At 36.0% G+C, this 258,706-nt stretch overlaps 21 protein-coding genes and 1 pseudogene across 38 annotated transcripts; 11 read left to right on the top strand and 11 right to left on the bottom strand.

Moving 5' to 3' along the window:
- Positions 1 to 27,665: 27,665 nt before the first annotated feature.
- Positions 27,666 to 39,857, bottom strand: LOC110821819 (fanconi anemia group D2 protein). 5 transcript variants are annotated; one of them, XM_022051768.2, is made up of 31 exons: positions 39,405 to 39,856; positions 38,868 to 39,288; positions 38,491 to 38,742; positions 38,198 to 38,410; positions 37,756 to 37,887; positions 37,544 to 37,673; positions 37,411 to 37,457; positions 37,226 to 37,327; positions 36,947 to 37,054; positions 34,508 to 34,650; positions 34,308 to 34,402; positions 34,127 to 34,205; positions 33,984 to 34,035; positions 33,826 to 33,906; positions 33,281 to 33,376; positions 33,099 to 33,202; positions 32,161 to 32,632; positions 31,725 to 31,760; positions 31,445 to 31,649; positions 31,227 to 31,360; positions 30,936 to 31,116; positions 30,630 to 30,856; positions 30,438 to 30,533; positions 30,068 to 30,157; positions 29,906 to 29,938; positions 29,680 to 29,811; positions 29,488 to 29,548; positions 29,350 to 29,405; positions 29,207 to 29,263; positions 29,006 to 29,126; positions 27,666 to 27,982 (listed from the first exon to the last, which is right to left on the bottom strand). In XM_022051768.2, the coding sequence occupies exons 1-31, from the start codon at positions 39,704 to 39,706 to the stop codon at positions 27,840 to 27,842; spliced, it is 4,401 nt and encodes a 1,466-aa protein (XP_021907460.1). In that variant the 5' UTR covers positions 39,707 to 39,856; the 3' UTR covers positions 27,666 to 27,839. The 5 variants fall into 5 exon arrangements, 4 of the variants coding, with proteins under 4 accessions (XP_021907460.1, XP_088072127.1, XP_088072126.1 ...); XM_088216001.1 differs by lacking the exon at positions 29,488 to 29,548 and having other exon boundaries at positions 29,350 to 29,439; positions 29,614 to 29,811; positions 33,826 to 33,885; positions 39,405 to 39,857; XM_088216000.1 differs by lacking the exon at positions 29,488 to 29,548 and having other exon boundaries at positions 29,350 to 29,439; positions 29,614 to 29,811.
- A 911-nt stretch (positions 39,858 to 40,768) lies between these two features.
- MAPR4 (membrane-associated progesterone binding protein 4) lies at positions 40,769 to 51,671 on the bottom strand. The gene is made up of 8 exons (XM_088215999.1): positions 51,470 to 51,671; positions 51,111 to 51,187; positions 50,933 to 51,004; positions 43,781 to 43,818; positions 43,054 to 43,097; positions 42,227 to 42,273; positions 41,614 to 41,788; positions 40,769 to 41,189 (listed from the first exon to the last, which is right to left on the bottom strand). The coding sequence occupies exons 1-8, from the start codon at positions 51,593 to 51,595 to the stop codon at positions 41,022 to 41,024; spliced, it is 747 nt and encodes a 248-aa protein (XP_088072125.1). The 5' UTR covers positions 51,596 to 51,671; the 3' UTR covers positions 40,769 to 41,021.
- A 3,831-nt stretch (positions 51,672 to 55,502) lies between these two features.
- Positions 55,503 to 73,106, top strand: LOC110821691 (Endoplasmic reticulum vesicle transporter protein). Of its 2 annotated transcripts, none has more exons than XM_088215997.1 (12): positions 55,503 to 55,641; positions 56,104 to 56,240; positions 56,803 to 56,885; positions 57,936 to 58,011; positions 58,118 to 58,185; positions 60,188 to 60,272; positions 69,377 to 69,495; positions 69,599 to 69,682; positions 70,306 to 70,452; positions 71,801 to 71,909; positions 72,011 to 72,130; positions 72,637 to 73,106. In XM_088215997.1, the coding sequence occupies exons 2-12, from the start codon at positions 56,153 to 56,155 to the stop codon at positions 72,705 to 72,707; spliced, it is 1,050 nt and encodes a 349-aa protein (XP_088072123.1). In that variant the 5' UTR covers positions 55,503 to 55,641; positions 56,104 to 56,152; the 3' UTR covers positions 72,708 to 73,106. The 2 variants fall into 2 exon arrangements, with proteins under 2 accessions (XP_088072123.1, XP_088072124.1); XM_088215998.1 differs by having other exon boundaries at positions 55,548 to 55,641; positions 56,097 to 56,240.
- Positions 73,107 to 74,004: 898 nt separating this feature from the next.
- On the bottom strand, positions 74,005 to 79,797 carry LOC110821631 (Cysteine proteinases superfamily protein). 6 transcript variants are annotated; one of them, XM_022051548.2, is made up of 10 exons: positions 79,522 to 79,797; positions 78,514 to 78,708; positions 76,897 to 76,970; positions 76,356 to 76,410; positions 75,850 to 75,924; positions 75,056 to 75,129; positions 74,892 to 74,940; positions 74,682 to 74,766; positions 74,528 to 74,584; positions 74,005 to 74,203 (listed from the first exon to the last, which is right to left on the bottom strand). In XM_022051548.2, the coding sequence occupies exons 2-10, from the start codon at positions 78,679 to 78,681 to the stop codon at positions 74,160 to 74,162; spliced, it is 681 nt and encodes a 226-aa protein (XP_021907240.1). In that variant the 5' UTR covers positions 78,682 to 78,708; positions 79,522 to 79,797; the 3' UTR covers positions 74,005 to 74,159. The 6 variants fall into 6 exon arrangements, with proteins under 6 accessions (XP_021907240.1, XP_021907242.1, XP_021907239.1 ...); XM_022051550.2 differs by having other exon boundaries at positions 79,635 to 79,797; XM_022051547.2 differs by having other exon boundaries at positions 79,527 to 79,796.
- A 12,362-nt stretch (positions 79,798 to 92,159) lies between these two features.
- LOC110811960 (UDP-Glycosyltransferase superfamily protein) lies at positions 92,160 to 94,812 on the bottom strand. Its single transcript, XM_022038626.2, has 2 exons — positions 94,144 to 94,812; positions 92,160 to 93,236 (listed from the first exon to the last, which is right to left on the bottom strand). Exons 1-2 carry the CDS (start codon positions 94,640 to 94,642, stop codon positions 92,317 to 92,319), a joined length of 1,419 nt encoding a protein of 472 aa, XP_021894318.1. The 5' UTR covers positions 94,643 to 94,812; the 3' UTR covers positions 92,160 to 92,316.
- A 4,915-nt stretch (positions 94,813 to 99,727) lies between these two features.
- Positions 99,728 to 103,731, top strand: LOC148266735 (uncharacterized). Its single transcript, XM_088215996.1, has 4 exons — positions 99,728 to 100,120; positions 100,331 to 100,401; positions 100,621 to 100,717; positions 101,687 to 103,731. Exon 4 carries the CDS (start codon positions 101,846 to 101,848, stop codon positions 103,643 to 103,645), a length of 1,800 nt encoding a protein of 599 aa, XP_088072122.1. The 5' UTR covers positions 99,728 to 100,120; positions 100,331 to 100,401; positions 100,621 to 100,717; positions 101,687 to 101,845; the 3' UTR covers positions 103,646 to 103,731.
- A 21,549-nt stretch (positions 103,732 to 125,280) lies between these two features.
- LOC110822000 (protein CYSTEINE-RICH TRANSMEMBRANE MODULE 4-like) lies at positions 125,281 to 126,694 on the top strand. Of its 2 annotated transcripts, XM_022051994.2 has the most exons (4): positions 125,281 to 125,393; positions 125,528 to 125,606; positions 126,087 to 126,234; positions 126,394 to 126,694. In XM_022051994.2, exons 2-4 carry the CDS (start codon positions 125,576 to 125,578, stop codon positions 126,437 to 126,439), a joined length of 225 nt encoding a protein of 74 aa, XP_021907686.1. In that variant the 5' UTR covers positions 125,281 to 125,393; positions 125,528 to 125,575; the 3' UTR covers positions 126,440 to 126,694. The 2 variants fall into 2 exon arrangements, with proteins under 2 accessions (XP_021907686.1, XP_088072121.1); XM_088215995.1 differs by lacking the exon at positions 125,281 to 125,393 and having other exon boundaries at positions 125,400 to 125,606.
- Positions 126,695 to 128,405: 1,711 nt separating this feature from the next.
- LOC110821999 (large ribosomal subunit protein eL27x) lies at positions 128,406 to 129,129 on the bottom strand. Its single transcript, XM_022051993.2, has one exon. It carries the CDS (start codon positions 129,066 to 129,068, stop codon positions 128,661 to 128,663), a length of 408 nt encoding a protein of 135 aa, XP_021907685.1. The 5' UTR covers positions 129,069 to 129,129; the 3' UTR covers positions 128,406 to 128,660.
- Positions 129,130 to 131,385: 2,256 nt separating this feature from the next.
- On the bottom strand, positions 131,386 to 132,146 carry LOC110821981 (large ribosomal subunit protein eL27x-like). The gene has a single exon (XM_022051969.2). The coding sequence runs from the start codon at positions 132,045 to 132,047 to the stop codon at positions 131,640 to 131,642; it is 408 nt and encodes a 135-aa protein (XP_021907661.2). The 5' UTR covers positions 132,048 to 132,146; the 3' UTR covers positions 131,386 to 131,639.
- A 13,406-nt stretch (positions 132,147 to 145,552) lies between these two features.
- LOC110821690 (GRAS family transcription factor) lies at positions 145,553 to 147,734 on the top strand. The gene has a single exon (XM_088215994.1). It carries the CDS (start codon positions 145,917 to 145,919, stop codon positions 147,237 to 147,239), a length of 1,323 nt encoding a protein of 440 aa, XP_088072120.1. The 5' UTR covers positions 145,553 to 145,916; the 3' UTR covers positions 147,240 to 147,734.
- A 2,688-nt stretch (positions 147,735 to 150,422) lies between these two features.
- On the bottom strand, positions 150,423 to 161,032 carry LOC110821806 (early endosome antigen). The gene is made up of 9 exons (XM_088215993.1): positions 160,859 to 161,032; positions 157,274 to 157,392; positions 153,322 to 156,567; positions 152,960 to 153,202; positions 152,627 to 152,854; positions 152,294 to 152,521; positions 152,018 to 152,173; positions 151,610 to 151,762; positions 150,423 to 150,944 (listed from the first exon to the last, which is right to left on the bottom strand). Exons 2-9 carry the CDS (start codon positions 157,355 to 157,357, stop codon positions 150,693 to 150,695), a joined length of 4,590 nt encoding a protein of 1,529 aa, XP_088072119.1. The 5' UTR covers positions 157,358 to 157,392; positions 160,859 to 161,032; the 3' UTR covers positions 150,423 to 150,692.
- A 28,992-nt stretch (positions 161,033 to 190,024) lies between these two features.
- Positions 190,025 to 190,898, top strand: LOC110821609 (uncharacterized). Of its 2 annotated transcripts, none has more exons than XM_022051512.2 (2): positions 190,025 to 190,213; positions 190,679 to 190,898. In XM_022051512.2, exons 1-2 carry the CDS (start codon positions 190,118 to 190,120, stop codon positions 190,787 to 190,789), a joined length of 207 nt encoding a protein of 68 aa, XP_021907204.1. In that variant the 5' UTR covers positions 190,025 to 190,117; the 3' UTR covers positions 190,790 to 190,898. The 2 variants fall into 2 exon arrangements, 1 of the variants encoding a protein (XP_021907204.1); XR_002541094.2 differs by having other exon boundaries at positions 190,075 to 190,213; positions 190,690 to 190,898.
- Positions 190,899 to 191,104: 206 nt separating this feature from the next.
- POP2 (Pyridoxal phosphate (PLP)-dependent transferases superfamily protein) lies at positions 191,105 to 199,978 on the bottom strand. Its single transcript, XM_022051511.2, has 19 exons — positions 199,820 to 199,978; positions 197,728 to 197,867; positions 197,485 to 197,569; positions 197,281 to 197,353; positions 195,670 to 195,767; positions 195,177 to 195,269; positions 194,683 to 194,756; positions 194,554 to 194,592; positions 194,384 to 194,472; positions 194,221 to 194,297; positions 194,051 to 194,125; positions 193,506 to 193,553; positions 193,315 to 193,398; positions 193,134 to 193,221; positions 192,977 to 193,055; positions 192,529 to 192,619; positions 192,355 to 192,433; positions 191,960 to 192,075; positions 191,105 to 191,307 (listed from the first exon to the last, which is right to left on the bottom strand). The coding sequence occupies exons 1-19, from the start codon at positions 199,877 to 199,879 to the stop codon at positions 191,227 to 191,229; spliced, it is 1,569 nt and encodes a 522-aa protein (XP_021907203.2). The 5' UTR covers positions 199,880 to 199,978; the 3' UTR covers positions 191,105 to 191,226.
- Positions 199,979 to 207,078: 7,100 nt separating this feature from the next.
- LOC110821624 (pentatricopeptide repeat-containing protein At1g11630, mitochondrial-like) lies at positions 207,079 to 208,604 on the top strand. Its single transcript, XM_022051536.2, has one exon. The coding sequence runs from the start codon at positions 207,227 to 207,229 to the stop codon at positions 208,424 to 208,426; it is 1,200 nt and encodes a 399-aa protein (XP_021907228.1). The 5' UTR covers positions 207,079 to 207,226; the 3' UTR covers positions 208,427 to 208,604.
- A 287-nt stretch (positions 208,605 to 208,891) lies between these two features.
- Positions 208,892 to 216,649, bottom strand: LOC110821689 (putative protein S-acyltransferase 19). 3 transcript variants are annotated; one of them, XR_015817828.1, is made up of 10 exons: positions 216,323 to 216,645; positions 214,931 to 215,044; positions 213,816 to 214,190; positions 213,015 to 213,083; positions 212,804 to 212,875; positions 212,567 to 212,695; positions 212,384 to 212,464; positions 211,965 to 212,165; positions 209,302 to 210,613; positions 208,892 to 209,158 (listed from the first exon to the last, which is right to left on the bottom strand). XR_015817828.1 is itself a non-coding variant. In XM_022051609.2 (9 exons), exons 1-9 carry the CDS (start codon positions 216,365 to 216,367, stop codon positions 209,519 to 209,521), a joined length of 2,181 nt encoding a protein of 726 aa, XP_021907301.2. In that variant the 5' UTR covers positions 216,368 to 216,645; the 3' UTR covers positions 209,160 to 209,518. The 3 variants fall into 3 exon arrangements, 2 of the variants coding, with proteins under 2 accessions (XP_021907301.2, XP_088072117.1); XM_022051609.2 differs by lacking the exon at positions 208,892 to 209,158 and having other exon boundaries at positions 209,160 to 210,613; XM_088215991.1 differs by lacking the exons at positions 208,892 to 209,158; positions 212,384 to 212,464 and having other exon boundaries at positions 209,160 to 210,613; positions 216,323 to 216,649.
- Positions 216,650 to 219,157: 2,508 nt separating this feature from the next.
- On the top strand, positions 219,158 to 225,947 carry FHY3 (far-red elongated hypocotyls 3). Of its 4 annotated transcripts, XM_022051437.2 has the most exons (11): positions 219,158 to 219,379; positions 219,447 to 219,620; positions 220,465 to 220,542; positions 221,871 to 224,084; positions 224,168 to 224,224; positions 224,376 to 224,444; positions 224,548 to 224,616; positions 224,709 to 224,777; positions 225,314 to 225,364; positions 225,455 to 225,540; positions 225,626 to 225,947. In XM_022051437.2, the coding sequence occupies exons 4-10, from the start codon at positions 221,916 to 221,918 to the stop codon at positions 225,509 to 225,511; spliced, it is 2,541 nt and encodes an 846-aa protein (XP_021907129.1). In that variant the 5' UTR covers positions 219,158 to 219,379; positions 219,447 to 219,620; positions 220,465 to 220,542; positions 221,871 to 221,915; the 3' UTR covers positions 225,512 to 225,540; positions 225,626 to 225,947. The 4 variants fall into 4 exon arrangements, with proteins under 4 accessions (XP_021907129.1, XP_021907128.1, XP_021907131.1 ...); XM_022051436.2 differs by lacking the exon at positions 220,465 to 220,542 and having other exon boundaries at positions 219,159 to 219,379; XM_022051439.2 differs by lacking the exons at positions 219,158 to 219,379; positions 219,447 to 219,620; positions 220,465 to 220,542 and adding exons at positions 220,768 to 220,928; positions 221,024 to 221,145.
- Positions 225,948 to 226,604: 657 nt separating this feature from the next.
- LOC148266734 (S-protein homolog 24-like) lies at positions 226,605 to 228,815 on the bottom strand. The gene has a single exon (XM_088215990.1). It carries the CDS (start codon positions 227,357 to 227,359, stop codon positions 226,859 to 226,861), a length of 501 nt encoding a protein of 166 aa, XP_088072116.1. The 5' UTR covers positions 227,360 to 228,815; the 3' UTR covers positions 226,605 to 226,858.
- A 3,416-nt stretch (positions 228,816 to 232,231) lies between these two features.
- On the top strand, positions 232,232 to 236,116 carry FAR1 (FRS (FAR1 Related Sequences) transcription factor family). The gene is given in 8 exon segments (XM_088215989.1): positions 232,232 to 232,322; positions 232,324 to 234,457; positions 234,569 to 234,625; positions 234,862 to 234,930; positions 235,034 to 235,102; positions 235,188 to 235,256; positions 235,476 to 235,523; positions 235,628 to 236,116. Coding segments are annotated over 8 exon segments (2,553 nt in total). The 5' UTR covers positions 232,232 to 232,272; the 3' UTR covers positions 235,685 to 236,116.
- Positions 236,117 to 237,319: 1,203 nt separating this feature from the next.
- FRS2 (FAR1-related sequence 2) lies at positions 237,320 to 242,057 on the top strand. Its single transcript, XM_088215988.1, has 11 exons — positions 237,320 to 237,334; positions 237,491 to 237,571; positions 237,675 to 237,698; positions 238,902 to 240,603; positions 240,682 to 240,738; positions 240,839 to 240,907; positions 241,019 to 241,084; positions 241,188 to 241,256; positions 241,363 to 241,422; positions 241,529 to 241,603; positions 241,697 to 242,057. The coding sequence occupies exons 4-11, from the start codon at positions 238,975 to 238,977 to the stop codon at positions 241,769 to 241,771; spliced, it is 2,100 nt and encodes a 699-aa protein (XP_088072114.1). The 5' UTR covers positions 237,320 to 237,334; positions 237,491 to 237,571; positions 237,675 to 237,698; positions 238,902 to 238,974; the 3' UTR covers positions 241,772 to 242,057.
- A 594-nt stretch (positions 242,058 to 242,651) lies between these two features.
- Positions 242,652 to 249,980, bottom strand: CYP97B3 (cytochrome P450, family 97, subfamily B, polypeptide 3). Its single transcript, XM_022051557.2, has 11 exons — positions 249,896 to 249,980; positions 248,928 to 249,166; positions 248,161 to 248,334; positions 247,363 to 247,410; positions 247,179 to 247,238; positions 246,219 to 246,305; positions 246,004 to 246,092; positions 244,555 to 244,646; positions 243,713 to 243,774; positions 243,372 to 243,521; positions 242,652 to 243,266 (listed from the first exon to the last, which is right to left on the bottom strand). The coding sequence occupies exons 1-11, from the start codon at positions 249,948 to 249,950 to the stop codon at positions 243,042 to 243,044; spliced, it is 1,281 nt and encodes a 426-aa protein (XP_021907249.2). The 5' UTR covers positions 249,951 to 249,980; the 3' UTR covers positions 242,652 to 243,041.
- Positions 249,981 to 250,437: 457 nt separating this feature from the next.
- LOC148266733 (uncharacterized) lies at positions 250,438 to 251,433 on the top strand (annotated as a pseudogene).
- Positions 251,434 to 254,406: 2,973 nt separating this feature from the next.
- LOC110821579 (uncharacterized) lies at positions 254,407 to 255,790 on the top strand. Its single transcript, XM_022051453.2, has one exon. It carries the CDS (start codon positions 254,667 to 254,669, stop codon positions 255,456 to 255,458), a length of 792 nt encoding a protein of 263 aa, XP_021907145.1. The 5' UTR covers positions 254,407 to 254,666; the 3' UTR covers positions 255,459 to 255,790.
- The last annotated feature ends 2,916 nt before the right edge of the window (positions 255,791 to 258,706 follow it).

Below are 258,706 nucleotides of genomic sequence, written 5' to 3'. Positions count from 1 at the left end.
TTATATTATTTAAATATTTACATATATCTTTAATCATATAATTAGTATGACTATATTTTATTAAATCTATATATCATACATTTAGTGCTAATAATATTAAGAGTATATGTCGATATAATTGATATTATGAGAAGGGTAAAAGTAATTATTATATAAATATGTTGATTATATTTAAAAAAATTCAATATCAACTTAATCATAATGAGGTATTTAATATTGTTAAATATTAATACCGTTATATAAATAAATTAATAATATTATCTATTAATTATTTTTTTTTTACAATAATTAACTTTAACTAAGTATTATTTTATAATATATAAGATTATGATTAGCTTTGTGCCTAGTTGTTTAAGTACTATTTTTTTTTATAAAAAAAAAAAAAATAATACCTTTTACAATAAAAGCACGTAAAATATTTTGCAAAAAAGTTAATTTTAAAAATTAAGTTTAATGCTTGAATAAATCAACAAGAAATCTACATAAATACAATATTAAATTTGTTTTCGTTTTCATATTTATCAAATGGAAAGAGATATTGAATATTATAAAATATTATTTATTGGCTGAATTTCATGTTTATTTTATCCGAGAAAATGTGTTTAAAATTCCACATTCTTCATTAAGTGCTCGTAAATGAAGTATCCATAACTCATTCACAATCATTTTATTATTCACACTAAATATTCAATAAAGCATTAGAGAGAATTTGTAGACAATTTCATACGGAAATTATAAAACCAACCCTTTTTCACCATGCACTCCCAAAAATTTTTAAAATTTAAAATTATTTTAGCATAATCTTTTTTTTTTCTCTAACCCCGTATTATCTACATGGTAATGCATACATAATACAAATTCATAATAAGACACCTCAAATTTACACTATCATATAAATAATTGAAATACTAATATCATCATACAAAAAATATTCAATAAAATAAAATAAACTTAATTTTGAATATAATACCTAGGCCCAAAAAATTAGCCCAAGATAAATTTTACTAATTTAGATATGTATAAAAAATATATTTTATAAATTAATTTAATGAAATTTTTGTTATATTTGAGAAAAAATAAATTAAGGATAAGATTAAAAATAATTTTTAAAAAAATGTATGAAAATTTGGATTCTGAAGGTGTTTTTGAAAGAAAAATAAGAAACTTTGTGTCATAACGTAAATAAAAAAAATTTAACCACGTAAGACCGCCTAATCAACATACTTGATGAACGGTTAAGATCAAACGCGATGAACGATCCAGATTAACGTGAGATGGGTATAAATCTTTCGCATCACACTGAACCCGAACCCTAGCCTCCAGCCTCCTACCAACCGCCGCCGCAACGGAGCCACCTTCGATTGTCAAAAAATGTAAAATTCTCCTATTCGCTCGGAATTCGATTCTGAGCACCCCTATGGTCATATCGGAGGAAAAAGAATAGTGAGTGAGCCGAAAACTGAGGGTGAAGCTCGGCGGAGCTGCCACGGGCAAAACCCGCAACCTCCTCCGATGAGCCTCTTCCTGTTTTTCGTTTCATGTTATTTTTCTAACGTTGTGTTCACCGTTCTATTTTTTACAGGTTGATCGAAGAAAAAATTCTAGTTGCAAAGGTGAGCCAGTGGAGCCGACACACCCAAAAAATTTCACCACCGGTAGGTTTTCGTTTTATGATTTTTTTTTGGACTAACTGAGACCCCCTAATATATTTTTTCGCAGGGATATTGTAACACCCCATAATAAATTGTATGTAATTTAAAATTTATTAATAAAATTTCTTAATTTTTTTTCATTTAATTTAGAGTAAAAATGAAGTAAAATTAATTGAGAATTAAATTGAAAATAATTTTGGAGAAAATGGGTGAAAATTTTGGTTCTGGAGATATTTTTGAAAGAAAAATAGAAAAACAGGGGTCAAAATACAATTTAGAGAAGTTTCACCACGTCAGACGTCTGGTCAGCAGGCGCGGTGAATCAGGACACGCCGCATGGCAGCGAATGCTGCCATGGTGCCACGCGGGCGATCCGCGTGCTCAGGATCGAACGGCTCAGATCCGTTCCCGCGTACACGGATGGCTCAAATGCGTTCCCTCCCCAAACGCGATTGGATGGTCAAATTTGAACACGATCGGATGGTCCATAGCAGATCACAATGGACGGTCCAAATCAAAAGTGGATTGATATAATAATTCTCATCCACACCAAACCTTAACTCTAGCTGCCAGATCCTCTCGCCAGAGAAGAAGACCCGACCGTCGGAATGACACTGCCGCCACCCATCGCCGCACCGGAACTTTTTTCGACCACTAAAAAATGTTAAAATTTTTTGCTCGAAATTCAATTTTAAGCACACCCATAGCCAAATCAGAGTAAAAAAGACCGACCAATTGGTCAGAAAATGCTGGCGAAGCTCGGAGCCGCTGCCTCGGGGAATTTCATAAAACGCCTCTGATGAGGCCCTTTCCGATTCCCGTTCGGTGTAATTTTTTCACCGTTGTGATTACCATGTCCTTCTCTATAGGTTGACCAGCACCCAAACGCAACGTGAGCCGAATGAGCTACCGCACCGGAGAGCCCCGCCGCTGGTAAGTTTCAGTTTTTTATGTTTTTTTTACAACCGATACCTTTTAACGTATTTTTTTATAGAAATCGATGCAAAATCGGCCGAATTCCATTAAAAACAGCCAAAAATAACCAACCCAAGGCTGACCGCCACCGTGGGCGGCAGCGCCGTCACAGGAGCACGGCAGAGCCGCCGTGCCAGAATTCTGAAATTGGCCAAGTGGATCCCAGGACTGATTTTGGGTTTCTTTGGGATATTTGTAAGTATGATTAGTGCGTTTTACTTCCTGAAGAAAAATTCAGGGAACTTGGGAATCACTCGTAGACGCAGTCGAACAACTTAGCTTTTCGGATATCAAATCGAGTAAGGATCCCTCACCCTATTCCCTATCATAGAATTGAAGTCTAAAAAAATAATAATACGATATTTTATGCGAATTTAATAAATGTACATAATTAATTACGGCTTACTAATGGAGGCAGAACCGAAAATTATTCTCTGTTGATTTATTTTACAGTCTAAAAGTATGATGGTATCTTATTAATTGATTTTATGGCTTTGAATGCATATAAAGTTTATTTTATGTGTTTACTGCTGAATCGGAAAAAATGAAAGTTAAACGGTAAAAATTATGTGATGAAATGAATAGATGAAACAGTAGTTTTACCGGATATCCTGAGAGATGGTGGACGGACCAGGTATATAGGAAACCCTACCATGAACGTTGTCTCATACCGGACAGGGTACGTAGACTTGATAATTTGGCGCTCATACCGGACGGGGTATTGAGATTTGATAAATTGGCGCTCATATTGGATGGGGTATGAGGATGGCTCATGATTGAGAATGTTATGTGAAAGGGTTCACGTGTAACGGGAACATCCCTATGAACCCCTATGGATACCAGTAGGCTGGTAAAAAGAGCGATAGTTTTTGTGTATTTATTGATGATGAACATATACTTATAATGTGTACTACAATTGTTGATTATACATGAAATCATGATCTGTGTAATATTATTGTCTGTATAGATTGTTTTTATGAATCGCACTATTGTAAGTGAACAGTAAATAGTTCTATTATTAATAAATGTATTGGTTTAAATTAAGTGCTCCATTGGTGTTTTAATTTTATACCAACCTTTACTTCTGTGTCGGTGATATAGTGTGATATCCTTATTGGACTAGTGTAGCTCATCTCTTATTTAACCATTTCAGATCAAAATGACTAGGTTCCAGAGCCCGATCCGCATGAAGATTGCGAGTAGATACTAGATTTCTTTATTTTCCATTTATTTCCTTATTCTTGTGTTTCTTTCGAAAGAATGAATTTCGTAATGCTATTTGGTACTTTGAGTTCTTTGTGTAAGGAATATAAACCCTTAACATTTATTACGTTTCTGCACTTTCATTATCTTTTATTTTCTTTGGATATTTTCAGGATCGTTACAAATATGTATAAAGGTGGCTGAAACTAGCCAAAACAAGCTAAAAATGGTCAGACCGAGGTAACCCGTCGCTGCGGGCGGTGGTGCCGTCACCGGGGCACAATGGTGTTGCCGTGTTGGAATCCCGAATTTGGTCGAAAAATATTTTTAACACCGAATTTAGATTTTTGGGATATTTTTAGGTAGTAAAGCGTGTTTTATTCTCCAACATGAAAATTCAGAAAATTCGAAGACCGCTAGTAGGCGCAGTAGAAAGTTCGGTGTTTCGAACATCGATTCGGGTAAAAATCTCTCACCCTATTCTATGTTATGGAATTGAAGATTAATAATCAATAATATAGTATTTTGTAAAATTTAGAAAAACTTTAAAAATAATTGTAGGTCACTAATGGAGCCAAAACTGCTTAGTTATTTATTTGTCCTGTTTAATTGATTATTTAAATTAACAACTTTAAAATACATGATAATATATTAGAATGGTTAAATGATTCAGTCGTGCTTACTTAATGCATATATCGCTTGTCTTGCCTGATTTACGGTTGATTTGTGAAAATTTAAATTAATATGCAAATGAAAAATTAGTTGGTTATATGAATTAATGAATGATTGTTTTACTGGATATCCTGCGATATGGTAGACGGACCGGGTACATAGAGAATCCTACTATGAACGTTACCTCATACTAGACGAGGTATGGAGATGACCCGATTTATCCTCATACCGGAAGGGGTATCGATGGATAGTATTTTTGGCACTCATACCGGACGGAGTATGAGAACGACCGGTTAGTTGATAAGTTTAGATATTAGGTTCACGCGGAATGTGAACCCCTATGAACTCTAGGGATACTAGTAAGCAAAATAAAAAGGAAAAGTTGTTGTTTTTGCTCACTTGAATACGAGATCATAATGTTATTTGAGTTATTGTCTCTATAGATCAGTTTTGAAAATCTCACAACGGTAAGTATGCAATAAATGGTTTTCCTTATGATAAATGAATTTACTTAAATTAAGAGATCCACTAGTTATTTTTATAATTTTTATCAACATTCGATTTCTGTATTGGTGAATAGTGTGATATTCTTATTGGACTAGTATAAATCACTCATTCTCCTATTAACCATTTCAGATCAAGAAAACCAAAATCCAGATCCTTATTAGCAGGAGGCCTGTGTGTAACGGCCCCGGAAATATTAAAATGAAATGAGTATTTAAATATATCAAATGCGGAAGCGAGATCAAAATTTCAGTTAACATCCCTTACACGAAAAACCAGAAACGTACTTAAAATATAAAAGATTAAACTAACTAAGAGAGAAACTCGAAAATAAAACTATGAGTATGACTACAGAGTCTCTAGGTATCCCCTTCGTCGTCCTCCTGCGGAACGGGCTCGGGAACCATGTCTTCCTGATCTGAAATGGTTAAATAAGGAGTGAGCTACACTAGCCCAGTAAGAACATCACGATATCTCACCGTCACGGAGGTAAAGGTGGGTAGAAAAACACAAAAAGACCAATGGAGCATAATTTACAATAAACTCGTTTATTAACATGAAAACCTTTACCATCCACTTACCTTGGTGGAATTTATGAAAACAATATGAGAAAAACAATAACATCATCATAATCATTGAATAATCTAAGCTGTAAAACATAACACTTATCACGCCTCTTGTAATTCAATCATTGTACAACATATCTTTTTCTCATTTACCAGCCTACTAGTATCCGTGGGGGTCCATAGGGGTTCCGCTACCCGTTAACCTTTAACATTCATAATCAGTTTCCAGGACCGTCCCCATACCCCGTCCGGTATGGGCGCCAAAACCATAAACCTCAATACCCCGTCCGGTATGAGGGTGAAACGGGCCGTCCCCATACCCCGTCCGGTATGGGCGCCAAAACCATAAACCTCAATACCCCGTCCGGTATGAGGGTGAAACGGGCCGTCCCCATACCCCGTCCGGTATGGGCGCCAAAACCATAAGATCTCCATACCCCGTCCGGCATGTGAGACCACAATCCCGGTAGGGTTCCCTACGGACCCGGTCCGTCCACCATCTCCCAGGATATCTAGTCAGGCTGACCCCATCATACAATTATCAGTCTATACAATGTTTCATTTCCCTTTTTCCTCAATAAGCATCATCAATTCACATTTAAACAAGCAAATCGTAATTCATGCCGAACAGACAACATACAGTATCAGTTCTTCAGTCATTCAACCCATAATTAATAAAACAGTAATATATGCATTCGAAACTATAAAATGAACACATCAAACCCCATAATGCATTTAAAGCTGTAAAACAGGTCAAATAACAGTAAATCATCAATCACACTAGACTCGGGCTCCATTAGCAACCTTAAGCAATTTCACACATGCGTTAATTCAAGAAATACCGTTTTATCATTTTGAACTTTAATACCGTGATAGGAAATAGGGTGAGGGGTCCTTACTTGTTTTCGGGATCCGAATACGATTCACAGTGCGCCTGCAGGCCGTCCCTAATTTTCCCTGAATTTTTCCCGGGGAACTGAAACACACTAACAGTACCTGCACGTGTTCCAAAAAAAAATCCAAATTAGGCCCAGGGCCCCTTTCGGACCAAATCGCAACTCCGGCACGGCGGCTCCGCCGTGCTCCGGCGACGGCGCCGCCGCTGGCGGCGGCGAGTCGCCTCGGGTTGACTGTTTTCGGCCGTTTTCGGTCGAATTCGGCCACACTCGCATTGGTCCTTGTCAGAAAACAACCCTAGGGCCCTCGGGGGGCCAAAAAATCACGGAAAAACGGAGCTTACCGGCGGCGGCGCTCTCGGGTGCAGCGGCTCTCCGGCGAGGTTCGTGTTTTGGTGATTCGGCTCCGGTCAACCTGTAGAGAAAAGAATGGTGATCACGGTGATATAAAAATTGCATCGAACGGAGGCCGGGAAGGGCCTCGTCGGAGGCAAAAACCGAGAGGGGGCGCGGCGGCGCCGCTGGGCTTCGGCCGCGTATTCCGGCCGTTTGGCCGGGATTTCGACCTCGATTTGGCCATAGGAGGAATCAGCGGGGAAAAACAAGTCGGGGGTATGAAATTTACCTCAATCGGCGGTCGGAAATTTCCCCGGTGCGGCGGCGAGTGGCGGCGGGTGGCGGCGGTCGGCCTCTGGTTCGTCTTCTCCGGCGAGCGGCTGGCGGCTAGGGTTTTTGGTCTGGTGTGGAGGTTCTATTTATAACCCCTTGCCTTTTGATCACAGCCGTTCATTTCGTTTTAATCTGGGCCGTTCGTTTTTGATTGAATCTGGGCCGTCCGTGCGTTTGAATCTGGGCCGTCCGATCGCGTGATTGATCTGGGCCGTCGGATCGCACCCACGCGGATCGCCAACGTGGCTCCTTTCGGAGTGACGCGATCTTGCCACGTGGCAGGCCCTGGTTGGCCGGGACTGCTGACGTGGCTGCTGACGCGGCTGCTGACGTGGCTGCTGACGTGGCCCCCCCTTTTTTTTTTTTTTTTTTTTTTTTTTTTTCCTCCTCCTTTCCGGGTGCTACACTGTGAGTAGGTGTTCCTCCGAATACTATCAAGAGTTAGTGGAGGTTAACCTCCCTACAACATTTATTTACTATTTTCATATGCTATTACGTTTTTTGTTTTATGAACCGCTGTGAAATGGACATTTTTGTAACACTATTAGGAATTGCTAATTTATGTGTAAGTAATGTAAACTCTGACGTTATTATACGCTTCCGAATTAATTTATGATTTTGTTTCCATTTAAGTTCTTGGTATTAATCATTAAGTGGAAGAGTTTTTGTAATATTGTTTTGAAGAAAAATTATTCTAATTTGAAAAACAAAGCTATTATTCTCAAAAGTTATCTATCTTATGGAATTCCTAAATATAAAGTTGGTTTTTTGAAAGTTAAGAACATTAAAGATACAAAATGTAAATTATATATCATAAGAATATAAGTTCAAGCTTCATATTTTAAATTATTATAATTAAATTAAAAAATACGCACAATTAATTAGTAATTAAGTACTAGGTTTCAATAATACAAAAACCAAATTAAGTTTGATTTACTAAAATTAAAATAAAGATTTTAAATCATACCACCTATCGCATGATTTTACTTATATAAATCCCCAATAAAATTCATATCATACCAGATAACAAATTACTCGAACTAATAACACAATACAAAATAAATAACAATAAAAGTTGCGTTTCCAAGCACCAATTAAGCTGAGGAAGATGAATAATTTTTGTGCTAATTGGATTCATCTCTCTTAATTAGATGATAACTAATTGATCCAATAGACAAGCAAAACATGGACTACAACATGTTATTTAGGCTCTAAGTGGATGGAAGTATATGGGGATATTGCTTGAGTTCTCTTCTTCCTCTTTGGAAGAAATCGCTGCAAAGATTTCTTCAAAGAGAGACCATGGGGGCTGCATAAAGGAAACCTCAAAGCATGGTTTGATCTTTCTGATCTTCCTTTTGTCGTCTCTTCCATTGCTCTATTTGCGAAGCTCTTGCCTGCAATTAGTTAACTAATTATTAGTCTAACTGTATTTATAAATGTTAAAATTTTTCGTGAATTTAGTTACAACGAGTTGTACAATAAATTATTTTTAATATATTTTAACTATTGTAAAATAAAAAATTATAAGAACTACCGTAACTTTAATTTAAAATTAAAATTTATTCCTTACTTAGGTGAAAGCAAAAGTTTCGAATTATGGAAATAAGAGAGTGGAAAATTTAAAAAGCCAATTACATGTTTTCTTTCTCTTTCAGTGTCGATCCTTAATAATTTGTTCATGCAACCATAGGTATTAGAAAGTACCTAACATCTTCTCACCCTCACCCTCACCCTCACCCTCATCGCACAAGGAAAAGTTCCACCAAATTTAATTTGCAATTAAATTATATATAAGACTTGAAGATAATTATAAATAAAAATAAATGCAAACTTATGAATTTAATAAAATATTAACGTAGTACAAAAATTTTATTAATCTAAAATACAACATAACGAATAATCTTAGTATCAAATCCTACTATTATTTATATTAGTAGAAGAAAGTAAAATCTCCGTAACATAAAAAAAAATTTAAATACCCTAATAATACGTGAAATATTTGGAAGACCAAAGGGAAGGATGTTTTTCTCTGAGAAACAAAATTTCAAGTTTTAACTATGAAATTAATTAGAGAATAAAAATATCTAATGGATTTCTTTATTCCAAATATATAGAATTTATTTTTATTTGTACATCTCTAAAAATAAGTTATCTATTTTAACAAAAAAATAAAAACAAAAATATATGAATTTATCTACAAAAAATAATATTATTTTATTTTTAAAAAACTTGTGTTACAATTAGATATCATTTCCTTATAAAAAATAGTAATTTCTTGAGATGTTACGCTCGGCTGATCATTCCTACATTGATTTAAAATTCATTACGAATTCTCTAAACAAAACTAATATAAGTATATATTAGATAAACACAAAAAGGGAAATAAATGTTAAAATACTCTTCCATATCTACTTTTCCTAAATTTTGGAATGAAAAAAGAAAATAATTCAAGAAGAAATGGTACCCTTACATTGAATTCTTTTGGCAACAGGAAGAAGATAAGGAAGGTGAAACCGGATACAGACAGAAGCTCCAAGCTGCGTTCAATAACTATTTTAAGCTATCAAAATTAAAGTGCATATTGCATCTAGTTTGGAATGAATGGAGAAGCATGGGATAAAAAAAAAAAAGAACGAGATAGGAGGGGGGAAGAGATTTTTGGCGAGCTTCAAAAGTAGATTCGGTTGGGTACCAACCAACAGCAATGAATGGGATAATTTTCCTTTCTAATTATTAATTATAAAAATAAAAATATGGTAAATTAAGCACGTGGAAAAGGAGGTTTCGGCACGTGGGAGAAAGCTAAAGTTTCTAATTAATATATATATATATATATATATATATATTAATTTTAATCAGTTTAGAGTAAGGATAATTAAATAAATAAATTGTAATTAATCCCATATTTCATATATTTGTCAGATTTAGTACAAATATTAATTCAAATCAATTACGTTAGTTTATATTATATAAATCACAGCAACATGTGAAATTTGTGGCCTCCTCCGTCATCATAAATTTCACAAATCAAATTTCAGAAATCAAATCTATAATTTTGGAGCCTCCTCTTCCTGCTCCTAGGCATGATTCATATATATATATATATATATATATATATATATATATATATATATATACATTTGTTGATGTCGAAAGTGAAAATAAAATTATGTTTGCAGTGATTCCACACCCTCAATTTAATATTATTATATAATGTTATTTAATTGATATTTAACGGTTCTACTTTTTAAATATCAAGTAGAGAGAGACTGTGTCTACAAGTGGATTTTTTTTTATCATAAATAGAATAAATAAATAAATAATGGACAAACAATTATTATTATATATATATATATATATATATCTCTCTCTCTCTCTCGTCTCTTCTGCCGGGATACACAAATAAACATAATAATATTCGAATATTTTATCACAATTTTTTATTATGAAATATTGATTAAAAGTAACAGAGAGATCGTGCTTGTTGAGTATGAAAATATAATTCTATCAACTATATCTTAAAGAATTATTTGAAAAACTATTTAAATAATTTTCACCACTAGAGAGATTAATTATGTAGTGAAAGTTTGCGCAAAAAGACTAAAGTATATATACCTTTAAAATATTTCAAAAGTGTGCTTTCTTGTTATCTATTAATTGAAATATAAACATACATATTTTGTAATACCCAAATCCCGGGATAATTTTTCAATTTATAAAAAATATATATATATATATAAATAGTTAAATTTTTATTTTAATTTAATTTTTGTTAAATTTTTGAAAAAAATAAATTGAAAACAATTCTAAAAAGAATTATAAAATTTGAGAGACCAAATTTCTTATAAGGAAAATGTATTATAACACCCCATATGTAAATTCTGAAAATTAACTTTGAATCCACATTTCAGTACACGAATGAAGGTATGAGAATTAGTTAGAATAACTAGTAAAATCAATACGGATGTTAAATGACTAAATAAATAAACTGAACGCATGAGAAGAAACAAACCGAGAAAAATGGTAAATCCCCAACAAACCAACATATCAGCAAATGAGGAGCTGACAGGTGTACAAATCGTGTCAGAGCACAACAACCAAAGGAAGGATGGTCTGGATGAAGCCGTGTGGTGCTGACCAAGCACGTTGGAAGGTGCTTATGGGGAAATATCGTAAGGAACAGCTGAGATAGCTTGAGTTCCTCCAACGACTGCGATGTTAGCCAAATCTAGCATAAAATGAGAGACGAGTAGCGAGAAAAAGAGGGGAAGAGTAGAGAGTACCATCGAAGGAAACGCATACAAGCGAATTAAAGGAAGATTTTAGAGGAGAGTCCTCACCCAAAACTGGCAAAGAGGGAAAGGTCTGAGAGAACAACTGCTACGACGAACACAATGGAAGCTAGAGGTAAGACGAATTTTGTAACAGCCTAGAACTTGAAAGGAAAAAAATTATAAATTTAAATGCGAAAGCAAAACAATAGCGTTAGAGTTTACATTCATTATACAATAATTCTGAATACCCAATAGGGTTATGGGAATGACCCTTTTAAAAGAACAACTAATAATTAAAGAAATAAATGAAAAACGAACTGACTGAACGTCTTACTCGCAACTCTCTTGTGGATCGGGATCTAGATCTTAGTTCTCTTGATCTGAAATGATTAATGAAAGAGTGAACTACACTATCTCAGTAAGAATGTCACATTACTCTCCGACACAGAAATGAAGGTCGGTAGAAATCATAAAAATAACTAATGAAGCTCTTAATTTAAGTAAATTTATTTACCATGAATAAAATCGTTTACCATATACTCACCGTAGCAAGATTTTTAAAACTAACTTATAGAGGCAATAACATAAACAATATCAAAATCTCATATTCGATTAGTTGGAACAAAAACTTTCTCATTTATCAGCCTACTGGTATCCATGGGGGTCCATAGGGATGTCTCTATTATGCGTGAACTTTTATTCAACATTTTAACTAACGGACTGTCCCCACACCCCGTTCGGTATGAGCACTAAAAAATATCATCCATCAATACCCCGTCCGGTATGAGGGTGAAATGGGTCGTCCCCATATCCCGTCCGGTATGAGCATCAAAATACAAATCCTCGATACCTTATCCGGTATGAAACAACATTCACGGTAGGGTTCCCCGTGTACCCAGTCCGTCTACCATCTCTCAGGATGTCCAGTAAGGTTGTCATTCATTCATTCACTTAATCAAATAATTTTCCGTTTACCTTTAATTTTCAGCTTTCTAATTAACTCTAAATCATGTAAAACAAACGATACATGCATCAAGGAAATACAATCGGATTATCATACCAATTTCACTATCTTATCATGCATTGGAAACTGTAAAATCATCAATTAGTAAAACATTGCAAACAGTAATAAATAATCGGTTCTGTCTCCATTAGTAACATTTAATTATCGATATTTTTAAATTATATAAAATATCATTTTATTTATAATTAGACTTCAATTCCATAATAGGGAATAAAGTGAAGAATTCTTACTCGAATTGATGTCTGAAACGTTAAGCTTTCAACTGCGCCTACTAGCGGTCCCTAAGTTTCCTAAATTTTTCTACGGGGATTAAAACAAGCTCCAAGTACTTAAAAATATCCCAAAAATTCAAAATCGGTATTAGAAATTCTTTTTGGCCAATTTCAAGATTCCAGTACAATGCTGCCACCGTACTTCGACGACGGCACCGTCGTACTCCGACGATGGAACCGCCACCCGCGACGGTAGTTTGCCTCAGGCTGGCTAATTTCGGCCAATTTCAGCCAATTTTGTACTCTTCCCTACGAGAAAACACGTTAAGAGGCATCGGTTGGCCCAAAAAAAGTCAAAAAATAGAGGCTTATCGGCAGCGGATTTTCTGGTGCGGCGGCTCCGCCGGCTCACCTTTGCGGTTGAGTGTTTTGTTTCGATCAACCTGTAGAAAAAGGAATGGAGATTACAATTGTGAAAAAAATTGTATGAAACGGGAATCGTGAATGGCATCATTGGAAACGATTTTTTATTTTTTTTGCTGCAGCGCCGCCGGATTTTACCCGCGATTTTCGGCTCATCCACCGATCCTTTTGCTCCGATTTGGTTATGGGGGTGTTCAAAATCAAATTTTGAGCAAACAAAAAAAAATTTACCTCTTTTGGCGATCGGAGGTGGCTCCAGCATGGCAGCGGGAGGCGGTCGGCTCCCTTCCCAGCAACTGGTTCTTCTTCTCCAGCGAGGGGGTCTGGCGGCTAGAATTAGGATTTAGTGTGAGGGGGGTTATTTATATCCGTCTTCTTTTAATTTAGACCGTCCATCGCGTTTGATTTGGACCGTCTGATCGCATTTAAATAAGAAGTAAATCTGAACCGTTCATCACAATTTGATCTGGACTGTCTGATCGTGTTTAAATATGAAGTGAATCTGGACCGTTTATTGCAATTTGATTTGAACTATCCGATCGCATTTAAAATGAGAACTGATCCGGACCGTCCGCACGCGCGGGAACAAATCCGGATCGTTAGATCGCGGTCACGCGAATTGCCAGCGTGGCCTTCTGCGTGGCACTGCGCCAGCGTGTCTTGTCACGCGGCGTACTCTAGTTCGTTGGGGCTGCTGACTGGACGTCCTACGTGGCTTATTTATTCTAAATTGTGTTTTAACCTCCAGTTTCTAATTTTTCTTTCAAAAACATTCATAAAACCTAAATTTTCACCCATTTTTTTTAAAGTTATTTTCAATTTCATCATCCACCTATTTTTCTTCATTTTTATATTAAATAAAAATTTGAAAATTTAAAAATTATATTTCTACATTAATTTTAAATATATTAAAATTGATTTAAGGTTATCACAAATTTGAATTCTAAACACCAAAGTTGAGATTCATATTTTAAATTCCTTCTTATGAAGAATGTATGCATGAATTGGGTTGGAAAATGATTTGATAGTTAAAATCGGGAAATGGAAATTAGATCATGCATCATCAAGGGTTACACCTAAATGTGTATACATAGATATATATAATTGCGTAAGGATGCAGCAAGAGAGTGATGGGATCCCGTACTGAAGTATTGGCAAATCTAAAAGAAAATGGGACTGAATGATGGTTAGACGGAGCGTAAAAATGGAAATGGCTCATATGTGGTTCTCGAAATTTGGTACAATGATTGTATGAACAAAGTGTGCTGTGCAGGTAGTTATGAGTATGTGTATGGCCTATTATGGGTCGGCTTCTTGCCATACCACTTGCTGATTTTCTTACTGTTTTAATGTTATTGCCTTGACATAAATTATTTAAAATTATTGAATAAAAGAATGGCCAACAGTTAGTCGAAATGTGTATGACACCGGGTTGTGTGAGTGGCCAAATAATGGCTGAATATTTTACCACCTCCAGTCATAACATCTGATGTTTCTTCTCCCTGCCTTATGGTATTGCACATTGAAAATAAATGTTGGCCAACGGTTGGTAAAAAGCTGCGTGACACCGGATTTCTAATCTGCTGCTGTTTAAATCTTGACTGGGACAAATCGTCTACCAAGCAGAATGTTATAATAGGGTGTGTGTGTGGCCGGATAACCGTCGTCTAGAAAAATAAAATGGTGTTTGGCACTGAACATAAAATGGTATACACATGAGATGGAGGGGATAGAGGAGGAAGAGCCAAGAAATGGCAGGTATGCGAAGAACAAGATAGTGTAATTGCTCCATGATAAATATGACTCTATTTATTGCTGGTGTCTACAGGTTGAAGGCAAACTAAGTATGGAAATGCCATAGGAGGGAAGTAGAAAATTCTGGGTCCCAAAAGAATGGAAGGAACAATATCTAAGCAAACCATAGATTACAGAGTGGAAAAAGAAATATGCTGTTTAAGGTGAATTCAAAGAGAGAAAGATTTTAGGATTATTATAAGCCGAACGTGGACTGTAGAAACAAAAAGAAAAGTAGGCTATTTGCATAGGGAAGTGAGGACATAGTAGAAATGAGCAAAAAGAGGAAATAGAGAAGAAGAGTGTAGAGGGCTGGGGTCCATAAAGATTTTGAGGAAGGTCCGTAAAACCTAGAACACTAGTAGAGTGAAGATACGGGCTGGCAGGAGAGGGAGAGACCATGGGAAGGGAGAACTCCGTTCTAGGAATTTTATTTATTTCAACACGCTGTTTTTAATTTAAATTTGACTTACTGGGCATGTGTAGGTTCATTACTGTTTCTTTGCAGATACTGTAAAACACGAACCAGCACAGAAATTACAACCGGTGGAGCCGGATACATAAGAAAATAGAGAAAATAGAAACTAGTCAATATTGACACTAAGATACACACACCGACACAGTAGTTAAACTTCTACGTACATGCATAAGTATATAGTTGTTATCCCCTAGACTATAGTATAAATGAGATGAGCTGCGTGTGCTCGATATGTGAGTACGTGGAGAAGTGTTTTTTTTTATCTCTTCGCCTTTTCTTTTCACATACACGTGTACTTGGACATTTGAGCTGAATAAATCTTGGAAGTATTGTTGAAGTGAAGATGGTTGTAATGATCTATAGTTAAACTAGGACACTCCCACCAATATAGGTTTGGGTCGTTACATTAATTATATAGTAAAAGTTTGCACAAAAAATAAAGTACATCTTCACAAGACTAAAGTATATACCTTAAAAATATTTCAAAAGTATGATTTCTTGTTATCTAGAAATTGATATATAAATATACATGTTTTGTAACACTTGGGCCCAGAAATTTAGCTCGGGATAATTTTTTAATTTATAAAAATATATATATAAATAGTTAAATCTTTATTTTAATTTAAATTTTGATAATTTTGAAAAAAAATGAATTATGAACAAAATTAAAAATAATTCTAAGAAAAAGTGGTGAAATTGTGAATAAAGGAGGTATTTTTGAAAGAAAATTTAAAAATATGAATAAAATTATAAAAATAGAAAGTTTCAACATGTGAGATGGGCCGGTCAGAAGCCACGACGAGTCAGAATGCGCCTCGTGGCGAACACACTAACATCAACTCCACGCAGGAGGCCACGCGGGCGATCCACGTGCTTGGGCGATCTAACAACTCAGATCGCATCCCGCGCATACGAACGACCCAAATGCATTCTCTCTTCAAGCATGATCAGACGGATGAGATTCATTGCGATGTACGATCCAGATTCGCCTACGCGATCGGTATAAATAAGCAACGATTAGACGAATCTCCTCATTCCACATCGATGTGGATGAACGATCAGGATCAGAGAGAAGAGAGTTATTTAAACCTCTCTTCAGTCAGCCCTGAAACCCTAGCCGACACCCAACCTTAGAAAAAGAAGAAGGAGGGCGGTTGGAGGGAAGACTAGCTGCTGGAGGGACGTTGTCACCGCCGCACCCAAGCCACCGTCGACCGCCGATAGAGGTAAAAAAAATTTCTTTCTACTCGGAATTGGATCCCGAGTCTCCCTATAGCCATATCGGAGCCAAAGGGCCGATGGGAGAGCCAGAAACCATGAGCAAAAGTTTGATCGAGCCACTGCAGCAAAAAATTCGAAACCCTCTCCGATGACCCCCTTCCCATTTTCCATATCCCGTTTCGCGTGATTTTTTGACCATTGTATTCTCTGTCCTTTTTTGGTGCAGGTTAGCCGAAAGAAAACTTCGGCCGCGAAGTAGGACCAGTAAAGCCGTCGCACCCGGAGACTTTCCGCAGGTAGGGTTTTGATTTTTTGCCTTTTCCAGCCAACCAATACCCTCATAACTAGTTTTTTCGCAGGTTTACGTACAAAACCAACCAAAACTAGCCTAAACTGGCTGAAATCAGCTAGACCGAGGCGAACGGCCACCGTGGGAGGTAGAGCCAGCGCCGAGGCATGGTGGCACCGCCATGCTAGAACCCTAAAATTGGCCAAAAATGTTTTAAAATGTATATTTTGGCCTTTTGGGGTATTTTTGGATACGTGACGAGTGTTGTAATTTCTGCATAAAAAATCAAGAAAACCTTAGGACTACCAGAAGGTGCAGTGGAAAATATGATATTTTGGACATCGATCTGGGGTAAGAATCTCTCACCTTTTTTTCTGTTACGGTAAAGTGAAACTTAATAATCAATAATATTGTATTTTGTAAAAATTAAAAAATCCTAAAATTAATTATAGGTCACTATTGGAGCCAGAACTGGTCAGTGCATATTTGCCCTAGTTACTGTTTATTTTCTCCTATACTTTCTAAAATACTTATTATTATATTATGTGCATTAAATTGCTAGTTTTAATTGCTTTCTCGAGTATTTAATTTACCTAACTCCATAACTCCCATTTGTTAGTTCATTTTGCAATAAATGTCATAATTATGTTATCTTGATTTATGTATCGTCTCTTTACATAACTTATTGTTGATTTGTAAATATGGAATGTTGATATGCAATTGGTTATTGATTAATGATGTAAGTCTATGTATGAGAGGCTTACTGGATACTCTTGGAAAGGGTGGACGAACCCGGTACATATAAAAAATCCTACCGTAGACACTATCCTAGTTGAACAGGACTAAGAAGTCTTATACCAGAAGGGTTTGGAATATATAGTTCACTCTCATACCGGATGGAGTATCGAGGCGATTGTATATTTGGTGCTCATTACTGGACGAGGTATGAGAACGGCTGGTTAAATGATAAATTGGTTATTGGGTTCACGCATAAGAGGATATCTCTATGGATCCCCAGAGATTGTAAGGAGGTAAAAAGGTAAGTTGTTATTCTTACTCACTAGACATGAAATCACAATGTTATTTGAATTATTGTCTTCATAGATCGATTTTTAAAGTTCATAATGGTAAGTATGGAATGAAATATTTTATGGCAAATGAATTTACTTAAATGAATTGCTCTATTGGTTATTTTATAATTTTTACTAATCTTTGGTTTTCGTATCAGTAATTAGTGTGATATTTTTACTTAGCTGGTGTAGTACACCCCCCTATTAATAATTTTATATCAAGAAGACCAAGATCTCTGAACAGTATGAGAGTTTTGCGTAAGGTTACCTCATGGATCCCATCAAAGTTGTTAGTGAAGGTTAACCCCATAGAATTTTTATTTCTTTGTTTTCAACTATTTATTTTATTTTTATGAATTGCTGTAAAAAGAATATTTTCGTAATGATATTGAGCACTCTAATATATTGTATAAAGAATGTAAATCTTAAATTATTATTTACTTCCGCTATTTTAAAATGTATTTTTTCCTTTAAGGTTTCGGGCTTTTACATGTTTATCTGAAATAACAAAAGATTTCTGAAATAATAAAACAATTCACAATCTATATGCTAAGATATTTCAATAATTTATATTTTATTTGATATTTTATCTAACCTTCAAAAATAATAAATTCAAAATGAGCTAATCCGTACCAATATATAAATGCTGAAATAATAATTAATGATATGATATCAATTTTATAACATACATTATATACAATCATAAGCGCGAAATTACAATATTCTCTACAAATAAATTTATTAGTTAATGAAAGAGTGAGCTGCACTAATCTAATAAGAATATCACACTACTCACTGACACTGAAATGAAGGTTGGTAAAAATCCTGAAAATGACTAATGGAGCTCTTAATTTAAATAAATTCGTTTATCATAAATAAAATCATTTACCACATATTTATCATAGTGAGATTTTCAAAACCAACATATAGAGTTAATAACATAAACAATATCATAATCTCATATGCAATCAGTCGGCAACAACAACTTTCTCTTTTATCATCCTACTGGTATCCGTGGGGGTCCATAGGGATGTCTCCACTACGCGTGAACTTTTTTTTAACATTTTCAATTAACAGGATGTCCCCATGCCCCGTCCGGTATGAGTGCTAAAATATCATCCCTCAATACCCCGTCCGGCATGAGGGTAAGCGAGTCGTCCCCATACCCTGTACGGTATGAGCACCAAAATACTAATCCTCAATACCCCGTCCGGTATGAGACAACGTTCACTGTAGGTTTCCTATGTACCCAGTTTGTCTACAATCTCTCAGAATATTCAGTAAGGCTACTGTTCATCTATTTACTTAATCAAACAATTTTCCGTTTACCTTTAATTTCAAGTTTTTCACTTTAACTGTAATTACATAAAATAAGCAATACATGCATCAAGAAAACACAGTCGCATTATTATACCGATTCTAGTGTATTATCATGCATTCAAAAATTGTAAAATCAATCAATCAGCTAAACACGATAAACAATAATAAATAATCGGTTTCGACTCCATTAGTGACATATAATTAATTATGAATATTTTCTAAACTATATAAAATATCGTATTATTATTAATTAAACTTCAATTACATAATAAGGAATAAGGTGAGAGATTCTTACTCAAATTGATGTACGAGATGCTAAACTGTCAGTCGCGTCTACTAAAGATCCCTGGGTTCCCTGAATTTTCCTTCAGATATTAAAACACACTTCAAATACTTAGAAATATCCCAAAAAATTTGAAATTAGTGTTAGAAACCTCTTTTGGCCAATTTTGAAATTCTGACACGACGGCTCTGCCGCCCGCAGCGGCGATTTGCCTCGAGTTGGCCGTTTTCGGCTATTTTCGACCATTTTCAGCAAGTTTTGTACTCATCCCTGCGAGAAAACATGTTATGGGACCTCATTTGGCCGAAAAAAGTAAAAAAAAAAACGAAGCTTACCAGTGGTTGAGTTTTTCAGTGTGGCGACTTCGCTGGCTCACCTTCGTGGTCGGGTGTTTTACTTCGGTCAACCTGTAGAGAAAGGAATAGTGATTATAATGGTGAAAAAATTACACGAAACGGGAATCGGAAAGGGGCTCATCGGAGGCAGTTTTTGCTTTTTTTCGTAGCGGCGCCGCCAGGCTTTGCCCGCGATTTTCGGCTAATCCACAGGTCATTTTCCTCTGATTTGGCTACGAGTGTGTTCAAAATTGAATTTTGGGTGAATGGAAAAACTTTTACCTCTTTTGGTGGTCGGAAGTGACTCCAGCGTGGCAGCAGACGGCGGTCGACTCTCTTCCCAGCAACTGGCTCTTCTTCTTTGGTAGGCGCGAGGGGGAGGGGGGGTCTGGTAGCTAGAGTTAGGGTTTAGTGTGAAAAGAGTTTTTTATATCCATCTCCTATTAATCTGGGTCGTCCTTCGCATTTGATCTGGACCATCCGATCTCGTTTAAATAGAAAGTGAATATGGACCGTTCATCGCAATTTGATCAAGACCGTCCGATCGCATTTTAAAAGGAAAATGGATCTGGACTGTCCGTACGTGCGGGAATAAATCTGAGCCGTCCGATCCTAGTCACGCGGATCTTCAACGTGGCCTCCTCCGTGGCACCACGTCAGCGTGCCTTACCACCAGCGCGCTCCGATTCATCAGGGCTGCTGACTGGGCGTCCTACGTAGCATAATTTTCTTAAATTATATTTTGACCCTAGTTTCTGATTTTTGTTTCAAAAACATCTCCAGAATCTAAATTTTCACACTTTTTTTCCAAAATTATTTTTAATTTCATCCGCCACCTATTTTTCTTCTTTTTTAAATTAAATAACAAATTCAAAAATTCAAAAATTATATTTATACATTAATTTTAATATAATTAAAATCAATTACGTGTATTACAACTCTTCACTCTTTAAAAAAAAAATTGATCCCTCAAATTTGTCTCTCACTCACTCAATCAAACAGTTTGAGATATTGAGCTCTGAATCAGACCTCCCATGTGGCCTCTTCCGGTGTGTGATTCTTCCATAAGACCTTAACGAAGGAAATTTTTCAGTTGTGGAGTACTATGCTCTTTTGGCCTACAACACCGACCAGTATCTCCTCGTAGGACAAATCCTCTTGGAGTAAAAGAGCTTGTGGTCCAGGATGTGAAAGAGGTCCGAATTGTACTTGCGTAGCATGGACACATGAAATACATTGTGGACCCTGGATAGTTCTGGAGGTAGTGCCAGTTTGTAGGCGGCGATGCTAATTCTGTCTAAGATTTTAAATGGCCTAATGAACTGGGATTTAGTTTCCCCCTCTTGCCAAATCTACTGATTCCTTTGAAATGAGTGACCTTAAAGAACACTTGATCATCTTTCTCAAATTCTAAATCCCTCCTCCAAGTATCCGCATAACTCTTCTGTCTGCTCTGAGCTGTCTGAATATTCTTCATGATCTTAACTATTTTGACTGTAGTCTCCTCTACAAGATCTGGGGTGAATAATTTTCTATCACCCACTTCTTCTCAACAGATCGGCGATTTGCATGGACGACTATACAATGCCTTATATGGAGTCATGCTAATACTTGCTTGGTAGCTATTATTATAGGTGAACTCTATTAAGGGTAAATGATTATTCCAATGGCCTCCGAAGTCAACAACACATGCTCAGAGCATATCTTCCAGTGTGCAGATCGTTATTTCTGATTGTCCATCGGTCTGAGGGTGGAATGCAATACTAATGTACAGTTTCGTTCTCATGACTTGCTGAAAACTAGACCAGAACTGAGAAGTAAACTTGGGGTCCCTGTCGGACACTACTGTCATTGGCACTTCATGTAACCTGACTATCTCCTGAATATACATTTTTGCTATCTTGTCCAAGAGGTCGGTCATCCTGATGGCTAAGAAGTGGGAAGATTTGGTGAATCGGTCAAAAATTACCCAAATAACATCATATCCCGAGTGTGCCCTAGGCAATCCTGTCATGAAATCTATTGTGATATGTTCTCACTTCCATTCCGGAATTGATAATGGCTAAAGTAGTCCGTCTAGGCGTTGATGCTCTGCCTTGACTTGCTGAAATACCAAACACTTGAAAACAAAGTCAGCAACATCTTTTTTCATCTCGTTCTACCAAAATCGGAGTCGCATACTTTGACATATATTAGCGCTTCCGGGATGCAGGATAAATTTTGAACTATGAGCCTCTGTCATGATGTCCATTTTTAACTCACTGTCACCTAGAACACACATCCTATCCTAAAATCTAAGCAACCCATTGGCAGAGACTCGAAGTTCTGAATTAACTCCTTATTCTACATTTTTCTTGAGGGCTGTTAGGGTGGAACCGGTGGACTGAGCTTCTTTTATTCTCTGAATCAACTCGGGTTGAACAGTCAGGTAAGCCAAATATGTGACTCTTTTCAGGTCCTGAAGTCGTACCTGTTCTGCGACCCCTATTACCCTGCATTCTGAAACCATCAAGTGAGCTAATATACATACACTTTTTCTACTGAGTGCATCGGCTACCACATTGCCCTTACTCGGGTGATACAAGATATTGCAATCGTAGTCCTTGAGGAGTTCTATCCATCTTCTCTGACGCATGTTGAGATCCTTTTGAGTGAATATGTATTTCAAGCTCTTATAGTTGGTATAGATCTGAAAGGTCTCCCTATACAAGTAATGGCGCTAAGTCTTCAAGGCGTGGATAATAACGACAAGTTCTAAGTCATGGGTGGGTAGTTTTTCTCATGACTCTTCAACTGTCTGGACCCATAGATTATGACCTTTCGATGCTGCATTAGGACACAACCCAACCCCAGGTAGGAGGCATCACTATAAACTGTATATCCACCTATCCCGCTCGGCAAGGCCAACATAGGTATGGTAGTCAACTACTTCTTTGATTCTGAAAAGCTCATTTCACAGTTCTTGTTCTACTCGAACTTGATGTTCTTTTTTGTGAGTCGAATCAAAGGAACAGGTAGGTTAAAAAATTCCTCCATAAACTTGCGGTAATAATTTGTCATTCCGAGAAAGCTACGAATCTCCTTGATCAAGGTTAATTTTTTTCAGCCGAGCACTGCCTCAACTTTTTCGGGATTCACTGACACTTCATCCCTTGATATGATATGCCCTAAGAAGGTAGTCTGTTCAAGCCAGAACTCCCACTTACTCAGCTTTACATACAACTTCTTTTCTCTAAGAACCTGTAAAACATGAGTCAGATAGTGAGCGTACTTCTCTCTACTTTTGGAATAAACCAGGATATCATTGATAAATACAATGACGAACTAATCTAGGAATTATCTAAAAATCATGTTCATCAAATCCATGAAGATAGTTGGTGCATTAGTTAGTCCAAATGGCATGACCAGGAATTCATAATGTCCGTGCCTGGTTTGAACCCACTATCTTGTAATTTATTGATATGTCTTCTCAATTCCTCTATTTCAACACGGCTCATGCAGTAAGGGGCAACTGAAATAGGTTGGGTGTCTGGCTGAAGGTTTATAGTGAATTCAACTTCTCTGTCCACTGGCAGTCCGGGTAGTTCATCCAAAAACACATCTGGAAAGTCTCGGACTACTGGAATCTCCTGAATACAAATTTCTTTATTGAATTTGCCTAGTTAGAGAAAATAGCCGAGTTAAAGCACTTGATAATGAAAAAATTTGCCATGAGGAAAATAATGTTAAAGAATTTTATTAATTTATAAATGATTCCTCATTAGGATGGTTGAATACAAGCTTCTTATAAAAATAATCTACGGTGGTGTGATATGTCGCTAGCTAGTTCATTCCTAGGATTACATCAAAGTTTCTCGTGTCAATCTCGATTAAGTTCACACTCAATTTCCTATCTGTTATATTTATGACATATGCTCTGTATATAATCTCCCTCAGTAGTGTCATACTCTTAGAAATAGATACAAACAATATAGAATCAAGTCTTTCAGGTAATACAAACGGGTCGTCCCCATACCTCGTCCGGTATGAGTACCAAAATACTAATCATCGATACCCGGTCCGGTATGAGCGCTAAAATACTAATTATCGATACCCCGTCCGGTATGAAATAACGTTCACAGTAGGGTTCCCTATGTACCTGGTCTGTTCACCATCTCCCAGGATATCCAGTAAGGCAACCGTTCATCCATTTATTTAATCAAACAATTATCTATTTACCTTTAATTTTTAATTTCCTACTTTAACCATAATTACATAAAATAAGCAATACATGCATCAAGGAAACACAATCGTATCATCATACTAATTTCAGTATATTATCATGCATTCAAAAACTATAAAATTAACTAATCAGCTAAACACGGCAAACAATAATAAATAACTGATTCCAGCTCCATTAGTAATCTATAATTAATTATAGATATTTTTTAAACTATATAAAATATCGTATTATTATTAATTAAACTTTAATTATATAACAGGGAATAAGGTGATGGATTCTTACTCAAATTAATGTCCGAGATGCTAAACTTTTAGTCATGCCTACTAGCGGTCCCTAGGTTCTCTGAATTTTTTTTTCGGGGATAAAAACACACTTCGAGTACCCAAAAATATCCCAAAAAATCCAAAATCAGTGTTAGAAATCCCTTTTGGCCAATTCTGGAATTCTGGCACAGCGACTCTGTCATGCTCCGGCGATGGCACCGTCGCCTGCGGCGGCGATTTGCCTCGCGTTGGCTGTTTTCGGACATTTTCGGCCAATTTCGATTGGTTTTGTACCAATCCCTACAAGAAATGACGTTAAGGGGCATCGGTTGGCCCAAAAAAGTCGAAAAATCGAAGCTTACCAGCGATGGAGTTTTTTCGGTGCGGCGGCTTCGCCGACTCACCTTCGCGGTTAGATGTTTTGCTTCAGTCAACCTATAGAGAAAGGAATAATGATTATAATAGTAGAAAAATTACACGAAACAAGAATCGGAAATGACCTCATCGGACGCAGTTTTTACTTTTTCTCACGGCAGCACCGCCAGGCTTTACCTACGATTTTCAGCTCATCCGCTTGTCATTTTGCTCTGATTTGGTCATGGTGATGTTCGAGTGAATGAAGAAAATTTTACCTCTTTTGGCAGTCGGAAGTGGCTCCGGCGCAGCGGCAGACAGCGGTTGACTCCCTTCCCAGCGACTAACTCTTCTTTTCCAGCGACCGAGGGGAGGGAGGGGGGGTTTGGCTGTTAGGATTAAGGTTTGGTATGAAGAGGATTATTTATATATGTTTTCTTTTAATCTGTATCGTCCATCGCATTTGATCTGAGCCGTCCGATCGTATTTAAATATGAAATGAATCTGAACCATTCATCACGATTTAATCTGGACCGTTTGATCGTGTTTTAAAGGGAAAACGGATCCAGACGTCCGTATGCGCGGGAACAAATCTAGACCGTCCGATTGCGTGTATGCAGATTGCCAATGTGGCCTCCCGCGCGGCACTGCGTCAGCGTGCCTTGCCACGCGATGCGCTCCGGTTTGTCGGGGCTACTGACTGAATATTCTATGTGACACAATTTTTTTAAATTGCGTTTTAACCTACAATTTTCGATTTTTCTTTTAAAAATATTATGAGAACCCAAATTTTTATTTTTTTTTAAATTATTTTTAATTTCATCCTCCATTTATTTTTTTTATTTTTAAATTAAATAACAAATTTAAAAATTAAAAATATTACAAATATGTGTTTTAAAATGAAAACAAACAAACAAAAAACCGTTAAAAAAATCATATCATTTTTACTAAATTATCATCCAAACAGGTTCTAAAGCTGAACCTTTCCATTAGAACGAGGCATGTGAACCATGTCCATGAAACAGTGACATGGCAAATGCGTACCATTTCATTGTAGGAAAAGCACGAAACTCGACTTGCCATTTGCCTTCAAGTCCCAAAGGTGGCTAAGAGATTCCTGTGATGTTGGCTTTTGCCAATTTTAGTCATTAGTATTATCTTTGACGAAATAGTCTGTTTACTGCCATTAGAAACTTACAGATATTTATTTAATTCTAAATTGCAATAGAACTGACGTCAGATATGTATGAAAAATGTGGCACCTCCTGTATTAGAGAGCTTTAGATATTTTCCAAGGAGTGCTGTTAGGTGACGGTGCTTATATTTGCACCCCTCTAATAGACTCAGTTGTGAGTTTAACTTTTTAAGGAAGAAGCTGCAAAAAAGATATTTTCATAAATTTTTTGGTTAACTACATTAGAGATGGGCACGGAGGCGGATGATTTGCTCGCTTGTCCTAAACCATCCTAGATGGAACACAAGTATAACCTATATAACTAACAGAGGCGATTATTGATAGAAAAATTAAAAACTAGAAAGTGGGCGTAAATTTAATAATATAACTATTTCATAACTGCCTTGCCTGGTATATACTTATGATTAATAAAATTTTAATTTTATCTTTAATTCTATTTTAATTAATTAAAATTTAAGAATAAATAATTAATATTTTATATTTATAAATTATTTATTTTTGCTATCGCTTATATTATGCTTAAATATCATTTTAAATTATAATTTATTTTAATTAACATTTAAAACTTTTTGATAATTTAATTAATTATTCAAATATTTTTTTATATTTATAAAAAAAATTTAAAAAATAAATAAATAGAATAGCAAATAAATAAATTCTATCCGTAAGACAGGTATAAGAGATAAATTTTTTATCCACTTTAAGTATAAAACAGATATGAATTTTATGTTTTATTATAAAGGAAGATACAAAAATAGATCAGACTAAAAAAAATAACTTAAGTTCCCTCCCAATGGCTAAAAAATACTCCATCTGCTGAATTAAATAAAGGGTAATACTCCTACGAACTGTGTAATTTACTCCGTACAAGAAAATGGTATTATTCAATAGAAATCAAAATGGGGCACCGAACTGCAAGATTCATGACAATATTTCTTTGGTTTTTTGAGAAGATTTTGTCAGACAATTAAGCACTAATTTTATTAATTAAATTTAGAGAGTCACTACCTGCATGGCGCTTAAAGGTGTCCACTTCCCCCCTGGTGGCTCTGGGTTCAATTCCCATTTGGTGCTTTATCACGCAAATAATGTAAGTACTGATTCTGTCAATTACAGAGAAAAAAAAAAAAAAAAACCCACTTTTGGATTAAACTACAGTCTTATCACTTCAAAAGAGAAAAAACCATAAAACTAGAAAGGAAAAGACCCTTGCTAAATTCATTACGCCTGTTGTAAACCTTAAAACAATAGATGGTTACGGCAGGAATTCTCCGCACACCAAGCTTCTAAAGTTTTCAAATCTACAAAGAGAAAAATAAGCGGGCCTTCACAGGGAACCACTCTGCACTTGGAGGAACCGTCACATAGGAAAGGGTTAAAAACTCAGACTTAACACCAATCGCATAAACCTGCCCTCCGTACGATTTGAAAGATTCCAAATGACATATGTCGGATCACAGCTTCTGCCCTCATGATCCTTACTTGGTTTTTTCAATCATTAGATTAATCTATCCAAATTAAAATTTCACAAAAACCATTTTATCAAAAATTTTAAAAACAAAGTAAAGCAAGCTTTATGAAATAATGCACGGACGCATGTCAGCGGCTACCCATTAATAAGATATGCGAGCCACCTTAGTATCCAATGCTATATCTTGTTGCTCCATGTAAACTGTAGTATGAGGTAGCTATCTATAGGAGGGTCTCACTAAGATCGCATGCAGCTAATTAAAAAGATCACCTGCAGAAGTTTCTTCGTGCTTAGCTGTTTGTGAAAATTTTGTTAAATACCAGAAAGATAAAATAGAACAATTTCAAGCTTGAAGATAACAGTCATCGTTAGAAAAAAAAAAGGCATTACAAACTCCTTGATGTCCAGACTGATGAAGTGATCATTTCAGTTCTCAGTACCTTTTGATAAATACAAAAACTCAATGCCCTGTTATCTGTCCTCACTAGCTACACTAGCAGATTCATTCTCATCAATAGCTCCTGCTGGATCGTCATTGACGTCATCATTTTGGTTATCTACATATGCCTGAGAGCTTACTACTTGACCGGTTAGATCCTTATGTTTTAGATTACCTGTGTAAAGGAGATAAATGGTCAAGAAGAGAAAGAAATCCAGGTTTGCCACTTTCAATTGTCAGTGGAGATTGCCAGAATTATCAATCATTCATGTGTATAATTGTCTGATAACTTGATTCTCTAACTGCCTTGACACCATTATCGACTTGAGATAAGAGACAAAAAGATGCACCAGCAAATAACAGTAATTCAGTTTAGAATACTGTCCATTGAAAATGATATTTTAATCTTAAGCCAATTTTTCATCAAATTGTTGGAAACATTTTGGTAGCCCTTTTCCCCTTATTTTCTTGGAAATTAAAGCAAGAGAACGCTTTAGAATTTCACTAAATGTTCGGAACCAGGATATATATCTTAAGCCCTTATTTAGGTGAAATCTAACTGACCCAGATTCTTACTAATTGAAGAATTAAACATTCAACAAATTTTCACTAGTAAATTCTTTCACAAAATGTTTAGGAAATGAATGCCATTTGGCAATTTTTGCTTTAATTTCATTTCATTTCTTTTATCATAATTAATAAAAGATATCCTTAACATCTATGAATGAATTATAATTTATATCTGATTCACAATCAAATTTATATGTTAAATTTCTAGAGCTGGAATCAGAAATCCATTTAGATTATTCAGAAGAAACAGACTATATGTGAAATTTATTTGGAAATATATACTGTAGTTCAATTAGTGAAAGAATAAAAACTTCATACAAGATAATGAAAAATGACGTTCTGTGAAATTGTAAGAGAAACTGATAAAACATATTTCAACTTCCCCCAAGAAGTATGAATTTCCGAATGAATTTCACAAAACTAGTTACTGAACCATGATTTTAAACTGAAAACAAACTTACACCCTTATCATCTCTCCAACATTATCCCTATTTACTAGGGTCTGTAGTCTTATTAAGATTCCATGTAATTAACACCTTTGAACCAAACTTAAATCTTATTCCTAAAAATAATTATGGGAAAGCAAGAAGCAGTAAGTCTTTAAAAGAACCAGTAGTGTATTTCATACCCATCCAAAAACTGCAACCACTTGATGTTGTATGGAGAAGAGCCTTGACACGGAACAGAAAACGTTCCAAAGATCTCTTAGTAGCAGGAACTTTGCTAGTAATAACAGTTTGTTTCGAGCCCTGCAGGAACAAAGAGAAATAAGTAAAAATAACAGCACAATGAGATAAAGAAGTACATCCAGTTGAATATTCAAGGTTACCTTTGCTTCAGAACATAGGGTCTGCATTGTCCTTGTTGCTTTTTGAAGCTCTTTGACCTAATTCATTATAAGAACATTAGGTCTTTCAAGATGTTTACCTAATAACAAACATGGTAAAGAAATTCAGTCCATGTGCATCTTACCAGCTGAATTGCAACTTCATTGTGACTTTGGAAGTGGGCCTGGAAGAAATAAAAAACTGCAGAGCATATCAAGTCTTGGGACCTCATCAACTACAAATTAATACAATGAGGTTAATAAGGAAAATGTGATGCATTCACCTTTCAGGAAGGAATCAACAAATTTCCCTCCATACTTGACAGCCATGGCATGAACAGTGACCTGTAGGATTATTCTACCATTATTATATAATATTGAAGAACTGAGAACTGTGAATGAGCACCTACATATGTGCCATGCATGTGCGACATGATGTAATACGAATTATTTGTCAAAAGGAGAACTTTGCTTGCCTTGTCATGAGTCCTGCACATATTAACTAATGATACCACGACGTTAACAGTTTTATGTATGTTGATCAGATGTGTTTCTACGGTGCTGGATTGACCACCAGCTTGCCGTTTCTCTAAGCAGAGTTCCTTTACCTAATCATAAGAACAGGGTATAAGAAATATATTATTTGGCCATGAGCACTCATCAATAACTTTTGGAATATGTAATGGCAGAATTTAAGCCCACCTGTTTGTTGAGAATTGTAAGGTTCACTTCATGCTGCACAGAAAACCAAAATTTCATTAGGCTCTCCGCCTAGGGACATCATCATCAAGCTTAATGTGTAGTAGAGAGAGAAAAAAAATTGCACCTGGACAAAGAAATAAACTAAAGACAAAGATGTCTTACCAATACCCGGTACCAGACAACAAATGTTGCAGGACAGAGAGCTGGGAAGCTATGATGATCATCTTCTACAATGGAAGTAGATGCAGACATCTGAACACAAAAAGAACACTAAGCTGGTTTGCAAAATAAATGTCAAGTTGGCAGGATTAACTGGCCATTTCAACCACATTTTTAATGGATCTCTTATATCCACATTGCGAATTTCCAATTTCAGAAGTAAACAATTTTAATTATCTGGAGAATATTAGACTGTTTTTCGGTTTTCCTGCAAGATGCAAGATAACAACCAAAAGAAAGTCACAATTGTCTCACTGATACACCATCAATTGATACCAAAACAAAGAAATCACCTGTGAATAAGTTCATGTACCTGAGGTAAAATGGAGCAGGTGAGCTCATCTAGTACGTCTGAAGTGGATTCAGCAGTTTGCAAGTAAATTTGCAATGTCTTCTGTACAAGTTCTCCCTGCAAAAACTTAATGTATATATAATACATATGCATATACTAATCAAAGGACAGTTGATAGCACATTGCATGAGACATGGCAACTAATATCAACACCTTGTTCTTCCAGCCATTCTCAAGACTTTCATCACTCCAATTTTGCTCCAAGAGCCTCTGGGCAGAAGTCCTGAGCTTCCGACGAAAGATAGGAAGGAGACCCTCCAGTGACTTAGAACATGTTTTTTTACCATTTTCCTCCTTAGCAAGGAACTTATTAGCTGTAGTTGCCACTGACTCTAGAGCAACCAGACATTCTGAGGCCAACATGAAGGACAAAGAACATGCTGCAGGGAGTAGCTATGGTTACAAATAAATGACAAGAACACTATATGTGTACCACTATGAAACAAGAGAACTGTATACCAATGTTTAAGACATCTTCTAAGAAAGAACAGGCACCAAGATACAGATATTCTGTTGTCCCAGGTGAAGGGATTACTTGTATGCCTGAAAAGCGGGCATCTGACAAGTTAAGGGGTTGGAAAGCTTCAAGGAGATTTGAAAGAACTGATTCGTCCATTTGAATTTCACGAAGGTTTAGCATCTATGCACCCAAAAAGAAATCAAAATAGTTACTCAAGGAATAGAATAAAAAGCTCACACACATAATGATGATGATGATAGTCTGCACATGAAAGAGGAAAGGATAGTCACCTTACTGAAACAGTTAAGTACTTCTTTAAAAACCATGGCAGAAACTGAAGATTCTGAAATCACCATGCTAGGCATGCTTGGGTTACTAGCACCAACAGACTGAAGTTTCCAATTTTCTTGACAAGTTCCATCACCTATATGTATTAGTTGTGAGATCGGCAGAACAGACAAGAAAGTCATTAGTGCCTTTCCAACTACATTAGATGCAATAATCTCACCTTCTTTAAGAGTGTGAATCGCACTGCTCAAAAGATGTTTAAGATTCGGAAAAAGTGGTTTAATTTCACAGAGAAAATCATCTACTGTCATCCTGCTGAAACTAGCAGGAGCAGTCAAGTCTCTGGCAGTGCATTGTTCCCGTGTGGATGCAAAACTATCCAGCTTGTAGTGTAGATCACGCAGAAGGTACAGTTGTAGGGGTAACTAGCACAGAAGTAGTAAACATGTTAACTTGTTCCTTATAAAAACTAAAACCATTTTCTGCATTTAACATTGTACCATAGCAGTGAGATCAGAGCAATGAAAGTCTTGATCCTGCATTTGAAAAATACAAAAAGTAACTTATATTACTATTTAATTACATAGTATATTGCAAATCATGTTACTGACAATGCCTTAAATACCATATATATTAATTTCAAGGAACTAGATAAGTTTCTTTCTGCATCAAAGTAAATGTCCATGAAACTTTTCTAGATTAAAAAACATATAAATAAGAAAATGATTTTTAAAAATACTTGAAGAATGAAATGTAACCCCCATGATGGAAGCTGAACAAGGAAAACTTTACTTGTGAAAAAATTGAACTGCATTAATTTCATGAGATCAAGCAATTCCTATACTTGCTAAAGCACTGAAATTATTGAAATGCTGGTAATATGATGGAAAGAATTCAAACAAATTGTTTTAGATTTACAAGCATAAGTGTGCCAACCTTTGAAAGTGTCAAAATGGAAAAGCATTCAGCCAGAAGAGGCCTGAATTTATATCTTTGGGCTTCCAGAGCCTGGGTAACCATTAGAACTTCTACAAGTATTGGCTCATTAGAGTCACAAGAACTTTGTTCTTCTAACTCTATTGTCCTGTACTTAGAAGGTAAGATAGAAGAGTCCACATTTTGGTCCTTTTGGCTGGTTGCTCCTGCTTTCCCCAACATATCCAATATTGTTGGCTGCTTGAGTTTTCCACTTGCATCCGCACTCTTTGATGCTTTCGGGATCTTACATTTCCTCATGCTTGGGGTGCTACCATCACATGCTTTACTTTTCAAATTCTTCTTCTCCAAATGCCCCATATAATTATTCTGGCTTAAGATAGTGGATCCAGAATGTTCAACGCAAAGATGTAGCTCAGGTAGAGATAGTGGGCAATCTTTGATCAAACTGTTTAACAAGCTTTCGAGAAATCTGCATCAGTGTGTTCTTGCAGATTCCGTTATGATGTTGAAGAGTGAAAATAATCAAGCAAGACAGACAAAAAATGATCTAAAAATACTTGGAAAGTAAAAACCTGCTGTTAAGATCCAAAAGATAAAAAATGCAATAACTTCTTGCTATGCTATCACTAGCCGCACTAAAATTTGAGCAGCTTGGTAATTTAGTATTCTCCACCTTGTGCTTTTTAAATGCAATTTCGTCATTAAGATCCAAAATTCCATGGCTGCCTTTAAGGAGGTAATATATATAAGATAAGAGAAGGATATTATACTTTAAGTGACAAAAGAGACCAAATGAACGAAGAAGATGTTCTACTTCTCTTGTTTTCCTCTCATGGAAGTATACAGTACACAGTAGGATATTAACATTAAGAAAAAATATCTGACCTAAAAGGATAAAAAAAAATTATAATACAACCAAAAGCATGTGAACATACACTAGGTTCCCCAGTCGCTTTAGTAGCTTTGTAATTATGTCTTCCTTCGTAGTCTGAGTAACACATAAAAACCTTCCAGAAACTTGGGAGCTGAAGGCATTGAGCTGCATGACATGAATACCATTCAAACAATTACTTCTGATGATGAAACTCGAAATTTGATTATATTACTTGCAACTTACAAGTTCCCGCATCCAGTTTGCCGCATAAAATAGAGAGATGCACACGATCTGCTTCTGTTTGCCTGTCAGAGATTGCCAACCAGCTACAGAGAAGTACTTCACATCCCACAAGCCAATAGATGTCAGCAAACTGGTCTTGTCCTCTCCTAAATAAAACATATCCCCAATCCATCGCAACCAGGCCAATTTTGAACAAAGTTTTGTGTTCATAGAATCACTCCTCAACATATTTAATTGAAGTAAATTTATATACTTAAATTAGAAAGTAAAGAACAGATAATTTTTTCTTATGATATTTTGCTGGTAGAAGAAGATACAAAGTGGGAGGATAAGATATTCTCCCAGAAAAACAACAAAACAGCTTGTTCCATTATTGGTTTATGTATATACTTATCAATTTTAGACGTTTGGAAACTTACTGCATTTACTGCAAGTGTTTGCATGCTAAGATTTAGAAGTCTGAAAACATGATTTAGATTAAAACTTAGTTTTGAATCCAAGGTCAAACAAAGAAGTAATTACATTGACACAAGGCTTGGTCTCACCTTAGAGGAAGGAAGATGCAAAGGGCAGCCAAGTAGGGCATCGATTCCTGCAAGGGAACCCTGATTTCTGAACTTTTCAAGCTGAAAGTCAACAGAATCTCTTGAATGTAGTTCCAGTATTGTAGGAATTCTGTTCTAAAAAGGGAGGATGATCTTACAGTGGATAGTAAAAGAAAAATAGAAGGCAGAATCTGCAAAGAAGAAGCGGATCTGCAGAGTAGGAGATTTCAGTTTCAAAATTTACGATATTAAGACAATCTTTCTACAGAATTCAATTTGAGCAACGGTATATAAGTATTACTGCATGGAGGTGCAAGCTAATGGCAGAATGTTCAAACAAACAGGGGAGATAGCACCATCCAAATTCATCCACAGTTCCCCTGCAGGGAAGGAAGAACAGAAACTAATCTGGCTCACCAAGATCATAGACTTGAAGAGTATATAATCAGAAAATAAAATAACAAATCCATCATTAAACTCACCATCTAACCCACAATATGAGCCCTCATTTCCCAGCTTCCCACCTTCAAGATCAGATAGAAATATGGATTCAAACTCTCCTGCATGCTTGGCAATCCTACAAAATACAGAAAAAGTGTCTTACGAAGATTTAGTAAATTGATTTTCTCCTGACCGGATTTTGAACTTGTTATCTGAGTGTAGATTGTTCACACTTAATCACCATTCTGTAATCTCTGGCTGAAGTGTTTTATGATCCAAAAGTGCAGTCAGTTCGTCATAGAAGAGGGTTAATGGTAAGCACAGCTGTCTACATGAGTCTAGTGATGTTTTCAAGAGTTCCAAGGCCTCCTTACAATTCAGTTCCTGGTAAGAAAAATATTGAAGGCATGGTGAATGCACAACCTTCTGCAGAATTGCATATTGAAAATGAGTGGCTGCTTAATAGAAAAAAGAGCAGGTCAAAGTTTTTCCTGTACCACATAAAAGCATAATGCACAACAAAGTTACTTCCTCTTGTTGTTGAACAAGACGTGAAACACATGCCATGTTACTAACACTGATCAACATCTGGAAGAGTGTTAGACTATAGTTGCAACTACTCTGCATTAGATTGAAAAATAATTGAAACGCAAGATAACAGCCAGTTTACAAACTTCTATTTTTACTTTCCTTTAATATGGAGAATAACTGATAACAATTGACACCAGCAGATTTTTTCTTGACAGTTTTGCAGCATAATTTTTTTCTCTTGCATCTGAAGACAAACTTCAAAACATTTAAAACCTCAAATATAAGTCTGCAGGGAAGGCTACTCTTTAAAGCAGGACAAAGGGAATGTCCATCAGTCACCAAATCTGTTTTTCCTAACAACCAATATTAAGGAATAAGAAGAGCAGGAAAAGGTTGTGTTCCATCAGATGTGGAATATATACACCTTTCCAAGGGCTATATTTATTGTTATGTGATAACAGCAAGCTACGAAACCTAATCTCATATTAATATGTTATACTTCGTCAAGGAGTTTATATGGATTTTGGATACCTAACCTTTTTGAGGTATGATTCTAATTCTCCTGTAAATTGTATCAAAACCATCCATATCTTCAGGTTGCAACCATGCAACGGGTGCATTAATGCCAGAACAGTTGTATTCATCTGGGACTAACAAAAAAAAGGACTAGTGCAAATCCAATCCAGGACAGCGGAACATGATGGATTATTCTGGTACTCAATGCAAGGTAAGAAACTTGAACTTCATATTAAGGTGTATGGCTTTGTTGAAGGGTTTATATGACTTGGATGCTCCCACCTCAACAACTGACTTTTGAGATGCGATTCTTCTAAGGTCCGTGAAAATGATTGATATGAGAAGTCAAAATATGTAAGTTCAAGGCTCATCAGTCCTCTTTAATTTACCTTTAGTTTTAGCATGTTATTACAGTTGATATCTCCACAACCCATTTAAGTGACACTAGTTTAGTGGTAACTCTTTTCTCCTTGAACTCTTCGCTCATCTACCAATGTTTCTATGTGGCCTCTAGGTTGCCAGCTCTGGAAGCTGAACTCTTCAAGCCATAGAAAACCTTTAATATTTTGTTTAAAAAGAAAAAAAAAAATTTAACTTATTTCAAATTTCTGGTCATATCAATTGTATATTCCAGCATATAATTATGTGCTTTCAAATTTCTTTTTGTACTTAACAAAATGTGGAAGGCCTATGAGCACTTAAATGGGCCTATGAGCACTTAAATGGGCCTAACAATTACTCGAATATGCAACTAAGGGTTCATCCTTTTAAATTTGAGCAACTAAATACCTAATTTATAAAATTGACATCAATGTAATACTTTCATTAAATATATTGTTTAATCTATTAAACCCTTTCCAAAAGCATGCCATACTTAAAAGACAGTTAGAAAGTAGAAATTTATATTTCCCATTTTTGCATTGTTTATTTACTAAATTTATAGAAAAATAACTAAATGAATGGAACATGAAACCAAAGATTAAACAAAATAATAAAATTAAAACAGAATCTCTCTTATGTCTATAAATATCTGTCTCATCTTTGCCCCTCTTTATAATACTGAAACCTCTCTTCCCCAAACCAAAACCCACTGTTCTCTCAACTGAGATCTATCTTCCACAATCTTAGCAGTGAAAGGAACAGGAGCAGAAACATTAAAGAATTTGCAGACTAATTGACTACACATTTATGTTATTGCATAAGAAATTCTTAAGAGTTTCGTGAATGCCATCTCTAATTATCTCCCAAATGCCCACATAATTTCATAGAGTGAATTCCTTCTTCGATTATTATTTTTTCTAGTTTAGAATTATTGCTGGAGTGAACATTAAATATGCTATGGTTAAACTACTTCAATTTGGGCTAATTTAAGCTAATTTGTGACTTTGTTCAATGAAACGACTAAAATAGATTTGTTTCCTAACACCATTCTGAAACCTTCCATCAGTATGGGACAATTGAATGAACGCGGGACTGACAATTAATATGGGACAACTGAATGAATTATACTACAGAACTAACAACCTTTATCTTGTTTATTATCGAGTGTCAGAAACCATCTTTGCAGTTAGTAATTATGAATAAGATCATAACCAGCTTCAAGAAAATTCATAACAGTGCAAGTCTTTGCTACCTTAGAATGAGATGACTGAGTAACATTGCTTGCATCTGCAAGACATGAAACTATCTTTATAGTTCCAATTAAGCCCATCTTTTTGTATTTCAAATCGGGATGGCTGACCTGTCCAATCGTGATAATGCCAAGGGTTAAACTGGGTTTCCATAAAAAATCCTTCCAAGGCCAATAAAAACATAAAATTATAATACCAGCTATATCATTTTTGTGGCAAAATCAATATTAATTTGTTAAAGTGCGCCTTAGACAGAAAATACATTCAGTTTTCCAAGGTACCTGCTTCCTCACTATCATCAGAAGTTCATTTGCAATAGAAGACCGAAAACAGTCTGGACTAGTCTGAGCTGACAGCGTCAGGGGGCTGAAAACTTCGTAAACCTGCACTATGGGAGAATTCTTCACAACATCTAATTTACAGTACCTGTAAGTATAATAAAACAGTATAAAGATTAGCAAGCCACCTTATGCAGATTTTCAACACTAAAACCCTCCAAGTAGTCCAAGATACCTGATTTGAGAAGAATAACAGGTGTCAAAGAAAATAAACAATCAATTACAAAGTGAATGGATAAGACCGGAAAGTGGTTAATATACCAGATATATGAGAAGAAAATTGGAACAATTCTTGTGCATATTTGGTAGAAAGCAGAGTCATGGTTTCCAACGCAGAACTCACTTCAAAGTTAACACCTGATCCTACATGAGTAACTAATGAACCAAGTATCTGTACACCATATACAAATCAATGTTTGTTAGAGTTTATATTTCCTGATCATGAGATGAGCAACGTCTATTCAGATGCTTACTTCTTGTCTTGAATAAGTACCAACAAACTCCTCAAACAGGGAAGTATAGAGGTGACTGCCAAAAGCCCTTGCCTTTTGCTCTTTGCATCCCAACAAGAACTCAGCCAAGGAAAGAAATGATGAAAAATAATCCTAAACAAAATTTAAAAAAAAAAAAACACTTGGACATAAATATATGATGTGTGAAGAATTCAGAAGGGAAAATTAGGGTTTGGGATTAGAAGAATTGGGGGTGAAAGGGGAGTGTCAATCATTTCACGTATTCTTTACAGCTACAAACAGGTATTTATACCAATCTCATTACTAATATAATTCCAACCATCATTTATTCAGTCTGATATGTTTTCCTACTTCATATTTTCCTTAAAATAATGTATTTCAAAACATGCTAATTCAAATTTAACAGGGTAAAACATTCATCTCAAATCCCGGTAAGAGGCACCTGGACAAGTTCCTTGTTCCCACATATGCACTGATCAACCATGATTTCCTGAATACATTCTTGCACAATTTTCTTCTTGAATGTCTTCTCAATGGTTCTTCGTAGGGGCTCCCCTTTCATGTACATGAGCATAAGCAGCCATATGTCAATGACCTTGTGATCCCGAGGCTTATCGAGATTGTTCAGTTGTTTCAGAATCTCTTGACAGAGTAACTACAGGACGAGATATACAGCTGCGTAAACTAAATGGTAGAAATATAGATTCCTAAACATGCGGCAGAGAAAAAAATTACGTTCTTAAACCGAAGACTTGATCCCAAAGCATCCAAGACAGAAGCCTCCGTATTTTTTATAGGTGATTTTCCTTTGAGTTTCCTCTGAGTTGCACGAGAAGATGATATTCCAACAAATTTTAACTGCTCACGGATCTGCGAGATTACTCTCGGAACATTTGCAGGCGTTGCCGAGAGCATCAAAAATCGAAGTAGATATGGCAGCTGCTCAGCGTCAATTGTTCTAATGCACGATAATGCAATAGTGATTACCTTCCAGATAAAAAACGACAGCTGTAGTTAGTAAGCATGTAAAGCATACCCTCCTAGCCAGTTTTTAGATGCCGAGAAAGAAATGAAGAAAGGAACTGAACAGAGACCGGGAGAAAGAAATGTACCTGATCCTGCGATTGAGCGTCCAAATTAATGCTAGATAAAGAGTCAAGCACAGGCACAGTGATGGCGGAATCCTCTTGAAGCATTCTCTCGAGAGAATCAATGAGGGACTTGTTATTATGATCTCCAATAATCTCCGGCAACGAGCCAATGATCTCTTTCTTTAAGTATAGAGGGCAAATGGAAAGGACCTGCATTAGTCTCTCACTGAAGGCAACGGGATCAACCACGAAATCAAGCCACCGGAAATGGTTGATAATGAGCCTAGTGACGTCATCCTCAAGTGAAGTCTCTGGAACAATGTCGAAGAACTCGGGAAGCTTTTCGAGAAGGATGTTCTGGAGGTCCAGCTGGATAGGCGCCACTAGCAGGAGATTTCGAACTAAACTCTCGCTTCTGTCGCCAGTCCAAGGCGTCAGAACCCTGAAAATTTGAGGGAAAAAACAAAAGGAGAGAGATGAGAAGTTCAAAAACAACATAAAACCTAATTATCATTTATCAAGATCACAATATCAACAGAGAAAAAATAGAGAGTGAACCTGTGAAGATTGCCGGGAGTTTCAATGTAAGAAGCGAAGCCAGAAACAAAATCGGAGCGGAGGGCTGTGGCGTTGTTACTGGAACAAGGAGAAAAGAGATGCGTAAGATGGCGGCGGAATTTTTGGAGATCGGAAGGGAGAGATGGCGATCCTGACGGATTCAGCAGCGTACAGCCAGCCTCGGCCAGAATCTTCACCATCTTGTCCATCACGTCTTCGTCTTGCGGTTTGGATAAATCGGAGACGGAGGAGGAGGGTCGTTTACGGGAACGGGAGGGTATTTGCTGGTGCAGGAACGCCATTTTCCATTTTCACCTCGTCCTCGCTCCAATTCGCTATACTACGACGTTAATCAGAGCTGATTTTTCCCTCCGCGAGCGCACATGTTTGCTAGTTGCTGCTAACTGAGCCCGGAATTTGGAATTTCGGAGTACAGAAAAAGGCGCCAATTCTAGAGAGAGGCGCGGTTAAATTAGCAAGACGAAGAACTTATTGGGCCTTGGCCCATTTCTTATTTCAGCAAATAGCCCAATACTATATAGTCCGTGACCGCGGATGCCTGATGGATAGAAAATAATTAGACGTAAATTAATTTTTTAAATATAATATAAAATACTGATTGTCCAATTGGTACTTCAATTCAAGCTGAAAAGGAAAACGTTGACTTTTTGTATTAAAAACATAAAGCCGTTATCTTAATAAGAAATAAATTCATATTGCAGATTAAAAATATATATATATATATTAAACCAATATTTTTTCAATTGCGAAATGTAAATTAAAAAGGAAAACAAATTTTAACGGATTGAAATAATTTAGCTATATATATATTTTTTTTTCAATTTAAAAATAAAATAAAATTTTAAAATTGGTCTAAATTGATCCTCTATTTTAACAGCATATGAAAACTCGTTAGTAACCCATGTGGTAAGTGGCATATCCACAAATGGAGAGCTGGATTGAAAAAATTATTGATAGTGTGACAATTTAAACTGTCAGAGGTTGTCTTTTACTTATCAAAATTAAACTATTCTTTAATTTTATAAAATAAATACTATCTGCATTTTAAGTAAGTAATTCATAGGGAATTATTTAATCAATTAAGGAAAATAAACTTATAGGTTTCACGGGTCCAAAAGTTTTCCATGAAAAAAATTAATGGTGCATTTTTAGCTAAAGCAAGTCATGTTTCTTTAGTTGGCAATTTTATTTTCAGAAGAAATTAATATATTTAATAAAATTAAGTAAAGTACATACAAATTTTATAACAATTACATACAAAAATACACAATCTAAACACCAACAATCCCAAAAAATAATAATAATAATAATAATAATACTTAACTTTAGTTGGCATTTTATAATTTAAAAAAAAAATGTACAAGGATATATATATATATAATCACCAGAATCCTTTGTTCTGGCTCACGCATAAATTCAGGCATGTTTTTGGTATTCAAAAGGGTACTTTTACAAGCACATTCAAGCTTGCCCAAATAAATTTTCCATAAAAACAGCTTGGCTAATTATTATTTTTTTAAAATAATATTTTTATGTTAAGATATGAAAGGTTCATGAGATTTAGAAAATATACAAGAAAGGATCTCCGAGTCCGGATCAAACTTTGCAAGTCTTGGACAGGTAATCGCATCCATCATATACTTCTAACCCAGGCTGATCCAGCTGGTCCTCTGTGAAACAAGCGCATCTTTTACTCATCTTCCCAGTCAAAGCAATTTCTAGAGTTCTTTGAACTAGTCTAGGCAACCCAACATCACACCATACCTGCCAACAGTAATAAGTAAGAAATTTACTAATTAAAACTTTTATACTATTCTTCTAAAAATCAAGTTGATAGACAGGAGTGTCATATACTATTTACAGAGTTACTGTCTCCCTCATGTGCAAGCTGGTTAGACTAAACTCATAAATCAAGCACTGACTCATTAGTCCATATAGACCATACCTTGTGTTAAAATTGCTTCATAAAAATAAGACAGCAATAAATTGATTATGATACTATGTTAAATGACAGGGTTGAATCAATTTCCAAGTCCATTTACCAAAAAGACTAAGGTGAAATCAAAGACTCCAATCTGATAGACTTCTGTGTTTGTATATGTAAATAAAGTTATTGACATCCATTTAATTGCGCATGACAGCTAGAAAAGCATGAAAAATACCTTCTTTAAAAAGCATGAATACGTACCTCTCCACCATCATCCTGACTCCACCTTGAATTGCAATTTGGTTGCTTGGCTTCTTCTATTTTCTGCTTCTCCAAAAGCTGCGAACCTCGGGCAGCCTTGGCTTCAGCTCCTTTCAAATATTTTGTGGCATTTCCTTGGCTATCATAGTAACATCCAACGAGCTTACCGACAAACCTGCTAACAGGTGGGTATCAATAATAATCCCAAAAACTCTTATATACTGATAATTTAAGCTTATACCATTTTATGTGTATAGTTATGGTGAAAAAAGAAGAAATAAAAAGAGCATCAAACTCGAGAACTTCATAAAAAATTACAACTATATCTGGTTCTTTACAATTTCGTATATACAGAAGTAAAGTCATGTTTGATTCAATTATCATTTTATTCCTATTAATTTCTATAATCTTCGTACATGCAATTACAAAATGCTTTTTATGTTTGAGCTCTTTCCAATCCCAAGGATAAAAAATTGAGAGTGGAGGTGATTCAAGCATGGAAATTGTGTTCCTATTATGTATTAGGACTAATTTAAAAATTAAGTGCAGGATTTAAATAGCGATAAAATGAAAATTACCACAACAGATGACAAGTAAAAATGTACAAACTCACGTATATGATCTCAAGTAGAAGTCCCGCCAATCAACAACACTTTTCACCTGCAAACAGCAGATGTTCAAAGAACTTGAGATGCCGAGACATGAAGTATCAAATTGAATAGTTGAAATTATAATACAACTTTCAGCATCCATAATCTATTTAATAATAAATTTATTTTCATGACAACCAGGCATGAAAGATAAATTAGACAACTTACTAGTATAAACAAGAAAGCTTGTATTTTCGAATGCAGATGTGACAGCTTTTGAATTTACTTTGAACCATGTAACGCTTGAAATTGAGCATAATGTAAAGATTCTCTCAACATTTTATTCATGGTAATAATAATATTTATGTAAGGTTGCGTTTAGTTCAGTTCTCATTAAATTGCTAGTCCAAATTACCAAAGTACCATAGATGTATAATAATTTGTTATGTTTAAGTAACAACTAGGGCAGTTTTAATTTTTTGATGGTGGAAGTTCAATTATACTGTTCAGTGTTGGAGTCGAATTTTTCACCATTAGAAACTTCAAGGTGGGATGGTGGTAAGTAAAATATAACACACTGTGTTATATTAAGACTAGCATGAAAGTTGAACTAAATATTGACCAAGAATTAAGAGAATTTAACCAAACACAGTGTAAGATGAATGAAAACCATATCAATAATTGTATAAACTTACTTTTCTTAAGTATATTTGTTTCACATCACTCTGTAATTTGCATAAATTCGTTTCAATAACCTTTGATATTAGGAAAATCAAATTGTACCAACTCAGTGTTGGAGGTTTTGAATGTGTTATACATCATTTAACAAGAATGGCAAACAGCATTTTACCTCTATGCTTGATAAACCATGTAAAGAGTCTGTTAATCCATCTCCTGTATAAAAAAAGGAAGAATGTTCACTGCACTTGACGTGTACGTTCATTTGTTAAACAATGAGTAGTCTAATACTTGTAGGCGAAGAAGAAGAAGAGCTGAAGTAGATGAAGATAGTTCTAGCAGTTCCTAGAGATGCAGTAGCATCTTACTCTTCTTGCTTATTTTACCATAAGAAAATGTTTCAAGATGGTAGCAATATAGAAGCATGCACAGGCATATTATGAAAAGTCATGTAGGTCATATGAGGAAGGGTCATCATCCAATCTGGATCAACTACACATCAAGTTCCCAAGAGGAATGAATGGAGTTTTTTGGCTTACAGAAATAATATAGTTTTGAACAAAATAAGTCAAAAAAATGCTGCAAGAGGAAAGTGGATTGGTGAAATTCACAGAGTGAGAACAAATGCAGGTTACAGGAAGACTGAGGTATCTTTCATTTTTTATGATACAGTCAATAATTCAAAGAGTCTCTTCTGATTCTTTTATTTTATTCTTTTGATGAACATTGGTAGGCCCCTAGGGTGCCTCGTTAATGTACTTCTTCTACTCTAAAAAAAGAAATCCTTTTGATCCACATGAGAAACTTCACTTGATGGCACATAAATGAAATGCCAAACTAAAGTTCTGATGGACCATAACAAGGGGTAAAGAAGAAGATAATGGTTTATTATCTTTTACCTGTAAAGTTGCCAGAAACAAATGCTCGTGAAGCATCTCTAATTTCGCCAGAAACAATAATGCAAAATATATCAGTAAGAGGTTTTGGAGAAGTGCCAAAAGGAAAGAAAAGGACAAGTGCAACAGGTGTATGGAAATTGGTAACTTAAATGGTAAGGAAAAGCAATTGCAATTGTAACATGCAAAACTGCAAAAAGAATTGCAGTGCATTTAATTACAGAATGTAATGTCACACAATATTTGAAATGCCCAAAAATTGCTCATGGTTTATAGATTGAGATATATACCAGTACCCAAGCAGAAATCAGAGATATTCATATGCATAGTTTATAAAGGAATTAGATTAGTGAATCCATCATCACCTTGCCTTTGACAACTGACGAAACTTTCCCCTAGACAACCCCAATCCAACCCTGCCTTCCCGTCCAAGCAACAACATATAAAGTCAAAATGGGGCCAGGGAGAAAAGATGCTCCATTTGCGAGTTTGGTAACCTAAGCGTTACTACTTTAACTTCCAGAAAGCAGCTTAAGGAGATGGAAAAATTCTGAAATCAAAACTCTCCCAATCTTAAAGCAGTTCAAGATTTTTCTCCTTTTTTTCCTGGAAAGATTCAAGAAGTTCAAGATTATCAACACAAAAAACTTGAGATTTTGTACTTTTTTTTTTCGAATGAAAATTCTGAATTCCAAGTTAACTCCCTCCATATTCCGGAATATGGAGTTGAAATAATTCCTGCTTCACAAACAAGCCAAACTAAGACCTGCCTGTCTTACCCAGCATGTTAGGGACTAGTGCAGTCCTTTGAGGATCTATTTCCCAAATTGGTACAGTCTTGAAGAAGAAGAAACCCTCTTTCTCTCGTTTTAAAAAATAAAATAAAAGAAGATTTATTAAGATAAGAAGAGAACAATATAATGACAGGAGGGTAAGACATCCTTCAGACCTTCGCTCAATTAACACTCTAATTCTTATTAGGCTCTCGTCTCATCGCCTAAAAAGATTTACTTTTTCCTTGTAAGGTTAATTGTTGCTGAAAATGGGTCACAGAGATTGTAATCATAAGATGTTGCTGATATTTACACAATATTTTATATAGAACTTATTACAATGAAACTAGAGAAGGAGAGGCTTGGTTTCAACTTCAACATAGTCAAATCTACACTTAAAAGCATGAGAATTGATTTTACCTACGAAAAGATAATTATCATCACATTAGAATCATTCATTAATGAGCCTTCCAACTTAATTTTATTCAGAGAGAAGATACCCAGGCATCACGTAAACTAAAGTAGAAGTGAGAGAAAGAAAGAACACAAAAAATTTCAAGGTCATTTAGTGATATGCCTTCTCCATGAAATCACCTGCAAAATTCTTTTATTAGGAAGTAAACTTATAACTAACGTCTTTCCAGTATATAAAAAAAAAAGCAAAACTCAAAACTACAAGGTACCCGATAAAAAAAATTCACCCTAGGCTCAGAAACAGCATACCATACCATAGGGGTCTTTGCCTCCCACAGCCGTAGGAAATCACAATGAGTGCACCAGAACATGATGATGCTTCAATACGTCAGGAAAAGAAGAATTTGAACCAAACCCACCACCCCCAAGGATATTTTGTTGAAAAATATGTTTCTCAATATGAACCAAAAGTCAACACCATCTACTTTTTGTCATTAACTTTCCCACAGGGAAATTTACTCAAATGAGATAACCAAATAACTTTAAAAAGATTTAATGTGGAAGGAGAAGATCTTAAAAAATGATAGTCGCTGTAGACAGCATTATTAATGTCACTGTAACAGCAATTTCATCAGAACATTTTATGTTTATTATGCTCTTTTATTTATCATATTGTGCATTGCTAAGTATTATTTATCACCAGTTGCATTGGTTTCCTAGCTTTCTCACAAGAGAAGGAAAGTCCCTCTTCCATGTAGCTGTCATAGCATCCATAAGGAACTTTGTCTTGCAAGCCTGTGATGTTATTTGATCCTCAATTTTCCTCAACAACCTTTGATTGTGTTCAACTGGTTCTAGTACATCAGAATTAAACAAACTTGTCACTCTTATCTTCACCACTAGAGTTTTAGCAAAATGCATTTGACAAGCCTAATGAGGACTCGATTATTGCATATCAACTTAAGCATTCTAATCTAAAGATAGAAAGAAATACATTTTACAAAAGAGCAATTTTCAGAAACAACCATCCAATAAGACAAGGAAAAATCAGAAGGCACCATATGATACATAGCAAGATGGCAGAGGGCTGATGGGGAATGGATATGCGAGGTTGGGGTGGTGGGGGAAGCTAAATGAAGTAAAACACAGAACAAAGTCATAGTGCAATGTAACTTGCAGAATATAGATCCTATAAAGCAACAAGCTGAGTAAGAAAAATGCCAACAGTAACTTAGTTATTTATTGAAAATATTTTATTTTTTACAGATTTTATGGTTAATACTTTGATGGTTCCTAAGTTTTAGTATTTCAGTTTATGTTAGTGGGATTATTACTTCCTATTTTGTAGAAATTATGAGTTAGTTGTTTACTGATTGTAATGTCTATTTATGGGCTAATTTGCTATCAATTTATATATTTTTTAGTTCAGTTTCTGTCTTCTTGCTCTATTAGTCCTATTTCTGCAATCTATTTAATTTGATTCAATAGTGATATCAGAGCCACAAGTTTCTGGTTTGTACAAGAAAAGCAGTAGCTTTATTTTACTGAAATTATTATAGTTAATGGTATCTGACAATTTTGTACAACCTGCAATTCCTCGCTTTGATGGTCACTATGATCATTAGAGCATGCTGATGAAAAATTTCCTCAGATCTAAAGAGTACTAGTCAATTGTTTCGGAATGAGTTCCAAAACCAACAATTGGAACAGCTGTATCTAATATGCAGATAGCAGAAATTGAGGGATTGAAATTGAAGGATCTCAAAGCAAAGAATTACTTATTCCAAGCTATTTGATCGTTCGATATTGGAGACCATCTTATGCAAAGATACCCCCAAGCAAATTTGAAATTAAATAAAAAAAAAATATCAAGGTTCAGCAAGAGTCGAGTGTGCACAGTTTCAAACTTTGAGACGGAATTTTGAGACTTTACAAATGAATGATGGAGAGTCTATTACTAGTTATTTTACAAGAACCATGGAGATAAGCAATAAAATGCGATTTTATGGTGAGAAAATGGAAGATGTCACCATTGTAGAGAATGTCTTGCGTTCTTTGACAACAAAGTTCGATTACGTTGTTTGCTCGATTAAAGAATCTAAAGATATAGATGCACTCTCTCTTGATGAATTACAGAGCTCCTTGCTGGAGCATGAACAAAAAATGAATCACAATTCAACTACAGAGGAGCAAGCTTTGAAGGCTTCTATTTTTTATCATTCCTCAAATTCTAGAGGAAGAGGCAAAGGAAGAGGAAGACGAAGGGGAGAACGAGGCAACAGAAATGGCAGCACGAATTTTAAAGCCTATAACGATTATCAACCTCAACACAAAGGAAGATGAGGGGTTCAACATTATGACAAATCCAAAATTGAGTGCTACAAATGTCATAAGTTCGGTCATTATCATTCCGAACGTCGTACCAAGCTGTCTAATGACGAAGAGAAGGGGGAGATATCAAACTTCCCAGAGAATCATGAACCTGAAACTTTTTTGATGACTGTTCAAACTTATGAGGAACCTACACCTAAAGTTTGGTATGTGGATACGGGCTAAAATAATCACATGTGTGGTAGTAAATCTCTTCTCTCTCATTTAGATGAAAGTTTTCACTCAACTGTGAGTTTTGATGACTGTTCTAACATAAATATAATGGAAAAATGTGATATTAACATTAAAATCAAGAATGGTTTTGTGGAAACTATTTCTAATGTATATTATGTTCCTAACTTGAAAAGTAATTTGCTAAGTGCTGGTCAATTGCAAGAAAAAGGCTATGTTATAACCATTCAAAAGGGAGCTTGTAAAATCTATGATCCTACAAAGAGAGCAATTGCAATTATTCAAATGAGTGCAAACAGGCTGTTTTCGCTTAAAAAACAAGCTACCCAATCTTGTTTGATGGCCGAAGTGAAGAACTCTTCATGGCTTTGACATTTTCGATATGGCCATTTGAATTTTGGTGGATTAAAAACTCTTCAGTAAAAAATATGGTGACGGGTCTTCCTCCACTTATCATTCCTTCTCAAGTTTGAGAAGAATGTGTTGTTAACAAACAACACCGTAATCCATTTCCACAAGAGAAGTCATGGAGAGCAAGAACCCCTCAATCCAACATCTAATGGTGGTAAACGTTATTTTATAGCATTCATTGATGATTATACTCGAAAAACCTGAGTATATTTTTTACAGGAAAAATTTTCAGCTTTTGAAGTTTTTAAAATCTTTAAAGCACTAGTTGAGAAAGAGATTGGCAGCCCTATAAAAGTCCCTCCTTCAGATTGTGGGGGAGAATATAACTCACATGAATTTGCAAATTTTTGTGAGCTTTATGGAACAATGAGACAACTTACAGCAGCCTATTCACCCCAACAAAATAGAGTTTGCGAGAAGAAAATTCGCACAACCATAAATACGGTGCGAAGTCTATTGACGCTTTGGAGTTCCAAAAAGTTTTTAGTCTGAAGCAGTCAAGTGGAGTATTCACATCTTGAAGAGAAGTTCAACATTCACAGTTCAAAACATGACTCCAAAGGAAGCATGGAATGGACAACGGCTTGCTGTAGATCACTTCAGAATTTTTGGGCGTGTTGCATATGCCCATGTTCCAGATCAAAAAAGAAAGAAACTAGACGATAAGGGAGAGAAATGCAATTTTCTTGGTAATAGTGATCAATCAAAAGCATATAAGCTTTATAATCCTAGCACTAAGAAAATTCTCATCAGTCGAGACGTTGTTTTTAATGAGAACCAGTTCTGATCATGGGACAAAATTGCTTCTGGAGAACAAATCCCAACAAGTTTTGATGGAGAAAATGATGTAGAAGCAAATCAGCCCCAGCAACAGCATGTTATAGCAGAAGTTGCCTCTGAAAATGCCCAGAATGAACCAGCTATGGATGAGCAAAATGAAATAGTAGTTGATTCGCGTTCTCATCGTGTTCGAAGAAGGCCAACATGGATGTCAAATGATGAGGTAACTGGAATTAATCAATCTGAAGATCTTCTCACCCATTTTGCATTATTTGCATATTGTGATCCCCTTACATTTTAAGAAACTATCAAAGATTTAAAATGGAGAAATTCCATGGATGAGGAGATGAGATCAATAGAAAAGAATAATACATGGGAATTGGTAGAGCTTCCGACGGGGCAAAAATCCATTGGAGTTAAATGGATTTACAAAACAAAGCTAAACAAAGATGGCAGCATAGACAAGTACAAGGCACAACTTGTTGTGAAGGGATAGAAACAAGAATTTGGAGTTGACTATAAGGAGGTGTTTGCTCCATTTGCAAGGTTGGATACAATTCGATTGGTGTTGTCCATGGCTGCACAAAATTCATGGTTATTTATCAATTAAATGTGAAATCAGCTTTCTTGCATGGTAAGCTACAAGAAGAGGTATATGTTAATCAGCCCCTTGGATATGTGACGAAAGATAGTGAATAAAAGGTATATAAATTAAAAAAAAATTTGTATGGATTAAAGCAAGCTCCAAGAGCTTGGTATAGTCGTATAGATGCCTATTTTGCTAAAGAAGATTTTCTGAAATGTCCTCATGAACATACTCTTTTTAAAAGCTTCGTGGTAATGGTTCAATGCTTATTGTATGTTTGTATGTTGATAATTTAATATATACTGGGAATGATAAAGTCATGATTGATGCATTTAAAAAAAATATGATGACTGAATTTGATGAGTGATTTGGGGCTGATGCATTATTTTCCCGGTATATAAGTTATGCAGTCACCAGTTTGCATTTTTGTTTCACAAAAGAAAAATATTCTTAAGATTTTGAGCAGGTTCAAAATGAAGGATTGTAATTCAGTATGTACTCCAACTGAATTTGGCTTAAAGTTGATGAAAGATGAAGAAGGAAAGAAGATAAATGTCACCTTGTACAAGCAAATGGTAGGAAGTTTGATGTATCTAACTTCAACCAGACCTGACATCATGTATGGTGCCAGTTTAATTAGTCGATACATGGAGAATCCCACTGAGAATCATCTCTGCGTTGTAAAAAGAATTTTTTGTTACTTAAAAGGCACGGTTGATTTTGGTATTTTTTATGCAGCTAAAACCACAGAAAAATTAATTGAATTCTCTAATAGTGATTTTGCAGGTGACTTGAATGATAGGAAAAGTACATTTGGATTTGTTTTTCTGATGGGTTCTGGGGCTGTATCATGGATATCGAAGAAACAACATATCGTTATTTTGTCTAGTACAGAAGCTGAGTTCATTGCAGCAGCAACATGTTCATTTCAAGCTATCTGGTTGAGAAAATTGCTTGAAACACTCCATATCCAACAGCAAGGTTCAACAACAATCTTTTGTGACAATGTTTCAACAATCAAACTTTCCAAAAGTCTTACTTTACATGGAAGAAGCAAGCACATTGATGTTAGATTCAATTTTCTTCGTGATCTATGCAACAATGGCACAATTGATTTGAAGTTTTGTAGAAATCAAGATCAGGTGGCAGATATTATGAGAAAACCACTCAAGCACGCTGTGTTTGTTATTTCGAAGAATGCTTGGTGTATGCTCCTCAATGGAAGTGCTCAAGACCTAACTTAGCTTAGCTAGAGTTGTTAGAAGTTAAGCTTAAACTAATTTCTGCATATATCAGTTTAAGAGAGAGTATTAACAGTAACTTAGTTATTTACTAAAAATATTTTATTTTTTACAAATTATATGGTTAATGTTTTGATGATTCCTAAGTTTTAGTATTTCAGTTTATATTAGTAGGATTATTGCTTCCTATTTTATATGAATTATGAGTTAGTTGTTTATTAATTGTAATGCCTATTTATAGGCTAATTTGCTATCAATTTATATAAGCTTTTAAATTCAGTTTCTGACTTCTTGCTCTATCAGTTCTATTTGTACAATCTATTTAATTTGAGTCAATAAAAAATTAAATATAAGAAACAGTTATCTTCATGAAACAAGATTAGCTAACCTTCCAGCAAAATGATTGTAACCCCCTCCCAAACCATAATGGGATTTTCCTTTTGTCACATCAAACACAGATCTGGATACAAAGGAATGCAGTGAATATTAATCAATATCCTTTTTTCAGCACCGACAACACAAATAAACAATCCGTTGCATAAAATAAGAGATAGTGAGAGAAATACCCAAGAATTCCCAAAAGAATGGGCAGCGTGTCATCAGTTCCATTGTACAATGCAAGTTCTTCAGCACTGAATAATCTCTACCAAACACAAGCCAGATATTTCCATGATAAATTTATTCCAGAAAAGGAAAAGGGAAAATCAACCATCCAGAACACTAACTAAATCTCCGTCTGGAAAATCTCAAGACAGCTATCATTCACTTTAGACCAAATAGAAGTAAGAAATTTCAACTCGTAAATAGTAATAACTGATATAAAATTCCAGTAAAACGTGATAAAAGAACAAACAGATAATTGAATAGGGAAAACGAACAGAGAAAAAATTCTACAAGCAAAAGAAAACCAGAGAACGGAAAGTACCTGGTCATTAGTAGGTTTGAAGTGAAAAAATCTGATAGAGAGAACAGCAAGGAGAGCGATCAAAACTGTGATCCCGACGAAAGGGGAGCTTACTAATTTCTTTACCGTGAACATCGCGTTTTGCATTTTCTCTTTCCGGTCAAATTTTTAATCAGGTTGTCAGTCAGAGGTTTTTGTTTTTCTTTTTTGTCCTTATTTTTCTCGTTTGGACCGTTAAACGTGCTCCTTTTAGACGTTTATATTTATTATAATTATTTGTTTTATGAAAAATTTATGTATTTAAATGTTTTAATTTATATATTTATAGTAAAATATATATAGTCAAATTTATTGTTTAAATATATAAAATATTTATTACCATCTTCAATATGTATCTTTATTTTTACAACGCATGGATATTAAAACATATGTTAAAATAATAATTTAATTTATATATTATTTATTTTTGTCTAAATTATCTCATATTTTAATTTGTAAATAAATTAATTTTTATATTTTTAAAAATCAATTCAGTCATTATGTATTACTAACTATTTGAACCATTTACTTATATATTATATATTAAATTTATTGACATATAACTCTTTCTAATTTATCTTTTTATAAGTTAAATATCACATTAAATGTTATTTAATATTTAATATAATATTTAAAATAATTTTTATATTGATCGTATTAATGTTTGTATAAAAATAAATGCATCACCACCTCATATTTTGGTATAATTGAATTAAATGGGGACCTCCATTTTCTTCATCATCTCAATTTCATAATCATCCATCACCTCATCCTTCCCTACCCAACATCATTACTGTAACACCCATCAAAACCTTTTTTTTTTTATTAATAAATATAATTAATTAATTAATTATTTATTTATTTATTTATTTTATTTTAATAAAAAATGAGTAAAATTTATTAACAATTAAATTGAAAATAATTTTTTAAAAAAAATTAAAAAATTAAGTTCAAAGGTATTTTTGAAAGAAAAATTAGAAACCGGCTGTCAAAATATAATTTTAAAAAATTTTGGCACGTCAAACGTTCGGTCAGCAGCTCCGACCAACCAAAACGTGCCAAGTGGCAGAGGCGCTGATGTGAGAAGCCACGTGGGGGGAGCCACGTGAGCGATTCGCGTACACGCGATCGAACGACTGAGATCCGTTCTCGCGCGCATGGACGGCCCAAAGTGAATCGCGCACGGACAGCTCATATTGGATCGCGATGAACGGTCCAAATTCACTCCCTATTTAATCGCGATCGGACGGTCCAGATCAAATATAATGAACGATCCATATCAAAAACAGATGATATAAATAACTCCATCTGCACCAAACCACCAGAACCCTTTGCCGGATAAGACAACTCAGCTGCTGGGGAGCTGACCGCCGCCGCCTGCCGCCGCACCAGAACCCTTTCCGACTGTCAAAAAAGGTAAAAATTTCTCCTTTTGCACAAAATTCAATTTTAAACCCACTCATGGCTAAATTGGAGTGAAAGAACTGGCCAATTGGCCGAAAAATACCGAAAAAACCTGGCGGCGCCGCTATGGAGAATTTCACAAACTGCCTCCTATGAAGCCCTTCCTGATTCTCGTTTCACGTAATTTTTTCACCATTGTAATCACCGTTTTCTTCTCTACAGGTTGACCGAAGCGAAACACCCAACTGCAACGTGAGCTGGAGGAGCCGCAGCATCGGCGAGCTCCACCACCAGTGAGTTTCGATTTTTCATATTTTTTCAGCCAACCGAGACCATTTAGCGTGCATGCTCACAGGAATCGATGTAAAATCGGTCGAATTTGACAAAAAACGGCTGAAACTAACCGACTTGAGGCGGACCACCATTGCTGGAGCACGGCGGAGCCGCCGTACCGAATTTTTAAAATTGCTCGAGCGGGCCTTGAGACTAATTTTGGGTTTATTCGGAATATTTGTAAGTACTATAAGCGTGTTTCAATTATCGAAGAAAAATTCAAGGAACCTAGGGACCACTTGTAGGCGCAGTAAACCCTTTAGCTTTTCGACATCAAATCGAGTGAGAAACCCTCACCCTATTTCCTATAATAGAATTGAAGTTTAAATAAATAATAATACGGTATTTTGTACAAATAAATATATGTGCATAACTAATTACGGATTATTAATTGAGTGTAAACCGGACATTGTTTTCTGTTGATTTATTTTACAGTCTAAAAGTATGATAGTATCTGATTTATCTATTTTATGGTTTAAATGTATATATTACTGACTTACCTGACCATTAGTTGATTTGGAATTTGAGATATGATTGCATTACCGGATGCATGTTTATTTATTTATGTGATTACATTTGATTTGGTAATGGAGACTAAAAGAAAATAAAAAATGGGTGTTATCAAATAAACAGATGGAATGACAGCCTTACTAGATATCCTGAGAGATGGTGGACGGACCGGGTACATGGAGAACCCTACTGTGAATGTTATCTCATACCGGACGGAATATAGAGACTTGATAATTTAACACTCATACCGAACGAGGTATAGAGACGACCTGTTTCAACCTCATACCGGACGGGGTATTGAGATTTAACATATTGACACTTATATTGGATGGGGTATGAGGACGGTCCTATAATTGAGATTGTTAAATAAAATAGTTCACGTGTAGCGGGGACATCCCTATAAATCCCCATGGATACTAGTAGGCTGGTGAAATGAGAAACGGTTATGATTTGATTTATTATTAATGGATATAGATCTATGATATTTTATATGTTGCTAATTGTTCATAAAGTTATGATCTGTATGGTATTATTGTCTCTACAGATTATTTTCATAGATTCCACTATGATAAGTGAACGATAAATGATTTTATAATTGACAAACGAATTTGTTAAATTTAGTGTTTCATTAGTTGTTTTGATTTTATACCAACCTTTACTTCTGTGCGGGTGATATAATGTGATATTCTTACTGGCTTAGTGTAACTCATCCCTTATTTAACCATTTCAGATCAAGAGGATCTGGTTTCAGAGCCCGATTCGCAGGAAGATTGCGAGTAGATGCTAGATACTTTCTATTTTTCATTACTTTTCTTATTTCTCGTATTTCTTTCAGATAATTTATTTCGTAATGTTTATTTAGTACTTTTAAGTTATTGTGTAAGAGATGTAAATGTTAATCTTTTATTTCGCGTTGGCACTTAAATTATTATATATTTTCTTTTGGATTTTCGGGACTATTACAATTACTATTGTTACTTTTATTTTCTTTTTTTTTTAAGTTACTTAATTTCATTATTAGTATTTTATTTTTATTATTTATTATTTTAATTTTGTCACTTCAGTCAAATTTATTTAAGGATAAGATCAAAATTGAAAGAGATATAAATATTAAGATAAAGACGATCATTGCTAAAATTGTTAAGAATAAAAATAAAATCGATACAGAGAAATTGACCAAAATTAAAACAAAAAAAATAATTGCATATACCCCAGCTTGCACTCTCTTAACTACCACCAATCAATTATATTTCACATATGAAATCAAGATGGAGAGCATAAAGGTTAGAAAACTAAAAATCTATATAAGGTTATTACGGTGTGAAGTAGTTGTTTAGGGATTGAGAAAAGTTGATAGAAAATGAGGAGGAACTACAAAATCATCAACAAAAATAGAGTTTTGTTGTTACTAATTTTTTTTTCAATAAAAAAATATTACATATTATTAAATTTAACAAGTACTAATTTAATTAAAAATTAAAATATAGATTAATTTAATAAAAATAAATTTATACTGATTAAATTATTATTTTATCCGTAGAGTAGAATATATCTATTTTATTCATCAAATAAAATTTTAGAATTTAATATATTTTTTATTGTTTATTACAAAATACTGTATACACCCCGTACTTTGTTAGTTTACTTTTTATGATGTCGAAAATTCAGAGTTCCCATGGACGCAATAGATATTAATTTTGACCCCCCGCACCGCGGGCAGAAGGCCGTGTAGATTTGCGAAAAAAAAAAAAAAAAAAAAAAAAAAAAAAAAAAAGGAAAAAAAAAAAAAAAAAAAAAGAAAAAACAGAGTATTTACATATAGGAAAAACAAGAGCGTTTTATATAGTATGACTAGTTTCTTCTCTTCCGCCAATTCTCAAAGGCAAAGATAATTCATCTCGTTATAGGTAAAATTTCTTCTATTGTTTAGCTCCGGCCATTATTTTCTAATCACCTGCTTTATTTGATTTCCTTTTGCAATTCAAATTTTTTATTCGGAGAAGGAAATCATTCACGTAATTAGAAGCAGCCCCTGATTTATAGAATTTTTATATGGGGATTGGTTTTACCTCTCTTTGGTTTAATCGAAACCGCGCCTGAAATCTCATATTTGTGTTTTTTTTTTGTTTCTGGTTAGGGCTCCTGAAGGTTCGATGTTATAGTGCATATTTCATAGGGAAAGATTATGAAATTAAGGGGATTTACCAATATTTTTACATCTTATGTTTGTATTGCATAGTGTCTCGTCTTCCGTGAATATATCTCTCGTTGAGTATTCAAGGAGATGGGTGTCTTGTCTGTTGCTAAGTAGAATCTGGATAAAGCTTTCACATGGTTGACGTGGGTTTATTTGATTATTGAGTGTACAGGAAGCGAGTTATATCTTTTTAGCTTTGCTGGGGAAGAAAAGCTAAGAAGATGGGCGTGAAGCAAGCTCTAAAGAGCCTTGATGCGTTTCCTCGTGCAGAGGAGCACTTGCTGCAGAAGACACAATCTGGGGCTATTGGTAAAGAAATTTGATTGCCACCTCGAATCTTTTTTTTTTTCCAAGTCACTCTGTCATTGAAAGAGAGGAAATTCAGACTATAAAATATATTTTGAATGGATTTCATGCTCTACAGGATAATTGGCTTTTTGAATTTGATATGTAAAAAGAATTTTAAATTCAGTTACACTTAAATAAAACTTTATTGTTTATTTGCTCCAAATAAAGCTTTAAATTCCTTGTGGTAAACCTGAAAAAAGAGGAAAATAGAAGGATAGGATGTTACAAGGAAATATTTCATAATTGGTAGCTCCTAAATTAGTATATGTTTATACATGAAAACATGTATAGTGTTATGTCTGTTTGGTAGTAAAGTAAATTAAAAAAAGGGTATCTGAAATATGCATAGACATATGTTTGGGTAGAAAATGAAAACTAGAAAATGTATCTGTGTACCAAATGTAACTAAGTCTTTATCTTATTCTTGGATGTACTCTTGTGTAATAATATCATTCCTTAGATATTCTTGTATGATGTGAGACGCTGGCAGTAACTTTATAAATCTGTTATTTCTTTTCTCCAGTCTCTCTTTTGGGTCTAGCCATAATGGCAACTTTGTTCTTGCATGAGCTGAGGTATTATCTTACCACATACACGGTGCATCAGGTTTGCATTTATCTCTTGCTCATTCTGCTGCTTATTTCCTCTTCCTTGGTGAATATGGTTTTGCAATTATTTTTCACTCATAAGCTACAAAAAGATAAGTCATACTAAACTATCCTATAATAAATAGATGGTTTTACAGCATTGTCTTTGGTAGCTTCTAAACATTCTACAGTAGGAAAGCCAACTTAAAGGACATTGTTATCTCCTCTAATTTCTTTTTGTTTTTTTCTATATGCAATGAGTATTTTATTTCAATCTCCACGGTTGTTAACCAAATCCACTTGTTAGGTTATTAAAAAGTTACTTCAAGAAAGTTAAAGAATAAGCACTTCTTCCAACTATTTTGGGTGCTTATTTTTTTTATCTGAGAAATTTTACTTAATTATCATCTTGATATCCACATAGAATTAGCAATACATAAATTATAAATATATATTCTTTTTTATTTTCGAAAAAGTGATAAATATATTATAATTCTTATGTTTTACATACAATAACTGTATTTTTTCAATCAGACTTTCTCCAAACATGCAATTGCTTATTTTTTTTTAAGTATGTATCTATTTATGTTTTGAATAAGAATTTATTGCTTTATGTGATTTAAAACACCCTACTGCTTTAAGCATATCCTTTGGTGCAATCCCAAATACCTTAATAACTTACCTCCGGACTGCAAAACCTTAATGTCCCTGTTCAGAAGGGTGAGACTTGACAATTAACTCTGGTAGACATGAGATAATTGAAAATTTCATTAAGAAATTAACAAAGTGAATAGAACGAGCTGCCAAGGTTGGGTATTGGCAGTGTTTGAAATTCCTTAGTACCTTTTAGGTGGGGCATTCAAGAATTTTTCTTGAACTATTTGAGCATCAAATTGAGCAAGGTGGACTTAATTAAGGATTGCTTAATCTTGTAGCCCATTTTTACTAAATATGTACGAGTTAAAGATGTAAGATATTTACATGGTTCCTTCATCATTTACTTATTTTTAAGGGAACAAAGTATGAATTGTGACTGGAAAATAGATGATTTTCTGTATGTCTTCTGCAGATGTCTGTGGATTTGAAGCGAGGAGAAACTCTTCCAATTCACATAAATATGACATTTCCTTCCTTGCCTTGTGATGGTTAGCAATACCAATTTGTAATTGTGTATTTAGTTGTTTGTTCCTTCATCTCCATGACCTTCTGAACTCTTAGATTCCGTTTCTAATATCATTTCCTCTTTTGCAGTATTAAGTGTTGATGCTATTGATATGTCGGGCAAACATGAAGTGGATCTTGATACAAACATATGGAAAGTAAGATACTTTACTTTGGTGTTTTTTTTTTCCTGAATCTTTTTCTTGTTTCTTTGGTTGCAAATTTTAAGGTTGACAATGAAACCATTTTAGTCAATTGTTGAAGTAACACTGATATATCATATTTTTTACCTCCCAAGAAAAAACACATTGATGTATCATATTTTATCTGGTGTCTTGGAGGTTGGAGATAGTTGAACTCTAATTTTATGGTTTTTTTTTTCAAAGGAAGAGTGTGCTAACATCCACTGACATTCAATTTTGCTTTTGCTTTTTAAGATGCCCTAAGAATCCTACAAGATAGCTCTGTACATGATCACCATGTACGCAAGGGGTTAATCTTCATTTCCTAAAAGGAATTGTGCGTTATGTGAGAATCACCAACCAAGTTTTAAAATAGTTCTAAGAAGTTCCATATCACCATCATCAACGTTGTGGAAAGTCTCTCTACTTATTGGCTCTAATCCGTTTTAGCATTTTATAATGATTTTTGAGAGAAAAATTTTATAAGAAAGCATCAATGTGGTTAAAAAAACCTGCCATTAAATGTCTGGATCCTTACATCATATCCACTAAAAAAGTGCAGTTGAGTTCCATTCTCTTAATCTCAATTTATAAATTCCCCTCTTTATTTCAGCTCTATACCATAATTTCAAAATTTTGGTTCATTAATGTATATACTTTATCTAAGCATCAAAGTTAAGCTCCATATATAAGCATGTATATTACATGGTTGGAACCCCTTGGTGCCTTTTCAGTGACATTTTTCTCTTCCCATCGAAAAAATTCCATATGCCAGTGCGGAGAAATGCAGCTAAATCGCAACATTTCTCTGTCATTTAATTTCAGCCGCTATGTCTTAGTTCAAACAGGGGAAAGTGAAAACATACCTAAAGTTATTTCTTCTTTATTAAAAATTAACTGAATACATTCTGTGTGAAATATTATTTCTATTAGTCATTGTCTATTTGGTCTGATGAGCACATAGAAGTGCTTTATTCTTCTTGTAAACAAATGATTTACGATCCAGCAGTCAAATGTTTGAATGATCATGCTGACTTACATTCAATGACTTATCGTATTTTACCTGTTTGATTGCGTGGATTAGGGCTCGAATATTGTACATAAAATTAATAAATATATTAGAGGACAAATTTAATTTATTTGGATGGTACTGGTGAGAGGCTGGATGTCTAAGAAGGATTTATACTTTATGGCATGGTAATGCTCTCACATGGTAATTCTCTCATCCCTCGTGATACTACTTCGTTTATTAAAAGAAAAGGGTGGTGCTGGAGGTGTTTCAGAAATCAATTTATTGAATTATGTCAATAGATTCAACTTGAAATGGTGAAGGTGCTGGAGGATGAACCTCAAAAGATTGGATTACTTAGTAGAGTTGGTAGAAGACTTACAAATTCAACTTGAAATGGTGAAGGTGCTGGAGAATGAACCTCAAAAAGATTGGATTACTTACTAGAGTTGGTAGAAGACTAACAAATCTTTCTGTGGGTACTGAAGTGACCTGTGGCTTTTTCTGAAAGGCTTTATTTTTTTCTTTTTGTCTGTGGCTTTTCTGGATGTACCATAAAATGAGGGAAAGAAAAGGAGGAAGCACAAGTTGGTCTCTGGAAGTGTTGTAATTGGCAGACCTTAAAGATCATTCTTCAAGTGTAATAGTTTGTCACCTTTCCTCCTCTACCTGGTAGCATTTCTTTTTTTAATTAAAAAAAGATCCCCATGTAAAAGGGCTATGATTAATTTTTTATAAGAAAAATATAATTAATTAACAATAAGTTTTTCTTTTTCTTCCCCTTCCCACTCTGCATACCATTCTTAGTACTTGATTTTTCTCACATCATACAGTGGCTATTAGTGCTACTCTTTGTATTTATTTGGAGCCAAAGCTTAAGAAAGTGTTACTTTGTTTTTTGTTGTCTCTAACTCTTTGTTAATGCGGTGGGGTCATTATCCGCTAATCTAATCACTTGTGTTTCTGCAGCTTCGTTTGGATAGTCATGGCCATATCGTCGGCACTGAATACTTATCTGACCTTGTGGAGAAGGAACATTCTGCTCACAAGCATGGTAAAGTTCTTTGTGCATTTTGCCCTTTCTAGAATTTATCATGGTAAAAATATATGGATTCTACTAGCATTTGCACCAGTGGGTAAGAAGGTTGATGGCTAAGTTCTCCAAAGTTATTGTTGATAAAGATTCTATGTTAAGTAGAGTATTAGACTATAGTTAGAGTTTTAATAGTAGACATGTATTATGTAATTAGAATTCTCTTAAAATAAGGATAATTACTCTATATATATCTCATAAATGTAAACATAAAGGATATAAGAAATAAAATTAGAAATTTATTTTTTCCAAAATCTTCATAGTATCAAAGTCAAAGGAAAGCTATTTTAGGTTTTGAAAAAACCCTAAAATAAGTAAAATAGGCCAAGTTGGTACTCAACTACCAAATAAACCAAACCCAGGATCACCCAAACGGAGTCGCCGCTCAACTCCAGCCAAAACAACCATAGTTTCCGCGCGTGCCAGCTACACACGCCAATGGCTTCATCCCATTTGGCTCGAAAAACGGTGGAATACCGTCAGAAAAGCCCAATTGAGACAAATTTGGCTCATTTCCGCACAAAATCTAGCTTGATCATGATTATCAAGCCTTTTTTCACGCGGCTGCGCGCATTCGGAAGATCTGTTGTTCTGCGCCCTCCGCCGCTCTGATCGGGCTGATCTGCGGGTTGACTGATCCTCCTACACACCACACTGCTCTGGTCGCGCTGCATTGATCGGATAGAGCCCCTCCCTTGCACCAGTCCGCTTTTTCCCGCACGGGACATCTGGTATGGCCATTCTGCGTGCCGAACCACTCCGCTCTGATTCGTCCGCTCCTGAGCAGAGCTGTCCATGTCTGAGCCGGTGTCGAGCCAAGCCAGATTTGATTCCTGTTTTTTTGTCATTTTTTCGGTTTTTTGGTCCTTTGTTGGCTCTTTGGTGCAAATTTGGAGGTTCGTTTTTTATTACTGGGTATTTTTTTCTTATTTTTAGCATTCTAAGATGATAGAAGCAAAAAAGGTGAGAGTTAAATGTTACAGTTTTGATAATCCTTCATTATAAATCAGTCCCGTAAAACTTGATAAAACTAATTATTTTGCTTGGTCAATATCTTATTTATTGTTCATCAAATTTAGAGGATTGTAGGGTTACATTACTGGTGAAGTGAAGAAATAAGATGTTAATAGTTTAGAATATAATAGATGAGATTCTGAGAGTTCATTGGTAATATCATAGCTCATAAATTCCATGCAGTCTCATATTGGCAGAACATATCTGTTGCTTAACACTGTCGAAAAAATATGGAATGCAACATTTCTTACAAATTCACAGATGAGTAATGACCCCCAGACTTATGAACTTTATAATAAAATTCATGACACAAAGTAAGGAGGGATGATTATTTCTCAAGATTTTCAAGCAGAGTATCCTGCAAATGTAGTCAAATTTCAGAAATTGATAGAAAAAGAGCAAATTTATAATTTTTTAGCTGGTCTGAATACTAAATATGATCAAATACGGGTCCAAGTGTTTGGTAAGGATTACTTTTCTTCATTAGAACAAACTTATGCTTATGTCCAGTAAGAAAAGAGTAGAAGAAATGTCATGTTTTACATTGCACCAATCGAGAAGGCTGGATTAGTTGCTCAATCTGATCAATCTAGAGATATATGGAAGTGTGACTATTGTGGCAAACCAAGACACATTAGGAAAACTTGTTGCAAGTTGCATGGAAGACCAATTAGAGGTCGGGGAGGAAGAAGAGGTGGAACCACAAGAGCTCAAGTAAATTTTGTTGAAGCTAGCGAAATACCTGATTCACCATCCGTTGGAGTTTTTTCCACAAAAGAAATTTAAAATTTGAAGCGCGTTCTGAATCAACTTAATTCTCCAATTGTTGGCACATCAATTATGGTAAAATCAGATATTGCGCATCTCTATCCTAATTCCACTCTTGATAGTTGGATTATAGACTCTGGAGCTAACTACTATATGACACTCTTCTAAAAAATTCTTAACTTATGTTTTTTGTATTAAAGGGAAAAATGTCCATATAACAGATGAATCATACACCCTCGTGTCTTGAACAAGTTATATTAATTGTACTCCTGCTATTACACTGTCTTCAGTTTTACATATGTCTAGTTTTTCTGACAATCTTTTATCTGTTAGTAATATAATTAGAGATCTTAACTGTAAAATTAAATTTTTTCCTGATTATTGCATTTTTAGGATTTTCAAACCGGAAAGAGGATTGGTACTAGTAGACTACAAAATAGCTTATATATCTTGGATATGCACCAGAAATTAATTAGGAATCAAGCCACCATTGGAAATAATATGGAAATACTACAATGACACCGACGATTGAGACATTCTTTCTTTTTTATTTTAGAAAAATTATATCTAGTTTATTTAAAAGAACTTCTATGGAATCTTTGTTTTATGATACATGCGAACTTGCTAAATATGAGAAAAATTCTTATTATTTAAATAATAATAAAAGTACTGATCCTTTTAAGATTATTCACTCTGATGTGTGGGGACTTACGCATAATACTTCTCTTTCTGTTCATAGATGGTTTGTTATTTTTATTGATTGTTGTACTAGATTAACATGGATTTATTTGTTAAAAGCAAAAGGTGATGTATTTTCATATTTTCAATCATTTTATAAAATGATATGTATACAGTTTGGTACTAAAGTTAAGATTCTGAGAACTGACAATGGTACAGAATATATGAATAGTGGGTTTCGTGCCTATTTGGAGTAAAATGGGATAATTCATCAGATACGTTATGACTACACCAGTGAATAAAATGAGGCTGCCGAAAGGAAAAATAGACACATACTAGAGGTAGGTCGGTCATTAATGTTCACCATGAATCTACCGAAGAGTTATTGGAAAGATGCAATTTTCTCAGCTGTCTATTTTATCAGTAGAATGCCTTTGCGAGTTCTAGATTTTAAAAGCCCTATGAAGGTTTTGTCAGAAAAAAGTTCCTACATTGTTCCCCCAAAAATGTTTAGATGTGCGTGCTTTGTTCATGCTAGAAATATGGATAAGTTGGAATTTAGAGCTCTCAAGTGTGTATTTGTTGGATACTCTTATACCCAAAAAGGCTATAAGTGTTATCATCCACCATTTATGGATGTTACATTTAGGAAAACTGAGTCTTACTTCAACTCAAACCCAACACTTCTTCAGAAGGAGAGTGAGAAGGAAGAAGTGACACCTAATTGGATAACTATTGAGAGTCATATTTAGGGAGAGAGTTCTATTGCAGAAGGTCTTAATCAAAAAGATAATGTTGGACGTCTGGATAAATTAGACTTGAAAAGGTATTCAATGAGATATAAGTCAGAAAAAGTCATCATGCAGTCTGTCCCAGGTCAAAAATCTTCTCTGATTTCAGAAGATACTAGTGAGTTATCTTTCTCTTGTGATTTATCAGATAAATCTATTGCTATTAGAAAGTGAACGAGAACTTGTACTAAGCATCCTATATCTAACTTTTTTTCCTTTGACTCTTTATCTCTCTCTTATGGAGATTTTGTTTTATCTGTTTCCTCTGCATCTATTCCACAGAATTGGAGAAAGGCTCTAGGAGATCTCAAGTGGAAGGAAGTCATGATTGAAGAAATGAGAGCATTGAAAAAAAATGAAACATGGGAACTTGTTTCACCTCCATAGGGAAGGAAGATAGTCGGTTGCAAATAGGTGTTCACCGTTAAGTACAAAACAGACGGATCGATCGAAAGATACAAAGTTAAATTGGCGGGTAAAGGATTTACTCAGACCTATGGAATTGACTATTAGGAGACCTTTGCACCTGTTGTGAAAATGAATACAATTAGAATACTTTTGTCTTTCGCAGCTAATCTTGATTAGGATTTATAACAGTTTGATGTAAAAAATGCATTCATTCATGGAGACTTAGAGGAAGAGATATATATGAAAATTTCACATAGATTTGAAGATGAGAGGATGCAAGGAAAAATTTGCAAATTAAAAAAGGTCTTATACGGATTAAAGCAGTCTTCAAGAGCATGGTTTGAATGATTTAGAAGAGTTATGATCTCTTTTGGATATAAACAAAGTAATGCTAATCATATCCTGTTTATCAAATATCGTGAGGGTACGGTCACTCTTCTCATTGTTTATGTAGATGATATTGTGGTGACTGGAGATGATATAGAAGAGATGACTCGGTTGAAGGAACTACTTACTCAAGAGTTTGAAATAAAGGATTTAGAAAAATTGTAATACTTCTTGAGAATTAAAGTTGTCAGATCCAATAAAGGATTTTCATTTCTCAAATAAAGTATATCCTACATTTACTAAAAGAGACTGGTATGATGGGCTGTAAACCAACAGAATCACCTATTGAAAGCAACCACAGACTACAAGTAAGCAGTGGTACATCAGTTGACTTGGGAAAATACCAGAGACTAGTTGGACGACTCATTTATCTCTTACATACCAGACCTGATATAGCATATGCAGTTAGTCTAGTGAGCCAGTGCATGCATGATTCTCATGAGACTCATATACATGTTGTTTTTCACATATTACGATATCTGAAGTTTGCACCAGGAAAATGTATGCTCTTTTTTAAGCACGGTTACCTTAAAATAGAAGTATTTACAGATGCCGATTGGGATGGGTCTCTAGATGATAGAAGATCAATTATAGGTTACTGCACACTTGTATAAGGCAACTTGGTCACATGGAAAAATAAGAAGTGAAGTATAGTTGCCCATTCTAGTGCAGGGACCGAGTATAGAGCAATGGCCCAAGTAGTTTGTAAATTATTATGGTTGCAAAAGTTAATGAGCGAATTAAAACTGCTTAAAGAGGAGAGACTATCTCTGTTTTGTGACAATAAAACAACTATTAACATTACTCATAATTTAGTTCAACATGATAGGATAAAACACATTGAAATTGACACTTCATAAAAGAGAAGGTAGTTGGTGGCTTTCTATGCTTATATTATGTATTTTCTGGTGACCAGGTGGCTGATATTTTCACTAAAGGATTATACAATAAATTCCTCGAGAACTTGGTTTACAAGTTGGACATGTGTGATATTTTTGCACCAACTTAACGGGGAGTGTTGATGAAGATTCTATGTTAAGTAGAGTATTAAACTATAGTTAGAGTTCTAATAGTAAACATATATAATGTAATTAGAATTTTCTTAAAATAAAGATAATTACTCTATATATATCTCATAACTGTAAACACAAAGGATATAAGAAATCAAATTAGAAGTTTATTTTCTCTAAAATTTTCAACTATAAACTGTGATTATATCTCATGTAAAGCAAATTTGTAAACTATAAAAATATTGCTAACTAGTAAATCTAATAATCTGAAATAGAAGTAAGTTTTATTTGTATCACAATGTTAGACAGGACAATAACTATATTAGACGTTTAGCATGGCGGAGAACCCTTGAAAAATGTATTTCATGAACTTTTCTCCATGCTAGGGCAGAAAGGGGATTTAGCTGTCTCTTCAGCAACTGGGTGGCATTATAGAAGGTGCTTTTTCTTTTATTTCAAAATGTTCAAATTGGGATGTTGAGGCGTGTCAAGGATTTTTTCAGTTTTTGTCAAAAGGTAAACTTACATATGGAGGATATGGTGAACTGAAGGCATATTTGAAGAAGTATTTCTTTTTTGTCAAGTCGTTTAAACTAACAGGGGCAGTCAAGTTTTGAGAGGATAACCTAGTTCTCCTTGCCAAGGCAGCTTGAAAAGTTACTTGTTACCCTCTCAAAGTTGCATTTTCCTTTTTTCATGGCGGTGTTTCGGGAAAGAAATTTGAGCTTGACTATCATGAAGAGGTACTGCAATGGAGTGAATATTTTACCCATCATTAGTATAAAGCAAACAAATCTAGGTAAGATGAAGGAAGTTAGTAGTCTTTAATGCATTGAGGGTTTGAGATAAAAATGAAAGGGATATAGGCTTTCATGCTTATTGTTTTCCGAGAAAGATCTCAAAAGTGAATGAGTTCTTGTAGGAACAAGGAAGAGGGAAATGCATGTTCTCAATGCAGACATGCATACATACAATCAATTTAACAAGAAGTTACATTAGTTTAAGGAAATGTGGTACTGCCTTGGTGGCTTGTTAATAACATACTTCCAGTTTTCGTTCCAAAAAAAAAGGTGACATGTATGTTGTTAGTGATAAATAAAATAATAGCAGTAAAATGATGCTGTGTTTATTGTACCTCCATGGATATCTTTGGCATCACTAGTTTAGGAGCCTTTGTTCTTTGTTTAAGGGTGATTTTATCAATGATCAGGTCGATATTGGTTGCTACATAAATGTTTTGTTTCTAACTCTATTTTGTAAATTATGTCACCTTTCAATGAATTTTTTTTCTTTGCGAAAAGAAACCATGTGTTAGGGGTTTGATAGCGGAGTTGGAATTACTAAGAAAGGTCAAAGAAGGATAGGACCAAGAAGACTTGTGAGGAAGCCCCATGATTAGAATTTTTCTTTTCTCTTTTCCAAAATCTTAGGTCCTTATAGCAATCTTACTATAAGAAGTAGTACAAGGTTTGAGCTTTTATGATAAATAAGTTGTTTTTTTTTTAATTCTATAGTAAATAAGTCAAAATAATTTATTTGTTATTTGTTGTAATTTTTTAATGATACATATCATAATTTTTAATTTAAAAAGTAATTATTTCATGTTTTGTTTCGTTCAAATATATTCTACTTTATTCAATTCCTAGATCTTGTTATTTTATATGTAAAAGTTAAGTCATAGTCCTACATATATGATATAAAACCTAAATCAAATTCGCTCATATATTCAATTTTAAGATGATGGTGATGTGGAATGGATTAACATTAGATTGCCTAAATAGTTTTAACATCATGATTCTATTAAATATAAAATTACTATACTATTAGGAATCTATTCTTATGGGTTTGATGACTTTAGGATTTTATTTTTATTAGTGGTATTTAGGTTTTCTATTTATATTAGTAGTATTATTTTAAATCTTATTAGTCTTGGTATTTCTTTGTCCAATCCTACTCTGAGAAAACCTACTTGGCACTTTATAAATATCTTTATGGTCTCCTTGAACGATCATTTTGTTATCCAAGATAATATTTAAAGAGTTTCTCAAATTTCTAGTTGTATAATGCAATTTTACCCTTACATGTGTGATATTTAAGACTTTTTTGGTGTAATATCTAAAAATAGATGTGATATCTAGAGATCCTAGAAGTAATATAAGCCCTAGGAGTAATGTATAGATTTTTACTCCCATCTGCAAATAGAGAAATTATCCTAATTTGTCCTAGATCAGTTTGGTGTCAAAAGTTACAATTCCTACACCAAATACTCAAAATACTGGACCTAAACAGTCTCAACATTACAAAATCCTGAGACCACAAATCAAGTGCCAGTCAATTCACCAATCACCACCGACCAATGATTGAAACTGACGTTAAATCTCAAATGCCCACCTCGATTGAGTCAAGTGCCAGTGATCGAGTGCTTGAAAGCTTGTGTGAGAGCCACACGCGTGCATGACTTGCGAATGGGCATTGTAGAATTGTGCTCTGCTTTGACTCTTGATCAAGTTTGACCGAACTGATTTTCAACAGTTTAGAAACATTTCTCAACAATTGTGCTTGTTCTTAGTTTTAGTCTCCTCTTGAGAAAAGTTAGTATGATGGAAAATTTTAAACATGTGAAATCATAAGCAAAAGAACTAGTTGACACATGTATAATAGACTTGATAAATATTTCTTGATTGTAACTAAGCACAACTATGCAGTTAAAGTGAAAGAAAATTGAAAGCATTCTTCAATTTTCCAACCTAGTTTGCTATGGAAATAAAGGCAAGAAACTTGTTCATGAGGATTGTTGCAAGAACTTTGTTTCAATCTCTACAGTTGAACAGCCTAATTTTTCAACTGCATCCATATCCACATCCCAACCATACAGACTAGTTTGGACAGGTGATATAAGTATTTGGTGACTCAGCAAAGTCTTGTTTCCATTTGTCATATTACCTATGTTGATGTTTTTTGTCTGAAAAAAAATGTACCTATGTTGATCTAGTCCTGGGTGATATAGTTTCTATAATGTTCACACATGTTTATCCCAGTTGACCTTGGCTTTATGATTGACATATTCAATATGACAAGACTACCAATACTTTACTACTTTCTGTTTTGGCATAGAGAATTTAGTTTTAAAACCTATGACCACAAAAGAGAGAAGTAAATATAAACAGAAGCACCTACAGACTGCAGTCAATGAAAAAATGGAGAGAAGAAGCGGTTTGAGGTTGAAACAATAAGAACTATCAAGTCTTCCTAAGAATAGATATGTTGAGGTGACGTAGGACCTCCTATGGAAGTTGAATGCAAGGAGAAATCTAAGCCAATAATTGACATACTGATGCTCAACTCAAAAATGAAGTTGAAGCGCAGATTGGTCAATTTGTTGATTTTAAACTCTTTGACAATTATGTCTTTACATTATGCTTGCCACCGAATAGGATGACTGAGCACCGAGTTTGTTAACTTTTTGTTACGGAGTTCTTACATGTCTAAGAACTCTAATGTGTTAGATTTTCATCCCGAAATTCCTAATGAAGGAAAGTAACCTTAAATTATCCTATATTAGATGAATTGGATTTCCACTTGTCAAGTTAGAAATTACAAAGATATCTAACTTGAGTTGGAGATGGAATTAAGATGAAATTATTTTCTTTCAAAATTCTACCTCATTTGTGGTGAATTCTGATTATATTCTATGTAATTAGAACTTGAACCAAACTTAACCTAAGGAAAGGTTATTTGTTCTATGAGTAGAAATGCGCTGTTGGAAATAAAGATAATGATTAGATGACAATAAGATATTTTGTAATAAGTTTATTTGATCTGATTCAAGTATCAAAGAGGTAACGTGGCGTGATTAGCAAATCCTGTAAAGATGAATTGATCTTGTAAAAAATAGTACAATTTATAGTAATTAAAGTATTTATTCTAGCATTTCACTAAAGAATAAACATTCTTTCTGGTTATACCCCTGCACTTATTATGTTGAATCTACCATGATGAGTGTTAACAGATGATAAAGAACATCATGAAGATTCTGACCATACGCTTCATACACTCGGTTTTGATCAAGATGCTGAAAAAATGATTAAGAAGGTGAAGGAAGCATTGGCAAATGGGGAAGGATGTCGGGTATTCTCTTGTTAGCATTTTTGGATTTGATAGCAAACTAGTTTGCTGTTTGTGTTTTTGTGTCAGAAGAAAAAATTAATGTCCCAGCTAAACACTTTTGCAGGTTTATGGGGTTTTAGATGTCCAAAGGGTTGCTGGAAACTTCCATATTTCTGTTCATGGATTAAACATATATGTTGCTCAAATGGTCAGTAACCTCTCTATAGCAATAGATCTACTTGATGAAGATTCATCTGACATTTGCTGTTGTAATTGTTTTGACAATTTGCTGCTACTCTTAGCACTATAGATCCAAAATTTCTGACACAAAATCTGAAACATGCTATACAGAGTTCTGGAGTGTTTATAGGTGTGTTGTAATTTGGAGACACATAAGACACATAAGACATATTCAAGTATATGCTGATGCTAAAGAGTAGTTTCAAGGTTTTAAAACCATTGAAAAATTGAAAGTCAACTTGAATCTTCTTAATTGTAAGTATGTTGCATTTGCAGTGTGAATTTGGTTTACAAATATTATTAGAGAGAAAGAGAGAGGATAAGAAATATAAAACAAGGGTTTGAAACAGTGCCACAAAGTTAAATGTGCATTTCTATATTTACATTGTGATCTTTGTCAATTTATGATCTCATATTAAGAATATTCTCATATATTCTCTATTAAAAGAAAAAAGAGAGAGAAACGAGTGATGCGCTAGATTGGTTACCTTCCAAGAAAGTAGCTTGTCCGAGATTTGTTTCTGATGTCATGTTGCAGACTGTTTTGGTTGCTGTGTCTGTAAGTGTTTATTTTCTTAACTTCCTGTACAGATTTTTGGAGGTTCCAAGCATGTAAATGTTAGTCATGTAATTCACGATTTATCATTTGGGCCAAAATATCCTGGAATTCACAACCCACTTGATGGAACAACGCGCATCCTGCGTGATACTAGTGGAACATTTAAATACTACATAAAGGTTCGTACAATGCTTTCTGCTGAGTAATTTATGAAGCTGTTGTTTCAATCTTTTCGATGTTAGTCCCATGCTCTCTCAATTTGTTTGTTGGTGCCTCTCTTACATCATTCCCATTAACTCGTTCACATCCTATTTGATGTTTTAGTATTTTAATTGCCAATCGATAACAAAGTTGTGTAGACTCTACATGTATTATGGAACTTTTTTTTATTTGACATGAATGGTAAAAGGTGAATACTAAGAAAAATGCTATGTAAATTGTTATGTTAGTCCTCACAATGCTTGTACAACTGCCTTAGGCATGTCCATAGTAACTTGTTAGGATGTTGTTCATATTTATGTTTTTATCCTCGCATTAATTGCTATGGTTATGCCTCATCTGCTTGATTTCTGCGGTCCAATTTTTTCGCCCTGAACCGCTCCGGAGAAGTTTTTCCAGAAAGCTTTTAAACATAAAATTAAACAATCTAGGACTATGTTTAGTCCATAAAACATTTTCTAGTTCATTTTATATGCTCATATATATTTATATGTATAATTATATGCATGTTATGCATGTCCATATGTATGTATGCATATACACACATTATGTATGTACACTACTATGTATATGTATGCCTTTGTCTCTGTGTATGTATGTATATGCATTTGTATAAGTAAAGAAAACAGGATATATATATGTGTATGTCTATGTTTGTAAGTATATAAACGTATATATGCTAGTATGTGAATCTAACTTACAGATGAACAAGAACTTCCTAGAGAACACAAACATCCTATCTAGTTCATTTGTCATTCTATTCCTAATCAGTTCTTAGTTGTTGTTCACTTCTCATTCACTTCCTAATCAATTCTTTGCGTAGTTTTTATTTTATTCTTGATGCATAATTAACATGATTTTTGTGCTTGGGTTATTTCCCTCTCTCAAAGCGGGAATTGAAAATCACTGCAAGAAATTCAAGATGGGAGTGCGAAAAACTAAAACTAAAAAGCTATATTGTAATTATGCATATCAAAGACTAAAATACCTCGGAATTGAATGAAAAATGAACTGGTCAGGCCGCAAAACTAAGTTTTGTCATTTTCAACTTCGCATATTTTTACTTTCATTTCAAGATAATCTTTTTTTTGTACAAATATTCACACAGGAATGGAACTCCAAAAATAGTTCAATGTACTAGACAGAATCTATTTTTCTCATTGCTGTTTCTTTAAATTATATGACATTCAACATTTACTTATTTCTATTTCAAATATAGTGTGCTCATTTCAGGTGTCATTTCTTTTCTTTTTCCTTTCAAGTTTTTTTATTTTAATGTAGATTGATAGTTTCTGCTTTACGCTGCAGATTGTTCCCACTGAATACAGATATATCTCAAAAGAAGTTTTGCCAACAAACCAATTCTCGGTCACAGAATATTTTTCTCCTATGGCCGAGTTTGATCGGTCATGGCCAGGTTGGTTGAAAGTCAAATTTCTTTGAAGTATGACAGGGTTACTATATATAAATCATTGTGATTTGCATTGGTGACCTTTTCTTTATTTCTCTTTCCTGTAGCTGTTTACTTCTTATATGATCTATCACCAATTACCGTGACAATCAAGGAAGAACGTCACAGTTTTCTCCATTTTATCACTCGGCTATGTGCTGTATTAGGTGGTACATTTGCATTGACAGGTACATGTCTCTTTCTGTGCATGGTTCCAAATTTTAAGTTATATAAAGTTGGGGTAACTAGTTTAACAGCTTTCTGGTGTCTGTGCTTGTGAGGGATGAATTTTTGTGGTAAGAGATGATGGGTTTTCCGGATATGTTAAGAACTATTCCATTCTTTGAATTATTTTTGGAGAAATGTTAATACCTGAAAAGTTCTACAAAAATCTTTTACACACTGACGTGGCGAAGTAATTGGATTAAAAAAAAGTTACGAATTTATGGAGGTGAAGTCTTCATATATGTTGCCACGTCAGTTAGGTAATGAATTTCTGTACAACAGCTTCTACATATAACATTAGTTTTATATTTATGTGCAAGATTTTCCATCAAACTCATTTGTACAGTTTTTCCTGCATTAACATCTTGTCCATTGGAAATCTTCTTCAAGTATTGTTTCCGATTCACAATATTTCTTTTTTCTAGTAAAAGTTTTTTTTTTTCCTTAATGTTTCCTGGTAAATAAACAGGAATGTTAGATCGCTGGATGTATCGACTTCTCGAGTTGGTGACTAAGCCACGACCTAGAAGTGTAAGGTGATAAGAGTTCAAGATCACGTAACTTACTGTTGACTTGCATCACGTGCTCTGCTCTCAAATTTCCTAACAATGTCAAGCTGTCCCCACATTTCAACATGAAAATTATCGGCAGAAGCAAAGTTGCAAGTGTAAGTGCTTGTTATCTATCCTTTTTGGCCCCACTCAAATGACTGATGTCTTGAACTTCATTATATTTTCTCGTAAGGCCATTTATAAGGTCCCATGGCATTACTGAGCTTGAACAGGGGGGTAGAGGAGGGGGGGGGATTAAAGAACTTTAAGTTTGATAGGTATTGTAAATGTGAGATTCTTTTTGAGGGGCAGAATTTTGATTAGATTTGATATGCATATACTGTTCCTGAATCCAGTGTCTATTAAGTCCTTTACGTTCAACTTGTTCTTTGCCTTGAGCCTTACCGGGACGCAGATATTTGGTTTTGTGATTTATACAAGTTTTTGTAGTAAGTAGCTAAAGTTGATCTGATAATAAGTATTTTTTCAAGTTTAAGTTTAATTCAAAGTCTAGCTCATGGAAATTTCTTGGGAGGCATCATATTTTTTTGCTGTTACATACAATTTAACGGTAATTTTGTAACTTTGTGGAATAATAAGTTATGTTGTTGGTGGACCAAAATTTTAAATTTATGAAAGGTAAAAAAAAAAAAAACTGTAATATCACCCAAGCTTTGATTGCTGACTGGTTAAATGTAAAATTGAAATCTAGAAATAATTTTTAAAGTTAATTTGTTACTTATGGACCCTTAGTTATCAGCTAATGCCTGAGTAAGTATAATAAAAATAAAAATTTTAATTCACTGGTGTATTGATGAGAGTATAATAATTAAGTTGAGTTAAGATTTGACACACCTATTATGTTTTCAGGTAGAAATAATATTTAAATAGCAATTAAAATTTTCTTGATTTAAATAATTATGTTAAAAAAATTAATTTAATTTTTTATTTATAAAAAGATAAAATTAATAAAATAATCCATTTTCAAGAAGAGATGAATCTAATAATTTGGATTATATAAGATCAATTGTTATGTAAGATAGGGTTGATATTACAAGTTAATTAAGACTTAAGTGGCGTTAAAAATTTAACTCACTAATGTATTATTAAAACTGTGATGATTATATTAGGTTGAATTTCAAAAATTTTACTATATTTTTAAGTGAAAAATATTACATGCCATTTTACATTCTCTTAATTTAGAATTAAAATTCGATCTAATATTTTATTTATAAAAAAATAAAATTAATAAAATAATTCATTTTCAAGAAGAGATAGAACCCAAGTAAACCGAATCATAAAATCTATTGTTATGTAAAACTGGTCGATATTACAAGTCAAATTTGAAAAATATTGAGTTAACAAGTAACTAATAGCAGTAGAACAAGTGAGGAAGTGAACCAACAGCAGAGACCTCAATAAGCTGATCTTCTCCATGGCTCTAAAACAGCCAATGCCTTTTTCTCGGTACTCTACTGGGAACATCTGTGTAAAGTACCCAGTTAGAACAAGCCAATACCTTTCATACTTCATTAAGATGTTCAAAGTTTTCTTTTAATCAAATTACAGTTTTCAATCCATCAGCGACGATACTAGAAAATCTCCTTAGGAGAGTCGGATGATACCACTCCGTACATCTTACCTTATCAAATTATAAGTACATATATTATTTTTATACATATATACATGTATGTATGCATTGAGAAAAAATGGAGTTTGAACTGCAACAAGAGCAAATAACATCCATAAACTATACTTTTTGCTTCTTTTTTTAGAAATGGGCAAAAAAAAGAGGCATATGAATGGTACCTCCACTTGCATAGAGAGAATTATAATGCACTTCACTCCAGAAGCTCAGCCACAGTTCTACAAGCTCAAAAATCAGCAGTCAAAACTCCAATTCGATTTGAAAATCAGTCGATGCAAAGACATTCTCTTACTAGAGGATATGTTACGGATCTACCTCTTGTAGGATTCTTGTCCTTAGGAAGGATCTCGACGTAGCACGTGTCTCGAAAGGAGGTGACTAAGCAGATCTTCGCTTCAAACTACATTGATGCGACAAGCAATCAATTAATTGAAGATCTAAAGACCCTGAGCAATCTAGTAGAGCTTTGCACAAACAGAATTGTGCATGAACCAGACAGGCAAGCATAAACCGAATTGAACTTACATAGTCTGCAGCTGCTTGCAGAGTGACATGGTCTCCCCATTCACCTGATCTAGTGACAGATTACACAAAAAAATTATAATAATAATTAGTAGGTAACTACATCAAGGGTGGCCCCACATTTTCGTTAATTTCATGTTAATAGAATGAGTAGAGATACATCCAACCTTTTCATCTTCTTCAAGTAGCTTTTGTACTCCAATGGGACATAACTCTCGTATAATTTTCTGAACTTCTTTAGCTGCAAAGGCATAAAAAAGAAAAATTAATACGATAAGGAACAGGCGACTGTCTAGGAGTTTGTTGATAAGAAATAATAGATGGCAAGGTAAAGAGAAGGACATAGAACTGAAGTGAAATGAGAAAACATCCTTGTTTGAACATCATCTTCATAATGTTGTATCTGGTTCAATTTCCATTTAGTTCCTAATTATTTCTTAATTTCTAGTTCTCATATTAACTTAATATGCATAATGTAAAATATGCCACCCCGCTTTAAATTTCATGATGGTATAAACTTGACGTCACCATGATGGTAGAAACATGATAAAAGTGGAGTGGCGGTAACTTAAAACACAAAAAGATACATTCTAATTGAACATACTAAGACTAATACTACATCTAGGATTATAAATTCACTAGCAATTGAATTAGAATTGAACCAAGCTTAATAGTTATCACCACTTATAATTGAATTAGGAGTAAACGAAAGCCCGTAAAGTGTGAGAAAGAAATCATGATAGTGGTAATTGTAGAGGCGAGAAGAATATATTTACGTGTTTGGCCACAATTTTAATGCACACTATTTATCGAACCACATAAACATGAGGAGAAAGAAGAAATTGTCATCTATTACATCCTTCATCAACTTTGCAGTTTTTGTTTCTGCTATAAATGAAATGTTCACGCTAGAGCCCAAAACTCAATAAAGCAGGATTTTGCATCACTGTTTCAGTCATACCTGCTTTACAATTTTCTTTCTGATATATTTGTGATAGTCTGGATTGTGAAATAGTTGATCTGCTAATGCTCGAAACTACCAAAATAGGTAATGTGATTATTCAATAAGATATACACCAACTTAAAGGGTATAGGTAATATCTGACAACTATAAGTTATATATGTGAATAAAAGTGAAACTTACTTATGTACAAAATTATATGTTGACAAGATATAGGTAGTAAATAAAAGACAAATTACAGTTTCAACCCATGTGATTTGATTTTGTTGCCCTTCATTACCTGCAACCTTTTCGTGATAGTTCATTACCCTAACTTCCACTTTTTTTAGCTTTGAGTTTCCTCATATTCGTGTTTAGGAATATATATACAGGCACATATAAAAAACGAAACTATAGGATAATGAACTGTTACAAAAAGAAATCACAACGTTTGAATTGCAATTGCAAAAAAATAAAAGTAGAAAATGAAATGGCAGATAGTTGAAAAGCTATTTTTGCAAATGAACCTGACAGTTTCCATCACCCTCAATTTGTAATTCAGCTAAACCATATGTAGCCAACCTGAATTTAAGGAAATCCATGAGAGACAACAAAAAGGTAAATCTCATATAACAGAACTTGTTAAGCACAAGATGAGTGCTGCATTAGCATTTACTTATCATTTGCTTTCTCGTATCTAAGTAAAGATGCAAAGATTTTAAGTTTGCACTTAATTCAAACATATTCTATTCACATTTAATTCCTATATTTGATTATATATTTGATACATAATCAAATCAATTTCACTCATATTTTCAATTCCACATGTATGTATTCTCAAGTATTAAAAAGAGAATCACAAAAATATCTAATTTGAATTAGGATATGAAATCAACTAAGAATTAGATTGTTACTTCGTTTAAGTTTATATTTACATATATATGTATTGTATTCACATTTCTATTTCATGGAATGAAAAATTGAGGTAATTCATGTACGAGCAACTAACTTACAATACAAAAAAACCAAGAGAAACTTTATAAGAAAAACTCATGATAGAACCAGAACCTTTCAGAGAGCCGATCATGATCTAAGGTAGCGTCATTTACATCAGGTATCTCTCCGTTAACACGGGGAGTATGCTGCCAAGACAACAAATTCATGAATAATAAAAGAGCCTTCTAGAAACTATTGAATTGCAGATAGAAAGCTGCTAAGTTGAATAATCTCCACAAAGCTTTACCACCTATAATAGAAGCAAAATCATGCACACAAGTAAAAATGCTTTCCTTCTTTTATATATATATATATATATATATATATAAAGTGTGAAAATTGTATTGATATAGGCACCAAAAAGGTGCTGATCATATATAGAATTATAAGTCAATCAATGTATCAACAAGGTTCACCAAATTCTCCATAGAACAAAGAAGATGACCCCGTAACAAAAAACCAAGGATTTTGAATAATCTATTCTTAAGGATATCAAAATCATTTACATCTTCAACATTATCAAAGCCATTTACGAGTAAAAATGCTATAGACATTGATACCATACATGTCTTTATTATATAAATGTCTTAGTACACAGAGCAAATTCAAAACAGAGACAGGATTTTATTGTTAGTTTGATTGCTTCACTCTGTAACATCATAAGAGAGTGAAAGTTACACTGAAAAATTATTATGTAAAACAAGTACTACATTGCTGACTCAAACCCACTTCAGAAATCATGGTAGATTTTCTTTTTTTCTTCCGTAGAAAATTTTTTTTCCTTTCGCTCTTTCCAGGATAGGGAAACAAGATCATGTGATGAAAGTCAAGAACGTCCATGCTTACCTCAAAAATATACATACGGATCATCCAAATGCTGACAGCTAATAACTTCATAGATACAAGAATAAATCAACAAACAGTCCAGTCCAATTAGCCAATCTTTGATTCAATTCCTATCATGTTCCTTTACCTTAATTACTATAATATTCTTGATATATATATATATATATATATCTATAAAGGGATCATAAGTTTTGTATTTGATTCTGAACTGAATCAATTCCATTGCCATCATGGAAATTGATTTCTTACTTGGGTAGATAAAATCACATAAGGATCTAAACATGATCTGAAAATAAAATAAAATTTTATTCTCATTTCAACCTTGTCATCGTTCTACAACATTATTATTCTTACTTCGTGAAATATGCATTTTTAAACCAAGCCTGGCCTAATGTTATTCTCACAAAAGCTAAAGAAAAAAACACTACCATACTTTCAAATGATATTCCTTGAAGGCAGCATGGCTTTTGCAATGTTTCTCAGACTGTGTTCATATGTCTTTTTACTTGGGGTATGTTTGGAACTAATCAATAACTTTTGTAAAATTCATTGGAAAGTCTTACTTAGTTAACTTGGAGAATATGAAAATATCATCCAAATTAATAGAAATTGACTAGTAGAAAATGGCAAGTGATAAGTTGTTAGAATTTGGATCATGTTGAAAAATTTTATCCCCTTTTAATAGAATGTAAGTTTTACTAATCACAATCCGAAGCAATAGAGAAGATTTTTTTTTGAAATACAAGTAAAGTATTATCCAAAGCAATAGAGAAGATATGCTTCGGAACACTAAACTCAATATGGAAACCAAGTATAGAAATCGAGATAAGAAATGATGCAAACCGGGATGGAATCCAAATGAGATAGTCGCTTCCCAAGCCGGCCATCAGCTCTCAAGTTTTCCTCTTCTGCTAGTATGCTTGCAATGGTGTGATCATCCTCAGTGTCACGGGAACTGCTATTTAAACTCGAGCTTGAGCCTGTACTCGAAGTTCTATAGTTCTCTGACATACTAGCTCAACAATCAGCAAATAAAATCTACAAAACATGACATAATATATTACGCCATCAAATAGCCAGATTAAAAATGTTCTTGTGTGTACTCCTATAATTAATTATTCATGTATCTTCAATCTCACAAGATCTAGTAAAACATTTAACAGGTCCAACCCGGATCCTTGTTGAGGTAAACAAACAAAGCAACAAGATAGAAGTCATGAAAATAGGTGACAAATAATGACATCTAGTTAAACCATTAACATCTACCCCTTTCTTTGATAAACCTTTAAGAAGACAGAAAAGGGAAATTAAAAATAAAATTTTTGACTAGGGTCTTACACAACTATCTAATTGAGATAAACTATAATATTTTTCATCTATTTTCCCTTTCGCTTCTCAGAATCCAAACAGAGAAGAGCATATAGAGGAACTCATCAAACACCAGGCAAACAAGTAAAGGGAAAAAGGACAGACAGGAAGATAATGGCAATTGCATAAAAATATTTACCCTTGGGTCCTACAGCTTCCTAGTTGAGATATACTATAATTTTCTTTTTTCTTGTAGTTTCTCTCTTACTTTCTCTGAATCCAAACAGAGAAGAGCATATGAAGGAACTCGGCCCGAACCCCAGGAAAACAAACGAAGGAAAAGTGGGCAGACAGAAACTATAAATACCAGTTGCAGAAGAAGAAAAGGACAATTTCACAAGGGAAAAAAAACCCAGAATTTAAGGAGAGAGAGCAAAATTGCAAAGACTCAGTGCGAAAATCAAAATTTATGCATGCTGATTGCTGATAGACTTAAGCAGGATGAAACCCATTTACCTCAAAGTAACAAGTTCACTTTTTTACCTTACCTTCATCTCCTTTTACAAATTTTAGCAGCCACACATATCACAGCGAACTTGACAAGACGCAATCAATTGGCATAATAAGACATGATAGAAAATGGAGAAAGAAGTTACCCAGAAGATAACTTTTTAAGGAGGAGGAGGATATATGACTATTATATATGCATGTATGCTTTGACAAGGTTCTATAGTCTGGGTTTACACGTCATTAATCCCTGACAAGAAATCAACGTATCCACGCATCCTCACGTTAATGTTTGGCACAGTTTAGAAGGGAAGGAAAATAAAAGCGGAGGGAAAAGGAGGAGCTTTACACGGTAAGAAAACATGAACAAAAGGGAAAGGTAAACAAAAAGATGTGTTGATAATATTATTATTTTTTCTATTTAAAAATAAAGAATAATATAAAAAGAACTAAACAATCTTAAAAGGCAGTCAAAAAAAAATATATATATATATATATATCTAACGCCCTGTTTTTTTTTTTCTTTCAACGACGTAAAATAAAATAATCTCATAACCCAATACGCAAATCCCATGACAGTTTAATCACACATAAAGAAAACTTGTCCACATTTCATGGTTTAAACCCAATGTAAACTTACAATTCTACATATACATCAAATGATAAAACCATATCATACACCTCCAGCGAACAGTATTCATACTAATATAAACTTTTACACACTACAACCTGCCACAAAGAAAACCCTTGCCCCTATGGTGCTAAAGACTAGACTCAGCAACCAGCAACTCAGATTCCGGCTTCATCCCTACTTCATCTGTTAATGATAAGAAGTGAATTCACATAACTCAATACGATAAAAATTAAGTTGCAGGTATAATATGCAATGACAAGAAATTTAGTATGTCTATATGCATTTCTCATACACAACCCAAGTCATACCTAAGAACCACCCTAGAACTAGCCATCATTAACCTACCCCGAAAGTCCAGTTATGGTTATCAGTAACACATATAACGACAGCAAATCCAGTACCCCCATAGGTACCCTATCTATACCACCTACATCCTGCCTTAACACTACCCTAGTACAACACCAACCCCACTTATCTCGGTAGGCTATTCATATTGTGTATCAAACGTGACCCCCTGCCGAAGTCACACCCTGAGCACCTTTGTTCACATTCATCACCAATATCGGCGACCCATACTCAATTCTTTACCTCTCAACCCTAATAGGCCACACACACACACAGATACCATTATTTCACGTCACCAACATCGGCAACTCATACTCACTCCTCCACCTCTTGACCCTAATAAGCCACACACACACACAGATACCATTATCTCACGTCACCAACATCGGCGACCCAATCCCTTACCCGTCGGGGTCTCCCGACCATCACCACTATTAGCGATTAACCTACTCTTTCTAGATAGCGACACCAATATCGGCGCCCCCCCCCCCCCTCGTACGACACACACCAACATTTCACGCATATGCCGGCGATGTTCCCTCGCTAACCTTTAAATTTACAGCAGCTATACCAACCTATATCCACACACTCACACTATACAACTACCAACACGCCCCTACTCTCCCACCTTAAACCACACCTTACAAGCCCCTCTTGTGCCATCCCAATCTCTAGCAGCTACACTCTCCTCCCCCTCTAGACCTACCTCTCCCTACAGCATAACACACCTCTTCCCTCACCCGAATCTCTTCATACACACCGATCTCCTATTTCACTGTCCACTCCATCGCACAGTCCTGAACTCTCCTCTCTCTCACAGCCCTCACACCCCGCTTCCCTTATTCTTCTACCTCTCAAGGCCTGTTCGAAACATCCCGACTCACACCGTCACAATCACCAATATTCATCCCTCTCACGGGACACTCACTGAAGACATTCTTCCTTCTCTCTCCTCTCGCGACTCCATCCATACTCCCGCTCACACACACACACTCTCCTCATCATCTCGGATCTCCCACACACGCCAACTTCCTCACTCACTCTCTCTCCCAGTGACCTTCATTATGTGATCACACTCACTTCACACAACCTTCACTCTCTCTCACGGATCTCTTGTACACCCCAACATCGCCATCCTCTCCCTTCCCACGTCTTCCTCCGTGAACGTCTCCGCCGTTCAACCCATACTCTACACCGCCTACCTCCATTTCTCAGTTCCGCCACACTACATACTCACTACATGGATTCTTCAACCTACAACCAACATTTCAAAATCACACAGCACCTACACAATCAAAATTTTTACCGTACCTCCCATTTCCATCTTCCTTCCTCCCGCCGATCGCACTGTCACCGTCCACTTCCTTCTTCTCTCTCCCTTCTCGCTCCTCTCTGCTCCGACTCCCCTCTCTCTTTCTCGAACCTTCTTTTCTCTCTTCTTTTCTCCTTCCCCCTCTCTTCCTTCTCTGTTTTTTCTCTTTTCTTTCCCTTTTTTTTTCTTATCTTCCCTATTTCTTTTCTTTTCCGTCCCCTATTTATCTCATCTGCTTCCTCAAAACAACATCATTTTTTCTTTTCAAAACGACGTCGTTTCCCCCACTTTCCCTTTTTTTTTTCCAGTTACTACATATACTCCTCTCCTAAAAAAAAAAATTTGGTCCCTCAAATTTTGTTATCTTACCTCCAAACAGTCTCGGATAATTTCGTCTCATCTCATCCTCCCGTTCCCATGTTGCCTCCTCCGTCGCATGATGTCTCCATTATATCTTCACCATAGGTATCACTCTGCTTCTCAACTTTCTTTCTTGTTGCTCGAGAACCCGGATTGGCTCCTCTTCATAAGACAAGTCTTCTCCAATGGTAATGATTCATATCTTAGAATATGATTCGGATCCGGGTGATATTTCCGTAATAGGGATATGTGAAACACATTGTGAACCCCACTATACCGAGGAGGGAGTGCTACCCTGTACGCAATCACCCCCACCTTCTCCAAAATCTCAAACGGCCTTATGAAACGGGGACTTAACTTCCCTTTCTTCCCAAATCTCAATAAACTCTTCATGGGAGATACTTCCAGGAACACAAGATCCCCTACTTCAAAGCTCAAATCTCTCATGCGATTGTCTGTGTACCCCTTCTGTCTACTTTGAGCAGCTTGTAAATTCTGTCGTATCACCAGCACCTTAGCCGTAGTTTCCTCTACCATTTCCAGCCCCAACAATTGTCTTTCTCCCACTTCGCTCCAACACACCGGCGACCTACAGGGTCGACCATACAGAGCTTCATAAGGATTCATTCCGATGCTGGCGTGATAACTATTATTGTATGTAAATTTTATTAAGGGCAGTATGTCCTCCCAATCTCCTCCCACGTCGATGACACAGACTCTCAACATATCCTCCAATACTTGTATCGTCCTCTCCGTCTCTCCATCCGTTTGTGGGTGAAAAGTTGTGCTAAAACTCAATTTAGTACCCAAAGCCTGTTGCAACTCTCTCCAAAATCTAGAGGTGAATCGGGAATCCTGATCGAAAACAATCGATACGGGAATGATGTGTAACCTTACTACCTCATTGACATACAGTCTGGCTAATTACTCCACTGAATCAGTCACTTTCATTTCTAAGAAATGAGAAGATTTAGTTAAATGATCAACTACCACCCAAATACTATCATGTTTCTTACGATTACCTGGCAACCCGGTCACAAAATCCATGGAGACATGTTCCCACTTCCACTCGGGTATGGGTAAAGGCTGTAATAAACCCCCAGGCCTCTGGTGTTTCGCCTTTACTTGCTGGTATATCAAGCACCTTGACACATACTCGGCCACATCCCTCTTCATGCCCCTCCACCAGAAACTTTTCTGTAGGTTTTTGTACATCTTAATACTTTCCGGGTGTATAGAAAATTTGGTGTCATGTGCCTCACTGAGTATCTCTTCTCGTATCGTATGATCACTGAGAACGCACATTCTGGTTTGAAATATGAGTATCCCATCATCTTTCACCCCAAAATCTCTCACTGTCCCCTATTCTACCCCATTCCGGATCCTCTGCATCTCGGTGTCCACCAACTGCCCCTCTATTATTTTCTGAACTAAGGTAGGTTGTGCCCTCAAACTAGCCACATACCTGCCATTGTCCCCCTCTTGAATACATAATCGTTGCATGGCTTCCCGTAAACACCACTCAGACACCATCAAATGAGCTAGCACCCCTGTACTCTTACGACTGAGAGCATCTGCCACAACATTTCCCTGTCCGAGGTGATATCTAATTCTACAGTCGAAATCTTTCAACAGATCCATCTATCTCCTCTGCAGCATATTTAATTCCCGTTGTGTGAACAAGTACTGTAAACTTTTATGATCTGTATAAATTTTACATGTTTCCCCATATAAGTAATGTCGCCACAGTTTTAAAGCATAGACTACTGCAGCCAGCTCAAAATTATGTGTTGGATAATTCCTTTCGTGTGTCCTTAATTGTTGGGACCCATACGCTATAACCTTCCCCTGTTGCAGTAATACATAACCCAATCCAACATGAGATGCGTCGCTGTACACTGCAAAATCACCTTCTCCCGACGGAATGGCCAATATTGGGGTAGTAGTTAGTCTGTGTTTCAATTCTTGAAAGCTACCCTCACACTTCTCATCCCTTTCAAACTTCACATTCTTTTTTATCAACTTGGTAAGAGGTGCCGCAATACTCGAAAATCCTTGCACAAACCGACGGTAATATCCTGCCAAACCTAAAAAACTTCTGATCTCTGCTACAGTCTTTGGCCTTTCCCACTTTACCACTGCTTCTATTTTTGCTGGGTCCACTGATACCCCATCTCTTGCCATAATATAGCCCAAGAATGCTATTTGATCCAACCAGAACTCACATTTATTAAGCTTTGCATACAGTTTAGCTTTCTGAAGCATCCCTAGCACAGTTGTTAGATGTTTCGCATGTTCGCCCGAATCCCTTGAATAAATCAATATGTCATCTATGAAGACAATGACATAGCGATCCACAGGGATCTGAACACCCGATTCATCAAATCCATAAACACTGCAGGAGCATTCGTTAATCCAAAAGGCATCATCAGAAATTCATAATACCCATACTTAGTGCAGAACACCATCTTAGCAATGTATTCGGCTCTTACCCATAGCTGATGATACCCCAAACGCAAATCTATTTTTGAAAATACTTGTGCCTCTTGCAACTGATCAAATAAATCGTCGATCCTGGGTAACGAATACTTATTCTTTATTGTCACTTGGTTCAGTTCTCTATAATCAATGCATATTCTCATAGTTCTATCTTTTTCTTAACAAACAATATCGGAGCTCCTCACGATGACATACTCGGCTGAATAAATTTATTATCCAGTAACTCTTGTAACAGTCTACTTAACTCCATTAATTCTAACATCGCCATTTTGTATGGAACCTTGGAGATTGGCTGGGTGCCGGGCTGGAGTTCTATAGTGAATTCGACCTCTTTATTGGGTGGCAGTCCTGGAAGGTCATTCGGAAATACGTCTGGAAAATTTCTTATCACTGGTATCTCCTGGAGTGTAAGTCTCTTACCCTTGTTCCCTTGTATTACTTTGGAAGTGACGGCTGTCTCCGGAACTATTATGGCAAACACTCATCCTTGAACCAACGGTCTACTCGGCTCCCTCGGCAAAGGGCAATCCCACATAAAATGTTAAGTGTTCCTACACCGATAACAGCCCCGACCGCCACTCATACATGGTCGATCCCCATGATTCTTACTGTATTGCGGGCAGTTCAGTTTACTCAGGGACACCTGATGACTTGGGGTGGAATCTGGTGCCATTCTCTGCCTTTTCTCTGTTTGGCCGGAGGATGGTGGTGGGCATCTATAACTGGACAACCCCTTATTGTTCTCAACCTGTTCTTTATATAGTGCCTCTATTAACTGTGCCTTTTTCAATACCATCTGATATGTGGGTAACGCAAACACAGCCACCTGATGATACAGTTTCGACCGTAACCCCTTCTCGAACCTACGGGCCTTCTTTGCCTCATTCATCATAACCTCGGGCGCAAACCGGCCCAAATCTATATATCTCTCAGCATATTCCACCACCGAAAATCTTCATTGTCTCAGTTCGATAAACTTTGTTTCCTTCCGTTGCCTCAAGAAATATGGGAAATACTCCGCATTGAAGGCTTCTAGAAACACCTCCTAAGTGATTGGGAGAATCAGGACTCTCTTTTTTAATTTCCACCAACGCTCGGCGGACCTTTTAAACATGAACGTAGCCAGTTGTACCTTCTGTTCGGTGGTCATGGTGATCACTTCAAATAGTTTTTCTGTCTCTTTTATCCAATCTTCCGCCACTAATGGGTTAGCACCCCCATTGAAAGCAGGAGGGTTTAACCTTCGGTATTTCTTAATGTTGCTTGTATCCACTATACCCTGATGAACTCTCGGTTGTGGCATCGAGGCTGTCTCCACCCGTAGTTCTCTATCTCTGATTATAATAGCCAGATTCTTGACTACCCTACAAAGCCGGTCAAAGTCCTACTGTTGCACGCCGGGCTGCCCCGTCTGGTTTGCCGATGGGGCAGGAGCGGGCCTCGGCTGCGCGGAAGGGGGCATAACATGGTATGGGGGCGGCCCGTGAAATGTGGCGAGTGGCACCTGGTGGAACCCTAGCGCTCGACGAGGAGCTCCCGGTGAGCCTCACGCCCCCGGAGCAGTTTCGCGACGGGGTCGGCCCCGTCCTTTCTTCGTCACCTCCCTTGATCAACCTGCAGAATAGTTATACCAGTTAGTAGTATTCCTAGTTTGCTTTGATACTAACTGTAACGCCTTTTTTTTTTCTTTCAACGGCGTAAAATAAAACAATCCCATGACCCAACATGCAAGTCTCATGCCAGTTTAATCACACACAAAGAAAACTTGTCCACATTTCATGGTTCAAACCCAATGTAAACTTACAATTCTATATATACATCAAATGATAAAACCATATCATACACCTCCAGCAAACAGTATCCATACTAATATAAACTTTTACACACTACAACCCGCCACAAAAAAAACCCTTGCCCTATGGCGCTAAAGACTAGGCTCAGTAACCAGTAACTCAGATCCCGGCTCCATCCCTACTTCATCTGTTAATGATAAGAAGTGAGTTCACATAACTCAATACTATAAAAATTAAGTTGCAGGTATAATATGCAATGACAAGAAATTTAGTATGTCTATATGTATTTCTCATACACAACCTAAGTCATACCTTAGAACCACCCTAGAACTAGCCATCATTAACCTACCCCGAAAGTCCAGTTATGGTTATCAGTAACACATATAACAATAGCAAATTCACTACCCCCATAGATACCCTATCTATAACACCTACATCCTGCCTTAACACTGCCCTAGTACAACACTAACCCCACTTATCCCGGTAGGCTATTCATATTGCGTATCAAACGTGACCCCCTGCCGAAGTCACACCCTGAGCACCCCTGTTCGCATTCATCACTAATATCGGCGACCTATACTCAATTCTCTACCTCTCGACCCTAATAGGCGATACACACACACAGATACCATTATCTCACGTCACCAACATCGGCGACTCATACTCACTCCTCCACTTCTCGACCTTAATAGGCGACACACACACATAGATACCACTATCTCACGTCACCAACATCGGCGACCCAATCCCTTACCCGTCGGGGTCTCCTGACCATCACCACTATTGGCGATTAACCAACTCTTTTTAAATAGCGACACCAATATCAGCACCCCCCAGTATGACACACACCAATATTTCACGCATACGCCGGCGATGTTCCCTCGCCAACCTTTAAATTTACAGCAGCTATACCAACTTTTATCCCCTCCACACACTCACATTACACAACTACCAACACGCCCTTACTCTCCCACCTTAAACCACACCTTACAAGCCCCTCCTGTGCCATCCCAATCTCTAGCAGCTATAATCTCCTCCCCCTCTAGACCTACCTCTCCCTACAACCATAACACACCTCTTCCTTCACCCAAATCTCTTCATACACACCGATCTCCTATTTCACCGTCCACTCCATCACACAGTCCTGAACTTTTCTCTCCCTCACAGCCCTTACGCCCCGCTTCCCTTATTCTTCTACCTCCCAAGGCCTGTTCGAAACATCCCGACTCACACCGTCACAATCACCAACATTCATCCCTCTCACGGAATACTCACTGAAGACATTCTTCCTTCTCTCTCCTCTCGCGACTCCCTCTGTACCCCCGCTCTCACACACACACTCTCCTCGTCATCTCAGATCTCCCACACACGCCAACTTCCTCACTCACTCTCTCTCCCAGTGACCTTCACTATGTGATCACACTCGCCTCACACAACCTCCACTCTCTCCCACGGATCTTTCGTACACCCCAACGTAGCCATCCTCTCCCTTCCCACGGCCTCCTCCGTGAATGTCTCCGCCGTTCAACCCATACTCTACACCACCTACCTCCACTTCTCAGTTCCACCACACTACATACTAACTACCTGGATTCCTCAACCTACAACCAAAATTTCAAAATCACACAGCATCTACACAATCAAAATTTTTACCGTACCTCTCATTTTCATCTTCTTTCCTCCCGCCGATCGCACTGTCACCGTCCACTTCCTTCTTTTCTCTCCCTTCTCGCTCCTCTCCGCTCCGACTCCCCTCTCTCTCTTTCTCGAACCTTCTTTTCTCCTTTTCGCTCTCTTCCTTCTCTGTTTTTCTCTTTTCTTTCCTTTTTTTTTCTTCTCTTCCCTCTTTCTTTTTTTTTCCCATCTCCTATTTATCTCACCTGTTTCCTCAAAATGACGTCGTTTTTCCCCTTTCAAAACGACATCATTTCCCATTCCCCCCCCCCTTTTTTTTCCAGTTACTACAATATATAATTTTTTTAATTTAGTTAAACCAATAATAAAATATTTACCTAATAATATAATAAAACTTATTATTAGCTCACAAGTATATTGGTGGTGTCAAGAAATAACAAAGAGCTGTAGTTTATTTATTGGAAACACTTGTAAAGTCTTAATTGATTGCAAAGTTTTATAAAATTACAAACCTTTCATCTCAGCAAAGCAAGTTGAGACTTGTCTAGCTATCTCCTTCTTAATTTTTCTCTAATAATTGTCAAGCTCTCTCTCCTTTATTTTTTTTATCCCTGTAATTATAATTATTAAGTTGAGTGACGTCTCAATAAATTTATTATTTATTAAAAAACATGATATATATATGTCAAGCTCTCTCTCCCTTCTTGCTCCTCTCCGCTCCGACTCCCCTCTCTCTTTCTCGAACCTTATTTTCTCCTTCCTGCTCTCCTCCTTCTCTGTTTTTCTATTTTCTTTCCCTTTTTTTTCTTCTCTTCCCTCTTTTTTTCTTTCTCGTCCCCTATTTATCTCACCTACTTCCTCAAAACAAGTTGTTTACCCCCTTTCAAAACGACGTTGTTTCCCCCCACTTTCCCCCCTTTTTTTTCCCAGTTACTACAATATATAATTTTTTTAATTTAGTTAAACCAATAATAAAATATTTACCTAATAATATAATAAAACTAATTATTAGCTCACAAGTATACTGGTGGTGTCAAGAAACAACAAAGAGCTATAGTTCATTTCTTGGAAACACTTGTAAAGTCTTAATTGATTGCAAAGTTTTATAAAATTACAAACCTTTCATCTCAGCAAAGCAAGTTGAGACTTGTCTAGCTATCTCCTTCTTAATTTTTCTCTAATAATTGTCAAGCTCTCTCTCCTTTATTTTTTTTTATCCCTGTAATTATAATTATTAAGTTGAGTAACGTCTCAATAAATTTATTATTTATTAAAAAACATGATATATATATGTCAAGCTCTCTCTCCCTTCTCCCTCCTCTCTGCTCCGACTACCCTCTCTCTTTCTCGAACCTTCTTTTCTCCTTCCTGCTCTCTTCCTTCTCTGTTTTTCTATTTTTTTTCCCTTTTTTTTTTCTTCTCTTCCCTCTTTTTTTCTTTCCCGTCCCCTATTTATCTCACCTGCTTCCTCAAAACGACGTCGTTTCCCCCCACTTTTTCCCTTTTTTTTTTTCCAGTTACTACAATATATAATTTTTTTAATTTAGTTAAATCAATAATAAAATATTTACCTAATAATATAATAAAACTAATTATTAGCTCACAAGTATATTGGTGGTGTCAAAAAATAACAAAGAGCTGTAGTTCATTTCTTGGAAACACTTATAAAGTCTTAATTGATTGCAAAGTTTTATAAAATTACAAACTTTTCATCTCAGCAAAGCAAGTTGAGACTTGTCCAGCTATCTCCTTCTTAATTTTTCTCTAATAATTGTCAAGCTCTCTCTCCTTTATTTTTTTTGACCCCTGTAATTATAATTATTAAGTTGAGTGAAGTCTCAATAAATTTATTATTTATTAAAAAACATGATATATATATATATCAAGCTCTCTCTCCCTTTTCCCTCCTCTCTGCTCCGACTCGCCTCTCTCTCTTTCTCGAACCTTCTTTTCTCTCTTCTTTTCTCCTTCCCGCTCTCTTCATTCTTTGTTTTTCTATTTTCTTTCCCTTTTTTTTCTTCTCTTCCCTCTTTTTTTTTTCTTTCCCGTCCCCTATTTATCTCACCTGCTTCCTCAAAACGACGTCGTTTACCCCCTTTCAAAACGACGTTGTTTCCCCCCTTTTTTCTCCCTTTTTTTTTCCAGTTACTACAATATATAATTTTTTTAATTAGTTAAACCAATAATAAAATATTTACCTAATAATATAATAAAACTGATTATTAGCTCACAAGTATATTGGTGGTGTCAAGAAACAACAAAGAGCTGTAGTTCATTTCTTGAAAACACTTGTAAAGTCTTAATTGATTGCAAAGTTTTATAAAATTACAAACTTTTCATCTCAGCAAAGCAAGTTGAGACTTGTCCAGCTATCTCTTTCTTAATTTTTCTCTAATAATTGTCAAGCTCTCTCTCCCTTATTTTTTTTGACCCCTGTAATTATAATTATTAAGTTGAGTGAAGTCTCAATAAATTTATTATTTATTAAAAAACATGATATATATATATATATATATATGTCAAGCTCTCTCTCCCTTCTCACTCCTCTCCGCTCCGACTCCCCTCTCTCTCTTTCTCGAACCTTCTTTTCTCTCTTCTTTTCTCCTTCCCGCTCTCTTCCTTCTCTGTTTTTCTCTTTTCTTTCCTTTTTTTTTCTTCTCTTCCCTCTTTCTTTTCTTTCACGTCCCCTATTTATCTCACCTGCTTTCTCAAAACGATGTCGTTTCCCCCCACTTTTTCTCTTTTTTTTTTTCAGTTACTACAATATATAATTTTTTTAATTTAGTTAAACCAATAATAAAATATTTACCTAATAATATAATAAAACTGATTATTAACTCACAAGTATATTGGTGGTGTCAAGAAACAACAAAGAGCTGTAGTTCATTTCTTGAAAACACTTGTAAAGTCTTAATTGATTGCAAAGTTTTATAAAGTTACAAACCTTTCATCTCAGCAAAGGAAGTTGAGACTTGTCCAGCTATCTCCTTCTTAATTTTTCTCTAATAATTGTCAAGCCCTCTCTCCCTTATTTTTTTTACCCCTGTAATTATAATTATTAAGTTGAGTTGAAGTCTCAATAAATTTATTATTTATTAAAAAACATAATATATATATATATAAAAGAAATTTTATATATACCCCGTATCTAATGTGTAAATTCTCAAATTAGGTAATTAACTACTCTATTGAACATTGAGGTTAGTGAAATGTGGTTTTCCTATTTAGTCATACAATTTATTTCTATTCATAATTTTCTAAATTAAATTTAGAAGCTCAAATGGAATAATAAGTAATTTCCATTATTCTCTCGTTAATTTAGCAATAATAAGTAATCAAAAGTATTAAGTTGCAAATTCTTTAAAAAATATTTATGCCATTATTTAATATTAAATAACAAAAAAAAATATTTTCTTATTGTAAAAATTAACATTATATCTATTTATGAAACCCTCTAAATTTTTACAAATTTATGTTTAGTTTAACTAAGGGGATGGATGTATCAACTATTTTAATTATATATAAAATTCATATTTAGTTTAATTAAGCTGTTATTATACATATATATATATGTGCATGCAAGGAATAAGTATAAAATTTAGAAGAGCAGGAACAAATATAGCTTATCTCTAATATTGAAATTTACTAATGTTTTTGCCTTCTCACATTATGTGTAAATTTTATAAATATTTTTTTAGTATATCGTTATAGTATATATTAATTTTATTTGAAGTAAAGTCAGATTTCTCATAAATATTTTTTATATCATAATATATATAAATTTTCTTTTAAATAATACTGGAATCTAAATTTTTAATTTAAACTAAAATTTGAATAGTTGTGAACCAAAACTATTTCATTAGTAGAATAAATATTAATTTAACCAGAAAAAAGTCAAAGTAAATAAAAAAAAACCCCTCGATATGACTTTTTATTCCCTTTTAAGTAAGGAAAAAGTCAAACCAAGCACCTCTGGATTGAACTTCTGATTAAAAATAGCCGGTCAGTCCGCACCTCGGAATATTAATATCTTGTGACTGCATGTACACACACACACACACACACACACACAGTGCATACAAAAACACGTTTATTCACATGGCTTCCAACTGAGTTTTAACTAAGAATCATGCTTTATATACGTTTCGACTATAAATATAATTTAAATCATCCATAAATCTTGCCAGTATCTACCTGTCCATCTACATATATATAATCAATATAAATTATATGATGAATAAACAACAAGATAATCACGAAACTAACCCCGTTTGCTTCATGATACTATCGAGAAACTCCGTCAGATTCTCCGTCACTCTCGAGCTAGCCTCCTCCCCCGTCATCTTCCCACGTAACTTCATCAAACTTTTCTTCATCTCCCCTCCATCATCCTCCATCACCTTCCTCACCCCCTCTTCAATCTCCTCCTTCGCAAACCCATTGTTGATCTGCACCCCAATCTTCCATACCTTCACGATATAAGCACAGTTCATGAACTGATCTCCGGCCACCGGAAAACACAACGACCGCTTCTGACACTCGACAGCCTCCATCGTTGAATTCCACCCGCAATGCGTCAAGTAACATCCCACCGCTGAATGTTGCAGAATCTCCATCTGCGGCGCCCATGAAACCACCTTTCCTTGTTCTGATACTCTTTCTAGAAACCCATTTGGGAGCTCGTCGCGCCAGGCTTGTGCCAGGACCCAGATGAATGGCCGACTAGAGGCTTCTAATGCGAGCGCTAGGTTTTTTAGTTTCGCTTCTCCGATTGGACTCACCCAACTGCCAAATGAAATGTACACCACCGACTCCGGTTTCTGCTTGCCTAACCATTCTACGCAGCTTCTATCTTCTTCCCAGAAGCTCGGATTCTTCGTCGCCGTTGCTTGTTTGATCAATGGCCCAACAGGGAAAACCAGTTGACTCTGATGATGGTTATAATGGCTGAAATGTTCTTGTTTATCGTTGCAGTCGCCGGAAGTCTCGTCAGGAAAGGAGTTGACTAGAAGCCACGGGAGGGTTTTGGAGCGGTCAAGGGTTCTTTTCCAAAAGTTAAATCTTGCTTTTCTTGCGGTTAGATTTCCGATCAGCCATGGAAGTTCTTCGGCGCATAGCAGAGGTTGGTTATCATGCAGAGAGACTGTTGTGCTGCCCAGATGTTTAGGACACCCTGCAAAGTTTAGATGAAGTACGACTAATTATGTTTCGTTGAAAATACTTATACTAATTAACAAAAAAAGTCGTAATTAATTATAATTAATCATTCGTTAATGAAAAGTTTTAAACTAGGCAGGCTGTAGAGCGACAATTATGCCACAAAATGTTAGTCAAACTCACATGAAAAACATTTAATTTGGTTTCCTATTTTTTCTTTAAGGAAATAATGATGCTTTTGGTCAATTTTTATTATTGAATTTTTTTCTCCATTTAGTTTCTGAAATTAATTTTTTTAGATAAGTTTAAACAGGTATTGATTTTTTTTTAATTTTTTCAAACAATATTAATGACCCCATTTCTGAAATTATTTCAGTCATTTAATTATTGGTTATATTATAAACATCTATATAAAATTATTTTTTATATAACAATTGTGAAAATTTTTGTAAAAATTATTTTCTTATATTTTAAATTTTATAAAAATTTAAATTTATGATTATGAAAGATTAATATATTTAATAAGAATAGTTAGTTTTTTTATTTATTTAAACCATACAAATAACAATAATAAATACAAAGAAAAAATGTGCAATAATTATTTTTGGAATAAATTTCTCAATTTATAACTCTAATTCACATTAAATAGAAATATCATGTTGCATTATCCAAACTAATTATATGTAACTTTTAATATTTTTGAAAAAGATTTAATAAAAAAAATTATTTTTTCAAACAATTTAATAAGTAAACATCAAATTATGAGTGGAAAAGTTTTTTAATTAAATTACAATATAATAAATTATTAGTATTTTAGACCAGCGATTCAGTCATCAACTTCCCTATTATAAATGTTTTCATTAATTCTCTTATTAACACTAACAAATACATTAATTAATGAATTAAATTAAATGATTATATACCGGAATCGGAAATGATGCCTCCCCGGACCATGTCCGGTATGCCGGCGATCAAACGATAAGTAGCAAGCATTGCCGGCCAAAACCCGGCGACTGGAATCCGATACCGATTAGCCACCTCGATTGCCCATGACGCCAGCAAGTCAACCACCATACACACCACCCTACTACCACGATCCTTATCGTCAACCATCTCATAAACCAGTCGCTCCAAGTGAAACGGCATCGTATCCTCCATTGCTTTCTCGATACCGAAGAAATCCCGCGCCGCCGCCTCTTTTGCAGGCCCGTCCGGTATTGACATGCACCAGACGCCGTCGTTAGGGTCCCGCCCGGAGACGATCAGTCGGTGAATGAACTCCGGCGTTACGAGAACCGGCTGGAAGCCTCTGGCGAGCAAGATGGAAGCAAGGTTGAGCATGGGAGTGACGTGTCCCAGTGCTGGATATGGAATAAGGAGGATTTTGGGCTTAGAGATCTTCGTGAACTTGATGTTGCCCATGTCTGAAAATTACACTGTTTGATCGGGAAGATTGATTGAGATAACAGAAAAAGTGTTGTCTGATGTTTGGCACATTGGAAAATTGAGAGCAGAAGGGATGATTATTTATAGAGAATTAAGTAAGAGAGGGAGAAACTTAGCATGTGGATCCGTACAGGCCAATTTCCCTGCCACTTATACTAACGTTGATTTAAAAAATGATTCAGCTAATGGATTGATTCCATGCACGAGATCGTACTGTATAATTTCCCGGCCGATTTCTTTTGTATCGAAGGTTTCTATTTTACAACGTTCCGTCAATTATTATTATTTAAAAAAAAAAAATAACGAACAATGCATTTCTTAATTATATATTTTACTTAAGTTATATAATATTTTTATATAAATATTGTGTTTGGGAAAGAAATGTTTATAAAGTAAAAAATTTGCAAATTTAATGATATGTAAGTTATAAGTAAAGAAGAAAACATTAGGTTTTATATATTTTCAAGTATAAATCAATATTGAATTATATATGGTAAATTAAAATGAATGAAGTTAATCCAATTTGCAGTACATATGCATAGTATTCCATATGGTTTAACTTCTATAAATTAGACAATTAAAATTTAAAATTTAACAAAATTTGAAGTAAATAGGATGTTATTTACCAACACATTAATATTACTCAAGGTAGTCCCTTAAATATTGATATTATTATATTTTAATCTTAGAAAATTTGGCATGCATGCATATATGGGGTGGGTACATAAAAAAAAAAAAAAACACGATATTAACTAATTATACATATTTATGTGTGTACGCAAATATACACTACCAACGTATATATATATATAGATAGATAGATATGTTGGTATCGCGTGTGTTGTGTGTCCAAGAGTTAGGCTGATGAGCACTGGGCTTGTTTTTATAATATTGAGCAATATGGGGAAGTATTTATTACACGTGCATGCATATATATATATATATGTATATGTATTACTTTTCTCTCTGCCAACTCCATCGACAGAAGATCAATAATATTGTATGACTGATGAGGTCCCGGTGTCACATCCCGTTCTTCTTTCTTATTTCACAGAAAACCTTCTTATTGCTTTCCGCCATCTCTTCTTATCTTCATGATGATGATGATTATGCATCCAATTAAAAGTTTACCATTTTGATAATCATATGGAATAGATAAATTAAATTAATTACAATATTCATGAATTATATATAACAAATATATTAAGCGGTAGCTTTAATATAGATGCATGGAACATGTGCTTAAACCCCAAAAAACGGTGGAAAGAGTCGTCCGTGCTCCATTCATACATATTTGTATGTATATATTTACACACATTATAATATTAATATCCACATGTTTATCAACTTCTGATTAATTTAATATTTTGGATATTTATTTTTCTATAAATTTTAATGAAAATGTCTTTCTATATATATATTTTTATTTAAATATTATTTATATCATTTTATGATTGATATTTATATATTTGTTAAATTGATAAATATATACATTACACCCTTAAAATTAAAAAATATATATTTACGTGTTAATTATTATTTTTAAAAAATAGATATATATTTATATAGACTTTTGTTATACCATCCAGCTTTTTTTTTAAGTTGAAAAACACTGTCAGCCGAAATGCTAACCACCCAATTGCAATGATAGGAGATGTGTATGTATGGCCACTTCAAAAAAAAAAAAAAAAACATGTGATTAATTTAAATTACTTTATAGTGACAGGCCTGTGACTGTGACTGAACTCCCCCTGAATTATTTTGCTTATTGCTGTTGGTCTAGTCCAATAATTATACTTTTTTAAGTTGCCTTTTTTCGTTCCTGAATTTTTTTTTTTTTTTTTTTTGGGGTTTAGACAATCAATCCTCTGTGGTTGCTATTTGACACGTTCTCTATGGAGTCACTAAAACAAGCATATATATATATATATATATATATATTTTATAAACCGATTTCAAAATGAGTTTTAAATCCGAATTATATATATCTAAGTTTATAGCCTAAGTTGAATCAGTTTTAAGTCAATTGAACGTATATGAAATTTAGATATAATCTAAGCTGGATCTATAGTTTTAAAACTTTTTGAAGTTATTGAATATAAACTCTTAAATAATTTTTCAGTACAATTATTTAATACATTTTAAATTTTATTAAATTAATTTTATAACAACCCCGAAAATATTTAAAAGAAATAGATAATAACTTAAATGCACAAGCGAAGTAAAATGTTAAAATTTACATTCCTTACACAATAATTTAAAAGTAATAAACAGCATTACAAAATTCATTCTTTAAAAGAAATACGAGAAATAAGGAAACAAACGGAACATATAAAATATCTAGCATCTACTCGCAATTTTCTTACGGATCGGACTCTGAAACCTGGTCCTCTTGATCTGAAATGGTTAAATAAATAATGAGTTACACTACCCAGTAAGGATATCATACTATATCACCGACACTGAAGTAAAGATTGGTATAAAATCGAAAACTATTAATGGAACATTAAATTTAACAAATTCATTTATCAATCATAAAATCATTTCCGTTCATTTATCATAATGAAATTTATGAAACGACCAATTTTATACATGATCAGCCATCATAGTACATATTATAAATTCATATCCGTTATCAATAAACCCAACAATAACTACCACTCTTTTCACCAACTTGCTGGTATCCATGAGGATTCTTAGGGATGCCCCACTATATGTGAACCCTTTCATTTATCATTCTCAATTATGGGCTATCCCTATATGTAACACCCCAATTATTATTATTTTTATTAATATTACTTTATTTTATTTTATTTTTTTTGTATTTTTATATGAATATAATAATTTATTATGTAATAATATATAGTTTTAATTTAGTTTAATTTAATTAAATAGAAATAAAAATAATAATAATAATAAAAAGGGATAAAATTATTTTTAGCATTTAATTGAAAATAATTTTGGAGAAAATGGGTGAAAATTTGAGTTATATGGGTGTTTTTGAAAAGAAAATCAAAAACAGGGGGTCAAAACACAATTTAAAAAAATTACACCATGTCAGTAGCCCCGGCCAACCAGGACACGCCGCGTGGCAGAGACGCTGATGCGGGAGGCTATGCGGAAGGGAGCCAAGTGGACAATCCGTATGCGTGCGATCGAACGGCTGAGATCCATTCTCGCGCGCACGGACGACCCAGATCAAAAGTGCGTACGGACGGCCCAGATTGCACGCGTGCGGACGGTCCAGGTTGAATCGCGCATGGACGGCCCAGATTCATTTTTTATTTAATCGCGATAAGACAACTTAGATTAAATCGCGATAGACAGCTCAGATTAAAAGTAGAAGATTATAAATAATCTCATCCACACCCAAATCCTAACCTTAGCCGCCAGAGCCCTCGTTGGAGAAGACATCCCAGCCACCGAGGAACCGACCGCTGCCACCGCCACCGCAACGGAGCACTTTCTGGCCGCCAAACGAGGTAAAATTTTTTTCTTTAACTCAGAATTCGATGTTGAACCCACCTATGGCCAAATTGGAGCAAAAACACCAGTCAATCGGCTGAAAAATGCCGCCGAAGCCCAGTGGCGTCGCTGCGGATTTTCTTAATTTTTGCCTCCGATGAGGCCATTCCCGATTCCCGTTCGATGTAATTTTTTTACCATTGTGACCACCGTTCCTTCCTCTACAGATTGACCGGAGCAAAACACCAAATCACGACTCGAGCTGGAGGAGCCGCCACATCGGAGAGCACTGCCGCTGGTAAGTCTCGATTTTCTGTGTTTTTTCGGCCCACCGAGGGCCTTACGTATGTTTTCTCGTAGGAACTGGTGCTAGTTTGGCTAAATTCGGCCAAAAAGGGCCAAAAACAGCCAACCCGAGGTGGATTGCCGTCGTGGGCGGCGGTGCTGACGCTGGAGCACGGTGGAGCCGTCGTGCCAGAATTTCAAAATTGGCTGAGTAGGCCCTGGGTCTAATTTTGAGTTATTTGGGGACATGTACAGGTACCATGAGTGCGTTTCAGTTCCTAGAAAAAAATTCAGGGAATTTAGGGACTGCCCGTAGGCGCAATGAAAAATCGATTTTAGACTTCGAATCAAGTAAGGATCCCTCACCTTATTTTCTATCACGGGATTAAAGTTTAATAAATGATAAAACTGTATTTTATGAATTAAATAGATATACATAATTATTACAGTTGCTAATGGAGCTCCGAATCGGACATATTCCTCTGTTAGTTCCTATTTGATTTATTTTACAATCTAAATGCAGTATAGTATCTGATTTAATTATTTTATGATTTTGAATGCATGAATCACTATTTATTTCATTACTGCTCGATTTTGTGAATCCGATGATATGCTTACCTTGTTGGATGCTTGTTACTTGTTTAAGTATTCATGATTATGTGAGAAACAGAAAACTAAGAAAAAATAGAAAAGGTAAGTGAATTGATAAATGGATAAGTTAACAACCTCACTAGATATCCTGAGAGATGGTGGACAGACCGGGTCCATAGGGAACTCTACCGGGAACGTTGTCTCAGACCGGATGGAGTATGGAGACTTTAAATGTTTTGGCGCCCATACCGGACGAGGTATGGGGACGACCCTGGGAATTAAGTTGTTAAAGAATGGTTCACGTGTAACGGGGACCCCTATAGACCCCCATGGATACTGGTAGGCTGATAAAAGAGAGAAATTATTGTTTGATGATGGGAATATAAAAGTATGACATGTGCTATGTTACAGAGTATGTATGAATTTATGATATCTTTGATGTTATTATTTCTATGGGTCGTTTTCATAAATTTCACCGAGGTAAGTGGACAGTAAAGAGTTTTATTATTGACAAATGAATTTGTTAAAAAATGGTGCTCTATTGGTTATTTTTATTTTTCTACCAACCTTTTCTTCTGTGACTGTGATATAGTGTGACGTCTTTACTGGGGTAGTGTAGCTCATTCCTTACTTAACCATTTTAGATCAGGAGGACTTGTGTAGCACCCGGAAAGGAGGAGGAAAAAAAAAAAAAAAAAAAAAAAAAAAAAGGGGGGGGGGGCCACGTCAGCAGCCACGTCAGCAGCCACGTCAGCAGGCCCGGTCAGCAGTCCCGGCCAACCAGGGCCTGCCACGTGGCAAGATCGCGTCACTCCGAAAGGAGCCACGTTGGCGATCCGCGTGGGTGTGATCCGACGGCCCAGATCAATCGTGCGATCGGACGGCCCAGATTCAAACGCACGGACGGCCCAGATTCAATCAAAAACGAACGGCCCAGATTAAAACGAAATGAACGGCTGTGATCAAAAGGCAAGGGGTTATAAATAGAACCCCCACACCAGACCACAAACCCTAGCCGCCAGCCGCTCGCCGGAGAAGACGAACCAGAGGCCGACCGCCGCCACCCGCCGCCACTCGCCGCCGCACCGGGGAAATTTCCGACCGTCGATCGAGGTAAATTTCATACCCCCGACTTGTTTTTCCCCACTGATTCCTCCTATGGCCAAATCGAAGCCGAAATCCCGGCCAAACGGCCGGAATACGCGGCCGAAGCCCAGCGGCGCCGCCGCGCCCCCTCTCGGTTTTTGCCTCCGACGAGGCCCTTCCCGGCCTCCGTTCGGTGCAATTTTTATATCACCGTGATCACCATTCTTTTCTCTACAGGTTGACCGAAGCCAAATCACCAAAACACGAACCTCGCCGGAGAGTCGCCGTACCCGAGAGCGCCGCCGCCGGTAAGCTCCGTTTTTCCGTGATTTTTGGCCCCCCGAGGGCCCTAGGGTTGTTTTCTGACAAGGACCAATGCGAGTGTGGCCGAATTCGGCCGAAAACGGCCGAAAACAGTCAACCCGAGGCGACTCGCCGCCGCCAGCGGCGGAGTCGCCGTGCCGGAGTTGCGATTTGGTCCGAAAGGGGCCCTGGGCCTAATTTGGATTTTTTTGGAACACGTGCAGGTACTGTTAGTGTGTTTCAGTTCCCCGGGAAAAATTCAGGGAAAATTAGGGACAGCCTGCAGGCGCACTGTGAATCGTATTCGGATCCCGAAAACAAGTAAGGACCCCTCACCCTATTTCCTATCACGGTATTAAAGTTCAAAATGATAAAACGGTATTTCTTGAATTAACGCATGTGTGAAATTGCTTAAGGTTGCTAATGGAGCCCGAGTCTAGTGTGATTGATGATTTACTGTTATTTGGCCTGTTTTACAGCTTTAAATGCATTATGGGGTTTGATGTGTTCATTTTATAGTTTCGAATGCATATATTACTGTTTTATTAATTATGGGTTGAATGACTGAAGAACTGATACTGTATGTTGTCTGTTCGGCATGAATTACGATTTGCTTGTTTAAATGTGAATTGATGATGCTTATTGAGGAAAAGGGAAATGAAACATTGTGTAGACTGATAATTGTATGATGGGGTCAGCCTGACTAGATATCCTGGGAGATGGTGGACGGACCGGGTCCGTAGGGAACCCTACCGGGATTGTGGTCTCACATGCCGGACGGGGTATGGAGATCTTATGGTTTTGGCGCCCATACCGGACGGGGTATGGGGACGGCCCGTTTCACCCTCATACCGGACGGGGTATTGAGGTTTATGGTTTTGGCGCCCATACCGGACGGGGTATGGGGACGGCCCTGGAAACTGATTATGAATGTTAAAGGTTAACGGGTAGCGGGACCCCTAGGGACCCCCATGGATACTAGTAGGCTGGTAAATGAGAAAAGGATATGTTGTATAATGATTGAATTACAAAAGGCGTGATAAGTGCTATGTTTTACAGCTTATATTATTCCATGATTGTGATAATGTTATTATTTTTCTTATATTGTTTTCATAAATTCCACCGAGGTAAGTGGATGGTAAAGGTTTTCATGTTAATAAACGAGTTTATTGTAAATTATGCTCCATTGGTCTTTTTGTGTTTTTCTACCCACCTTTACCTCCGTGACGGTGAGATATCGTGATGTTCTTACTGGGCTAGTGTAGCTCACTCCTTAATTAACCATTTCAGATCAGGAAGACATGGTTCCCGAGCCCGTTCCGCAGGAGGGCGACGAAGGGGATGCCTAGAGACTCTGTAGTCATACGCATAGTTTATTTTCGAGTTTTCTTTCTTAGTTAGTTTAACCTTTTATATTTTAAGTACGTTTTTTGGTTTTTCGTGTAAGGGATGTTAACTGAAATTTTGATCTCGCTTCCGCATTCGATATATTTAAATACTCATTTCATTTTAATATTTTCCGGGGACGTTACAGTTGGTATCAGAGCCGCATTTCCTCGGACCCATCCCTTACACTATAGTCCTTTAAAGAAATACTCACCGATGGGTCGTTACTCAACCATTCCTTGTAAATGCAGGTACACAGAAATGAGGAGAGGAAGGCCCCCACTAAACCGAGCGGCCCAAGATAATTCGCTTCGGGAGGATTTGGACAGATTATATGAGATGGTGGAAGCTCTCGTAGCTGCCCAGCGAAGGCAAGAGGAGAGAAGGGAGTTACCCGGACCTCCTCCGCTAGCGCAGGTTGAGCCCCCGTTACAGCAGGCTGATCCCGAGCCACCCCGGCAGGAGCCTGTTCCTCCACAGTACCACCCGGCACCACAGCCGCGGTACGACCCGGTACCACAGCCACAGTACCAACAGGTACCGCCACAGCATATTCCAGTGCCCCCACCCCATCAGCAGGCGCCACCACAGGGTCCCCCAGTTCACCCTCAGCCGGCCCCAGTTCCTTTACCTCGGGACCCCGCTCCCTCCTTGATCGACCCTGGCTTCATAGAGAGGTACAGGAGACTGAACCCTTCTACTTTTTCGGGGAGATCCTCTTTTGAAGAGGCCCAATACTGGCTGGCGGAGACTGAGAGAGCCTTTGAGACCTTGGGAGTAATTCCTGAGCAAAGGGCTGCCATTGCCTCCTACATGCTGGTAGGGGAAGCAGTACGCTGGTGGGAGCTCAAGCGGGCCACCCTGCCTGTACCAGTTACTTGGGAGCAGTTCCTAGCGGCTTTCCATGCGGAGTATCTCCCTAAACACATCCAACATTTAAAGGAAATTGAATTTGCTCAGTTGGTCCAGGGTAATATGACAGTGTCGGAGTATGCCCGCAAGTTCCTGGAGCTGGGCCGACATGCCCCGGAGACATTGTTGGATGAGGGCCGAAAGGCCAGGAAATTCCAGTGGGGTCTCCGCCCGGCGATCAGACAGCACTTGTTGGTGATGGAGCTCGAGACATATTCGGCAGTCCTGGCAAAGGCGCAGATCATAGAAAGGAGCTTCGACACCCGCCCTCAGCTAACGGGAAGTTCCCGACCTTCAGCCCCGCTCCGCAGGCCAGCGCCTACCATGCCGGTCCAACCCAGTAAGAGACCCAGGCCTGCCGTTCAGGGCCCTCCTCAGGCTATGGGGGCAGCTCGAGGGAAGATCTGCCAGTACTGCGGCAGGGATCATGGGGACCGACCCTGCTACCGCCTCAACAACACCTGTCGCATATGCGGCAGTGCCCAGCACTATGCGAGGGAGTGCCCTAGGAACCAGAATCAAGGGAGGCCTCCAATCCAGGGCAGAGTTTACAACCTTACCCAGAAGGATGCCGATGCAGACCTGGACGTGGTACATGGTATGTATACTATCTCTGGCCACATTGCTCATATTTTGTTTGATACTGGTGCATCACATTCTTTTATTTCACATGTTCTTGCTTCCAAAATTTGTGTATCACCTGATAGACTAGATTCATTATTGTTTGTATCTACCGCTGGGGGGGAGACATTACTAGGAGAGGTTGTCTACAGGGCATGTGCCGTGGAGATAGCAGATAGGAAATTGAGGGTAGACCTGATAGGGTTAGACACAGGGGATTTTGATGTAATCCTAGGAATGGATTGGCTGGCGGCGTATCACGCCACCATAGACTGCTTTAATAAAAAGATTGTATTTAATCCTCCCAACGAGGAGCCATTTACAAGTTAATAAAATTATTCGGTACTGATTCTCCCTAATGACAAATTCTTTTCTTCTTAATTCCCAGTGCGTTGATATTGTATTTTCCCTAACTAGGTAAACCCAAGAAGGAAGTTTGTATCCAAGAGATTCCAGTAGTCCGAGACTTTCCAGACGTATTTCCGGATGAACTGCCCGGTCTACCAGGGGACAGAGAGGTCGAGTTCACCATAGACTTACAGCCAGGAACCCAACCCATCTCGGTAGCTCCTTACCGAATGAGCCGCATCGAAATGGAAGAGCTAAGGAAACAAATCACTGAGCTACAAAACAGTGGCTTCATTAGACACAGCATTTCCCCATGGGGTGCCGGGGTTACTTTTGCAAGGAAAGGAGATGGAACGTTGAGGCTGTGTATTGATTATAGAAGGATAAACAAGGTAACAATTAAAAACAAGTACCCTCTCCCCCGGATTGATGACCTTTTCGATCAGTTGCAGGGTGCACAGGTCTTTTCTAAAATAGATCTACGATCAGGTTACCATCAGGTAAAAGTGAGAGCAGAAGACATCCCCAAGACGGCATTCCGAACCAGGTACGGACACTATGAGTTCCTGGTTATGCCGTTTGGGCTAACCAACGCCCCGGCCATCTTTATGGATCTAATGAACAGAATCTTCAGAGAGTTTTTGGATAAATTTGTCATCGTGTTCATCGATGATATCTTAGTCTACTCAAAAAGTAGAGAAGAACATGCTCATCATCTTGCCCAAGTCCTCCAGGTACTCAGGGAAAAGAAGTTGTATGCAAAGTTGAGCAAGTGTGGATTTTGGCTCGAGCAAACCGCCTTCCTAGGACATGTTATATCAAAGGAAGGGGTGTCGGTGAACTCCGAAAAGGTTGAAGCGGTACTTGGTTGGGAAAGGCTGACAACAGTTAAGGAAATTCGCAGTTTCCTAGGGATGGCGGGTTATTACCGCCGGTTTGTCGAAGGGTTCTCCAGTCTAGCGGCCCCTCTAACCCGACTCACAAAGAAGAATGCAAAGTTTGATTGGAATGAGAACTGCGAAAGGAGTTTTTCAGAATTGAAGAAGCGACTGACTACTGCACCCGTGCTGGCTCTACCGAGTGGATCAGGAGGGTATACAGTTTATAGTGATGCCTCCTATCTGGGCCTGGGTTGTGTCCTGATGCAGCATGGAAAGGTTATAGCATATGGGTCTAGACAGCTAAAGAATCATGAGAAGAACTATCCTACCCATGACTTGGAGCTTGCCGCAATCATACACGCCTTGAAAATCTGGCGCCATTATTTGTATGGAGAGACCTTTCAGATCTACACCGATCATAAGAGTTTGAAGCACATCTTCACTCAGAAGGATCTCAACATGCGTCAGAGAAGGTGGATGGAACTCCTCAATGACTATGATTGTGACATCCTATACCATCCAGGTAAGGGCAACGTAGTAGCCGATGCCCTCAGTAGGAAGAGTGCAGGCACCCTAGCCCATCTGATGGTTTCGGAATGCAGGTCCATTGGGGCTACGCAGCAGGTTCGACTGCAAGATCTGAAGAGGGCCACATGTTTGAGCCACCTAGCAGTCCAACCCGAGTTAATCCAAAGAATAAAGGAAGCCCAGTCAATCGACCCCGCCCTAGTAAACCGCAAGAAGGATGCAGAACAGGGAGTGAACTCAGAATTTCAGATCTCTGCCGACGGATTGATTCGTTTCAAGGACAGAATGTGTGTCCCAGACGACAATGAATTAAAAAGAGACATCATGACAGAGTCCCATAGTTCAAGGTTCGCCATGCATCCAGGAAGTACAAAAATGTACCAAACTATGCGACCCCGATTCTGGTGGAATGGGATGAAGAGAGATATAGCCGACTTTGTATCTAAGTGCTTGGTATGTCAGCAGGTCAAGGCAGAACATCAACGCCCAGGGGGGTTGCTTCAGCCTTTACCGATTCCAGAATGGAAGTGGGAACACATCACCATGGACTTCGTATCGGGACTACCCAAGGCACGATCGGGACACGATGCCATATGGGTAATTGTTGATCGACTCACTAAGTCTTCCCACTTCCTGGCCATCAGAATGACTGATTCGTTGGACAAGTTGGCAAGAATGTATGTCCGGAAAATAGTCAGACTGCATGGGGTCCCAGTAACAGTGGTGTCCGACAGGGATCCCAGATTCACTTCTCGGTTCTGGAATAATTTCCAGCAAGCTATGGGAACAAAGCTGTCCCTTAGTACTGCCTTCCACCCCCAAACCGATGGACAATCAGAGAGGACAATCCGTACGCTGGAGGATATGCTCCGAGCTTGTGTCCTTGACTCCGGAGGCCATTGGGACGACCATCTACCCCTGATAGAGTTTGCCTACAACAACAGTTACCAAGCAAGCATCGGCATGGCCCCATACGAGGCGCTATACGGTCGTCCGTGCAGGTCACCGATTTGTTGGGAGGAAGTGGGCGATAGAAGATTGTTTGGCCTGGATTTGGTGGAAGAAACCACGTCCAAGATAGTTAAGATCAAGAAGAACATCCAGACGGCTCAGAGTAGGCAAAAGAGCTATGCTGATACCCGGAGGAGAGACCTGGCCTTTGAGAAAGGTGACCGGGTGTTTCTTAAAGTCACCCCCTTCAAGGGAATTAGTAGGTTCGGCAGAAGGGGAAAATTAAACCCCAGATACATTGGACCCTTTGAAATCTTAGACAAGATTGGTACCACTGCCTACAGACTTGCACTGCCCCCTGAGCTCTCCCGGGTTCACAATGTGTTTCATGTATCTATGCTGCGCAAGTACAATCCGGACCCTTCTCATGTCGTGGCTCATGAACCGCTTTCACTCCGAGAGGACTTGTCTTATGAAGAAGTACCGGTCAGTATCACGGACCGAGAAAGCAGAATACTCCGTAACCGGGAAATATCATTTGTAAAAGTCTTGTGGCAGAACCACACGCCTAGGGAGGCGACTTGGGAGCTGGAATCAGAATTTAGGGCCCAATATCCTCATCTGTTTGATCAAGAGTAATGAGGCAAATTTGGGGACCAAATTTCTTTATGGGGGGGAGAGTTGTAGCACCCGGAAAGGAGGAGGAAAAAAAAAAAAAAAAAAAAAAAAAAAAAAAGGGGGGGGGGCCACATCAGCAGCCACGTCAGCAGCCACGTCAGCAGGCCCGGTCAGCAGTCCCGGCCAACCAGGGCCTGCCACGTGGCAAGATCGCGTCACTCTGAAAGGAGCCACGTTGGCGATCCGCGTGGGTGCGATCCGACGGCCCAGATCAATCGCGCGATCGGACGGCCCAGATTCAAACGCACGGACGGCCCATATTCAATCAAAAACGAACGGCCCAGATTAAAACGAAATGAACGGCTGTGATCAAAAGGTAAGGGGTTATAAATAGAACCCCCACACCAGACCACAAACCCTAGCCGCCAGCCGCTCGCCGGAGAAGACGAACCAGAGGCCGACCGCCGCCACCCGCCGCCACTCGCCGCCGCACCGGGGAAATTTTCGACCACCGATCGAGGTAAATTTCATACCTCCGACTCGTTTTTCCCCACTGATTCCTCCTATGGCCAAATCGAAGCCGAAATCCCGGCCAAACGGCTGGAATACGCGGCCGAAGCCCAGCGGCGCCGCCGCGCCCCCTCTCGGTTTTTGCCTCCGACGAGGCCCTTCCCGGCCTCCGTTCGGTGCAATTTTTATATCACCGTGATCACCATTCTTTTTTCTACAGGTTGACCGAAGCCAAATCACCAAAACACGAACCTCGCCGGAGAGTCGCCGTACCCGAGAGCGCCGCCGCCGGTAAGCTCCGTTTTTCCGTGATTTTTGGCCCCCCGAGGGCCCTAGGGTTGTTTTCTGACAAGGACCAATGCGAGTGTGGCCGAATTCGGCCGAAAACGGCCGAAAACAGTCAACCCGAGGCGACTCGCCGCCGCCAGCGGCGGCGCCGTCGCCGGAGCACGGCGGAGCCGCCGTGCCGGAGTTGCGATTTGGTCCGAAAGGGGCCCTGGGCCTAATTTGGATTTTTTTGGAACACGTGCAGGTACTGTTAGTGTGTTTCAGTTCCCCAGAAAAAATTCAGGGAAAATTAGGGACAGCCTGCAGGCGCACTGTGAATCGTATTCGGATCCCGAAAACAAGTAAGGACCCCTCACCCTATTTCCTATCACGGTATTAAAGTTCAAAATGATAAAACGGTATTTCTTGAATTAACGCATGTGTGAAATTGCTTAAGGTTGCTAATGGAGCCCGAGTCTAGTGTGATTGATGATTTACTGTTATTTGGCCTGTTTTACAGCTTTAAATGCATTATGGGGTTTGATGTGTTCATTTTATAGTTTCGAATGCATATATTACTGTTTTATTAATTATGGGTTGAATGACTGAAGAACTGATACTGTATGTTGTCTGTTCGGCATGAATTACGATTTGCTTGTTTAAATGTGAATTGATGATGCTTATTGAGGAAAAGGGAAATGAAACATTGTGTAGACTGATAATTGTATGATGGGGTCAGCCTGACTAGATATCCTGGGAGATGGTGGACGGACCGGGTCCGTAGGGAACCCTACCGGGATTGTGGTCTCACATGCCGGACGGGGTATGGAGATCTTATGGTTTTGGCGCCCATACCGGACGGGGTATGGGGACGGCCCGTTTCACCCTCATACCGGACGGGGTATTGAGGTTTATGGTTTTGGCGCCCATACCGGACGGGGTATGGGGACGGCCCTGGAAACTGATTATGAATGTTAAAGGTTAACGGGTAGCGGGACCCCTAGGGACCCCCATGGATACTAGTAGGCTGGTAAATGAGAAAAGGATATGTTGTATAATGATTGAATTACAAAAGGCGTGATAAGTGCTATGTTTTACAGCTTATATTATTCCATGATTGTGATAATGTTATTATTTTTCTTATATTGTTTTCATAAATTCCACCGAGGTAAGTGGATGGTAAAGGTTTTCATGTTAATAAACGAGTTTATTGTAAATTATGCTCCATTGGTCTTTTTGTGTTTTTCTACCCACCTTTACCTCCGTGACGGTGAGATATCGTGATGTTCTTACTGGGCTAGTGTAGCTCACTCCTTAATTAACCATTTCAGATCAGGAAGACATGGTTCCCGAGCCCGTTCCGCAGGAGGGCGACGAAGGGGATGCCTAGAGACTCTGTAGTCATACGCATAGTTTATTTTCGAGTTTTCTTTCTTAGTTAGTTTAACCTTTTATATTTTAAGTACGTTTTTTGGTTTTTCGTGTAAGGGATGTTAACTGAAATTTTGATCTCGCTTCCGCATTCGATATATTTAAATACTCATTTCATTTTAATATTTTTCGGGGACGTTACAACTTGGTTCCTAAGCCCGTTTCGCAGGAAGACGGCGAGTAGATGCCTAGAGATCTTATAGTCTTCCTTATAGTATTTCATTTCTAGTATTTCCTTTAGTTAACTTATTTTCATATTGTTAGTACGTTTCGGTTATTGTGTAAGGGATATTAATCAAAACTTTTTATTTCGCTTACGCACTCAGAATTTTTATATACATTTTCTTTTTAATTTCCGGGGTCGTTACAGTTGGTATCAGTGCCGCGTTCCTCGGACTCGTCCCTTACACAATAATACTTAGAGAAATACCAAACTAATGAATCATTACTCAACCTTTCCTTGTGAAATGCAGGTGCAGAGAGATGAGGAGAGGAAGACCCCCACTAAACCGAGCAGCCCGGGATGATTCGTTTCGGGAAGATGTTGACATAATATTTGAGATGCTGAAAAGACTCATTGCTGCACAGTAAGGTCGGGAGGAGAGAAGGGAGCTACCCGACCCTCCCCCGCTACCATAGGTTGAGCCACCACTGTAGTGAGAGGATCCCGAGCCACCCCAATACGAGCTTGCTCCTCCACAGTACCACCCGGTACCACCGCCGTAGTATAATTCGGTGCCCTAGCCATAGTACTGCCCGGTACCACCACAGTATAATCTAGTGCCCCCACTATACCAGCAAGTGCCACCACAGGGCCCCCTAGTCTATCCTCAGCCCAGCCCAGTCCCTCTTCCGCGGGACCCAACTCCTTCCTTGATTGACCCGGCTACGTAGAGAGGTACATGAGACTGAACCCTTCTACTTTTGCAGGAGAATCTTCTTTTGAAGATGCTCAATACTGGTTGGCAAAGACGGAGAAGACCTTCAAGACCCTAGGAGTGGTTCCCGAGTAGAAGGTCACCCTTGCTACTTACATGCTGGTGGGAGAAGTAGATCGTTGGTGGAAACTCAAGCAGACCACTCTGCCTGTTCCAGTCACTTGTGAACAGTTTTTAGCAGCCTTCTATGCGGAGTACCTCCTAGAAACATCCAACATCTAAAGGAGATAGAGTTTGTCCAGTTAGTCCAAGGAAACATGACAGCGTCGGAATATGCTCGTAAGTTCCTGGAGTTGGGCCGATACTCTCCTGAGACATTGATGGATGAGGGCAGGAAGGTTAGGAGGTTCCAGTGGGGCCTCCGCCCAGAGATCAAGCAACACTTATTTGTACTGGAGCTCAAGACATACTCAGCCGTCCTGACAAATACACATTTAGTGGAGATGAGCCTCCACACCCTTCTTCAGTCAGCAGAGAGTCACAGACCCTCAGCTCCACCTCGCAGACCAGCACCTACTACGCATGTCCAATAGAATAAGAGGCCCAGACCGGTGATCCAGGCTCCCCCTCAAGCTCCAATGGCAGCACGTGGTAAGATCTGTCAGCACTGCGGTAGGGATCACGGAGACCGACCATGCTACCGCCTCAACAACACCTACCGCATATATGGTAGTGCCAAGCACTATGCGAAAGAGTGCCCGAGGAACCAGAATTAAGGAAGACCTCCTATTCAGGGTAGAGTTTACAACCTCATACAGCAAAATGCCGATGCCGACCCGGATATGGTACAGGGTATGTACACTATCTGTAACCATATTGCTCATATTTTATTTGATTCAATGTTATTTGTATCTACTGCTGGGGGTGAAACACTATTGGGAGAAGTTGTATACAAGGCTTGTGGCCTGGACATAGCAAATAGGAAACTGAGTGTAGACCTAATAGGATTAGACACGAGAGATTTTGATGTAATTTTAGGGATGTATTGGCTAGCGGTGTATCACGCCACCATAGATTGCTTTAGAAAAAAGGTTGTATTTAATCCTCATAATGAGGGGCCATTTACAAATTAATAAAATCATTTAGTACTTATTTCTTGATGGTAAGTTTTCTTAATTGTCAAGTACCTTAACCTCACTATTTTCTCTAACTAGGCAAGCCCAAGAAAGAGAATTGTATTCAAGAGATTTCGGTAGTCCGAGACTTTCCAGATGTGTTTCTAGACGAACTACCTGGACTGCCAGTGGACAGGGAAGTCGAGTTCACCATAGACCTACAACTAGGCACCCAGCCCATTTCAGTTGCTCCTTACCGCATGAGCCGCGTTGAGATGGAAGAGCTGAAGAAACAGATCACTGAATTACAAGACAGTGATTTTATTAGACACAGTGTGTCCCATTGGGGTGCCGGAGTCACTTTTTCTAGGAAGGGAGATGGAATGTTGAGACTATGTATTGACTACAGAGGATTGAATAAGATCACAATCAAGAACAAATATCCCCTTCTCATAATTGATGACCTCTTCGATCAGCTACAAGGTGCACAGGTCTTCTCCAAAATAGACTTGCGATCAGGTTACCATCAGGTGAAAATAAGGACAGAAGACATCCCCAAGATGGCTTTTCGAACCAGGTACAGACACTATAAGTTCTGGTCATGCCATTCGGGCTAACCAATGCCCCAGCCATCTTCATAGATCTGATGAGCAGGGTCTTTAGGGAATTCTTAGACAAATTTGTTATCGTGTTCATCGATGACATCCTGGTCTACTTAAAAAGCAGAGAAGAACATGCTCACCATCTAACCCAGGTTTTGCAGGTCCTCAGAAAAAAGAAGTTATATGTAAAGTTGAGTAAGTGTGGATTCTGGCTCGAGCAAACCACCTTCATATGACACATCATATCAAAGGAGGGAGTATCAGTGAATCCAGAAAAGGTTGAAGCGGTACTTAGCTGGGAGAAGTTGACATCAGTTAAAGAAATCAGTGGCTTCCTAGGAATGACAAGTTATTACTGTAGGTTCGTTGAAGGATTTTCTAGTCTAGTGACTCCCCTAACTCGATTAACAAAGAAGAATGCCAAGTTTGAGTGGAATGAGGAATATGAAAGAAGTTTTTCAGAATTAATGAAGCGGCTGACCACTACACCCGTGCTGGCTTTACCGAGTGGATCGGGGAGTATACAGTTTATAGTGATGCCTCCTATCTAGGCTCGGGTTGTGTTCTAATGCAGCATGAGAAGGTCATAGCCTATGGGTCCAGACAGTTAAAGAATCATGAGAAGAATTATCCCACCCATGACTTAGAGCTTACTGCAGTCATACACGCCTTGAAAACCTGACACCATTATTTATACAGAGAGACCTTTCAGATCTATACTGATCATAAGAGTTTGAAACACATATTCACTTAAAAGGATCTCAACATGCGTCAGAGAAGGTGAATGAAACTCCTTAAAAACTATGATTGTGATATCTTGTACCATCCGGGTAAGGGCAACATAGTAGCAGATGCTCTCAGCAGGAAAAGTGCAGGTGTCTTAACTCATTTGATGGTTTCAGAATACAGGCAAATTGGGGCCACACAACAGATTCGACTTCAGAACTTGAAGAGAGTCACATGTTTGGGCCATTTGACTGTCCAGCCCGAGTTAATCCAGAGAATAAGGGAAGCCCACTCAGTCGACCCTGCCCTAGTAGCCCGCAAGATTGATGCAGAATAGGGAGTGAGCTCAGAATTCTGAGTCTCTGCCGATGGGTTACTCCGATTTCAAGACAGGGTGTGTATCCCGGACGATAGTGAATTAAGAGAGACAACATGATAGAGGCCCATAGTTCGAAGTTTGTCATGCATCCCAGAAGCACCAAAATGTACCAAAGCATGCGACCCCGGTTTTGGTGGAATGGGATGAAGAGGGACATAGCTTACTTTGTATCTAAATGCTTGGTATGTCAGCAGGTCAATGCAGAGCATCAGCGCCAAGGCGAGTTACTTCAGCCTTTACCGATCCCAGAGTGAAAGTGGGAACATATCACCATGGACTTCGTAACAAGATTACCCAAGGCACGCTCAGGACATGACGCCATCTGGGTAATTGTTGACCGGCTTACCAAGTCTTCCCATTTTTTAGCCATCAGAATGACCGATCCATTGGACAAGTTGGAAAGAATGTATATCCGGGAAATAATCAGACTGCATAGAGTTCCAGTGAGAGTGGTATCCGACAGGGACCCCAGGTTCACTTCTCAGTTTTGGAGCAGCTTTCAGCAAGCCATGGGAACAAAGCTGTCTCTCAGTACTGCCTTCCACCCTCAAACTGATGAACAATCAGAAAGGACAATCCGTACACTTGAGGATATGCTCCGAGCTTGTGTCCTTAACTCGGGGGCCATTGGGATGACCACCTACCCCTGATAGAATTTGCCTACAACAACAGCTACCAAGCAAGCATTGGCATGGCTCCGTATGTGGCGTTATATGGGTGCCCATGCAGATCGCCGATTTGCTGGGAAGAAGTGGGTGATAGAAAATTATTCAGTCCGGAGCTGGTAGAGGAGACCACATCTAAAATAGTTAAAATCAGAAAGAACATTCAGACGGCTCAGAGCAGGCAGAAGAGTTATGCGAACACCCGGAAGAGAGATTTAGCGTTTGAGAAAGGCGACCGGGTGTTCCTTAAGGTCAACCATTTCAAGGGAATTAATAGCTTCGGCAGGAGGGGAAAACTGAACCCCCGATTTATTGGACCATTTGAAGTCTTAGACAAGATCGGTACTGCTGCCTACAGACTAGCACTGCCTCTAGAGCTCTCCAAGGTCCACAATGTATTCCATGTATCCATGCTACGTAAGTACAACCCGAACCCCTCTCATGTCTTGACTCATGAACCGCTTCGACTCTAGGAGGACTTATCTTATGAGGAAGTACTAGTCAGCATTACGGACCGAAAGAGCAGAATACTCAGCAACCGGAAAATATCCTTTGTAAAGGTCGTGTGGCAGAACCACACACCAAGGGAGGCTACCTGGGAGCTAGAATCAGACTTTAGAGCGTAGTATCCCCATTTGTTCGATCAAGAGTAAGAGACAAATTTGAGGGACCAAATTTCTTTAAGGGGGAGAGGGTTGTAACACCCCAATTATTATTATTTTTATTAATATTACTTTAGTTTATTTTAATTTTTTGTAATTTTTATATGAATATAATGATTTATTATGTAATAATATATAGTTTTAATTTAGTTTAATTTAATTAAATAGAAATAATAATAATAATAATAATAATAAAAAGGGATAAAATTATTTTTGGAATTTAATTGAAAATAATTTTGGAAAAAAATGGTGAAAATTTAGGTTCTAGATGTGTTTTTGAAAAAAAAATCGAAAACCGGAGGTCAAAACGTAATTTAGAAAAATTGTGTCACGTCAGCAGCCCGGTCCACAACCCCGGCCAACCAAAACACGCCGTGTGGCAGAGACACTGACGCGGGAGGCCACGCAGAAGGGAGCCACATATGCGATTAGCGTGCGCGCGATCGAACGGCTGAGATCCGTTCCCGCGCGCACGGACGACCCATATCAAAAGCGTGTACGGACGACCCAGATTGCATGCATACGGACGGCCCATATTGCACGCATACGGACGGCCCAGATTGCACGTATACAGACGGCCCAGATAGAATCTCGCACGGACGACCCAGATTGCATCGCGATGAACAATCCAGATTCATTTCTTATTTAATTGTGATCGGAAAGTCCAGATTAAATCGCGATGGACGACTTAGATTAAAAGCGGAAGGTTATAAATAATCTCATCCACACCTAAACCATAACCCTACCTGCTAGAGCCCTCGCCGGAGAAGACAGCCCAGCCACCGGGGAACCGACCGCCGCCACCCGCCGTCGCACCGGAGTTCTTTCCCGCTGCCAAATGAGGTAAAAATTTTCATCTTGGCTCAGAATTCAATGCTGAACCCATCTATGGCCAAATAGGAGCAAAAACACCAGTCAATTGGCCGAAAAATACCGCCGAAGCCCAGTGGCGCCATCACGGGTTTTCTCAATTTTTGCCTCCAATGAAGCCCTTCTCGATTCCCGTTTGATGTAATTTTTTCACCATTGTGACCACCGTTCCTTCCTCTACAGGTTGACTGGAGCAAAACACAAAATCGCGACTCGAGCCGGAGGAGCCGCTGCACCATAGAGCACCACCGTCGGTAAGTCTCAGTTTTCTATATTTTTTCGGCCCATCGAGGGCCTTACGTGTGTTTTCTCGCAGGAAATGGTGCTAGTTTGGCTGAATTCGGCCGAAAACGGCCAAAAAAAGTCAACCTGAGGCAGATCGCCGACTGCGGAGCACGACAGAGCCGCCGTGCTGGAATTTCGAAATTGGGCGAGTAGGCCTTGGGTTTCAGTTATTTGGGGAGATGTGCAGGTACCGTGAGTGCGTTCCAGTTCTAAAAAAAAATTCAGGGAATCTAGGGACTGCCCGTAGGCGCAGTGAAAAATCGATTTTAGACTTCGAATCAAGTAAGGACCCATCACCTTATTTCCTATCACGAGATTAAATTTTAATAAATGATAAAACTGTATTTTATGAATTAAATAGATATACATAATTATTACGATTGCTAATGGTGCCCCGAATCGGACATATTTATATGTTAGTTCCTGTTTGATTTATTTTACAGTCTAAATGCAGTATAGTATCTGATTTAATTATTCTATGATTTTGAATGCATGAAACACTGTTTATTTCATTACTGCTTGATTTTGTGAATCCGATGATATACTTGCCTTGTTGGATGCTCGTTACTTGTTTAAGTATTCATGATTATATGAGAAACAGAAAATTAAGGAAAAATAGAAAAGGTATGTGAATTGATAAATGAATAAGTTAACAGCCTCACTAGATATCGTGGGAGATGGTGGACGGACCGGGTCTATAAAAAATCCTACCGGGAACGTTATCTCAGACCGGACGGAGTATGAAGACTTTAAATATTTTGCCGCTCATACTGGACGGGGTATGGGGACAGCCCGCTTCACCCTCATACTGGACGGGGTATTGAGGTTTATTATTTTGGCACCCATATCGAACGGGGTATGGGGACGGCTTTGGGAATTAAGTTGTTAAAGTGAATGGTTCACGTGCAACGGGGACCCCTATGGACCCCTATGGACCCCCATGGATACTAGTAGGCTGATAAAAGAGGGACATTGTTGTTTGATGATGGGAATATAAAAGTATGACATGCTATGTTACAGAGTATGTATGAATTCATGATATCTTTGATGTTATTGTTTCTATGGGTCATTTTTATAAATCTCAATGACGTAAGTGGATAATAAAGGGTTTTATTATTGATAAATGAATTTGTTGAAAAATAGTGCTCCATTGATTGTTTTTGTTTTTCTATCAACCTTTACTTCTGTGACTGTGATACAGTGTGACGTCTTTACTGGGGTAGTGTAGCTCATTCCTTACTTAACCATTTCAGATTATGAGGACTTGGTTCCCAAGCCTGTTCCGCAGGAAGACGACGAGTAGATGCCTAGAGATCTTATAGTCTTCCTTATAGTATTTTATTTCTACTATTTCATTTAGTAAACTTATTCTTCATATTGTTAGTATGTTTCGGTTATTGTGTAAGAGATATTAATTAGAACTTTTTATTTTCCTCCAACACTCAGAATTTTTATATACATTTCCTTTTTAATTTCTGGGGTCATTATACTATAACCCGTCAGGTATGAGCACTAATTTACCAAACCTTAATACTTCGTTCGGTATGAGGGTGAAGCGGGTCGTCCCCATACCCTGTCCAGTATGAGACAACGTTTATGGTAGGTTTCTCTATGTACCCAGTCTGTCCACCATCTCTCAAGAAATCCAGTAAGACTGTCGTTTCATCTAATCATTTAATCACACAATTTCTTTACCATTTAAACTTCATTTTTTTCGATTCAGCAGTAAACATGTAAAATAAACCATACATGCGTTCAAAGTTATAAAATAAATAAATAAGATACCATCATTCAGGTAAACTGTAAAAAATAATCAACAACAGCAGTAAATAATTTTTAGTTCTGGCTCCATTAGCAATCCGTAATTAATTATGCATGTTTGCTAAAATCGTACAAAATATCATATTATTATTTATTTAAACTTCAGTTCTATGATAGAGAATAGGGTGAGGGATCCTTACTCGATTTGAAGGCTGAAAAGCAAAATTGTTTATTGCGCCTATGGGCGGTCCCTGGGTTCTCCGACTTTTTTTTGGGAATCAAAACGTGCTAATAGTACCTACAAATATTCCAAATAGACCCAAAATCAGTTCCAGGGCCCACTCGACCAATTTCGGAATTCCAGCACAGTGGCAGTCCACTCGGGTCGACCGAATTCGGTTGATTTTGTATCGATCCCTGCTAGAAAATACGTTAAAAGGCCTCGGTTGGCCGAGAAAATACGAAAAACTGAAACTCACCGGCGGCGAGGTTCTCCGGTGCAACTGTTCCTCCGACTCATGTCGCGGTTGGGTGTTTTCCTTTAGTTAACCTGCAGAGAAGAAAATAATGATCACAACGGTAAAAAAATTACGCGAAACGGGAATCGAGAAGGGCCTCATCGGAGGCATTTTGTGAAATTTCCTGCGGCGGCGATGTCGGGCTTCACCAGTATTTTTCAGCCAATCAACCGGTCTTTTGCTCTGACTTGGCCATAGGTGAGCTTAAAATTAAATTTTGTGCAAATTTTTTTTTTTACCTTTTTTGGCGGTCAAAAAGGGCTCCGATGCGGCGGCAGGTGGCGGTAGTCAGCTCCTCGGCGGCTGGGTTGTCTTCTCCGGCGAGGGGGTCTGGCAGCTAGGGTTAAGGTTTGGTGCAGATGGGGGTTATTTATATCTGTTAGTTTTTGATCTAGGCCATCCATCACGTTTGATCTGAACCGTCTGATCACGATTAAATAGGGACTGGATTTGGGCCATTCATCGCTATCCAATCTAGGCTGTCCATCGTGATTCACTCTTGGCTGTCTGATCGCGTTTGAATCTGGCTGTTCGATCGCGTTTGAGAGGAAGCGCATCCAGGCCATCCGTACATGCGGGAAAGAACCTTAGCCGTTCGATCGCAGGCACGCGGATCGCCCGCATGGCCTCCCACGTCAGCGTCTCTGCTACTTGGCGAGTCCTGGTTGGTCAGGGCTGCTGACCGGGCATTTGATTTGGCGAAACTTCTCTAAATTATATTTTGACCCAAATTTTCACCCATTTTTCCTAAAATTATTTTAAATTTAATCTTTCATCAATTTTATTTCATTTTTACCCCAAATAAAATAAAATAAAATATAATATAAATAAATTAATAAAAATTATATTTATTAATTATTTAATTAAAATTAAAAAAAAAATTTGTGGGTGTTACTACTCTCCCCCCTTAAAAGAAATTTAGTCCCTCAAATTTGTCTCTCACTCTCAATCAAATAGTTGGGGATATTAAACTCTAAAGTCTTATTCTAGCTCCCATGTAGCCTCTCTCAATGTGTGGTTCTGCCATATGACCTTTACAAAGGGAATTTTCCAGTTGTGGAGTAATATGCTCTTTCGATCCACAATGCCGACCAGTACTTTCTCGTAGAATAGATCCTCCTACAGTGGAAGAGGCTCGTGAGCCAAGACATGAGAGGGGTCCGGGTTTTATTTGCGTAGCATGGACACATGAAACACATTATGGACCTTGAAAAGTTCTGGAGGCAGTGTTAGTCTGTAGGCGGCGGTACCAATTCTATCTAAGACTTCAAATGGTCTAATAAATCGAGGGTTCAGTTTTCCCCTCTTGGTGAACTTACTGATTCTCTTGAAATGAGTCACTTTAAGAAACACCTGATTGCCTTTCTCAAATTCTAAATCCCTCCTCCGGGTGTCCGCATAGCTCTTCTGTCTGCTCTGAGTCGTCTAAATGTTCTTCCTGATCTTAACTATTTTGGATGTAGTCTCCTCTACTAGATCTGAGCTAAATAATTTTCTATCGCCCACTTCTTTCCAACAAATCAGTGATCTGCATGAGCGCCCATATAACGCATCATACGGAACTATGCCAATACTCACTTGGTAGCTATTGTTGTAGGCGAACTCTATCAGGGGTAGATGGTCATCCCAATGGTCCCCGGAGTCAAGAACACAAGCTCAAAGCATATCCTTAAGTGTACGAATTGTTCTTTCTGACTGTCCATCGATCTGAGGATGGAATGCAGTACTAAGAGACAACTTCATTTCCATAGCTTACTGAAAGCTATACCAAAATCGAACCTGGGGTCCCTGTCGGACACTATAGTCATTGGCACCCCATTTAATCTGACTATTTTACGAATATATATTCTTACTAATTTGTACAAGGGATCGGTCATCCTGATGGCAAAAAAGTGGGAAGACTTGATAAGGCGGTCAACAATTACCTAGATGACATCATGTTCTAAGCGTGCCTTAGGTAATCCTGTCACGAAGTCCATGGTGATATGTTCCCAATTTCATTCCAAAATTGGTAATGGCTGAAGTAGCCCGCTTGAGCGTTGATGTTCTGCATTGACCTGCTGACATACTAAATATTTAGAAACAAAGTCAGCTGTATCTCTTTTCATCTCGTTCCACCAAAATCGAGATCGTATACTTTGGTATATTTTAGTACTTCCAAGATGCATGACAAACTTTGAGCTATGGACATCTGTCATGATGTCCATATTTAACTCACTATCACCTGGAACACACACTCTGTCCTGAAATATGAGCAACCCATCGACGGAGACTCGAAATTCTGAGTTAACTCCCCGTTGTATATCTCTCTTGAGGGCTACTATGGTGGAATCGACGGACTGAGCTTCCCTTATTCTCTGTATTAACTCAAACTGAACAGTCAAGTGACCCAAACATGTGGCTCTCCTCAAGTCTTGAAGTCGTACTTGTTGTGTGGCCCCAATCTGCCTGCATTCTGAAACCATCAGATGGGTTAATGTACCTGCACTTTTTCTGCTGAGTATATCACCTACCACGTTGCCCTTACTCGGGTGATACAAGATGTCGTAATCATAGTTCTTAAGAAGTTTTATCTACCTCATCTGACGCATGTTGAGATCATTTTAAGTGAATATGTGTTTCAAACTCTTGTGATCGGTATAGATCTGAAAGGTCTTTCCATACAAATAATGGTGTCAAGTCTTCAAGGCATGTATGATTGCGGCAACCTCTAAGTCATGGGTGGAGTAATTTTTTTCATGACTTTTCAATTGTCTGGACCCATAGACTATGACCTTCCCATGCTGCATCAAAACACAACCCAAGCCTAGCTAAGAGACATCACTGTAAACAGTATATCCCCCCGATCCACTCGGCAAGGCTAACACAGGTGCAGTAGTCAACTGTTTCTTTAGCTCTGAAAAACTTTTTTCATAGTTCTCGTTCCACTCAAACTTGATATTCTTCTTTATGAGTCGAGTCAAGGGAGCAGCTAGACTAGAAAACTCTTCCACAAACCTGCGGCAATAACCCGCAATCCCTAGAAAGTTACGGATCTCTTTAACTGATGTCAATTTTTTCCAGCCGAGCACTGCTTCAACTTTTTCAGGGTTCACTACCACTCTATCCTTTGATATGATGTCTCCCAGGAAGGTGGTCTGCTCAAGACAGAATTTACACTTACTCAACTTTGCATACAGTTTCTTTTTTTTTTAGAACCTGCAAAATTTGAGCTAGATGGTGAGCATGTTCCCCTCTACTTTTTGAATAAACTAGGATGTCATCGATGAACACAATAACAAATTGATCCAAGAATTATCTAAAGACCCTATTCATTAAGTCCATGAAGATAACTGGGGCGTTGGTTAGTTCAAATGCCATGACCAGTAACTCATAGTGTCTATACCAAGTTCGAAAGACTGTCTTAGGGATGTCTTCTGTCCTGATTTTTACCTGATGGTAACCTGAATGCAGGTCTATTTTGGAGAAGACCTAGGCACCCTGTAACTGATCGAAGAGGTCATCAATCATGGGGAGGGGATACTTGTTTTTGATTGTGACTCTGTTCTACCCTCTGTAATCAATACATAACCTCAACGTCTCATCTTCCTTTCTGGCAAAGGTGACTCAGGCACCCGAAAGGGACCCACTATGTCAGATAAACCCACTATCCTATAATTCAGTGATCTGTTTTCTCAGTTTCTCTATCTCAACACGGCTCATGGGGTAAAGAGCAACAGAAATAGGCTGAGTGCCTAGCTGGAGGTCTATGGTAAATTCGATTTTCTTGTCCACTGGCAATTCAGGTAGTTCATCCAGAAACATATCTGAAAAGTCTCGGACTACCGAAATCTCTTGAATACAATTTTTTTTTCTTGGGTTTGCCATGTACCACGTCCGGGTTGGCTTCTACATCCTGTTAGATGAGATTGTAAGTTCTGCCCTAGATAGGAGGTCTGCCCTAATTTTGGTTCCTTGGGCACTACCTTGCATAATATTGGGCACTACCACATATGCAACATGTGTTGTTGAGGCGATAGCAGGGTCGGTCCCCATGATCCCTGCCACAATGCTGACAGATCTTACCGTATCCTGCCACTGGAGCCTGAGGGGGAGCTTAGATCACTAGCCTGGGCCTCTTGTTCTATTGAACATGCGCAGTAGGTGCTGGTCTGTGGGGTGGAGCTGAGGGTATGAGGTTTCATGCTGCCTGAGAGAGGGTGCGGAAGCTCCTCTCCACTAGTTGTGCCTTGGCCAGAACGATCAAATAACTCCTGAGCTCCAGCACAAATTAATGCTATCTGTTCTCTGGGTGGAGACCCCACTCGAACTTTCTAGCCTTCTTACCTTCATCCAACAATATCTCAGGGAATATCGGCCCAACTCTAAAAACTTGCGAGCATATTCTGACACAGTTATGTTCCCCTGGACCAACTATACAAACTCCATCTCCTTCAGATGTCGGAGATACTCTGGAAGGTATTCTACATAAAAAGCTGTCAAGAACTGTTCCCAAGTAACTGAAACAGGTAGGGTGGTCTGTTTGAGTTCCCACTAGCGGTCTGCTTCTCCCACTAGCATGTACTCGACATCTTCAAAAGAGGATCCCCCTACAAAAGTAGATGGGTTTAATCTCTTATACCTCTCTATGTAGCCTGGGTCAATCATGGGAGGAGCTGGGTCCTGTAGAATAGGGACTAGTCCATGCTGAGGATAGACTGAGGGGGCCCTGCGGTGGTACTTACTGTTACGGTGGAGGCACCGAATTGTACTGTGGCGGTGTCGAGTGGTACTGTAGCTGGGGCACTGGCTCATATTGTGGTGGTATTGGGTGGTACTGTAGAGGAGCAGGGTCATACCAGAGTGGCTCGGGATCCTTTCGCTGCAAGGGTGGCTCAACCTATGGCAGCGGGGGAGGGTTAGGTAGCTCCCTCATCTCCTCACGGCCCTGCTGGGCCGCAATGAGTCTCTGCAGCATCTCAAATATCCGATCAACATCTTTCCTAAGTGAACTATCCTGGGCTGCTCGGTTTAGTGGGGGTTTTCCTCACCTCATCTCTTTGTACCTGCATTTCATAAGGAAGGGTTGAGTGATAATTCATTATTTTGGTGTTCCTTAAGGATTATTGTGTAAGGAATGGGTCCGAGTAACTTAACTCTATACCAACTGTAACAGCCCTGGAAATATTTAAAGGAAATAAATAATAACTTAAATGCGGAAGCGAAGTAAAACATTAAAGTTTACATTCCTTACATAATAACTTAAGTACTAAGCAGTATTACAGAATTCATTCTTTGAAAGAAATACGAGAAATAAAGAAATAAACGGAACATTGAAAATATCTAGCATCTACTCGCAATCTTCTTGCGGATTGGGCTCTGGAACCTGGTCCTCTTGATCTGAAATAGTTAAATAAAAGATGAGCTACACTAGCCCAGTAAAGATATCATACTATATCACCGACACAGAAGTAAATATTTGTATAAAATCGAAAACCACTAATGGAGCATTAAATTTGGCAAATTCATTTATCAATCATAAAATCATTTCTCGTTCACTTACCATAGTGAAATTTATGAAAACAACCTTAAGAACAATAATATCATACAGACCAATATTTCATGCATGATCAGCCATCATAGTACATATTATAAATTCATATCTGTTATCAATAAACCAAACAATAACTACCACTATTTTTACTAGACTGTTGGTATCTATTGGGTTCATAGAGATGTCTCCACTACATGTGAACCCTTTCATTTATCATTCTCAATTATGGGCCGTCCCCATACCCCGTCCGATATGGGGCGCCAATTTACCAAATCTCAATACCCCGTCTGGTATGAGGATGAAGCGGGCCGTCCCCATATCCCGTCCGGTATGAGCGTCAAATTATCACGTCTACATATCCTGTCCGGTATGAGACAACGTTCACGGTAGGGTTCCCTATGTACCCGATCCGTCCACCATCTCTCAGGATATCCAGTAAGACTGTCGTTTCATCTAATTATTTAATCACACAATTTCTTTACTGTTTAAACTTTATTTTTTCCGACTCAACAGTAAACACGTAAAATAAACCACACATGCAGTCTTTGCCACTTGACGCATCCTGGTTGGTCATGGCTGCTGACCGGGCGTCTGACGTGGTTTTTTTATCCATGTTTTTTGATTTTTGTTTCAAAAATACCTGCAGAATTCAAATTTTCACATATTTTCTCCAAAATTATTTTCAATTTAATCATCCATCAATTTTATTTCATTTTTACCCCAAATAAAATAAAATAAAATAAAATAATAAAAATTATATTTATTAATTATTTAATTAAAACAAAAAAAAATTGTGGGCGTTACAAATTTTTTATTATTTTGTTATAGACATAAGTTTTAGCAAATTTATCACTTACTTTAAAATTTTTATTTTACTTATTCATTTTATCTTCATGATTTTGTTAACTATATATCACAGGCAGATTAAAATTTTAATTTTTCTTCACTATGGACGATTAGCTCACTGCAGCTGACTGACTGTTAATTTAAGAAATTAGTATAGTTTTTTTAATTGTAGAATGTCGAATGGTCCATCTAAAACTCCAATGGGCGCATTGCTAATAAAGTTCAGCCTTATTATTATTATATTAAATTTTGAATCCGCCCGCTGCAACAAATCCCATTAGTAATAAGTTAGTTAGTTGATCACCGCATCAACTACTTATTAGTTAATTAAATTTTTAACTCCGTTGGGTTGGATGTGAAATTACGTCATCAATAAATTTAAATAAAAATTATTTTTAGTCAAAAATGGTGGGTATATGATAAATTATTATTTTAATTTATTAAAGTTATTATTTTAAAAAAATCATTTTTAATGTTTAGAAAAGCATATAAATAAATAAATAAATAAGAAAAGAAAGGGGGATGATGATATATATATATATATATATATATGGTCAAATTCAAAGATTTGCCAGCCAAAATGGACTTTTCCATACAACAGCTTCTCCGGTCTACTAACGTCTCCACAATTTGGACTTTTTCCATGTGAAAAAAAAAAGCTAAATTTAGAACCTTCCACCCTCTTATAATTCTTCTATGGCCATTAGGAATCAACTTGGAAGTTTTCTTTTTAAGAAAAAGAAAACATCAATTTATAAATAGACATTCAAGTTAATTTCCATTTATTTTAATATTTAAATTAGTTTTCATTTTGTAAAATAATAATTAAATAAAATAATGAATCGATTATTCTAACAATAAATTTATTTATTGGTTACACAAATGTTAAAATTTCAGAGCATTTTATTAATTTAAAATTATCAATGTAAACACCTAAAAAATCTAAATAAGGAAAAGATTAGAAAATTCCGTGACTAAAAAGCATGAGCATCTCCTTTAATTTCCTTTTTTTTTTTTTTTTTTTGTCTTTACCAGAGGTTCTTCAATTCCAATTACGATTAAATTCTCTTCCCATTTTTCTCATATATTTCCTCTCAGGTTTCTTTTTATACTCCTCATGTTTCTTCATTAATTAAAAGATTATGCACATGTCACCTGATATAAAATAATAAATAATGAAAGAAGAACTTCAACTTCGCACGATAAATATTGGAAGTGAATTTTAACACGGCAAGATTTTAAATTAATTATTCTATCACGTTTAATTAAAAAAAAAAATTTAAATTTTAATTATTTCAAAGTAAAAGGAGGTTAATTAATTTCTAAAAAGTTTAAAGAATCCCCAATTCCAGCACGATCCTAATTGAAGAAGCAAAAAACAAAATACGAGTTGTTTAATTATGTTGATTCTATGAACCATATAATATAATGTTTTCTTTCCAACTAATTTCTTTAAGAAAGTCCAAAAAAAAAAATGTAAAGTTAAATATATATTGTTTTTTTCTCAAGGTGGAGGACACGTGGCAATCCATCCGCATTGCAGAAAACGACCGGCTACTTTAATAAAACGACTCGCTCTATACATTCAATTAGAATTAAATAAAATAAGGATAAAAGAGGAATCCTTGGCCTCCCACGCCAGTCTCTTCCCGATATTATTTATTCTTTGTCCTCAACGCGGCATTGACAGGCCGACCGACTTTTGTGAGCTTCCTCCCCGATCATAAGCAACCTTCTACACCACAATATACATATATATATACACACACACACCAGCTTCTTCTGAAACTATATCTATATCCAGTTAGCTACAACGTATTTTCTTGCTTGCCGAACAGGTTTCCTTCTTCTAAATTTTGAGTTATCTGAGTTTTGAGAATTTGAAGATGAGCCAGTACAATCAGAATCAAGTTCCAGGTATACCTTCTTCTTCTTCATAATTGTTTTCATTCACACGCTATGAAATTTAACTTTTCCTGAAAAAGAAATCATCGCAGATCTTTATGATGCGCTTTAGGAAAAAAATTAGTGTTAATAAATTATTGCTGGCGGATAAAAGATCTAAGTACAGCGATCATGATTGAATATATTTCTATTTAAGTAGAGAAAGAGAGAGAGAGAGAGAGAGAGAGTAAAATTTTATGATGATAGTAGGGGTTTATAATTATTATTCCATGGAGTTCATCATCTTATACATATATATTTATATATACGTTGACCATATATACGGTATCATCCGATACTTATAGCTGAATTTTAACAAGAAAAGAAAACTGAATAAACAAAAATTATATGTATGAATTTGTTGATGAGATTAAAAATGCAAAATAATAAATAAATATCTAAGATATATATAGAGGATTTTGAATACTGATATATTTAATTGAAAATTGGCAGTGGCATACCCTCCTCCACCAGTATCTACAGAGCCATATGTAGCTCCACCACCAGCAGGTTATCCCACCAAGGACGCGACTCAGTTTCAAAACCCTAATTCCTACCCTGTGGAGACCAAATCCAGGGGTGATGGCTTCTGGAAAGGATGGTAAAAAAAAAAAAATTCAAACTCTTATCTCAATTCATATATACATACATACATATCTATATGTGCATAGATGCATATATATATATATATATATATGTGTGGGTGTGTAGATGGATGGATAAATTGAACTGATGTAAATTTTTGGGTGGTGTTGTGCAGTTGCGCTGCCTTGTGTTGCTGCTGTGTGTTGGATGCTTGCTTTTAAGGATTGAAGACCTTTAGATTTGGTGCTGTTGTTTCATTGACGTTATGACTGGCTTGTTATTTCTTACTATTATTGTTGGGTATATTTTATTATTATGTGTTATTTAATTTATTTCTGTATTAATAAAAAAACCTAGGCCTATACATATTTTGTATACAGGTGGTTGTAGAATAAGCTCTTTATATTTCTCTGTTTTCCTTCTTAGTTTTTGCATTTTTTCCTATAAATAAATTTGTACCTGAGTTATTTCATTCATTTTATCTTTAAAAAAAAAATTACATTATCAACTAATTTCAATTATACGAACAAGAATAACTTCCAAAGTACTTTTAATGTAATTTAGGACCTTAAACTTGATGTGTATTTTACTATATAAAAATCACTTAAAATTAAATAAATAAATAAAAAAGTTTAAAACTTTAAGTACAACTTAAAACAAATCATAAAAAATTGGAGATATATACTGTGTTCCCTCAATTATGATTAGAACTCAGCTTGAATGGTTAAAAAATTTAAGCAGCTTTTCGAATGAACCCTCATTTGTTCCAACCATAAGCCTAACTTATAAACAGAATATGGTTCTCTCAATAAATTAATAGCATTCCAGCATAGTCACGGAAAAACGTACTCTGAAGATCAATAGTATTAAACTAAGAAATTAAGCTAAAAGCATGTAACTCAGATAATAGGATGTAAATCAGACAACAGAGTGACAAAGTTAAGTTATCTCATCTATTCATGAGCTCTTGTAGTAACTAGTTTAATCCGAAAAGAGTATGCGAGGCCACAATCAAATTGCAGACTAACAAAAATTATTTATTAAACCAACCAGCACAAAAATAGATTTTTCTTTCAAACACATTTAAAAATCAAAGAGTCATCACAGAGCTAATTCTCAACCAAATGCCAAGCAAGTGATTAACTGAATCTCCTTGAGTGGTTTTAGTCCAAAAGGGTTATACAAACAGTTACCTAAAATATTTGAGCCGTAAGGTTAATAAAATGCGGGGTATAGCTACTGTAAACTCAGGAATATGGTTTGACTATTTAGGTTGTAAATTTTAGAATTGTTATGTTTTAAAGATTAGCATGCAAAGGGTAAAAACTTAGTGCCTCCAGTTAATATTGTAAGACTGAGCTGAGGGTAAGATTCTCCCAGCATGTAATGTGAATATGATACTGAACACCAATCCTCAAATTCTATGCTACCCTTAGAATTTATCCATATGGTATGCACAGTGAAAATGGTATCAATACATAAAATCATCAAAATCATATATTACAAAACATGTAGAGTATTTAGCAATCAAGCCAGCATTCCTCCGTTCATTCCGAATAACGAGTGGATTTTCAAATAGAGAAACTTCATTCCCAATCAAAACAGTTCATGAAGCAAAAAAAAAAAAAAAAGCATCTCAACCTGAATTTTAAAAAACACAGCCAACCCCATAAAACCCATAGCAGATATTTCAGGCATACCTGTGCAACATCGAAATGGAGAAGATGAACTTAAACAGGTCAGATAGGTAAAATCTGGTTACAATAAGTTAAATCTGTAAATGCCAAGATTTATATTCATCATTGTCCTTAACCCAAACAACTCAGAATGCACATGGGTTGAATGTAAAGTATTAGCCGAATCCAATCAGGAAAATCTGTAACTTGGTTTAACAAGAAAGTTCGATCCAATATTCAAATATGTTTTCTCATTAGAGAGTAACCGAGTCTAAATTCAAGCAATTCACACAAAAGGAAGCAAATATGATAAATTTGCAGTGAATAACAGATTAATGTCTAAAAACAGAAGCATTGAAGAATCACAAAGCAGAAGCTCAGAAAAATATAGATCCAACAAGTTAACAAAAAGTTGTTCGATCATCTCCATAAAATCTAGTTCGCAAAAATGATGCAAAACAACGATTCAAAACCTGAGCTTGGTGAAAAACCACCTGTTCTGCGACTTCAGTTAACAACAAAGTTGGATCCGATATTCAAATGTATTTCTCACTGGAAAGTAACAGAGTCTAAATTCAAGCAATAGACATAAAAGGGAAGTAAATAAGTTACTTTTGCAATGAATAACGCATTAATGCCAAAAAAACAGAAGCATTACAGAATTCAAAAGGCATAACCTCAAGAAACATGGATCCAACAAGTTCGGAAAAAAGTTGTTCGATCATCTCCATAAAATCTAGTTCTAAAAATGAAGCAAAACAACGATTCAAAACCTGAGCTTGGTGAAAAACCACCTGTTCTTTCCAGTCTTGAACCTCTCTTCAAACCTGGCCTTGGTCTCCTTAAGAGAAGTCACCTTCTTGTCCTTAGATTGAAGAGCATCGACTGTGACGACATCCTTCAAATCAACGTCGAAGGTGTAACGAGTAGGCATCAAGTGCTGATAGTTCACGAGCTTGACGAAGGCCTTCACTCTGGATTTTTTGGCGGTCTTCTTGGCGGAATCCTTCCTGATAACCTTGCTCGGGTATTTTTTTATCCCTGCAACCAAACAGTGGCCATAAGGACGGTCTCTGTTTCCTTCGTCGAAGGATTTGACGATAACCGCCTTCCGTCCGGCATAGCGGCCCTGCAAGAGGATGACCGCCTTGTTCTGCTTCAGAAACTTCACCATTTTCGGGCTCTCTCTCTCGGCTTCGTCGCTCTTGAACCCTAGAGAGTGTTTTTTTCTGAGAAATAGGCTTTTTATATCAGACGAATTGGAAGTCTCTGTGCCTCATTTTCTTGGGCCGTAGCATGGGCTTTTCTAAGCCCTTTTGTGGATTATCGGTCTGGAGATTTGGGCTTTCTCTCAGCATTTTTTCCGACAAATAAATTTATCATTTTATTTCAAAATTAAAATAATGTAATTCTTTATTTTAGTTTTATATTATTGTAAAAGAACAGATAAAATAAAATATTAAATAATTAATAAATTAACTACATATTATAATTAAATTTATTCAATATTACATGAAAAAACTCAATAAATTTCTATAAATCTTCAAATAATCCCATAAACTGTAAATATTTTCTCTTTTGTAAAAAAAAAAAAAAGCAATGATTAAATCTCATTATTTAGATAAATTTATTTTAATTAAATTTTTATTGATTTATTTGATATGTTTATCAAGATCAATTGGGTAAATATTCAATTCAGAATCAAACAAATTTGAGTTGCTAACTCAATCCCATTTTATAATTAAAAGATGTGGACCTGTGAGTCAACTTTATAATTAAGTATTTCTAAAACTTGATTACTTCATTGAGTAAACCAAGTAATTCAATTGCTCAATATCCATTCTCATATTGTTAAGTAGGAGAAGAGAGCCACCATTTTAGACCAACCTTGAGAGCAAGTGGGCCTTTAAACGACAGTGAATACATAAACACGTATGTATATTAGTCATCTATGTATACTTTCATACACAAAAATTCACACACGCACATTATATTTATATATATATATATATACATGTATATAAGACTTGTATTATATCTTAATTTCTATCTCTACAGCACTTGTTATAAGACTTGTATTATAATTAGTACAGTACTATAATAGCAGCACATTATAAAACAATAAATCATCCTAAGACAACTTGCCCATAAATCAACCAATCTGTACCAATAGAGTACTCTAGTATCCAAGTTCAGAAAACATAAATGATCAGATAACACAAATGTTCAGATATCATCCTAAGACAACGTAGCTCTAATAACATAAAGGTTCTTATAACATAGAATGCAAATTCCCAGTCTTAACCCTCTCCCTCGTCCCAAATCGAACAAAGAACAAAATTTAACAATTTAAGAGCTCAACAAAGTCTGAAATCAAGAAAATCATGATGACTATGCCTATTCTTTCATTGAAAAAAAAACACAGTAACTAATTTATCTCATCCATTCATGAACTTTGCAGTGACTAATTTAATCCATAAACAGTCCCCGATGGCACAACCAAATCATAGATTAATAAAGATTATTTACCAAATACCAAATAGCAGTAAAAAAGACTTTCTTTGAAACACATGTAAAAACCAAACAGTCATCACAGAGCTAATCCTCAACCAAACACCAAGCAAGTGAGACCTAAAATCCCTTAGAATCCCTTTAGCCCAAAGCATTGTGTATAACCACTCCAAGTTAGCTATTCGAGCCATAAGGTTAATATATATAGGATATAGTTACTGTAAACTCAGGCATGGTGTTTAACTATTTAGGTTGTAAATTTCAGAACTATTATGTTTTAAGCATGCAAAGGGTAAAAACTTAGTTCCTCCAGTTGGTATTCTAAGATTGAGCTGAGGGTAACATTCTCCCAACATGAATATGCAAAATATCTGATACTGAGCTCCAATCCTCAAATTCTATGCTACCCTTAGAAATAACTCATATGGAATGCACAGTGAACATAGAATTCAGTTCTTCAACTGAACTTTTAGTTATTTGCCTATCAAAACAAGATATATGTGCATCAAGTCCTCAAATAAATCGTAAATTATAAATCATGTAATGTATTTAGTAATCAAGTTAACATTCCTTTTCCGCCACTCAATCCCAAGAACAAGTAAATTTCAACTAGAACAACTTCATTTCCAATCCAAACAGTTTATGAAGCAAAAAAATTGCATGTCAACCTGACTTAAACTCATACATCCATTGCAAAAATGATGAGCTCTGCCTGTGCAACTTCACATTTCAAGAACAAAAATAGTCACACATTCGGGAGAAGATGAACTTTCAACAGCTAAAACAGGTAGAAGGTTGAAAATCTGGATATAGTAAGTTAATCTGTAAGTGCCGAGAACTATATTCAACATTTTTTTTTTTTTTTGAGATAAGAGAACTATATTCAAGATTGTCCTTCCTTAATCCAAAAAATTCTGAATGCACATCCGTTGAATGTAAGGTATTAGCGCAATCTCAACAGGAAAAATCTGCGACTTCAGTTAACAACAAAGTTGGATCCGATATTCAAATGTATTTCTCACTGGAAAGTAACAGAGTCTAAATTCAAGCAATAGACATAAAAGGGAAGTAAATAAGTTACTTTTGCAATGAATAACGCATTAATGCCAAAAAACAGAAGCATTACAGAATTCAAAAGGCATAAACTCAAGAAACATGGATCCAACAAGTTCGGAAAAAAGTTGTTCGATCATCTCCATAAAATCTAGTTCTAAAACTGAAGCAAAACAACGATTCAAAACCTGAGCTTGGTGAAAAACCACCTGTTCTTTCCAGCCTTGAACCTCTCTTCAAACCTGGCCTTGGTCTCCTTAAGAGAAGTCACCTTCTTGTCCTTAGATTGAAGAGCATCGACTGTGACGACATCCTTCAAATCAACGTCGAAGGTGTAACGAGTAGGCATCAAGTGCTGATAGTTCACGAGCTTGACGAAGGCCTTCACTCTGGATTTTTTGGCGGTCTTCTTGGTGGAATCCTTCCTGATAACCTTGCTCGGGTATTTTTTTATCCCTGCAACTAAACAGTGGCCATAATGACGGTCTCTGTTTCCTTCGTCGAAGGATTTGACGATAACCGCCTTCCGTCCGGCATAGCGGCCCTGCAAGAGGATGACCGCCTTGTTCTGCTTCAGAAACTTCACCATTTTCGGGCTCTCTCTCTCTCTCTCTCTCGGCTTCGACTCTCTTTTATATCCTAAAAATAGGGTTTCTTTTTCCCTTTCTAATAGCAGGTGGCTTCGTGTCTACAGTCTCTCGGTTTTTTTTCTTTCTATAACTTACTGTTTATTTAGGCAGAAAATGGGCTGGAAAGTTTGGGCTTTTATCGGCCCTTTTTTTGATAAATAAATTTACTATTTTATTTAAAAGTTTTTTTCTAATAAATAAATTTACTATTTTATTTCGTAATTAACATAATTTATTAATCCTTAATTAGTTTAATAGTTAATACATTTTTTGTTCTTTTTTAAGATTGAGTTTATTGTATTTATTTTTTGCAGATTATTTGCAATTAATGTATATATTTTTTATTATATATTTATCTTATTTTGAAATTTACTTTAATGTAAAATGGGAGATAGGCCGACGTTAGAGTTCTTCATGCTCAGGGGTTTATTCTGGCTGGGCTGGCACCTTAAACAGGTGTAACAGCCCCATAATTTTAAAATAAAATATGTGTATTAAAAATGTCAAATGTGAAACCGTAATAAAAATTTTGATTAACATCTCTTACACTAAAACCAAAAACGTGCTCAAAGTATAAAAGAACAAACTAACTAAAAGAGAAACTCGAAAATAAAAGCTATAAATATAACTATGGAGTCTTCAGGCGTTCCCTTCGTCGTCTTCCTGCGGAACGAGCTCGGGAACAATGTCTTCCTGATATGAAATGATTAAATAAGGAATGAGCTACACCAGCCCAGTAAAAACATCACACTATCTCACCGTCACGGAGGTAAAGGTGGGTAGAAAACACAAAAAGACCAATAGAGCAGGATTTACAACAAATTCTTTTATCAATAATAAAATCTTTTACTATCCACTTATCTCGGTGAAATTCATAAAACAATATACGAAAGCAATAACATTATCATCATCATGAAATCATATGAGCTGTATAATAAAATACTTATCACGCCTTTTGCAATTCAATCATTACACAACATATTTTTCCTCATTTACCAGCCTACTAGTATCCATGGGGATCCATAGGGGTCCCACTACCCGTGAACCCTTAACACTTGTAATCAGATTCCAGGGCCGTCCCCATACCCAGTCCGGTATGGGCGCCAAAACTATAAACCTCAATACCCCATCCGGTATGAGGGTGAAACGGGCCGTCCCCATACCCCGTCCGGTATGGGCGCCAAAACACATAAGGTCTCCATACCCCGTCCGGTATGAGAGACCACAATCCCGGTAGGGTTCCCTACGAACCTGGTCCGTCCACCATCTCCCAGGATATCTAGTCAGGCTGACCACATTATGCAATTATTAATTTACATAACTTTTCATTCCCCTTTTCTTCAGTCAGAATCATTAATTCACACACAAACAAGCAAACCAGTAATTTATGCCAAACAAGACAACATACAACATCAGGTTCTCAGTCATTCAACCCATAATCAATAAAACAGTAAAATGTGCACACGAAACTATAAAATGAAAACACCAGACCTCATACTGCATTTAAAACCGTAAAATAGGCCAAACAACAGCTAACCGACAAACACACCAGACTCGGACTCCATTAGCGACCTTAAACAATTTCACACATCTGTTGATTCATGAAATACCGTTTTATCATTTATTGAACTTTAATACCGTGATAGGAAATAGGGTGAGGGGTCCTTACTTGTTTCGGGGTCCGAATACGGGTCTACAGTGCGCCTACAAGCTGTCCCTAATTTTCCCTGAATTTTTTTTTTCTGGAGAACTGAAACGCACTATTGGTACCTGCACGTGTCCCAAAAAATCCCAAATTAGACCCAGCGCCCCTTTCGGCCAATATCGCAATTCTGGTACGGCGGCTTCGCTGTGCTCCGGCGGCGATTTGCCTCGGGGTGACTGTTTTCGGCCGTTTCCGACCGAATTCGGCCACACTCGCATCAGTCCCTGTGATAAAACAACCTTAGGGCCCTCGGGGGGCCAAAAAATTACGAAAAACCGAAGCTTACCAGTGGCGGTGCTCTCGGGTGCGGCGGCTCTCCAGCGAGGTTCGTGTTTTGGTGATTTGGCTTCGATCAACCTGTAGAGAAAGGAATGGTGATCACGGTGATATAAAAATTGTATCAAACGGAGGCCGGGAAGGGCCTCATCGGAGGCAAAAACCGAGGAGGGGCGCGGCGGCGCCGCTGGGTTTCGGCCGTGTTTTTCGGCCGTTTGGCCGGGATTTTGGCTCCGATTTGGCCACAGGAGAACTCAGCATTGAAAAACAAGCCGAGGGTATGAAATTTACCTCGATCGGCGGTCAAAAAACTCCCCGGTGCGGCGGCGGGTGGCTGTGGCCGGCTCCTCCGGCGTTTGGTTCGTCTTCTCCGGCGAGGGCAGGCGGCTAGGGTTTTTGTGGTCAGGTGTGGAGGTTTTATTTATACCCTTTTGCCTTTTAATCACAGTCGTCTATCTTGATTAAATCTGGACCGTTCGTACTTGATTGAATCTGAGCCGTCCGTGCGCGTGCATCTGGGTCGTCCGTGCGAACGCTTGATCTGGGCCGTCCGATCGCGCGCACGCGGATCGCCCACGTGGCCCGTCCCTGGGTCGACGTGGTCTTGCCACGCGGCAAGTCCTGGTTGGCCAGGGATGCTGACTGGGCCGCTGACGTGGCTGCTGACGTGGCGCTGACGGTGCACAATTTTTTTAAATTGCGTTTTGACCCCCCGGTTTCCGATTTTCTTTTCAAAAATACCCCCAGAATCCTAATTTTCACCCCTTTTTCCCAAAATCAATTTCAATTAAATCCAAATAATATTTTTACCCCATTTTATCATTATTATTATTTTTATTTTTATTAAAAAAATTAAATTAAATTAAATAAATCAATTAAAATTATAAAATTATAAATAAAATTAATAATAATAATTATTATTATTATTAAAAAATTAGTGGGTGTTACAACTCTCTCCCCTTTAAAAAAATTTGGTCTCCCAAATTTGTCTCTTACTCTTGGTCGAACAAATGGGGATACTGGGCTCTAAATTTTGACTTCAGTTCCTAAGTAGCCTCCCTGGGCGTGTGGTTCTGCCACACGACCTTTACAAATGATGTTTCCTAGTTGCGGAGTATTCTGCTCTCTCGGTCCGTGATACCGACCAGTACTTCTTCATAAGACAAGTTCTTTTGGAGTGGAAGCGGTTCATGAGCCAAGACATGATAAGGGTCCGGGTTGTACTTACGTAGCATAGATACGTGAAACACGTTGTGAACTCGGGAGAGCTCGGGAGGCAGTGCTAGTCTGTAGGCAGCGGTACCAATCTTGTCTAAGATTTCAAAGGGTCCAATATATCGGGGGTTTAATTTTCCCCTCCTGCCGAACCTACTAATTCCCTTGAAAAGAGTGACCTTAAGAAACACATGGTCGCCTTTCTCAAACGCTAGGTCTCTCCTCCGGATATCTGCATAACTCTTCTGCCTACTCTGAGCTGTCTGAATGTTCTTCTTGATTTTAACTATCTTGGACGTGGTCTCCTCTACCAACTCCGGGCCGAACAATCTTCTATCACCCACTTCCTCCCAACAAATCGGTGACCTGCACGGGCGCCCATATAGCGCCTCATATGGAGCCATGCCGATGCTTGCTTGGTAGCTGTTGTTGTAGGCAAACTCTATCAGGGGTAGATGGTCGTCCCAATGGCCTCCGGAGTCAAAGACACAAGCTCGGAACATATCCTCAAGCGTACGAATTGTCCTCTCTGATTGTCCATCAGTCTGGGGGTGGAAGGCAGTACTAAGAGACAGCTTTGTTCCCATAACTTGCTGGAAGCTACTCTAAAACCGAGAGGTGAACCTGGGATCCCTGTCGGACACTACTATTACTGGAACCCCATGCAATCTGACTATCTCCCGGATATACATCCTTGCCAACTTGTCCAATGAATCGGTCATCCTGATGGCTAGGAAGTGGGAAGACTTGGTAAGTCGGTCAACGATTACCCATATGGCATCGTGTCCTGAACGCGCCTTGGGTAGCCCCGATACGAAGTCCATGGTGATATGTTCCCACTTCCATTCCGGGATCGATAAAGGCTGAAGTAACCTACCTGGGCGTTGATGCTCTGCCTTGACCTGCTGACATACCAAACATTTAGATACAAAGTCGGCTATGTCTTTCTTCATCCCATGCCACCAAAACTGGGGTCGCATGTTTTGGTACATTTTGGTGCTTCCTAGATGCATGGCAAACTTCGAGCCATGGGACTCTGTCATGATGTCCCTTTTTAACTCACTGTCATCTGGGACGCACACTCTATCTTGGAAACGAAGTAGTCCATCGGCAGATATTCGGAATTCTGAGCTCCCTCCCTGTTCTGCATCCTTCTTGCGGGCTACCAGGGCGGGGTCAACTGTTTGAGCTTTCCTTATCCTCTGAATTAACTCGGGCTGGACTGTCAGACGGCCCAAACATGTGACTCTCTTCAGATCATGAAGTCGAACCTGTTGTGTGGCCCCAATTGGTCTGCATTCTGAAACCATCAAATGGGCTAAGATACCTGCAAAACTTGGGTCAGATGGTGAACATGCTCTTCTCTGCTTTTTGAGTAGACTAAGATATCATCGATGAACACGATGACAAACTGATCCAAGAACTCTCTGAAAACTCTGTTCATCATATCCATAAAGATTGCCGGGGCATTGGTTAGCCCGAATGACATGACCAGGAACTCATAGTGTCCGTACCTGGTTCGGAAGGCTGTCTTGGGGATGTCTTCTGTTCTTATCTTTACCTGATGGTAACCTGATCGTAGATCTATTTTAGAAAAGACCTGTGCACCCTGCAACTGATCGAAAATGTCATCAATCCGGGGAAGAGGATATTTGTTCTTAATTGTTACCTTGTTTATCCCTCTATAATCAATGCACAGTCTCAACGTCCCATCTCCCTTCCTTGCAAAAGTAACTCCGGCACCCCAAGGGGAAACGCTGTGTCTAATGAAACCACTGTCTTGTAACTCAGTGATCTGTTTCCTTAGTTCTTCCATCTCAATGCGGCTCATTCGGTAAGGAGCAACCGAGATGGGCTGGGTACCTGGCTGTAAGTCTATGGTGAACTCGACCTCTCTATCCACTGGTGGACCGGGCAGTTCATCCGAAAATACATCTGGAAAGTCTCGGACTACTGGAATCTCTTGGATACAAACTTCCTTCTTGGGCTTACCTAGTTAGAGGAAATACAAGATTAAGGCACTGGGAATTAAGAAAACTTGTCATCAGGGAAAATCAGTACTGAATGATTTTATTAACTTGTAAATGGCTCCTCGTTGAGAGGATTAAATATAACCTTTTTGTTAAAGCAGTCTATGGTGGCGTGATACGCCGCTAGCCAATCCATTCATAGGATTACATCAAAATCCCCCGTGTTTAACCCTATTAGGTCTACCCTCAGTTTTCTATCTGCTATCTCCACGACACATGCCCTGTAGATAACCTCTCCTAGCAATGTCTCTCCCTCAGCGGTAGATACAAGCAACAATGAATCAAGTCTATCAGGTGATACACAAATTTTGGAAGCAAAAACATGTGAAACAAAAGAATGTGATGCACCAGTGTCAAACAAAACATGAGCAATGTGGCCAGATATAGTATACATACCATGTACCACGTCCGGGTCTGCGTCGGCATCCTTCTGGATAAGGTTGTAAACTCTGCCCTGGATTGGAGGCCTTCTTTGATTCTGGTTCCTCGGGCATTCCCTTGCATAGTGCTGGGCACTGCCGCATATGCGACAAGTGTTTCTGAGGCGGTAGCAGGGTCGGTCCCCGTGATCCCTGCCGCAGTGCTGGCAGATCTTCCCACGTGCTGCCCCCGTAGCCTGATGAGGGACCTGGATGGCGGGTATGGGCCTCTTACTGGGTTGGACAGGCGCGGTAGGTGCCTGCGAAGCGGGGCTGAGGGTCGGGAACTCCCCGCTAGCTAAGGGTGGGTGTCGAAGCTCCTTTCTATGATCTGCGCCTTTGCTAGGACTGCTGAATATGTCTCGAGCTCCATTACCAGTAAGTGTTGTCTGATCTCCGGGCGGAGACCCCACTGGAATTTCCTAGCCTTTCGGCCCTCATCCATCAATGTCTCCGGGGCATATCGGCCCAGCTCCAGGAACTTACGGGCATACTCCGACACTGTCATGTTTCCCTGGACCAATTGAGCAAACTCCATTTCCTTTAGGTGTTGGATGTGTTTAGGGAGATACTCCGCGTGGAAAGCCGCTGAGAACTGCTCCCAAGTAGCTGGTGTAGGCAGAGTGGTCCGCTTGAGCTCCCACCAGCGTACTGCTTCCCCTACCAGCATGTAGGAGGCAATAGCAGCCCTCTGTTCAGGAACTACTCCCAGGTCTCGAAAGCTCTCTCAGTCTCTGCCAGCCAGTATTGGGCCTCTTCAAAAGAGGATCCCCCTGCAAAAGTAGAAGGGTTCAGTCTTCTGTACCTCTCTATGAAGCCGGGGTCGATCAAGGAAGGAGCGGGATCCCGGGGTAGAGGGACTGGGGCTGACTGAGGGTGAATTGGGGGCCCTGTGGTGGCACTTGCTGATGTGGTGGGGGTACTGAAATGTGCTGTGGCGGTGCATGGTGGTACCGTGGCTGTGGTACTGGGTCGTATCGCGGCTGTGGTGCCGGGTGGTACTGTGGAGGAGCAGGCTCCTGCCGGAGTGGTTCGGGATCAGCCTGCTGTAGCGGGGGCTCAACCTGCGATAGTGGAGGAGGTCCGGGTAACTCCCTTCTCTCCTCTCGCCTTTGCTGGGCAGCTACGAGAGCTTCCACCATCTCAAATAGTCTATCTAAATCCTCCCGAAGCGAATTATCTTGGGCCACTTGGTTTAGTGGGGGCCTTCTCTCCTCATTTCCGTGTACCTACATTCACAAGGAATGGTTGAGTAACGATCTATCGGTGAGTATTTCTCTAAGGCACTATTGTATAAGGGATGGGTCCGAGGAAATGCGGCTCTGACACCAACTGTAACGGCTCCATAATTTTAAAATGAAATATGTGTATTAAAAAGGTCAAATGCGGAAGCGTAATAAAAATTTTGATTAACATCCCTTACATTAAAACCAAAAACGTGCTCAAAGTATAAAAGAACAAACTAACTAAAAGAGAAACTCGAAAATAAAAGCTATAAATATAACTACGGAGTCTTCAGGCGTCCCCTTCGCCGTCTTCTTGCGGAACGGGCTCGGGAACAATGTCTTCCTGATCTGAAATGATTAAATAAGGAATGAGCTACACCAGCTCAGTAAAGACATCACACTATCTCACCGTCACGGAGGTAAAGGTGGGTAGAAAACACAAAAAGACCAATGAAGCAGGATTTACAACAAATTCTTTTATCAATAATAAAATCCTTTACTATCCACTTACCTCGGTGAAATTCATAAAACAATATACGAAAGCAATAATATTATTATCATCATGAAGTCATATGAGCTGTATAACATAATACTTATCACGCCTTTTGCAATTCAATCATTACACAACATATTTTTCCTCATTTACCAGCCTACTAGTATCCATGGGGATCCATAGGGGTCCCACTACCCGTGAACCCTTAACACTTGTAATCAGATTTCAGGGTCGTCCCCATACCCAGTCCGGTATGGGCGCCAAAACTATAAACCTCAATACCCCGTCCGGTATGGGCGCCAAAACACATAAGGTCTCCATACCCCGTCCGGTATGAGAGACCACAATCCCGGTAGAGTTCCCTACGAACCCGGTCCGTCCACCATCTCCCAAGATATCTAGTCAGGCTGACCACATTATGCAATTATTAATTTATATAACTTTTCATTCCCCTTTTCCCCAGTCAGCATCATCAATTCACACACAAACAAGCAAACCAGTAATTTATGCCAAACAAGACAACATACAACATCGGGTTCTCAGTCATTCAACCCATAATCAATAAAATAGTAAAATGTGCACACGAAACTATGAAATGAAAACACCAGACCTCATACTGCATTTAAAACCGTAAAATAGGCCAAACAATAGCTAACCGACAAACACACCAGACTCAGGCTCCATTAGTGACCTTAAATAATTTCACACATCTGTTGATTCATGAAATACCGTTTTATCATTTATTGAACTTTAATACCATGATAGGAAATAGGGTGAGGGGTCCTTACTTGTTTTGGGGTCCGAATACGGCTCTACAGTGCGCCTACAGGCTGTCCCTAATTTTTCCTGAATTTTTTTTTTTTCGGGGAACTGAAACGCACTATTGGTACCTGCACGTGTCCCAAAAAATTCCAAATTAGACCCAGGGCCCCTTTCGGCCAATATTGCAATTCCGGCACTGCGGCTCTGCAAGCGGCGGCGATTCACCTCAGGTTGGCCGTTTTCCGCCGTTTCTAGCTGAATTCGGCCACACTCGCATCGGTCCCTGCGATAAAACAACCCTAGGCCCCTCGGGGGGCCAAAAAATTACGAAAAACCGAAGCTTACCGGCGGCGGTGCTCTCGGGTGCGGCAGCTCTCCGACGAGGTTCGTGTTTTGGTGATTTGGCTCTGATCAACCTGTAGAGAAAGGAATGGTGATCACGGTGATATAAAAATTGTATCAAACGAAGGCCGGGAATGGCCTCATTGGAGGCAAAAACTGAGGAGGGGCACAGCGGCACCGCTGGGTTTCGGCCGTTTGGCTAGGATTTTGGCTCCGATTTGGTCACAGGAGAACTCAGCATTGAAAAACGAGCCGGGGGTATGAAATTTACCTCGATCGGCGGTCGAAAAATTCCCCGGTGCGGCGGCGGGTGGCGGCAGCCGGCTCCTCCAGCGTCTGGTTCGTCTTCTCCGGCTAAGGCAGGCGGCTAGGGTTTCTGTGGTCAGGTGTGGAGGTTTTATTTATATCCTTTTGCCTTTTAATCACAGCCATCTATTTTGATTAAATTTGGGCCGTTCGTACTTGATTGAATCTTGGCCATCCGTGCGCGTGCATCTGGGCCATCCGTGCGCACGCTTGATCTGGGCCGTCTGATCGCGCGCACGTAGATCGCCCACGTGGCCCGTTCCCGGGTCGACGTGGTCTTGCCACGCGGCAGGTCCTGGTTGGCCAGGGCTGCTGACTGGGCCGCTGACGTGGCTGCTGACGTGGCGCTGACGGGGCACAATTTTTTTAAATTGCGTTTTGACTCCCGGTTTCCGATTTTCTTTTCAAAAATACCCACAGAATCCTAATTTTCACCCCTTTTTCTCAAAATCAATTTCAATTAAATTCAAATAATATTTTTACCCCATTTTATCATTATTATTATTTTTATTTTTATTAAAAAAAATTAAATTAAATTAAATAAATCAATTAAAATAATAAAATTATAAAATAAACTAAATAAAATTATTATTATTATTAATAAAAATTAAAAAATTAGTGGACGTTACAACAGGTGTCCAGTTATAAGAGTCCATTGTCTACTCTAATTTATGCATTAAAATTAATATTTTCTTTAAAATTATTAACATATACGCACAAAATAACTTGTCGTAAAAATAATTATAATTAATAATATTTTTATTAAATTTATTATAAAAAAATAAATATTTACGTTTACGATCAACATTTTTATATGAACTCACAATTACTTATTCTTTGAATAAAAATTTAAATGTTTTAAATCATTTTTTAACAATTTTAAACTCGTAGATTAGTTACACATGATTCTAAATATATTATATATAACTACATAAATATTTAATTCAATAAAATCTATGAAGTAATAAGGGGAATTTAGGATGAATTTTGCTAAAATTGGATTTATTGGATACACAATACACTAACTGAAAATTGTTTTGAATCTATAGTGAATTTCTATTAAAAAAAATATATAATTTTGTTCTTATCATGTAGGTTTTCAGTAAAACCTATGCCCATCTGTCTCGTTGAATATTAAAAATTTATTTCTATTATTTCTCCACATATTTACTAGACCATTAACAAAAAAAAAAGAGAAAGAGCTTTACTCGAAAAAAAAAAATTCACATTTTAAATAGAAGAAAGAAAAAGACATTGTTTGAAACTTAGTAACATGGTGGTAGGTAGTGAAGATTTTGAGTGGTAAAGGTGTAAAGGCCCAAAAACTAGAAAAATAGAGATATCGAATTATATCAACCATAAGCGGAAGTAATTTAGAATTTAAGGTTTATATTTATTATACAGTAAATCATGACACCCAATAGGGCTACGACAATATTCATTTATAAAAGTTCAAAAATAATATAATAAATAATTGAAATAAAATCCTATAAGGTTAACTTCTGCTGGTTAACTCTAATGGGATTCGAGAGGTAACTTTTATTTGCAACCCTCCTGCTATTCGAGATCTGGATTTTGATCATCCTTATATAAAATGATTAAATAAGGGGAATAAGTTATATCAGTCCAATAAAAATATCACACTTAACACCGATATGGAAAACTAAATGTTAGTAAAAAAAATCGTCAAACAACCAATGGAACTCTTATTTCTTTTTCAATAAATTCATTTAACTTAAAATGTGTTATTTCATACTTATCCTTATGAGTTTCCAAAACTGACATCTAAAGACAATAACCCGAATAGTATTTTGATTGTATATTCAAATGAGCAATAATAAGAAGCTTACCTATTTATCAATACCTTTGAAGATCCATAGTCATATTCTTCTACGCGTGAACCCAATATCTAATTTTTTGATTAACCGGTTGTCCCCATACTTCATCCGATAATGGACATTAAATATATCACCGCCTCAATATCTCGTCCGATATGAGGGTAAACTATACCTCCCAACTCTTTCCGGTATAGAATTTTTCAGCCCCGTTCGATTGAGATAATATTCACAGTAAGATTTTTCTCTATGTACCTAGTTCGTATATCCTTCCCCATGGTACCCGATAAGCCTTTTATATATAAATCCATATCATCAACCAATCATAAATCACATACCCACATCTCATTTTTTGTTTATCAATCAACAATAAATAATGCAAATAGATAATATGTAAATAAAAAAAAAATACTATTTGGACATTTATTTTAATCAATAGGAAAATAAGAGAAACAGTTAGACAATCAATATAAAAAGGCAATAAATCTATAAATAAAAGTACACGCGGTAAACTAATAAATATATTCTACTAATAGATAAATAGTATTGACAAAATAGGTAACTTTATATTGACCAATTACTGGCTTCACTGGTGATTTGTAATTAATTTTAGAATTTTTTTAATTTTTACAAAACACAACATTATTGATTATTAAATTTCAATTTACCATAACGAAAAAAATGGTGAGAAATTCTTATCTCAAATTAGTGTTCGAAATATTGTAGTTTTTACTATGCCTCCTGGGAGTTTTCAAATTTTTTGAATTTTTCATGCGAAAATTAAAAATACGTGTTACGTATCAAAAAATACCTAAAAATGCCAAAATAAGTATTTTTGAACTTTTTCGACTAATTTAAGGTTCCAGCACGGCAGTGACGCTGACTTCGCCACCCACAACAACGGTTCCTCTCAACTTGGCCGTTTTTGGCCGGTTTAAATTAATTCTAATCGATTTTGCATGAAGACCTGTGAAAAATAAAGTTAGGGGGCCTCTGTCCACTAGAAAAGGAAAAAATCGATACCCTACCAGTGAAGGGTCTTCGGGTACGACGGCTCCGTTGTTCCTCTTTTACAGTCGAGGTGTTTTTTCGGCTAACCTGCACCTGAAGGAAACAAGGATCGCAATGGTCAAAGAACTGAGGGGAATGAAAACCGAGAGGAGGGTCATCGAAGAGGTTTTCGGGTTACAGTTGCGGTGGCTCGGCTAAGCTCTGCTCGTGTTTTTCATCTCACCCGCTGTCCTTTTATCTCTATATCGGCGTGGGGAGGTTCGAAATTCAATTCTGAGTGGAAGGGAAATTTTTTTTACCTTTTTCAGCGTCAGCGATGCCTCTAGTGCAGCAGCGATGGTGTCCCTCCGGCGACTGATCTTTTCTTTGGTCGTCCTCCTTCTTCTTCTCTAGTCAGAGCTGTTGATTAGGGTTTTGGTGCCAACTAAAGAGAGGTTTAAATACCTCTATTTCTTTGATTCTGACCGTTCATTTGCGTCAACATAGAGCGAGGAGGACCGTCTGATTCGGTGCTTGTTTAGGCCGATATGTGTGTAAATCTGGATCGTCCATCGCGATCAAATCCAGTCGTCCGACGTATGAAAAAGAAACAGATCTGGGCTGTTCGTACGTGTGGGATGCGATCTGGACCGTTGGATCGACCAGGCATGCGGATCGCCTGCGTAGAACTAGTGTTAGTGTGTCCGCCACACGGCATATTCTGACTCGTCGTGCTGCTGACATAGTCGTCTCACGTGGCTGTATTTTTTAAAATTATATTTTTACCCCAGTTTTTCATATTTCTTTTTAAATAGGTCATCACTTATTTCTACTTTAGTTCTAATTTTTGAAAATATTTAAAAATACATCCAAAATTCAATTTTCAATAAAATTTCATAAAAACTAAAATTAAATTATTTTAAATATATTTTTTCATTAATGTTAAATTATCTCGAACTAAATTTTTAAGCCCGAGTGTTACAAAAGACAAGACCAATTGATCGATAAATGAAACGTTGAAGATGGCAGATGTGAGACTAAGAAATGAAGATGGTGAGTGGCGGAGGTGCAATGTTGCACGACAGATAAAAAATTAAATAAATAAAAATAAAATGTAACGGTGAAGACGCAATGAATACACAAATGAGCAATGTTGCTGAGTGGTGAAAGTGTGATGAAGACAAAGACAAACAACTGTGGTTAAGACATTTGGAAGCTCCAAAGTCGCAGAAGCTCAAGGGCAAGTGATTGAGAGAGTCGAAAATGAAAAAGAAGTTGGTTACAAGTGAAATTGTGTTGGTTAAGTGGGTTTTGGGTTTTACTATTTTCTTTATATATTTTTTAGTTAAAATTTTTATTATAATATATATATTTATTATGTATTTAAAACACAAATATGAACTCGTTCTACCTTAGTTAGTCAATTTTAAAAAATTCGTTGATTTGATCTAATTTTGTTTAAATTGGGTTAAAATCCGTAAAAATTTAAGATGAACAAAAAAAATTTAGTAAGTTATTATTTTTATTTAAAATTTACCAAATATTATGCTAAACCTTTTTATTTTCTTTTAATATTTAATAATTTAAAAAAAAATGAAAGAACTAAGTAAAATAAAATTTAGCACAATGTCATCAAAAAGAGTATATAAGTGTTTAATGATTAGTTCTCCTCACAATTCACCCGTTTTTTAAGTCGGTTCTTTCCTTTCCAAATAATTTAATAATAATATAATTATTAAATAATAGATAAAAATGGATTTCCTTAATTAATTAATTATTTATTTATTTATTTCTAACCCAAAAACAACGTAGAAAGAATCCAATGATGATGCAATTAGCGCAATATTAGTGATTAATTAACCCAAATCAAATCATTAATCTAACATTTCCTCTAACCCTTCTCCTAATCAAACATACTTAAACGACACCCACTACCTAACACAATAATACTTCAAAACATTTTCCTCCCCTTTTCTTACTCTTTCCTTCCCTAAAAAGCTATCCCACTTTTTCCTCTCAAATTTTCCCTCACTTTTTCTCTCTCTCCAAACACTCCTCCTCTCCTCTTATCTCCCCCTCCCCCTCCCCCTCCCCCTGACACATCTCTGCCCAACGCTTTTTTGTCTTTCTCTCCAACCTTTGTCCCCTTTCACTCGAAAGCTCTTCGCCTTTCGAATCTCTAAAGTAACTAACTCACGGCGCGAATCACACATCACTTCCCCTAACGATCATGCTCCGGAGTTTAGTTCCACAATCGCCTATCGGTTCAGCTCCTGCTCCTACTTCCACCTCTACTTCTTCCATGAAGACTAAGCGTGCCGACCGGGAACTTGCCGGCGGCGAATCTTCAGGCGACGATCCTTCCAGCTCTACCAAGCGACCCAACCTTTCCGGCCAAAAGACTATCGTCGAAGGAGAAGAGGCAGTTATTGGAGAAGAGTCAACGGGGCTCAGGCTTCTTGGCCTCCTTCTGCAATGCGCAGAGTGCGTAGCTATGGATAATCTCAACGACGCAACCGATCTCTTGCCGGAGATCTCCGAGTTATCCTCTCCCTTCGGTTCTTCGCCTGAACGTGTTGGCGCGTACTTCGCCCACGCCTTACAGGCGCGCGTGATAAGCTCCTGCCTCGGTACCTATTCTCCTCTAACCACCAAAACAGTAACCTTAACTCAGTCGCACAGGATCTTCAACGCTTTGCAATCATACAATTCAATCAGCCCCCTGGTCAAATTCTCTCACTTTACCGCCAATCAAGCTATCTTCCAAGCGTTGGACGGCGAGGATCGCGTCCACGTCATCGATCTCGACATAATGCAGGGTCTTCAATGGCCTGGATTGTTCCACATACTGGCCTCTCGGTCCAGAAAGGTCCGATCGATGAGGATAACCGGGTTCGGATCCTCCTCCGAGTTGCTAGAGTCAACGGGGCGTCGACTCGCGGACTTCGCGAGCTCACTGGGACTTCCTTTCGAGTTCCAGCCGCTGGAGGGAAAAATCGGGAACATAGCGGATCTGAGTCAACTCGGAGTGAGACCGAACGAGGCAGTAGTAGTTCACTGGATGCATCATTGCTTGTACGACGTAACCGGGAGCGATCTAGGGACGTTGAGACTTTTGGCTTTGCTGAGACCGAAGTTAATCACGATCGTCGAACAAGATCTGAGCCACGGCGGGAGCTTCCTTGGGAGATTCGTGGAAGCTTTGCATTATTACAGCGCTCTGTTCGACGCGCTGGGGGATGGATTAGGTGTGGACAGCGTAGAGAGGCATACAGTGGAGCAGCAGCTTTTTGGGTGTGAGATTAGGAACATCGTGGCAGTGGGTGGGCCCAAGAGAACCGGAGAGGTGAAAGTGGAGAGATGGGGAGATGAGTTGATAAGGGTCGGGTTTCGACCCGTTTCACTTGGTGGGAATCCGGCCGCCCAAGCCAGCTTATTGCTGGGGATGTTTCCGTGGAAAGGGTACACGTTGGTGGAGGAAAACGGGTGCTTGAAGTTGGGATGGAAGGATTTGTCGCTGTTGACGGCCTCTGCCTGGCAGCCGTCCGATTAAATTACTACATCAGCGATCACGGAGATTATGATATGGGAGCAGGTATAAGATCATTGACATTTTCATGGGGGGGGGGGGGGGGGGGGGGACGTGGACGAGCTCTGTGTTTTTGATTGAATTAAAAGGTTTTCTAATTCCTTTTTTGTTGTAATTCTTTGAAGAAGAAGAAGAAGAAAGAAAGAAAGAAAGAAAAGGTGCTGTTTTTATTTCTGTTGCATCAAATTTTTTGGAAGAAAGGAAAAGAAAAAGAAAGAAAAAAGAAAGAAAAGAAAGGAATTATTATTGATAGGAATTGCTAAAAGCTTGGAGGTAGTTCATGTCTTCCATGAATTGTGTAAATGCTGGAAGGATCAAGTCCAAAGTCAACTGGGAATTTTTCATTTTTTGTTATTTTGAGTTTTGTTGAAATTATTATTTTATTTTCAGTTTAGCTTAGGGACACACTCTTTTACATGATAACTGTAAAAAATATGAAATACATTTGTAGATTTTTCAGGGTTTTTCTTGGATCCTAAAGATACCCTTAACAATTAAAAATTGCAATATGAATTATAGAAATGATTCAGATGTAATTGGTGAGTAAAAATTGAAGATGAGAAAATGGGTCAAGTTAGAAAACTAGATTACAGAGCAACATTATTAAAGAGCTTGATTGTGAAAGTTGCAGGGAAGGAGAATAAAGGTGGAGAAGAGAGAAGGGGGGGGGGGGGGGGAAGAGGACAAAATGAAACAGCTAATGAGATTGAAAAGGCAAAGTAAAAAGCCCAATTTTACATGTGATGTACGGTGGATTTTCAAAGGCATTAATTGAGATAACAAAAAATCCTCGCATATTGCCACCCTCTCATTCAATGAAGTCCAATGAGGACACACAGTGCCACGTCCATTGACAAACATTGTCTTTCCAAATTCTCTCTCTCTCTCTCTCTCTCTCTCTGTATATATATATATATATATATGCTCACTATTGATAATCATTCTAAAGGGTTCTTATCACTTACGTGTACTTGCTCTGTGCATGTATATATAATAATAATAAAAAAAATTAGAGCTAGTTTGGTTCCATGATTAAAATCATCACTAGAAACTGGTTCTTATAGCTTTTTTTTATTTAAATATTCAAATCATAAAATATTTTAAAAACGAATTAATAGTGATAGAAAAATGACTGTAGAGGTGAAGTTCTTGAAATTCTACTCGAGAAATCGTTAATTAAATAAATGAAAATATTAGGGTAATATTTCAGTCTCCAATATTAATCCTTAAATAAATTCAAGGGACTTTTTTTCAAAGAAGATAGGTGGAAGTCACTCTCTAAGTTTCATTTAAGAAAAATGACTCATTTTCTTAACAGTATGTATGGTGAAAATTTTATAATTTTATTTCTTCTCAATCTGACTTTCATGCAGGAGAACCTTGTTTGGAAAATTTTTATTTCTTGTTCTAAGAATATCAGTAGTCAGATAAGATAGATGTTTGTCGGAAATTTTTCTTTGTAAAAATAAAATACACATATATGTATTCATATGTTGTAGGTCAAACTTGGGCACTGTTTAACTCAGAAGGTAATTTCTTCATTGATTTGGATGTTGCATTTGTTTATTATCATCTTGGCGAAGTGGATAATTGTTAAATTAATGATGATCATGGAACTTCTGAAAAAAATAATATCCATTTATACGTGGTAAGTGTTGATTGAATTGGGGTTTTCTATGCTATTTTTATAAGTATCCATATATATATATATATACATACATTTTTTAAAAGATACACTTTATAACTCTTATGAAAAGTTATCAGAACCCTAGGATACCAGAAAATTCAAAAATACAGCCAGAAAAACCTTCACGAATTAGCACATCCATTAAATTTTTTTGTTCCAACTTGTCTTAAATTTATATAATTGTATACCTAAAATAGACTGGCCAACCGCCCAATTCCTGATTTTAGTTTTCGAATATATATATATATATAAATGTATATACACATATATCTTCTGGGTTGATTTGTTAATCTAATTTATTTACTTTTATAATTCTTTTTCGTTTTATGTATTAAATTAGGCTAAAGAGCACGCACACTTAAGAAGAATATTATTGATACAAGTTAGTGGATAAATTCGAAAGAGAGAGAAACAAACAGTTTTTTTTTTTTTTTTAATCCTGAAATTGTTTGTCTCATTTAAATTTAATGAAAATTCCATATCTAAAATTCATTCATTCTACTTATCATAGTCTTGAAAAAAGGCTTCTCTCGCTAATCATCAGTAACATATAAAACTTAACAATGGAATTCGGTTATTACAAGTTTTTAAACGGAACTCTTTATATTACTCTATTTAACAAAAAGTCTCTTCTATTGCTTCAAAATTAAAGAAAAAGGAACCCAATACCCAAAACAATCACATACTCCAGGAATAAATGTTAATGAATTTGGACCACACAATTGTTTCTTGCGAGAACACATAAGTTTTATCTTAGAAAATTAAAATTAATAAAATATTTTAAGGTGTGATACTTGTAAATGAATTTATTTAAAATTTTAGCCACTAAAACATAAAGGTAAGATAGTCATTAAGCCAATTGTTACTCTCATAATTAATGTAAGCGACAAAGATTGCAAATAAAATTTTTTGCTAATAATATTAAAAGACACTTATATTTCAAATTGCTCATGCTGCTGGAACACAAACAATTTTTTTGTCAACTGGGAAATTACTAAAAAGTCAAGACTCCTAATCTACATAGAGAACGCAAGGATAAAAGTAGAACTTAGAAAACAAACCAACTAAAAATATATAAGATAATAATATAAAAAGTTATTAATTTATGTAAAATAACAAAATCAAACTATCAACTACTAAATCGTTACCAGAAATTTTTAAGCACATTACAAGAATATCAAACTATACAAAATAAAACTGTGTTTTACCGTAATCTTTTATCTCTGGGTTAGAGTACCGCAAGCCATTTTTTCCCCTTCCCGACCTGCAGAACTCAAAATGAAGTCGACAAAAATACCAATACCACGCAAACTTTACACTATTAGTTCCCATGTATAAAAATATCCAAACCACTGCCTATTTAGACATCATTACCTGAATCATCTGCAGGCTGCGGAGCAGCTTCAAAGAAGTTCAATGGAGACTTGAATGTAGTCAAGAAAAGAAATCCACAACTCTCATCATACAACCACCAATAAATTACTATAAAAAAATAAATACAAATTTTTGTGCGGTGCACATAAACTAAGCTGAATTTGCTTAGAAATACATACAGGCAACGGCTAAGAATTAAAAGAAATTCCCCCACCAAATTCTCAACACCTAAGCAAAATGCAAACTCAGTTCAAATAAATTCGATCTGACTCAACTTTGCTGTACACAAATAATATGAGAAACTAAATATCGAGCCAAAAATCAGAACCAGAAAGGTCAAAACAGAAGCGCCAAAACTAATATCTTTTCCCAAGAATTACACCGATGATGATAGACACCAGTGCTACTCCTAAGATGAACTTAAAGTTCATGGCATGAGAGGCTTCAGAGCTCTGAATAGTTGTTTCTGAAGAGGTGGAGGTTTGAGCAGGAGCTGCTTCCGATTTCTTCTTACCTTTCCGTTTTGCTGGAGCTGAAAATGATAATTCAATATCTCGAGATTTAATCTCTGTTCCATCCTTCAATTCAACTGGATTGCTCTCAGTGCTCTGCAAAACATGGTGTCGTTATATGAGATGGGAGTCATGCAAGGCTAAGAGCAATATGCTTCTGTAGTGCTCAGAAAGCTGGTAAAAGAACATAAAGTGGAACATGAAGAACTGTGACTATAAATTTTTATATTATTTTTGATAGGGTATGAATAGAGAAGTTAATATTTTGTTTTTTTCTATCAGTTTAAGTTTTTCTAAACAATCAGTTTGATTTAGTTTTTCAAATTTTGACTGTCCAATTCTACTAAAATTTAAAGTTTTATTAGTTAAGCTTTTTGGTATAATAAACTACAATCAATTATTTCATGGGAGCAACCCAAGTAAAAGCACCTAACCCAGGTCAAGTCACGATTATGTGAATAAATATACATATCAATCAAATGTAAGACCATATACACTGTTTGAAAATATAAAGAAAAAAAAATCATCTATTTACTTCTGCCTTTCACTATCGGTGAGCAACCAATAATGGCCAGGAGATTCACGAGAAGTAAAAAGTTTTAGAGTTGCCTTGGAAGCAAGAAAAAAAAATGCCTTTTTTAAATGCAGATGCCTCTACATATTTTAGCACCATAGCGTCCTTTATTTGCCATCTTGAACATCATTTTATTTTAATTTTTAATTAAAGCATCACAGAGAAGGGCGTAGTCGTGTAAACTGACCTTTACTTTAATATCAGCTTGCTGCAATTTCTGCTCGAGTTCCTTCATTTGTGTCTGTAGAAGTATGACTTCTTTCTTCTTGATTTCAAGTTCTTCTGAGCAACGTTTCTGAACTTCTTCTTGCTCAATATCTTTCTGAGAGAAAGCTTCTTTCTGTTTAGTTGAGAGTTCCCAGAAACAAAGTGCTCTTAGTAATAAGGCGTCAAAGATTTCTTGAAATTAAACTGAGTTCACTCACAAAAATTGAAAGATGCAGTTTGCCCTCAAAAAGGGCCTGGTTTGTGTAATTAAGTGAATGAATAAAAATTTCAAACTTAGATTTACTATCAATTAGCAGCATTTATAGATAATAATAAAAAGCCAAAGGAAAGGAAAGCAGGTTTACATAACACACACACACAGGCTAACCTGTTCAGCAATGGCTGTCTGAGCAAGTTGTAACTCTCTCTGAAGCTCCAGAACTTTTTCATTTAGTGCATTTCTATCATTAACTTTCAGTGCATGATCTTGTAATTTCAAAACTAACTCTGTCTCTCTTCCAGAAGCAGCTCTGACATTGCCAACCTACAGACACCAGAATTTCTGAGAAACAATATTCTTGAGGCTCAACTTTAATTGATGTAAAAAAAACTAGGTATTTTCTTTTTCTTGTTTTTTTTTTTTAATTTCTTTTTGTGATAATACCTCTTCTTCTAACTGAGCTTCAAGTTTTGCCAACTGCTGTTCAAGTTCCCTGAGACGAGCATGCAACACTTGCTTCTCAGCAGCCTCAGCCTTGAGCTTTTCAATCTCAGATTCTAACACATCTGCAGAAGCTTTCTGTGCCTTCAAATCTTCTTCAAGCTTTGCATAATCTAGTAATTTCAAAGTTAACTCTGCCTCTCTTCCAGAAGCAGCCTTGACCTTTCCAACCTACAGGCACCAGGAATTGTTATAAACAGTATTCTGAGATTCAACTTTAGTTCATTCTAGAAAACTTGGTCTAAGTTTTTTTTTTCTCCCTTCTTTTGATAATACCTCTTCTTCTAACTGAGATTCAAGTTTTGTCAACTGCTGTTCAAGTACCCCCACACGAGCATGCAACACTGGCTTCTCAGCAGCCTCAGCCTTGAGCTTCTCAATCTCAGATTCTAAGGCATTGGTAGAAGCTTTTTGTGCTTTCAGGTCTTCTTCAAGCTTTGCACGATCTTGTAATTTCAAACTTAACTCTGCCTCTCTTTCAGAAGCAGCCTTGACATTTCCAACCTACAGACACCAGAAACTGTTAGAAACAGTATTCTCAGATTCACTTTTAATTTAACATATAAAACACCTTGGTCTTAGTTTTTTCTTTGTTGTCAATGATGATACCTCTTCTTCTAACTGAACTTCAAGTTTCACCAACAGCTGTTCAAGTTCCACGACACGAGCATGCAACATGGGCTTCTCAGCAGCCTCGTCCTTGAGCTTTTCAACCTCAGATTCTAAAGCATTAGCATATGCTTTTTGTGCTTTCACTTCTTCTTCAAGCTTCACCATTGTAGATTGAAGTTCATTTTTGGCTTCTTGATATGTTTCATTGAGCTGGCTGTTCTCCTCCATTAGTGAAGAAATCTGGTGCAAGCATGAGCAAAACACCTCATAAGCTTATAGAAACATTTATTTCAGAACAAAAAAGCTTATAGAAAATTATATGATGAAGCTGGATAATCAAGATACGGGTAAATTCAAACCTGAGATTGAAATCTTTGTCCTTCAGAAGAAATCTGCTCTGTTAAATCTTCTATAACCTTCTTTGACACATGAAGCTGTTCAACAGTTTCATCCTTCTCAGCCATGAGAGCAGTCAACTCTGCCTGCGAGTCACTAAGTTTAGACTCATTTATTGTCAAATCCTCCGTCAGCTTCAAGTTTGCCTCAGCCATCCCATCACTCTCTTTCTCTAAGTTGCTTGCTTTGATCAAAAGTTCCTCAGTAAGGGTTTCAAGATGTGTCACTTTCAGGAGAGCCTCTTCCAATTCATTTTTTCGACTTTCAGCTAATGCAGATGCTTCATGAGCCTGTTTTTCATATAATTTTATTTGGCCCTCCAGTGCATTTAACTTTTCATTCAAGTCATTGGCTTGTGCATCTCTCAGATCAAATCTCTGAATGGCATCTTGCAACTGCTTTTCTGCTTCATTGATGCGAGCTTCAGTTGCAGACAAAAGTCCTGAGGTTCTGGAGTGCTGATCTGTCAATTCTGTGAAGGTAATCATGTGAGAAGCGAGTTGCTGTGCTGCAGCTTCCTTGTCAGAAACAGCAGAATTCAACAAATTTTGAAGTTCGTCAATCTTGCTTTTCAGTTGGATGTTTGTTTCAACTAATAATTCATTCTCTGTGGACTGCTGGGAAGCTTTATCTTCTGCTTCCAAAATCTGTCTTGTGAGCACTTCATTTGTGCTCTCAAAAGAAGCCAGTTTCTTGAGACTCTGGTCCAGGTCTTCCTTCAATGAGGAAGATCTTTCAGCTGCTTCAGTCACTTGCTCTTCATATATCTTTACTTGGTCTTCAAGAATTTTCAGTTTCTCAAACAGAGATTTGGCCTCTGAATCCTTGTTGGTGAAGTTCTCCATTGCTTGTTGGATTTTGAGCTCCGAATCCCTTGTTAGACATTCATGAAGTGATTCAAGTTCAGAGTTTCTTGCAGCAGCTTTATTTAATGCTTGTCCCTGTTGCTCTAGTTGCATTTCAGTGGATTTTAGCTTCTCCAATATTTCTGTTTCTCTTAAAGTAGCAACCTTAAGGTTGTTTTCAATATTCTCCAACTTCCCCTGTGTCACAGTTAGTTCATTCCTTAAGACTTCCAGCAGATTTTCTGCTTCAGCAAGCTTCTCATTTGAACTGTTTGATGCATCTTCTAAAATTTTCTTCTCATCAGTAGCCACACTCAAGCATTCTGTCAATTCCTTCTCCTTCTCATTTGCTATCTGCAATTCAGCTTCGAGGTTTGATGTTCTTGCATGGAAGGCCTCAACTTCTGATGCAAGCTCGGATATTTTGTTCGAGTATTTTCTTGAGTTTGCCTCTGAATCCCCATATTTAATTTCTAATGTGCGTACCTGTTCCTCAAGTTCCTGAATTCTGTATTTTTCTGCTTCAAGTAACAACTCCAACTCATTCACTCTTTTACTAGCATCACCAAATTTGGAATTAGATGCCTGGAAGAGATCTTCCAATTCACGGCTGCGTTGATGATGCATGGTAGCTCGGTCCTCATGTTCTGCACTTTTTCCATTTGCAATTCTTAACTCCTCTTCAAGTTCTGAATTCTTTGTCGCTGACTTGTTTAAAGCCGATTCCAGATGAGTAATCTTTTCCTGGTATTCCTCCATTTGTTCATTCAGCAGCCTCTTCTCTTCCTCAACTTCCCTTAAAGTGGTTTTGAGTTCAGACAAATTTTCAGAGGATTCTTTCAATTCCCTCTCTGTGTCTCTTCCTTTCAGTTCTAATAAATTTAACTGTTGCTCAAGCTCCACAATCTTCTGTTCAGCTGCTATAAAACGTGTCTGATGCTCGCTCAATTGTGATTTTGTCGCTTCTACTTCTTCACCTGAAGCTCTTAGTATATCTTCAAGCTCCAGATTCCTTTGAGTAGCCGTTGCTGCTGCAGCTCCAGATTCATTATGGAGCTCTTCCAAGGACTTCAATTTCTGTTCAAGGTCTGCATTATTAGACAATGCTTGAGACAAAAGAGAGTCAGTTTTGCAGAAATTCTCATCTGAAAGCTTCAATTTTTCTTCAAGATCACTGCACAGTTCCTTCATCCGCAATGCATTACTAGTAAGGTCTTCCACGGTCGCCTCAAAAGCCTCTTTTTCCTTCAAGACCTTGTCCAAATTTTCCTTTATAATTGAGACCTGTTCTTCCTGTGTTTTCAACCCAGATTCAACCAATTCCTTTGCATTCACTTCCTCCTGCAGCTTCAACTGGATTTTTTCTAACTCAGAGACCTTTGCATGAAGATCATCTTTAGTTTTAGCAAGAAGATTCTCAAGAGTTGAAATATCCTCCTTCACCTTTGACTCAGAAGCTCTTCTTAGGTCAAGTTCCTGCATTAGTTCATTTATAACAGCTTCTTTTGAAGAGAGTCTTTGCTCCAGCTCCAGCCCTTGTGATTTCTCAACTGTCAATTCTTCTTGAACTGCTGAAAGTTCTTTCATGGTACTTTTAAGTGCTTCTTCAATTTTCTCATTTTCAGCAATCTTCTCATACAGGCCCTTCAGTTCTTCATGAAGGGAAGCCATCTGATTTTCCATTTCCTTTGCACCCACTTGTGCCACTTCAAGTAGCCTCTCAAACTCCAAAGCCTTTTGTGTCTCAGACTCAGCATGTGAACCACTTTGCTTATGCAGCTCCTCAAATTTATGTGCCTCATCTACAGAACTTTGCAGCTCATTCTCCAACTCTTGCATCCTCTTTCTTGAGCTTTCAAGCTCAATGCTGAGACCATCAAATGCTTCTCTAACATCTATCAACTCCTTGTATTTTTTATCTTGATCTTGCAAAGCCTCTCGCAAAGTGTTGAGCTCTGAAGCATATCTCCCCTCAGCTTCAATGATCTGCTCTTCCAGCTTCTTGTGACTGAGTTCAAGTTCTTCATATTTCTTTCCACTTTCTTCCAATTTTCCCTTTGTAAGCAGAACCTCATCCTTCAGCGTACCATTTTCGTGTTCAAAATTTTTTAACTCTCCAGCTAGTCTTTCCATTTCAATCTCAAGTTCTTTCACTTTTTCTTGGGCTTCATTTAATTCTCGACTTGAATTGCTGACGCTTCTTTCAGCGATAGATGGCTTCTCATCCTCTGTAGATGCTCCTTCAGCTGTATGAGCACTATCCTTAACATCTATTGAGTCTTTCTCCACTTTTATGAACTCTCCATCCAAGTTAGCTTCCTCCTCTTCTTTCCTCCCCACTTGAGGTAAGTCTCCATTAGCAGCCTGTAAACATCAACATTAGAATCAATAACATGAAAAGAAATTTTGAATCACTCGCCTTCCAAAAATATCAGGAGGTCAATTATGAGTTCCAAATTTCATTTGCACAGTCAAACACTTATAAGTTTTGTTTAGCAAATTATGTTTGATAATAAATATATCTACTTACGATTTAAATACTCTGATAGTTACAAAAGAAGGCAGATTCTTTTCAGTTCAAATATATAGTACACAATTTATTGCAGTCTGGAAGAGTTTCACACATGACAGTAGTTAATACTGATCGTACTAACAAAACTATGCAGGAAAAAAAAATTTAATTCGGGAAATAAGCAGAAGTTTGCAATTGTGCAAGTATAGAATAGGTATAGACATTCATGTAGATGGACATTATCGAGTGTACATATTTGTTTATATCACAATCGGCAGAATAGGGAAATATTTGCCAACAAAAAGTAATGATTTTGGCTTTTGGGGTTTGCCTGTGCCACAAAAGCAGAAATGACCCACAATTGTGTCAACAATCAGCAAGGGCTTTTCAAACTATTAAATAACTATTCTGTAGCCTGGTTTTTTCATCTAAAATCACTAGAAGAGAAAGAGTAAGGTTGTGCATATATAGGTTACCTCGTTTGATCAGTCAATTTAAATCAGCAGGGAATTGTCAAAGCCCTAAAAACTGCATAAAATAACAACCAACATGAGTTACCTTGATGGGACTGCCTCTACTTTCTGGGTCCTCTATGGCCTTCACTCCAGGAGTTACCAAAGTCACTTGAGTATCTTCCTCCATGCTATAATTGAACTGCTCCCAATAGATTTACACCCCTGAGATTAAAGTTTCACATTTTATTTAGAATTTACTTGAAGTATTCTCATGGATTTAACTTAACCTGAAATTGTTACACATAAACAAGCAGTCTAAATCTAATTGCTCTTCAAAAAGACTGCATAGTAGCAATATCAGTGACCCAATTAGGATGCTGGGAGCAGAATGAAAGCACTATGTCAACCATAAATAACAGGATTGCGAGATTAAATCTGCTGCAATATGATGGTGAATCAACACAAATTTAAACGTATCCCATTCAGGTTACTGTTTCATCAAACACATTGGACTCGGTGTACTTTGATTTTTGTGCTCTATAATATTAATATTTACCTTAGACTCCAGAAATTATAGTTTGAAGACACGAGTTTAGCAAGAAATGAACTGAATACTGATGTTAATTGATGTTAAAACAGATTGCTGGAAAGGAAAAACAGAAAGGCCCCCAACTTTTAGAAAGAAAAGATAATTCATTTTTCCTGAAAACTTTACTTGATTTAGAAAAATACTTGGTCAAACTGAACAAGGGGCAGACATTTATCAATGTTATTGAATTATCATATCATGTTCTGGAACTACTCAAGAATGTTACTTAATGTTGGAAGCGTAATTGCCTACTAGAACACTCTAAATACACTCTTGATTGTTTCTGAAAAAGTTATGGACAATCAACCTGTAAATTCATCTAAGGTCAATGTGTGTTCCAAGTAAGCACCTATGTGGAAATCAAAATAGAACTAATATACAAAACAACAGATATATCTAGCTTATCTTCTGCATATAGCCTCCAAGACACCATCAAATTTCCCATACAGGGGACTTGTACTTCATACTTTTCATTATTTTCATGTGTTAAGTGGCTTGTATATCTTTTTTAGGCTAACCCCAAGATGATTAACGAAAACCAATTTTTTCCTCTGATCAACTAATGAAAACCAAGTTATTCTAACTTGTTATTTGCTCATCTTAAATTTGGAAAACAAAAAGGTTTAGAAATCTATGTAAGAAAAGAATTTTCGAATGGTAAAGGGCCAACTCATGCTAACTTAGCTACCCAAAAAGTCACCATAGAGTGCACCACTATTGGTTACTTTGCAAAGATGTACAAGCAGCCTAGCAAATTTGCTAAGACTTTCCACATCAGGATAAAAAAATGAAGGAAAATCATAAAGTTAGGAAAATAATTATCGCACACTTGCATGATTTTATTCAAACTATAGCAGCCATAAAATTATAATTTTTTAGTCATGACTATCTGATTATGTTAGCTTCTCTGAATATAACTTTATAATATAATAACAATAAAAAAATAAAATTGGATACTTTTAATGGAAATCATTCGTGGATAGATCTACAATAGATGCATTAGAAGAACCAAAAAAATGAAAGTAGTAACTGAGGGAAATTCTACGTGTCTACCACTGTACAGTAATTATTAGTATCTATAATCTTAAGTAAAAATCATGCACGATTCTGTAGTAATTATAAATTATTGCACAAAATTGACTGATTGTTATAATAGAATACTATTAAATTACTCTAAACTATTAAAATGCATAATAAAGATAATATTTCCAAAACACCACACAGCAGGCAGTAGCAACCAGAATATCGGTATAACCGAGAAAACAAAAAGGCTATGATTCCTATCTTTCTTTTCTACACTATTCAAGTATTTGTTCCTTTGGATAACAATAAAAAAGGGTAAGAACAGTGAACACCGTCTTTCAAATTTAGCTTATCCTAACACTCTTTTGTTTTCAGAATATTCAATTTTCTCCATTTGTAACTGAAAAAGTTAAAACTGCGTAAAAATTATAAAATTTATTCACCAACATTTTATATAGACAATACAAAGAGGATTTAGATGAAATATAATTGAAGTTATCATTTCTTTACTCAATTAACTTACTTTTCATTTTTTTTAAAAATAATTTATGAATTAATAACAATTCAAGTGAAGTAAGACTTTGTATTTTCACCAATTATGCATTAATGTAATAGTACATTAAATAAAAAATTACCCAATTTTGAATTTTTAGAGATTCTTAAGCAATAACTAATTCAAAGTAAAAGAAATTAAAAGTATTTTTATTGTAAAAATAATAAGAGTCAATGTGTAAATAAATAGGAGAATAGAGAACGTCATTCTTCTTAAATAGTTATAACCTAATAAAGGATAATGTAGAATTTTTTACAATAGTAAAATCAGTTTACGGAAAGTCACTACTGACTTAATGAAGGGATGTAACTATTTGCATAATATAAAAAAAAAAATATTTTTAAACAGAAAATGAAAATGCGCAAGTGTAGAATAGCATCAGCTTTCAGTGATTAGTGTAATTTATCGGGAAAAAAAAAGATATTTGTTTTATTCTCAAACGTTACCATAATGATTTATCTAGAGTGATTAGATCTCCAACAACCTGAGATCAATCATGTGTGAACTGAGACCATAAAACATTGTAGGACCCCAATTTTCGTTTTTAGATGAGAGTGCCAGATTTCCAAAATTTATTTCTTTTTGCCAATAACGCCTCAAATATTCACAAAAACCTAAGCCCACGGCCAACAGCAAATACACCAAAAAGGAAACATGGTTAGTGGGGCCCATCAAAGTAGGCATTCCATCACTTTATTTTTGTCCCACCTTGACAAATTTCAGTCCCCAAGGTTCTGAAGGCGTGACAGCTAATTTTCCATCTAAATATCCTGAAACGCCTAAATTATGATGTAGAAAACCCTATAATTACTTGCAAATGAAAAAAAATTAATCACTGAACAGTGGTGGCCCTATCTACCAGTCGAAACAACTCGGAGTAAAAATATAAAGAAAAAAACTTTAAATTAAAAATCGAGGAAAATTATAAATTAATACAACTTAATTTATTTAAACAAGAGAGAATTCCGTCCGTTACGATGTTTTTGACGAAAGTTGTGAGATCCCAAAGTTTCACATCTTTACCTAAACATATCCGGCGAAGAAAATTTTCAAATTAGAAGAAAAATAAATTAAACTTCAATCCTGCTTCGAGAATGTCAATTGATCAAGTGAAAATAACCTACCGATCAGAGACGATACCATACTAATGATCTGATCGAAAATCATAATTGATGATCCGATCATTTCAAAGCATAATCGTAACTGGAACCACTGATTGAAAGATCAAAACTACTAGAACTTGGAAATATTAACAAAGAGGATTTCTGATTAAAAAAAACGAACTATCATCGAGTTCTCATATGATTGTATCGCACAAAAAAAGAGCTCCAAAATTTCTGATAATAAATAGAAAACAAAACGCAGGAACTAGAAAACAGATGCATCAGCAGAAATCAGAGCAACAACACCACAAAACACCAAATCTGATACACGTACAGACAGAGCAAACATATACGCAAAAGAAATCATTAAATAATTGGAAAAAAAAAAAAAACAAGAGCAAGATGAGAGTAATCGCTTGCCTGATGAACTACAGTCGATTTCCTTTGCTTTTGAGAAGCGTTTCCTTTTCTCAATATTTAATTTGCTGTGCCTGTTTCCTGAGAAAAACACAGAAAATTAGATTTTACCGTAAAGAGAAAATGGTGATGATGGTGGTGACGAGAAACTTATTGAGACAAGGAAGAGAGAGAGATTCTTTTGGGGGTATAAAAGGAGAGGGGAGGAGAGGAGTCTACTCGTTACTGGCGTGGGACTCTCTGTGGGACCCACTGGCCAAAATCCGACCTCTGCCCACTGCCCCTTTGTTAAACCCCTAAGATTTGCCACTGATTTTCCACAAAACTACGGTTTTAGCCCACAGCATTTAATTTTTGGAGATTTTATACTAAATATTACATTATTAATTTCTAAATATATATATATATATATATATATATTTTTTTTTAATTCCATTTTTTTTGCCGATTTATTTCTTTCAGTCTCAATTTTCTTAAGAGGTGTTTAACAGTTTGGTTAAACAGTTTTGCTGAATTTGTTTTTTATTTAGCAATTCATTTATGTTAATTAAATAGAACATTTCAATAAATACGACATCTAGCATCATTTCATTTAAATTATATTGTCTAGTTTATCAATTACATAATTTAAATTAATGATTATTTCTGATTTTTTCCCATTAAATTGGATAATTTAAATATTATTAGAAAAATTATGTTACAGGTGTAATTTAAAATTATATTAAAATTAAATACTCAATTTAACTAAAAATACATTAAAGTTAAACTTAATTAAAATTTTTATTAAGTGTTTTAATAAAAATTATATCACATTTTAAAATATTAAGTTAAAATTTATATTGAAATTAAAATTGTATAATCAATAGATTTTATAAAATTTTCACAAATTTTGTCAAAATTATAGATGTAAATAAAATAATAAAAATTTAAGCTAAATTCTGAACTATTTAAAAATATTCATCTATTGAATATCATTTTAGACTAAACAAATTCATTCTAAACTCTGCATCCACCTTAATTCTTAGGCATAGAAACAAAAGTCTGAAAATTTTACCAATACAACTGTCACATTTATAAATTTAAAAAATTCGTAACGTAATTTATCTATATTATGTAGTTAAATAAATTATTGAATAAATATATTATATCTATTAATTTTTTTATAACATTAATAAATTTAAAAAATTCGTAACGTAATTTAGATGTATTACGTATCCCAATAATAATAACAAAAGTTGTTAGAAAAAATTAAAAGAGATGAGTTGTTTTAGTCAATAATTTATCTGCAGAATTTCAGGAAAATTTTAGAAAATAATTACTTCAGTAAAATTTTTAAATATAAGTATTTTAGTTAGTAAAATAAGGTATTTATCACTAAGACATTTTGTTAAATAAGTGGTACTGTTGGATATTTAGAGGAAAGGGTGGGGGTAGAATAGTAATTAGATAAATTTTAAAAACATATAACTTTTTGGTACCAAAGTGGCGGCCACAGGCGACCGACCAAACCGCCCTATTGTACAAAAGATGGTGGATGACGACCCCGTCCGTTTCTTTCCTTGGCTTGGCTGATCAAGACATTTCCTCCTCTTTTTATTTTTTACTTCTCTACTGTGATATTGTAATATAATTATTAAAGTATGTAAAATTAAATCTTTTTATATAAATTTAATGTGAGATTACAATTTTAGTTAGACAAAATTATTGAATTTGCTCAAACGATATATTAAATAAGTTTTTATTTAACCGATCACAATTGATGATTTTATATACTAATAGACTTTAGAGTTTATCAACTTAAAATTTTTATATTAATTTTAAAATAAATATGAAATTATCGTCAATACTAAAAAAGTAATATGTTGTTTGAACCAAGTAATATCCGATCTTAAAAATTGGTTCGAGATTATTTTTTTATTTTATTTATTTATACAAAAAATTATATAAATAATTAATTTAATTTATTTTAAATTAATTTATTGAATTTTAAAAAAAATAAATTATGGACGAAATTAAAAATAATTTTTTAAAAAATGTGAAATTTTGAATCCGAAGAATGTTTTTAACAGAAAATTTGAAATCAGGAGGTAGAATCGTAAAAAGAAGAAATTGGGCCATGTGGGACAACCCAGTCAGCAGCCTAAGCGAATCATAGCACGCCGTGTGACAGGAAGGCTGACATCGGCACCATGCAGGAAGCCACGTGAGCGATCCGCGTGTTTGGTGATCCGACAGTCCAAGCTTCATCCCGCACGCGTGAACGACCCAGATACATTTTCTCTTTAGACGCGATCGGACGGATGAGATGGATCGCGATTGACGGTGCGAACTCACCCATGCTATCAGCCTAAATGGGAAACCATCGAATGGTCCTCTTCGCTCCACATTGATACAAATAGACGGCTTGAATCGAAGAGGAGAGGAGTATTTAAACTCCTCTTTGTAAGAGAACCTAATCCTAGCTGTTAGCTCTCGTCGAAGAAAAAGAACTAGGTATAGGATAAGAAGACTGAACCCCGACTGTCGCTGCATCGGAGTCCCTGTCGACCGCCAAAAAAGGTATAAAATTTTTCTCCTCGCTCGGAATTCAATTCCGACCCTCCCTGTGGCCATACCGAAGCAAAAAAGACGGTAAGTGAGCTAGAAACCACGGACAAAGTCCAGTGAAGCTACGATAGCCAAAATCCTAAACCTTCTCCGATGACCCCCTTTCTGTTTCCTGTTTCACACGATTCTTTAACCATTATATTCACCGTCCCTTTCTGTGCAAGTTAGCTGAAAAAGAAATCTCAACCGTGAAGGAGAACAGGCGGAGCACCGCACCAAAGACACCCCGCTGGTAGGTTCGGTTTTTTTATTTTTTGGCCAACTGAGGCTTCCTAATGTATTGTTTTGCAGGGATACTTGTAAAATCGGCCAAAACTTGCCAGCTCAAGACGAACCGTCGCCATGGGCAGCAGCGTTGTGCCGGAACCCTAAAATTGGCTAGAAAGAATTTTCAATACCGATTTTGGATTTTTGGGATATTTTTTTGGGTACATAATGAGTATTTTAATTTTCGCAGAAAAAATTCAAAAAACCCAGGACCCGTAAGGAAGTGTAGTGGGTAACATAGCGTGTCGAAACACTGACGCAGATAAGGATCCATTACCTTATTCTTTGTTACGGTAAATGAAGGTTTAATAAATTAGTAATCATGTGTTTTGCAAAAAATAGAAAAACCGTAACAATAATTACAGATCACTAATGGAGTAAAAAAACTGGTCAGTGTACGATTGCCTCAAGCCCGTCTATGTGTCTATTTATTTTTCTATATTACCTAAATTGCTTATTATTTTGCCATATAATTTAAATTATTACATTTAATTGCTTCCTCATTATTGATTGTCTGATTGTGATTTTTATCTGATTAACTAACTTGAAATAGAGACCCTAATTACATTTCTTAACTGTGAAGGTATACAAAATGTATTGTTTGCTTAAATGCCATTTGATTTATATGTGAATATAAAATGAGATATTAGTAGGTGATTTGTGATTGTTTGTTGATGGGCATCTATATATGAAAGGCTTACTGGGTACCCTGGGAAAGGGTGGATGGACTTGGTACATAGAAAAATCCTACTGTAGACAATATCTCAGTCGGACGGGATTGAGGGGTCCTATACCAGAAGAGTTAGGAGACATAGTTTACCCTCATACCGGACGGGTTATCGAGGCGATGGTTTACCTTTTTACTTACTTACTGGTGCCTCTGGGGGTCCATAGGGGTTCCAACTACACGTAGACCCAATATCCAATCTATTAATTAATTGGCCGTCTCCATACTCTATTCGGTAATGGGTGCAAAACGTACCATCATCTCAATACTCCATCTAGTAATGAGGGTGAACAAATATTTCCTAACCCCTTCCGGTATTGGACCTCTCAACTCCATTCAACTGAGATAACGTTCACGGTAAGGTTTGTCCTATGTACCGAGTATGTACACCCTTTTCCATCCCACCCGGTAATCCTTTTACATATATGTCCACATCATCAACCAGCCACCAATTATACACAACCATCTCATTCATAATTACAGAACAATAGAGCGATAATTAAACAGGTAATATAATTTGATACTTTAACCAACTAAGAAAAACATAATCAGAGCATTTATTCCAAACCAATCAATAGATAAGGATAAAACGGTTAAGTAAATCAATAAATGAGAAGATAATTAAATCTATGAATTAAAGTGCATGTGGTAAGCAAATAATAACAGTCTAACAATAAATGAACAGTGCAGATAAAATAAGCAATTACATACTGACCAGTTATCGGCACCACTAGTGACCTGTATTTAATTAATTAGGGGTTGCCAGTATTCATGAATTACACCATTTATTATTTATTAAACTTTAATTAACTGTAATGAGAAAAAAGATGATAGATTTTTATGTTGGGTCGGTGTTCGAAATATTGTCTTTTTCACTGCACTTCCGGCGGTTCCCGAATTTCTTAGGTTTTTTTAGCGAAAACTGAAAACACACGTCACATATCTCGAAATATCCAAAAAGGCCAAAAATAAGGGTTTTAAAAATTGTCAGGCATAGCGACGTCGGCTCTGCCGCCTACTGTGGTGTTGCCTCTCGGTCTTCCCATTTTCAGCCGGTCTTGTGCAAAAACTTGCAAAACTTGAGATTAGATGGCCTCTGTTTGGAGTAATAGGTGCTGGCCTGCAATATGGAACCATGGACCTGGGGTTGCCCATTGCTGGAGGAAGGATGCAGAGGTTCCTTTCTATCAGTTGTGCATTGGCCAAAACTGCTAAGTAGGTGTTAAGCTCGAACACATACAATTACTATCTAATTTCAGGATGGAGATCCCACTCAAACTTCATTGCCTTTTTACCTTCGTCCATCATGCTCTCAGAAGAGTATTGGCCTAACTCCAAGAATTTTTGGGTATCCTCTGATACTGTCATATTCCCCTAGACAAAGTATACAAACTCAATCTCCTTTAATTGTTGAAGGTGCTCTAAAAGGTACTCTGCATTGAAAGCTGCCAGAAATTGTTCCTTGAGGACTGAAATAGGTAGGGTGGCTTGCTTCAATTGCCAGCAACGCCCTGCTTCACCCACAGGCATATATGTGGTAAGAATGACCTTCTGTTCGGGAACCACTCCAAGAGTTGGGAAGACCTTCTTCGTCTTTACTAACCAGTACTCAGCTTTTTCAAAAGTGGATGCTCATCTAAAAGTAGATGAGTTAAGTCTTTTATACCTCTCGATGTAATCTGAGTCTATCATGGGTGAAGTTGGGTCTCGCTGAAGAGGAACTAGATTATGTTGGGGAGGGACCAGGTGGCCCTATGACGGCACCTAGTTATATGGCGGAGGTATCGCATTGTACTGTGGTGGTGCTAGATGATATGGTGGAGGAGTAGGGTTGTACCGTGACACTGGATCATTTTGCTGTGGAGGTGGCTCATACTGTAGTAGTGGTGGAGGAGGATCAGACAGCTCCCTCATCTCTTTCCTAGTCTGCTGGGCAGTGACAAGTCTCTCCAGCATCTCGAAGAGCCGATTGACATCCTCTTAAAGCAATCCCTCCCGGGTTGCTCTATTTAGTGGGAGTTTTCCTCTCCTCTTATCCTTGTGCCTATATTTCATAATAAAGGGTTAAGATTTGGGTTGTATTGAATTATTCTAACTTTTTATGTAAGAAATAGTTTCGAGGAACGTAACTCTGATACTAACTATAAAGGCCTAAAATTTAATTGAATGATAATATTGTAATAAAATATTAAGGGAAGTAATTAAGAAATTATGATTTGCATTCCTTACACAGTTTAATCAGAATACCCAATAGGGTCACGGAAATGTCATTTGAAGGAAATTGATACAACAGAAAGGAAAATACAATAAGAAACTTATAGGGTTGACCTCTACAGCGCAACTTGTGAAAGACAGGATGCAACCTTTAATTGCTAACTTTCTTATTGTTCAGGATTCGGATCTTGATCGTCCTGATTTGAAATGGTTAAATAAGAAAAATGAGCTACAGTAACCCAGTAAGAATATCAATAATTTACAACATATACACAAAATAAAAGATATGTAAAAATTGCAAAACAACTAATGGAGCTATTTTTCTTTTTAGGTAAATTCATTTAATTTTAAAAATATTAGTTTCATACTCACCTTTCAAGTTCTCAAATACGATTTGTAAAGGTAAGAATCAAGATAGCAATCCATTAGACATTCTAAGAAATAAAAATAATCAAACTTTACCTTTTTACTTATTTATTGGTGTTTCTGGGGGTCCACAGGGGTTTTCACTACACGTGGACCCAATATTTAATTTATTAATTAACCGGCCATCTCCATACCCAGTCCGGTAATGGGCGCTAAATGTACCATCGTCTCAATATTCTGTCCAGTAATGAGGGTGAATAAATGCTTCTCAACCGGTTCCGATATGGGACCTCTCAGTCTCGTTCGACTAAGGTAACGTTCAGGGTAGGGTTTGCCCTATATGCCGGGTCCATACACCATTTCCTATGACATCCGATAAGCCGTTTATATACATATCTACCTCATCAACTAGTCACCAATTACATACAACCATCTCATTCTATAATTACGTAACAATAAAGCAACAATTAAATAGGTAATATAATTTGATACTTTAACCAACTAAGAAAAACATAATAAGGACATTCATACCAAACTAATCAACAGGTAGGGATAAAACAGTTAAGTAAATCAATAAACGAGAAGACAATTAAACCTATGAATTAAAGTATGTGCGGTAAGCAAACAATAACAGCCTAGCAATAAATGAACAGTACAGATAAAATAAGCAATTACTTACTAATCAGTTACCGATTCCATCGGTAACCTGTATTTAATTAATTAGGGGTTGCCAATATTTATGAATTACACTGTTTATTATTTATTAAACTTTAATTAACTATAACGGGAGAAAGGATGAGAGATTCTTAGCCTGAGTCGGTGTTCGAAACACCACCTTTTTTACTGCACTCCCGGTGGTTTTTAGATTTCTTAAGTTTTTTCTGTAAAAATCAAAAACATGCATCACATATCTCGAGATATCCAAAAAGGCCAAAAATAAGGATTTTAAAATTCTCAGGTCGGTTTAGGGTTCCGACATGGCAGTATCGGCTCCGCCACTTATAGTGATGTTGCCTCTCGATCTGGCCGATTTTGGCCGCTCTTGTGCGAGAACCTGCAAACCTTGAGGTTAGGTGGCCTCTGTTGGTGAAAAAAATGAGAAAACCGAAACTTACTGACAGGTGGATTTTTTGAAGCAACGGCTCTTCCGTTCCTCCCTCGCGGCTAGGGGTTTTCTTCGGTCGTCTTGCACCAAAAAAGAGTCAGGAATCCAATGGTCAAAAAATAAAAGGAAATAGGAAGGGAATTCGGGCTCACCGAAGGGGTTTTGGGTCACGGGTGCGGTAGTTCACAAAGCTCTGCCGTCAGTTTCTGGCTTCTTTTTTGATTTTTCAGCACCGATATGGGTTTGAGGGGGCTTAGAATCGAATTACGAATTAAAAAAGGAGAAGAAACTCACCTTCCAGCATCAACGAGGGTTCCGATGTGGCAGTGAAGGTGGCCGACTTTTCTTCCAGTCGCGCTTCTTCTTCTTCTTCGGCGGGGCAGTTGTGGCTAAGGTTAGTGTTTCTGTGGAAGAGGAGTTTAAATACCTCTTTTCATTCAATCCGGGCTGTCCGTTTGAGGACACGTGACTCATTTTCAGCCCTTGGATCAATCCTATCTAGGAAATGAATCTGGACCGCACGATCAGATGAAGTTAGGACCGTTCGATCGCGTATAAAGAAGAAACGAATCTGGACCGTTCATGCACGCAAGAGTGAACTTGGGCTGTTAGATCGGTTAGCACACAGATTGCCTGCGTGACTTCCCGCGTGGATGCATATCCGCGTGTCTTCCACGCGGCACACGGTGATTAGTCGCCCTGCTGATGTGGCGGTCATGCATGTTCTGTTTTTTATTATTTGTACTTTTGCCCTTGTTTTTTAATTTTCTTTTCAAATTAGTTCTTTTTTATTTTCATATTGGCCATAATTTTTTAAAATTATTTTTAATTACGTTCAAAATGTATATTTATTTAAAATTGTTAGTAAAAATTAATATTTAAATTTATTTTTAATATAATTTCAATTATCACGAGTCTGATTCCCAGGCTCTGGTGTTGCAATCATTACATGTCCGCTACATTTAAACTATCTTCCAACTAAAATTTAAAATTCGATCAGTCAATTTTTTTTTTTTTTTTTTTTTGCACGTATCTTCAATTATCGATAAAAGTATATAATATTTACATAGTTATAAATTACTCAAAATACAAATAAAATATTATTTTATTATCATTTGCGTTGTTATCTTCTTTAGTATTAACTAATTTCTAAAATTTATAAATAAAATTTTATATTAAAAAAATAAAAGTAACGTATTAGATTAATTTCTCCGACATACATGGCAATGTTTGGTCAATCCCCGCCGTCTTGATGTGTAAAGTGGACGCTTTGGTAAGAGTTGCCAATTCTCATTCTTGAAAAAGAAGAAGAAGAAGAAGAAGAAGAAGAAAAAGTTGCCAATTCTTGGTACTGGTCAACTCTGACTTAGTCGACTTTTGAAAATTCTCACCTTTTTATTTTCTCATTTTATTTGAAAATTAATTTTTATGCAATTATTTATAAATTCAACACGGCAGACGAAGATTCTATAGTAAAACAAAGTGATATGGAATTTGTAAATTATTATTTACCTTCTGCATAAAACTTGGTATACATAATTATAATAGTATTCCTTTTAGATTTGATAATTAATTTTATTTAGAAATTAAATTCATTTCAAATATAATCTAATTACTTATTATTTGTATTAGCTCGTCAACAATTTTTTTTTTTTATCTCGGTTGACAATTCTTTATAAATTTTATTTTTAAATTAAATTATTCAAATATTGATAAATAGAAAAAAAAATGTCAAAACGGTGTCGTACGAGCTCTTTACATATTCTATTATATTTTCTTTTATTTAAAAAAAAAAAAAAATTGGACATGTAGAGAAGATGAAGGCATTCAAAGGCGTAGAAATTAGAATTGGATACCCTACAGACATGGTGCCAAGGGGCTTTCAGTTTTCACGTTACCAGAGGAATATTAAGCGTGCAAAAGGACAGAGGTGGGCACAACAGCACGTGATCCGTGCTGTTTTCCACAGATCAGACGACTAAATTTATTAATCAAGTTTGTAATTATTAGTTAAATGAGTAATTAATCATAATCATTTTTAAAAAAATAAAAAGAAATTAACTACTTAAAAACAAATATAAAAAACATTAAAAATTAAATTATAATAAATGCTAAAGTTTATATATATTAAGTCTTTTTTTTTTTCGTAATAAAAAAATTATAGACACGGACGTTTGAATCACCCACTCAATTGGTCAACTGTATTCGCCGAGTCTCCAATTCAAGCCATCCATTTTGGCGTCTCTAATACTAATACTAATACTAATTTAATTTAATGTTGTAGGCCATTATTAATGGACCTTGATAATAAACTTTTCAAATCAATGTTCATTTTATGTTTTCTTGGCTTTCCATTAAAATGAAAGAAAAATTTGGAAAATGGTGTCGTATTAAATAAATATTAATTTTCGTGTCAGATTTTAGAGTTTAATTTTTCAGAATAAAATTTCAAAAATATTTTTATAAAAATATTTATAATCTTGACATAGATAATTATTAAATAATATTTTAATTACATAGACTAATATTTATATACATTGACTGCTAATTACAATTAAATCTAAAGGTGTAATTTTCATGTTCTATGAGCATTTATTAATTGTGGGCTTCTTCGAAAATTAAAAGACCAACTTTTATATATGTGTGTGTATATATATATATATATATATATATATATAGAGAGAGAGAGAGAGAGAGAGTAAATAATCAATTATTTTTAATTCAATAATTATCTCTACTTTTTTTAAAACTCGTATTCGCCATATATTTTTTTATATATATTATATTGTATTAAATAAAAAATAACTATTTAATGCTATATACTTTTAGAATTTCAAATTCAAACATATATGATTTGTTTTAAAGAAGTTAAGTATTCTAACTTAATCATCATTCAAACAATGTAATAATGGTAGTGAAATACATTTTCGGTGTGATTTTTTTTTTTTTTTTTTGTTGAAAAAGTTAAAAAAATTAAACAAAAATTAATAAAATAGTAGTGAAATTTAAAGATAAAAATTAAAAAAAAATTACTATAAGCAATAAATTTTAAAAATTTTGTTTATGTTAAAATTTTAGTTCTGAAAATTTATTGAAGTTATTGATGTCCCAAATTATTATACAAGAAAACCGAGTATTTCATAAAACATTTGTAATTATTAATTATTAATTAAGTGAATGATTAATATATTTATTTTTTTTATAAGAGATTGTAAAATCGAACTAAACTATATCTTTATTATTTTTTAATTAATATACATATATTTTCTAATTTTTTTTAATTTGTATATATCAAATATAAATAATCCAACTTTTTTTTTAAAATAATTTAGTGTTTAAAATAACTTTATTTATTTTTTTCATATTTGTAAAGGTTTAGAACTTAAAGAAATAGAAATATCGAATTATACTAACTATAAGCGTAAGTAATTTAAAATTTAGGGTTTATATTCCTTACACAGTAATAAAAATATCGGAATGTCCTTTTATAAAAGTTCAAAATAACAGAATAAATAATTAAAATAAAAATCCTATAGGATCAACCTACGTTGGGCAACTTTAATGGGGTTCGAGAAGTAACTTCTATTCGCAACACTCATGCTGTTTAGGATCTGAATCTAGATCTTTCTGATCTAAAATAGTTAAATAAGAAAATGAGTTATACTAATTCAGTAAGAATATCACACTTAGTACCGATACGAAAAATCAAAGATTAGTAAAAAATCATAAAACAACAAATAGAACCATCATTTCTTTATAAATAAATTCATTTAACTCAAAAAGCGATATTTCATACTAACCCTTATGAGTTTACAAAATCGATCTATGAAAACAATAACCCGGATAACATTGTGATTTCATATTCAAATAAGTAATAACAACAAACTTACTCATTTACCAGTACTCTTGGGGGTCCATGGGGATATTGTAATACTCAAACCTGGAATTTGGCCCAGGATTAATTTTAAAATTTTAAAAAATATATAAAAATAATATTTTGAAATTAATAAATTTTTATTTAATGTGAAATTAGGAAAAAAATGGGTTGATGATGAAATTGAAAATAATTTTAGAAAAAATTAGTAAAAATTTGGGGTCGGATGATGTTTTTGAAAGAAAAATCAGAAACTGGGGTCAATATATAATTAAAAAAATTATACCACGTAGGACCGCCCAGTAAGCAGCCCTAACGAACCAGATCGCGCTGCATGGCAAAGCACGCTGACTCGGTGCCACACGAGAGGCCATGCTGGCCATCTGCGTGCCCGCGATCAGACAGCCCGGATGCGTTCCCCTCATGCGTGAACGGTCCGTATCCGTTCCCTCCTCAGGCGCGATCGAATAGTCATGATTAAATTGTAATGAACGATCCAGATTCATTTTCTCTTTAAACGTGATCGGACGGTTGAAACCAAACGCGATGAACAATCCAAATTTAAGCTAGACGCCTAAATATCTCGCATCACACCGAATCCAAACCCTATCCGCCAGCCCCCGTCAGAGAAGAAGAACCAGTCACCAAAAAAGGGAGTTGACCGCCACCCGTCGTCGCGCTAGAGCCACCTCCGATCGCTAAAACAGGTAAAAATTCTCATATCCGCTCGAAATTTGATTCAGAGCACCCCCAAACCCAAATCAGAGCAAAATGAATGGAGGATGAGCCGAAAATCGCGGGTAAAGCTCGACAGCGCCGCCACATGCAAAATCCCAAATCGCCTCTAATGAGCTCCTTCCCGTTTCTTATTTCATGTGATTTTTTTACCATTGTGTTCACCGTTCTGCTTTCTACAGGTTGATCGAAGAAAAATGTACAGCCGCGTAGGTGAGCCAGTGGAGTCGCCGCACCAAAAAATTCAGCCGCCAATAGGTTTTTTGTTTTTCGACTTTTTTGGCCAACTGAAGCCCCCTAACTTGTTTTTTCACAGGGATAGGTATAAAATCGACCAAAATTGGCAAAAACTGACCGAAAATGGCCAGGTCGAGGCAAACCGCCGCTGCGGGCGGCGATGTCGTTGCCAGAGCACGGCGGTGTCGCCATGCTGGAATTCTAAAATTGACCGAAAAAGATTTTTAACACCGATTTTGGGTTTTTTTTTTTGTATTTTTAGGTACGTAAAGTGTGTTTTAATCTTCATAAGAAAATTCAGGAAACCTCGGAACTACCAGTAAGCGCAGTAGAAAGTTCGATATTTCAGACCCTGATTCGAGTAATAATCCATCACCTTATTCTCTGTTATAGAATTGAAGCTCAATAATCAGTAATATGGTATTTTCTGTAATTTAAAAAACTTTGAGAATAATTACAGGTTACCAATGGAGCCAGAAACTGGTTAGTTATTCATTTTTTGTCATGTTTAACTGATTGTTGAATTTACAGCTTTAAATACATGATAATATACTGGAATGGTTGAATGATTCAATTGTGTTTTCTTGATATATACATTGTTTGTCTTACGTGATTTATGGTTGAATTGTGAAATTAGAAATTAATATGCAAACGAAAAATTGATTGATCATATGAATTTATGAATGGTAGCCTTACTAGATATCTTGGGAGATGGTGGACAGATCTGGTACATAAGGAACCCTACCGTGAACGTTGCCTCATATCGGACGGAGTATCGAGGAATGATATTTTTAGTGCTTATACCGGACAAGGTATGGAGACGATCCGATTCACCCTCATACCGACAAAGTATTGAGGGATGATATTTTTAGCGCTCATACCGAATGGGGTATAAGGACGGCCCGATTCACCCTTATATAGGATAAAGTATTGAGGGATGATATTTTTGGCGCTCATACCGAATGGGGTATGGGGACAACTCGATTCATCCTTATATAAGACAAAGTATTGAGGGATGATATTTTTAGTGCTCATACCGGACAGGGTATGGGGAGGGCCGATTAGTTGACAATGTTGGATATCGGTTCACGCATAGTGAGACATCCCTATAGACCCCCAAGGATACTAGTAGATAAATAGAAAGGGAAAGTTGTTGTTCTTGCTCACTTGAATATGAGATTATGATGTTATTTGAGTTATTGTCTCTAAAGTTCAGTTTTAAAAATCTCGCAGTAGTAAACACGCAATAAATGGTTTTATTTATGATAAATGAATTTACCTAAATCAATAGCTCTATTGGTTGTTTTATGATTTTTACCAACCTTCAGTTTCTATATCAGTAAGTAGTGTGATATTCTTAATGGACTAGTGTAGCTTATCATTTCATTAACTATTTTAGATCAAGAGGACCAAGACTCAGGTCTCGATCAACAAGAGGATTGTAAATAGTTCACCACCCGGACTCCCTTCAAAAGCTAGTGAAGGTCGTCATAGAATACTCAGTTATTGGTTTTTTATTTATTTCCTTTATTTTCATAATTTCTTTTAGAAATGACATTCTCGTAATCCTATTGGGCATTCTAAATTATTATATAAGGAATGTAAACCCTAAATTCAATTATTCCGCTTTCACATTTAATTCATGACTTTATTTTCTTTTAAGTTCTAGGCCTTTATAGTTGGTATTAGAGCCGCATTTCTTGGAACCATTTCTTACACAAAGATTTAAAAATACCAAATATGAACTATCGCCCAACCCTTTACGGTAGGGTTTCCTATGTACCGGACCCGTCCACCTTTTCTTTAAGTACCCAGTAAGGCTTTTACATAAAGATTTTCGTTAGCAAAACAACCAATAAACGCACACAAATATCTCATATTATATTTACAGATCAATTAAACGATATTTATGCAGACGATATAGCTTATCATAACAAGGGATTGGGTAACCAAATAACCGAATAAACTAGATAAATTGATAAGACCATAGAAATTATAAATTACGAACATGCACAATATGATAACAAGCAAGTAAGACAGTATAGAAAAATAAACAAGAAATCAGAATAATTGTAAACTAACTGGTTCCGTCTCCAGTAGTGACCTGTAATTATTTTTAGAGTTTTCAAAATTTTCACAAAAATACAAAATTATACATCGTTAAGCCTCAATTTATCGTAACGGAAAATAGGATAAGGAATCCTTACTCGGATCGGTATTTTGAGATGTCGTGTTGTCTACTACATCTTCTAATGGGTCTCGAGTTTCATAAATTTTTCTTGTAGAATCCAAAACACTCGTAACGTACCTAAAAATGCCCTAAAAATCTAAAATTGGTGTCTAAAATTTTTTATGACCAATTTTAGGGTTCTGACACGGCGCCGCCGCCGTGCCTCGATGCCGCTCTGGCACCCACGATGGCGATTTGCCCTGGCCTAGCTGTTTTAGTCGGTTTTGATCGATTTTGACCAGTTTTACATGTATCCTTGCAAAAAAATACGTTAGGGGGCCTTAGTTGATCAGAAAATTACAAAAAACCGAACCTACCAGTGGGGAGTCTCCGGGTGCGGTAGCTCTCTCGGTCCTCCTTCGCAACTGGGGTTCCTTCTTCGGTTAACATGCATAGAAAAGGATGGTGACCACAATGATCAAAGAATTGCATGAAACGGGAAGCGAAAAGGGGCTCATCGGAAGAATTTTTGGGTTTTGATTGTGGCAGCTCTGCTGGGCTTTGCCCGATTTCTAGCTCACTCGTTGTCCCTCTTACTTTAATATGGCCACAGAGAGGTTCGAAATCGAATTTCGAGTGGGTAAGGGAAAATTTTACCTTTTTTGGCGATCGACAGTGGCTCTAGTGCGGAGTCGGTTGGCGGTCGACCTTCTTCTCTGGTGTATGGTTTTTCTTCTTCGGTGGGGGGCTGGCGGCTAGGGTTTGGGTTCTCTTACGATGTCAGTTATTTATATCCATCCTGCGTCGATTTGGACCGTTCATTCATGTCGACATGGAGTGAGGAGGGTCATCCGATCTTTGCCTGTTTAGCCCGATTGCATGGATGAATCTAGACCATTCATCATGATTGATCTTGTTCGTCCAATCACACTTAAGGAGAGAACGAATCTGAGTCATTCATGTGCGCGAGATCGAACTTGGGCCATCGGATCGCTGGGCACATGGATCGCTCACGTGGTTCTGACGTCAGCATGTTTTGACATACTGCGTGCTTTGGTTCATCGGGGCTACTGACAAGACTGTCCTACGTGGCCAAATTTTTTCTTTTTGTACTTTGACCCTCTGTTTCTAATTTTTCTTTTAAAAATACATCCGAATTAAAATTTTTGCCCATTTTTCTCAAAATTATTTACAATCTCGTCCCTAATTCATTTTTCTCAAAAATTCGATCAATTAAAAATAAAATAAATAAATAAGTAAATTATTTTTATATAATTATTAAATAATTAATCTAATAGGAAATTTATCCCAAGCCGATTTTTTAGTCTGGGTATTACAAAACATGCCACCACCTCAATACCCAATTTGGTATAAGGATGAACTATACCTCCCAATCCCTTACAGTATGAGACTTCTCAGCCCCATTCGACTGAGGTAATGTCAACGATATAATTTTTTCTATATATCGGGTCTGTCCATCATTTCTGATGGTACCCAGTAAGCCTTTCATACATACATCGACGTCATCAACCAATCATAATCACATACTAATATCTTTTTTTTTTTATCAATCAACAGTAAATCATGCAAATAAACAATACATAAATTAAAAACACACGATTAGAACATTTATTTTAGATCAATCAATAGATAGGGATATAATGATTTTGTAAAGTGCTCGATACAATAATAAACGATTAAGACAATATAGAAACAAATGAACAATATAGATAAACTATATAATAACCAGTTTTGCCTCCACTAGTGACCTGTAATAAATTTTGGAATTTTTCTAATTTTTATAAAATATAATATTATTGATCATTAAAATTTAGTTTACCATAACGGAGAAAAGGGTGAGGGATTCTTACCTCGTATCGGTGTATGAAATTCTGTTACTTTTCATTGTGCCTCTTGGTTGTTCTAAAGTTTCCTGGATTTTTCCTACGGACATTAAAAATACGTGTCATGTTTCCAAAATAGGTGTTTTAAAACTTTTTCAGCCAATTTAGTGTTTCAGCACAGCGACACCACCGTTCTTCGGTGCTAGCTCCTCCGCCCGTGGCAGCGATTCCTTTCGGCCTGACCGTTTTTGGCTAATTTAGGCCGACTTTACATGGAAACCAGCAAAACAAGAAAGAGTCAGGGGGCTTTTATTGGCCAAAAAAAGGAAAAACTAAAATTCTACTGGGGGAAGGGTCTACGGGTGCGGCGGCTCTGCCATTCTTCCTTTGCGGTCGGGATGTTCTACGGCTAGTCTAATCAGAACAAAACGAGGAACACAATAGTAAAAAAATCAAGGGAAACAAAAAACGAAAAGGGAGTGATCAGAGAGATTTTTGGGTTACGATCGCGATGGCTCGGCCGATCTTCGCTTGTATTTTTCAGCTCATCTGCTGCCCTTTTTGCTTCGATATGATTATAGGGAGGCTCAAAATTTAATTTTGAGTAGAGAGGAAAAAACTTTACCTCTTTCAATGTCGATGGTGGCTCCAGTGCGGTGACGACGGTGTCCCTCCGGTAGCTGGTCTTCCCTCCGGCCGCCCTCATCCTTCTTCTCTTTAACCGATTACATGTGCGAATCTGAACCGTTCATCACGATCAATCCCATCTGTCCGATTGCGTCTGAAGGAAAAACAAATATGGGCCGTTCGTGCGTACAGGATGTGATCTGGATCGTTGCATTGCCCAGGCACGAAGATCACCTGCGTGACTCCTGCATGGAACCGATGTCAGTGTGTCTATCACGCGGCGCATTCTGACTCACTGTGTTGCTGACGTGGTTGTCCCATGTGACTGTATTTCACCTTTTTACAAATTTTCCATCTATTTTAAATTTCTCTTTTAAAAAAAGCAACCCCTTTATTCACAGTTTCACCTCTTTTTTAAAAAAAAATTGTGTAATATCCACCTAAAAGAAAAGAAATGTAAATAAAATATTGACTTTAGATGTAAATGAAGGAAATTTTTAAAATTTGGGGCTTTTAAATAAATTCAGGGACTTAAATGAAAGTAGATAAGAAAAAAAGAAGTAAAAATATAAATAAAAAGAAGTGGAAGGGGCACAAGAAATCAGGAGAATGGATGGCTCAAATCGGACCGCTTAAGGAGATCTAATGGAGGAGATTTTAAAAGAGAAAGAATGGCCCAGATTAAGCTGGTGAGATCCAACGGCCAAGGAGATGGGTATATGAGGAAAGAGATTAGGGTTTTTCCTCATTTTGAGAGGAGAACCTGGCTGCCATCTCGTCCTCCCCACCAGCTCCCTTAGGTACTCATCTTGTTTACCTTGCTTCTTGGCCAGCTTCACATGTCATTACCTGGGTCAGAATTCTCAGCTAACTCTGAAAGAAGGAATGAAAGAGCAGCTCCTGTGGCATCAAACTCAAAGAGAGTTGCATTAACGGTTCCTTGAAAAATGGATCTTCTTACACAGGTACTGGTGTTAGAGCCTAGTGAAGCAGACGTACTTGAGACTCATGATTGGACAGGAATGAGAGGGAAAATGAGAAAGTCGATTGGGTGAGAGGGAAGGGAAGAGATATGTCGAGCAGTGGGGGGAGAGCCGAGAGAACAAAAAAAGGAGAGGGAAGGAAGAACGAGGTCGGAAAGAGGAAGGGAAAGGAGAGAAAAAGGAGGAAGGAGAAGAAAAGAAAGGGAGGCCAAAAAGAGGAAGGGAAAGAAAGAAAAAAGAGGAAGGAGAAGAAAAGAGAGGAGGGGCCGAGTGGGAAAGAGAAGGGGAGCCAAAGAAACGCCACTACGAGGGAGGAAGAAAAGAAAAGAAGGGAAGAGGCAGTAAAGTGTGGAAGCTAAACCGAAAGGAAGAATGAGGAAAAGGAATGGCCAAGACGCCATGTGACGGCAGAGACCGAGACAAGCGAGGAAAAGGTTCATCTTTTTCGTCTTTTCTTCCCCTATTTTCCTTCCAATCTATTTCTATTTTGCACTAACCAAATTTTAGGCGCAAAAATCACCATTCCAATCACAAACACGCAAGGGAGCCATGGGGTGACCGAGAGGAGGCGATCGGGAGCCAAGTCGAGGCCAAATCACCCATGCCAAAAGGTAAAACAGTTATATTTTCGTGTTTTAGTGGTGGTTGAGCGTGGTGGGGCTGGGTTTTTGTCAGGCTGGCCGCGCGAGCTCGGCCAGGCCACCCACCCGTGCAGGAACTGAGGAGGCTTCCTCGAGAATGGGGAAAGTTGACCCATTTGGGAAGCCGAAGGGTCTTCCCCAAACATGGAAACTCGATCTACCATTTTGGGGTTCTGATTCGTCGTTCAGAAAACTGAAAAGTCTTCCTCAGGAAATAGGCATATGATTTACCATTCGAGAAGCTAAAAAATCCTTCTAAAAAAATAGAAATCCAATTCGCCGAATGGGGAACCGAAAGGTTTTCTGGGTACGGATCCTGATAATTTCGAGTATTCCGCTGGGTGGTTGTTTGAACCCATAATTTGATTAAATTAATTTTTAGTATTTCGAAGTATTTTAATTAATTATGCCATGTGTATAGAAAAATTTGAACAGTCAGGCGGATCCAAAAAGATGTGTAAGAGAGTAAGTATTTCTAAATCTCAACTGAGTTTGAATTTCAAAAAATGCATTCATTTCATTAAATTATGAATTTTGAAATTTGAACGGACATGGACTCAATTTTCGATGAAAAACAGAATCTAAATTATGATCAGTAAACCTAAACAATTGTAACCCTATGAGGAGATAAAACTAGAAAGCAGATACAATGGACTAAGAGTTATTTGAACTGATGAAATCCAAAATTGAAAAGAAAAATTCTCAATTAAGGAAAAATTGAAAAAATAAAAATAAAATAAAAATGTAAAAATAGACATAAAAAGAAATAATTGAGGTTAGGAAATGATTATTTTAACAAACTGAGAATTTTGGAATGAGATGGTAGGAGTGAATAGGATAGGGACCCTTAATACCTTTTCGTTTAGTCTGAATCGAGGAGGGGAGTGTGTGTGTATGGTTGAAGTTCAACGGGCATGGTGAACCTGTACATGGATAGAGTTTGAAACCTAATACAAACGTGGATAGGCATTCATGTGAGTAAGGATCACCTAGTAAATATACCTGTTGTGGCTATTGTGTGATTTGTGTGTGTGCTATCCATGCGATGGGAGGATCCATTTCGTCTTTCCTCGATGATGACATAAACGACACTGTGTGATGAAACCATAGAAATGACCGTTCGAGTATATCTGTGATTTTTTTTTGTGCGATTATGTTTCGAGATTATAAACACTATTCGAGTGTATTTGTGATCTTTTGTGTGTGTGATTATGTTTCGAAATGATGATTGATATTCAAGTGCATTTATGACTTTCGAGAGTATGAGAATATACATTTAAGGTTTGTATATGATATTCAAGAGAATTTATCAGATCGACAAGAACATATGAAATAGTGAAAATAAAAACATGAATTTTGCACTGAAATATTTTTATTGCTTTTGTTTCTTACCGTGTGTTTTAAATAAAATTTTATCTAGGTTGAGAGAACGAGAATATTTATTGAGTTGGTAAAACTTATTAAATTTCACCTTGATATTTTTCAGAGGAAAATGAAGAGCCCACACCACTGCTAGACGAGTAGAACCCGTAAAAGGGTTCTTGTTTTTGTATATATTGTGCAAATTGAAAATATTTTATTTTGTTCTGTTAGACTCTAAATTCTGACATCATGTTTGTATATATAGTTAATGTACATATCACATGGGGTGCTAAGTTGTATTATATTTATTTATCCACGTATGCATATATTTTATGAGCCCACTGCATAAAAATCACATGAGCAGGAATTGCGCCTCATATCAAGTATCGGACCATGACAGGTTGTATTAGAGCCCACATTCGTAGAAACATCCCTTGTGCATGAGGTTTTAGAGTTTAAATATGATATTTTGTAACTATTTTGGTGTTAAGAAGTAGGAAACATTATTTTGAAATATTCTAATTCATTCTTTTTTGAATGAAGGGTTATGAGATGAGACGTGGACGAACTCCACTAGAGCAACCTCCTGATTACATGTCTTTACATGAGCATATTGACTGGTTATACCACATGGTAGATGAGCTTTTTAACCAACCTAGAGAAGGAATACCTCGCCCTCCTTCAATACTCACTCAATACAATCCAGAACCAATCATTATGGATCCAGACTGTCACAGAAAGTTTTTGAGACTCCATTCTCTTACATTTACTAGTACCAAGAATTTTATTGAAGCTGAAGGATGGTTGAAAGAAATTGAAAAGGCATTTCGAGTTTTAGGGGTGACTTCTGAACAAAAAGTGATTCTAGCTACATATCTGCTTGTCGGTGAAGCTGACCATTGGTGGAAATTTAGATAGACTACCATATTTGTTCCCATCACATGGGAGAGATTTCTGGGGCCATTCAATGCCGAGTATTTTTCAGCACGACTCCGACACCAAAAAGAGTTGGAGTTCATGCAGCTCACTCAGGGGAACTTGTCAATGGTATAATATGCTCGAAGATTCACTGAGTTGACCCGTTTTGCTCCAGCTATTTTGACTGATGAAGGATAGAGGGCGAGAAAATTTCAGTGGGGGTTACGCCCACAGATCCAGGATGCTCTTGCAGTTCTAGAATTAAAGACTTATGATGAGGTTTTGGCAAAAACAACAATAGTAGAAAGTAGATTGAGGGGTTTATCCTCTGAAGTAGGTAGTTCTAGACTCCTAGTACCTCCAAGAAGGCAGATTCTAGGGTATAGTTCATAAGATAAGAGGCCCAAAATGGTAACAGAGGTATCTCCTATACCACCATTAACTCCTGGTAGGGCATTGACCTACTGTACTTGTGGAAAGAATCACAGTAATCAGTGATGCCATCGTGTCACTCGATCCTATTTTAAGTGTAGTAGCTAATAATATCTGATCTGTAATTGCCCACTTATGAAGGAACAACCAGAAGCTCAAAGACGAGGATGGGTGTACACACTTGCTGCAGCAGATGCTGAAGCAAGCCCAGACATTGTTCAAGGTATGTATCCTATCTTAAAGAACCTAACTAAGGTATTAGTAGATCCTGGTTCCATACACTCATTCGTGTCACACACTTTTGCACAACGATTGAGTGTTACACCTGTTTATTTGGGGCATATCTTAATGATATCCAGACCAAGCACGGATGTATTACTTTCTGATGTTATCTATAAAAATTGTATAATAGAGATAGCTGATAGGAAATTAAAAATAGATTTGGTACTTTTAGATGTGGGGGATTTTGATGTAATATTAGGAATGCACTGGCTAGCGACTTATTATGCAACTTTAGACTGCCGTAACATAAGATTGTATTTAATATTCCTAATGAAGAAACTTTTACTTCATAATTGAACGAAGTTATTTACCACATAGTATGGTTATTTAAGTTATATAATTTATTGAGTCTAATATGTAAAGGTTGATGTGGTAGGTGATAAAGATAAGAAGATTGATTTTTATGGTGTGTTGATGGTCCGTTAGTATCCAGATGTATTCCTTGACAAACTTTCAGGATTACCTCTGGATCGTGAAATAAAATTTTCCATTGACCTACAACCAAGCACCCAACCAATCTTTATTGCTCTTTACAGACTAGTGAAAACTTAAATGGAAGAATTAAAGAAGTAATTAATAGAACTCCAAGAGAAATGATTCATTCGCCCTAGTGTTTCTCTTTGGGGTGTTCGTGTAACATTTGCCAATTAAAAAGATGGAACCAAGCAAATGTGTATTGATTGTAGACAATTAAACTGGGTCACCATCAAGAATAAATACCATTTGCCCAGAATTGATGACCTATTTGACCAATTACAAGGGGTGCAGATCTTTTCCAAGATCGATTTACGATTCAGTTATCATCAAGTGAAGATTAAACTTGAAGATATTTCAAAGACCGCCTTTAGAACCAGGTATGGCCATTACGAATTCTTGGTCTTACCTTTTGGATTGATGAATGTCCCGACAATATTTACGGACATGATAAATAAGATGTTTGAGCTTTATTAGATCAATTTTTTATTGCATTCATTGATGATATATTGATTTACTCCAAGAGTCAAGAAAAACATGTTAAACACTTAACACAAGTTCTGAAAACTCTTAGAAAAGAAAAGTTGTTTGCAAAATGGAGTAAGCGTGCATTCTGACTCGAATAGATCACTTTTTTGGGTCGTGTAGTTTCTAAAGACAAAGTATATGTAGATCTAGTAAAAGTTGAACCTATCATGGGATTGGAACATCCCACTACGGTAAAAGGTGTTCAAAATTTTTTTGGTATGGCTGGGTACCACCGCCAATTTGTGAAATGATTCTCTAAGATTGCAACCCCTCTTACCTTGCTTAGTAAGAGGGGTATTAAGTTTGAATGGATCTCAGACTGTGAAAATAGCTTCAGAGAACTCAAAAACTGACTTGTGACTGCTCCAATACTAACACTACTTAATGGATCAGGGGGTTTAGGGTGCATGTTAATGCAAAATAAAAGAGTCATCGCCTACAGGTTGAGATAATTAAAGAATCATGAACGAAATTACCCGACCTATGACTTGGAATTAGCTGCAATTGTCCATGCCCTTAAGATCTGACGTCATTATTTGTGTGGAGAGACAATTGAGATCTATACTGATAACAAGAGTCTTAAATATCTCTTAACGTAGAGGAAACTGAACATGCATAAGTGTAGATAGATGAATCTTCTTAAGGACTATGATTGCAAGATATCCTACCATCCAGGGAAGGGAAATGTGGTGACTGATACACTGACTCGCAGTACCTCTGACATGATTGCAAAACTAGTAGCTTCCGAATGCAAGACTCTAAAGACCTTATAAGAATTACAATGGGGTATTCACAAACGGGGAATATATATAGCCAGCTTGAAAATCGAACTAGTATTAATTCAGAAAATTAAAGATGCTCAAGAAATTGGCACTACTATAGGGACCTTGAAGAAAGAAATTGAACAAGGTTTAAGGTTTGACTTTAGAGTTCATGATGATGGGTTGCTTCGATTCAGAGGAAGATTATATGTTCCTGATGACCCTAACTTGAAGAGACTCATATTAGAGGAAGTACATAATTCTAGGTTTACTATACATCCAAGCATCACTAAAATGTATCGGAGTTTACAACCTCGGTATTGGTGGATTGGGATGAAGAAAAATATTTCTGAATTTGTTAGTAAATGTCTTACATGTCAGATTATTAAAGCCAAACACCAAAAACCAGGGGGATTACTCCGACCTTTACCAATTCTAGAGTGAAAGTGGGAACACATCACTATGGACTTTGTGATGGGTTTGCCTATGACTAGATTGAACCATGATACTATGTGGGTAATAGTGGACTGATTAACAAAGTGAACTATTTCCTACCAATAAAAGCTACAGATCCTCTAGATAAACCTGCCAGATTATATATTAAGGAAGTTATTAGACTTCATGGAATTCCGGGATCAGTAGTTTCAGATCGAGATGCTTGTTTCACTTCTAGGTTTTGAACAAGCCTACAACAGGCCTTAGGCACTACTTTATCATTCAGCATAGTATTTCACCCACAAACGGATGGCCAAATGGAGAGAACCATCCAGACATTAGAAGAAATGCTTAGGGCTTGTGCACTAGAGATGGGAGGAAATTGGGATAACCATCTACCATTGATTGATTTCGCCTATAACACTAGCTATCAGTCCAATATTAACGCAGCTCTATATAAAGCACTTTATGACAGACCTTATAGATCTCCTATGTGTTGGGAAGAAATTGGGGACATAAAATTAATTGGACCCAAATTAATTGAAAAAACTATCTCCAAGATTGTCGTAATTAAGAAAAACCTTCAAACTGCCCAAAGTAGACAAAAGAGTTCTGCAGATAATCGTAAAAGGAGTTTGGAATTTGAAACAGGGGATCATGTGTTCTTGAAAGTGTCACCAATGAAGGGTCTTATAAGATTTAGGAAGAAAGGCAAATTGAGCTATCGCTTCATTGGACCATTCGAAATGCTGAAGAGAATTTGATCTAATGCTTAACAATTGACATTACCACCAGAGTTGGAAAACGTTCATGATGTATTTCATGTATCCATGTTACGTAAATACCAACCTGATCCATCACATATAATTCAGTATGAGGAGATTCCTATTGAAGAAGGTATGTCCTATCAGAAAATACCTATAGAAATATTGGACAAACAGGAACGAGTATTGAGGAATAAGACTATTTTGATAGTCAAGGTACTCTAGCGTCATCATTCGCCAGCATAATCTACTTAAAAACTAAAGATTCGATACGAGCTCGATTTCCTCACCTACTATAGAGATATCAAATTTAGAGGACCAAATTTTTATAAGGAGAGAAAAATTGTAATATCCACATAAAAGAAAAGAAATATAAATAAAATTTAGAGTTTGGGTGTAAATGAAAGAAATTTTTAAAAATTTAGCCTTTTAAATAAATTCAGGGACTTAAATGAAAGTAGGTAAGTAAAAAAAGGGTAAAAACATAAATAAGGAGAAGTGGAAGGGGACAAAGGAAATCAAGAGAATGGATGGCCCAGATCGGACTGCTTGAGGAGATCTGATAGAAGAGATTTTAAAAGAGAACGGATGGCCCAAATTAAGCTGGTGAGATCCAAGGGCTAAGGAGATGGGTATATAAGGAAAGAGATTAAGGTTTTTCCTCATTTTGAGAGGAGAAGCCGAAAATGAGAGGGAAAAGGAGAGAGTCGACAAGGTGAGAGGGAAGAGAGGAGATCTGTCGAGCGGGGGGGGGGGGGGGGAGGAGAAGAGAACCAAGAGAAAAAAAAGGAGAGAAAAGGAAGGGGGAGGCCAAAAAGAGGAAGGGAAAAGAGAGAAAAAAGAGGAAAGAGAAGAAACGAGAGGGAGGTTGAAAAGAGGAAGAGAAATGAGAGAAAAATGAGGAAGGAGAAGAAAAATAAGGAGGGGCCGAGCGAGAAAGAGAAGGGGAATCAAAGAGTGACCGCCGAAGAGCGGCCGCCGCGAGGGAGGAAGAAAAGAAGAGGGGGGGCAGAGGCGGGAGAGTGTGGAAGCCGAACTGAAAGGAAGAAGGAGGAAGAGGGAATGGCCGAGACACCATGTGACGGTGGAGACTGAGGCAAGTGAGGTAAAGGTTCGTCATTTTCGTCTTTTCTTCCCCTATTTTCCTTTTAATCTATTTTTATTTTGCACTAATTGATTTTTTAGGCATCAAAATCACCATTCCAATCGTAAGCACGCAAGGGAGTCGCGGGGTGACCGGGAGCCAAGCTGAGGTCAAATCGCCCACGCCGAAATGTAAAACTATTCTGTTTTTGTGTTTTGGTGGTGGCTGAGGGACGGTGGGGCAGGGCCAGTGTCGAGCTGGCCATGCAGGCTCGGCCAGGCCACCCACCCGTGCAGGAACCGAGGAGGCTTCCTCAGGAATGGAAAAGGCCGACCCATTCAGAAAGCTGAAAGGTCTTCCCCGAGTATGGGAACCCACCATTTTGGGGTTTCGATTCGCCATTCGGGAAGCTGAAAAGTCTTCCTCAAGAAATGGGAATCTAGTTTGTTGTCCAAGAAGCTGAAAAGTCTTTATCAAAAAATGAGAATCTGATTCACCGAACGGGAAGCTGAAAGATTTTTTGGGTACGAATTTTGATAATTTTGGATATTCTGTTGGGTGTTTGTTGGAACCCGTAATTTGATTAAATTAATTTTTAGTATTTTGAAGTATTTTAATTAATTATATCGTGTGCACAGAAAAAATTAGACATTCAGGCGGATCCGGAAAGATGCGTAAGAAAGTAAGTATTTCTAAATCTCAATTAGGTTTGAATTTTGAAAAGTGCATTCATTTCATTAAATTATAAATTTTAAATTTTGAATGGACATTGAACCAATTTTCAATGAAAAATAGAATCCAAATTATGATCAGTAACCCTAAACAATTAGAACCCTAAGAGGAGACGGAACCAGAAAACAGACTTAATGGACTGAGAGTTATTTGGACTGATGAAATCTGAAATTAAAAAAGAAAATTTTCAATTAAGAAAAAATTAAAAAAGAAAAAAAAATAAAATAAAAATATAAAAATAGACAGAAAAAAAATAATTGAGATTAAGAAATAATCATTTAAACAAACTAAGAATTTTGGAATGAGAGGGTAGGAGTGAATAGGGTAGGGATCCTGAAGACCTTCTCGTTTAGTCTGAATCGAGAAGGAGAGTGTGTGTGTGACTGAAGTTCAGCGGGTATGGTGAACATGCACATGGATAGAGTCTGAAACCTAATCCAAAAGTGGATAGGCATTCGTGTGAGTGTGGATTACCTAGCAAACATACCTGTTATGGCTATCGTGTGATTTGTGTATGTGCTATCCATTTCATCTTTTCTCGATGACAACATAAACGACATCGCGTGATGAAACCATAGAAATGACCGTTCGAGTGTATCTGTGATTTTTTTTTGTGTGATTATATTTCGAGATTATGAACAATATTCGAGTGTATATATAATCTTTTATATGCGTGATTATGTTTCGAAATGATGATTGATATTCGAGCGCATTTATGACTTTCGAGAGTGTGGGAATATACATTTGAGGTTTGTATATAATATTCGAGAGAATTCATCAAATCGATCAAGAACATGCGAAATAGTGAAGATAAAAACATGAATTTTGCACTGAAATATTTTTATTGCATTTGTTTCTTACCGTGTGTTTTGAATAAAATTTTATCTGAGTTGAGAGAACGGTAACACTTATTGAGTTGGTGAAGCTCATTAAATGTCATCCTTATATTTTTCAGATGAGAATGAAGAGCCAACACCGCAGCCAGACGAGTAGAACCTGTAAAAGAATTCTTATTTTTGTATATTTTGTGCATATTCAAAAAATTTTATTTTATTCTGTTAGACTCTAAATTTTGACATCATGTTTTGTATATATAGTTACTGTACATATCACATGAGATGATAGGTTGTATTATATTTTTTTATCTATGCATGTATATATTTTATGAGTCCACTGTATGAAAATGGTATGAGCAGGAATTGCACCTCATATCGAGTATCGGAGCGTGACAAATTATTTTTAATTTCATTGCTTAATTTATTTTTCTCAAAAATTTCATGAAAAAGAAAATAAAAAACAAAATTAAATTATTAATGTAAAATTATTTCAGGTCAAATTTCTGGGTCCGGATGCTACAACATTACTATATCTATAGATCTAATAATTCCCATAGCACCACAATGAGTGACCAAATATGCCTACCAAGTCATTGGAAAAGATAAATTTTTCCTTCCTCTAGAAAAAAGAAGAAAAAAATAGGTGGAGAGTTTATCATGTTCTATAAAAGAAAAAATTGATCATCAAGATTGGTTTTTCTTAAAAAAAAACAGAGGCAATGATTCATTTATTACTTTGTAAAGATGGGCACTCCATCCACCATAGGAACATTGGACCCGTTGATAAAAATTTTATATTTTATTTAATAATTATGAATTTAAATTTTAATAAAAATATAAAATTTATAACTTTATTAATATATATTAATGAAATTAACGTCATATTATATTTTATTTTCATAAAAATTTGAGAATTTCATTCTGTTGAATATGGGAAAGTTGCAGAAAAAATTATTCCCATATTTTAATCATTGCTGGTTTATATTATTGTACTTAATTATTTAGCCATATTTAATTATGGTGTCAGATCTTATCTGCTAGATTTTAATTAATTATGAGACTTTGTGTATAAATTACTATGTATAAAAGTTCATCACATTAATTAAGTCCGATTAAAGTGATACGGTAAGATTAAGTTTTAATACATTAAATTAAATATGAATTTTTATGTGTAAAGATTAAATTATTATTTTTTTTATAATAAATTAAATTATAAATAATAAAAATTAATAAACGATTAGTCTATAAATACGATTATAATTATCAAATTATGAATAGTTAATTTATTTTATTACGATTTTTCATCATCATAAATAGAAAGAATGAAAAAAATTCAAAAAGACTATATGTTAATTTAAAAAACTTAACCGCAAGACATGTAATTATTTTTTACCATGACTAGTTCAGATACGTTTAGATTTCAATCTTGATGATTTGATTTTTGTAAATAATAAATCACCAATATTATCTTGTTTTGCTTTAAAAAATAAAAAGATAATTTAACCTACAAATTTATATTTTTCAACCAGTAAATTAATTTATATATTTTGTAATCCATTATAAAATTTGTCTATGAAGGGAAAAAAAAAAAAAAAACTCAAATTCCAAAAGTAGATCGTTTTTTTTAAAAAATAAATTTATTAATTAAATTAGAAAAATATTTAATCTGAATATATAAAAAAAAATGTAAGAGCTGTTTTAATAATGGGATTCATTTCAGGATTCAATTAAATGAATTAATCACTCTCCTATCAATTCAATTCACCAAAATTATTATTATTATTATTTTAAAGATTCACGTTTTATAAGTGATTGATTTAAATTATAATTTATAACATTCATGCGTCTAAATAAAAAAATTATTTCTTCTTCTTCTAATTTTTTGATATTTACATTCATTTCCAGTGGGACCCTCTTTCTCTTAATTATTTCAATTACTCTATCAGATGGTACCTCAGCTAAAAGATTCTTTTATTACATTTGATATTTAATTTATAAAATATACACAAACATGATTTCATCAATTTATTTAGAGAAGATGGAGTGGAACAGGCTCAGAGCAAAGGCCCAAAATCAACCCAGCTGCAACTTGCTGTAGATAAGGCTTATTATGTCTTCTTCGTGCGTACAGATATATATATATTTCAGAGAGAAATTATATTGAAAATATAAAGACAATAATCAAGAGCCACTGGTTTCTTTTTTTTTTTTTTTTTTTTTTTTTGGGAGGGGTTGAAAGAAGAAGAAGAGAGCGGAGATGGATGGAGTGATGCAAATAGGAATTCCCATATTAGGAATTGCAGCAGCTGCAGTTATTACTTTCTATGCTGTTAGCTTTGCTGAGATCAGAGAGGTAATTTCTTTATCATTATCTTTTTTTTTTTTTTTTTTTACTTTAAAAAATAAAAACCAAATATCTATCTATTTATTTTCTGGTTTGGCTGCTCTCCTTCTTCTTCTTCTTCTTCTTCTTCTTCTTTATTTGTTTCAGTTTTTTATTTTTTATGCACAACTGTTACTTTTCAATTTTAGGTTCGAGCTCATAATTGATTTGTTCAACATTGGCTTATTATTCTTTTTTCAATTCTTGTATTTTTATTATTTAGTGTCTTAAAGTTAATCGTAATTTACATCATTAGTACAACATCGAATTGCATCTTGATTAAAAAAAATCGTAAAAATATTTAATTTAGATTGAGAGTAGAATTAAATAGCAACTGTTTCTATTTATATTATATTGACATTAATATATTGAGTGAAATGGCTGTTTTTCTTATTATTCACTCTCCCTTTTGTGGTGGGGTTTTTATGTGTCTAGAAATCTTTTAGGGATTTAGAAGAAGCAGAAAATGGAGGAGGGTTCAAGTCATCTCTGAGTTCCAGGGAAAGAAGAGCTAAGAGAAAAGCTGATAAACAGGCCAGAAGTTGAATTTAAAGCAATTCCCATTTTTCTTTCTTATGATTTACCTTCTTAGTTATGTAACATGAAGAACACAAAGGCAGATTTCACTTTAGAGATGGATGCACTTACATTACAATTCTTGCACAATAATTCTAAATTTCAAAGGCAGATTTCTGCGCCGCAAACTATATATTTGAAGAAAAAAATTGATTTCGATACTGTGGAAATAATAAGTTCAAGTTTGTCAAAACTTGTTTGCATTAAGCTAATCACGAGCAACTGTTCAAAACATTAACTGAAAAATAAAAGAAAGAAACAAAAATGAGAGGAAAAGAAGACAGATTGCAGAAAATTATTTATTAATAAAAGTATGAAGCCAAATCACAGGGAGCAAGCTGACTCCAATTTACATGATGATTTTACATGTTTTTTTCGCCATTATCAGCCAGTTCTTTGCTGCTTGCTTATTGCTTATTGTGCTGAGCCTTTAGTTCCTTCACCCTCTCCTCGGTAGCCTTCAGTGCTTTCCCATAAATGTTAATCATCTGAAATTATTCAAATTTATAAAGATTCAATTTTCATCCACCGTACAAATCGTCGCATACATAAGCTCTCGGTGTAAGAGGTATATCATAACTCTATTCTAGTTTTTTAATATTTCATGAAAAATTAGTAAATTATGTAGCAATAACTTAATATTATACAATTATTTAATTACTACATAATGTCAAGAAGTCATAAGATAAAATTACTAAATTATTATGAAGTGCTAAAATCATTTTGAGACAATACAATAATCCAGGGTTATCATAACGGAAACCTCAGGAACCTTATTCGTCACCCTCGCATGAACTTAAGTACGAAACTACCAGCTATTCAGTTACCTCGTCAGAACAGACGATGCATGGTCTTATGAGTCTCGTGGCTACAAGTCTTCACCAATAAAAAGGAACCATGTAAAGCCATTCCTCCCCCAACCCCAACCTCAAAAACTTTAATTGGTGAGAGGGAATGAGGACAAAAGCGTCGCTAAGTGGGGAGTATAATGAATTGAATGAAAATGATACTAGAAGTCAAAAAAATTTCGATAAAACAAAAACTACCCGCATTCCTTCCCTTCCTCTCTTCCCAGTCAGAACCAGTATAATGAATTCTCATGGGTAACCCAAAAAAACAGAGGGACTGGCTCAAACCTACCTCATCAATTTCTTCAGGAGAGATTATAAATGGAGGAGACATCATTATGTTGTCACCGGCAACACGTACTAACATTCCATTCTTTTCACACTCTGCTCCAAAATAAGCTCCAATTCCTGTCATGGCAATTACCAAGTATTATCATCTTTTTTTTTTTCCAAAAAAAGGATGACAATGTTATGAAGGAGGATTTGTGGTTTTCTTCAAAATGATACTCTAAAAACTTGGATTCATGCCAAGATGTGTGTATGTGTGTGTCTGGGTGAGTGTGTACGTATATTTCCTGAGCGTTTTATCTTAGTAATGTGCAAGAAATGTTCCACAAGGACAATTTCTTTATCAACCATAGACAAAGACAGATGCATACATGATAAGCACTTAATTGAAAGACTTACCCCACTCAGGAGGGAACAAATCATTAGGTGACTTGTTGTCCGTGAACTCTGTTCCGAGAATTAAGCCTGTTCCCCTTATCTGCAGATCCACAAGTGTAACAACATAAATCTTTCACAATCACATAATCACTTACCAAGCAATTCAGATTAAACAATTTAGCTAAGAAGACGTACCTCCCCAACAACGGGACTGCCAGAAAAGGCTTTAAGACCATCTTGAAACTTTCCGGCAACGCTATTGACTCTATCAACAATATTTCTCTCCCTAAAAAGACATAAAAAGGAATAAGAACTAACAAGCCAGTGTTAACAATATCATTTCGTAATTACTACAAATATGCAAATAATCGCTCCATGTCATTGTTCGTAAATCATGACCAACCATCAGGTGGATCGTCCTTTATTGCGGATTCTTGAGAAAATAAAAAATTACTTTTAATGGTCTGAATAACAAATACTCCAAATCTTCCACCTGCATGATATTAAATATTTTCAAGAGTTGTCTATAAATGTTTAGGTTGTGATACAGGTGTCAAAGTTTTCTGCCACCATAAAATAGTGCTCCAAAAGTTGGAATTGTTTTATTCTTAATTTTTCTAGAGGTGAGCAGAAAGGAACACACTTGTAGATCTTCAAGGATTCCAAGGCAACAGCACAGGCAACAGGGTGCCCTGAATAGGTAAATCCATGAGAGAATGAACCTGAAAAGAAAAAGAAACTTTAAGATCCTTCAAATGCATGGTACTGTGGTGTAATTATCCTTGATGACAAGTAATTACCGAGTTTGTTGCTCTGGGAGTATATGATGTCTGCAATTTCTGGGCTCATGAGGATGGCTCCAATGGGCATATATGCAGAAGAAAGGGCCTGGAAAACATGACATTAAAACAACAGAGATAGAGAAGCACTGTATCAGGACAGAACAACTGATCTCTTTCTTTGAGAATCAAGGATCTTCACCTTTGCTAAAGAAACGAGATCTGGTTTAATGTTGTATTTGTCGCACCCAAACATGGTCCCCAGCCTTCCAAATGCACAGATAACCTGAAATAGGAGAAAGCATAATGATTTTTTCTTTTCATTAATTCTTTGGTCCCTGGAACCAGCATGTAGGAACGAACAAAAATGAGCTTCTTCATAACATTTTTTACCTCATCAGCAATGAAAAGGATATCATATTTTTTTACAACTGCTTGGATCTGCATCACGAATAAAATATTATAAATAAAAATGAGAGGGAGAAAGAGAGCAAGGAATTCTTGGTAATTTTGCACTTGACATCAACAGCTAAGCAAAACACAAAAGTAGAATGCTGCATAACAACCCAACTCGATTTATTAACAATTGTTACAATGCCAAACCTCACCAGAACTTGCACATGTAATAAATTCCTGTTATATTTTCATTAAGCTATCAAGTTTGATCTCAAGAAATCCAGTTATATTTTAGTTTTCCTAAAAAGAATATTAAAAATTCATTTCAAGATATCTAAGGAAAAGGTATTGAAACCAGCCAGATGTTAATATGTTCATAAGCAGATTCTTTTTCAAAAATTTCGGCCCCAATTATTCCCTTACCCTTCTTTACTTCTGTTGCTGTACATTCATGTATTTTGCACAATAACTTTGTACCTTGCACAAAAACACAAATTTTACCTTTCTGTTTCTTTGACATATCAAAATAAGTAATATCTTACCTTCTCAAAATAGGTCGCAGGTGGAGGAATGACTCCTCCTGCCCCCATGACAGGCTCCGCAATAAAAGCAGCAATCTGAAAGAAGTAACCATAATATCAGGTTAGTAGTGAATAAAACACCATTTGTAGTTGTAAATGATTGTCATCCTCACAGTCAAGAAGTAACTTACTGTTTCAGGTCCCTCTTTGAGGATAAGATTCTCTAAGTTATTGGCTAATCTGGTTGAGAACTCTTCCTCTGTCTCACCTGGAGTGTGCATCAGTGACCATCATTTAATAATGATACTAGAATATCCTACAAGAAAATGATCCATGATATGCTAAAATGACAACCTGGGAGATGATAGCGCCAATAATGAGGGCAGTCAGTGTGCAATACAAAAGGAGCCGGTAAATCAAATTTTTGGTGCAAGGCAGGAAGGCTGCAAGTTGTAGATGAATTTAAGCTTCTATACAATATAAGAAGCATATTTACTGACGAAATCAGTTTAATTTTATCCTACCCTGAAAGGCTAGCTGATATCAGAGTTGATCCATGATACCTGAAAACAGGTAAATAGCACAATTAAACATTTTTTAACAATGCAAAAAGAAATACAGAGAAGCAACAATAAATCAGTAGTTGAACTCACGACTTAGCTCGAGCAATAAACTTTTTCTTGTTTGGTCTTCCAAGTGCATTATTGTAATACCAAACCAGTTTCACCTAAATTGCACATAAATTATCAGATTATCATCATCCTTAAATCTATGGTCACCTTACAAGAGTGAATTTTTTAAGGAGCATGGAAACATAATCTGACCAAACAGATGTTTTATTCCAGAACATGGTTAATTGCATGATTATCGAACATTTTTATAAAATCACACTTGTTTTTAAGGTCCGAAAAATGTGATGAGCAAAAGACAAATAAAAAGATGGCATGGCAGCTAATCAATACTGTGTGCAGCCACTATTCCTCAGATTAATCATTATGACATGGATGCTAGTTTTAAATTTTAGTTTTCATCAGTATAAAAGAAAGAGAATAGACTACAGGCAGCACCATGTTATAAAAAAGACAAACTATCAATTAAAGGCAGCAAGATAGATAGAGACAAAATTGTAACAAAACAAGACTAGAACCTGTGAATCATTGGCCTCTGATCCACTATTTGTAAAGAAGACTTTTGCCATTTTCCTTGCAGTGAAAGTTTCCAGAAGTTCCTTTGCAAGATCCTGTAGGCGAAAATGTAACAACACATAAACATGGAAAGTACCAGGTCAAGTATATCTTTCTTACTTTTTTTTTTGCAACTATGCATGATGCATGGAGAAGAAAATCCCATGGTTAATGAAGAAAGCTGTAAATTCTATTCCATGGTTTTCTTCTATGCTGTTACGTTATTTAGTGTTAGATACCAAACCAGTGTCCCCCAAAAATAGGATAGAAAGTATACTTCTAAAAGATTTAGGAAATTATCCTTTATTTTGAATTCTAGTATCAAATCTAGATCCTATCTTTTTTTCCTATATTTTCTCCTAATGTTTCTGCATATTTTTCTCCTAGATTTTCTCTGCAGTTAAGAAAAATAAAAGATGGTAATAGATCATGTGAGACTGAAGAATATATGAATACCAGAGAAGGTTTCGTTGTCCGGTTCCAAAAAGAGTGGTAAAACGGCAAGGTATTCAATTGTGCAGTAGCAGCAGCCACAAGCCGAGGTTCATTGCCCCCTGCAGAAATTTGGTTTGGGATAAGTGATTTAATCAATTTTCTTTCATTCACAAACAATATGCTTCAATTAAATATTATATATATGTATGTACATATGTATGCATATGTAGTCATAAGACCAGCACAGGAATCATCCAACACCCACATACTAGGACACACAAACATACTTGAAATAGTTTATTGATGTAATATACGGGCAATTTAACAAATTCTGCAATAAAATAATTGCACTATGATATAATATACGGCAATTTAACAAATTCTGCAATAAAATAATTGCACTATGATATAATATACGGGAAATTTAACAAATTCTGCAATAAAATAATTGCACTATTTATAGTCAATAAGAAATGGAGCCATTAATCTCTGCCTTCAGTAAAGTTATATACTAAATTGGCAAGAGTAAACAAGGAACCCACAGAGATGAGACACCTCCACAGGGTAATCGTCCTGCTTCATGCCCCATAGTTCTAATTCTCCCTTCCCCAGTGGGTTTCACTAGCACACTCTACTTTAATGCCAACTGCATCAATGGTTGGAATTTACTTCTGTTAATATTTATGCCTTCCTTGTTACCTTTTATATCCTATGGGAAAAGTAAAGCAAAATAGGACAGAAAACAAGATTCTGACATCAAACCCCTTAGTCTCATGCATTTTCCAATATTTTAATTCAAGAATTCATGAATCAATGATAATGTTGCAAAGCTCTTTAGACAGAGACCTTTGTAATATCACAACCTATAAACAGAAAGGTCATTACTCCATTCAATAATGAGAACCAAGAAAGTTGATAATTTATGAGATATTTTAAGGAAAAAGAAAAGAGCCGGGAAGATTGAATTCTGGAAATTGGAAACAGAGAATTGCCTTTCCATTCACCCCTAGAAGAACTTCAACATATCAGATATTTGTTGTTTGCTGTGTTAACTGACATAATTGTGACATCAACAATCTACTCAATTACCGTAATCTTTTTCCAGGTGGAAACACAAAAAGACCACACGATGTCTTATTTAAAAGAAATTAATAGCACAGAAAATTCCTATAGTATTTGTTAAACTAAAAGGCAAATAAACAAAGATTTCTAATCAGAAAGATTGGTTTAAAAATTTCTAAACTGATACGAGCAATGAGTATTCAGCTTATGGAGTCCTATTTGAATTGCATTAAACAACCAATGAGGTATTACCAAAATAAAACCACACAATAAACAGCAATAAGTATTTTGCTCCATCAGTTTTTGTTTTCTACACTTATTTCAAAAAAAAGAAAAAGAAAGTTTTTATTTTCTATACAGTTTATATTTTCTATACAGTAATTCAGATGAAACAGAACAATTAGTACTATTAAACCAAACAATACCCCACAACAAACAAAGACAAAGGATACATTGAAAATGAGAAACCAAAAAAAGGAGAGAGAAGAAGTTGTCATAAGCGAAGCAGTATAGGAGAAACAATCATTCCTCCCAGATAGATAGTCATAAAGCAGGACATATTGTGAATACCTAAGGCTGTGCACCATAGACCAGCAAGAGAATCGAGATACTTTTTCCCATCGATGTCATAAACATAGCTACCCTATATCATAACAAGAATACAATTAGGCATAAATAAACAAGCTTTCGAAGTGAAATATTCACATACCATCAGGTGTGTTATTTTACAAGAGAAGGATGAAGGCAATTGAATTAAGAACATAAAGCTTGTACCTCAGACTTCTCAATAACCAGAGGATTCAAATCAGTAGTTTGCCATCCAGCAGTAAAAGGTGCCAGCATATTGTGCCCCTTAAACCTGAGATAAAATTGAGAGATTAGATTATTGTGCATGCAAGTATCAAGGAATAAGCTTATGCTTAAACATATAGGCATGCCACCCATATATCTTGTACGTACTATCCAAATTCAAGTGTTCCTTGAAATCAAGTTTAGACAGATGGAAATATTACTCACCCATTACCACCATCCACATCACCAGAACTTTCCTTCTGTAAATATGCACTTGTACTATACAATCTGGTAAGTAGACAAGCCTGCACAGGATGATCCTGCAAACTTCTTGAACCAGAAAGATGTCTCGTACATGAACCCATCTGTTCCCCCAACACAGGAAAAAAAAAAAGAAAAATTTTAAAGGCACCTGAAAATTAATCACTAAAGACAGTAATCCAGGTTCTGTTTAGGAAGCCAGGTTCACATATCAGTGCAGGCGAAAAAAAAAATCACATTGTACCACTCTTAAATTCAACAATATGTCATTAACTATTGTACTCATTTCACTGTCTCCAGCCTCATTTTTATATTTTTTACCATCAAACTCTTAACTTTATCAAGGACAAAGGATATTTTATCCACTGTATGGGTTATTGTTCAGAACATGAAAGCTAAACTACTTTTTATTTTTTTCCATCCTCTTTTGTCATAGCAAATGACTTTTTTTTTTCAGCAGTGGTCATGCTCATAAACTGCTAAAGAACACCAAATTGTGTATATTATGTTTGTATCTTCATGTGACTCGCAAAATATTCATTAGGATGCAATCCCCTTTAACCACTAAGAGGCTGACGCATGCAGTAACAAAGAAAACAAAAATAACAGTTTAAATAATACAAAAACAACTACAATCAGACTCAAATCAATGGGATAAGTAGTCTTAAGTTATAGGTCTATCTAGAAGGAAGCACCATTAGGGTTAGATCATAAATTTATGGAAAATGAATCAGAAGAATGTCTCATTTGATAAGAAAATACTATCGATTTGCTGGTTATTCCATCCCCAAATACCTGATGAGGAACACAAGGATCATCAAATGTTCAGTGTTTAACCGTAGTAGTAGTAGTAAATGAAGAAAACATACTGCTTTGCACTGATTACAGTGTAGGATTGCTCAAAGAAATATGTTGAGCTTTACTTAAAGCACCAAGTTCTTATTTAAAAATAAACAATTATTTATGAAAGAACCAAAAAATAAATGAATATAGATGAAATAAATCAATAGAGTGCTTATTTTTTTACTTTTAATTACCTAATAAGCAGTTTGCTTATTCCTTTATCAAACAGGTGCACTCTTATGAAGTACTTAAAGTTACTATAAAACCAAAAAAAAATAATAATAATTAGTTCATTTCTTGACTTAGTAGCAGTCAAGGTCCATAATCCATCTAATGGCGGCATAAACCAAAGTGAGTCACAAAGATACTGTTGAAAGTTATCCTTCTAATCGATTTTGCTGTTGACAAAAAATCACAAAGTTTTATGCAAGTATACTGTCTTTTCCTGCAGAACCTAATAATTATTTTGTATCTCCAGTTGGTTCCAGAAAAAAAAAATACCATGGTTTGGTTTCAGGAAAAAATCATGGTTTTGAAAGAAACGAAATGCTCACTTGTTTTTCAGTAGATGAAACGAATCAAAAGCAAAAGGCTTGGGTTAAGATTTAAAATTCTAAACAAACAGATGGGAAATATATCACAATCAAAACTGAGAGAATAATTTTGCTAAACAAACACGCGGTAAATGGTATCTCACGACCATTTTCTCGATACCCGACGAGAGGCTTCGATAATAGTTCCAAAGGAAAAAAAAAAGAATTTATTACAACTCGGATCGAACACGAGGAACATATTGTTGTGGAATAGAACAGTCCGTTTAAGCTTTGAGAGATGAGACGAAAAAAAGTGAAAGACGACAAGTCATTTTCATCTTCAACTAAAATATAGGATCCGCAGAAGCTCGGTAACCGAGTAATATCATAAAAACGAAATGATGACCAAAGGGGATTCCATTCTGCTGCGCCATTTTCTTGGAAACCAAACAGTGCTTTGAGCTACGAGAATTCAAACAAACAAGTTGCATCTAAACCAACCAAACATTTATAAATCATACAAAGAAAATGTAAAAAAGCGATCAAACTGATCATTGATAATCACCGAAGCCCATGAAATAATCTACACAGAGCATGATACACAATAGATTCAAACACAATATATGATTATATTAGATAGCTTACGGAAAAACGAAATGTTTATGGAAGATATGGAAAACCTGGGTTCTGAGAGTGGATCGAAGGAGGGTCCCGATCACCATTTTCGAGCTTCTTGGCATGCAAATTGCAGAGAACGAAGAAAAATCAGAAGAGGAGAGATACAACTTTTCCTCGGTACTCAAGCGAGTCTTAAATAAACGACAAAATTGCGTCACCCAGCAATGCAACAAGTGGGCCAGCCCGGCTAAAGATTCTTTGAACCATTTTGTGATTTATCCGCATCGTTTTATATTCATATTCATATTCATATGTACGTTAGGCCCTTATTTTATTTCTATTTCGTAAATAAATTAACCATAAACTTTAATTTATTACTTTATATATAGATATAGTTTAATTAAGAAATTATATAAATTCTATTTTATTTAAATTTATATACAAATTTTATTTTTTAATTAAACTTGATATTATTTGTAAAGGTTTGAAATTTAATTGAATGATAATATTTAATTAATAAAATATTAGTTAAAACAATTAAGAATTTAAAGTTTACATTTCTTGCACAATTTAATCAGAATACCCAATAAAATTAAGAGAATGTCCCTTAAAGAAAATTAAAATAACAGAAAAAAATATAACCATAAAACTATGAGGTTGACCTCCACTATGCAATTAGTAAGAAACGAGAGACAATCTTTAATTACTAACTTTTCTACTGCTCAAGATTCGGATTTTGATCGTTCTGATTTGAAATGATTAATAAAAGATGATGAACTACACTAACTCAGTAAGAATATCAACACTTTACTACCGATACGGAAAATGAAATATTGGTAAAAAAAATTGCAAACAACCAATGAAGCTACTTTTTTTTTCTTTTTGTAAATTTATTTAATTTAAAAATATTAATCTCATACTCACCTTTTGAGTTCTTAGATGCTACTTATGAAGGAAGAATCAAGATAACAATGCATAAAACACTCTAAAAAACCAACAATAATCAAGCTTTACCTTTTTACCTACTTATCGGTACTGCTGGGGTCCATACAGACCCCCACTATACGTAGACCTAATATCCAATCTATTAATCAATCAGTCGTCCCATACCTCGTCCGGTAACGGGCAACAAACGTACCATCGCTTCAATACTCCATCCAATATAAGCATGAACAAACACTTCCCAACCCCTTCATGTAAAGGCCCAAAATTAGAAAAATGGAGATAGCGAATTATATCAACCATAAGCAAAAGTAATTTAGAATTTAAGGTTTATATTTCTCACATAATAAATCAAGATACCCAATAGGGTTACAGGAATGTCCCTTTATAGAAGCTCAAAATAACGAAATAAATAATTAAAATAAGACAAAATAAAATTATATAGGATTAACCTCTGCTAGACAACTCTGATAGGGTTCGGGAGGTAACTTTTATTCGTAACTCTCATACTGTTCGGGATTTAGATTTTTGTGCTTCTGATCTAATATGGTTAAATAAGGAGAATAAGCTACACTAACCCAGTAAGAATATCAAACTCAACACGGATATGAAAAATTAAATGTTGGTAAAAAAATCGTCAAACAACCAATGGAGCCCTTGTTTCTTTTTCAATAAATTCATTTGACTTAAAAAGTGGTATTTAATAATTATTCTTATGAGTTTTCAAAACTGACCTATGAAGATAATAATCTAAATAGTATTTTGATTACATATTCAAATGAGCAATAACAATAAACTTACCTGCTTACCAATACCTCTGGGGGTCCATAGGGATATCCCCCTACGCGTGAACCCAATATTTAATTTTTCGATTAACTGGTCGTCCCTATACCTTATCCGATAATGGGCGCCAAACATACCACCGCCTCAATACTCTGTCTGGTATGAGGGTGAGCTATACCTCCCAACCCCTTCCGGTATGAGACTTCTCAGCCCCGTTCGACTGAGCTAATATTCACAGTAGGATTTTTTCTATCTATCGGGTCCGTACACCCTTCCCCAAGGTACCCTATAAGCCTTTCATACATAAATCTATATCATCAACCAATCATAAATCACATACCCACATCTCATTTTTTTTACCAATCAATAGTAAGTCATGCAAATAAATAATACGTAAATAAAAAAAACACGATTAGAATATTTATTTCAATCAATAGGCAAATAAGAGAAATAATTAGGCAATCAATATCAAGAGGGCAATAAATCCATAAATAAAAGTGCACACGACAAAACAAAAAATATATCGTACCAATAGATAAACAGTATCGACAAAATAGGTAATTTTGTATAGACCAGTTACCAACTCCACTAGTGACCTATAATTAATTTTAGAATTTTCTAATTTTTACAAAACACAATGTTATTTATTATTAAACTTCAATTTACCATAACAGAGAGAATGGTGAGAGATTCTTAACTCGAATCAGTGTCGAAACACCGTATTTTTCACTGTTTCTCCTGACGATTCTCAGGTTTCTTGGATTTTTCTTGCAAAAATAAAAAATACAGTCACGGATCCAAAAATACCCCCTAAAAAGACCAAAATAATTGTTTTTGAACTTTTTCAACCAATTTCAGGTTCCAGCACGGCGGTGCCGCCGTGTTCCGATGCTGGCTCTGCCACCCACGGCGATGGTTCCTCTTGGTCTAGCTGTTTTTGACTGTTTTAGGCCGATTTTGTATAAAAGCTGGGAAAAACAAAATAAGGGGCCTTTGTCGACTGAAAAATGGGAAAACTGAGACCACCCTACAAGCAGAAGGATCTTCGAGTGCGGCGGCTCCGCCATTCCTCCTTTGTGGTTGGGGTGTTTCTTTGGCTAACACGCACTAGAAAGAAACAAAATTAAAGGACCTCTGTCGGCTGAAAAAGGGAAAAATCGAGACCCTACCAGCTGAAGGTTCTTCGGGTGTGCGGGCTTCATCGTTCCTCCTTTGCAGTCAGGGTGTTTCTTTGGTTAACTTGCACACAAAAAAATGAGAATCATAATGGCTAGAGAACCGAGGGGAATGGGAAACAGGAAGGGGGTCATCAAAGAGGTTTTTCTGTTCCTGTTGCGATGGCTTAGTCGAGCTCCACTCGCATTTTTTGGCTCACCCGCTGCCCTTTTTGCTCTGATATAGGTGTGGTGAGGTTTGGAATTCAATTTCGAGTGGAAGAAAATTTTTTTTACCTTTTTCGACGTCGGCAGTGGCTCCGATGCGGCGGTGTCCCTCCGGCGACTGATCTTTCCTCCAGCCATCCTTATTCTTCTTCTCTGGTCAGAGTTGTCAGCTAGGGTTTTGGTGCCGATTAAAGAGAGGTAAATCTCTCTTTCTCTGATCCTTATCGTTCATTCTCATCGATGTGGAGTGAGGAGGACCGTTCGATTTGATGCTTGTTTAGGCCGATATGTGAGCAAATCTGGATCGTTCATCGCGATTAAATCCAATTGTTCGATCACGTTTAAAAAAATGGATGTAGGTCGTTCATGCATGCGAGATGCGATTTGAGTCGTTGGATCGCCTAGACGCACGGATCGCCTGCGTGGCTCCCGCGTGGAAACGGTGTCAATGTGCCCCCACGCGACGCTTTCTAACTTATCATGATGCTGACGTGGCCATCCCACATTGTCGTATTTTTGAAAATTATATTTTTACCCCAGTTTTTCATATTTCTTTTCAAATAAGTCCTACCTTATTTCTACTTTGGCCCTGATTTTCGAAAATATTCTCAAATGCATCCAAAATCTAATTTTCAACAAAATTTCATAAAAATTAAAATTAAATTATTTTAAATATATTTTTTCATTAATATTAAATTATCCCGAGTCAAATTTCTGGGTCCGAGTGTTACACTTCCGGTATAGGACTTCTCAGCCCGTTTGACTGAGAGTAATGCCTACAGTAGGGTTTACCCTATGTACCCGATCCGTACACCCTTTCCCATGACACTCAATAAACCTTTTAGTTTGATACGATAATTTAATACATACATGTTCACATCATCAACTAGCCACCAGTTACATACAACAATCTCATTTCATAATCACATAAAAATAGAACGATAAATTAGTAGACGATACAATTTAATACTTAATAATTAAAAAGCGCGTAATCAAGATATTTATTTCAAACCAATCAACTGATAAAGATAAAACAGTTAAGTAAACCAATAAACAATAAGGCAATTAAACAAATAAATTAAAATACATGCAGTAAGTAAATAATAACAGCCTAGCAATAAACGAACAATACATATAAAATAAGCAATTACATACTGACTGTTTACTGGTTCCATTGGTGACCTGTATTTAATTAGTTATGGGTTGCCAATATTCACAAATTCTACCGTTTATTATTTATTTAACTTTAATTAATCATAACGGGAGAAATGATCAGAGATTTTTATCCTGGATCGGTGTTTGAAATACCACTTTTTTCATTGCATTTTCTGGCGATTTTTGGATTTTTTGAATTTTTCTGCAAAAACTAAAAATACGCGTCACATAACTCGAAATACCCAAAAAATGCCAAAAAGGGTTTTAAAATTTTTCGGGCAAATTTAGGTTCCGGCACGGTGGCTCTGTTGCCTACGACGATGTCTTTTCTCGGTTTGGCTGGTTTTCGAACGGTCTTGTGCGAGAACCTGGAAAACTCGAGGTTAGGTGGCCTCCATTGGCGGAAAGAAGGAAAAAAATCGAAACTTACCAGCAGGTGGGTTTTTCAGTGCGATGACTCCGTCGTTCCTCCCTTGTAGTCGGAGGTTTTCTTCGATCGTCCTGCACCAGAAAAGAGTCAGGAATCCAATGGTCAAAAATGGAAAGAAATGAAAAGGGGATTTGGGCTCACGGAAGGAGTTTTGGGTCTCAGGTGTGGCGGCTCGGCCAAGCTCCGCCTTCTGTTTTCAGGTTCCCCTTTTATTTTTTGGTGCCAATATGGGTTTGTGGTGGTTTAAAATCAAAATACGAATAGAAAGGAAAAAAAAACTCACCTTCCAGCATCGACGACGACTCCGGTGCAACAGTGACGATAACCGGCTTCTCTTCTAGTTTCCCTTTTTCTTCTTCTTCTCTAACGAGCTGGTTGCGGCTAGGGTTGGGGTTTCAGTGGAAGAGGAGTTTAAATACTCATCTTCATTCAATTCGGGTCGTCTGTTCGTGGAAGCGTGACCCAATCTCAACTGTTGGATCCATCTTTCCTAGAGAGTAAATCAGGATAACACGATCGGATGCAATCAAGATTGTTTGATTGCGCTTGAAGAGAAAATGAATATGGACCGTTCATGCGCACGATAATGGATCTGGACCGTCGGATCGGTTGGCACACAGATTGCTCGCGTAATTTTTTGTGTGGACTCGTATTCGCGTGTCTGCCACACAGCACACGGCGACTGGCCGTGCTGCTGACGAGGTGATCCTACGTGGCCTGTTTTTCGTTTTTTACACTTTTGCCACAATTTTTTAATTTTGTTTTTAAATAAATCACTATTTATTTTTAGTTTGACTTTGATTTTTAAAAATTATTTTCAAACACACCCAAAACGTATATTTCTCCAAAATTTCTAAGAAAAATTAAAATTAAATTTTTTTAAAATTATTTATCAATATAATTTGATTATCCCGAGCCCGGGTGTTATATTATCCACAAATAAATTACAAAAATTATGAATTTATTAGACTAAAGCATGAATTTTGAGAATAAATGTCATACATTTTATTTGAATAAAAATGAATTTTTAGGCATCATATAAGTTAAAAATAATTATAACAGTTTGATAAAGTTTATTTTGAAATTATTATTGAGGTCAATGATTATGTATTTTAATAAATATCTTATATTTGTATTTGGTAACATTACAACTAAGGATATTATGACAGCATAATTAATACGATTACGTCATATTAATTTTATAAATTTAAAAATATTATAATATAATTGTTAAATATAACAACTATATTTCTATGTGCTAGATGTATATTTGGTGAGTAGTTAAAAAATATTTTTATATTTAGTCCTCAATATTTTTTATTACAATTTATTTTATAATTTTTTATTTATTTCAAATGTCAAATTTTGTATATCTTTTATGAAAAAAAAAAAAATTGAAATTATTATGTCATAATTGATATTTTAAAAATAACTCTAGAAAATAGTTTTTAACTAATTAATTAAACTTGTAAAAATATAATAATTTACTCAAAATTAAAATATTTATAAATAATGATTAAAAAATATATAACCGAAAATATAATCTAAGTGAACGAAATGAAAATAAAAAACTAGCCCTAAAATGTATAACATAACCATTAATATTATTAAATTAAGTTACAATTAAAAGAAGATCTACATTCTGTTACCCTTGGAACTCAACAACCGCAATTATATTTGAATAACCTCAAGATATGTATTTAATGTCAAAAGACTGAAGAAGTGAATCAGTGGTGGGCAATGTCTGCCCCACAAGACTCACCTAATCTACTAAAGATCGCAGTCTTACTGGTGGGACTCTCCTAATTTATTGTTTCACAAATTTTCAATTATAACTTGTTGTAAAAAATTATTATTATTATTATTATTTTATTTAATAGTATTTTTTAAATTTAGAAAATCTAAATTTCAATTCATTGTGATATAACAAAAAAAATAAGTCATATTCAAATTACAAATAAATGTCTGTTTATTTTAAAATTAATCTCTACATTTTTTATCTTTCTACTTTAAAAGAACAAATAAAAGAGCAAAAGGGTAATAATAAATTATTATTTAATTAAATAATTATTATGTTTTTTTTTATATAATAAATTATGAATTCAATTTAAATTGTGTTTTTTGTTTTATGTAAATTATTTATATTATTTTATAATTGAAGTATAAATTTATTCTATAATTGACTAAAGAAAATGCAAAGCAATAATTTGGTTAAAAACAAAAAGGAATTCAAAGTGGTGTCAGATCGGCGGCTGAACACCGGGAAGTTCACCAGTTTGACCTGGAAGTAAGTGCTGACTCCCAAAGAAAACACGTGCAAGTGATAACCCTTTAATTAATGATTTTCTCTTAAAGAGTTGCTTAATTACACAGTTTTAGTCCTTATTAATTTTCATTTAAATGTCAATAAATACAGGTTTTAGAAATTTCTTGTCTATAACATACCTTTAGAAAAAGAGTATTTAATAAATTACATCAACTAAATATTAATTTTTGTTTAAATTTTTTGCTTTGTGGATAATTAATTTATCTATTAAAAATAAATAACTTTCTAGGCACATAATTAACGTGATAACATAAAATTATCATTTGAGTAAAAATTAGATGAAGTATAAAAAAAGTATCATTTTTAAAACGACACCCCACTACTCACTCTTAGTAATCTATCTTCGTTTCTGCGACTGCGAGTATAGCGACTCAGGGAGACGACTTCGGAACATTTTGAAGCGTGTAGTCTAAACCCTACTGCCGTGTTACCCAGTGTCTCTACTCCATCAATGGCTTCCATCCTAAGAAACCCAAAACTTCTCTATTCCAGAGCCCTCTTCTCAGCCTCCATCTCCACCCAAACGACCCCATTTCCATCCTTTCGCGCAGCAAAATCCGCCATTCTATCAGAATCCGACCCGGAAAAGCTCGCGGCAATGTTTGACCAGAACTCTCTCTTCCCCACCTTCCGCCGCCACCGCCCCCTTTACGAAGTCTCCGTTCACAAACTCGCCCGCTCTGGTCGCGCCGACCTCGTTGACCGGATCATCGAAAACCACGTCAGCTCTCCCTCGAATGCCGCCTCTCTCAAATCCGAAGGCTTCTGGATTCGCCTCATGATGCTGTACTCAAGCGCAGGAATGGTCGATCAAGCAATGCGAACCCTCGATCGCATGTTACAGACTAAGTGCTCTAATATTACCGAGAAGTCTCTCTGCGCATGTTTATCTGTTCAGTTGAACAATGGGTTGTTCGAGAAGACACACGAGCTGTTCGATAAAATGCCGCAGAGACTCGGCGTTGAACCGGGCGTGGTATCTCATAATTTGATATTGAAGACATTCGTCAACCAAAACAGGGTTGATTTGGCGCGCGATTGGGTTCAGAAAATGGAGAAGGACGGCAAGGTTACGCCCAACATTGATTCTTACAATATACTGCTCGGTGCTTACTGGGTTAACAAGGATTCAAATGGCTTTGATGGGGTTTTAAAGGAGATGATGAGCAAAGGTCTCGACCCTAACGTGACAACTTACGTTTACAGGATAGCGAAAATGTGTAAGGATAAGGAATGTGTTCGAGCCAAGAAGCTGTTAGATGAAATGATATCGAAAGGAGTAAATCCAAATTCTGCAACTTACAACACCATTGTTCGTGGGTTCTGTAAGGTGGGTGATTTTGACTCGGCCAAGAAAGTTCTAGAGGGCATGTTGGCTGATGGGTATGCAGTGCCGTCTTCATCAGCTTATTATGCGTTGATGCGTGGGGCGGTTAAAGAAGGAGAGTTTGATTTGGCGCTGGAGATGTGCAAGGAGATAATGAGGAGGAAATGGGTTCCACCATTTGAGGCTATGGAAGGTCTGGTTAATGGGTTGTTGAAAATGTCGAGGATGGAGGAGGCGAAAGAGGTGATTGAGAAGATGAAGAGGAAACTTACGGGGAATGCAGTAGAGTCTTGGGCTAAAATTGAAGCAGCTCTCCCTTTATAACGTCTGTTAGATTACCTCAGATTTATCTCTGAACTTCTTGGATTTGAAAAGCTGAAATTGACTGGTAAAAAGACATTTTAGTTTTGTCATGAAATATTTATGTTCCATGTTCTATCTTTTAAGAGATCGTTTAAAGGGGTGTTTTATTTAATTTGATTCTAAAGGGTGTTTTCCGTAAGTTTCAGATCTCTTAAGTTAATAAGCCTTTAGATAGCATTTAAGTTAGACCAGTATCGTTTTTTTTTCTCTTTTTTTTTTTTCATTTGAGAAACGAGGAGACAGTTGCATTATATGAAATATTAAAAAATTACTTTGAAATGCCTCTTAAACACCATAGAATTTGGCACTTCATGTTTGGTGAAAATGTAACCTAAGTGATTGTGATGGCTCAATGAATGGGGTTAAAGCTAAGTTAAAATGGATTTTCTTGTCCCTGTTGGCTGAGATAATAATATTCATGTCCCATTTAGTTTAATTCAATTTTATTTTCACAAAGTCTAAAATAAAATTACATACAAATTTCGTGTGTACTTTTAACTTTTGAATAGTTAAAGAAATAAAGTTGAACCCCAGCATCTAACCATGCAGAATTCGCTGTGAATAAGAATGATTCTTTAAAAGAAAAATGTGCTCCTTAATTTTAGGCTATGAGTTCAATGCGTGTGTGCAAGCCCAAGAACGCATTAAGAGGTACTTGGAAACCAATATGCAATTCTATAAATAAGACCTAGCCTGCAAGAAAGAGCAATAGAGAGAAGTGATAAAGAGCATGCACGACTAATCATCCAAAATCCATCAGAGATGCTCAGTTTGTACATGATAAAAATGGATTTTCAAATAAATACTTCTGAAAAGAACAGAAAGGAGAAAGATACCTCATATACAAACGTGACCTAAAGCCGGCATGTCAAATCATCTTAGTCATGTGAGTCCTACGCGTTTGAGCTTGCAACAAGATCCTTGTTTGCAAGAGTTAATAAAGTTGCAGTTTCCATCAGAAACTTCCTTGGTTTTATGGCCTTTCATTAATGATTTCGGATGGTTCCAAAGAAAACTGCATGTTTGATTCGTTAGAAGATGAAGCCCATTTGATCACTTACGGCCAGACCCTGCCTGAGTATTGTGCTCGAAGCCCCCTGGTACAAACACAGGAAGCTGGTTTGAGGCTGAATCCCTTTTGAATCTTGATTCCCGTGGCAAGTTCAGAACCAACCTTTCAGGCCCCTCTCTTGAACTTGAACCCCTTTCATTTCTCATATCATCCCTTATCCCCACTTTCAAAAGTGGGCCCCCAAAGAAAATTGAATCTCCTGTGTACATCAATTTCTCTGCTTGCTGCACTATTGGAGCCTTTGCAGCTGAAGAAGAAGACTCTACTGTTGGTGCTTGAATAACTGGCTGCCTACTTTGGCTGCTGCCACTGATTTGTGTGCTAGAAAGTGGCAAACTTGTCTGCATGACTGATCTGTTCCGAGCTTCTGATGCTGATACAGGAACTGATACATACCTCCCAGCTTCTTGATCCCACACAACAGATGTCCTTCTGACATCTCTGAGAAGAGAAGCAGCAGGGGCTGAGAGAAGCAATGGATCACTAATGCTTCCTTTTTGCATTATCTTTTCATCAAATCCCAATGAAGTATGCTTTACTGGGTTACTGATGCTTGGGAAAGCGGCCCTAGAAGCTACTGAATGATCAGGAATTGATGTAGCTGCACTAAAACGGCCTGGAGCAGCATGAGATTGTGGTAGAGGGCTAAGTGTGACGGGCTCATGAATGTGACTTGGACTGCTGAAGCTACTCACACTTTGAGTCCCAGTTTCATACTCATCCCTGCTACCTTGACTTGGAGGAAAAGAATTTCTCAAGGGTGACATTTTCAAATCATTCTTGATCTCTTTATTGGCTCCTGTATCTGCACTTGTACTACTTCTGACACTGACATTGCCGCTAGAGCTAAATTCAGAATCTGGTAAACGACGATTGTCAACAGGGCGCAAAACAGAGGAGGATGCTCTGGCCTTGGCAGCTGCCCTCATGGCCTCATTGGAATCTAACTTTGCAAGCTTCCATGCACTAATACGAACAGGCCTTTTGGTCCCCCTTGGCCCTCTTTCAACTCCAGCTGCGTCTGGATCAACAGTTGATGGGACCATTCCAGGCTCCAAGTGAGGTATCACTTCATCCTATATATGCATATTCAAGATTAGTCTAAAACCTCTTTCAATCAGACCAGAGAGTTTTTTTCAACAAAAGTAGATACAAGCACTATTGATGTAGTATTGCTGAAATGGAATGAAACCATCCACGGTGGTAAGCTTACAAGAAAAAAACTTAACTCAGGACTCTTGAATTGGAATAATAAGAGTCTCTGGCAAACATGTTCCATGCTCACTGGATTGGTACAAAGAATAGTTATGGGGCTTGAATAAATCAAGTTAAATAGATCAATGGAGCTAATTACTGATTTAGACTCTAGAAACATATTAGAATCTCAACAGACATATTCTGGATAGCATGTCCATAAGAGCGTGGAGGACAGGCATATACTGCAGCAGTTAAAAGAAAGTTAACGACATAAATGATTGCGTTGGGGCAGCTGCAGCTGCAGGCTGTGTAACAATTTAATTCACCCAAAAGTAAAGGTGATAAAGAGCATTGTAGCATATATATTTACTTGCATTCAGCAAAATTAAGACAGGTAACTCACTTGTATAATTTTCAAGTAAAATTCAGAAACTTAACAATAAAATTTTTTAATTTAAATTTAACATAAAAAAATGACAGAAACACTCTATCTATAGAGTTTGATGAAAGGAGAAAGCAAAGTGGACAAGGATGATACCAAAAATCTATTATATTCAGGTCTAAAAGTTACTTGATCTGATTCTCTTATCTACTTCATTTGTTCCTGTCTTCTAACTATGATTATGAGGAGAATTAACATAAAATTTGCTTATGGAATAGATATGAACAATAACTGCGAATGAAACTTTTTAACTAAAAATATTGTGTAAGACACTTGCCTGCCAGACTGCCTATTATTCATCCCAAATAAGCAAGAAAGATTTTCCATTCTTGCTGTGTTACTACCTTCTTAAAACTGCAAGCAACTTATTTTGTATTCTTTCATAATATCTGACAAGAAATAAGCAGAAAACAACCCAACTCGGTGATGAAAGAAAAAAAAACTCATGCATGGACAAACACACCAAATTGGGACATGTATTCACTAGATAACCCTTTCTTTCAAGAATTTTGTCAGCCTTCTTAATACATGTTCAAAAAGCCTAGATAATACCTTTTAAACAACCAATCTAATTAAGGTCTATATAATGGATCCAATCTAATTAATACCTTCTTCTAGTTATAATCAATCCAATTAATTATCCAGCGTGACTCATGGCCTGAAAAGTCTCCTAGTCATAGAATTATCTTGGAGACCTGATGACCACCTTTGCTCTTGAGCAATCTTTTCTCAAAATAACACTCTTGAGCAATCTTAACAAAAACAAACATACTAGTGAAAATGAGTACCTGATAATCCACAAATACTCTAGGCGGGGTACACCATGCTCCCTTGTAGTGAAGACCCAAAGAACTTCCACCACTCAAGCCAGTTGTGGTAGATCCTGTTGGAGAATATAGCACATTTGGCAGCTCCTCATCTACAGACGCTCCACCAGGTGCTTCACTCATAGCTCTCATTGCTACAACATACTCGTATGTTGTTATGCCCTGTGTCCATACAAGAAAAGAAAAACTGCAAATATTAGATGTCTTGCTCTAGTTCCTCTTCCCCATCAAATGTATGATATGCTTTCATTTTATGATTTATTTATCCACTGAAACAGAATGATAATTAACCACAGCTACATTTTTTAACTTCATCTTGCCCATCTTCATAGCATTTAAGCAAAGCTGGAACAAAGTACGTGCAATCCTTGCTAACTAACCTTTCTAATCAATATCATGTGGAAAAAGAAAAGTTCACCCAATGGTACACAAGCCAGAACTGAAACTGCAGTACATATGGCCTACAGAATTTAAGATCCAAAATCAGCAGAAAAGTTCTGCTATGTCAACAAGAAAAAAAAAATCATATTAGCTTCAGTCTGGGAAACATCTTTGAAAATTACCACAACTGTTGCAAATGGAGCACGAGAGAAACCGTTTCCAAGTCTATCAATGATTAGAGTCTCCATACTTCTCTTATTAACAAAGCATCGCACTAGCACAGCAATGCCCACTCCAGCTTCAATAATAAGCTGATAGGCCATAGAGAGTGTATAAGTAATAATTAAAAATCATTTGGGGTAAAAAAAAGAAAACAAAAATCATTTCTTTAAAAATACAGATATAATTAGACCACACACCCAAGCAAGACTGATAGCCATGAGAGAGATGAAAGTCACATAATTTTTGCGTCCCACACAATTGTTAAGCCACTGCAGCCATATAATATAATTATTTAAGTTACCAAGAATTAAAGTTTAAAATGATATTACACTCCAGAAAAATTTGAAAGATATATCAAAATGTATCCCATTAAGAGCACACAGAGCAGGAGAAACGACAAAGATGTACCCGGCAATGGTGATCAAAAGCATCCACACATTTATCACAACTTCTACAGTGTTTACTATACTTCCGCACCTGCAAAACAGAGAATGTTCAGGATGATAAAGGAAGAAAGATTTAAAATCTTAGCCACATTCCAGGTCACATTTTTCTGTTCTCGACTTAATCTTTTTGGAAAAAGGACTTCGTCTTTATTTATCTCTTTCTTTACCAAGAACAGGTTTAGATAGCAGTATTTTTTGAGTTGGTCACACAATCAATTCAAGCAGTACCGTATTTGCTTAATGAAAAACACTATGGGAGCAATTTAACATTTTCTTCAATTATATTTTGTAGGAAATAAGTAACTACTATTTTGCCTCCACCAAATTCTTTTATCTGAACCTCCGTAATTCAAATATAAAGTTGGAGTTTCTCATTAAAAATTTAACATATAATATTTTTTGCTTAATAAATAGTTTTGCTAATATCAAAATTATCAAAGTTAACTAGTTGCATGAGCTTGTTCTTTTAAAATAAATGAAATGTATAAATTCAATAAAAAATTATGCCTGATATTTTACTGTTACCAGTAATCTTCTTGGCAAGCTAAATACAATAACTAGATACTCTTAATAAACGTCAAATCTTTATCAAACATAAAAAATCATATATTCCCAGTAATAATGTTCCTGGTAATCTAAATTCCCCGCTTCAAATATTTACCAAACCCTGCTTCAAGTATATTCAGAACAAGAGACTCTTAATTGCATAAAGAAAAAGAGAGAGAGAATAACACAGTACTGTTCCATATTCATTAAATCTAACCTCAGCATTGCACAATGTGCAGAACAAAGCATCTTCACCAATTCCCTGTTCTTCAGCTGCACCTTCCTGTTTACGACAATCTTCATGGACAAACAATGCACAGAATATCCCACCATAACAGGATCTTTTGGCTACGGTATCTATGCTCCCACTATCTCCTCTTGCCCCTTTTTTACTAGAGTTTATGGAACCTCTGGATGCCGTTGAAGGAGAAGAATGCAGACGACCACCAATTTCATCAAATTTTCCCGGTAGGTCCTTCATTGCATGATTTGGAACAGGTCTATTTGCTACTCCATTAAATTTAGACATTATTCCAGGATCTGCAGGATTTATTGCAGTACACCGAACATACAGAATAAAGACAAGGAGTGCCTGCATTCCCATGATATAAGTGGGAAAAATATCAGAACCATAAGTTGAGCCTTCAAATTCAAAGGGAGATGAGGAAGTACATTACCAAGTACACCATAAGTTAGTAGATAAGAGCTACATTTACATACTCAAGGAAAACACTGCACTTGCTTCTTAAATCAGAGCAATATGATTATGAAAGTTAAATTAATATTAAATCTTCAAGTTTCATAATACGCCCGTTAAGTGGTATGCTTTTGAGACAATTTAAACTTCATTTTCAAATTCAAGCAATCTTAAACAATTTTCCTGAATTGACCTTGAAGTTTCAGCTGTATTGCACGTAGTCATTTTTTCATATTATTCCTTTTTGTGATTGAGAAGGCATATTAGCATACAATAAATCTAAGGAGAAGAAGATTCAGCAAGAGCTAAAACTGAATTTAGTTCCAAAAGCTCACTGGCCTAAAATTATCACATCAGGTACAGTAGGTAGGGGGTGGTTGTTCAATCTGAGACTTCCACAAAATTTCTGGTTTAAATTGCAGAAGCTTATAAACTTATGTTTTATGAAAGAGTACAGACCAATTATTACGGAAGTTTTCTAACTAAGAACACCTGACTTTTAAACATCTTTACTATCATGATCCAACACCCTATTGTCCATTATGAAATGCACGATAGCAGATGTAAGACAAAGAAACATTTCCAATTTTTGCAGCTTTGATTTGATATATGAGAATTAAACCAAATTCACATACCACTGGAGAATAAGCAGAGATCAAAGCATACTCCCAAATGCGTCCTCCAACAAAAGGGGCAAAGAAAGCATAAAATGCCACCACTAGCAAGCAGAAGACAGTGATTGCAACCACCTATCCAAGTTAAACACCAACATTCAAAAGATTTAATGCACGTATAGCCATGAAAACCAGTGCCAAAATAGAAAAAAGCCACCTTCACAGATACAATAACAAGTGCAAAGTCTGCAACACAGAAAAACTATTTGACATGCATAGAATCATGGTTGATGCCATGAATGAATTTTATTCTGCAGAAGAAATTTTTTCTTTAACCTATTTTAATTAGTTCCAGTTTTGGTTATTACAAATGCATGTCACTTCTGTTGTTCCTGAAAACAAATCAGACTTTCAAAAAGTGGTTACGTCCCAGTAAAAATAATATGTAAGAATATAACTCAGACTAGAACAAAGCATGATAAGCCACATTTTTTATCAACAAACTTTCAGCTATCTGCCCTAATATTTTGAAAGTAGCAATAAAAGAACCAAACTTATAACACTCGAAACTGCATAAAAAATTGGGAGGAATAAGAAATGTTTCCTGCAAAATCAATTGCTCCAGACAACTACTCCCACTTTCAGCTCATTAGCTTCTTTTAGGAAACATGCTTAGTTGTTTGTCCAAAAGAAAATTCAACAGATGATGCTACTGTGGTGACTACAAGTCAGTATGATTCACAATAATTTTCTAACATTTCATAATAATTGGTAACTTTCACCCAAGGTAAGTTATAATCTTACAGCATTACTAAATAACTAAAAATTTATCCTAAAGTAACAGGGAAATATGATATACCCAGGGAGCACCACAAAATTTCCACCTAATGTAAGCAATATACCTAAACATTCTAGTTCTTTTGTTTCCAAGCCCTTCTCAACAGGCAAACAGAGCATAAGTTAAATCCCATGTCAAAGCCAGAAATATAAGGTCTTAAAAGGGACAACCATACTGACAGCAGAAACGAATTTGGACCAGAACTTTTCTGAAGCTCTCCAAACCGACAAAGAAAAAGTTTAACTAAAAACAAAAATGGTCAGACAACATCCTAGATTTCATCATTTTCTCAAACTCTCATCAGCAACCAAAATTACTGGTTCTCAAGCTGATTTACACCATCCCAGGCGAGGAAACGGGTAAAAGCACATGAACCAAAATGCTCCAAAACGTGGACTGCAAACCGTTTTCCTCCATTACTTAGAGAAATCCACAAGGGAAGTAACATAGCAAGCAAAAACCCTAGTTAGAATCTCTAAAAAACCCCTAGTTAGAAATTTTTAAAATAGGAAACCAAGACTAAGAAGTTGAAAAACTAAACTAAAATTCTCGAACAGAGAAAGCCATACGCGTACCTGAAAGGTGTGTGCAGGTAGTTGCCAACCATGTTTCCTCACCATGGCTGCCCCAGTTACAGACCTAAAACCCCAACCAAAAACCACAACACTAACCAGTCACCACCACCGGCTCGATACTAGAAACTAGAGAGAGAAAAAGTGCGGCTGTTGAAGGAATTTTCCTATCTGAAACCTCAACTTCTCAGTAGTCAACAAGCCAAAAAATAAATGGAAAGAATCTTAAAGTGGAAACCGGCCTGCAAAGCAAGCCTCCTTCCTCAATTCCTCTTTGCTGAAGAAGACATTTAAAATATTAAATTTGCTACCAAAAATTTAGTAATTAAAAGAAAAAAGTTGGATTAAAAAAAAAAAGAAAAGAAAAAGAAAATCCAGCTACGGAAAAGGAGGAACGTAAGTGGAAATCTGTGGAAGGAAAAGACGAAAATGACAAAATAGAAAAGCGTTGACGCCTGACAGACGTTGAAGAAAGAGTTAACATGACCGGTAAATTATTATTCAGTGTCTCAACTAACTCTCAAAAATCTTTTTCTTTTTTTTAAAAAAAAATTATCATGTTTATTAATAAAATAGTTTTTAATAAAAAAAAATTAGATTTTATTTTTATAAATTGAATCAAGTAAAATGTTTAATAGAGTAAGTTTATGTAAGAAAAATAATGTTTTAATATTTTTTAAAAAAAAATTGTTTTTAATGACATAATTATAAAAATAATATCCAACTTCAATATAATAAAATCTTACATAAATTTATTTTTAAAAAATATCTCATATTACTTGTATTTATAAATAAACATAATATAATTTTTTTATTAATAAATAAATAAATTATGTTTTAATTCCTTATAATTATTTTAACTAAAATAGTAACTTTTTTGTGTAATTTATTAAATTTTAATGAAATGGATAAACTATTTTATTTAAAAAAAATAAAAATAAAATTATCGAACTATGTATGATGTGTCTGAATGGAAGACAGCAGCTATAGTGGGACGTGTAATAAAATCAATAAATGTCGATGGATTTGTTGGGGAAAGTTAAACGGGTTCCACATTAATAATTCCCAGTAGGAATCTTTGTTTTTTTTATTTATTTATTTTATAAATACCATTATTTTATGACCTAAATAACTTTTGTTTAAACTAAAAATTTTAATTTCACCGCTTAATTAGTATATTAAATTATATTCTATCAAAAATATTTTATGTATTTATTGATATAACTGGTATTTATATATTAAAGGACACAGCTTATAAGTTATAACAATATATTTTTGCTCGTATACAAAATTTATAATGTATAATATAATATAAATTAAGTTATTAAAATAATTATAAATAATATAAATCTATATTTTTATAACGTTTAATAAATTTTTTTTGTTATAAATAAATAAAATAAAATAATTTTTGTTCACGGATTACAAAATCAATAGAAAAATATATTCGAAAAAATTATTTGTCTACGAACAATTTATTACTATTTTTAAAATTTAAACTAGCTGATAATTTAATTTGATTAAAAAAATATATAAAACCAAATTTCCCTACCTATGTAGATTTAAATGAATTTTGTACCAACCACTTTAGTTGATGATTGTCGCATATAAAATTAATCAAATTATTATAAATTTTATATGTATGTAACAAATATAATAATTTAACATATATGGGAATATATGATATAGTACAATTTGCATCCTATCAAACTACCCAAAGTTACAAAAATGACTGGTATAAACTATTTGGACTAAGTATGGGCCCCACTATAGCGTTATTATTATTTTTTTAATCTTGGTAATTTCAAACATATTTATAACTTATTCTTTATGATATTTTAATATATTTATAATATATTTCTCAAAATTTTGTATGTATTTTAATAAATTTAAACTTTTAATTAATTTTGTATATCAATTTATGAATTGAGTTTGAACATTATTGAGTACTAATATGATCATATTAAACAAAATTTTGTAAACCGTTAATATTTTTACTTATTTTGTTAGAGGTTATCAAGTTCATTGAATTATAATGCAATAGTTTACTAAATTTAAAACTTAATTAGATTATATAAAATATATGATTTGCGTATTAACAACAAACAAAATATATTTAAATATTAAATATAACTATTATATTAATTTATTATAAAAATCATACTAAATATAATTACAACACACAAACACGACATATACCTAGCAAAATTTGAATTGTATTGTGGGACTATTTGTTCGTGTTATTCAGTTGTGTATTTTAACTTGATTTAATTGAAATTATTATAACAAAAAACTTAATTAAAAATAAAAAAATATATAAATTTTGTACGTAAATATTATAATAAAAATATTAGGATTATATATATCTTATAATCAGAATATTAAAAATTGAACTTTCAATTTATCGATAAAAAAAAGCTGTGATAAAACTTTCAATTGAACTTTCAACTCTAATAAAAGTGAATTAACATGGCAAACAAGTGATTTATATGATTATTGTAAAAATATATATTTAACATGCATATTTTTTGCTATTCAATCACATGATTTGTTATCATAAGTTAATAAAATAATATTTTATTCAATATATTATAATATATATTAATTTTATTTTAGGCAAATATTAAAATTTAAATACTTATTTTAAACTAAATAACCACAGAATTAACAATTGGTGTAGTCTAAATAGTTGATTATACCTCTTCCTCTTTTTTGGAAAAGTAGTACTTGGAGTCGCATGAATCCATTAGATCATTATAAAAGCGAGTTAAAGACTCGGTAATAATTGGGCTGTCTGCTCTCTTCTGCCTTGGACAGGACAATGTGACGTCGTTTTGTAAAACCATTTAACGCAACGTTTTAATTTCCTCAAATTTTTTCTTACTCCAGGCTCTCAAATTTCCTCCTCCCCCTTTTCTTCTTTCATCTTTTTCGTCTTCGACCTTCACAGTGCACCTCCCGGCAATTATTTTCTTCACGTTTGAATCTCCAAAAGCTTCACGAATTCGCCATTGGTTAAAAGAAGAGAATTCGCTATTATACTAATCGGCCTGTCCGGTGGTAAGCTCTTTTTGCTTTCAATTCTCTAGGGTTTTGCTTGTTAATTAATGAATACTTACGTGAACAGGATGATTTCGAGATCGAAGAAGACTGTTCAAGTAGAAAGATCTTTTAATACGCTAAATCATCTTTCTCAATTTCTCGGAGCCGCCGCTTTCAATCCAATTCCGCGGCGAGACTAGTCTTTCTCTCTATGTTTGACCTTTGAAGCATTGAATGGCGGCAACTTCGATACTTTCAGGTACTTCTATCCTTCTGTGTACAAACTTATAGACGAATGATTTTGATTTATGTCTCGTTATTTTAATGTAACAAATGTTTAAAACCCTAAATATATGTGGAGCATTACTAGGTTAGCTCATGCTTTGGTCTCTTTTACTTGTTTAGCATTAATATAATCTCTCTCTCTCTCTCGTTTTCCCCCTTATAATTTTTCGAGCTATACTGTTAGCTTCTGCATCTGTATGTATAATTGATGGATTTTGAGAACTTTACACATAAACCGATATTATTATTATTATTATTATTATCGTTACTTGAGTTTTGTTTTGTTTGCTAGTTAACAATAGGCGGATATTAACTTAGCAACTCGATGTTATTTAAATAGAATTTTGGATTACTGAAAATGTTATTTTTCTGGTTTTCCAGTTTTCTCGATAATAATGGTGAGTTGTAAATTTAAGGAACTATAAAGAGGTCAACAACTGCTGCTTGCATTCTTTGTTTATGCCTCTTTTAGTTGTATGGATTAGGGTCACTACTTACTAAATTGTATAGCATTTGTTTTGTATCATAGAGATATTTATTTCTATGAAAATGGATGTTAAGATATTCATTCCTTTTGCAAATTTTATAGGCATAGAGGGCTTGTGGATGTACTATTTTTTGCTCGTTTATCCTTTGATTTTTTTTACTAAAGTAGATAAAATCACTGGGTTATCCACATTAGATGCAATTCCCATATATGGTTAGCAGGACAAGAATATAGTATAACAAGGGTTACTTTTTCAAGATAATGGTGCTGCAAGGCATTCTGTAGGTACTCCTTTTAAGTTAAAACTTTCATTTGTTTCAATGATCAACAGATATCGAGAAGCTTTTGGAATGAAGAAGACAGAAAGCTTTTGCAAGTCATCTCCATCATCCATAGCAGTTTTCTTTTGGTTGTGTGTTGTGATGTTTTGCAAATAAATCTTCATGAGATTATGAAACTTGTTTTCCTTCTCCTCTTGTGCATTTATTTAAATTCCTTTTTGGATTCTTCAGGCTGCTGGCATTGCTTAAGATAGTTTTTACTTTTTCTATTCTATCACTAGTTGTAATAGAATTCAAATTTATATACAAACACACATATATGGAATTTAAGAAATTATTCTGGACATATTTAGAGAGGACGGTTACCTGTATGTTGCCCTCAATCTGTATCATTGATTCTTGTGATGCTCGGAAGGCCTGCTAGCATTTTTTGCTGCTAACTATCTGGATGGGTTATTTATATGAAGATCCTGACAAGTTTTGACCTGATGGTGTCCTAATTTGCCAAATGATTGTAAGGCTGCTGATTTTTTTATCAAGGCCTTTTTGATTTTAGCTTTGGAGAAACATTGTTCATTGATTCTTATCTATGATTGATCTTCCTCACAGGATGTGCTTAACACTTCAGCATAGATGATCTTTGTTTTTTGGAGATTCTAAAGCTGTTTTAGCTTCACAAATTGGTTAATTGGTTTGGAGCTTTTCATTAGTCTTTCTCACCAACTTGTATGGTAATATTAATAATAACATTGGGGATTTTTTCAAATATCCTTTTCATTATGTAATTTCTTTATCAACCAGTGGTTTCTATTTCTAGAACCTTTTTCCTCCCTTTTATTGTGATAGAAGGTGTGAGTTTTTATTTGTAGTGTAACGTAAAACTAAACAAATCAATAAGAAAACATAAAACTAAACAAATTGGGAAAAGAAGTAGAAGGCTAATCACTTATTTTTGGTACGAAAAGCTTTGGAAGTGGTTACTGTAGATACTCTTTGTTTAGTGAGAAAGGGTCAGTTTTGAAGGTGTTGTGCATAGATGAAGAGATAACGATTCATCAATGTGGGCTAGACTTGCTTAAGCCTTAGTTACCATGTGGTGAAAAGGTATTTTGGTGGAAGTGAAATTTCAAAAGTGAGTTTTACAAAGACAAAAATTCTTGTTGAGCTAGGAGAATTTTAATGGAAGTGAAAAGGTAAGAAATGATTGTCAAACTAAATTCCTGTATGTTGATTTGGACATATGTAGGACATTGATTTCAGAGGAAGATTAGAAATGTCCTTTGATTACATTAATTGTAGAGAACCTTGTCCTCATAAAAAGGACTCAAGAAATGTTATATATGTATCCAATTCTCCATTATGTATTAGTCAATACCTTGTCCTCAAGTTGACTGCATATTGCAGATTGAATTTCATCTGGTGCTTATATATGCATTTTTTTCTTTTAATCTTTCAGGTTTTGTCAAAAAACTAGTTGGTTAAACTGAAGGAAATTCTCATCATGGATATAGATCTTAGGTTACCTTCTGGTGAACAGTGCAAAGAAGATGAAGATGCAAATGGAATTGATAACATGCTAGATGCTGAAGAGAAACTACATAATGGGGATTTAGAGGGTGGAAAAATTGTGGATGTTGGAGCTGATGTACATGCCGAAAATGGTGGTCATCTAAATTCTTCCATGGCAGACATGGTGTTTAAAGAGGATATGAATCTTGAACCTCTTTCCGGTATGGAATTTGAATCACATGGGGAAGCATATTCTTTTTATCAAGAATATGCTCGGTCCATGGGATTCAACACTGCAATACAGAACAGTCGCCGTTCAAAAACATCAAGAGAATTTATTGATGCAAAATTTGCCTGTTCTAGGTATGGGACTAAAAGAGAGTATGACAAATCCTTCAACCGACCACGTGCCAGGCAGAATAAGCAAGATCCAGAAAATACTACTGGTCGGCGATCATGTGCAAAGACTGACTGCAAAGCAAGCATGCATGTGAAGAGAAAGCCAGATGGAAAATGGGTCATACATAGTTTTGTGAAGGAACATAATCATGAACTTTTACCTGCCCAAGCTGTCAGTGAACAAACCAGAAAGATGTATGCTGCAATGGCAAGGCAGTTTGCGGAATATAAAAATGTTGTTGGCCTAAAAAATGATCCCAAAAATCCATTTGATAAAGGTCGTAATTTGGCACTAGAAGGAGGAGATGTGGAAATTTTTCTTGATTTTCTGACACAGATGCAGAATTTGAATTCCAACTTCTTTTATGCAATGGATTTGGGTGAAGATCAACGTCTGAAGAATGTATTTTGGGTTGATGCTAAAAGCAGGCATGATTACAGCAATTTCTGTGATGTTGTTTCCTTTGATACTGCATATATTAGAAACAAATATAAGATGCCGCTTGCTCTTTTTGTTGGAGTGAACCAGCACTATCAATTCATGTTGCTTGGATGTGCTTTACTATCAGATGAAACTGTAGCCACAGTTTCTTGGCTAATGCAGATTTGGCTGAAAGCAATGGGTGGACAAGCACCAAAAGTGATCATTACTGACCAAGACAAAGCAATGAAATCTGTTATTCCAGAGGTCTTTCCAAATGCTCACCATTGCTTTTTCCTTTGGCATGTACTCGGGAAGGTCTCTGAGAATCTCGGTCATGTAATTAAACAGCAGGAGAACTTTATGGCAAAATTTGAAAAATGCATTTACAGATCATGGACAGATGAAGAGTTTGGGAGAAGGTGGTGGAAAATCCTTGATAGGTTTGGCCTCAAAGAGGACGAATGGATGCAGTCACTGTATGAGGACAGGAGAAAATGGGCACCAGCTTATATGACTAATGTGTTTTTGGCTGGGATGTCTACAGTTCAGCGATCTGAGAGTGTAAACTCCTCCTTTGACAAGTATGTTCATAAGAAGACTACTGTGCAGGAGTTTGTGAAACAATATGAAGCAATTCTGCAAGATAGGTATGAAGAGGAAGCCAAAGCTCATTCTGATACGTGGAATAAACAACCTACATTAAAATCTCCATCACCTTTTGAGAAGAGTGTTTCTGGAGTCTATACTCATGCAGTATTCAAGAAATTTCAAGTTGAGGTTTTAGGTGCAGTTGCTTGTCATCCTAAAAGGGAAAGCCAAGATGGAGCAAGCTTCATTTTCAGAGTTCAAGATTTTGAAAAGAATCAGGACTTTATAGTAACTTGGAACGAAATGAAGCCAGAAGTTTCTTGTATATGCCGCTTATACGAATACAAAGGTTATCTATGCAGGCATTCAATGATTGTTCTTCAAATTTGTGGCCTCTCTGCTATTCCATCTCAATATATTTTGAAACGGTGGACGAAAGATGCGAAAAGCAGGCACTTTTTGGGGGAAGAATCCGAGCAGGTACAAACTAGGTTGCAGAGATACAATGATTTGTGTCAGCGTGCAATGAAATTGAGTGAAGAGGCATCGTTATCTCAAGATAGTTACAATATTGCTTTCCGTGCCCTTGAAGAAGCTTTGGAAAATTGTGTGGGTGTCAATACTTCTAATAAGAGTCCTACGGAAGCTGTTGCATCACCCACTCATGGTCTAATCTCCATTGAAGAGGACAATCAGAGTAGAAGTATGAGCAAGACAAACAAGAAAAAGAATCCAACAAAGAAAAGGAAGGTCAGTGCTGGATTGGCTATCTGTGTGCCTTGTTATTCTTTAGCAAATCTCATAAAATGACTCCTCATCCTATAAACTGGCAGACAAACTCAGAGCAGGAGGTTATGACTGTTGGAGCACCAGACAGCATACAACAAATGGTTTGTCTTATTTCACTAGTGACAATACATGCTAATCTGTTATATGCACTAAATTGTAAATGGAAATGTAATTGCAGTTGCTAATAACAGTTTGCTGTTTACAAAATTGAGTTTAATTTATTGCCCGGGTACCGGAATTCTATGTTTGTAGGATAAGTTAAGCCCGAGAACAGTAACCCTTGATGGCTATTATGGTGCACAACAGAGTGTGCCAGGAATGGTATGATGTAGCACATTTTTGCTTCATGTCTCTTATGATAATGCAGTGAGCAGTTTCATTATATTTACAAGTTTCATTTGGTGCTCTTCACGTTTTTTGACAGGTACAGCTGAACCTAATGGCACCAACACGCGACAGTTATTATGGGAATCAGCAGACCATTCAGGGGCTGGTATGTTATTTTTATATGATAAGCCGGAAGGATATCTCTATCTTTGGTATCCAAGTGAGACTAATTTATGAATTTCTGGTTTCATATTGCAGGGGCAGCTGAACTCGATAGCACCAAGCCACGATGGCTACTATAGTGCTCAACAAAGCATGCATGGGCTGGTATATTATGCCATATGAATAGGACAATCCTTTCTTTACCTTCTTGGTGATAGTAATGTAGAGAGATTTGACTCAACTTTTTTTGGTCCAAGTTATAGTTTATAAGTTCTCTAAAAGTGTTTTAAATTTCTACCTATTTGATAAATAACTAAAAGCTTATCCAACATTTATAAGTTTTTGCAATAATGTTATAAAAAGCCTATCATGGTGTAGTTTTCACTTTTGAGAGTTTATGCTCCTTAAAAACTTTAATATTGATCAAGTAAGACATCAAAAAATAACTCTTATCAATTTCAAAAATTCTCTTCCTCCATGATCTAAGATATTTCTCTCTTAAGGCCATTATTTGGATAGCATTGACAATGTATAACTTATATATTTAAACAAACTGATATAACTTATAAGATAGTGTTTTCAAGACACTTTTGTTTCAAAAAAACTGTATGCTTACAAGCTAATCTAAGCAGGAGAAGCCTGCATCTAAAGATGACAAATATATCACGGTGTTCTCTTACATATGGATTTTGTCTTTGCAGGGGCAGATGGATTTCTTCCGAACGCCAGCTGGTTTTACTTATGGCATTCGGGTAAGTGCTAATTAGGCGTATTTTAATTGGACGAAGACTGTTGGTTTTGCCTCTTTAGATTGCTAAAGGTCTCTTTTTTGATTATGGCAGGAAGACCCCAACGTAAGAACAGCACAGTTACATGAAGAAGCATCTAGACATGCATGAAGATCTTGCTTTATTCTCTTGCCACTAAGGTGGTTAAACACCTGAAACGATATTTTCTTAAATTCATAATGGCTCAGCCGCTTGGTGTACATGACCATAGTGTTTTACTTGTAGGCTGGGAGGAAAAGACCCCTGAAAACTTGTGCAGGAGGGAAGGATTGGAGTGAAGCCAAAGTTCCTGTAAAGAAGGGTGTGCAGCACAAAATATTACGGGTGGAATGTGCAGAGGAAAGAGAAGCTTCTCTTTTAAGGTACTTGTAAGATAAGATAGAATTGGGATGTTGTTCATCTTCAACGTCACAGGTGAGATTTAGTTGAGAGTTGTAACAAATTCAAGTTGGAGATAATATCTCTTGTAAAGTTGTTGTATTATTATACTTACAGTCAAGTAGGATAAGTTGAAATTAAAACAAAAGGAAATTCACTTCTTCAGCCACACCTTTTCTGCCTTCTGTTAACTTCAACTGGTTTAACTAACCTGAAGGATTTTTCTTTTTTGTTTTAAAATTGATTTCCAAAGAATAGGGCACTGATTAATCATTTCGCCTAGGGTGATAATTTGACCTTTATAATTTGATGTGTTCTTATTTTTTAATTAAACCATCTAGTTTTTGGGAATGTATTTGCCCATATTTTGAGTTTTAAACGTAGACATGACAAGGATCAAGACTAGCTAAAACTAAAACTAGTGTGACATCTTGTAAGATGAGAAGGCTGATAATGTAGGTAAAGTTCTTTTGTTTTGATTCAAAAGTGAAGGGTAGGCCCGGAATTTCTCTTGCCAAATACTCTTCACTTATGAGGAGTGTGTTATTTTTCTACAAGAAGATTCTCTTGGGGCTATGTTGGCGCACAAAAAGTTGTTTATTGTTTATCTTACACGGTTTAATTTCAGAGGTTTTTTTTTTTGAATAAAATGATGTTATATTCTCTCACAAATGATACGTCATTTTTGTGAAAGGATGTTAAATATTAATTATGTAATATAAATGAGATAAAAATTCAAAAGAAAATAAGATTATAATGTCAAAATCATTTCTATATTTAATTTCGATTAAAACTTTTTTGGGGTTTTTATTATCCAACGAGTATGAATATGAATTCGTTATTATATAATTAAATATGCAAGTAGATTTGGTTAAATTACATATCAAATATTCAAAATATACACAAATCTATGTTAAATGTGTATAATTTTATATTTCTTTTCTTTTCTGTTGACTCTCTACACCATAAATTTATGTTAAAAAAAAGCGTCGTCATCGCGAGAGTTAACACGATCGAAAAGAAAAAAAAAATAAAATAAAATAAAAACAGAGAGCACCCGAAGCCTCTCTTGTTTCTTTCTCAAGCAGAGTTCGGCAGGGGCGGAGGAAATTTTCCAATTCTTCCCTTCCTAATATATTCATATGGCAGCGTCCACTCATAGTGTCTCTTGAACATACCCTCGTCAGGCTCATAAGAATAAATTCCTTCTTTGAGGATCTTCCAATAGCACTTGTCCAAACATCGATCCTCGTCTCTTTTCGCATCGTAGATATCGAAGGTACCTTTGAACTTCGCGTTCCCTTCTTTCCACATCATGTAGCAACTGAACTTCGTCGTTCCCCAAAAGTTGATGTAAAATTTCCACCGGAATACTTTTCGAAACTGTAGCCACTGTTTGCCGAGATCGTCGTCTTCAGAGCTGCAGTTCATGTACAAGACCCTGTTAAAATCTATGAAGTTTTGAACCGCCACTTCCACTTTCCCGAAGTAATAGCTCGCCACCTGTTCGTACTTTTGTCCCGCAAGGATTAACAGCAGCAGGAGGATACGGTGCTTGTTGATTGCTGTTGATGAATCCATTTTTGAATTTGATGAGTTTGCTGTTTGATAATTTGATATGTTTATTTGTAATTAAACCACATGCGAGTCGAGTAATAAAACGGTGGTTTTAAATTTGCATTATGTCGATTTAATTTAACTCAAATTAATTAATGTCATGATTAACCGTTAGATGAGCTTTTGTCAGGCAAGATTTAGATGCATAGTTATTAAAATTACATCAGTTATTAAGCGGGTCTGGATTTATTTATTTATCAGTCGAATAAATTAAAAAATTTATAATTTCCAAACTTGAAAATAAATTTATTTAAATTATATGAATTACATTGATAAATATTAAAAATAAAAAATACATTAAATATTTAAATTATATAGTATTGAAAATCAAGATAATTGAAATAAAATAACCAATTAATAGTTAACATATACTTAAAATTAAAAAAACAAAAAATATATGTTTTATCTATATAATAGGGATGTGTTGTTATATACCATATCCAATATAGTGCATTATGTGTATGGTTAAGAAGTTTTGTTATTCCATATATTTCTTTTAACACATCTCGATAAACAACCCCTATGTAGTAGGAGTGTGTTACTATGCAACATATCAATAGGACACACCCAATATAATTATTTGAAACTTTAAGAACAAAAAATTCCTATATTTTACAAATAAACTTATTTTCCAGTAACTTTATCAATTTTGATTAATTGTAATGTATTAATTATAGTGCAAGATTATATTTATTTTGTATTACTATTGTAACACCCAGCTAGCCTAATGTCTTATTCGGCCCAATCCAAAAGACCCAAGCCCATAGCCTAGCCCCACTCTTCCCACCGGTAACGTATGGTCCTAAGTGGACGGTGAGGATTGGAATGACAGGAGGATGAAGGGCTAAGATTGGATGGGAAGGGACATATATAAAAATAAGGATGGGTTGAGTAAAAAAAAAAAAAAAACAGAAAAAGAGGGAAAAGAGAGAGAGGTCGATCGACAGGGAAGGAGGGAGAGTGAAGAAATTGAAGGAGAGATCGAGAGCGAAAGTAGAAGAAGCGTGTGAGTGAAGAAGATCTTACCGAGCTAGGAGAAGATGGAGACTGAAGGTAAATAAATTCTGAATTTCAGACTTTGTATGGCGATATGGTGTGAATTTCTATCTGGTTGATTGCCGATTTCGAAGGAGTAGAGAGGCGGAGAATGGTGGATATAATGTTTATAAGGGCGGAGGGAGGAAAGGTGAGGCGGATGACAGGAATGTGAAAACACAGGGTAGGGGATAGAGATTGTTTAGTTGTAAAAATGAAAGGAGGAGGTCAACCGTAGAGAAAGAGTATGGTAAATAGTGTGATTAGGTTCTTTCGGTGAAGGAGGAGCTGAGGTATAATGTGTGTGAAGTAGAGGCGGTAGGCGGAAGAGTGAGTCTATGTGAAACCGGGAACGGTGATGTGCGTTGTTGTTTCGAAGCCTTGAGGTGCCGATATTGGTGCCGGTGATTTGGAGCGTCGGTGCGCCGATATTGGCGACGGCAGAAGGAGAAAGTTTGATGCACCGATGCTGGTGTTAGTGGAAATATGCATTTGTGGCCGACTGGGAGCCGGGGTGTGTGAGTGTGGACTATATCCCGTGAGTTCAAAAAATGCGTATGTTGCTTATGTTTGTGTGTGGCCAACTGGGGCCGCCGTGCGTGCATATGGACTGTGTTCTATGACATACTGGTTGTGTGACTGAATAGGCAGGTGTGGTGTGTGTGGCAGAGTGAAAGCCGATGTGTGTGGCTGGTTGCGGCCGAGATGTGTGTATGTGGCATAAATTAAGGTCGGTGCGTGTGTGTGTGGCTGGGTTAAGGCCGAAGTGAGTGTGTGTGTGTGGCTGAGTGAAGACTGGTGTGTGTGGCTGGTTGAGGCCGGGATGTGCGTGTGTGATGGAAATTAAGGTCGGTGAATATCTATGCGTGTCTGGGTTAAGGCCAGAGTGAGTGTGTGTGTGTGTGGTTGAGTTAGGGCCGGCGTATGTGTGGGTGGCTCGAACTGGTTGTAGGGTAAATCCATGAGTGGTAAGTTAGGGTTACAAAGATAAAAAGGGGCAAGAGGGACATTGGGATGTAGATGTAGACTTAGCACAGCCTAGAGATTCAAATATATTTCCATATCTTGTTTGAGTTTTGAATTTATTTTACTGGAATAAAGTTTGCTCACTTTGTATTATTTGCAGATATAGTAAGACATGAGATAGAACCAAAACCCCAGCCAGTGGGACCATATCTAGGGGAAACGAATTAACAAGAAACTGGATGCATGTTGGATTATACTGAATATTCATTCATTTTATGTCTCGATAGTAAATAAGAACTTTTTTTATTTATTTTTCATTTGCTACCTTGATATGGTTGAATTGTAAAACGAGTTGTGAAGATTTTATTAAATACACTTGATAATTGTAATGCATAAAAGAAGATTGGTTTTAAATGAATTCATGAATAGGGAATTTGAGGATAGTGTGTTTTACAAAACATCTAGGGGTGTTTCAACTATTTAATCATTACATTATATGTTGAATTTAATTTGAATTATAATTTTATGAAATATACACGAAAATAAAATATAAATATAATAAGAATTTTAATAAAAATAATGTTTTAACTCAAAAATAATTTTTTTTTAATTTTCTTCATTAATAAATTTAAAAAATTCGTAATTATAAAATTAAAAATATGAAGAAAGTTAATTTAATTATTTATTTAAAGTTGATTATATATAATAATTTAAACATAAAAGTTAAAATACGTTTTAGAAAAAACATTATTTTGGTCGGAATTGACCCATGTCATTTTATTTATTTGTCTTTCACCCATCAAGCCGTCGAAGGTGACACTAACAATTCGCATCACAGGCATCTAAATCATATTTGCACGCGCGACGAAAGTGGGCTAACGGGCAGACGCGCGCGAGTGACACTGAGACCGAACGCCACAAATTCATAATATGCCCGAATACTAACGCGCCGATAAAGACGGGTGGTAGGAGCAGATACTGGAGCGAGTGAGAAAAGCGAGTGGAATTAAGAACCCAAAAAAAATCCTCAGATCCCTAAATTGAAACCCTAATATCTCTCTACGCTCTGATGCCCACTCGCCATCGTGCTACACTCGCCTTGCTAACACACTCGCCTTCGTCTCACGCTCGCCTTCGATTCACTGCTGCTTTTAAGTTTCTTCACCTGAGGTTTTGCGTTTCTCTATCTCAGCTCTCTATTTCTTTATCTTCAATTTAGTAATCAGTGAATTTCTTATGGATTTTGCTGTTCTTTTCTTGAATTTCTGCTGCCTGTTTGGATGCTGAGAAAATGCTGGAACCCTAACGAATTTTGGGATTTTTTTTTTACCTTTTTACCCACTGGTTTTGATCTCGGAAGTGAATTTTATTTTAGGAAATTTCTCGGACCTGTTTGGTTCTCAAGAAAACGGCGGGGGGGGGGGGGGGGGGGAATGAAAAGGATAACATATTTTAACGTTATAAGTATTTATCAGTCGCAAGTTGAACTTGGACAAGTAAGAATTAGCATAAGACATCCTGGCGTTAGAACCTATCGGAAATTGGAGATGACTTTCCATGTCCAAGCAATTGGACGTTAATTCTGAATGGATTTTGATTAAGTAAAAAAAGATCAGTGCGTGAAATGGAGCAGCTAGAGATCTTTGATGGAAAAGTCGGGTTCCTAATTTTCATGTGTAGTTTTGTGCTTTGAAGTTATTTTAGAATACAATACAATGAGATGAAGATTTGAATGGAAGTCAATTCTAAGTCTGATTCAAGTTACGTGTTCTCTAAATTTCCATTGACAAGTAAAACTATAAATTTACAATTATTGAATTGATGATATGAATAGAGTTTGTTTAGATGTAAATCAAATATGTAAATTATGACTGAATTATATATATCAAATTATTAAGATATATAAATGGAGTGACAATAGGTTAATGGGTATAGATTAGTGGTTTACAGTGTGATTTACATTGTTTGGTGGGACAAGGTCTATTCCCAATGTATTGTGAGAATGAACTACAGGAGATCAGGCAATAGAGTGGGATATATTAGCGGGAGTAGTTCCGAACGTTGTCTGACTCCTGAATTATTGCCTGATATCTTTTGGTGGTTTACAGTTTGATCCATTCTATGGTTTCCAATTCTTGATTCAATTACCACTTATGTCTTGATGCAAATTTTTCAATTGGATCACTATTCTCATTAGTTCATCAAACTATTTGTAAGAATGGTGATTCTAATATCTTGTAAAACAAAAGAAAGGAAAAGATAATAAATAGATGTTGGTGTCTTCAATCTAATTTGGAATTATAATGGTATGAGTAGATATCTGGAGTTGTTCCCAACTTCAAAGTTCCAACCCATGCCTAACCACACCATGAACCTATCTGTTCATCTTTACATACTGATCCTGGCAACTTATTGATTTTTTTTAATCTTTTAAATCAGTGAAATATCGAGAAAAGTCCCATTTTTTATGTGTTTTGAATGGAAAGCTAGCATCTTCATCTATTCTGCTTCTTCAGGAAGTTATGTAATTATTTTCCCATTCTTCTAGAAGTCTCTCTGTGACGATAAATGTGTTGAATTATAAAAGTGTGGGTTTTTTCAACTACTAGATATAGAAATTGAATTCAATGTCTCTTGGGTAGACTGTCATTGAGCACAAGGTTATTTCAATTATGTGTATCTATTTTTAACCTGGACTGTAAAATGTATGGTTAAAGAATGCTTAAATTGGAAAGAGAGAACAAAGAGTAGACTAAAAACACGTATATTATGATACTCAAATCTGACTAAAATCGTCTACTCTGGATTCTAATAATTTTTTTTTTATGCTTTCAGGGCAACTGTAAATTATCTGCTAAAAATATTTGACTTTCTTCATGGAAGTAAATCATACTCAACCTTCTGGAGAGCATGATTGGGATCATAAGGCAAAATTTTGTTGATAACCCAATGGATTCTCGAGAAAACTTGCCTGGGGGTGATGTAGTGAGTGGAAATATGGTTGATGTAGTGGATGGGTTACATAGTAGAGATATCAGAGTTATTGACTCCCCTAAAAGGGCTGTTATAGAGTTTGAAGGGGACGCGGATTTTGAGCCACGTAATGGTATTGAATTTGAATCACATGAGGCAGCATATTCATTTTATCAAGAATATGCAAAATCTATGGGATTCACCACTTCAATAAAAAACAGCCGACGTTCAAAGAAATCGAAAGAATTTATTGATGCCAAATTTGCATGTTCCCGCTATGGAGTCACACCTGAATCAGATAGTGCCAGCAGTCGAAGGTCAAGTGTAAAAAAAACTGATTGCAAAGCCAGCATGCATGTGAAGAGAAGGCCAGATGGAAAGTGGATTATTCATGAATTTGTTAAGGAGCATAATCATGAGCTTTTGCCAGCCCTTGCATACCATTTTCGAATTCATAGGAATGTAAAGTTAGCTGAGAAAAATAATATTGACATTTTGAATGCTGTTAGTGAACGGACAAGAAAGATGTATGTCGAGATGTCTAGACAGACTGGTGGATATCAAAGTCTTGGGTCTGTTCAGACTGACATATATAATCAGTTTGATAAAGGACGGCACTTGGTTGTGGATGATGGAGATGCGCAAATTTTGCTTGAGTACTTTAAGCGTATCAAGAAGGAGAATCCCAATTTCTTCTATGCAATAGATCTGAATGAAGACCAGAGGTTGAGAAATTTGTTTTGGGTTGATGCCAAAAGTAGGAATGATTACATGAGTTTTAATGATGTTGTCTCTTTGGACACCACTTATGTCAAATTCAATGATAAGCTGCCATTTGCTCCATTTGTTGGTGTGAATCATCACTTTCAGTCTATGTTGCTTGGATGTGCATTGATAGCAGATGAATCAAAGCCAACATTTGTCTGGTTAATGAAGACGTGGCTTCGAGCAATGGGTGGCCAAGCTCCTAAAGTCATAATCACTGACCAAGACAAAGCCTTGAAGGCAGCCATTGAAGAGGTCTTGCCAAACACACGCCATTGCTTTGCTCTTTGGCACATATTGGAAAAGGTCCCTGAATTACTTGCTAATGCAATCAAACGGCATGAGAACTTTCTGCCAAAATTCTACAAGTGCATTTCTAAGTCATGGACAGATGGACACTTTGATATGAGGTGGTGGAAAATGGTCACTCGCTTTGAACTTCAAGATGATGAATGGATTAAATCGTTGTATGATGATCGGGAAAAGTGGGTACCTATTTTCATGGGAGATGTTTTTCTAGCTGGAATGTCTCCAAATCAACGTTGTGAAAGTATGAACTCTTTCTTTGATAAATATATCCATAAGAAGATCACTTTGAAGGAATTTATAAAACAATATGGGATAATTCTACAGAATAGGTATGAAGAGGAAGCTGTTGCAGATTTTGATACTTGGCACAAACAGCCTGCATTAAAATCTCCTTCACCATGGGAAAAACAGATGTCAACAGTTTACACGCATGCGATATTCAAGAAATTCCAAGTTGAGGTTTTGGGTGTAGTTGGTTGTCATCCTAAAAAGGAAAGTGAAAATGAGTCAATTGTAACATTTAGAGTTCAAGACTGTGAGAAGGATGAATATTTTATGGTAACATGGAATGAGACAAAGTCAGAAGTGTCTTGTCTCTGTCGTCTCTTTGAATACAAAGGTTTCCTTTGTAGGCATGCAATGATTGTTCTACAAATTTGTGGTTTTACGAGCATCCCACCTCGTTACATACTGAAGAGGTGGACAAAAGATGCAAAAAGCAGACAATCAGTCATTGAAGGAGCAGAACGCACGCAGACTAGGATTCAACGTTACAATGATTTATGCAAACGGGCGATTGAGTTGAGTGAGGAAGGTTCTTTGTCTGAAGAAAGTTACACTATTGCATTACGCACGCTGGTGGAAGCCCTGAAAAACTGTGTCAATGTGAATAATTGTAATAATAGTCTTATTGAGTCAACTGCTCATGATCATGGTATCCGTGAAATGGAGGAAAATCAAGGGAGTCATGCGACAAAATCAAGCAAGAAGAAGACTACCTACAAGAAAAGGAAGGTTGGTTCCCTAATTGAAGCTGATGTAACAGTGTTTGTTTCTATTTATGTTACAGCTTATTTCGAGTAGTCTAGAAAACAATTAATCACTAAAGAATTAATCATCTTTCAGGGACAATCAGAACCAGATGTCATACTTCTCGAAGCCCAGGAAAGCTTGCAGCAAATGGTTTGTCCTAATCTTAGTTCCTGTTACAATAGCCTGTAATAAAAAGATGAGCCGGCTTATTCTTTTTTTTTTTGGGGGATGAGGGGCACTCTGGCTTGCACCTACTGCTGCTATTTTTTAATTAGTTTGGGAGGATGGTATTTAAATAAATCTCCACGAAGTATTAAAGATGGTTTCTCTATCTCCCTGCAGTTTAATGTGGATGTTCAAATTCTAAGTTAGGCTTTTTTCTGCAGGAAAATCTCAGCTCAGACCGAATGGCCCTTAGTGGTTATTATGGTGCTCAACAGAATGTGCAAGGACTGGTATTAAATTGATATTTTTGGATCTTCTTATTGTGCCAAATAGATGTTATTAGAAATCTCATATGATTTTCACAATAATGTTCGAAGTTGGTGCTTATCATAGGTACAATTAAACTTAATGGAGCCACCCCATGATGGCTACTATGTTAATCAACAGAGCATGCAAGGGCTGGTGAGTGATATTGGAGTAACTAAAAAGAATAGTTCTACAAATGCTTTATCCTTTATTAAATTGGGTATATTATGCGCAATTATAGGGACAACTGACTTCTATGGCTCCCAGCCATGATGGCTTTTTTGGAACTCAACAAGGCATGCATGGTCTGGTATGGCATTTCATCATTAGCAATGGGCAGTTTACTTGAAGATTGTAATTTCTGTTAAAAATAATTGAATATGTATTTTATTGAATATTGCAATTCTATATTTATAAGTTTTTTAAATAGAAAAAAATAAACAATTAATTATATGAGGTGTACTTTACATAAGTACCCTAAGTACTCCTTTGACTTAATATACTCTTTTTAACTGTTTCAATTTTGTAGGGACAATTGGATTTCCGGCCTTCGTCTAGTTTCACTTATGCTTTGCAGGTCTGCTTGCTACCGAATGAACTCTTTTGTCACCTTATAATATACACTACTCTTCAAAAACCATGGTTTTACTACATGTAGTTGGCTTTTAACCTTAATTGCAGGAGGAGGCTCATTTGAGATCGGCACAGTTACATGGCAGTTCATCAAGGCATCCGTAGGAAACACCCTTTTATATAGATTTGATATTATTTGGCCATTGAAAGTAGTGTAACATCGTGGTTAGGATTATTGTGGTTATATAGGAAACAAATCGAGAAAATTGGAAGTTCCTCCTTGAAGGAAAAATGACTCAGTATTAGTCTGGATCTAACCTTAAATTAGAAATATTCTTATTTGTTTTAAACGGGAAGAACTTCGAATATAGGCCGGCTACATGCCTTTCTTGAGTCATCCGTGTATAATCAAAATAGGCAGCTTGAGGCTCTGAAGTATACCTGAGTATCTATGATAAAGCAGCTTGGTTCTATGTCCAAGACCAAAGACTAGGTTAGTGCCTTGGTTAATCTTTGTTACAGATGATAGAATCTGCATTCTGTAAATTCTTTTGTGATTTTCTTTAATTGTTTGATGAAATGTCCTTTGCAGATCCAGCCTTGTGCTTGTTGTTCTTTTTCCTGGATGAGTTGCACTTTTTACTATTAAATGAGAATGCTAATAAAAACGAAATAAACTAGTTGAATTGTTAATTTTGGTAGTTCTTCATATTTCATTTTAATAGGAAAAAAAGGTTAATGTGGAGTTTAATCCGATGTGTTTATTCCAAATAAAAGTTTTAAGTATTGTAATTTTATTAATAAACTAGTGAGTTGTGAAGTTTTATCAAATATTATAAATTTTTATTTGAACTTTATTCCGAGTATATATATATATATATATATATTTTGTCATTTGAATACAATTCTTTCAATTAAGTTATTTCTGAAGTTATTTTAAATATAATAAATACACAGTACTTATGTAGCTAATTAATTATCTGACAAATTGATCTGTATAATTCTCAGGAAAATTTTAAAACTGAATTATGCGCTAACTTGTACAAAACATTTCCAGATTAAGAATATCCAAATATCAACTCCACAATCAATATTTTATATTTATCTGAATTCATCGTCTACATTAATTTTTATATTAAATATTGAATTATGGTCGAACCAAGATTTTGCATAATCCAGTATATACATACATACATATATATATTCCGTGTTCTGATGATTTTATGGACAACCACTTGGGTATTAAAAATTGGTTTAAGTAAAGTAATTAAAATTAAGGGAGTTGAATTTTAAGTTCTTATTAATATTATGGGAGATTCCATTAACTGTAGAAGAAGAAATTTACTATTAAAATGTAAAGTTATTAATATTACCATAAAAAAATTTATTTAATTATTAAATACTAGTATTAACAAGATTAAATTAAATTTTTAAAAACTTAAATATAAAAAAATTTATTAATATTTAATTTAATTTAATAAATTATTAATTTTATTAATAATAATTCACTTCTTCAAGACATATCCTAAAAAAAAAAAAGGAGGAAACTATTTTAGTTATTTTCTATAATCGTGCAAAAGAAAATCCTTCAAGTCTTTTTTTCTTTCCCTCCAATCAAAAACATGAACGACGGGAAGCAGAGATTTTCTTTCTACTTTCTTCTTCCAGTTATTCGTCCTTCTTTTCTGTTACTGGTTCTGCTTTTATATGTAACCAAAAAATTGTGATAGTATTGTACAAGGGGAGAACGAGGAGAGGAGAGAAGAACAAGAAAAGCGAGAAATAGAGAGCCTAGTCGATAATTGATAAGCTTAGGTAAGCTTGAGGATTTCCAATTTTCCATGGAGTTTCACTGTTTTATTTAATTTTTGCGTTGCCAAGTCTTTTTTTGTTTTGTTTTCATGGAGTAATTTTGAGATTTTTAAGGAAATTAAGGCAAATTAATCCTAGAAATTGAATTTGCATTAGCAGCAATGGGTTTACGGTTGACGCCAAGTCAGTAGTGAAGACTCTGTTTCCTGCGATTTTATCAATTTGGGGAAAAAAAGCTGGGTAAGTTTGGTGAAATGCCTTGCTCTTGTGTGTTTCATCGATTATTGAAGACTCTGCACTGTCATAGATGTTCTGACTGTAAGTTTGGTGAATCTGTTTGAAGGGTTTGTCCATGTTTATCTGCAAGGTAAAGGACGATATTTGCTGTTCAGACTGCTAAAAGCATTGCTCAGTTGGGTCCTCATATGATTGAAATTTGAATTCAGTAACTTTACAATAGAATTTCTGTTAATGATACTGTAACTTTCTATCCTACTTGATAAGGCTGTTGAGAAGTTAGAAAAGGGATATTCGCAGTCAATCTTGATGGTAATCTATTTAGCTGAACGTAAAGGAATGACAGCCTAAACTTTTCATGGTTGTATTGACTGATTAGAGGTTGTTAACTATGTGACATACAAACTAGTTGAAAACTAGGAGAGTATTGTAAACTTCTATATGTACTTTATTTGGATCTGTCATCCTCACAGAAGAACGTAAGAGTACCTATTTTAAAGCAGATCATGGTGGCAGTTATAGAGACCTTTTATGACTCCTCCCTCTATTTGTGAATGCCTGCATATGGTTTTGCTTTTCTGTCTGAACATGCACAATATGTCCTACATACATTATTCAAGCACACATAAATTTGCAGCTAAAGTCATTTTTGTTTATGTGTTACTTGGACGATAGACATGCAGTTATATATCTTGTTACTAGATATTTTTTTGAGGGACTAATAGTTGTTGCCAATTCTGTTGGTTTGCTAGGTTCTATATTTGTTTATAATTTTTTCCCAGGGTTAAGAATAATATCAGTTGATTTTGACATAAATTTCATTTTCTTTCTCTTTTTAGATGGCTGTAATACAGTCAAATACATCTGTTACCAGTTCCTTTTCTTCTTTTTCAAAAACTCAGGTACTTAGGGAAGCATGATTTCTTAAAATAAATTCTACTTCTACCATGGAGATAGATCTTGAAATCCCTTCACATGAGCAGAAGTTGGATGACAGATCAAATGCAAATGAAATACATGGAATTGATATTGAGAATAAAGATCTAAACTTGCCTTCAAGAAGTGAAAATGTAAAGGAGGCTTGTCAACTAGATAAAAATAAAAGCATTCCTGTTTATGGAGAGCAGGTGGATTTTAGCAACGATGGAACATCTTTTGTCAACAAGGGTCTCATATGTGAGCCCCAAAATGGTTTAGAATTTGATTCTAAAGAGGCAGCATACTCTTTCTATAGAGAGTATGCTCGAGCTGTTGGGTTTGGAATCACAATAAAAGCCAGTCGTCGTTCAAAGAAATCTGGAAAATTTATTGATGTAAAAATTTCATGCTCCAGATTTGGAAGCAAGAGTGAGTCTAGTACAACTGTCAATCCACGATCCTGTCCGAAGACAGGCTGCAAGGCAGGAATGCATATAAAGAGGAGGCAAGATGAAAAATGGATAGTACATAATTTTTTGAAGGAGCATAACCACGAGATTTGTCAAGATGATTTCTACTATGCTCTCAAGGGAAGGAACAAGCAATCAGGCATAATTTCATGCCAAAAGAAAGGCCTGCAGTTATATCTAGATGATGGAGATGTGCAGGCAATGCTTGAGCATTTCATGTGTATGCAAGACAAGAATCCAGGTTTCTTTTATGCAATTGATTTTGACAGTGATAAACAAGTGAAAAATGTCCTTTGGGTTGATGCAAAATCCAGGCATGATTATAGCAACTTCTCTGATGTAGTATTCTTTGACACTTTTTATGTCAGGAGCAACTACAAAATTCCATATGCTCCTTTTATTGGAGTTAATCATCACTGCCAGTACATATTACTTGGCTGCACATTGATTGGGGATGAGAGTGCATCATCATTCACTTGGTTAATGCGGACATGGCTTAAAGCAATGGGTGGCCAAGCTCCTGAAGTGATTCTTACAGATCAAGATAAATGCTTAAAAGAAGTCATCGAAGAAGTATTTCCTAACACCCGCCATTGCTTTTGTTTATGGAATATAGTGAGCAAGATTCCTGAAAATTTGGGCTGCATTGTAAATCATGATGAAAGTTTTATGGCGAAATTTAACAAATGCATTAATCGCTCTTGGACAGATGAACAGTTTGAGAGGAGATGGTGGAAGATGGTTGGTAGATTTGAACTGAAGGAGAATGAGTGGATGCATTCAATATATGAAGATCGTAAGAAATGGGTCCCAACTTATATGCGGAACACATTTTTAGCTGGAATGTCTACAGCTGAGCGATCAGCTAGTATTGCTTCTTTCTTTGACAAGTGCATCCATAAAGATGCTAAATTTAAGGACTTAATTGAGCAACATAAAACATTTCTGCAAGACAGGTATGACATGGAGGTCAATGCGGACCTTGAAATGCGGAACAAACGACCTGCATTAAGATCTTTCTCACCTTTTGAGAAACAAGTGTCCACTATCTATACAGAAACCGTGTTCAAGAAATTCCAGGTTGAGGTCTTGGGAGCAGTTTCTTGTCAAGTGCGGAAAGAAAGTGAAGACGGTCCAACAGTAGTCTTTCATGTTGATGATTTTGAAGAACGTGAACATTTCCTTGTAACTTGGAATGAGTCACAGTTGGAATTATGTTGTTTATGCCATTCATTTGAATATAGGGGTTTTCTCTGTAAACATGCTATCCTTGTTCTTCAAATTTCTGGTGTTTCTGACATTCCATCCCATTACATATTGAAGCGTTGGACTATAGATGCAAATGTCAAGAAAAAAAATAATGAAAGGTCAGGCAGGCTCCATTTTCGGGTAGAACGTTTCAATGATCTTTGTAAACGAGCCATCAAATTGGGAGAAGTGGCATCCTTTTCTCATGAAGCGTATAGTATTGCATTTCAGGCATTAGAAGAAGCCTTGAAACACTGTGTTGGAGTAAACAACTCTGTTCGGAGTGTTTTAGAGCCAAGTACCTTAGCTGATCATGGTTGTCTTGACATTGGACAGGAGAATAACAGCAACATTGGAACCAAATTCTCAAAGAAAAAGAAAATACATAAGAAAAGAAAGGTAACTTGGACATGCAGACTTAGCGCTTTTTATCTTTAAAGGTTCACAGCTCTAAAGTAGATTATTTACATTTTGCAGTTACAGAGTGAGCCAGTGGGAATAACTAACCGGCCAGAAGACGGCTGCCAGCAGATGGTTTGCCATATTTCTAACTGAATTCTATCGAATATGAACATGTACTATGCGGTTTGATATGTTATTATAGTGATGGATTTCATATGAGTTTTATATGCAGGAACAAATGTACTCAAGAGCACATACTCTTGATAACAGTTATGCTCCACAACAGGATATGCAAGCAGTGGTATGAATTTCTGTTTGTGACTTCAGATATTTCAAGAGGATCTTACTTTCTTTTGAAGTTGATGCAATGATTTTTGTTGTAATTTTTTTTTCCTTTTTTCGACTTCTGTAGGAATTAGGCTCCAGAGAAGCAAATCTTGATAGTTATTATGGTTCTCAACAAAATCTGCAAAGAGTGGTATGGAATCCTCTTACCCTAATTACACACATGAGCTGAGATTTTTTTTTTGTTTGCCTTACAAGCTGAGGGTTATAGGAATTGAGTATTTAACTTATGATAGGGACAACTGAACTCGGTTTCTCCAATACGTGATGGTTACTATAGCAATCAGCCAGGCATACAAGGACTGGTATGATGCTTAAAATTTTCACTGTGATGATTTATCTGAGATTACTGGCAACCACTGACTGTTAAATGGAACTCTGGCATTTTTATTCCTGTTTGTTTTGGGGCAGTTGCATCAAGTACCGGGATGTATTGGTGAATATGGGCCACAACAGAACATGCCAGGAGTGGTATTATATTCAGTATTTCTTTTTATCTTCCTCATATTTTTACTCTTTTCGTTTGTGAATCACTTCGGTTTTAGATATGAAATTACTGAAGGATTGGATTTTGTAGTTGCAAGTCCAACTTGGTTTTAGATCATCAGCCATGCCTGGTTGTTTCAATGTTCAAGAGAGTTTGCAAGATCTGGTATAATTCACATTTTGAATATTTGATGATATTTTATCCTCGTTTTTTTTTTTTTCGGGATACATAGTTATTAGTTTAGTATTATTACCACAGGAGCAATCAGTGGACTCTACTCAGTTTCACAGCACGTTGACAAAGCATCTCCACAATAAGCAGCAATCTAGATAGCAAGAACACTGGCACCTGTGAATTTCTTTCACAATAAAGCTAAATGTAACTTCTTGTTTGCTTGCCTTCAAATGTAAAAAAGCTTGATGTCTTGTATGTTCATGTGCATCTTTTCTTCGGTTCTGCATTTTTCTCATGTAACTCCGGTGAAATTTCCTCCCATTGAGACTTTGTCTTGATGATGAGGATAGACGATTCTTTGTTTTCTTTTAATTCAAGTGTAAATTACAGTTTCATCTCTTAGAGTTGATTTTATCGCAATCAACACAGATTCTTTTGTTGATAATTCAGTCATAATAGTTTAGTTTTTTGTTACTTTATATAAAATCACCAGTTTTTTTTTTTAATCATGAACAATAGCATTTTACTTGACTAAAATTTAGTACTATAAAATAACAGTTTCTAAGGTTTTATGATATGACCCTAAGAATACTAACGTTTATAATTGATATTGTAAACTTAGACTTATTTAAAAAATATAACGTCTTAGTTAATTATTTCTTTTGCGTTATTTAATGATGTAAATAGAGCATATGTTTTTCTTTTGTTAATTTTATCAAATATTAATTACTTTGACTTTATTAAGTTAATAGCTTATTTAGTTTAAGAAACATATAAAAGTATATTTTTCCTCTTAATTTATGTGTTGCAAAAAAAAAATTAGTGTCTTTAAATCTTTTTTACTAAATTACTCTTATTTAAAATTATCAAATTTTATTCCTGTTATTTTTTGTAATTTCCTTAACTTTTTACATCTCAAGTTTTTTTTTTTACTAAATACTTGCAATTGATTATAAACTTATAAATTAAACAAAAAAAAAATTAACATAAAGACAAAGTGCAATTTCTACATATTTTCAATCATTTGTAAACAAAAAAATATAAAAACAAAGTACAATTTTTATTTATTTAATAATTTATAAACTTCAAAAAATTTATAAATCTTAGTACTTTCAAGTTAAAAAGAAATAACCTAAATCAAACTGCACTAACTTATTTGGTTATCTTCATTCTTTGCCTTCATTTTTCATTATTCAGTAACTCAACCCAATTTCATCTTGCCCTTCAATAACATTTACTACCTCTTTTGGAAATAATAGGAGCGGAAAGTCTTCCAGTCTCAGGATATCACACATTGACAAAGTATACATGAGGCCTGAGCTCTGCCAACAACCTGGACGGGCTCTGATTTTTAGTTAACTACCATTGCATCATTCCATCATTACCTCTCTTGTAAAATTATATATATACATATATATATATATATGTATCAGTGAGCATCAGATCTCTTCCTCAATTTGCACCACATTCCATTCTTTGTATGAATTGTTGCCCCTGTAACCAGTTCCACAGATTCTGGAGTCCCTTTCAGCTGCACATCGAACTTCTGTAATATCATAGCCAATGCCACTGTTGACTCCATGAGTGCAAATTGGTCGCCAACGCATTTTCTCGGTCCACCACCAAATGGTAAAAAGGCAAAATCTGACATTATCTGATGAAAATACAACAATCAACTTGATATATTTTTGAAAAGGAAAGAGAAACAGCAAAAGCAGTAAAATTATGCTTGACCACGTTTAGCAATTCAAATTTTTACCTCATTCGGGTATAATGCACCAGGGCTTCGAGTTGGATCAAAACCTGCCCATCCTTCAATCCCTTCACTCTCTTTTGGCACTAGAAACCTCTCTGGCTCAAATTTGTGGGGCTGATCCCAAAAGTAAGGAGATCTATGGAGATTATATACCTGAATGAACAATTTTTTAAACAAAAATTATGGCAAAATAGAGAGAGCAAATTTGTTAAACATAAATCATCCCCTCAGAAGCAAGATTGAATTTCAGACTTATGCATTATTTTGTTCAGGGCTTCGAATGATAATATTCCTAATAGATGCAAAAAAAAAGGAGAGAGAGAATGACATATGCCACAACTTACAGAAATAAAAATATCTGTTCCAGCAGGAATTGTATAGCCATCTCTATCACCTGTGTATCCTCCTGCGAAATAAACTCACCAGCTAAAGTGTGTACCTCTATATGCTTAATGAATTACGCTATTAATCATTAACACAAAATATGAGTCCTAAAGATCTAGTTGTTACATAATAATATCAGTACTTTTGTTTTTCTAGGATTTAGTTTTTCACTTAAAATGGGAAAAAAAGAAAACAAAAAAGAGAAATCTGGCACTAATTTCAGTCACTAGATCTTGTAGAACCCTTGTCATTAACCCGAGATCATGACCAGGCAGCATCTTGTCCGACTCTCTTCCTCTTGATCTCTCTACAGAGGATGCGAGTGGCTAAAACACTTGAAGATTTTTAGTCACTAAATAATTTGATGAATTTGTTGAAGAAAGTTGTTTCCATCTCTTTTTTAATGAGAGGTATTTGCCAAGCGATGGAATAGGCTTATGAGCTCCAAGTGGATTATGCTCTACTTACTGTATAAGCTGCAATCATATCTTTTTAAAAAAGCAAAAGGCTAAGTTCTTGACCAGAAAACTAAGACAGACAAGTGTTGAAATATGTTCAACCGTGGAGAAAAAGTAGTTAAGTGTGCCATACGTAAAATTTGAGCCAGTCTTGTATGGCCAATATGCTAATTTTCGTTTCTTCCATGCCTCATTAGTTAGTCCAGTTTTCCATAAATAGTTGACCTTCTCAGCCAGCTCTAGTTGATGTCGTGATATAAACATATGACTCTTTGAAAGTTTATTTTGGAAGAATTCCATCAATCTATTAAGGAACTAATTATATTTATTTGATGTTTTTTTACCTGGTAATACATCTGCCTTGAGGGAACGTCTGATAAGCAGTGGTGGCTGAGGATACAAACGAAGAGCCTCCACAACAATAAGTCTTATGTACCTGAAAGTGTGAACGAGACAAACATGAAAGTAGAACAGCATTTGGAATAATGTAACCAAGATAAAAATTTCCTTTCAGAGGAGTGATCAGACTCAACTTAAATGCATTAAAATGACTAGAAGAAGGTGGAAAATAATGTAAGACAGGTGACAGGAAAACACGGTATTTCCTAGCATTTAAACATCGCAATTGACAACTAGCTGGAGAAAGACACTAATCACGAATGACATAGACCAGCTAATTTTCGCTAAATGTTTGTGGAGTGGCACTGAACTTTGAAAAAGTAAATGTATGGCCAACTCATAACACTAGAAGACAGTTGTGTGCCATGCTCTTCATTCTGTTGAATGTACATATTATTATTATTTGATAAATTCAACTGCTCCAGCTGATGTCTAATGTTCATCTGAGTGACAATAAGGATATAGTGTTGTGCAAACTGAAAAAAGATGGGATGTTCACTGTCAAATCATTCTATGTTCACCTGGTGAAGAGGGACGATGGTGTTAGATTTCCAGCTCAACAGATTTGGAAAGTGAAGGCACCACCCAGAATTGCTTTTTTTGCATGGGAAGCGGGTCAGGAATGTATCCTTACCATTGACAACTTGATGAGAATAGGCAAATCCATGGTTAATGATTGCTACATGTGTAAGAAAACGACAAAATCTTGTAATCATATCCTTCTTTGGTGCCCGGTGGTGTATAATATTTGGACTATTGTTAACGGACTGTTGGGTATCAACTAGGTTATTGCAGGTAAAATTAGGGATGAACTTTGGGCTTGGGGTGGGATTTGTAAAAAGGCGAAAATTATAAAACTTTTTCCTTCAATTATTTTTTGGATACTGTGGAAAGAAAGAAACAACAGAGCGTTTCAAGGGTGTGTAGGGGAAATAGTTAGAATTAAAGATAGGTGAACACATATTTTTAGGTCTTTTATTCTAGAACACGACTTATATGGGTGGAATGATTTTGGAAAGGTTATTAATGTTCTAATTGAGACGTAAATATTTTATACATAGATAGTACCCTCTTGGTGCCATATATTTGATATACAATCTTTTTATCTCAAAAAAAAAAATTATTTGATACATTCAAGATGTTTTCCCATTTGACTATCAAAATCTCACATTTCATTTAAAAAAAACAATTGTGCAAAAAACAAACTTGGAAGGAAATAAGAAAGAGCAATTCCCACTTGCTAACGAGTTGCTATGGAGCATATCAGGTGAGACCTCAACTTAATGATAGATCAAACTTATTCTAATGTATTTAGATTCACAGCCAAGAAACAAGTTTCTCTCATAGTTCCAAAAGAATAAAACAAATAGATTAGAGTAGACTTGAAAACATACTCTAGTTTTTTAATAGATTCAAAACTTGGCCTCCCCTTGCCTAGCAAAGAATCAATCTCTGCTTGCGCCTTTCTAATTTTGGAGGGATTCTGTATTTGAGCAGTATCACAAATTCATAAGGAAAAGATTGAGATTATTGATGAATACAAACAAAAAAGAAAATTTCACATTAAAATAGTAGATTTGAACATAAATTTTGTAAGAGAAATGCGTACTTGTGCAAGAAGGAAAACAGCCCAGGTAAGAACAGCTGCTGTTGTTTCATGGCCAGCAATTAGCATGGTCATCAAGTCATCTCTTAGCTGTTAAAATAAACAAATAAATAAATAAGTTGACTGGAATCCAGAACTCAAGAGACTTTTTGACCAACAATTTCAATTTTCATGCAAAATTGATACAAAAATGCATAAAAAAATAGTTGCCTAGAAACAGGTTTGAGCCCTTTTTTCAACTGAGGATTTACTGCCTACACAAAATAGAAATTTTAACAAACCTGACATTTGACAGGTCTACTAGAAGATAAGCATATAAAACCACTGAGAGAAAACCCATTCTAATAGTATACTGTAGACTATTCTGGTTCACATAACCTGGACTCTGTGGTAGGAGAACTGCATCTTTCTACCAAATCAAGTCAATTAATTGGCATTTTAGAGAAAAAAAATAAAAGCACAATGTAACAATTTTTGGAAACACTGTTAATAGAACCTTATGATTCACGACTCAAATCTTACGGTTCAATACGATTCAATAACAAAACGATTCGACTCTTATTGATAAATTATAATCTATCATGAACAATAAGTGAATTTTAAAAATCGCTTGTAAATTGCATGATTCAATTCAATATTTTTGTGAATCTAGTTAAAACTAAATCAATCAAATATTTAAATAATTTACTTTCATTTAATTATATAAAAAATATTTACACAAATATATTGCGAATAAGTATTATCCAGTTATTTATAATAACATTATAAATTTCTTGAGATATTTTAATTTTCAATATTTTTCTTTAAAAATTATATGTAGAATGAACTATGCTTCAAATTTTATGAGTCTATTCAATTCGGATTTCTCAATGAAAAAAAAAAAATTGATTCAATTTGGATTTCTCAATGAAAAAAAAAATTGAAAATTTTGATTAACGGTTTGAACCTCGATTCAGCAATTACCTGAGAGTCATCAACATCAGCTCCCCGCATATCAACTAAAAATCGCAAGAGACTAGCATCCTGCAAATTTTATAGTTACAGTTCAAGAAATACAGAATTGTTTTAATAGATTTTTAGTGCAAGTTTGTGGAATCTGTAAAGAATAGCAACTTGTTGGATATTAATGACAGGGAAAAACACCCACCTTGAGATTTGAATAGTCCCTCTGTTGAAGTTTTTCGACATCTGTTTCCTGTGGCATAACATCAACCAAAATTGAGATCTAGATATCAGTTATGTATTTTCTTAATTTACGTGCTCAAAGGAAAGGTCATTAAGAAGAACCTGCACTAAAGTAAACGAGTAATCAATCTATAGGAAATCGCAGCGGTCACTGACCCAGACAAGATGAAAACATGATGGAAGAATTTTATTAATTTCCTGGACAAAACAGCCTTTTCAAGGTTAACCAATTCTGAGATCCAGTAATAACAGCACTGCTTTTTGGTCTTCTTGATTCCAGTCATCTAATAGCATTAAATATTTGTTAATTTTTCTTCTCTTCTTGGTACAAGTAATCGATAAAAGTCACTTACATTCTGTTTGTTCTCCCATGTCCAATTTGCAAATCAAGAGAACAAAAACCTGTCGCAACATTCTCCCTATGTTTCATGGTCGTAAAAGAATTATCATATCTAGTTGTTTCGCCACAATCTTCGAAATATTTCAGCACCAAAATAAGAAAATATTGCCACCAAGCATCCAATAACCAAATTCACCCCAATGTATCACCAGATTTTGGTAATATTTCAGCAACAGTTGGTTCATTTATGAGAATAATTAACTGTCCAACTCAATTAAATTCCCAAAATCAGCTCCATTGGTAAACAAGATTTAATATTGTGTGGTTTCTAGGAATGAGAGTGAAATTCCAGAATAAGACAAAAGGAAATCCCAGTCATTATTTTTACATGATTGATTGTTTTGAAAAGACTTCTCTAACCTGTCTCGTCTCTTTTGCATTTCTGATGAGTCCATCAAGACAGTTGTTAATAACCTTCAGGTCATTCTGGAACTTCCTTTGCCTGGGAACTATCCACCTTGCAAGAGGAAATTTCCAATAAGGGATGTAGAAAGTGGATCTATGCTCAGCTTCAAAAAGTGTACCATAAACTGCCTGTAAAATATTTCGAAAGATAACAAAGAAGAAGAGAAATCTGAGTTTTCAAAGTTAGTTCAATCAATGTAAAGCTGCTATATCTTAGATTGGACAGGTTGCGGTCAAGCTAAAATTTAATTCATGTACAGTTTTGAAGTACATTGCTTAGATACTAAAATATTCAAGAAAACATAGCAAACACTGTTACAGTATTCAATCATCTGAACCAGTCACAGGTCCAATATATATGTGAGTTTTAATGCACCAACACCTCTTCCCCTATTATAGGAAATGCTAGTTTTTTTAGCTTTGGTGGTTTGCTTTCCTTTTCTGCTTTTGAAAATGGTGCCATCCTCATGCTTTTGACATCTAGCATCTTCAAGGATGATATCATTCTAAATACCTGAATGAATACACAAGCAAGATGAATGTGGCACAGGATTTACAACCAAGACATAAAATTCCAAATGAAAAGATTTAAGGATTCTATATTTCCAAGTTTTCCTAACTGGGAATATACAAAATCACCAACACCACAGAGAAATTATCAACAATGTAACTTCAAAGAAAATCACGGCAGAACTATCCTATCATGTATTGCATCATCAAACCTTAATAACAGGAGACTCTTTCGTAACAGAACCAAAGTCATAGTTGAAGACACCAAGCCCAATAATATCAAGAGCCAGACTTGAAAACTCTGCTTCCAAATCCAACTCAATTTCCTTCCCTCCACGCAAACTTTGTGCAACCAATAGTTTCTCAAATTTCAACATTGTTCTTTCTGAACAATCTGTAAATACTTTGACCATGGCTTCCAAGTATAACGCATGGAACCCAGGAGCAATAACTGCATATTTTAAAGACAGATTAAGACAAGTAGCTCAATAATCAAAACAAACCCTTCTTCGTAAATAATGTTAAAAATCTAAAAGCTAGCAGAGAGAGAAACCACAAACTAGGTTAAGAGTTAGTACAACTATTTGGTATTAGTCTAGGAAACAAAATGCTCAAGATCCTTCCTTCTGATTCTATTTATGTTCTTTAGATGGTGCCTTTAGATCTACTGACCCAATACACTTTCTTGCTCAGAAGAAGTATAACCAGGGAAATGAGCTGGACATATGATATGAATGGCAATTGTTAATTGAGAAATAAGCTAAAGAGTTCATTAAAAAAGAAAAAATTAATGTGAACAATGCCATGCTACAATGTCATGAATATAACTGCTACAGTCTCCTCCTCCACACACACAAAACAATTGCCCAAGCTAAATGACAGTAATGAGCAAGAAATATAATATTTTCATTTAATCATGCTGAAGAATAAGTAATGAACCAGACAGCATTAGATTTTACAAGCACAATGGCTGCTTAGGAATACAATAGCATTACATACAAAACCTATCAGTAAGAATGGGTTTTTCAAGATAAAAAGGGAAAAATGTTAAAGAAACAAAGGGAGTACCACCCATTTACAAAAGGTCATAAACCAAAATATCCATAAAAAAAGACTCATCTTGAGTCTTAGTTGGAAGCTCAACTGCAGAGGCAAATGTTCATAATTATAAATTGCTCACCTCTTCTCCTTTGCTTCCATGTGTCAATGTCAGCAGGTATAAGTCCTTTCCCCATAATTGGTTCTAGGATATCTGCTAGAACTCCCTGATTAGGATACAGTAATTTGGGTGAATGGACAAAGCAATATGGAAAAATTAAACTAGAAATAAGACTCTGAGTCAGAACAATCCATGCTAATAATTTAATTAACAAGGTCCTGTTTAGTTGTAGAAAAATCTTTTGAGTAAAGATACTTTTTTATCTTAACATTATAAACAGTGAAATAATATTTGAAACCATAGAGTGAAAGTCAAATGGAGAAAAAGGAAAATCTCAAAAGGGTGGATTTATACATCATGCAACAAATTTCCTCTCATAAGCTCTTTTCTTCTGTAGTTCATCCGGTTAAAAGAAGAATGATCAAACATACAGTGAAATCACAGAAAGAAGTCCAACTATTTTATGAGGCAATTATCTTCAAGTTTATCACATTAGAATCAGTGAGTCACAAACAACGCCTTGTATAATTCCAATCGCCAATACATAATGCATAAGACAATACCTTGTCATAAGAAAACAAGTTCTCACGAAAAATATGCCTTGCAACAATGGGGTCCGACACGACAACAAATGACTTTGGCCCAAAGGCAAGTTTGTAGACCGAACCATGCTGCACAGTTCATGAATATTAGTCAAGTAAATTGAAAATAAGCCTTGGGCGCAGTCAGCTCACAAACATCACCAGTGAAAATTTCAACAAGAAAGTACATAATGCAGAAAGAGAAAGCAAAGACTTGTCAATAAGGTCCCACGTAGCTGGTGCATTTTGAAACCAACCTAATAAATGCCACTCAAAAAGTTTTATTCAACTCTGTGTCACCATCTATTTCCATGTTCTGCTTCTCTAGGATATCAAATTAGCAGTAAAACTTTTCCAGGCCACAAGACAATATCATGACAGATATCAAGGCCCTGTTTAGTTATAGAAAAACATTTTGAATTTCACTTTCTGAATTTTGATATGTTTCCACATAAAAATATGATAGTTGCTGAAAACAAGAACATAATTTGGAAAAGGATTGTGAAAATATGTATAAGTTGAAAACAATAATATCAATTTTCTCCAAACCATGACATATTTAATTTTCCAGATCATTTTTTTTTTCATTTTTAACAACTATATACATTTTTGTGTACAAAAATATAAGAATTTACAGAGTGAAAACTCCAAAAAACAAGTAAACAGGGCCCAGAGTTCTCAGAGTACCAATTAAAGTTCAACAAACAAATCTGCAAAAACCTTCCTAACAAAAAAATAAAAAGAATCTGTGAACGGTTATTGTAAATAAATACCTGTATAAACCAATCATACAGTGAGAAGAAGAGCGGCCGGTCAAACAAATCAGTGACTGCGCCTTCAGCTATGGGCATGGAGCCTAGATTTCCCCCACTTAACAGATTGGTGAGAAGATTACTTGCATTGTCTAAGAGATTTCTTGTTTTAGGTTCCTTAGTTTTAGTGGATTGGCATCTATCATCAGCAAAATTTCTCCGGTGAAAATCCAAATTATACATGTTTGCATTTACATGTAAAGTTCAGCAAACCAAACCGGGTTCTAATAAAACAGAAGAGTAAGATTCATGGTTTATTTACATATTTAGATCTCTATCCATTTCCAAATTGATATTAAATGAAGAAGTTTCAACTTCTTCTTTCTCAGTATTTTATAAACTTACTCAGCAACCAAAAAAACCATGAAGATATACAAGTTCAGTCTCAAATTTTCAAATAGTGAACAGAAACTGTAACAGTGACCAGCCAGAAACCAAAGAAACAGTAATAAAATCTAGAAAAGAAACAGTAAATGGAGAAGAAAAAGTACCTGATAGAAATACGAGCAGACCGTCGTCTTCGCTTAGAATTCAGTTGCGAAATAGCGCCATCAGTGCCTGGAGGTGTTAAGGAAGAGAATTCTACGACCGCAAAATCCTTCTGCAAATACCGGTGGCCAGAAGTTGAGGGAAGCTGTAAGAGGGAGATGGCAGTTGCCATTTTCGCTGAGTTTCGATATTTCGCGTTCAGTGACCGAACCAAGAGGGAAGAACTAAGAACCGAAGGCCCGGTTGCCGTCAGCGGTTTCCATATTTTATGCAGCAACCCCGACGGAATCCATCTCCAAGACTCCCATTACCATGTGAGGGACCGACTCAAGGCAGTAATTGGAGCTCTAAGCATTTGAAAAGGTGAGGCATGCTAAATGACATGTGGTCTCCATTTGCAAATTTCGTTGGTTTGTCTGTTTCGCCTTCTACCTGTTTAAGTTTAAAAGGAAATTTGGAGGAGAAAAATGAGATACAGCAAATGGTACGTATATTTAATTGTTAAAGCAAACATTATCATGGTATCACGAGGTATAAATGCACACCTTTCTTTTCCTACGAAAGTTTTTATTTTATTTTTTTAAAATTATTGTAATATAAAATAATAAATCTTTAGGTTCTTCATTAATAGCACCAAAAATAAAATTTAAATTTAATGAGAAGATAAATTAATATGAGTTTTACCAAATCAAAATTTAATCCACATCAATAAAAAATAAAGTTAAATTTATGCTAAATTATGAGCGGACTTAAATCTTTCTTATATTTTTAAATTATATTAATTATTTAACATGAACTCAATTCAGTTATTTTATTATATTATATTTATATAAAAAAAATTAAAATTTTTATTACGATATATAATAAAAAATATAATTGATATACATTATTATAATATCTTATATTTATTTATAATAATAATTTAATATATATATATACAAATATATAATAAGTTAAATTTGAATGAACTTAAAATAGTAATATGAATTTATTTGAATAGGACTTGCCCTTTAACAAAAAAAAATTGTATCTAATTATATTTAAACGAATCTAACTAAATTCATACGTAAAATATTATATTTTATTTTAAATTTTGTGATTATAAACTTTAGGCAATTGTTTCCAATTTCTTGGAAGTCATTAATAATGTTAAAATATTAATGTTTTAACATATTTAATTTTTGTTTATAGTTAAAATCAAATTTAAGCTGAATGTTAATTAATGAAAATTGAGATGAACAATTTTTAGAAGTTATTGTAAGAGTTAATAACTTTAATTTAAAAAAAAAAAAAAAAAAGACATGAATATTTGTAAGTGGCAAAATGTGCGGCTACTTGTCGGCTCACTTAAGCCTACTCGATTTGGGTTGTGTGCTTACGGCTTGCCCCAAGTCTTAAAAGTCAACGAAGAAATGTTTGGCAGTCTTCATATGATGGATCAGTAAGATTTAGGTAAAATATTAAATTAATTTTTAAAATTATATTTATAAATTAGTTGTTAATTTTTTTTATTATAATTTCATTTGTCAATATTTTTTATTTTATTTTTAACTGCTAAATTTTTTATTTTTTAACAAAAAAAGTAAAATAATTATGTTGTGTGTTATGTTCAGATATTTTAAATTCTAAATTAAAAATAATTTTTACTAATTAATAAATTAATGAATATTTTAAACATTTTTATTAATTTATTAATTCAATTTAAATAGTTAAATTTTTTAATTATTTTTATGTCAAAATATGATTAAATCTACCAATTTTCTATTAAAAAATCATGATAAATTTGAATATTTTTTAAAAAATAAAAAATAAAAATAAAAATAATAATAATAAATTAAACAATAACAAGTTTGAGTAATTTCATCGTAATCTAAAAACTCGTTCTATTTAGTTTGTACTAAATTTAACCAATTTTGGATGTAATTTGACATGAATTATGGTATTCGAACAAAGGTCATGTACGAAAAAAATAAATATATAAATATATTATTTTTATAATAAAATAACAATAATCATAATCATTAAAAAATAATTAAAATATTAATCACATAGTTTAAAAGATAAAAATAATTAATATACCAATCTTATTCATTTGGACTAATATATTAAATTTGAAGTTGTCCATGACATATCCCGCCATTCGGTTGAATTAAAAGATTAATTAAAAAAAAATTATATTTAGATTCGACTCTGGTCCGCTTAAATCAAATCAAATTCATGATTTTTATATAAAAATTGAGTTTTCCCTTAAAATATAACTAAGGAGATACAGTTGAACAATAAAGTTGGTTAGTAAAATTCTCTAGAAAAAAAAAAGTTATACAGAATTAATTTATTCTTTAATAAATGATGAATACAGTTTGAATGAAACTGCGTCGTATCTTGTTGCAGGCAGGGTGAGACGTGGGAAGGGACTCGGGTGTTTCCTAAGACGATGAACCATCTTTTGGTATAGAAGACTCCCAAGTCAGCTGACGGTCATGGCTGACGTAACTATTGGGATCATCATATGCTAAAGTCACGGTGCTTCCAGGAATCCAAGCCCTTTCTACACACTCCAATCCATCTCAACCCCCCCGTGACGTTAGCCAAACCCCCACCCTTCTCCAATTCAGATATGCCCTTCAAAGGGAGCAGGATTTTAGTCTTCCAGAAGCCATACAAAACCACGTGCGAATTCACGTGTCATAGCCTTTGAATAGACCTGATCTCCATATCAACGGTCACGATTTCACTTGCTGGTCTTCCTTTGACCACGGCGAAAGCCTCCATAAATACCATAAAAGCCTAACCTCCCCTTCTTCCCTTCTTACCTAAACTCTTACACAGAGTAATATGTACAATTAGCTTTTTCTTCCTCTCTTCGTTCTGGTTCCGTATCAGCGAGTCATCTTTCTTCTCTTGCGGGCCATGAGCAAAACAATGTCGAATCCTAACGACTGGGCGGCTCAGTTTTACCAACTACAAAACTTTTCCACCACTCAACCCGGTCGCCTCGCATCAGGGATGATGTTCGGCGACCGAGTCTCTGATGCCACCGCCGTTACCACCACCGTCACTTCATCCAGTTTACCCAGCCCACAAGGCTCCGGTCCTTCGAACTCTTCCACCACCTCTAGCAGCCCCCATCTGAGACCTGAAGGCCGCGTGTCCCGCCCTATGCGCAGACGCACGAGAGCCTCACGCCGAACTCCCACCACCCTCCTCAACACCGACACCACCAACTTCCGAGCCATGGTGCAGCAGTTCACTGGCGGACCTAGCGCGCCTTTCGCTTCAGGCGGACCAGGCTTCAGCTTCGGGATGGCACCACGTACGACCCTTCAAACTCATATCGGAAATCCGAGTGCAGCTTCAATAACGGCACCTCCTCCTGGTGGTAGTGCAGGCTATCATTTACAACTACAGTACCCATATCAACTACAACAACAACAACAACAACATCACCATAGCCAGGCATACATGTTCTCGGTTGGCAGTAATAGTAATACTAATAATAATAATAATAACCTTGGAGGTGGTAGTGAGGATTTATTTCTGCAAAGACTGGGAGGCGGGGGAACTATCCCAAACCCTAATCAGAACCAGAGGGCGGGGATGGAGATGGTGGTGTCTGATGGGTTGGTGATGGAGGTAGTTTCCACTCAGGTTCCTACTTCTAGAAATGCTTCGGCGGCCAATGAGAACACTTTCTTGTTTTGAAAGAGACATAAAGCAGGAAGTTAGGTACTGACTGACTTGTCATCATAGGCGGTGAAACCATTGACTCCTGTAAATATTGCATTCTCATTAGCAAATCTTTTTTTTTTTATACTTTATTAATTTCTTTTAATCATAATTAGAACTAGTTAATTAGGAAATGTGGGCTGTGGGCAATTTTTGGGTGTTTGTTTAATTAAATATTCTTTTTTTTTTTTTTTTTTTTTTGTAATTTTGCTTTTGGAAAACCATGGGCGATCTTGGGTATTTGTTGAAGATGCCTTACTGTACTTATACTTTTTTGCCATTTTTAATATTATTGTCGTCTTAATTAATTTCCTTACCACCATTTTTGTTTAATTTTTACTCAAATTTATATTATGATATAAATAATTGTCATATACTTAAGAGTTTAACTGTGTCAAATGTTGTTTTATTAAGATTTTTCTTTTTAAGTTAGGAAGAGAATTTTGTAAGTTAATATAGTTTTCTAGTTGAATTAATTTATTTGCCTAATATAATTACATATATTTTCAAACTGCATAACTATAATTAAAGTAAACATATTAGTGAAGTTCCTAATTAGTGACATTATTGATGTTTATGTTTATGCAATTATTATTAAAATTTAATGATTCATATAATTCAATATATTTACATTTTTAGATGAATTAAAAGACAATAAATCCCAAGATTCGATTAATTCTAGTTGATGCCAATATAACAAGGTTTATGAATCAACCAATACCGAGAAAATAAATCATTTTTTATTTACTTTATCGAGTCGAACAATTCTTTCAAAACATTAATATATCGAATTAAGGAGTCATATAACATTTTATTATTAAGGTTCAAATGATTATTAAAAAAATAATAAAATTTTAATGAACAAATTGAGTACTGAATGAAAGAGTAGGTAAGGACTATTTTCTTTTTGGAAAATTATGTGATCTATTATTTTCTCATTGTGTCTATTTCACTGTAGGGGGTTGGTTCACAAGTACAATATTTATAACTTCTCGGCATACTTTGAAATGGTTTGGAACTAGAAAGAAAATAAATTTATTAATTTAATGCGGAAACGTATAATAACGTTAAAGTTTATATTTCTTATATATAAATTTGAATATGCAAAATAAGCGATATATATATCAAGAAAACACAACTGAATCATTTAACTATTTAAATATATTATCATATATTTAAAATTGTACAAGTAAATAATCAGTCGAACATGATAAATAAATAAATAACTAATTGATTTCGATTCCATTAGTGACTTATAATTACTCCCAGAGTTTTTTATTGTAGCGCCCGGAGAAATTGAAGAAATTGAAGGAAAAAAAAAAAAACGTGCGTGCCACGTCAGCAGACCCAGTCAGCAGGCCTGGCCAACCAGGACCTGCCACGTGGCAAAACCACGTCGACCGGGGACGGGCCACGTTGGAGATCTGCGTGCGCGTGATCGGACGGCCCAGATCAATCGCGCGCACGGACGGCCCAGATTTAATCGCATGGACGGCCCATATTTAATCAAAAACGGACGGCCCATATTAAATCAAAATGGACGGCTGAGATCAAAAGGCAAAAGGGTATAAATAAGACCCCCACACCAGACCCCAAACCCTAGCCGCCTGCCCTCGCCGGAGAAGACGAACCAAAAGCCGGCCGTCGCCGCACTGGAGGGATTTCTGACCGCCGATCGAGGTAAATTTCATACCCCCAACTCGTTTTTCCACGCTGATTTCCCCAATGGCCAAATCGGAGCCAAAATCCCGGCCAAACGGCCGGAAAACACGGCCAAAAGCCAGCGGCGCTGCCGCGCCCCTTCTCGATTTTTGCCTCTGATGAGGCCCTTCCCGGCCTCCGTTTAATGCAATTTTTATATCACCGTGATCACCATTCTTTTCTCTACAGGTTGATCGGAGCCGAATCACCAAAACACGAACTTCACCGGAGAGCCGCCGCACCCGAGAGCACCGCCGCCGGTAAGCTTCGGTTTTTCGTAAATTTTTGGCCCCCCGAGGGTTGTAGGGTTGTTTTATCGCAGGAACCAATGCGAGTGTGGCCGAATTCGGCCAGAAACGGCCGAAAACGGCCAACCCGAGGCAAATCGCCGCCGCAAGCGGCGGCGTCGTCCCCGGAACACGGCGGAGCCGCCGTGCCGGAGTTGCGATATTGGCCAAAAGGGGGCCCTGGGCCTAATTTGGGATTTTTTGGAACATGTACAGGTACCAGTAGTGCGTTTCAGTTCCCCGAGAAAAATTCAGGGAAAATTAGGGACAGCCTGTAGGCGCACTGTGAAGCCGTGTTCGGACCCCGAAACAAGTAAAGAACCCTCACCCTATTTCCTATCACGGTTTTAAAGTTCAATAAATGATAAAACGGTATTTTATAAATCAACGAATGTGTGAAATTGCTTAAGGTCGCTAATGGAGCCCGAGTCTAGTGTGTTTGTCGGTTAACTGTTATTTGGCCTGTTTACAATTTTAAATGCAGTATGAGATTTGATGTTTTCATTTTATAGTTTCGTGTGCATATTCTACTGTTTTATTGATTATGGATTGAATGATCGGGATATTGATGCTGTATGTTGTCTGTTTGGCATAAATTATCGTTTTGCTTGTTTGTATGTGATTGATAATGCTGACTGAGGGAAAAGGAGAATGAAAGATTATATAAATAGAAATTATATACTGTGGTCAGCCTGACTAGATATCCTGGGAGATGGTGGACGGACCGGGTCCGTAGGGAACCCTACCGGGATTGTGGTCTCCCATACCGGACGGGGTATGGAGATCTTATGTGTTTTGGCGCCCATACCGAACGGGGTATGGGGACGGCCCGTTTCACCCTCATACCGGACGGGGTATGGGGACGGCTCTGGAATGGATTTCAAGTGTTAAGGATTAACGGGTAGCGGGACTCCTATGGATCCCCATGGATACTAGTGGGCTGGTGAATTAGGAAAATATATTGTGTAACGATTGAATTACGAAAAGTTTGACAGATATCATGTTATACAGTTCATATATATGTTTTCATGATGATGATGATGTTATTGCTTTCGTATATTGTTTTATGAGTTTCATCGAGGTAAGTGAATGGTAAATGTTTTATTATTAATAAAAGGATTTGTTGTAAATTATGCTCAATTGGTCTTTTTGTGTTTTCTATCCACCTTTACCTCCGTGACGGTGAGATATCGTGATGTCTTTACTGGGCTAGTGTAGCTCATTCCTTATTTAATC

Source organism: Carica papaya, chromosome 3 (assembly GCF_054855325.1).
Source record: "Carica papaya isolate Zhongbai chromosome 3, ASM5485532v1, whole genome shotgun sequence".
NCBI lineage: Eukaryota > Viridiplantae > Streptophyta > Magnoliopsida > Brassicales > Caricaceae > Carica > Carica papaya.
The sequence above is the reverse complement of the archived record's forward strand: the minus strand, read 5'-3'. Positions and strand labels throughout refer to the sequence as shown.

Bases quoted from the DNA above. Each gene is read 5' to 3' on its own strand.
- LOC110821609 (XM_022051512.2), top strand. From the start codon at position 190,118: ATGGATGGAGTGATGCAAATAGGAATTCCCATATTAGGAATTGCAGCA. The intron at 190,214-190,678 runs GTAATTTCTTTA...TTATGTGTCTAG, and splicing joins GCTTTGCTGAGATCAGAGAG to AAATCTTTTAGGGATTTAGA.
- LOC110822000 (XM_022051994.2), top strand. From the start codon at position 125,576: ATGAGCCAGTACAATCAGAATCAAGTTCCAG. The intron at 125,607-126,086 runs GTATACCTTCTT...GAAAATTGGCAG, and splicing joins CAATCAGAATCAAGTTCCAG to TGGCATACCCTCCTCCACCA. The intron at 126,235-126,393 runs GTAAAAAAAAAA...GGTGTTGTGCAG, and splicing joins GATGGCTTCTGGAAAGGATG to TTGCGCTGCCTTGTGTTGCT.
- LOC110821690 (XM_088215994.1), top strand. From the start codon at position 145,917: ATGCTCCGGAGTTTAGTTCCACAATCGCCTATCGGTTCAGCTCCTGCT.
- LOC110821631 (XM_022051548.2), bottom strand. From the start codon at position 78,681: ATGTCAGAGAACTATAGAACTTCGAGTACAGGCTCAAGCTCGAGTTTA. The intron at 74,767-74,891 runs GTAAGTTCAATT...GCATCAATGTAG, and splicing joins TGCAAGCAGCTGCAGACTAT to TTTGAAGCGAAGATCTGCTT. The intron at 74,204-74,527 runs GTACCATTCATA...TACTTTACACAG, and splicing joins TTCTCTCTATGCAAGTGGAG to ATGTTCCCAGTAGAGTACCG.
- LOC110821819 (XM_088216000.1), bottom strand. From the start codon at position 39,706: ATGGCGTTCCTGCACCAGCAAATACCCTCCCGTTCCCGTAAACGACCC. The intron at 39,289-39,404 runs GTTCACTCTCTA...TCAAATTTTCAG, and splicing joins ACTCCCGGCAATCTTCACAG to GGTTCTGACGCCTTGGACTG. The intron at 32,633-33,098 runs GTATGTTCACAT...ACACTGATGCAG, and splicing joins AAGCGACTGGGGAACCTAGT to ATTTCTCGAAAGCTTGTTAA.
- LOC110811960 (XM_022038626.2), bottom strand. From the start codon at position 94,642: ATGGGCAACATCAAGTTCACGAAGATCTCTAAGCCCAAAATCCTCCTT. The intron at 93,237-94,143 runs GTATATAATCAT...TAAACTTTGCAG, and splicing joins AGGCATCATTTCCGATTCCG to GGTGTCCTAAACATCTGGGC.
- FRS2 (XM_088215988.1), top strand. From the start codon at position 238,975: ATGCATATAAAGAGGAGGCAAGATGAAAAATGGATAGTACATAATTTT. The intron at 240,908-241,018 runs GTATGAATTTCT...CGACTTCTGTAG, and splicing joins AACAGGATATGCAAGCAGTG to GAATTAGGCTCCAGAGAAGC. The intron at 241,604-241,696 runs GTATAATTCACA...TTATTACCACAG, and splicing joins AAGAGAGTTTGCAAGATCTG to GAGCAATCAGTGGACTCTAC.
- LOC110821981 (XM_022051969.2), bottom strand. From the start codon at position 132,047: ATGGTGAAGTTTCTGAAGCAGAACAAGGCGGTCATCCTCTTGCAGGGC.
- LOC110821579 (XM_022051453.2), top strand. From the start codon at position 254,667: ATGAGCAAAACAATGTCGAATCCTAACGACTGGGCGGCTCAGTTTTAC.
- LOC110821691 (XM_088215997.1), top strand. From the start codon at position 56,153: ATGGGCGTGAAGCAAGCTCTAAAGAGCCTTGATGCGTTTCCTCGTGCA. The intron at 56,241-56,802 runs GTAAAGAAATTT...TCTTTTCTCCAG, and splicing joins GACACAATCTGGGGCTATTG to TCTCTCTTTTGGGTCTAGCC. The intron at 70,453-71,800 runs GTTCGTACAATG...TTTACGCTGCAG, and splicing joins CATTTAAATACTACATAAAG to ATTGTTCCCACTGAATACAG.
- MAPR4 (XM_088215999.1), bottom strand. From the start codon at position 51,595: ATGCAAAACGCGATGTTCACGGTAAAGAAATTAGTAAGCTCCCCTTTC. The intron at 43,819-50,932 runs GTTAGCTAATCT...TGGCGAAATTAG, and splicing joins TACAATCATTTTGCTGGAAG to AGATGCTTCACGAGCATTTG. The intron at 41,789-42,226 runs GTGAGTTTGTAC...ACCTGTTAGCAG, and splicing joins TTCTACTTGAGATCATATAC to GTTTGTCGGTAAGCTCGTTG.
- LOC110821624 (XM_022051536.2), top strand. From the start codon at position 207,227: ATGGCTTCCATCCTAAGAAACCCAAAACTTCTCTATTCCAGAGCCCTC.
- LOC110821806 (XM_088215993.1), bottom strand. From the start codon at position 157,357: ATGGAGGAAGATACTCAAGTGACTTTGGTAACTCCTGGAGTGAAGGCC. The intron at 152,855-152,959 runs GTATCATCATTG...TGGTGTCTGTAG, and splicing joins AAGTTCAGTTAGAAGAAGAG to GTTGGAAATGTCAAGGCTGC. The intron at 152,174-152,293 runs GTATTATCACAA...TGGTGTCTGTAG, and splicing joins AAGCTCAGTTAGAAGAAGAG to GTTGGCAATGTCAGAGCTGC.
- LOC148266734 (XM_088215990.1), bottom strand. From the start codon at position 227,359: ATGGATTCATCAACAGCAATCAACAAGCACCGTATCCTCCTGCTGCTG.
- LOC148266735 (XM_088215996.1), top strand. From the start codon at position 101,846: ATGTTAACTGAAATTTTGATCTCGCTTCCGCATTCGATATATTTAAAT.
- POP2 (XM_022051511.2), bottom strand. From the start codon at position 199,879: ATGCCAAGAAGCTCGAAAATGGTGATCGGGACCCTCCTTCGATCCACT. The intron at 197,868-199,819 runs GTTTTCCATATC...TTGGGGGAACAG, and splicing joins GATCCACTCTCAGAACCCAG to ATGGGTTCATGTACGAGACA. The intron at 192,076-192,354 runs GTAAGTCTTTCA...TTGCCATGACAG, and splicing joins TTTGTTCCCTCCTGAGTGGG to GAATTGGAGCTTATTTTGGA.
- FHY3 (XM_022051437.2), top strand. From the start codon at position 221,916: ATGGATATAGATCTTAGGTTACCTTCTGGTGAACAGTGCAAAGAAGAT. The intron at 224,225-224,375 runs GTTTGTCTTATT...CTATGTTTGTAG, and splicing joins CAGACAGCATACAACAAATG to GATAAGTTAAGCCCGAGAAC. The intron at 224,445-224,547 runs GTATGATGTAGC...GTTTTTTGACAG, and splicing joins AACAGAGTGTGCCAGGAATG to GTACAGCTGAACCTAATGGC.
- LOC110821999 (XM_022051993.2), bottom strand. From the start codon at position 129,068: ATGGTGAAGTTTCTGAAGCAGAACAAGGCGGTCATCCTCTTGCAGGGC.
- CYP97B3 (XM_022051557.2), bottom strand. From the start codon at position 249,950: ATGGGGAAAGGACTTATACCTGCTGACATTGACACATGGAAGCAAAGG. The intron at 249,167-249,895 runs GTGAGCAATTTA...TAAAATATGCAG, and splicing joins ATGGAAGCAAAGGAGAAGAG to TTATTGCTCCTGGGTTCCAT. The intron at 243,522-243,712 runs GTAAGTTGTGGC...TTGTTCATTCAG, and splicing joins GAACAGATATTTTTATTTCT to GTATATAATCTCCATAGATC.
- LOC110821689 (XM_022051609.2), bottom strand. From the start codon at position 216,367: ATGGTGAGGAAACATGGTTGGCAACTACCTGCACACACCTTTCAG. The intron at 212,465-212,566 runs GTAATTTTCAAA...TAAATTCTGTAG, and splicing joins CTCCATTTGCAACAGTTGTG to GCCATATGTACTGCAGTTTC. The intron at 210,614-211,964 runs GTACTCATTTTC...ATGCATATATAG, and splicing joins GAGTATTTGTGGATTATCAG to GATGAAGTGATACCTCACTT.